The following is a 288358-nucleotide window of genomic DNA, read 5'->3' as shown; positions in this document are numbered from 1 at the left end:
AAAGCTCAAGGGCACAACAGCAACACCTTATATCTAACTTATAACCAAGAGAAATCTCATTGGACTTAAGGCCCACTCAATCAGAAGGAACTCATAATGAAGACTGTAAATCTAGCCAACTACCTGTGACTGATGAAGAGGAGACCCTCCTACTGAGACTTTCTTAAGCCAGTATAATTTCCAGCTGCATTCTAAATATCCATCCTTATTTCCACAGCTAAGAATAGTTTTCACCCCTAAAAATAAATAAATAGATAGATAGATAGATAGATAGATAGATAGATAGATAGATAGATAAACAAGCAGACCACCACAGAAACTCACAACTGGTCAAAAATGCAGAGAACTGAGGGAGCAGTGCCCATCACCAGTTATGCATCGATAACACAACCCTACACCTAAGGCACAGAGAACATTGCAGATGAGGGGCCAAGAAGATTTTAAGAGCCAAAGGAACAGTATGCGATGAGATAGTATCTTCTACAAATGATAGGAAAATGCATTGATGAAATCTCAATTACATGATCACCTCCACAAGACCTACACAATGACAACACCAGCTGACTTCCCAGCATGGATGGGAGAAATCTGAAAAACTTCTGCCCATACATGAAGAGCTACAGGTAGTTAATAGCCCCTAAAAGTGTAAAAATTTGTCTTCTCTGTGGACTAGCCCCCCTACTCCATAGGTCATTCAATCCCGCATATGTGTGTGTAACAGTAATTTTTTAAAAAGAGGTCATGAATTTTAAGAAGGGGTACATGGCAGGATTGAAGCAGGAAGAGGATGGGGAAGAAAGGATGTAAATCAGAACTCATGTATGAAATTCTCCAAAAGAAATGTAAAAAGAAAGGGGGAAGCCCTTGAGATCTTTTCTTCTAGCTTTTTTGAAGTATTCAGCACATTGCTGCTAACCCTCATCACTCCACTGTGCAACACCACACTGGAACTTCTTATTCCTATCTAATTTTGTAACCACTAACCAGTCTTGGCCCATTCCCTGCTCCCCCATTCTTTGCAGCATCTATAATCACCATTCTGCTCTGAACTTCTATTTAGTCTTATTTTACATTACATACATGAGTGGGTCACACAGTGTTTATGTTTCTGGTTCACTCAACATGAGACTTACAGCTCCAGACACACTGTCATAAATGACATGACTTTAGAATCTTTGCCACTGCATAGTACTCCACTGTTTCTGTGCCACATTTTCTTTATCTACCCACTGGTTCGTTAACATGTTCCTTTTTCAATTCCTTCTTATTGTGAATAGTGCTGAAATGTAGACATAAGCATAGATGACTCCTCAGTGTACTGACATCATCATTTGTACTTGTTCCCACTTCTGGGCATTCTAGGTTACTTGGTAGTTCTGGTTTACTTTTTGGGGAGCCTTCATACAATTTCTATAATAACTAATAAAGAGCAAGGGGTCCCTTTTCTCTGCATCCTCTGAGCACTTGTTACAAAATTACATAGGAACAAGAAGTTCCAGTGTTCTGTTGCACAATGGGGTGAGGAGACTTAGCAATAATGTGCTGAATATTTCAAAAATCTAGATACTTTGTTACCAAAAAGTTTGTTACCTTATTGCTTGATTGTCTTTTTAGAAGAACTGTTTTTACTGGGGTAATGTGACATTTCACTATGGTCTAGATTTGGGTTTCCCTGATGATTAGTGATGTTGACCAATATATTGCATAACTATTCAGCATTCACATTTTCCTTTAAGAACTGTCTACCTAAGTCTGTTGCCCTTTTTTTGTGATGAGTTTGATTTTCTGCTATTGAGCTTTTAGATTTCTTTACATATCCTGGGTATCGGTGCCTAGGTAGCCATTTGCAAATATTTTTCACATCCTGCAAGTTGTCTCTCCATGCCACTGTTTGTTTGCTATGCAGAAACTTTACACTTAGTGCAATCCCATTTACCTAATTTTGCTTTTATGTCATGTGACTTTGAGATCTTTTTCAAAAAAATTCCTGTTTCAATGTCCTAAAGCATTTCCCTACATCTTCTTCAAGTTCTTAAGTTTAAGCCTTTAATCTATTTTGAGTTGTTTGTTTCACAGCTGAGAAACATAAACATACTTTTATTTTTCTACATATGGTTATTCAATTTTCCCAGCACTACTTATTAGCCTTTCTCTGATGTGTGTTCCTAGCACCTTTGTCAATAATAAGTTGGCTAGATAGATGCATGGTTTTAATTCTATGCCCTGTATTCTACTCCACTGGTGTAACTATTTGTGCTTATTACAACACCATAATACATCAGCAGCTATGACTTCGTTGTCTATTTTGTATGCTTCCTATTGTGGTTTTTGTGCAAGATGTCTTTAATTATTCAGTTCCATTTGTGGTTCAGTAAACATTTGGGGGTTTTCCTGAAGAGTATATATTGGTGTTTTGATGGGGATATCATGGAGCCTTGGGTAGAATGTACATTTAACAATATTGATTCAACAAATAAATCCACGAGTCCCAATATCTTTCTTGTTGCCCCCTTCAATTTATTTCATCATTGTTTTAATGTCTTCCACTTATTTAAATGTATTTATTCATAGAAATATAGGTGAGATTATTTCCGTGATAAGTACAACCAAGCTCAAAGAATTTGCTCAAAAATGTGACTTTATCAAGCATCTATTTATAGTTATTGATCATCTACATCAATTGTTAAACCACTCATTATAATAGTCTCTGCTATCTATGATAAAAATTTTTTTGCAAATATGCTATTAACACATAGCATATGCCAATGTAGTGTGTCAGAAAATACTTGCATATTAAATGTATAGGCAAATTACTCCAAACCAAATACACTTTTAGAAGACATATGGAATGTGAGCAGTAACATCCCTGTTTCGTGGGCGAATACATTAAATGCTAAAAACATTTCATGTTTTCCCAAGGGTATATATCTGATAAATAGAGCATGCAGAAGTCTGAATTTAGGCCGCATCCCTTGAGACCCCTTGAGCTACTTGATAAAAACTTCAAGACCGACATTACTAGAAAAAGAAGCACAAAACACTATACATTTCCTACTTCAAGTTTTACTACACTCACTTGCTTGTGCTGTCAAGTTTGAACTTCTGAATTTCTGATCTTTCATCCTTCACTGCCCGGGCCTGATTTCCCATCCCTCTCCCACCTATGCCCTAGATAACTGACTTCTGTCTTCTTCCTGGCCACATTGAACCACTAATTCCCTCATCTCCATTCGTTGGCTCTGAAATCATTGGCTGAATTTAGACATGGATGTCAGTCTAGTCCTCTCTTCACCCACTTCTGGCCCAGCCCAACCCTGCTGTTGCCCACAGAAGTACATCACAGACACTCCTAGGGAAAGAATTGACATTTCTCATTGACGTCATTTCAGTTTTTCACAACATTGGCCAATCAGGCAACTGTTTTGATGCTAGCTTTCAGGGTCACTCTAGGATTAAGCAATGCATTTTGTTTGCCAAGAGAGAAGCCCCTTCGAATACTTGGTCACATGCCAACTCTTTCTTAGCCACAGCAGCAGCAGTTACTTCCAGCATGACGTATTCAGCTTGCTTAAGGCAGTATTTAGAGGTACAAGGTGAAAAATCATCATCTCATTCTCCTTTCTAGCCTCTATTTTGGAGTCTCAAATGATTTGAACTAATTAGTCTTAGCATAATTAAATTGACTTCTTAAAGATGTTTAAATTTCTTCAAGCAAAAGAACTAGACAGATCCTCTTAATATCGTTAATCTAATGAGGCATGAAGGTCCTTTATCATAGTGTCATTATAATATTATTAACCCTAAATAATCAATTAAATTAAAATGTTTGAGGTTCCTATCTCTATCAGGACTACCCACTTGTGAGAAGAGGCTAACACTGGCATCTATGATGGACCCATGGTATCTCTGAAGAGTACCACTGTAGCATAAGGGTTGTTGTCACAGAACCAATACATAACCCCAATTATCATTACTCCAAACATCTGTTTTAATCTTTACATTGTAGAATGAAAAATATTCTAACCGGAATATAAAACAGATAAATTGTGTTAAGCACAGATAAAAAAAAAATCTAGATACAACAGAAAACAGGTCTCACAAAGAAAATATACAACAAAAAAAAATCATTGTGTATATGAACTACACATACTCTTCTAGATTTAAAAAAAAAAAACTGAAGGTCATTATGTTATGTTCCCTATGTTTTACACAGGTTGTATTTGGTGACTTTTAAGAACTCTAATATATATAGCAAAAGGAACTTTTGCCTTAAAAGTGGGGGAGATACCTACTTTGCTCCCTAGTTATCAGAACTCAGACAGGTAATGACAGATACATTTTAGGAGGTAATATAGTTTCAGTCTTTGTGATGGCTATTCTTGGTTATCAACTTGACTGCATCTGGAATTAACTAAAATCCAAAAATGGAAGGCACATCTATGATTGATTTTTGCTTAATTTGAAGTAGGTAGATCTGCTTCTAATCCAGATCTCTGAGGTAGAAAAACACATGCTTTTAATCCAGATCTTGAGGTGGGGAAGACACACCTTTAATCTGGGCCATACCTTCTCCTCTAAGCCTACATAAGGACATAGAAAAGGGAAGCTTTTGCTCTTTGCTTGATTGCTCTCACCTTGCTAGCAAATCCATTTCTTCACTGCCATTAGAGCCTATACCCTCAGTATTTCCAGGCACAATAAAGACCAGTGAACACATCCTGCCTAATAGAGTGAACTACTGGATTTTTGGACTTTCCATTCACCACCAGCCATTGTTGGATTAGCTGGACCACAACCTGTAAGTAATTCTAATATCCCCTTATATAAAGAGAAATATTTGTTCTCTAAGTTCTGCTACCCTAAAGTAGTCTACTAATACAATCTTCTTTAACTACTCAAAAGCATCCAGCATTTGTTCTTATGGCAAAATTGGAGTTGCCCTGCCAGATGTTTTGCATATTTCAACCAGTGGGATTCTTTCAAACCTTAAGATGATGCATTAAATTTATTGGTCTAAAGTCTCCCTGAAACCAAAGTCATAAATACATGCATAATAAATAGCAACAGTGAGAGTTCCTAGTCATTTAGTTCACCTACTGAATGTTTTCCATTAATTACAATTAGCAGTTGCCCATAAATCTTGAGAACAGAGTTTAACGGCTAACAGAATGCCAGCTTCTGGGGCACTACCATGAGGTTTTATTTTAGACTTTTTATTATTCAAAAGAAATTTGTTTATAAGAAAAATGACCCAAATTATAGGAGGCAACAAGCAAATGCCCTACAAGACTGAGTCCATCCCTTACCAATTCCTGAACTAAAAAACTTCTTTGAAAATCCTCAGGCACTGTGAATTTCATTCAGTTCTGCTTCACCTTTAGCAACAAGAATGATGGTGTCTGGAAGGGAAAAGGAAGACATATGCTCTGGACAGGTCAAAGCTCACATACACTGAACATGTGAGTCAAGACTAAAATAACAAGAACTTTCTGTGCACCGCTTTGAGAACTCCATCAGTTTTAGACTCCTAGTGTTTATAATCACCAGGGAAGAGCATCATCAATTGAAAAGATGTTAAGTAACTAGAGATTAGTAGCCATCAGCTTTGTATTGACACAAAACCCTGAAGACTCTATAAATGATAACATGATGCTTTACCTCCTAATACTCTGAAATAGAATTCACTGTAGATTTTTCACTGAAAACTTTTATCACTCCATCATGTACCCTGGAGTTATGGGATTAATTAGGAAATTTAGCCTCCTTTCAAGTGAAACTACAAATGGAATGATCAGAAATGATTTCAATGTAATCCAAAAAGAAACATTTTCCAAAACATTCATCTATATGTCTCATTGGATGTGCCCTGGGAATGGAAATACTTTGCAGTACAGGACATAGCCCTAATCAAAAGTAGAGTTCTCCCAAGATATTGATAGCAGCAAGAGCTAGGGCCTCTTCTGGGTGGTAGCATTCTACTGGTAGTAATGTGACATTTTCCTTCCCAGATAAATAAGTCTTTTTAAATGAAGTTTTCATTTTCATGGTTATCAATTGAGTATAGTTTCCAGATTTTCCAAATTAGACTATCAAAGGTGACACTCAGATAATCTATAAAAGTTTCTTTGAATAATTTTAATAATCAATAAGGTTTGCTGATACTTCCTTAAACTATGAAAGGAGAAATGGAGTGGAAAGGATACAGCTCCTAAAATATCTTCTAATGGCCTTCCCTGCTGTAATCCCATCCTATGCAATCCCCTCTTCCATGTACATGGGCTGGACATGGTGATTTGTTTCTAGTGAACAGAATAAGACAATGTCTTGATGTAGAGATTTAGATGAAACCACAAAAAGCTGTGGCTTCCATCTTGCTTGTATTCTCATTTTCTGTCTGACTCCTCTTGTGTACTTGATGCTTTGAAACAATTTGTTATGTTACAAGATGTTGTGTGGAAAAACCATAAAGCAGGAAACTGTGAGTAACCTCTACCTAATACTGAGTATGAAAACAGAGGTTCACAAATTAGCATCCCTCAAGGAATTGACTTTGCCAGCACAATGGATGAGTAGGGAAGCAGATCTTTTACCAGCAGATTCCTCAACAAGTCCACAGCTCCAAACTGTACATTCATGACACATTTATAGGGGACCAGATTCAATTCCTCACCTATGGAACTGAGCTAATAAATGCATGTAATTTAAAGACACAAAGTGCTGAAGTAATTTGCTACCCAGGGTATACAGCTATATTGTTGTGTCTAGGGAAGTATATGTAGCTTTCTCTACTACAGGGGTAGAGCTCACTTGGCCATACTAATCAAGTATTGGGGAAGGAAAAGCCACTGCTAAGAGAGACTTGATTAAAACCAAAGTGACCTAAGTCAATCTGATTTATTTTGTTTGTGAGACAGGATCTTGTAATATAGCACAGGTTCACCTTTACTTCTTAATTTTCTTGTGTCAGCCTCTCAAACATGCATGACCATGCCTGCTTAACAAAATTAACTGTGGAGAATTTGCCTCTCCACAGTTCAATTTTTCCACTTCAACATAAACCTCAAATTAATTGGAGAGATTAATTGAAGTTTGTAGTTGATCTTTTTTTGGACCACCAACTCCCAAATAATGACACAGAGACATCTTATTGAGTATGAAAACTTGGCCTTAGCTCAGGCTTGTCCCCAACTATCTCATATAATTTAACCCATTTATATTAATCTACATTCTGCCACATGGCCCATTATCTCTCCTCTATACTGTAGTCTGATTCCTCCATGTCTGACTGGTAAAATCTGCATGCCTCCGATTTTCCCAAGTTCCTCTCTCTCCCCAGAAGTCCTGCCTATTCTCTCCTGCCTAGCTATTGGCCATTCAGCTCTTTATTAAACCAATCAGAAGGTACCTTGACAGAGATACATCTTCACAGTGTACAAAAAGATTATCCCACAAGAGAAATTAAATTTGTTAATAACTTAATACAATGTCTAATTCATAGTTATAAATAAAGGTTATAATGGTTCAGATGAGAAACGCTGCTTTAATGTATAAGGTAAAGAGTGTACAAGGATGACACCTGGTGTAAATCTCTGGTCCCTTCAATGAATGTTCATACAAGTGTACAAACAGAGCACCAAAGGCACTGTGCCCACACATACACACTGTTTAAAAGTAGAGAAACTAAATTTTTGTTAGAAATGTTTTTTAATTCAAGAACTACAAACTATTTCATTTTCAGGAACCTATAACTAAACTAATCTCACTTAAATATTGGTTCAATTCAACTTATAGGAAGTCTTGGAGTATCTAACACAGCACAGTCCAGTTCTGGGTAGTAAGTTCAGCAGTAAAAACAAGGAAGTCATAAAAGAAACCACTTCTCAGCATGTTTCACTGTAGTAGATATAGAGAGAAAACAAGTCAACAAGAAATAATTCTAGGTAGTAGTACAATAAGTTTAAAATGGGAAAATAGGATTAAAAACAAGTAACATGGAATGACATTGGAAGTTCTTTAGAAGGAAAATGATATAATCATTGTAGTCATGGGCTACATAATGCTGTTTTGGTCAATGAAGAATCACACATACAACAGTGGGCCCAAAGACTATGTTACCTGATTTTGTAGCCATTTTATACATAGTATTATACATAGTATAATACACTACAATGTTCACACAATGACAAAATCATCCAGAGATACTTTTTCAGAATATAGAACTCATTAATCTATTCATAATAACATACATAGTAATTTAAGGAGGTCTATCTTCATTATTTTTTCAAAAATCAATCAGAAATTAATTTAAATATAAGACCTAAAAATACTAAACTACTAGAATTAAACACAGAGGAAGGGCTTCAGTGCATAGTCTAACTGGAGGGTTTTTTTTCAGGCCATATGACCCCAAAAGCATGAGCAACAAAAGCAAAAGCTGGAAAATGATATTCCCTCAAGTTCAAAAGCTTCTTTATAGCATTTGTTAGCAAATTGAAGAGCCAATCTGAGGAATTTGAGAACACATTTGCAAACTATTCACTCAAAAAGAAAATAATATTCATAATCCATGAAGAAACCAAAAAACTAAACAGCAAAGAAACAGTTTTGAAATTATCTAAATAGATATTTATTATAAGAAGACATTCCACACATCCTTCTGAACCTGCTAGCCCTGGCTGGGGAGAAGAAACCATGGGCCTGCCCAGCACCATTAGGTCTGGGCAGATGAAGGACACACACACACACACACACACACACACACACACACACACACACACACACCTAGGGCCACTTGCCCTGGGTGGGGATAAGAAATCAAGGGTCTTCTCAACCAGGTGAGCAAATATATGATGGGGCATGGGAAAGAGAGAGAGGAAGAATTGTCCATGTCCTGTGGAAAGAGGCAGATCTAAAGAGGCAAAGGCTGTGAGGAATGGGTTGATGTGGGTTACCTGCTTGCCATCCAGGGCCATGACAATGTCCAGGTGTGGACTTCTGTCAAGAGCCATGTCTGGATGGCCCTGCTGTAGCTAGTCTGTGTCAATGTCAGTGGCTCCTGTTAGCACCAAAGACCAGGCAAATACCTGGGGTCTGTGCTGCCACATGTGGCTACACTGAGGCCCATGCCACTGGAGGGGCCATCCTGATCTGAGTGGCCTGCACTGCGACCCAGAGCTGTGGTGACATCTGCGCCAGGCTGCAGTGTAGGACCATGTATGGGTATGTGACCTTACCACAGCTAGGTATCCATGCTGCATGTTACCATTGAAGATTGTGCAGATGTCTGGGCCTGCGCCACCACCTGGGGCCATATTGGTGTCCTAGGGCCACCCTACAGCAGGGTAATGCTGACCTGAGTGGCCTGTACTGCCACATGGGGCCATGGTGATATTCAGGCCCAGGCTACTGCCAAGGACCATGTCTGGGTTCATGTATTGATGTCCTTGGCCCATGTTACCATCAAAGGCCACATGGATGTTCTGGTTCTGGGCTACCATTTGTAGCCATGTTGGGGTCTGAGGGATGAGCCACTGCCAGAGCATGCCAATCTGAGTGGCCTGTGCTGCCACCCATGGCTTTAGTGAAATCTGGGCTCAAGGTGCTACTAATGGCCATGTCTGGGGCTGTGGTCTTGCTGCAGCTGGGGTCTGTGTTGATGTCCATTGCCCATGCTACTACAAGGACTCATTCAAACTATGTGTTGAACCATGTGTTGAAGTATGAGGACTGTGCTGAGCTGACTCCACCCATCACCAGCCATGGGATAGCAGACCTTGGCACAGAAGAGCTGCACACACACACACACATACATACACACACACACACACACACACACACACACACACACACACACACACACCACACTTGAGAAAGCTGGCTCCACCCCTTACCATGGGCATTGGAGAGTTGGCTCCACCCCTCACCTGAGGGAGTGGTTCCAGCAGCCTGAACTGACCAACTCTGCTACCACCCAGGTTTATATCCAGGGCTTTGAATTAACACTCCCCAACATCTACCCCATCTATGACCTGCTGGAGCTCATGAAGGGACTGGGCCTTTGGAACCATAGCCTCAGGGTCTCCATAACTCAGGACAATAGCAGGATATGTGAGAGGAGTCTCAGCAATGGTCCAGCATTGATGGTAAATCTGACTGTGGTGGTTTGAAAGAAAATGGCCCCCAAAGGAAGTGGCACTATTAGGAGGTGTGGCCTTGTTGGAGGAAGAGTGTCACTGTGGGGGTGGGCTTTGAAGTTTCTTTTTCTCAAACTTCCTTCAGTGTGACAGTCAGTCAACTTCCTTTTGCCTGAGAGATGTAGGCCTGAGTGGTGTGGGCACTTGCTGTGGAAGTATGGGGCTGCAGAAGGTAATTAAAGATTCAGGTGAAGCTGCTAAGCTAAACCAAAAAAAAAAAAAAAAAAAAAACACTGGAGGGTGGAAGACAGAAAAAGGACCCACAATACCATGTAGAGAAATGCTTACTATCACTCACCATCAGGTAAAGGCAAATCAAAACCAAAATAAGAAAACATTTCGTCCTCATTAGAACAAAAAGGCAAAAACAATTGCTGGCACTGGTGTGGTACAAAGGAATTATCACACATTGTGGGTGGGCATGCAGATTTAGTATAGTCATGGTAGTAAAAAGCAAGCAGGATCTTTTAAAAATTAAAAATGGAACTACTATATGATGTGATTCCTACCAAGGATATACATCCAAAAGAAAGGAACCTAGCATGTCAAACATGTGCACAACTTACTGAAGTACAATTCACAACATCCAAGATACAGAATCAACTTAAGTGTTCATCAATAGATAAATGGGGGTAAAATCAATAACACACACACATGCACATCTGTGGTGGCTATTGTGTTCCCCAAAATAAACATATCTGGGGTCAGAGAACAGACAGCCACTAAATGCAGAGCCACAAATGGTGGCTAGGAAATGGGAAGAGCAAGCCATAGCAGAAGTTGGGCGGTGGTGGTACAGGCCTTTAATCCCAGCACTTGGGAGGCAGAGCTAGTCGGATCTCTAAATTCAAGGCCACTTTAGAAACAGCTAAGCATGGTGACTCACGCCTTTAATCCCAGAAACCCAACCTTTAACCCCAGGAAGTGGGGAGAGAAAGAGAAAGGTATATAAGGCCTGAGGACCAGGAACTAAGGAGTAAAGCATGTATTTAGTTAAGCATTTGGTTGGTTAAGCAACACAGTTCAGCTGAGATTCATGTGGAGGAGGACTCAGAAGCTTCCAGCCTGAGGAAACAGGATCACCTGAGGAACTAGCAAGGTGGGATAGCTGTGGCTTGTTCTGCTTCTCTGATCTTCCAGCATTCACCCCAATAACCTGCCTCGGGTTTGTTTTTATTAACAAGTACCTTTAAGATTCCTGCTACACACACCCGTGTGCACACATACCAATACACACACACACACATACACACACACACACACACACACACACACACACACACACACACACACGACTATTATTCAGCCATTGAAATAAGGAAATCCCATTATAAAATGAATAAATTGTTGGGCATTAAGAGAAATAAATCAGGCACAGAAAAGCAAATTGCACATATTGTCACTTATATCTGAAAGTTTTAAAGAGTTGACCTCCTGGGTGACAAATGAATAGTTATTATCAGAGTTTGGGAAGGCAGGAGTTGGTAGTCTTGTGTTAATATTTCCTGGGAGATGTGAGCAAATATCTATTCACCCCAGATAGGATACCAATGATAGACCAAAGTAAGGATTTCACCAATGTGAAATTTGTGAGCCAGTGTTTAGTTTGTGAACTCATAGCATTATGAGCTTGCTTAAAAGCACGTGGGTGACTTAAAGGAGTGCAGATGTTTCCAAAACAGCTCTACTAGCACAGCTGCACCCAATCTTGGATGATGGCCTCACAAAGTCCTCCTTCTAGTTAGCTTTCTGTTTCCTGAATATTCCCTGGACGTGCATAGCTCAGCAGATCTGGTCAAGGAGTGGTCATTGGCCTATCATTGTGTCAGCTCCAGCAGTCTCTCCTGCAAGCTGGTCCAACAAGACAAGTTACCTGGAGAGATGGCTCAGTTATTAAGAGCACTGTTGCTCTTGCAGAGGACCTGGGTTCAATACCCAGCACCTAGAGGGCAGCTTGTAACCATCTACCACTCCAGTTCCAAGGAATCCGATGCCCTCTTCTGACTTCCACAAGCACCAGGCTCCCACATGGTACACAAACATAAATGGAAGCAAAACATTCATATACATGAAATAAATCTAAAGACAAGAAAAGTTAACTTTTCAGAACTCTGTGAGACGTTCCTCCTCTGGCTGGCTTCAGATTTGTCCTTCTCCTAGCATAATCTCCCTGGGGAAATGCCAATTCCTTGGGAAATAGTTTCAATCCGCTGATAGGCAAAGGTTGGGGCCACTAGTTTCTCTCTTCAAATACCCTTGACCTTGCCAGACTGGTTCCACTAGTTTATCTCACTCTCCATAATCTTGCATCCTTAGACACTGTCATGAGGCTGCCATGCATCTCCTATTTCCAAAGTGCTCAGTGGTCAGCTCAAGCTGCTCAGCCCAGCCTAGGGGCACCTCAGCTGGTAATAACCAAGTGTTCTCAATGGCTCATAAGTGCCAGTCAGCAAGGACTGCTTTCCTCCATGTTGTCTTGGAATAGTCAGCAAGGGATGAGTCCCACAGCTTTAAGGCAAGAGAATGGGGCAGAAAGTGACGTCTGGAGAGGCTTTCTACAAAAGATACAAAATTAGTATATGAAAAAAAATTTGATGGCAAAGAGAAGGACTGGAAAGTCCTCAGCCTTGCAATGTGTAACAGATGCTGCATGCTTGAGAAAGCCCAGGCTATGCAAATGACCCATAAAGGTTCCAATCCTCTGTGCATGGGACCACAAACTTCTGGATTTCTTCTCTGCTCTGTCCTACTTACTCCCTTGAAAGTGAATTCTTTTTAATAAATTCTCTTGCTTTGTTAACTACTGTCCATGTGGCTCTGTCTACATAACCCCAGTACCCACCAAGAACAGTTGGCATGCCAGACAGCCAAGTGGTATGGTTTATTTTTCTAATCTTTTAAGCTTTCTACTGATTCCAGACATGCCTGAGAGAAGCCTCTCCAAATAGCAGATACAGGTCAGTCTTTGCACACTATAAAATCCCACCACCCATATCCTATAGCAGTTCCCCAGTACAAACTACTAACCTCAAAGAATCCTGAACTGCTGTCTTGCTCTCCCCTCCCCTCTCCTCCCCCTGCAAATAGGCATGGTCTCAGTAGACACTCCCTCCCTTTGCCATGTCAGCATAAAACATGTTTTTTTTTACCATACGTGAAACCTCTGTGCAACCTGTTATCACTGATTCCTTACATGTTACTCTACAAACCGCAAAGTTTGTTCTAAACCTTTAGCCTTTTTAGGGCATCTCCTTACTCCCTCATTGTACCCCACTCATCAGCCAGGCTCTCTACCCTATCACATATAGAAGAAGACAGACTTTCCCTGTGATAGAGAACTCAGTACTGACTGCATGTCTCAACACCCACTGTAGGGGCTTCTGTTCAAGTCTTTGTTCTGGGACAGAAGAACCTGGAAACCCCAACAGCTGCCACCAAACTCCAATATCTGTGCATACCAACTTCATAACCCTTGCTAGAAGATGTCATTTCATTTCTTGTTTAAAAGTCCTTCCCAAATGAAGAATCCAGAGGCAGAATATTTCCCCTTTAACATAGTTGCTTCCATCATAGTTTTATTTGGGTCTCCAGCTTTATGTCAAATCATGGATTCTCTCTTCCTCTGCATTAAAAGTTAGACCTGGGGGTGTCTTTAATCACTTCACCTCTCTTTCTACCTCTTTAGTTTCTAGTTTTTGCTGTAGGTTCCAATTTTTTTTTTTTTTTTTGATCCCAGGAGGGGCTCTTTAACAAAGACCTAATTTGTATTCTGTTGCCTTTCAGCCTGGTCCCCCACTGTAGGAAATGACAAGCCAGCATTTCTATCTCATCCTTTCTTTTATACAATCTCCCTGCCAAAACACAGTCTGATATGGAGGATTCTGCCCACGTGTCCCTTTTTTCCAATACAGTTCTTCCTTTAGATAAGCAAGATTCCTCTGGACAGACATTTTGGCCTCAATCACATGTCTTATTACACACAGTAGCAGACACACAACCACTGCAATAACTTACCAGGAACCTCATTCCATATGCACTACTCTTGGGGACTGTAATGTATATATACTCTAGTCCTTCAACAATTTACAGAACATCCCCTGAGGGCTACTCATATGGCAAACCTCACTCATTAGGTAGGCATGTATAAACAGAGGCTTTTCTCTGTCCTGCTCCGTCCTGCAGCTGCTTTTAAATAATCACTCAGAGGCTTATACTAATTACAGAATGTTTGGTCTATAGTTCAGGCTTATTACTAACTAGCTCTTACATTTAGATTAACCTATTTCTAATCATCTATGTATCACCATGTGGCCCATGGCTTAGCAATTCTCTGACATCTTGTTCCTTGGGCAGCTGGATTGTGTCTGCTGATTCCACCCTTCCTTCTCCCTGTATCTCCATTTGGCTTTCCTGCCCAGCCTTATTCTGCCTGGCTATAGGCCAAGTCAGTTTTTATCATGAACCAATGAGAGCAGCACACAGTTACAGTGCACAGCAGGGTCCTCCCATAGCAGGCATGCCACCATACAGAGGAATATGGCCACCACCATGGTATTCCCTCCACATACAATCCACTTATAAACGGCTTCACCTTGGTCACATGTCTTAATACCCACAGAAAGGCCCAAGCAAACATTACCATGGCAAAAAAAAAAAAAAAAAAAAAATGTGATACCATGGCCATGGCAAGATTGCCTCTAGACATTCTTCATCCTAAGGGGTGGTTCAGTCTTAGTTTGATGCTGTATATAGCAAGACCCTTGCAATCACTATTCCTAATTTCATTTTTCATCCTGTCATATCCCAAATTTGATATCAATTTTGTGTCAGTGTTTCCTGAAAAGATATGAAAGAAAATGTCCATTTCCCCTAAACAGGGCTTTGATGACAGTAAGGGTTCCATTCAATTCTATTTTGGTGAATTTATTGGCTTACTTACGGATGGTGAAAGGTTTGTTACAGGAATGTGGGATCCCAAACAGCTACATCGTTGCAAAGTCCTACTCCATCATGGACAACACCACGGAAGCTATATTGTGGGGCTCCTTTCTAGTTAATCTTTCACTCCCCACACACTCTAGCACTCCCAAAATCACATGTAACTGGGAGGTAGAGGAGAGAAGGGAGGATGAGTAGAATCCCAGGTGAGGGTTCTGGGATTCTACTCTTCTGCTGAAGAATGTCAACAGTTCCATTATGACTGCCATAGACCTAGCCATCCATCACTGTATCACTTTGCTTGCTTTATCATCATGACTTCTGGGTCAAGATAATCTCTATTTCAAGATGGAAATGGCATAATCGTGTTATATCCAGAGGACATACCACTTCAAGGAAAGAGGTGATGGCTAGAATATGGTGAGTAGATACCAGAGAGGAGGTGGATATGAGCAGTCACTTTGGTGTTCTAAAGCATACTAGGATAACTATAATGGGCTACAGTCAATTGTATATTTAAAAGCAGCCACTGAGGAAATCTTTTCACATTCCCAACACAAAGAAGTGATAAACGTTAGAGATGATGAGAAACAAATTACCTTGATCAGCTTAATACACTTGTGAACATACATCAACATGAAGTATCACACTCTAGCGCCACATGGTAGCTCACATCTATAATCTAGCACGTAGGAGACTGATTTTGAAGAACTGTGAGTTCAATGCCAGTCTGGGCAACACAATCAATTCCAGGACAGCCTTGGCTACATACCAACATCTTGTCTCAAAAACAAGAAAGAAAATAAGCAAAAGAAAAAAAGATCACATTCTACTCTCTAAATGTGCTGCAAATGCAATGTGCCAAATCAAATACAGAAATTTTTTTTTTTAAGTTTTTTTTTTAAAGATTTCTATTTGATGGCAGAATTTGGAATTTGAGAGGGAAAGCATGGAAATAAGAAAACATTTAGGAAGCTAGGAAAGTCATTCTAGTTAAGGAAGGTGGTAACTTGGACTTGTGGCATGATGCTGGCTATGATAGCAAATTACCTACTTTGAACAAGTTCCTATTTTTATTAAACATGTAACCTGACAAAAGCATAGGAATTAAGATGATTTCTACCATTTTTGACCTAATAGTAGACAGTGATGTTCACTGTGAACCCATCAAACTTCAGAATTTCAAACACTGTTTCTACTGACTATGTACCACCTTCATATCATCATAAAGTTAAAACATAGCAACCAACTCAAAAGTCAACTGTGTCTGCAACTGTCTCTGGGTGCAAAGGTGGGAGAGAACAGGTGAGAGATCAAAGGTCCTCATATTGGACACATAATACACAAAATGTTCATCAACATCTACGTCAAAATATCAAGAAATCAGCAGGACTTGAAGACTAGCTGGTACAGTAAGAATACACATCTGTTGAGTGCTTCTGAGGTACGGGAAAGCTAATGCTTATGCAAACTTGAGTTGATGTTGAGAATGTGGCCTTTCATTTGGAGGATAAGAAGCCAAGTGTTGGTGTGTACATACTGCCACAGGTGTTTGGGAAAGTTAATACAGCTTCAGGGTATAGGTTTAGGAGGGACCAACACCATCCAGAGCTGCCTACTGAGAGACAACTTGGGCCATCCATAGTTATGAGATTTAATTTATTTTCCATAGAATCAATTCAGAGGGGGAAAAAAAGCAAAAAATTTTGAAAAATTCTTTTTCTGGCTATGACCTTTAGAAGGCTATAAAGTTTAGGGGGTTTTTTTCCTCATAATTTTTTAGGCATATGCTACTATTTTTCATCAAGTAGACCATAAACATGACAATTTGTACAGGCACAGCTGATTTACCCATCATGGTAATAAAAATCCATATAAAACCATCTCAGCCTGTCAAACAACCTATTGTCTTCAATGTGCTTTGCCCAGTTTTTTACAACTGACCTGACTAGAGTGTTATTTCCATATGTTCCAGCCAAACCCATGTGAAAGAACACAGAGAAGTCACTCTACTGGTGCAGAGGCTATTCCAGCCACATCTTCAACATATAGCTAGAAGCCCAGCGTAGGTCCTGTCCTGAGGTCTACACACTCTGAATTTTTACATCTTTCCCTCTGTTCCCTTGCATTCTGCCCATCCTATTCTCTAGGCTTCTAATGTGAGCAGAGATATAATGCAGAAGATTCCTTCCTGGGTGAATTTGTGTTTTCCAAGGATATTATAACAGGATATCTTTGCGATATTCTAACTACAAATAAGAAGGTAGCCTGCTCTGAGATACTGCTGTACTTGTATACCCCACAAGCATTCACAACAGAAATATTCTCCATTCTATTGCAACCCTCTCCCAAGCCACAGCCACTAGAATGGCTGAGGAATTCTAAATAAAAGAAGTCACTTCTCTACATGCATATTGTTTGCTACCCGTGTAGACAACAGACAAAAGGTCTAAATGACACCCATCTCAACTACAAAACGACTATATTAACTGCTCCTTCATGAAGTTTTGAAAGATATTACTACTTCTATGCCTTTAAAATGATGAAATCAAAAAGAGTATTGTTGAAATATTCAAGAGAAACAGTGGGCCAGTAAGATGGCCAAGAAGGTAACAGCTTTTGTCAAGCAATACTCCAAGTCCACATGATGGTGGAAGGAGAGAACTGATTCTAGAAAGTCACCCACTGACCTTCATACATGCATACTGCCAAGCATGTACCTGTATACACACACACACACACACACACACACACACACACACACACACACACCACAATTAAATTTTAGAGGAAAATAGTTCATTAAACATATGCTTTCCTAGAAAGCTCCTGTGGGATAAAGTACTAACCTACCTTGAGAATCATTCAGTTAGACAATTAGAATTAACACAAGGCCCACCATTTATGTGAAAGGAAGCTTCTGAATGACTCTCAAAAATAATGCTCTTCTCCTGCTTTTTTTAGGGGCTGGACCTTGGAGTTCACATTGACAAATAAAATGTAGTGAAGTGATGATGTATCACTGCCAAGATCAGTCTGCAAAGACTCTGTCTTCTATCCTGCTCTCTTCTCTGCCTGTGTAACTTCCTGACTCCAGTGGAAGTCACCACCATCTTGAAAGCTGCTATATGGAAAGCAACTGCCAGCAAAGAATGAGTCCTCCCATCATCCACAGTCAAGGAGCTGTAAAGCCTTGGGACACAGCCCCTGCCCACATGGGAGCTGCAAACACTGCGAGACCTAGACTGCCCCTCCATTTTTGTTCCACAGAAACTAAGGTTAATATGTGTTATTTGAACCAAGCTATTGTGAGACGATTTTTAGGAAGCAATGGATAACTAATATAACAGAGAGTGAAGTTTGTGTGTGGAAAAAAGGAAATAAATAAGTAGTTTGCTGCTTGCAAATGATGTCTTATAATTAACTATCAGTTTCCAGGAGTCTTTGATTGAGGGTCTCTGCCCATAGAAGAACAAACTCAAATAGAGTCCATGGAATGAAAGCCCACTCTAGAACAGGGCACTATACTTTTTAAAAAGGAAATATATTAGCATCCCCTTCTTCTGTACATGATAACTTGTAAATCTGTACCTCCTTTGTAAAACAGTATCTCTAAGATGTCTTTAACTTAGATAAAACCTTCATTTGTTAACATGGTACATACCTTCAAGATCCCCAAATGTTTCCTATAAACCACAGCTGGTGATTTAACCTTTTCTTTGTGGAATGTATGGCATGTTTTTTATATATATGACATCTTTGTTGTTTTAAAAAGTGTGGAGTTTATGTTAACAAAGAAAAATATAATTTTACATCTATGCTATATCCAAAGTCATATATATACATATATACATATACATACATATACATATATATATTTGGAGCTGAGGACTGAACCCAGGGCCTTACCACTGAGCTAAATCCCCAACCCCAACAAATTTTTAAACACCCAGACAGGAACTGTTGAGACAGCTCAACAATTAAGAACATTTTTTGTTGTTGAGGATCTGGGTTCAGTTCCCAGCACCCACATTGTGACTCACAACCATCAATGACTCTAGTTTCAGGAGATCCCAACACCCTCTTCCAACCTCCATGGGTACCAGGCATGTATGTGGTATAAAACATACATGTGGACAAACCATTCATACACATAAAATTCAATCTTCTTTTCAATTTAATTTTTTTCATTTTACATACCAACCACAGTTCCCCCTCCCTCCCCTCCTGCTGTTCTCCCCTCACCTCCCTCCCACCACACCCCCCACCCACTCCTCAGAGAGGGTAAGGCCTCCCATGGGGAGTCAACAAATCCTGGCATCTCAAGTTGAGGCAGGAACAAGCTGCTCCCCACTGCATCACAGCGGAGCAAGATATCCTACCGTAGAGAATGAGCTGCAAAAAGCCAGTTCATGTACCAGAGATAAATCCTAGTCTCACTACCAGGGGTCCCACAGACAGACCAAAAAATATTCTAAATTAATAGAAAATATATTTAAACTATCTCATTGGTTTTGCTGGAAAGGCATGAAAATATATTTTACCTCCTTTTTTCTTCTGGCAATTACACTAGAGTTTATCAGAAATATTTTTAAATAAATTATATTTCTTCTGTAGTACAAAACAAAGCTAATGCTCATCTTTTGTTTCCCACTTGTGAGGCATAGGAACTCATTAAAAGTGAATCTCAAGTTCAAAAACACAACTGGGGAATAGAAAAAATAAAATAAAATAAAATAAAAGCACTGTCCATGCTGTGCTTATGCCTGGGACTTAAATCTCTTGGCCTGCCAATGTCAGCCTCCTAGACTACAGTTACCTAGGAATTCGGCAGCCTCCAAGGAGCTATGTGGGGGACCAAAGTAATGCAGGAATCAGAGATGACCTTAACTGAGCATGGAGAGAGAGTTTTACCAGGCACCAGGCAACTGAACCAACTCCTGGATTTCTAAATCATATCCAAGCTGGTATTTTCCTAGGCAGCATGTTTTAATGTAAAGTGTTCCCACATTTAAGAACTGGATCCAGTGGCAGTCCCTGTTCATAAGTGTTCATGAGGTTCTGCACGACATCTAGACCCAGACCAAACAGGATCTCCACGCTGCTCTAACACAGCTTACCTCCCACTCTCCTGCATACAACTTCTGTCCTACTTTTCTCAATATATTTTGTTTGAGGTATATCTGTGGAGAAAGATGTAGGTGGCAAATTCTAGGAACATAAATGACCATGGTCAATTCCTTTCTCCATGGCCATGATCAGAACCTATGAGTTGTCCTCTTCTATTAGAAATGACTTGTGTTCTCTGTTTGGTAATGAGTGTTTGCATTCCAAATACTGCTGAAAAAAAACAAAGATTATTCTATATCTCTAAGATGACAGCTTTTATCTGCTTCCGAGGTCAATGTGTGATCACACAAAGGTTATCAGATGAAACAGAAGGGTACAATCTCCTACTAAGTTTATTATATGCTTTAGGAGACATGAAAATTGCTGTGGCTTTGAACAAAGTATTGATATTGGTGTTGGTGAGGTTACTTGCTGCAGGATCAGGTCATCATGGTGTCATAGCAGTTAAGGGAAAACTCTGTTCAATACCCAGCACTAGGGTTCACTAGATTGTTTCCATTTACTATTGTTGCTGTCACAAAGTACCGCAAACTAAGTGGTGGAGACAGCAGAGACTTAATGTCTCAGTTCCAGAGGCTGAACTTTCAAGATCAAGATCTCACTGAGCCACAGTCCTTTGAAACATTAAATATGTGTCCCAGCTCTCCTCTAGTAGTTTTCTTGGTTTATAATATCATCACTGCAGCCTTCACACAGTGTTCTCCTGTGTGCATATCTAGATGCAAAGTCCTTTTTCTAAGGACACTAGACATATATTGAGCTATTATCCTAATCTACTCTGGTGAAATGTCAACTTAACTATCACATTTATAAAGATCCTATTTCCAAATGAGGTCACATGGAGAACTACACATTCAACATGTTCATTTGGGGCATGCCGCAATTCAACCCACAACAAGGGTCAATAAGTCAAGATTGAATTACTGATTTTCCTCACACATTATAATAGGCCAGAATGACTACCTTGGAAGAGTAATGTAATCAGAAAGTCATTGTGGAAAAGAATTCTGAGCTGGTAGCCAAGAGACATGGGAGATGTATCTCTGGAAAGAGTACCTTGTTATATCACTTTAAATACCAGTGGTAAAAACCTTGATGAGCCCTTAGCATGAAACTGAGTATAAGTAAGACTTGGGGAGATTGGAGGGTGGGGGACAGCTTGCTCAGACATTTGGGAGAAGATGTCATCAAACTTCTTAGTTTCTCAGTTAAAGTCAGAAGACCTAAGGGTACACAGTTCCTTTGTTGTGGAGAATGGGAGCCCAGATGTGCTGATACCTAGTATCCTTTCTCTACACCACAAAGATTAGAACGCTGAAATATCCCTGCTCAAAATACCAACACTTTACACGTTACTTATTCCTGAATGTAGAACTCCAAGAGGTGTGGCTATCCAAGACAACTCAACTTGCTCTACCAGACTCAGCCTCATGCCAGTTCTTAGCAACTGTGAGTTAACACTGCCCTCTAGAGGTCTCCTGCTTGGTCTCTAACTCAGTTTCACCCCTGCTAAGCAGCCTTTCTTTTCCTAAGTGGAGTGTGTGCAGTCATTTGCTCTCGACAGCACATTCAGTGCATAATTAGGTGGACACAGTCTGTCACCAACAAGAAGACAAAGAGATGTTTTCAGCCTGTGGCATAGTTACCCCTCACTTCCCAGAAACTTTGCATAATTCATTTGAACTCATTTATGTGGTCTCATCTTCACAAAATGACAGAAAACAAAACCTAATATCTAAATCCAAAGGCTGCATCCATCTCTAACTATATATAACATTCAAAGGAGTCAAGTATTAAACTAAGAAAAAGGAGAAAAAGCTACTGCAGAGCCGTATCAGAGAAGGTTAATAAACTGAAAGGAGCTGAATGAAATTCCTCTTATGTGTTCTGTCTCTCAGCTCCATCACCAGAAATCCATACAGAGGCACCAAGGCAACAGTGCACTAGTCCATGCTTCTCACATTTGGTTTAATCCTTTCCAGCAGATGCCAAAGTCAAACTGAGTCTCGGGAGTCTTAAATTCTATGATCACTTCTGCTAAAAAGATGTGTGACCCTGACTGACTCCTCTAAACTCCTTTTCAATTCCTTCATCTTTAAAATGTGGGTCTGTGTTTAATTAGCTCAAAAGACCCTTTCAGCCTTAATCTCTTGTAACTCTCTGCAATCAGTTCTACTCTACAGAGCACTAAATCTAGGGTCTAGAAAATCCATGTTCCAGAAGGGTTCTATTTAATATCACTAAGAGTCTATGTTAGAAATAAATTTTCTTTGGCAATAAGTCAAAGAGTAGGACAATCATAAATAATACTTACATGGCTATTTCAAATACTCACTGAATACATGTCACTAGGAACAATTAATAATTTCCCCAAGAACTTTCAAACACCCAAATATAAACTATGATTTGTTTTACTATATGTAGTGGGTAGCCATCCCAGCATTGGCCTGGAAGTTCCAACCCCCACTGAGGCTTTGGTAATGGTCACGCCCACAAGGCGGGGCGGAGGAGGAAGCGGAAGACGAAGGATCGGGAAGAAGTCACTCTCTTGGTTCCGGGACGCGGGACGCTAGAGGTGGACCGAGCAGAGTTCTCCAGAGAACGCTGCCGGACTACCCTATACCTTTGCCAGACTCTGCGACCTACCCCTTCATTTGTAAGTTACCCCACAAAATAAACCTCCCTTTTAACTACGTGGAGTGGCCTTAATAATTTCACCAATAACTATACCTTTTATTCTGATAGCTAAGCTGTTAAGAAGAAACTGCATTTAATATGACAAACTTAAATGAAGCCAAGTAGTACACACCTGCAATACCAGCAATTGGAAGGCAACAGGTAGAAGATCCTGTAGTCAGCCTTGGCTGCATAGAGAGAGACCTTGTCTTGAAAACTAAACAGAGGCCTGAAGCTGTAACTTGGTTGCTAGAGTGCTTGCCTCATTATACACAAAGCCCTGGGTTTGATCCCCAGCACCACATAAATTGAGTACAGTGGCATATGCCTCTAGTCTCAACACTCAGGAGGTAGAAGCAAGGACATTGGAAGTTGAAGGTCATCTTTAGCTACATGTTAAATTCAAGGCCAGCCTAAGATAAGTGAGACTTTGTGTGTGTGTGTGTGAAACTTGCTGCATTCACAGTAAGTTGTGACCACTAATAAGAATCAAAAGCCTTTTGATGTCAAAATCAAATATTGCTCCTCTCCTAAAACAAATTGAATAACTGAGTACATAAAACGTAATCTGATATTTTTATTTCCACTTACCTCTACACAAATTGTTCCTGACTTAATAATTTAGTAACCAATTAATAAACTAAGTCAATATCAATTCCTGCAATAGTAGCTAAAAACTGCAAAATATGTACAAAATCTATTTACTATATTAAGTAATATAGTATTACTCATTTGAGGGGATATTTTTAGACAAACTAATTGAAGACACTCAGACACTCAGAAACAATTCCATGTCTTTCAAACAGGCAATCAACACCCCCACTAGCTCTGATAAGGCAATGTTCTATGCAATTATTACCTATTAATAAAAACCCTGTAAGCATTTCATTCCTGTAATTGACTCTAGTTCTAAGATATTTCACTTGTTCAATTCTCATATTTACAGGGGAAATATGTGCCAAACAACTAATATCCTTGAATAATTTCTCTACATGACCTAAAATTGTCAGTGCCATGAGAACGTATTTTCTTGTTTGTCGATCTCTACAGGAATCCTTAGTAGAAACTCAAAGATTTAAATGATCAACTGAAGGATGAGGTTATGCCTCTGTTATCAGCAAGGAGAGGTAGAGTCTGAACTGCTGAGGATATGCAAACCTTGTGCTCAAACAAGACTGTCCAGATACCAAAGGTCAACGATGGGGAGAAGCCAACAGCTGAAGTCAGAAGAGCACATTCTGTACTTTCAGTATGGTTGGGGGAAGCAGTGCCTGTCCCCTGAAGCCCACTCCCTCTTAAGTCAGATGGCAGAGTGACTGAAGGGGTGGGCACTAGGAGAGAGAACAGCATGTGAGTGATGCTTTTAACATGCCGTCACATTCAGTCTGCCAGTGTTTTTCGAGACTTCTTGCAAACATATTTGTCATGGAGACTGACATTCCTAGACACTGATGGAAGTAAAGAAGATACAAATGCTTGTCAACCACCACTCCTCCCCCATCCAGTTTCTGCCCAAGTTCCTCGAATTCCAACAACCAAAGACTACTATTATCAAGTGGTGGGGACATCTGTGTTACACACACATGGACTTTTATTTTGTGTCACTGTTTCCCTGAAGAGTACAATATAATGACTATATACATAGTGCTTGTACTATATTAAGTAATATAAACTCAGAGATTATGTGAAAAAAGTAGCAATATATGCACAGGTTGTATATAAATACTATGAAATTTTATATAAATAAAGTGAGTATCCGGAGAGTCTGTTAAGTGTAGTGTCCTGAAACCAATCACTCATAAACGCTAAGGACTAATTATATATAGAAAGATATCCTATGTTCACACACTGGAGTGGTCAATATTGTTAAAATGTACATACAATCTCAAAGTATCTAGGACATTTTTCACAGAAATAGAGCAATTTCCCTAAAATTCAAATAGAATCACTGAGACTCCCAAATAGTCAAACCCATCTCAAGCATAAGAACAAAGCTGAAGGAGGCATCATGTCTCTTGACTTCAAATTTGACTATAAAGTCTCAGTAATCAAAGCACCACAGTACTGACTCAGAAAATTGCAAGAAGTAAGTCTGAAGTGTTCTTACCAATCAATCAATCAACCAAATAATCAATTGGCAAGGTGGCTAGCTACAAAAGCCTGACAATCGAGTTTCATCTGTGAAATCCATGTAAGAATGAAGGAGAGGACTAGCTCTGCAGAGTTGTCATCTGGCCTTCGTGGACACTATAACATGTGTGAACCTCCCCCTCCCACATACATTAAGAATAACAATAGTAATGATGAATTTTAAATAGTAGATATAAGGCAATTCAAATGCGAACATGCTTGATTTAACCATTTCATAAGTATTGCAGAATATCACATTGTAGCTAATATATGTAAAATTTTCCATTTTAAAAATTTATATTTTCATACTTCAACTTCTACAGAAATAAGTAAGTAATGGATATATCTGGATCTAATATGCCTATGGTACCACCACCACCCCTGTAGGGAAATATCGTGAAGTCCACAGAGGAATCCCAGAACTGTGTTAGAGAGGACATATTGCCAGACACTCTTAAGACAAGGAACTTAAAGGGCACCATCTGAGAAATCCTCATCCAGATGCAGTTTCCATCAACCTGACAAAAGCACTTGTTCCTGGAGCAACCTGACATTATTCTAATTCCCAAATGAAATGCTAAGACTTGGCAAAAAAACAAAACAGGTAGCGCCTGTTGGGATGGATCCAGTGTGCTTGATTAGATGAGGGTAATGTAAGTTTCCAGTTTTGCAAGGGAAAGACCCTACACCAGGCAGAATATGGTGGCACTCTGTAGACAGGGATAGGAAAACTCTCTTTCCCCTGCCAGGTCAATCTGACTGTGTCAGGACACCCCGGGCAAACTCTCAGTAAGCTTCTGCTGCCTCTCAGGAGTTCCCATGGTGCATCAACTGCCTGCCTGGGCAAGGTCTTTACTGATTGCTGTGCAAGATGTACACACACCAATGAGAAGTTCTCGAAAAAGGAAACAATACTGAATCTACCAGTGGGTTTGTTATAGCTCATATGCTCTGCAATAACTAATGGAACTTGGTATATTAACTTGGTATATTGAACACTTGAGAGTAAATGTTATGTTGAAGCCCTTCCGCTGGAGTAGGGTCCGTTGTCATTGTTGTTGATAATGAAGATGATGATGAAGATGATGATGATGATGATGATGATGATGATGATGATGCTTGCTGTTGTTCCTGCTGCTTCTGTTTGAAGGGAGTACCTTCAGCCTGAGAACCCTAGTGCCCCATTTGGTGGGGTGGGGGGGGAGAGACAGTACGAAAGTGTATTTCATGCCTTGGCTGTGCAATGCTGAATCCTGAGAAGTGAATTCTTTTGATCTCTACTTTCTGGAACATAGGGCACCTGTAAGGCAGATTCAGCCACAAATAAAAGCCATGTAAATGTGAGGCAAATGTGGAAAGAGTTAGTACTCACAATTCGTAACATGTGTTGGTTGGGTGGGGGCCTCCCTCCTCTTGTGGCCAGGACTAGAATCCACTGCCCTCTAAGGAGCACCCTGCCCCTGTCTTACAGTTTTTGATCTGACTTTGAGGGGATTTTTCTTCTCTCCCCATCTTTTTTCTTGGCTGGAACTGCAGTGAGGGTAGGAGACTTTTCACTTACTCACCGGTTCAGAGATTGTAATCTGCCTCCTTGAACTTCACTCATTCTTGCCAAATCTTTTGGCAATGGAAAAATGTCTCACGAGCGTGCAGAGACTTGCTGCAAGAGCTGGAGTTCATTAGCTTCTCTTCAATGTTCTTCCTATTATCAACGCACTTGGAGGTTAAACGCAATCAGCTCCCCATGTGGTATTTCTAAAATGGAAATGGGTCTTCGAAAACAAAATCTCTCAAACTATAGAGAGAGTTGAAGACTCCCTTGAAGGATCTGAAAGATCTGGGTCCCACCTCCAGAGTTCTAATCCTGCAGGTCTGGAATGGAGCGTGAAAATATTCATTGAAGCAAATCCCCAGGTCAACTTGACAAGGTGTAACTAGAGACCGTATTTTAATATCCACCATTTCAGAATATCTTGCCACATTCTCCCTAACATGCAAATCAACTCAAAGGAGCTTATATCAGGATACTGGATTGTATGTGATGATTGATGTCAAACTTGTTTTATGCAAATTGTAGCTATGACCTCGGGGCTATTAGTATTTCTCAGGCATTAACTAAATTTGAACAGGGTTTATCTCCTGTGTCTGTGTACTAGACATTGCATAACTAAACATCCTATGAATCATTTGTGAGCTGGCACTCCAGACTTCAGAGGAAAGCTAGACAAGCCAGGTGTCCTAGACTAGCAATCTGGAGCTCCATTGTGGATCTCTCCTCACACCAAGAACCTAGTCCAAGAGAAAGTGACTAGTTGAATAAAGAAAAGACAAATTAAGGAACTTGATATTTGCCCTTAAACTGGGCAGGATACCCAACCTAAGTATATTCCAAATGCTGATGAAACAAGATCAAACCTTCCTTATGCCAACAGACAAGGAACCTTAGGGACCTACTTGGGAGAAGAGTACAGTCGTGGTCATGGGATAGGGAAGAAGACAATGTAAAGCACAACCCAATGCTTATTTTTATAGTATTGCTACTTCCCCAGGGCTTTTCCTGTCTGGGTTATCATTGGTCATTGTATTAGAAAGAAGCCCAGTCTCTTTCAGCTATGCATAATGTAAGTTATGTATTTAAGGCACAAATAGAGGAAAACAGAATTCTAAGAATAAGGAAATGTAATGAAAAGCTAAGTACTCCAGAAAGGGAGAACACTAGGACCTCACATTGGCACAATCTTTATCGGCTTCTTTACTCAGTCTTTAGAGGAGTTTGTGCTTTTACAAGGACAGTCCAATTACTTAGTGCTCCAGGCTTCTGCTGCTGTTGTTTCAGATTCTGGGTTCTGGCGCATGCGTGCGCATGCGTCGAACATATTAGGCAAGTGTCCTCCACTGGAATATATCCCCAACAGTGGGCTCCTTAAGCTCAGAAGAGTTCTTTTATTGGCTTAAACCTAATATATGTCAGCAAGTGTTTAATGGATACTTGTTATAAAGACTGAATGTATTCAGAGGGGCATACCATTCCCCTGCATGCAAAAAGCCTTAAGTTCGGTGTTACCTGGAAAGAACTGAATCAATAAGCAAATACATAGCGAGGTGAAGTTTTCCAGATCCAGTTCAATACAAAATGACAGCTGAAGTATAAATTAGGAAAAGGGGGACTACTCAGATACATCTTCAAAAAATGGTGTTAAGCAATGATGTAAGACATGACAAATCATATCACATATCTCATTAAAAACTAATTGTTAGTAAATACGTTTTTACAAAACACGATAATAAGGAAACACGCCAATAAAAGGACAGATTGAGCAAACATTTTGCCTAATGTTCTACATGCCAGACAATAATGGAGATGAAAAATGGTCAATGTCATTAATTATAAGGAAAAGGCAAATTGCAAATTAAAACTACAAATTAAGTCGGGTGTTGGTGGCGCATACCTTTAATCCCAGCACTCGGGAGGCAGAGGCAGGCGGATCTCTGTGAGTTCAAGGCCAGCCTGGGCTACCAAGTGAGTTCCAGGAAAGGCTCAAAGCTACACAGGGAAACCCTGTCTCGGAAAAAAAAAAAAAAAACTACAAATGAAGATCATTTCAGCTGTGTTACAATATCTATAAGCTTTAGGATGCCTGGCTGTATCTGGTGTTGGCATCCTATATCAGGATGAGAGGCGATGTCACCTACTTATGTGAGGGACAGGAATGCAAACACTAGAACCAGCTTGAAAAACAGTTCAGTAGTTTCCCAAGTTAAATAAGATCTGGCCAGACAAGCTAACAGTTCCATCCATAGGGAGTTGCCTAAAGAAATAAGAACACTTTTCCAGGAAAGAACACATATGTGAATGCCCATAGCTGCTTTACTTCTGAAACTTGAGAGCTGGAAACAACACAGTGACCACCCACATATGGTTGGGTAAGGGAACTGAAATGTCTACATAGTGGACGGGTGTTACATACCATGGAGGACTGAACTATTGATACAACCAATAAAGAAGACCCTCAGAGAAGTTAACCCCTCCAAAATAATAATATACCACATGACCTTATTTATGCACAGTTTTAGAAAACACAAATTAATCTACTGTGTCAATATCAGGTTGGATGCCATGATAAAACATCCTAAATAAATTAGTAATGGATAAGACATATCACAAAATAATAAAAATCTATACACAACAAACCTATGCCTAACATTATCAAAAGGAAAAATCTGGTAATCAAATTACCTCCAGAACCTGGTATGAAATAATGGTACCCACTCTCTCCCCTCTTACTCAAGATGGTGTCTGAAGTCATAGAAAGAGCAATAAGGTAAGAGAAAGGTACAAAATGATGAAAATAGGAAAGGAGGAAGTCAAATTATCCTTATTCATAGATGATGTGATTCTATACTCAAAAGACCCTACAGACTCCACCAGAAAGCTCTTAGATTTAATAAATACTTTTAAGTAAAGTTAAGTGATATAAATTAACATGTAAAACTAAGTAGCTTTCACATATACCAATAGTTAACTTCCTGATAAATAAAGTAAGAAAAATAGCCCATTCACAATAGTTCCAAAGGACCTAGGAATAAATGTTACCAAGCAGTGAAAAAAAACACTACAATGAAAACTTTAACATGCTGAAAAAAAAAAAAAAACCAACTAAAGAAGGTACTGGATGATGAAAGCACCTTACATCTCCTGAGCTGGCACAATCAACATTGTAAAATGGTTATCCTGCCAAAAGGAATCTGTAGATTCAATGCAATCCCCAAGAAAACCCCAATGTCATTTTTCACAGACCTAGAAAAATCAATCCTAAAATGCACATGGAAACACCTGACCTCAAATTATACTCCAGCGGGGCTGGAGAGGAGGTCTAGTGGGCAAGACTATTTTCTGCACAAGCATGAGAATCTGAGTTCTAATCTTACCACATCACCTAGTACGCCTGTAATCCCAGTGTTAGGGGTGGAGACAGATGCATTCTGGGGGCTTGCTGGACAGCCATCCTAGCCCTAGGAGAATTTCCCATTGAGTGACCCTGTCTCAAGAGAATAAGAATGATAGATAAGGACACCCACTGGCCACCCAATTTTTTTACAAAGGAATCAAAAAATATACTGGAAAAGAAGTGACCTATTCAAAAAAGAACCTTGCAAAACTATATATCTACATGAAAAATAATGAAATTAGATCCATATCTATTTCTCAGCTGCACAAAAAAAAATCAAAGTGGATTTAAAGACCTTAATTTAAAACTGAAGTTGCTAGAGGAAGACAGAGAGAGTACATGTCAAATACAGATACTGCAAGAACTCTCGACCAAGAGTCTAACGCATGGGAATTAGCACTCAGAATTAACCAACTGGACTACATGAAATTAATTCTTCCTGCGCAGGAAAGAAAACTATCCACAGAGCAAACAGACAACCCAAACAACAGAAGAAAATCTTTGCCAGTCATACATCAGACAGGTGGTTATATCTATACTATATAAAGAACTGGAAAACTTAAACACCAAAATCAATTCTTTCAATTAACACAGTCTAATGAAATGAATAGACAGTTCTCCAAAGAAGAAAAACAAACAGCATATAAGTACCTTAAAACTGTTCAACATTCTTAGTAATTACAGAAATGCAAGTCATGACTGCTTTAAGATCCCATCTCACCCCAGTCAGAATGGCTATCTTCAAGAAACAACAAATGCTGGCCAGGATATTGGGAAACAGGAATACTTACTCACTGCTGGTGGGAGTGGAAATTGGCACAACCACTATAGAAATCAGCATTGGAAGTGTCTCACAAAATTAAAAGTAGGACTTCCATATGACCCAGATATTCCACTCTTGGATATATGCCCAAAGGACTCTAGATCTTACCAGAATTCCTGCACACCCATGTTTATTACTGCATTTTTCCCAACAGCAAGAAGATGGAACAAGACTAGATGTCTGCCACAGATGAATGGATAATGAAAATGTGGCATACATGTATATGTCTGTGTGTGTATGTGTGTATGCACTTGTGTGTGTGTGTCTGTGTGTGCCTGTGTGTGTGCCTATGTGTGTGTCTGTGTGTGTATGTGTCTGTCTGTGTCTGTGTGTGCGTCTCTGTCTGTGTGTCTGTGTCTGTGTGTGTCTCTGTGTGTGTCTGTCTGTATGCCTGTCTGTGTGACTGTGTGTCTTTGTGTGTGCCTGTCTGTGTGTCTGTGTGTGTGCCTGTGTGTGCCTGTGTGTGCCCGTGTGTGTCTGTCTGTGTGTGTCTGTGTGTGCCTGTTTGTGTGTCTGTGTGTGTCTGTGAGTGTGTCTGTGAGTGTGCCTGGGTGAGTGTCTGTGTATCTGTGTCAATGTGTCTGTGAATGTGCCTGTGTGTGTCTGTGTGTATGTGTCTGTGTCTATGTGTCTATGTGTCTGTATGTGTGCCTGTGTGTGTGTCTGGGTATATGTCTGTATGTGTGTCTGTGAGGGTGCTTGTGTGTGTGTCTGTGTGTGTCTGTCTGTGTGTCTGTGTGCATCTAATGGAATTTTATCTATCTGTAAAGAAAAATAAAATTGCATGAAAACATGAATCTGGAAAGTATTATATTAAATGAGGTAACTCTTACTCGAAAAAAAACCACATGTTCTCTCTCATATACACGTTCTTGCTTCTCATGTTTATCTCTACATAGCGTTGGAGTGAGTGTGGGTAGAAGCTAGGAAATAGGAAGGAGACCATGAGTGATGTCAAAGCACAAAGGCTGGGCAAATGTTACAGAGGAGCCATAAAAGCTGGAAAGAGGGTTACGGCGGGAGGGTAGAAGAGGAGGATGAAGAACCAACAAAAACGATGTTTTTCAAAAATACTCTAATGAAACCTAGTGCTGTGTGCATTAATTTTTTTAATGTTTAAATAAAATGTGGGGATCAGGGGGGGAAATAGGTTGGAGTTGCCTGAGGATATGAGAAGAGATATCAGGAAACATTTTCTTGGGAGATTCGAGGTCTTGAAGTGTGTGTGTGTGTGTGTGTGTGTGTGTGTGTGTGTGTGTGTGTGTGTGTGACCCTGTATCAATGTGCACACTTTAAACTTGTACAATGTTACATGTATTATACAATTCTCTTCAATAAGACCACTTTTAAATGGAAAGAAGTCAATTACTTATCATGCTAAGAATCCCTAATGAATTAATAAGAAAAGTCCATCTGTAGCAGATCATTGCTCATTTTTAAATTGATTATCTAAATTTACTTATCCTCAAATATGAAGAGAAAGTGTAGGAAAAACACTGGCCAGGAGTGGGCAATTGTGTAGGACAATCTTCTATGCCCTTGTGCAGGACAGTCTCGATTTACACCTGTTGCCTGGTATCCTTATTCCATTCTCAAAGACATCCTAATTTGGAAATAACCCATTATATGCTCATGTTCAGTGTGTGCTTAGCTAGCCTCAGAAGATGTGCTGTCTTCCCCTTAGTAACTACAGAAAAGACAAACTGGAAATCAACGAAGCCCCAATAACAAACAGCCAGGGAAGTTTGTCAGCCGAGACAAGATCAACTTCCACAAGTAGGAGCCAAGGGGCAACATCCTAAAAGACAGCAGCTTCCACTCTCAATTAGCACCCGCAAGGTGACAGGACTCCTCTGACTGCTGGGAAAACTCAGCTTCAAAGGCAGCATAATGAACCCCTGGTTGTGAAGCAAGACAACTGTGACCAGGCCTGGGATGGGGCAGGCTCACTCTGATGACATCGTTCCTTTAGTGTCAAGTAAGTCTTTAGGACAAGAACAGAAATTCAGTCTGAGAGCTTTGAGCTTCCTGCTTTCTATTTTCTTCCATGTACTGATAAATGACATATGTATCTGTTTTTGGTTTTGTTTGTGTGGCATTGGGGGGTTGTAAGATGTAGGCACGATATGAATATCTGTTCAATAATGAGTGAATTCACTGCCATTCAGTTATTCCAGTTTCCCCTTATCCAAAATTAACAGTGTCTGTCATAGGCTATTGCTGTTGGAACATCGGTTGCTATGGGGACAAAGCCTCTTTCCTGAGTCTCTATTCAAACACAGTGAGAGATGGAGTTATCCATCTGTTTTATACCAGAGACCATTGATTTCAAAGGAAAGTTGATGTAGTTGAGGGAATTGAGTTCTAAGTGCAGAAAAAAATCAAATAGTGTTTTTTAATATGGAATGGGGGTCGTGGAAAGTCCAATTCGAAGACCCTGCACTTTCATCTCTAAACAGATGAGGGATGGGAAGGGTCAGGCTCTGCCCTTTAATAAGGAATTCCTTTGGCCCTCATTTATTTTTTTCTTTGCTCCTCATTTGATGCTCAACAGCCAGAAAGGAACCTCAGGCCACAGGTGTGCAGTGCACGTGCTGTTAATCTATCCTCCTGAATTTCTAAGTTTTCCCGACAAAAAGACTTAAGTGGTCTTTCTGTCAAGTTTTGTTAGCTAAAATGTAATGGTCCCTCCTTAGAGCTTCATTTTCAGTTAACTAAGCTAGCTATAGATGCCAAGGTTAAAGGCAGCAGATGCAAAGCTCATAGTGCGCCCATACGTAATAGCATCTGCTTTTAATAAAATGTGCATGCATGTGAAGAGATAACTTTGAATACCATAAATTAATTGGGTGGCCTTCTCCCTCAAGCGTCATTAATAGCAATGAGAAAATACAGAACTCTAAATACGACTTATGTGGTCTATTTTGTCTAATTTAGGCATATGAGTAAGCTCATATTTGAACCTTATTGACATTCCTCCAAGACAGAGCACATATGCACAATGTAGCAAAGAAAGAAAATATCCTTAACTGCAATAGAGGGAGCTTAGCCAGTCCCTGCAAAGATCACAAGCCTCGGACTATCTTTCTGACTGCTTCTGGAATAAACGCACAGAAATGGAGATGGCACAGACATGGTTTCAATCGCAAACATTCATCAGACATGTCGGGTGCAAGCGTTAACGAACGTGAGGCAGTACTCACCACACTCACTCAGAGTACTGGCACACTAGTGAGCAGAACTGTATTTATGCTCCATTGTTTCAAAAGAAGTCACTCCTAGACACATTTAAATTGCAGTGTTCACATAAATAAAAATTGTGTGTTCTCCATTTACTCAAATAATGCATTTTCCTCATTGTTGTATTTTGATTTCCATGTTAGATCAGGACAATATCATGGTCTAAGAAAATTACAGTGTATAAAAGGTCAGCCTAGGGTTAGGTGTGGTAGTGGAAAATACTCTGACAGGTACAATTCATGGAGTGTGTTGCAATCACTTTTTAAAACTCTGGAAAGCTAATCCTGGGAGACTTTATAGAAAGTAAGGTGCTATTAGCAAGGCCTGTTGACCAAGACAACTGGGTGGAAACAAGCCAATCCCCTAAATGCCATGGGATCTCCTCCTCCAGCAGCAGCCTGCCATCTAGTGGATGTATTGCAATCTAGCCAGGAGTTGCTTTACTTAAAATTAATGAATCGATTGAATAATGCATATTGTCTTTTGAATAAGAACAGAGGCATTTATTCTAGTTGGCATGCCTCAAAATAAAGCCTATCTGGTTTACAAAGAACCATGATATAGTCTGTCCTTATTTGCTTCTCTGTTGCTGTGACTAAACACTGACCAAAGTCAACTTTGAAGAAGGAAGGATTTATTTCATTTTACAGCCCCAGGCCAGAACCATCACTGAGGGAAGTCCGAGAAGGACCTCAAGGCAGGAGCCTAGCCGCAGGAGTTGGAGCAAAGACCATGGAGGAGCAGTGCTTTCTGACTTGCTTGTGTGCTCATATTCAACTATCTGTCTCATACAACCCAGGACCACATAGCCAGGGTTTCAGCACCTATGGTGAGTAAGGCCCTCCTCCCTCAGCCATCGAGAAAATGCTCCTCATAGATGCCCATACACCAACATAATGGGGGTGATTACTCAGTTGAGATTCCCTCTTCCCAAGTGTCTGTAGTTTTTGGCAAGTCCACAAAAGCTACCCAGCCCAGTCCTTACTGAGAAAACATCATTTTTGGACTTATACTCACCAAAAACCAAGTCTTATTAAATCCAAGCTAAAATAAATAAAAGAGAATTATTAATATTCATTCTATTTATGTTTCTTCTGTGCCAATTCCATAAATTATTTCACTATACCATATTTTAATTGGATTATTTGTATACCCCCCCCCAAAAAATCATTGAATAAGCAATGGAGTTGGGGATTTAGCTCAATGGTAGAGTGCTTGCCTAGCAAGCGCAAGGCCCTGAGTTTGATCCTCAGCTACACACACACACACACACACACAGAGAGAGAGAGAGAGAGAGAGAGAGAGAGAGAGAGAGAGAGAGAGAGAGAGAAGGAAAAAAAAGAAATACAAAATGTAAGAGACACAGTCTTGGATTTTTATAGTGTAGTCAGAGAGGGAAAAATGTTCAAATGAAATAAATAATGAGAAGCCATGCCTTCTAGTAGGGTCCAAAAGAAGGAATTCTGCCCCAGGAAATGTCAGTGTTTAAGAGTGATGCTTAGGCTATGTTTGACAATAATGAAATCTGCAGCCCTGAAACAATGAAGACATCTTTTCCAGGTGGGATAATTCATATCTTAATATAAAGGGGAGGCAGAGATAAATGCACAATGAAAAGTCACAGGGTGGCATCTCAGGTAAACCTGGGCCACGGTGTAGGCTGATGGGTGGTGAGCTGAACACTATCTGCAACACCAGGAAGGTCTTTGGGAAAGTGTTCAGTTATACTGTAAATAGCATCTCAGTGCTTGGGCTCTCCTCATTTGCCATGTGTTGAGCGACCATTGGCAGGCTGTAAGTGGAAACAAATGCTTGTAACTGGGTTCTGAAGAGGGAGGCAGGTTAATGAATTCCAATCATCCCACCAGGTAGTCCACTTGCTGAAGGGTGGAGCCCTTTGGAGACTTAGTCCTCCCTCTGGGGAACCAGTGTACAGTCCTCCCTCTAGTCAGAGGCCCATCCATCCCCATCCCTTCACTTCTCCACAAACAGCTTTTTGTTACCTTAAAATTTGAGCAATTTTTAAATCTCCCCTTAGCAACAATCTTAATGTGTCTTAAAGCAGTTCTTCCTATGGTTAAATTTTTCTGTTCCAGAGCTGGAGACATGTCTCAGCTGTTAAGAGCACTGGCTGGGGCTGGAGAGATGGCTCAGGGGTTAAGAGCACCGACTGCTCCTCCAGAGGTCCTGAGTTCAATTCCCAGTACTCACATGGTGTCTCACAACCATCTGTAATGAGATCTGGCACCCTCTTCTGTATACATAATAAAATTAAAAAAAAAAAAAAATAGAGCACTGGCTGCTCTTCCAGAAAGTCCTGAGTTCAATTCCCAACCACATGGTGGCTCACAGTCATCTATAATGAGATCTGGTGCCCTCTTCTGGCCTGCAGCCATACATACATGCAGGTAGAACACTATACATAGTACATAAATAAATCTTTAAAAACAAAAAAAGTTCTGTTCCTACCTGTCTGTCCTCTGACTTGAAGGCCCCATCTTCAATAATAATTAAGGAATAATTAAAATCACCATTTGTTTTATATATAATGCATACATATGTATTGTTTCTTTCTTTCAGGTAGTCTTAAAGGCCTGTAAGAGACTTGTTATCTCACATTTATAGACAAAAATGTTGCTGTTCAGAGCAAGCGTACACTTGCCATATGCACAAAGTAGCAAAAAGAATGACTTTAGACCTTTTATATTTCAAGTCTTGTACACAGTTCCTTGTTTCCTTTGGACTCTAGGGCTTTCTCTTGAGGAAGATCAGCTAAGGTAGTAACAGTTGCCTCTTCCTCAAGCTGTAGTGATACTGAAGTTGGCGGTCACAGTGTGTTCACAGGTCCAGCTGCCCATAAGCCAAGTAAAAGAGCCAATGAAAAGTGGAAAGCAGAAAGAAAAAAAAGAATATTTATACAATGTGACTGAGAAGAGTGACAAAGAGATCCAGCAAATCCCTCAAGTCTGGTTTGGTCTTTAGGGTCCTGAAATGAGATCAAAATTTAAATAGAGGGCCAAGGATTGCACATCTCAGCAGTCCTGGTCAAGGCGAGGCCCCGCCTACCATTAACCATCATTGGCTGAGCTTCAGTCTCATCCTGTGAGGTAATCTGACAAGCAGTTAGAACTGTGTGAAATCTCTTTCTGGGAAACAAGATCCCCTCTGGTTGGAGCCTTGTCCTTCTCCCGCCAGAAGATTCCTGGGGAGATCCTCACTTCTTTGGGGTCCTTCGTCTTAACAGTCTGACAATCAGACTGAGACATGGTGTCTCTTTAGAACATCTTCATCTGCCAAGTCGATTACAGTAGTGTCTATGTATGTTTGCTCATGACTCAGAACCTTGATTTAATCAAATGAATTAGATATGGAAAAAGACCTTTTTGGTCAGAGAATGCATCTCCCTGCCAAGAACAGGACTTTTTGTCTGTAAAGCCTTCATTACTTCAGACATATTTATAACAAATATCACATTTTCCTATTTTAGACCCTCTATGAAACCATCCCCACCAATATTCAAGATTGCCACATAATTCTATAAGATATTTCCCATCTCCCACTTCAGCCCCCCTCAACTATATTTTCTTACCCTCCAACTTCTCTACTTAGCACATGAGAGCATTCTTCCATTTGCATTTGTGGGCATCCTCCTCAGCAAGCACAGTGGAGGCACAAGGTTAACACAGACACTTTGCCTCCAGTGAGAGACCTTGGCAAACATCCAAAGCTGATGAAGCAACCAGAGCCCCTGCTTAGTGCTCACATTTCTTTCACTTATTCCTAAAGTTCTTTAGAGTAAAGATCTGTGTGGTCCCCCAGTTTCTTGTGATTTTTCTTCTGTTTCTTTTGTTCTATTTTGATATGTCTGTTTTCTTTTTTATCTTATTTTATTTTATTATTATTACTTAGATGCTGTTTTTTTTTTTTCTAATGAGAGACAGAAAGGGTGTGGATCTGGATGGGAGGGGAGGTGGGGAGGACCTGGGAGGCATAAGGGGAGGAGAAACTACAATCAATATATTGTATTAAAAAAGTCAATTTTCAGTAAAAGAAATAATAATAAAATCACACACAAAAAAGAAAGGCTTTTGATGTCTCCCTAATCTGTTGCCCCAGAATCACATCAAATAGGCCTTTCTAATTTATTCACGTACGGTCAGCTTCAAATCGGTAAAAGGGATCAGTATCCAGCAGACACTCCACCGACACAAGACATTATCACCCAACCCAGCAATGGCCACCAAGGAGACACCAGCAGCCTACAAACTCAAGCCTGTCAGTAAGTTACAACAAGGGAGGGCATCCAAGGCAGTCACAGAACTCTGCTCATCCGGTGAGGTTTAGAAACACCCTGGGATTCTAAAGCTGGAGTCCTATGTGAGGTTCTGAGGAGGATCTGAGGAAAACAGGATCATCTGGGACTGGGTGCTACCATGAGTAAGTTGAGGGTTTAACAGTAGACTTGGAGGCATCATTCCCAGGAATTTAATAGTCACTTACAAATTATGGCCACTGAGGCATTTTGCAGCCATTATCTGACTGCTGGGAACACTATCTTCTGTTAACTTTGTGTCTGACTTAGCCATTTGATCATAATGAAGGGCAGGAATGAATATTGTCATTTCAGTCTGAAGCAATGTTCACTCTATGGGTCCTGGATAGGTTTTGACTCTTTCAGAGTGGCTCCTAAAATCTGTGTTAGGTAGAAAGAGCTCTGTACTACCCCTGCAACATTTCAGTGAGTCTATAGAATCACTACAATCTTTCAATTATCATCACTTTAACCTAAGGGTCTTCACAAGAGGGTGTGCTCCACTCAGTGCCTGCTCACTGACCTCAGCTCTCAACATTGACTTACCAGTGACTATGGAAGTAAGACCCTCTGTTGGGAGAGTTTATTGGGATGTGTGAGTTGTATGTTTTGTGAACCAATTTTTGGGTTACTAACAGGAGTATGGGTGAGGGGTTAATTTGCAAAGAGCACTTCTAATACGGTTTGACTTCCTTGTGTTGATCCATTCCCCCATCACCCTCTCTGTTGGCTTAAGCTGTACTCATGGAAATTTTAAACCCACAACATCTTTTTCATATAAACTAAGTTCAAACCAGCTGCCCCATCCAACTTCCCAGCCAACCTATATTCAATTTATTTTTTAAGCCAATCATAGAACTCCCCTGGTAATGGTTAACTTGTACATTTCTCCTCACAGTCAGCACTGTGACTGAATGGAAGAAAACTAAGACTCAAAAGCCTCAGGTGTAAACTCCAGCTCGCCAACTAACTGCAGAACTCCAAGCAAATCATTCACTCCTCAGGGTCTCGTTTCCTTATAAAATAAAGTCAGTGTCTTAGTTTCTCAGAACCTTCAGCTCTAATACCTTTTCATGTGTCCCCAGGCTGCTATCATGCTTAAAATCTGTTGTACTCGTGTGATCTTTATTGATGAAAACAAATTATTCAGGGAAGCCAATTAACTTGGCCAACATCATAAATGAACAGATTCTGGCAGACACAGTCAGGGTCTCAATTCTGTGCTTCTGTCTACTGGAGCCAGCTTCTATTTAATCTGACCCAGTTCTGACCATCAATCTGTCCTTCTCTACCTTTGCCCACAAAGCTACCAAGTGCCTTCTTAGACTGGAAAATCATTTTCTGTGGCCTCCAATAGTTACTCCAGTGTCCTTTTTCCCATGTACCATATGACTTCTCAAAGAGGCCATGTACAACTTGTTATTTACTTCATCCCATGAAAACCGGGGTTCTTTTTCAATGATTTCGAAAACAGTTCCTGGACCAGTACACTTGGAGTCTTGTCCCGGGTATCATCAACCTCCTTCACTGCAGCGTCTCTGCCCCCAGTTCCTTATCCCTAAGTTCTCCTTGAGCTTTTGTTGTTTAACTGTCTTTTGTGGGAAGCCCTAGTATTCATCTCTATACAAGTCCTAACACTGTCTTTGAATGGTCTTTCCCCATATATTCCTCTTCCTGCTGAAAGTCCCATCTCAAGGGATTATGCTTCACTAAAATCTGAACGCCTTCGGCCCCCTGCTCAGATTCTAAATGTATTTACCAATGTGCCCTCCTAGACAGAAATCCTGTCCAAAGAGTTTAACCTGTGGAAGCCTTGGCTGGAAAGCACTAATAGTGACTAAAAGGTAGTACTGTAGGTAAGAGCCCCCAGCAATGCCTAACATAAGGTCAGAGAACTACCAGGCACATTGCCAGTAACTCATAAAATGCAAAATAGTCTCTTTTCAGCTCAAGAAGAACTGATAAACTTTAAGAGAAGGGTGGGTTACCGGATGTATAAATAAATATAGTTTGTTTTAGTACCAAGAACACTCTTTAAGTCCTTGTCCCTTTTTATGCCTTAGAAACAGTCAAAACAATCCATATGATGACCTTCAGAGCAAACAAAACTGGACAGTATGCACTGCAGAAACAAAACAGGGCTATTCAAAGATGTGTGAGGACAGCAAAAGTGAAGACTGGGTGCATGCAAAAGATGGGGAAAGTTGTTCAAAGACATGTTTATCAGGACTAATTAAATGACTTTCAATGCCAACAGCTAGGCACTGTACTCTGGGGATTTAGAGATGATGTGAATTGAAGGTCAATGCTTAGCAGTGTTCCACCCCTGTTCCCTCGCCCACCACCCAAATTAATATCCAATTTTAAAAACTCAGTTTAGACATTTTTAAATACCACATTGTTTTCTTCTAAAGTATAATAAAATCTAAACATTAAACTAGTTCTAGATATTCTCTATAAATTCTGATATAAATCTTAGACTACTTTTTGAGGTTTCTCTGACTTCCATTCTCTAGATCGTCCATACCTGTGTGAAGAAAAGGTTGTCGTAAACTCAGTACCACTTGTCATAATGTGTCAGAGCCCAGCCATGTACAGATTATTAAAGACACTTTGGTTTTCTATTGTTTCTTGAATTTACTTTCTTATGAAAGCATGCCCATGTTAACAGTCCAACTGCAGTGAGTAACCCCCACATCACTCTGCTGTATTGTGTACTCTTACTACCTATCCTGACAAGGCTTCCTTCTCTAGGATAAAACTATGACCAAAAGCAACTTGGGGAGGAAAGGGTTTCATTTAGCTTATATCCAGGGATGCCAAGACAGGAACTAAAGGAAGGAAGTGAAGCAGAGACCGTGGGGGAAAGCTCCTTGCCTCCTCAGGCTGGCTCACCTATCATCCTAGGCCACCTGCCTAGGGATGGCCCTGCTTACAATGAGCCAAGCACTCTTACATCAACTAGCAATTAAGAGAATGTCCCACAGACATGCCCACAGGCCAATCTGATGGCAATCCCCAACTGAAGTTTCCTCTTCCTGAGTGACTCTATAATTGTGTCAACTTGGCAAGAACTAACCAGCACACAACCTGAGGTTGGCCTCAGTTCTCAGTCCTGAGACTACATTTTAAGGTATCAGACTGGAGGGGGGCGGGGTGACATGAAGTCTAGCCTTTGAAAATATTTTTAAGCCAACCAAGAAACAACAGACAGAGAATATTATAAAATATAATATTACTGGGGGAAGAAAAATATGAGATGTGGTAAAGTCAAGTTAGAAATATGAGAAAGAGTTTTACCATGCTCGGGTGCAAGAGATGATGAAAATGAGAAAATCAGACAGGACCAGCCTGTTACTGATATCCATTTTCTTTTTCCTTTACAGCCATCAACCTTTTAGCCCTACACATGTCCACCTAGAATAAACACTGCATCTTCAAGAAGCTGGGTGTGGTTTTGTCACTGGGAGGTCGAGGGTCCCTTCTGCAGGTTTTTGGCCTCATACACAAAGCATTTTTAAACAGAAAGGAATACAGGAACAATTTTATTGGAATTAGAGTAAATAACAAGGTGTGGAATCTCAGCAACTACTAGGAAAAAATAGAAAGAAAGCCACTCTTTGTGAGTGAGAACTGGAGAAGGCAATGTGGGCAGCTTCGGTGAAGCAGGGATTTCAGGGAAAGTGAGGCTCACCAAAAAGTCAAGATGGGAAGGCTTGGGGTTTCTACGGGTCTTGGGAGGCAGAAGCTGGGAAGAGGAAAGTTCCACTTTCTGAGTTCTAATTCAGAAAGGGGTCAAGCTTGGCCGTGAATCTATAAGGAAGTACAGCAAGGGATAGACTTTGAGGCTACCTCCATATATATCTCATTAAGGCAGTAGTTACTCCTGGGTTCTTATCTTGTCCTCAGGCAGGTCATATTTTTGTTGTACCTTCTGATTTTGGACTGGTATCTTAGAGGCCATGATAGCATCATAGTGGGCTTCTCCTGGTCCCAGCCTCTAGGAGGCCTGAGTTTCAGTTGAGTTTCAGTTTCTGTTTCAATTTCAGTTTCTGATAAGGCAGGTGAGGGCGATACTGCAAACCAGGCATGATTCAACACTTACAGCCCCAGCCAATCAGGAACATATTAGTGTGGCTGCTGCTCGCTTGGCCAATCATGTTTAGGATGACCTAATTCCCCTCCTGGGTGTCTATAAAAGGAGTCTGTAAGTTTCTCTGGGGGACATCATCATTTTGTCGTGTGGCTGACCCCTGCATGCAGGAATTCTTCTCTCAAGAAATAAACACGGAGCTGGAGAGATGGCTCAGGGGTTAGGAGCACTGGCTGCTCTTCCAGAGGACCCAGGTTCAATTCCCAGCACCCACATGACAGCTCACAATTGTCTGTAACTCCCATTCCAGGAGATCTGACACCTTTACACAAATGCAAATAAAATTAAATTAAATTAATTATTTAGCCAGGCGCTGGTGGCGCATGCCTTTAATCCCAGCACTCAGGAGGCAGAGCCAGACGGATCTCTGTGAGTTCGAGGCCAGCCTGGGCTACCAAGTGAGTTCCAGGAAAGGCGCAAAGCTATACAGAGAAACCATGTCTCAAAAAACCAAAATAATAATAATAATAATAATAATAATAATAATAATAAATAAATAAATAAAACACTCTTGCCTTTGCATATATGAGTGGTGGTCTTTTGTGGGGTGATCTGTGGGCCCTAACAGTGTCCTCTGGCTTATAAAACAGTATTTCCTCCTTGAGGCAGTGGATACCCAACCCTGCATGAGAAAGAAAATATCCGCTGTCTACTGAAAGGACCAAGCAAATGCCATAACAGGCTGTTCAGTCTTCTGTCAGAGATCAGGCCTCACTTTCAGCTAATTCTTGTTAACTAGTTGCTGGCTCCACCCCCTGATCCAATGTTAATTTTATTAACACAGTCTTGGAGTTTCAGAGTACAATCAAATATCCCACAATAATCACTGGCAGTCCACAAAGAGACAGAAGAAGAAAAATAAATCACCCTGAGACACACCAAGCCCGCACAACTCATTCCACTCCTGTTCCTGAGATAAGCCCTCAAGTAAGAGGATTGACGTCACCTTTGGTCCCATATCCTGCACTCACCTGGTACCTGGAATGGACAATTACGTTTTCTAATTTGGTTTACTCAAATTAAAACTAAATGTATATCTTCATGACATGAGTGGTGGTTCTTCAGCAAAGTGTCTGCTGAAGCTACACCCCTGCTCTCTCAAAGCAATTAAAGATCTGTCTTCCCCAGCAATTGCATTCCTGGTGGGCATAAAACTGGTGAATGGCTCTTTCCCCTCTTTAAAAAAAAAAAAAAAAATTTATGTATATTTCAAAAGAAACAATAAGAATTTATAATTTAAAATTTTCTGAAAAGGGTGATTAGAAGTATGTCTCCAATTTCTCATTTTTATACCATACACTAGCAATTCCTGACCTACAGACAATTCCCCCATCCCCCAGAGCTGAGGACCGAACTCAGGGCCTTGTGCTCGCTAAGCAAGTGCTCTACCACTGAGCTAAATCCCCACCCCCAGACAATTTTTTCTAATCCCTACCTCACACTGCACAGCCCCATGTGTCTTAAAGTCCAAGTTTCCTTCCTAAAAAAGAATATAATTATTGGATTAGTGAATACTGTTACCAACATCAGTTCAGAGACCCTTGCTGTAGTCATCTGGGTTCCTGTTTCTCTTTACAGTGAATTGGAGAAGCAAATAGTTACAGGAAAGGAGAAAAACAGATGCACTTGGAATTGTACCACAGTGGGATCCTGATCCTGCTGCAAAAGAGACAGGAATAGGCAGTTTATGGGCCAGTTATGTGTGATGTCTTTTTCTGCACAGACTGTGTAGCCAGAGCCTGGGAAGAGTTCATCATCCACTGATGACACCATCTTTCTCAGGTGTTAACCTCTGGAGTCATGTCTTCCACCCCTTTCCTGTTCTGCCTCAATACCCTACTCAAGTTTGATCTAATTTCCAGTTAAAACCTGTGTTATTTCCATATAACATTACCATCTCCAGTAGGAAGGGGAGCGAAGGACATACCTTCAACTCATAGAAATTACCTATCTATATCTTATGTAGGAGGAATCCTAATTTGTTTAAGCTACCATTATTTGGGGTGTTTGTTAATCACAGCCAGCTAGTCCTAACTCCTGCAGAATCTGACGTCAAAATAAAAACCCCAACATCTTTCACTAACCAAGTGCACTTCTGCCCCCTAGTGTCCAGTTACATCACTTACCCTTTCTACCTGATCACATCCGGCCCTTGAGGTCTTTGTTTATATTTTACCTCTTTTCCTGCCTGATAACCAAAGTTGTTTTGAAAGGAATAACAAAAACACATTTTTTAATTAAAGATAAAAGTTCTGAACAAAATTTTCCAGGTGTTGTAACTTAAAATGAATAGGTTCCCTTCAAAATGTGATCAAGTTATCAATGAAGAGATCAATATTATTGAGGTTAAATTCTTGGATCTTTTTCTAGGAAGAAACAATTGAGATATGAAGTCTTTTGTTTTTCGAAGATCATATCCAGAACATCATTAATATAAAAGCAATTTTAGAAATAAAATGAACGCACTCCACCAGCACATGAGCACACAGACTAGACACAGGGAAGCATGAAGGGGACATGGATAGAAAAGTCGGAAGGGCGTGGGAAGGCAGGGTTGATCTGGGAGGAGCTGAGGGGAGACAGGACTTAAATATGATCAAAATACATGCAGTGCATTGTGCAATTGCTAAACAATTACTAAAAGTATTATATCAAAACATAAAATGGAAAATCGATTTAAACTCCTAAAATATTTAAATTTGCTAGACTCTATCACTAAGTCAAATAGTAACATCTTGAACATGCTGTAACAGTACCACAGAAAGCCCCTTTGTTTCAAGCCCTGTGATAATTCCAAACAGCCTGAGGCAGACTTGGTTTTCTTTGCTACCACTGTAAGGCTGTTGAACAAAACACATGCCCAGACAGAGGAAAGAAGAACTGAAAAGAAAAGCAGATCTGCAGACATAAAACACATTTGCAAGATGTCCTCGAGGGGAATCATCTACTTAGCTAAAATCTCCTATGCTTAAGGAATGTCCTTCAAAAGGTCAAAAGCATTATGTAAAATAAAAGTTAAAACAAACAAACAAAAAAGCTCAGATACTAGATTTGCATTAGGTGTGCTTATGTTAGAACCAAACCGGCATAAGTGATTAAATTTGATATTTTCTCCAGAAACCACATATCCAAAATGTTCTCAGAGATCAGTCAACAGCACAAGAGCAAGAACACGGCACACAGTTTGAGCAGAGATAGAGAAAGCAGGTACCCCCAGGCGGACTTATCTATCAAGATATTTGCCTACAGATGCCTCCTGACCTCTTCAGGGCCCCTGTAACCTTCACTTTCTAAGCAACCAACACATTATTAACATGACAGATGTTGTACTGAAAAAAATAGTTTAAGATTGTCTTAAGCAAAGCAATTTCATTTTAAATGTATTAACTTTGTCACTTAGAGAATAAATATTCTAAATCATTTTGGAGTACAAACAGCACTGTGTGGTGATTTTTTATCTGTGCATTACTATATAATGCTTGCCTGGAGATCAGCGGGGAAAGGCCAGCCATTTTAAGTAAACAGAGAAGTCAAGCAGCACATGCCGCCCTTAACCCCTTAGCAGGATGGATCTCTGTGTGTTCAAGGCCACACTAGGGAACAGAGCCAAGTGTGGTGACACACGCCTTTAATCCCAGTACCAACCATAGAGATCCAGAGGTCTGTACAGACAGACAGTGATAAATGTTCAATGTCCATGAAAATACTCAATTTTGACTTTAGAGAGCGAAGAAGCCCAGATTCTGCAGAAGAGAACAGTATATTCTGAGGTTTAAACTCATGAGTATTAAAAAGAATCAACAGCAAATCTTTGAGATTTTGATTCATCTTTGAAGAATGAACAGAACTGGGTTACTGTATACTTCCACTTAGCAGAGTAAATGAGACCATATACTCTCTAATAAGGAAATTCTTAGAGACAAAATACCTAGAAACTTAATCTTTGAATTTGCTAATACTTATACTACAATACCTACAACAGAACATATTAATAAAATAAAAATTCACATTGACTATATAAGGGCCATAAAAGATTTAAGTAATACTAAACTTGAAGATACTTCCATTAATAATGTTTCAAGCGTGTCACTAATAAGTCTTAGGGACACAGAGATGAGCTGAAATGTAGGCTAAGAATGAGGAGTGTGCAGAACAGGAGGCAGTGGTTGCAGGCTACTTCTCTGTCTTTCTACAAAGAGTTACAAAGGCACAGGAATCAAGTGTGGCCATCACCTGCCATCTACACAGAAACAGGGTTGGGAGTAGGTTCCAGCCTAAAGTTCAGGGAGGTGGGAGTTACTACATCTGGATGATCATCTACATCAAGAAACAATACATAAGGGGAGAGAGACCTGGTCCTGCTTCAACTGAATGTACCAGGCTTTGCTGATTGCCCATGGGAGGCCTTACCCTTTTGGAGGAAGGGATGGGAGGGGGTGGGGATGAGGCTGGGGGGAGCAAGAGGAGGGATGAGAGGAGCATCTCTGGAAAAAGAGAAAAAGGAAAAGAAACCATGCATGGGTTCAAAAGGTAAGACCTGGCCACCTAATGCCTATGCTTCAGACCTAGCTTGACTACCATCATCCAACAGGGGTTAGTGGATAATAACTCAGGCAGAAGACAACAGCAATGACACCCCCTCCCTTTATAGATACCATTGTCCCTTGCCACTGCTTGCTGCAGCCATGGTCAACCCTACCATGTTCTTTGACATTAGGAAGACAGCAAGCTCTTGGGCCATGTCTCCTTCAAGCTGTTTGCAGACAAAAATTACAAAGAAAGAAAATTTCCATGCTCTAAGCACTGGAGAGAAAGAGTTTGGATATAAGTTTCCCTTTCACAGAATTATTCCAGGATTCATGTACCAGGGTGGTGACTACACCCATCATAATGGCAGGTCCATCTATGGGGAAATTTTGAGGATAAGAACTTCATCCTAAAGAATGCAGGTCATGGCATCCTGTCCAGAGCAAATGCTGAGCCAAACACAAATGGTTCCAAGTTTTTCATCTGCACTGTAAGATCTGAGTGTTTGGATGGTGAACATGTGATCATTGTAAAAGTGAAAGAAGGCATGAGCATCATGGAAGCCATGGAGTGTTTTGGGTCCAGAAATGGCAAGACCATTAAGATGATCACCATTGCCTACTGTGGACAACTCTAATACTTTTGACTTGAGGGCATCCTACCTACCCTTCCTTCTTTAGCTCAGGAGAACACCCCCATGTCATCTGTTCTCAAAACCCAGCAACCTCTGCTCTCACTGAAGTTCTTAGGTTCCATATTTTCCTCATTCCCTTCTAAGTCTAGCTGGATTTCAGAGTCATGTTTATAATTGTGAATCAAAAACCAAATAAGAAATATCTCTACATAATATAAATATACAATGACAGACACCACACAAAACTGACAAACTGATGAGACCAGATAAAACCAAACCTGGATGCCACCAATGGCTTTTAATGCATGGAACTGGCTTTTAATCCATCCATATAGTCACACTTGTACCCACAGATTCACATAGACATATCTATAGTCTCAGGCACACAACTGCACAAAGCACCATGAAGACACACACACACACACACACACACACACACACACACACACACACACACACACACGGAAAGCAGACACACACAGGGAAAACCAGAGCCACAAATGCATACAAGGTGGCATTCAGGCACATGTACTCACACCAGCATCACCATCGACAGCAGGTAGGACACAAAAAAGAGAGGACAGCATAAACATCTTGTGAACTGGACTCTAAGAAAGTAATCATGAATTTGAAAGAAAATCCATGGATTAGATCAGATTAGACTGAACTTGATTTAAGAAAGTATTATTAGTGAAAAATTAGTTAAGGATCTAGTATAATTACACTCAACAACATTTGTGTTCACATTAAACAGAGAGCATAACAAACTTATATCTATTAAGTGAGGAAATCGTGCGCTAAATTCAATTTTCTTTACAGAGGAGACTGGGGAGATAAATCCAAAACTATGACTCTTTAGTAATGGGATTTAAAATTATAAATCCATCATTCCTCAAGTATGTTAGTAAAAAAATCTCAATATATTAGATTAAAAATTATACTGGCAAGATATTTTTAAGCTCTAAAGTCATAAAAACTTATCAAATTGTAAAAAGTTTTAAAATTAATTCATTAAAATCTACTTCCTAATCCAGAACTTTTATTGTATTGATAAACTATGTGTTCATGATGTGGATAGATATAGTCAGATGTTTCTCTGGTCCTGCCCGGCCCTGCAGTCAGGATGAATCTCTCCCTCCCACATCCTGCAGCTCCTTAATCCCAAGTAAACACACAGAGACTTATATTAACTACCAATTGCATGGCATATGGCAGGCTTCTTGCTAGCTAGCTCTTATAAACCTAAATTAACCCATTTCTATTAATCTATGTTTTACTGGGTGTTCCATGGCTTACCAGTAGCTGGCATGTTGCTCCTTGGATAGCAGGCTGGTGTCTCCCTGTCTCTCCTTTCTCTTCCCAAATATCTGCTTGGATTTCTGCCTGCCTCTAAGCTGCCTTGCTATAGGCCAATGCAGCTTTAGTTATCAACCAATCAGAGCAACTCATATTCACAGCATTCAAAAAGGCATCACACAGCAGATAGGTAAGACAAGTCTCTAAATTTAAGGATGCCATATTCTATTTTGAATTACAAGCATGCATGACAGTTGTTTACTATCCTGAATACTTCCAAAACTAGGGATAAATTAAGACAGGTAGACAAGGCCAGGCAGTGGTAGCACATGCCTTTAATCCAGCACTCAGGAGACAGAGCCAGGCGGATCTTTGTGAGTTCAAGGCCAGCCTGGGTTACAGAGCAAGATCCAGGAAAGGCGCCAAGCTACACAGAGAAACCCTGTCTCAAAAAAACAAACACAAAGACATGTAGACAATGTGCAGGGATGTCAAGGTCTGGTTAGTAAAGGAAGACATTGAAAAAGATGCAAGAACCATACTAATCTTGAAAGAGGCCTGGGGTGGTTCTGAGATAGCCAACATCCCCCAGAAAAACAATGTTCACATTAATTTGTATCTCACTGCTTTCAGCTCTAGAATATGACAAAAGTCACAAAATAATTGGAAAATAACAAATAGCATTCCATATCTTTACATTTTTAACATACAGTATAACTTTATAAGTGTATATTAAATAGTATTTTTAAGTAGAGAAAAACAGAATAGCTCTACTTAAAAACTCTAATTTTAGGATAATTTATAGACATGGGTTTATTTGATTTAAATTCCTAGAATGTGAAAATTCCTAAAATAGAAACTGAGTCAAATATTACTCATAAGATAGTCCTTTTTTTATTTTTTGGAGCCATTAAGTAATCTATAGTGAGAAAAGAAGAACTTTTTCTTACATGAAAGTCCCCTGTCCTGTGTATCAAACATCCCAGTGGATGTTACAAGTCCTGGTGCTTCAGACTCTTTAAAGGAGCAAAATTATAATTGGTAAACCCATTCTGGGGACAGCTCTGGTGCTGGGCTAGAAGAGGAAACCAGGTACTACAAAGACAAAGATGAGTTTTGTCTTTTTCCAAAAACGATGTGTGAAGTCGACAAACCATTTTTTAAACATAACTTCAAAAAATAAGTAAATATGAAAAATGGAAATAAATGTTATGCTCTTAGAACAAAATGTTCACAAGATAGAATTATACTCTGATGAAAATCAAGGGGCCAAAAAACTCACTCTCTCTCTCTCTCTCTCTCTCTCTCTCTCTCTCTCTCTCTCTTTCTCCTCCCTCCTCTCTTTCTCACCTTCCAGTCTGGGGGGAAATGAACTTCCAAAAGCAGTTCTGCCTTACATGTTGTCCACAAATGTCTCATCTGGAATCAGATTAGGAGTGATGTGAAGTTTAAAGATTAAACCATGAAGAATGTAGCAAACAAACAAATATTACAGGGTCTATAACACTGCCAATAAAAGCTCTAAATAAGCATATTTAAGAGAAATAAAAGTTCTAAAGCATACATGCAAATAAAAAATGTACAATTAGAATAAGTTAGGCTCTTTTATTTGAGTTTGGCCCAAGTAAGAATATGCATGATGAAGCTATTGCCACATCAGCACTCTAGCAGAAGAAGTGGCCTTAAGTAAGAACAAGACAGAGCAGTAGCTATTAGGAACTTGTCATCTTGAACATAAAGATCAGGGTGTGTTATTTGGTTTTCCTGCCTCCATCTCAAAAAGAAGAGTGTGTAAATTATATGCAACAATGTGACCTCGTGGCATAATTGACCCTGAGACTATTCTATAATACGTGATAAAGAATTATTTTATGTATGACCCTAAATCATATCTAGCTCTGTTAGCATTTAGGCATCTGTACTGGCCTGCCCTTTGGGTCCTGACAGGATATATCCTCAGCTGCAGCCACTAAGAGCACCCCCTCTGCACATTCCCTGTGTTCCCTTACAAAAGGCAGGCCTTGCCCACCTCCTGTATCTCTCTTTCTCTTCCTTCACTCTCATCCTCAGGGACCAGTCTCTGCCCCCTTCTCTGGCCCCTGTCTCCCCTCCCTTTAATAAACCTCCGCTGTGGGCGTTGTTGTATGGTGTAACTCTTTCCCATAGTTTTTGTTGTTGTTTGGTTTTGTTGTTGTTTCGAGACAGAGTTTCTCTTTGTAGCTTTGCACCTTTCCTGGACCTCACTCTGTAGCCCAGGCTGGCCTCGAACTCACAGAGATCCACCTGGCTCTGCCTCCCAAGTGCTGGGATTAAAGGCGTGCGCCACCACCGCCAGGCATCCCATAGTTTTTAAAACACAACACTCACCACTGCCATAACATCTAAACAGGACTTGCTTGTCTTTGCCAATGGGAGCAACTTGTCACCCTAGGTTCAGAAGACTAGCTATCACTTAAAGGTCATGTGCTATCTCACCTGAGATATATGTCTTGTGCAGAATGGCCATTCTCATCAAGACACTCTAATTCCCTTTTGCTGCCATTACACTCCTTATTGGGTCAAAGCTTGAACCAGGAAGTGACAGCTTATATACCAGACGGACTGTGAGATTTTATTCAGATATGCAGACAAAGAGAACAGACCATTACAGTTCAGTTTATTTATATGACTATACATCCCAGACATCTGGGATATAATGCTCTAGGCACACACAACCAGAAATGGCTTCTACAACTTGTTTTGCTACTAGCTAAAATTTTGTGTTTAACCTTTGCCCTACATTCGAAGAGGCTGGGGTTGCAGAACATCCTGGACACCATGGAGAGAACAGAAACCAGAAGCTGGGGAGATGAGGATGCTAAGGTGGATTTACCATATGTGGTTCATGCTCCTATCCACCTTTACAAAGGCATGAGAAATACGTTCATGAGAGGAACACTGCCATCTGTACGGTGACCTGTCACTGCTCTTCCTTGTCGACCAGGTATAGTGACAGGAGATTGCCACATTTCAGTGGAGGCAGCAAGATTCTGTTAGAATAAAGCTACAGTGACAGTCCATGTATGTCCAAAACAAGAGAGATAAACTCGCCATAAAAAAGCTGTAGGGCAACATGGCAGTCAGAATTAGTAAAAAATGAAGGACTCTTTGGCATGACTAAGTCATGGTGGCCTTAGGAAGGAAACAGCTGGACAACCTTCCAAGATCATCCTAAAAACATCTCCAGAAAATCTCCACCTTGATGGCTAGAGACCTGGCATGCAGGGGAGAGTGTTGACGCTCGTGCTTTTTCCAGACCTGCTGTGTTTGCAGACCTAGTACCCTTGACTGATGGACAAACCAAGTCCTTTTGAGAAGGATTCTTCAGCACTGTCACAAGTCTAATTACAGATGGTATTTTTTTACCAAATATTCCCCCAAATGATCAGTGTCACTGGGTAGAGCAACAGCATATTTGAGGAAACTAAATACTTGCCACTTTTCAGAAATTGTTAGACATTGAAAAATGGCATTACATAAAGCAAATGAAATAAACTTAATAATATGTCCAGTCTTCTCATTTTTACAAATAGAGAAATTAAATTACCAAGGAGGTTAAATGCCTAGTCCATGATGAGCAAATGTCAGAGGCAGAATTGAAAACTACTTTGCTAGAACAGCATATATGACCTTGTTTAGAATGAAAATAAGAAAGTGAATAAAGATTAGGGCTTTCAAATGAGTGACTAATTAATAGGCAAAAAATAGTAAGTCTCTTTCTTCTCTTACTTCATCCCTATATATGTCAGTTCTTGAGAACTCAACATACATGCCACCCTAATATATTAAATTTGTTGATCTAGCCAATCACCATGTGTTTATTTCATTGGACCTCTCTCTCTCTCTCTCTCTCTCTCTCTCTCTCTCTCTCTCTCACACACACACACACACACACACACACACACACACACACAGTAGGAATTAGGTGCCAGATGTAGCAGGAATGCTAAAAGGTCTTGTAATAAAAAAAAAAAAAAAAAAAAAACTCAGAGCCAGATATTGGGGTAAATGCAGAAAGATCAGAGAGATGAAGGAATAAGCCACAGCCATCTATTTTTTTAATATAAGATCTTTATTGACAGATAATTCACATAGTATACAATTTTCCTGTGTGCACAATTTGATAGACTTTAGTCCAGCATCCTCATAGGCCCATGACACCATCACCACTTCCTGTTTTAGAACATTGCTGTCTTCAATTTCTTTCTTTCCTTTTTTTGAATGCCAAATGCCATTTATTGAAGGAGGGAGGAGGTCTTGAATACAGGCTTACAGCACAATGGGAGAACCCTGGAGGGCAGAAGTTCACTTCCAATGTTTTTCAATCTTGCATCTAAGCTGCTAACACCCAATATGTAGGATACACAGACAGGGATCTTCCCTTAAGCATTCAGGAGGGTGGAATCTCACAGGGAATTAGCATAGGGAGGATATCAAGGTCAAAGTCAGCAAGCAAGGCAACAGTTACCCAAAACAGGGGCCAGGGACCTACATCTTCTCTCCCCCCCCTCCCCCGCTTTTACTAAAACATGAGCTTCTGACTTCGGTTGCATGGGACGTCAGCAGGTCACCTTACCCGTCATAGAGACACCTGTCCAGGCCACACAGGCGCTCTGTCTTAGGTTGTTGAGTGCCCCCCACACTGCCATCTCTTACCTCTAGGACTCCTCAGCCTGAAAAGGCTCTCTAGCCAAAAGAGCTTACTCAGCTGAAAAGCCTCTAGTTCCTGTCTCCTCACACCTTACATACCTTTCTCCACCCAGCCATCCCTTCCTTCCTCGTGCTAGGATTAATGACATATGTGCTTCCCAAGCAAAGACATGAGATCTCAAGTGCTAGGATTAAAGGCCTGTGTGCTTCCCAGTACTGGGATTAAAGGTGTGTGCCATCACTGCCTGGCTCTGTTTCTCTCCTAGACTGAGTCAATCTCATGTAGTCCAGGGTGGCTTTGAACTCACAGAAATCAAGACAGATCTTTGCCTCCCAGCTTGCTAGGATTAAAGGTGTGTGCTACCACTGTCTGGTATCTATGTTTAATCTAGTGGCTTGTTTTGTTCTCTGATCTTCAGGCAGATTTTATTAGGATATATAATCTCTCTCTCTCTCTCTCTCTCTCTCTCTCTCTCTCTCTCTCTCTCTCTCTCTTTCCCTGAAACCAAAAGATCTATTTCTTGCCTTCACCATTATTACCTTGAGTGTTAAGGAAAAATGGTCAAGGCATCATAAAGTACAGAATTTCCAACTGGATATTTAGAAAAATGACAAGTGGTATGAATAATGAATGTTTCAGTGAGAAGACAGAGGAGGAATTTCATGTTTTGAATGACCCCAATCCCTAGATACAATACTTCACTGGAAGAAACACAACTCAGCCTGAACATGTACATTTTAAAGAGCATGGGAATGAAAAGCTTGTTTGAATAGAGAAATTAGTATTAATCAGAAAACTGAACTACTTTAATCAAGTGTATAAGTAGGCTTTGAATCTCTTGGTCATGCTAGAAGTCCCATGCACCATCCACTGTACAACATCCCCCACCTGTAAGTCAGCTTTGAAAACAGCACACCATAGTGCAATGTGAATTTTGCGCATGTCTCCATTATAAGTGCTCTGAAGGATGTAGCCCTCTTGAAATTGCTGGAAATTTTAGATATCAAATCAAGTCACCATGACTGAATTTGATTTTGACATAGCTAATTCCCAGATTAAAATCATTGCTCTAAAACAAACAACCGCAATAAAACCATCAAGGCTTCAGCAGTCATAAAGAAAATAAAGACTTAGACACATGTTCTTAGGCAGCTCTTCTTCAATCACCTGACAGATGTAGACGCTGCTCAGAGGCAGGACAAGACGGTGAACTAGGAACAAAACAATACAAGCCCCTAATAAAACTCTGCCTTAGGAGCCCAAACAGAATCGTATTTACATTAACTACTCCCTTTTGTAGGCCAATAGCTTGGAAAATGAGGAGATGTAAGAAAACAACAAACTATTTGGAGTTTAGTTCCAAACAAGCAATTATTAGTTATGTAAACTTGGCTTATCTTCTCCAAACCCATCTGGACAATGGGGGAAAGATGTCACCACCCTTCTGTTCTGCAATTGTGAGCATAAAATAATCCACCTCGATGTCTCAGAAAATGTGTGGCGTCTCATGCCTATTGGATGAACAGCAGTCCCTGTTAGCAAGCAGACTGGAAATGAAGACTTCCCTCAGAGTGGCTGTCAGCACACCATGAGGCAGCAAGAGCGTGGAGTGACAGGACATCCACTGTTAGTCTGATGGGCTTCCCTCTGTGTGGATGAGTGGTTTTTCTCACAGCCTTCACTATCCTCCCTTGGTCCTGACACTAAGTGTGTTAACTGTGACATGCCATAGGGAACGTCTTTCCTGATCTTATCTATTTGGTGTTCTGTGCGCTGCTGGCAGCTGCAATCTTTCCTTCATTGGGGGGAAGTTTTCCTGTACAATCTGTTGAAGGTCTTGCCTACATCATTAATCTGGAATTCCCCTCCTTCATCTATGCCTAGAATTAGAAGGTTTGGTATTTCCATGGTACCTCATTAACTCCTGCATGTCTCTGTCATGTGCTTTTTTAAATGTTTCATATTCTTTGCTTGAATGGTTCAGTTCCTCTCACTTACTGAGACTTAAGTTTCATGTTCAGAGTATGACACAGCATAGATAAATACATGTTTTACTTCCAACATTGCAATGTGCTGTTTTGTACGTTTCAGTAGTGGAAATAACCATCAGGGTAGCTGGTCACCCACAAAGCTCTAATGAGAGCATCACTTAGGAGTCCTGCTGACTCAGCTTGTTCTCACCAAGGTTTGTTGTTTTTTTTTTGTTTTGTTTTTTTTCATCATCATGGAAACTGAAAATAACAGAGACCTTTCTCATCTTCGCAGGACAATGTGATTTTGCACCTGAATTCATGCAAAGGAGATAATGAGGACTTTATAGGGCTCTAAGAAAGCATCAACTCCAGTTCAGAAATAATGGAGACTAGTATGTATTTTCTATCTTTATCTCCCCTCTCTATCCTTCTAACTAATATTTCCTTCTGCTCCTACTCAAGAGAACTCTGAGTAATGTAAATGGCATTCTACAACTAGGCAAAATTTGAACTGCCATCTACAGGTTAAGGGATGAATCCTACAAGACTCCTTATCATGCAAATACATATATACACATATACATATATACACATTTATATACATATATATATACACATCTTAGCACCTCAGAGATTAAAAGTTTCTTTGAAAAAAAAAAAAAAAAAACCTAGGATGAAGACTAAATTTGCTTATTCAGAGATTGGGTCTCATTATATATTCCAGGCTGGTCTCAAACTCACAATCCTCCTGCCTCAACTTACCAAATGCTGGTATTACAGGCATGAGCCACCACATCTGGCTATGTATTTGTTTTTACTACCACAATCAGCAAGACAGATGAGGGAAACATCATGGGCAGCACATTATATCACTGTCTTGGAATGACTGTCATGTGGAGACAGAGTCATCAAAAGTGTGTTTTCATCTGGACATTGCTTTATATATGATAGTTGACTTCTCAGCCTATTGGTAGGTGTCTTAGGGTTTCTACTGATATGAAGAGACACCATGACCACAGCAACTCTTATAATCGAGGTGGTGGCTTACATTTCAGAGGTTCAGTCCATTATCATCATGACAGGCAGCATGGCAGTCTGCACGCAGACATGGTGCTGAAGAAGTAGCTGGGAGTCCTACATCTTGCAGGCAACAAGAAGTCAATTGAGTGTCACACTGAGCAAAGCTGGAGCAAAGAGACCTCAAAGCCCAATCCACAGTGACACACTTCCTCAAACAAGGCCACACCTCCTAAAAGTTCCACTCCCTAGAAGATTATGGGGGCCAAATTCATTCAACCTACCACAGTAGGTGTGTGTAAAAAGTAACAACATAATTCAAATTATTGATATATTTTTTAAATAGTCTACCACACAAAATCAACCTTGATCTTCTTAAACACTTTTAGTACTCTGCAGAAACTATTCCAAACAAGAGCTTAATATTCAGGAACCTTGGGTCATTTATTTCTCTGTGTACCAAGCAGACTACTTGGTACATAGTCAGATTCAGTAAAATTGAGCAACATGATAGCATTATTTAATGTACTTGAGTTTCAAACATATAGACACTGTAAAAGGAGAAAGAACGGAAAAGAACAGAATAAGGAAGGGATATCCATTAGGCAACTCCTCTATCACTCTAAACAAAGCCACATCTTTGTCTGAAAGACAGAGAGATGGAAGAGATAGAATTCTGAATCTAAAATAAGTACAAAATTGCCTTAACTCATTCTTCCCAGTTCCTCACACTCTCTCAAGATAAGTCAAAGTTGGTGATTTTATTCTTGAAATATAGCAAAGCTAAATTTGTCATCTATTGCTCAACTTAAAATAAGAAGAAAAGTTTTCTGTTCCCTCATCAGAACCAACCTGGTTGTACAGAACTTTCCACCACATTCCCCCCACCACACCCCCAGTGCCCAGAGTTGGCTGCTGAGCATTTTCATCCATCAACTCTCTTCATTACAGTCTTTCTGCTAGGACCTAGAGTGGTGATAGTGACACAACCACGCACTGTTGAAGAATATTATTTTAAGATGTGTTACATTTGCTTATACTCTGGAACATTTGTTTTAATGATGCAAAGATGCATTGCATTCTTTTATGTTGCATTTGTTTAACTCTGTGAAGCTGTGTTACTTTGCATGCCTAAAACACCTGATGGCCTAGTAAAGAGCTGAACGGCCAGTAGCTAGGCAGGAGAAATGTTAGGTGGGGCCGGCAGGCAGAGAGAATAAAAAGGAGGAAAAATCTAGGAAGAGGAGATCGAGGAGCGAGAGAAGGAGAAGGACTCCAAGGACCAGCCACCCAGCTACACGGCAAGCCATGGAGTAAGAAGTAGAAAAAGATACACAAAAATAGTGAAAGGTAAAAGCTTAGAGGCAAAAGGTAGACAGGCTAATTTAAGTTAAGGAAGGCTGGCTAGAAATAAGAAATAATAAGCATCCATGTGTGATTTATTTGGAAGCTGGGTGGCAGGCCCCCCAAAAGTGCAAAAACCACCAACAAGAGCATACAAGATGACACTTTGCTACAACTTCCATTCCTTGTGACAATGACTTATAAGTAGCTGCAAAACAAGAAACCTCAGTACCAGAGCAGAATTTAAAATAGGACCACTAACACAGGAAGAGGGAGCCCATCCCCTCCTGAAATCCATACTGAATTTACCTAGAACCCACATTTTCTCCAACAGAGAAATTAGGATGGCAAATATATAATCTTTGCTGTTTGTATATATTTTAATATATATGGTGTTATATATAGGATGTATTTGACTTTTTTTTTTTGTCCTGGATCTTACTCTGTAGCCCAAGCTGGCCTCGAACTCACAGAGATCCACCTGCCTCTGCCTCCCAAGTGCTGGGATTACAGGCATGCGCCACCACCGCCCAGTTGTATTTTACATTTTAAATTATTTATAAAACATACATTTAATGTTATATAATGAATGTCAGTTGAATTGAAGACAATTGCAGGCTTTCTCCCACTTGGAAACTGTATGATTTTATTCTTAAATAATATTACTCAGCATTTCAGAGATTCAGTCCCTGAAATAAATAACCCAAGAGAGTTAGGATAGATAAGTGACTTTTTTTTTTAATTTCTTGGGACATCAACTCATTTGAGAATATAGTGAGGGTATAAACTCTTTTCCCACATAAAGGATTTTGGTTACAAATGTTGCAGGCTATTTCAGGGATGCTAGTCCCTTCCAGCTTTCCCTACGGTTCTTACCAGTGCTCATGGGCTGAGGATCAGGAGGCCCTGGACTAACACTAGAAATGAGCAAAAGTGCACTTACTCACAGTGTTTTCTGAGTTTCCCCATATAAGTAAGAAGTCAGCATATGAAAATCACTGAGACTGTTATGATTACCTCTGCTATTGCCCAGCAGAATGAACTGACAAAGATTTTCCCAGTCACGGGACACTTCCTTTGGCCAAGTGCCTGAGATGACATCAGTTTCTTGGAGCCATCTAGCCTCTTGCTGGCGTGATTCAGGAGTCCCTGGGAATGACGATGGGCTGTTTGCCATTTCCCCAGTCTGTAAAAAAGCAGCAGAGACACCTAAGGGAACTGCAGGACGTTAATTTCCATGTTCTGGAACCCACACTGGAAAGCGGATCGAAGCTTAGACTTGACTCAGCTCTTCCTACATCACTTTGGAGGACCTCCCCCTCCTCCTCCTCCTCCTCCTCCTCCTCCTCCTCCTCCTCCTCCTCCTCCTCCACACCCCTCACTCCCAACTGCAAACTTCCTGATCTCCTTCTGTTTCTGTAGACAGAATTCTGCCTCCATAGACAATGCCAAAATCTAATGGTCACACTTTCCTGTCAGGAAAACCAGGCCCAGCTCTGATCAAACAAAAATATTCACTACCTGGTGAGTGTTTTTCAGATAACAGAGTAAAGAGATGAAGCATCCATTTTATAATCAAGCTGAAATCCAGGCTTTCTTTTGGCACATTAAACATATGTGATTTCTAAGCTTGACTTTGAATAGGTTTAACAATAATGGCACACAGTCACTGTATTAGGTTTCAGAAGCCTGAACTGTAACTTTCAGCTCTGTCTTGTAGCTCTGAATAACTCCAAATCTCTAGGTTAAGGTAGGTCACCAGATCTCATCCCTCGAAGATCTGAAGATCCTGTGACTATTCCTGGCACTGGGGGAATTTTAGTCTCTGAAGATTCCTCAAAAGTGTATATATGCAAAGAACTTTGGGAGATCCCAATAATTTCAGGTCCCTTCTTATCCCTTAGAGTTGTACAATAAACATGAGCATCATAAAGATGATTAGGAATCCTAGGAAGGAGGAGGAGGGGAGAAACATGGTCAGTTGCTTCATTGTCTATTTCTTCAATGTATTTGGATATCTTTCGTCAAACAGTGTTTTTCAGACACTCCATGACACATACTTTGAGAGATATTTATTACTGTTTTAGTAAAAGTGTTCCCAAGAAAAATAATCTCAAGAAAGAAAAGCAGTTACTAAAATTTTGAATACAGCCAAGCACCATGGTATGGGCCTGTAATGCTAAGGCAGGAAAATCGTGAGTCTTGGACCAGCCTGGGCTATGTAATGAGATTTGTCTTAAATAACAACAATAATAATAAAATCAAAAGAACAGATGTTACAAAATAATATATAAATAGGAAAAGGCTTAACATTTTGTGATCTAAACTTAATGCTAATCAAGTTCAGTCTTACCTGGATCCCTTAACGAAGTATGGACCCATTAACTGGGGTACTCTGCTGTGGAACGGCGCTTCTGTACACTGTGATATGTATTACTCTCATTGGTTAGTAAAGAAGCTGACTTGCCAGTAGTTGAACAGGATACGGTTAGGCAAGAGAGCCAAACGGAGAATGCTGGGAAGGAAGAAGGGCAGAGTTGGGAGGTGCCAGCCAAAGCAGAGGGAGGAGGAGAGGAATGTGACATGCTAATAGAGGTGCCAATGGCAGAGCATAAAAAGGAAATATGGGTTAACTTAAAATGTAAGAGCTAGTCAGTAATAAGCCTGAGCTATTGGCTGGTCATTTATAATATATAGTATGTCTGAATCATTTATTTGGGAACAGCTGCCAGTTATTTGAGAGCAGGTGGTTGAGACAGGAGAACTCCACCTACAATACTCCCTTGAAATGGAAGGGTTGACTTGAAAAAGAGTTACACTTCAAAGTGACAATCTTACTGCTTTTCAAACACTGTAGTGTGACTGGCCTCTCCCATACAGGCAGGTGTAAGTGGTTGAATCTTTTTTTTTTTTTTATTGTGTATACAGAAGAGGGCACCAGATCTCATTACAGATGGTTGTGAGCTGGGAAATGAACTCAGGACCTCTGGAAGGGCAGTCGGTGCTCTTAACCTCTAAGCCATCTCTCCAGCCCGAGTGGTTGAATCTTAAGTCAGCAAAAGCACTCATAAGTGTATTAGTTTCTTAGGAGTACGGAAAATTCCACAAACTCAGGGAATCCAAACCACAGAAATTATTGCTGGGATTAGAGCCTTTCTACTGGATGTTACAAGGAAATCCTTCATAGTTTCCGGTGGTCTTGTGGCCGTATTTATAGTTTCATGGGTTGTAGCTGCATTACACCTGCCTTTAGATACAATTCTCCCTGCTTGCCTGTCTTTACATGGCCACTTGGTCAGAACACCAGTTACACTGGATTAGTGGCCTACCAACTGCTCACCTTAACTAAGGAGATTTGTAAAGAGCCTATGTCCAACCACAGTCACATTTTGAGGAACTAGGGACTAGTGCTTCAATACATCTTTTAGGGAGTACATAATTAGCCTATGTCTTAGTTAGGGTTTCTATTGCTGTGAAGAGACACCTTGACCACAGCAACTCTTATAAAGGAAACATTAACTGGGGCTGGCTTACATTCCAGAGGTTTAGTCCATTGTCATCATGGTAGGATGCCTGGTGGTATGCAGGCAGACATGGTTCTGGAGCAGGAACCAAGAGTTCTACATCTGGATCAGCAGGCAGCAGGAAGAGAGAGTGACACTGGGCCTGGCTGGAGCTTCTGAGACTTCAAAGCCCACCCCAGTGACACACTTCCTTCAAGAAGGCCACACCTCCCTAATAGTGCCACTCCCTATGGGATTTTTTTTTTTATCCAATCAAATGCTATTCAAAATTAAGATGACTGGTCTCTAGCATATGATGCCTAAAAAGTTTGGATCACCAAAGAATTGACATTGCAAACTGTTTAGAGAAAACACTCAAAGGAAAGAGGGGAGATGGCCAAAGGGCTCTGAGAAATAAGAGGGTGATCTAATAAAAACTCTACACCAAGAAAGGGGAAAAGTAAAAACGTATTTTAAAAAACAGACTAAAATTCTAGCAAATAACAACATGATGGAGAGGAAAGAAGATAATAAAATAGTAACTTTAAAAATGGTTAAACTTGCCTCTAAATAGAGCTCTCAGGTTGAATTACCTAAATCCTGCATTGTTGTATATTTTAAAAATAAAAAACTACTTAACATGGGATTATACAGAAAAACTGAAAAGCAAGGAATTACCAAGATAGGCAGATGTGTATGAATTGGAATTTGGAGTTAATGGCTTCTGAGGGAGAGATAATCACTCTCTGTGGCCACGGGTCAGCCAGGTTACATAGTAAGCCCCTATCTCAAAAAAGAAAGAAAGAAAGAAAGAAAGAAAGAAAGAAAGAAAGAAAGAAAGAAAGAAAGAAAGAAAGAAAGAAAGAAAGGGAAAGGAAAGGAAAGGAAAGGAAAGGAAAGGAAAGGAAAGGAAAGGAAAGGAAAGGAAAGAAAAGAAAAGAAAAGAAAAGAAAAGAAAAGAAAAGAAAAGAAAACTACTTAACAGTAGAACAAATATAATGTGAGTAACCACACACTTTCTGACTGGATTCAAGGCCCACTCCACAAGACAGAAGCCATACTGACACCATTATTGGGGCTTAGCAACTGTGAATACACAGGGCACAGCCCTAAGTGAGAACCTAATACTGTTATTCTGCTAAATAGACATAGTGTTAAACTGACTCTTAATGACTTACCTTTGTACCCACAGATTATTGAATCTATCAACTCTAATTAGAGATGCTTCTTTGTGCAGTAGATGGTGATTAATACAGAGCTCCACAAGTATTCAGAGTGAAGAGAGGAAGAGATTACCCAAGTGATAAATGGGACATCTATATCATTCCCTCCCTCCAAGGCCCAGAGATCATCATGGGAGAGAAGGTAGAAAGACTGTAGAGCCCAAAGTGATGGGGGAACTACAAAGAGACAGTGTCTTCAGGACGCATTAGGGTAGTTGCACATATGAACTCACGGTGGTTGTGAAAACTTACACAAGATTTGTGAAAACTCAAGCCAGACCAAAATCGCAGCATGGAGGGGAAGATAGGTACAAAGTCACTAGCTGAAGAGCTATGGGCAATTGATAGCTGCTAGTCTAAAGAGAGTCAGTGTTCTTCAATGGTATGACTCCTGGTAGGTCAACCACACACTTGGGGTTGGTCCCACACCCAAGAGTATTTGAAGAACACAATTGAATCCAATGAGTAAAAAGGAAAAGGGAGAGGAAGAGGAAGAAGAAGAGGAGGAGGAGAAGACATGAAGTCAGGTGGGGAGGGTAGATCTTTGAGGAGGGGGTGGGGGAGTGGCAAATATGATCAAATTATATTATATGAAATTTTTAAGCAACTAATAAGAACATTTTTAAAAAGAAAAAGAAAAAAGTCTCATCACTATGAGCATTCTAGACCCAGCATGTAGAAAGGAAATCAAAACCATGTAGAAAGAAAAAAAACAAAAAAACAAAAGCAATGCCCCAGAAATTTTAAAAACCTCTCAAAAGCTTTTGTCTAGTGATTAAGTTCTGTTCGTTTAAGGAAGATATCAGCAAGTGAAAGCATCCGTAGTCATTCACATCTATATGAAAATCATTCAACTATATTGCTTTGATTTAATGAGTATTGAAATATATCCCCATCACAGGTAAAGTTCTAGATAAACGTAAGTAAAGCATGTTGCTTCATAGATTAGCACACAGCTAACAAACAAGAATGAAAAGGAAGGTTGAATCACACATTCCACTTATCCCAATACTGCTAAATGGTTAGGAGCCAAGAGACACAATATGGAGGGCAAAGGAGAGGGGTAGACTTTGTGACCATCAAGGCTTGGAGGCTGCAGCAAGGTCAGCAGACCTGTGCTGGATCCCTGGAGCCTGGCCCTGTGCGCATCCCAGAAACAATTAGCCCTCCACCTTCTACCAAAATGACTGCAGCGAGCCAAAAAGTACTTAAATGCCAGGTTCAAAGTTTATTTGGTTTGGGCACTACTGATTTTTTTTTTTCATTCTGACTTGCCTGAATAATACTAGTTTTAAGGAGGAGAGAAGGCACTTGTATAAAAATCTTTCCGTAACAAAAGAAGTATTATAATATTTTTCCTATGTTCAGAGGAAAAGGAAAAAAAGCAGAGCATGTGTTTAGACTGAATACCAGACCACATCCTGTGTCACATGACTTGTATGGAGTAATGACTGATCCCTGGCACCGAATGAAGTTCTTTGGAAGGAAGCCCGTGTTCCCCTATCCTTTTCAGGAGCCGTACTTGAGACATTTAATGAGGCAGATTCGTCAATAAAGTCCAAAGCTATTGTATCATGCCAAGCAAACAAAAGTGGAATTCTCAAGCCTCCAGCACATACCCTCTGAACCCGCAAGCACAAGCAATCATGTATGCATGTGCAGGCATGCACCCACACACACAAGCGCACACAAGCAACAGCCCTGGACACAGTCCCCACCCCCAACGGTGCCAAGGTTGGGGGCTGTCTAGTCACACAGGGTTTCCCAGTTCACTCTCTCATTCATTCCTCTCTTCCATTCAGGTGAGGCCAAGAGAAGGGGCATCTTGAGTTGAATCGTCTTTCCAACCAGAAGCATTATTGCTGGGAGAAATCAACTCTGTCCCTCATCAGCAAAGGAATTTTCCCCTTGAAGCTTAAAGAGTGGGTGTGTGTTCCCTTACAAAGAGATGAGAAAAGAATTAGGAAAATCTTAATAAAAAACAATAAATAACATCATCAAATCATTATTACCAATCTAGTTAAGATTTCCTCAAGTTTACTTTTTTTCTAAGTTCAATATGATTTTTTTTGCATATCTTAAAATTCCTAGGTTTGTACCGCTGGAAAAAGTCAAACTAGAATATTTCATAAAGCAAGAAATGGTTGGAAGTTTCATGAAAGCTCCATATAGGGAACAGAGCCAAGACATAAACCCAGGTATTGTAAACACCTGTCCAGAATTCTTTTTTTTTTTTTTTTTTTTTTTTGCACATGGATGTTTATAGCAGCTATGTCCACATTTGCCAAGAGGAGAAACAACCAAGATGTCCACTAGAAAGAGCATAAGTTAAAAAAAAAAAAAAACAACAACAACCAAAAGCTGGTACATCCAGACAATGGGGATTATTCAGTGCTAAGGAGAGATGAGCCAGCATGCTGGGAGGGGACATAAGGAAGCTGACACACATCCGCACACTGATCGCCATGTGAATGAAGTGCTTCTGAAAGGCTGTATACCGGGTGATTCCAACAGCAGAATATTAGAGCACAGGTGAGGGATGATTTACAAGGGTGTGGCTGCTCCTCCCCCAACAGGCCACACCTGGAAAGCCTTTACTCAGCAGGAATGAGGGCTTCCCTACAGCTGCATAGATGAAGCCCCCTAAACTTTTTTTTTTTTTTTGGGTTTTGTGTTTTTCGAGACAGGGTTTCTCTGAATAGCTTTGCGCCTTTCCTGGATCTTGCTCTGCAGACCAGGCTTGGCCTCGAACTCACAGAGATCTGCCTAGCTCTGCCTCTCAAGTGCTGGGATTAAAGACCCGCGGCCACCACCACCCCAGAATGCTTTCTAATGTCCCAAGTTGTTTTTCTGATAATGATGCATATACATATCTTTAAATATAAATCTGAGAGGAAATATCACTAAAATCATCAGGATTTAATTCATAGCCAAGTAATTTTGCTGCACAATCAGAACACATTTGTGTCTCTAGAAAACTATCATTCATATTTACAGCCTTCCTCAAATACCACAGGAGCAAGTGACTATTAAGATTGCTTGCCTAGGATCTCTACTGCACAAGTCTGTTTGCTTGCTTGCTTGCTTGCTTGCTTGCTTGCTTGCTTGCTTATTTACTTGGTTAAAATCACCTGAACCCTCATTAACATTTAAAAGAATAAGAAAAATTCACTTTCTTACACAGTGGATGCACTCTGTGAGGGAGATGGGAAGGAAGATCTGGTACCTAATGAAAGCAAGTGATGCGACCCTGGGACCTTAGTGCATCTGCTGTCACAGCCACAATGGAGCCTCTGTAGGAGTCGTCCAGTGGCTGCGTTCACCAAGCATTGCCGTCACTCTGTTTATTCATTTGTAATGAGTTTAAAGAGGGAAGGGGGAGCGTTCCAAATTCTTCATAATGAGCATTGACCTTTTACTGTCGTCTAATTCAAAAGCTTCTATTAGCTCATACACCAAGTCAGTCCCAAGATAACAATCTTCGAGAACTAAAAGCAACAGCCGGCGGCTAAAGAGGAGAACCACGGCACGTTATTCTCAGAGTTGGAGCGTGAGTTCTGATTAAAATTAATGACTGAAAAAAAAAAAACCTCAAGTTCAGCTATAAATTTCCCAGGATGCACAGCCTAGCCAATTTATGTCATCAATGAGGGCCTAAATTAAAGGAAAATTCCTGTGTTAACTACACAGCTGTCTGTTCAGTAAGGAAAGCGATTGGAAATTATTTCCTGCCTCCTTCTCTCCCTGTGCTCTTCCCACATGACAGTTTATCAGTGGGCATGCTTTACAATGACTGAAAACGTCTTATTTTCTTCAAATGGAATGTTTTAACGGGTCAATTTGCATGCACATATTAAAAACGTTGTTACAAAATGAGCACAGAACTACAGAGGACTCTGAAACCTTCACTGACCCAAGCCTGGATCTGACAAGAGAATAGGGTGGGGGGCAGGTAAAAAGAGCCTCCTTCCTGGCCTGCTGTTTATTCCCTTGGTTGTAATAGATTTTTTTTTTTTACATATTCATTACTAACCAAAATATTGTGTGGCCACCCATTGATAACCTAATAAATCAAAACAATAAGAGTTCAGGTTTCACTGCCTTGTAAGAATTGTGCTTAAATGGTCCTAATCCTCACCCAAATGGAACATTAAGTTTTTAAATTTGGGGCAATAAAATTTCAGCTCAGCAAAATAATTGAAAGTCTCTTTATGGCTAATTTTGACTGAATAAAAGTCATTTACTTATTCAACCATTACCTCTTGAGTACCAAGCCATTCTAAGACCAAACAGGGGAAAGATCTGGAAGCTGGAGAGATGGTTCAGTGACTAAGAGTGCTTACTGTTCTTACAGGGGACCTGGGCTCAGTGCCCAGCACCCACATCAAGCTGCTTCACAGCCATCTGGGACTCCAGATTCAGGGTATCTGTCATCTTCTTCTGCTCTCTGCAGATACCTAGACACATGAAGTGCATAGAGGAACACACAGACATAAATGAGAATAAACAAAAAAAAACTTTTTTTTAAAAAAAGATTGGAGGCTGGGCGGTGGTGGCGCACGGCTTTAATCCCAGCACTCGGGAGGCAGAGCCAGGCGGATCTTTGGGAGTTCAAGTCCAGCCTGGGCTACCAAGTGAGTTCCAGGAAAGGTGCAAAGCTACACAGAGAAACCCTGTCTTGAAAAAACAAAAAAAAATAAATAAAAATCAGAAAACAGATAATTATGATCTACTGGATAGAAAAGCACTAAATAGGTAAATTTATAGAGTTGGTATTATTTTAATTAATGACAAACTCCATGGAGACGAGACCAGAAGTGAAAAGAAACTGATTATTCCAGTGGATCTTAAGACTGAGTGGTCATGGAAAGCTGTTCAGAGAAAAGATATGTATACTCACATTTGCAGGGCAAGATGGAGGCTGATGAGGATCTCAGCAAAGGCAGCCAGGCAGGACTGGGCCCATGAAAGCAGGATTGTCTTTCTCTCCAAATATCTCTTTTCAGAGAGGCTGGACACAGGTAACCTCTACCTCTGAGCCTGCCTCTGAGCAAAACGCGGTCTCATAGAAACGTGTTCTGGAAGTCTGAAGGAACTCTTGGAAGTCATTGTTTTGTTCAGCCTCTTCCTGAGTTTGACTCCTTGAACTACCCATCTCTTCCTCTTTCCCCATCCACCTAGCCTTGCAGGCAAAGTGTCAGCATGATGGGTGGCTCTCCCTGTTGCCCTGAAACCGTGCTACAGGAGGCACAACCCCACCTAGCCAGAGCCTACATGAGCCGGATCTTGCTCTTCTCTACAAGTAGAACACGGGGAACGTAGGTTATAAGTCAGGCCCATCCAAAATGTGCAGTCTGATCAGAAAGACTGAATATATCAATAACCGTAAGAGATTGCTCAAGTGCTATAAAGCGGAGATCAGCCACACAGCTAATGTACATTAAAGGGAAATACCATCGAGAATATATAAATGGCTGTGTTCATCTCCATACATTATTTTGACCATATATTCTTCAGTTTTGCCTTCTTTCCTCAAAAATGAGACTCTCATCTAATATTTCTGCATATCTTCAAGGATTAGGAAATAATATAGTAACATTAGCATTCATTCATAAAGTATTTTCTTATAATTACCTCATTACTCCTTCTAGGCAGGCATTACAGAGGAGAAAAATGGGGGCCAGAGAAATCCTATGGCTGCCTGTGGAAAGGCAAACTCAGGCAGGCCTTCTTGCTCTGAGATAATTCTTTCCAGACTGAAGCTTGATTTTTTTGTGATGTATCTTCTGGTAGAATACATGCAGAGTTGGCATATCATCAGACAACCTTCAAAACCGCTGTAAAGGGAGATGGGATGTACTCAAAGGCCTAAGGTAGAAAAACTCAATGGGATTTCAGAGGCAGAGCCATAGAAACAGCAAGCTGCATATGGCTCACAGTGTCACCTGAACAAGCCATTTTAGGTAAACTTTAGAGCCTTGCAGATTTAAAATATAGGAATTCCCAGGCCCATGAGCAGAATGATTACAAACCCAGCTGCAGGAATTAGTGCGAGCAGAGATGAAGTACTCACCCACCCCAGAGAACTTTATTAGAATACAAAAGAAGACTGACCCATCACTTAATTCAAATTTAGTCCAATAATTACACAGTTAATTGATTTAGCATGACTGAATACAAGAATATTTCCTTTGGAACTCACCAACTTTAGACCGACAGCTGTGGAACCTGCATGGGACCGGACTAGACCTTCTGCTTATGGGAGACAGTTGTGTAGCTGGGTCTGGTTGAATGGCCCCTGGCAGTGTGATCAGGATCCATCCCTGGTACATGAGCTGGCTTTCTGAATCCCATTACCTAGGGTAGGATACTTTGCTCACCCCTGATAAAGTGGGGAGGGGCTTGGTCCTGCCTCAACTGAATGTACCAGGCTTAGCTGCCCCTCCCCATGGGAGAACTTACCCTGTTGGAGGAGGGGAGTGGCGGGGGAGTGGGAAGAGGGATAAGAGAGGGTGTCTGTGGTTGGTATGTAAAATGAATTTTAAAAAGCTTTTTTAAAAAAGAATGTTTCCTTTGAAAAGAGAGGCATAAAATATGTGTCAAATGCTTTGATGTACCAGAAACTGAGACACCGATAGGCTTTAATGGATGGGATTATACATAGTCTTTTCTTTCTCTTCTTTGTTATTCTTTCTCCATAATGTTACTGATTTCCTAAATGTTATTATGCTTTTATTATCTTCATACTACAGAAATCTTTTAATAGCTAAAGCTTCGGCGATCATAACCCTCAAGACTGCCCGTTCTCTGCACTACATGAATCCTAGCATCTTGGAGGAGCAACGTCTACTTACTTCATCAAGGAAATTTGCTAACCTCAGCTCCAGCTTCCATGGGGCACTTACAACTGACTTGCTACTCACAGTGTTTCGAAGCTACTTGTGGTATTGCTACTAAAGTCAGCATACGGAAAATGCAGTAAGTCAAAAGCGTGGCAGTGAACAGCTTTCATAGAGAGTGTGAAGTGAAATGGCCAAAGCTAGTTATTGGGGAGGAAGTTGAGGAAGCTGGAAACTGAAGCTGAGTGCAGGTTATTTGAGTGCAGGTTATTCCCACAGGAAGATGGCAAGGGCTCTGGGTGCTTACATTCCAAATGCAAACCACATACTCCAAGCAGAGTGTTGAAATGTTTACAAATGCCTGAGGAAGCTGAACTTTGAAAGAGTCTTTGGTGAAACCTGGCTTGGCTTTCTCAGGTCTGAGAGTGGCATCTGGGCTTGTTTATAAGAACTGGGGTAAGAGCTACTTATATTTCAAATACGTATCTGCTTTTCCAGGAATCAACCTTAGATGATTTAGAGGTTCTATTTGGAGCCCTAGGCAAAGACTTAAGTCTTCATCCAGGGGCAGTACCATCCTCCAGGGTCAACCGCCACAATGCACTAGTATTTCTACAGCCATCTAGTGCCTAAGAGAAACCCAAAAAAGCCACATTCCATGCAAGCAACGGTCAGAGAATTGTCCCACCCACCCAAAAATTATCCTACTTAAACTGCCAATGATCAAAATAAAATAAACTGATCACAAAACAAATAATTAGCAAAAGAAAAGCTGGTGATTCCACTTCCATGTGGCTGCTAGAGTAGTTATATTCACAGAGACACAAAATAAAATGGGGGTGTGTTAGAGTGAAACAGGGGAGCTGTGGTTTCAGGTTTGCAAAAGGAAAAGATTCTGGAGCTGGAAAGCAGCCAGGTTACGTGGCATAAATGTAAGTAAATGTAATTAACATGACAATTATAGAAGTAAATCTTGTTAAGATGACAAATTTTATGCTCTTGGTCACATTTATAGAATATTTTTAAATATAAAGTGTTGCCTCCAATTGAAATGCTCTGAATCGGAATTTAATTCTGAATCAGCCCATTTGGACTTCCAAGCCAACAAACAGGTTGCCTTCATTAGCATTAAGCAACGGCAGAGTTGTAGAAGTTAGCCAGAACACAGTGCCCCATGCTGAGCACTCTAGAGGCCCATGAAACAGACATAGTGAACTGCTGGACTTCAAACCCTTTAGACAGAGATGAAAAGACTTTGTTCCATTTGGCCTGAGATCTCAGAGAACATCAGTTGGGTTCTAAATGTGACTGTGTGCTTAAATTTCTTTTTTTTTTTGAGACAGGGTTTCTCTGTGTAGCTTTGCGCCTTTCCTGGAACTCACTTGGTAGCCCAGGCTGGCCTCGAACTCACAAAGATCCACCTGGCTCTACCTGCCAAGTGCTGAGATTAAAGGCGTGCGCCACCACTGCCCAGCCAAAATTTTTTTTTGAGTTATAAAATAATATATGGATAAGGTAACAATCATGCTCATTCATTGTAAATCCTGCATCCCATTTCTAAACAAGAAATACTTTAAACACTGTTCCCTAAATCAAAACATGTATCCTACCACAAATAAAAGTTGAAGAGTTTCATCTGGACTAAAATTCACAGAACATGATAGTCGCTGCTTATGATGAGGGGAAAAAGACACTGACTTTACAGACTGGAATACACTGTCAAGTCTGGTATTTACACTCTTACAGAGCAAACATGATATGCCTGAGGGAATTTGAGCAAGCAGTTTTCCAAGGATGCAAAAGTAGGTAGAAAAATACATGAAAATATTCAAGCTCATTCCTAACCAGGAGGTGCTAATTAAATAAGCTATGTAAGTGTATTAGGAATGCAAGATTAAAAATGCCGTCACTAGCCCAGTAACCACTGTCCTTGCTTTCCCCAAAGGAGAATAAGCATCTTGACCAAGAAAAGTCCTGCTAGAGCTGTCATCTGTGGCTTGTCTATGTGCAGACAGAAGCAGACAAAAGAGGTCATCTAGACCCTATCCTGTTCCCACAGTCCCTAGGTGCATGACCTAAAACCAGGGATAAAAAGCACACAAGAGAAAACAGCTTGCAAAGCATAAGACAGAAAACCATTGGCTCTTCTGGGATTAACTAAAGCTTGGACTTGGAAGACAGGAGTGCAGTTGCTGGGTCAAAGGGGAGTATGGTCAAGAGTGAGGCAGCCTGCTGCTCATGGTGAACACCGTGAAGACATGAAGCAGACCGGAGAGGGGCCAGGAGCTCTGCTCCAAGACTTCACAGAGGGAAGGCCTTGCTTTTCTTGCCCACTTGGACTTTGGAGATAGTCTCCCCAAGTACAAAGTACTTCTTCCTCGTTGGCTGACAACCCCTTTTCTGAATTACAGAGGTTCTTCATGGAAGAAACTTCCAACACTGAAACAGTAAGTGTGGCAGTTTTGGAAAATGAAGACACAGCTACCAGTAAGTGTCTCCACTAATGCCTTTGTGGGGGGGATGCTCAAGGGGACCCGATTATACCGGCCCAGTCTATCTCTAAGTAGGGTGGCTTATCTTTACAAACTCCCTGTTAACTGATATGGATCCTCTTAATTTTTGAATCTTTTTTAGCATTAGGCCCAACACCTTAGTCATAAGCAATGCTCAGCTTTTCCTTGGACCCATTTCAGCAGTAACTATCAAGTAGCTTTTTTCTTTTGAACAAACAAACAACAAAAAAAAGCAGAATTTTATTTTTCCATCTGTTTTACTTCCAGCTAGAAGTTCAGTTAAAAATAATAATAAAACTAAAATCTTTCAGTGATGAGTTACAAATGGCTGAAGAGACAGAAGCAAGAAGGCCTCCTAAGACAAAAATCTCCCACCCCCATTTCCTCTGGGGTGAATGGCGTCAGGCAGAGTTTCATCCAGCCAGACATCAGTTCCTGACGTGTGAGTTGTCCAGCTATGGCCGTCAGGCGATCACTGGGACTTCTACCATCCAGACTCTGGCCAGCTCCCAGAAGCTAAATGCTGATGGTGGGTGAGACTGGGAAGAGGCGTAAATAAAAGGATCTAGGGACAGTCCACCCTCACCCCAAGTTTGTCTTCAGGGACTAATCCTAACCTGATGGCTGGAATAGCCTCCCAAACCCTCATAGCCACTCCAAAATCCAACCTTCCCTTTACCCATGATCAGTTTGTATGCTGAGTATTCTTTTCTGAAATTAAAAAAAAAAAAAAAAAAACTTTTTGTAGCCCATTTGACACTCCCCCATGAATAAATGAAAGACAGCCATGAAGAGGCTTCCTATGTGGTTCAAATCTTCACCACAACATGAAGTCTAGCCCTAACCCATCCTATTTTAAATGATGGCCCAGGAGATATTAGGCTACACCACTAAATAGAGCTCATCTCAGGGCAGCTAAACACAACCTAAAATGGAACTGGATTCCCGTGGGCCACAGGCTCACTGAAGGTGGTGACCTTAGTTAGGCAAAAAAAGGGAGGAGCAGCGTCATGAAAGCCGCCCAAGTATGGGCTTCAGCCTTGATTCTCTCATTTGTGACCGAGATATAAATAAGGTGGGCTGACCCAAACAATTAGGGGAGCCCCTCCTCCCGCTCCACCCCCACCTCACCCCGACACAGGCAGTGTCAAGAAAGAGAACTGAGGCTTAACTAATACTGAGCTTCCATATCTTTCAGGGAACGTTCTATGGGAGCTGTGTTGGGCCTTCGGCATCCTGATAGAAGCCGCGGTGGTTAAGGCCGACTAGGGGAGGGATTTGGTTATCAGCAGACTAGATCTCAGTGTTTTCAGGCTACCCTGTTTCCTCATCCAGGTCTGCAAAGCAATTAAGCTCCTCCAATGTGACCGCAAACTCGGAAGGTGCCAGAGTTAGCCTCATTGTGCCAGTGTTAATAGAAGTCGTAGGTCAAAAGGCCCGATTCTGGCAACCCTTCAAAACTAGGCTCAACTACCCACTGCAATATGCCCATTGAAGAGACAAGAAATAATGACAAGTGGAGAAAAGAGATTGACTTAGTGTGGCCACACTGGGAAGAGGAAGAATGAAGGGATATGACGTCCTGCCCCTCCCCCAGAGTCTATAATCAATGGGCTAAGATGACATTTGATTTAAATACGTCAGAAGTATGCATAGAAATAGTCCTTGTCAAGCTTTGGTCCTGCCCATCATTGGCCCATCATTCTCAGCTCTCTCTGTCCTACAAGGTCCTTCAATAAGTTGTTGGAGCTGTAGGAAAACCCTTCCTGGAAGGCAGTTTTTTTTCCTCTGGCTTACACAGGGCCTCAGCCTCTTTATCTTCCCCCAGCATTGCACTCCTAGGGAAATTTTAATTCTTTACTGTCCATTGCTTCAATAGCCTGATACTTAGGGGGAGGGTAAAGGTCTCCTTGTAATATCTCCATGTGTTACTCGTGGACTAGACACATCACCGGCTCTGGGCTGGCTGCACAGTTTGTTTTGCATTTCTAAGGAGAGAGCTGATATGGCAACCAAGCTCACAGTTTGTCAGCACGTCTAAAGTCGCTCACTAGCACAGACCATAAATCGGGATGGATGAGGATTGGAAAGGGGATTTTTTTTTTTTTAATCTTTGAAACAAAATGGTCTTTGAGTCAATGGAGTCAGTGTGCATTTTGACTACCTCTGTACCTGACAGAATAGCACTGCTCACACTGGGAAGAGAGAAAGCAAGACCAGCCTTAATAGAGAGCCTGGTCCCGGGCTAGCAGGTCTCGCCTAGAGCTCAAGTAAACTAATGGTTTCCACGTCTGTCGGCTGGGCTACAGGACACAGACCCTATTTCTACCCTAGCTGGCAATAAATATTACAATGAGTCTCACAAGAGCCATGCATATGGTACACAGACGCATGTAGACAAAACACCATACACGTGAAAATAAAAAGAATGTTTTAAATATGTTGATAAAAAAGAAAAGCCATTACTTTCAGTGAAGCAAATTATCCCATCCATTACCTCACAGTCGCCTCTTTTTTATATCTGCATACGCAGGTTATTGTTGATTCTGATCCTTTTATTAGATGGTGCCATCTTCTTTGAAAATACAGCTCTCTTATTTCCCAATTCTCAAAGGAGCGGTAACTCCACAGATGACTGTAGTTGGAGTTTTCCTGCCTGGCCCACAGTCAGGACAAATCTCTCTCACCCGCCAGGCCCATAGACGCTCAGAACCAACCAAGTAAACACACAGAAACTTACATTGTTTACAAACTGTATGGCCGTGGCAGGCTTCTTGTTATCTACTTCTTCTATCTTAAATTAACCCATTTCTATTCATCTATACTTTGCCACATTGCTCGTGGCTTACCATTACCTTACATCTTCCTTGTCATGGTGGCAGCTGGCCTTATCTCTCCGCCCCAGCCTTTACTTCCCAGAATTCTCTTCTCTCTTGTCCTGCCTATACTTCGTGCCTGGCTACTGGCCAAACAGCATTTTATTTATGCAGAGTGATATCCACAGCAGATGACATCTGAAATAACTCTACTCCCTATGCCCCATCAAGTTGCCATTCTACCACATATAATAACACAGAGCTATTTCATCTGGCTCCCTTATTTTCCCCAAATCTTCAGTGTAGCAGGCTTTTCTTTTGGGCCACCAACCAGCTCCCAAATTATGACATGGAGACTCTTTAGTTATGAAATCTTGACCTAGCTTAGGCTCATTTCTGCTTACCTCTCCTAACTTAACCTGTTTCTCTTTGCCTCCCTTTGCCTCATGCTTATTTCCTCTCTACTGTGCACCTTACTCTCCCTGTGTCTCTATATCTGGCTGCCTGGCTTCTTGCCCAGGGCATGTCTCTCGTCCTCTCCTCCTCTCGTTCTTCTCTTCTCCTTTCTTCTCTTCTCCTTTCTTCTCTTCTCCTTTCTTCTCTTCTCCTTTCTTCTCTTCTCCTTTCTTCTCCCATTCCTTTTGAGCCTGGATTTCTCCTCCTACTTATTCTCTCTCTGCTGACCAGCACCCCCTATCCTTTCTCTGCCTGGCTATTGGCCATTCAGCTCTTTGTTGGACCAAAGATTTGTTAGATCAAATGCCTTAGGTAGGCAAGGTGAAACAAATGTAACACATCTTTACATACTTAAACAAATGCAGCATAAACAAAAATAACACACCTTTACACAGTTAAAGTAATATTCCTCAGCATAAACAAATGTAACACATCTTTACATAGTTAAAGTAATATACCACAATAGTTCAGTTCCTAGGAAACTGTATTCTTGATATTTGTTTGTAATAGCCCTACCTGTATGGCATCAGAACCAGGATGTGCATGTTGACACTGTGGATAAGTTATTTTTTAAAAATCAAAGACTTTGTCTGCATTTCTCTAATATCTGGAATCATTATAAGGAACTTTAGCATTAAAATTAATTCCACTTGTAATAGAAATTTCCTATAGGCCTAGAAAAATTCCTACTCTCTCTTTTGTATAAACATCTTATAAAATCTGGTACAGGAATTCTACTCATTCCCGGATGATTGAAAAATTAAAAAAAAAAAAAAGGATGCATTGGATAGCTGTCACTCAAATATCACTAGAAAGAGGGTGAGAAAGTGCATGCGTGCGTGTGTGTGTGTGTGTGTGTGTGTGTGTGTGTGTGTGTGAAAAAGGTAGTTAAAGAGGAAGAAAATAAAGAAAAGGGGAAAAAGGAACAGAGTAGGAAAACAAATGACAAAAGAAAATATTTTCATGAAACAGGGCCATCCTCATTAAACCAAATTATTTATTTTGCATAAACAGAAAATCTACCCCAAAATTCATATAGAGCTACAGACAACCAAGGAAGATAGGAATGAGAGAAGTGATCTTCCCCAGGAAGGAGCACACCAATCAGTTGTCCAGTGCCAAGTGATCATCTCTGAAAACATACATACAAGCAGCCTTATCTGGACCAAACATATCCTATTTAGGAATATATATATATGTATGTATGTATGTATACATATATATAATACATATTAGCATGCAATAATAGCAGTTAGTGAACAAAAGAGGCATGAATTTAAAGGAGAACATAGAGGGACATATGGGAGGGTTTGGAGAGAGGAAAGGGGAGAGAGAAATGTAATTAAATTATAATCTTAAACATTAAAAATTATAGTAATTAAAACAGCATAATTTTGGCATTAAGACAGACATATAGGAGTTGGGGATTTAGCTCAGTGGTAGAGTGCTTGCCTAGCAAGCACAAGGCCCTGGGTTCAATCCTCAGCTCCACAAAAAAAAAAAAAAAAAAAAAAAAAAAAAAAAAAAAAAAAAGACAGACATATAGACCAAGGTAATAAACTAGAAAGGCCAGAAATAAATCCACAAATATATGATCAAATTATTTTTTTACATGGTCCAAAGCCATTCAGTGGGAAAAGGGCTGTGTTTCACATGATGCCCTTGGGAAAACTAGTATCTACCTGCATAGGAATCAAATTGAGTCCTTACACCATGAAATAAAAGTTTAAATAAATCAAAGACCTAAATCTAAGAGTTAAAACCCTTTGGAGATATGACACCAAAAGTCTAGCAAAAAAAAAAAAGAAAGAAAGAAAAAAAAAGAATACAACCATCAATACAAATAAAATTATATGAGAAAAAATATTTATTGTTCATCTCATAAGACATTGATAGCCAGGCGGTGGTGGCACACGCCTTTAATCCCAGCACTCGGGAGGCAGAGGCCGGCGGATCTCTGTGAGTTCGAGGCCAGCCTGGACTACCAAGTGAGTTCCAGGAAAGGCGCAAAGCTACACAGAGAAACCCTGTCTCAAAAAAACCAAAAAAGAAAAAAAAAAAAAAAAGAAAAGAAAAGAAAAAAAAAAGACATTGATAATCCAGAACATAGTAGTATAATGTTAATAACGGCAATAAAGATGAACAGTACAATGCTTGCATTGACATTTATCTGATGACAATATACAAATGGTCAGTAGCCATAAGCTAACTGAACTTCACTTCTCAAGAAATGCAATCAAGCTAGGCAGAGTGAAACACACCTTTAATCTTAGCATAGGGGCAGAGGGGTCTCTGAGTTCAAAACTAGCCTGGTCTACAGAGGTAGTCCCAGGACAGCCAGGGCTGCACAGAGAAACCTTGTCTCCAACAACAAACAAACAAATGAAAGAGAATGCAAATCAAAGCCACAGTGAACACTGTAAACCCATGTGGACAACTGTTGTCAAAAGACAGACAATAACAAGTGTTGGCAACGATCTGAACAAATGTAAACAGATTCGGCCACTGCCGACTGGATCGAAAAATGCTGATGTTTCTATGACAGGATGGTGATTCCTCAAAAGTCACCTACAGTTCTGAGAATGCAGCTCACATGGTTGAGTGATGTTTAGCATGACTCAAGCCCTGACTTCCACCCCCAGCATGGCATAATCCACCTGTAGAGGTTCATGCCCAAATCCCAGCATTCACAGAGATGGAGGCAGGTGGTTCAGGAGTTAATCTTCTGCTACAGTGTGCTCAGGGTCACCCTGGCCTACATGAAACCTGTCTCAAATAGACAAAACAGAGCTACATTAAACACAAAAATAGTATTAAGCAATGGCACCCGTTGGTACATGCTCCAAATAACAGAAAACAGGCACTCAAATATGTGCACAACCATATTTCTTGCAGCATTATTCACAACAGCCAAAAGGGGGAAGCCATTCAAGATAAACGAACAAACAAACACACAATACGCATCAATAGAAGGAAATTCTGACACGTTTCCATGACTGAATCTTGAAGCTACTATGCTAAACAAAGTAAGCCAGTTGCAAAGGCGCTGTAATTCTACTCCTCAAGGTACCTTCCAACGGAAAGTCGCATGGTGGTTTCTGGGGGTGTAGAGAGGAGAGAATGGGAAACGGTCATTTGGTAGGTGTAGAGTTTCAGTTTGAGGAAATGAAGAAAGCTCTGGAGATGTATGGCAATAACGGCTGCACAGTGGCGTAGATATGCTCATTACAACTGGAATATACGCTCAGAAAAGTCAAATAGTACATCTGTGTGTGAGCATGCTAGATCACAATAAAATGGTGATTCTTTAAACATAGGTGAAGTTTAATAAGATAATTTATGTGAAAAGGAAGATGTGTTATAAACCAGAGATAGTCAAGGCAAAAGGCAGAATTACAAATGGTCTTTGGGAAGAGGTCAGGAAAAGCAGGAAGTAGATGGCAGAAGAGACTAAGAACCAGGGTCTCAACCTAATCTCTGCCTCTGGCCAACATCCGCCTTATTTCTCCCATTCATAACCAGCCCCATTTCATTATGTTTGGGAGAACAGAAGAACAGCTAGAAGGTCTCGGGTTCGAAGCTAAATCTGAGTAGGACCATTTCAACCACACTTACCCGTCAACTGTGAAGACAGAGACATGCTGTGTAGACCTGGCTGTCCCCACTGTGGTTACATGATAGGGACCGGCAAGAGATGAGAAGTGACAAAGAAGGGCAGCCAACGCTGAGCTGGCTCAGTCACTGCACAGATGACCACCACATGTCGATGAATGCGTTACACTTTTGCACACTTTTAAAACACTTTTAAAAAACTACGTCCTGCTGCCACCCACTTCCTCCAAGGTTCCACACCCTCCCAGTTCACTGGCCAACCCACACACGCCATGACCACAAGGCCCTGTATTAAAAGGGAATGTTTCTGTCCTAAACCCTTTCACCAAGGTCCCCACCTCCCTCTGGAACACCTAACAAACCATTTAAGTCTTAAGCTAATGCCTCATTCTTCTTAAATGGTCTTGCTTGAATTTTCATAGCGCTTTCTGGGTCGTATACTTTATCTTTGCCATTAAATATCTTAGGCAACAACTTGTCCTTACTATATTAAATTATACCATATGTAAAAGGTGGCATCAGCAAGTACATTTTAGAGAATTGTTTACAAGCTGTTTAACAAGTAACTCATAAGGACAACTGGATGATTCAGATAATAAGAGCTAACGTTTTGTAGCTTAAAATTACATGTAGTGTTACATTTAGATTTTACTAAAAATACCAGTTACTTTGCTCTATAAATGTCTTTACCATCATGTAAGTGTAAGCCTTCAAAGTGATAAAAATGAGTATTATTAAACTAACTACAAAAGGTTTCCACATAGAACAAGAAACTGAAACAGAGAAATGTGCACAGAGAAATGAGCTTGAGCAAATCAAAGCCAGATGATAGAAGCTGGGCACTAAAGAAAGTGAAAGAATGAGTCACAGATGGCTTGAGAGCAGAACAGAGTCAGCAAAATAAAATGCAGAAGCACAGAGATCAAATCCGTACCATGCCCAGGTTTGCAGTAAGACTAGCCGGTTGGAAAGATGTTCTGAATTGCAAGCCAGCAAACAAGGACACTGATATGACTCTAATGATGAAGTGAGCACTGGTTCTGGGTTCAAATCTCACTTCTTCCTCTTAAGAAGTTCTATAATACTGGAAAATAACTCAATAGCCCTAAACTCATCCCTAAAATGGGGAAAATAATAGTACTCACTCTATTTGTCACTAGGTAGAGCAAGAGGTAATAAATATAAAGTATTTAGTTAACAACAAAATAACCCAGTAAACATAAGCTTTATCATTTGAAAATAATATTGAGTCAAATACAGGGAATAGCAATCCAGGTTTCATTATTGCTGAAATGGCACTGGAATGGTTTTTAATCATCCAACTCCAGTTTTTACTCTACATTGCTTTCCCCATACCAAACAGACACTGGGGGATTGTAGATAAAACTGCAAGATTAATGCTTAGTCCCTTGAGCTCATGGAAGTCAGGGGAAAGTGGAGAGGTGATGGTGTGATGCTGTCAGGATCCAGGCTGCTGAAATGAAGCAGAGATTCCCACCTCGGATCATGTGGTAGATACTTAACCTCATTCCCTCAGCACCTTCACCTCTGCTAAGTCACTATCTTAGTCCGGGGTGCTATTGCTGTGATAAAAACACCCATCATCACAAACAACTTAAGGAGGAAGTTCCATTTCCACACTTCCATTATCACTCACTGTCCGTCAATGAAAGAAGCCAAGGCAGGAATTAATGTGGAGGCCACGGAGAGCCTGCTTTCTTATACCAGCTAAGACCACCTGCCCAGGGGTGGCACCACCCACACTAGACTGGGCCTTCCCATATCAACCACTAGTTAAGAATGGGCTTGCCCCAGACCAATCCAATAGAGGCATTTTCTCAGTTAAGTTTCTCTCTTCCAAAATGACTGTAGCCCGTGTCAGGTTGACATAAAAAAACTACCCAGTACAAGCACTTTCTTCGTAAGTGTTTATGGGTGGGTTCTATCACAAAATACATGAAAAGCCAAGAACAATGAAGGACTCACTACAAGTAAGCAATCAATGTTAGTGCCTCTCACTCCTGAGTTGAAAGTGAAATGTCTCAAGCAGGCCCATGGACTGAAGGTTTGGTCTTTGTCGGGTAGTGCTATTTTGGAAAGTTCTAGAAACCTGAGGGGAAGAAGCCTGGGTGGAGGACCCAGTCATTTCCTCTGGAGCTAGCTCTTGCCCTGGTTCTTGTTCTGTTTCTCTGGTTTTTTCTGGATTCCTTTCACCAGACTAGTCCCTTCCATCATTCTCTGCCACAGACATGGAGACATCAAACCAAGCACCAAAATCATGAGCTGAAATAAATCCTTCCACTCTTAAGTCCACAGACGCTTTGCGAGAACACATAGGCACATGTACACAAGCACACCTGCATTTACACACACACACACACAAACACACACACATCTCCAACATGTCAGGATCTCACCTAGGGTGCTGATGAAGGACAAGCCATCAGCACGTCAGAGAAACTGAAGAGGAGATGCAGAGCAGGGGAACTGCTAGACAGACAAACAGACACACAAGGATGTTTCTGAGGGCCACAGCTTAGTTCTTCATTTTATTATTCTTTCTGTTGCTTGTTCTACTCTATTCCTTTTCTGTTCTGTTCTTCTACCCTGATGTTTCCCTTCTGTCTATTCTTAATTTTTTTCCTTACAGCTTATACACTTCAGCAAAATCTCTCAAGCAATATAAAAATTACAATGTGGTTACATTCTACTTAAGTGAATGATTACAATGAATACAAGTAAAAAACAGCATGTTGTCCATATCCCTTACATGATTAAACTTTTTTGTTGTTGTTGTTGTTTGTTTTTTGAGACAGGGTTTCTCTGTGTAGCTTTGGAGCCTTTCCTGGGTCTCACTCTGTAGCCCAGGCTGGCCTCGAACTCACAGAGAGCCATCTGCCTCTGCCTCCCGAGTGCTGGGATTAAAGGCTTGCGCCCCCACCACCTGGCACGATTAAACATTTTACATACTACAGGTGAAAAACAAGTTGTCCCAAGAACCCAAATACATTCATACCCAAGTAACTTGTTACAGATTAACAGAGTGTAAGCAAGGATGGTACTTTTCTCCGCCAGTTCTTTTGCTGGCAGGCTGCATTTTGCAGTTAAAAAGGAAGGATCAGTCACTTTACTATTTATCTCAAAAGATAATCTGATAAGAAATCTTACAAGAATCACAAATCCAAACTTTAATATATGAAAACAACCAATCAGTTCTACTTTAAATCCTCAGGGTGCATTCCCATTCATCAACATTATTTGTATATCAGGAAGCTGAGTGTAGAAACAGGTACAAGGAATTAATCATCACCCTTGATCACTAACCCAACCTAGCAAGAAAGGTACATCAGCCAACAGTAGCTAGGCTGCCATTGTTCCTGGTCCCTGACCTCAATGAGTCTCTTTTTCAACTGTTAAAAGTGTGTCTTTATAAAATTGTTCCCCAAGATTTTCTACCTCAAAGCCATTAACAAAAACATCTTAACATAACTTTAAGTAATTATTTAAAGCTTTGTCTTAGCTATGATGCACATCAAAACCATGAACACATCTCCAAACATTAAGATTAAAAACACCTGAGCTGTCTTAGCTTTGGGACTCAATTGTTTTTCTTAATGATTAACCTAAGCCACAGTCTATACAGCTCCTCAAGAGAAACTCTATAAGTCCTAGCTTCGTGACACTTCTTTAGTTCTGTTTTCTATCCTCTGCAGCCCTTGCTTTATCGGGGTGAGGAAAACTCCATATCATGCCTTTACTATATTAGTTTTCACACTAAACTCACCTCCATCACAGTCCCTTACTATATTTATTAAAGACCTTCAACCACCAAAATTCCATTTAAGCTAACACTATTATGGTATAAAACCATTGCTTCAGTTAAACAGTACAGCTTGAGGAAATCATCTTCATAACAATCCATGGGTAAAAACGCCCAGTAGAATGGGATATTTCCATGAGATAATCACACTACTTTAAAGGCAGTGGGGATCCTCCCACACCCATGCACACCATACCAGACACCAGAGAAAAATGGCAGCAGTGAGCATACAAAGATGCAGCAGTGAGCATGCAAAGACACAGCAGTGAGCGTGCAAAGACACAGCAGTGAGCATGCAAAGACACAGCAGTGAGCATGCAAAGGCGCAGCAGTGAGCATGCAAAGGCGCAGCAGCGAGCACAGCAGCAGCAAGAGACATTCTGGAGCCAAAGCCCTCAGGTCTTGCCTATCCCAGATTTACCCAGTGCCTCGCTTCCTGGTGGGCCTATCTCCTGAAGCTCAACTGCCCCGTGCTGCTCCTCTGACATGGCCACCAGCAGGAATCACTCCTTTCACTCTGTCCCAATAATTATGAGATCTGGAAAAACTTGGTCAAGGGGTGGGGGTGCTCTGTAGCATCTGGGGTTAGAAAAAAACTCTACTCCTGCTTCTTCCATTACCTATATTCCAGTGTGGGTGTCTGAGAGAAAAAAACTCTGTCACTCCTGTGGTGGCAACAGCCTAAGGCTCCCTTGGGATGGGAGAGTCTCTGTGGCCCTGATGTAAATTTGTTTGTGACCTTCACATTCAAATTCCTGCCGTTCCCATCCGACAAATGTCCTGCTTCCACACAGGTGTCTCATGGAGGCATACTCGATTCTGATGACTTTAGATGCCCTTTACATCCATTCCAGTGTGACTAAAAGAGGTCAAAACACTGGGAAATCACTAACCAAGGAAAAAACATGGGCAGTTAGATCATAGATTTGGATCTTCAGCTCCCCGGGGCTTCCTAGACTTCCTCTGTAACTCAGAGGTCATCTTAACACACCTCCAACACACACACACACATTAAGGCAACTCCATGTAGTTAAAAGGGAGGTTTATTTTGTGGGGTTACTTACAAGCAAAGGGATAGGTAACAGGGTCTGGGAAAGGTGTAGCGGTCCAGCAGTGTTCTCTGGAGAACTCTGCTCAGTCTACCTCCAGCGTCCAGGATCCAGGAATCAAGAGAGCTGGCACATCCAGATCTTGGGTCTTAAGGGCTCCTCTTTTGGCCCCACCTCGTAGGCATGACAGTTACCGGAAGCCTCAATGATGGTAGTACTTCCAGGTCAAAGCTGGAACAGCTACCTACTACACACATACATGGGCAGCACATGCCCAGAAAGCTAAGCTGCCTCTCTCATCTTCTGACCTCTGGTGTCCTGAGGACCCACAACTTTTTGCAATATGACTAAAAGATCAAATCTCCCTTTGAGGAAGATGCAACCTTCATCCTAGCACCTTCTGTCTCTCACCAGGAAAATCATGTCACAGATTTGTCTAAAGGAAGTAGGGAGGGCTGTGGAGAAGAGGACCCTTTCACAGAGTGTTGGGCACAACAATGCTCTTTCCTCTCAGAGATCTTAGACAATCCTCCAGAATGAGAAGCGTTTTCTTCTCATTCCTACACACATAAATGAGTTCAAAATGAAGATGAGCATGTGTGAGGCCAATGCCATACAATGAAGATGGACACACAGGAATCAAACCACTGCCCACAAGCATCTGTTTTCTGAGTCTATTCTCTGGCTGTGGTTGTGAAAGGAAAGTATGGAGGGGGTTGTTAAGGCACAAGTCAAAAGTAGATAGAAAAAGATAGCAATAAATATTTGTCAGATGATTAATCCAGACTCTTTGATTCCATTAGAAGATTAAAATTCCACAAATTCTGGGTCAGGCTTTACTTGCTGTAACTTATTCCCTAATCAAAACAGTCTAGAAGAATGAAAGTGGAATTTGGCAATCATTATCTCTTTCTAAACTGGCCAAAGGTTAACGATCGTCGGGGTTTTAAACACCAGCACTTATTTTTATGAAATCAAAAGGCACCCCCGACTCTGGCAGGATTTTTCCTCTAAGAATAACAAATTAATATACATAAGTTACATGCCAAAGATAAGAATGGATCCTAAAAAGTGTGTGTGTGGTAATCTGAGTAAGCAGACTTTTCATAAGCAGGACATCTGTTTGCACAGAAATGAGGCGGGGGAGGGGGGACCCGCCACGGGGAGAAGAACTTCAGATCTGATTTTATTTTTAGTTCACGACAAGAATTTGGTTTTGGAATTTGAGTTGGGGATGTACTTTCTTTCCTTACCCCTCTTCCGCCTTCTAGTGGCAGCATATATGCAATCAGATGATTATTTCTGCCAGTAGAGTAATTCTATTGTATTTTATACCTACTATAAACTTTTAAATCATCTTAATAAACACATTTCACTGTGTTTTAAAGTTCCATACCATTAGGTTAAAGTTCCATACTTTAAGGTTGTATATTAGCTTAAAGTGACTTTATCAAAACAATGTCATGGAAAACTCCCAGAGAGGAATAATCTGAAGAAAATAGGATGTATGTGGCAACCAAAAGGTATGGGAGGAATAGACTATCATTTCCACCACTTAACTCTGAGATATACATTATCATCTCCATACTAAGTCCTACATCAATGACAATATCTACAATTGGCTAAACTTGGTCAGCAACAGGACAGATCACACCTGTTGACATCCTGTAATGCATGTCTTGGAGAGTGTGATAGAGACGTTGCCCTCGGGCCCCTGTGGCTGGGAGGTTCCCTCTTTGTGAACCCTAATCCCCTGTCATACCAGTTATAGTCTGTTATCTCATCTTGTAACCACCCCATCTAGGCTCAGGGTCAGCTGTAGCCATTACATAATGCAAAAATGCATTCATTCCAACTTCAAAAGTCCCTAGTCTATCACAGTCTCAACAATACCTAAAAATCCAAAGTTCAAAGTCTCTTCTGAAATTCATGCAATCTCTTAACTGTAATCCTCAATAAAATCCATATCAAAAAGCAGACCACTTACTTCCAACACATAATGGCACAGGATACACATTATCATTCCAAAATGTAGGGAACGGAGCATAGTGGGGAAATACTGCACCAATGCAAGACCAAAAACCAGCTGGGCAAACTCCAAACTCTGCATCTCCATGTCTGATGTCAAAACGCTCTTCTGCTCTCCAACTTTTCTCAGCTTTGTTGACTGACACACACTTCTTTCTCTTGGGCTGGTTCCACTGCATTAGCAGCTTCCCTCCACAGGTATTCCACGGCTCTGGCATCTCCAATAGTTTGTGGTCTCCAAGGCAATCCAAGCTTCATCTTCACAGCTTCCACAAAATGGCCTCTCTAGGCCTCCATGCAGTGACATCCCTGCCACATACCTGGCCTCAGTAGCTATCCTTAAGAGAGTCCATAACCCATGTCTTATATCCTTGACTCTAAAGCCAGAACCCAGTGACCGAAGCTGCCAAGTTCTGCTGCTTGCTGTAGCTAGAACATGGCTCCCTTGTTCAATTACATCTTCACCAGCTTTCTGTATTCGATGGTTCCCTTCACTGCCTAAGCTTGGCTGTCCTAGAGTTTGATCTGTAGACTGTCTTGGCCTCAAACTCAGAGGTCCTCCTGCCTCTGCTTCCAGAGTGCTGGGATTAAAGGTATGCACCACCACACCCAGCTCTGAGTTTTTGTTTTTGTTTTGGTTTTTTAATGTGCATTGGTGTTTTGCCTGCATGTATGTCTGTGTGTGGCTTCATGATCCTCCAGAACTAGAATTACAGGCAGTTGTGAGCTGCCTTGTGAGTGCTGGGAATTGAACCCAGGTCATCTGGAAAAGCAGTCAGTGCTCTCAACTGCTGAGCCATCTCCCCAGCCCCTCTAAGCTTTTCTTTAATTCCTTTTCTCGAGTTGGAAGCTTAGCCGGGTGGAATCTTGCCCTGAGGTCCCCACTCCCTTTATTCCATTTAAGGTCAGGATTTTCATTCATCTCCTTATCTCCTTGAGCACGGGACTCTTAGCTCCACTCCCTTCCTGGTGCCTCCTTTTTCTTCCATACACATTTTGTAACTTCACTTGCTCAGCCTCCTCCTTTTCATTATAGATCTGCATATGCATAGCCACATGAAACTGTCTACACTAGCTGTTTTGAAATCTCCTCTGTAAACACAATCCAAAACTCTTCAATTTACCTTCAGGAAGATTTTTTTGGACAAGGGCAGAAAACAGCCACATTCTTCACCAAAATATCACAGGAACAGTCTCTAGGACATATACTAACATTTTTCTCCTCTGAAACCTCTTAAGCCAGGCCTCCACAGTTGAAATCACCCTTAGCACCACTGTCTTCCATGATCCTACAAGGACGGCCTAGTAAGCTTCACTTAAGCGTTCAACTGCTCTCTAACCCTAAATCACAATACCAACATTCCTCCAAATAAAAGCATGGTCAGGCCTATCACAGTAATGCCCAGTCCCTGGTGCCAACTTCTGTCTTAGTTGGGGTTTCTATTGCTGTGAAGAGAAACCATGACCACCCCAACTTTTTTTTTTTTAGAGTCATTGGCTCTAAGCCCAGCCACATGACTTCCTCGTCACTGCCTATCTATACAGCCCTCCAGGTCTCTATGGTTGGTACTGGGATTAAAGGCTTATGTCACCAAGCTTGGCTGTGTCCTTGACCACACAGAGACTCTGCCTGCCAGGTGCCACCACCGCTGGACTTCTGCTTTTGGCTCTCTGTGCGACCTCGCTTTGTGACCTCTGACCTCCAGGAAAACTTTATTAACATACAAATAAAATCACACTTCAGCACAATTAAAAATCACCACACATAAAGGCTCAAAGGACCAAAATCAAGACACACTCTTCTGAAGCAATCTGTGTTAGGCAGGGTTCTCTGGAGGAACAGAACTGTATATATGATAAAGGATTGACTCTCACAGTAGGGCTGACTATCCAGCAATGGCTACCTGCATGCTGGAGCGGGTGACAACCAAAGAATGTGCTCAATCCACAAATCTGGATGTCTCAAAGTCCTGATCCAGTACTCTGTTTAAAACAGCGGACAATGAGCAATGCATTCTTCTGCATAATGGAAGCTTCTGCTGAGAATGTAGAATGTTCTGAAACTTATCCAAGAGTGAGCCTGGTCACTCTGAGGATCCTAAATTTATTCTGTGAGAATAATGCCTCTAGCACATGCGATGGTATCTGGAGCCACTGTACCTTCTCAAAAGACTCAGGAGAGTCATCATCCTTAAACTGAAAATCTTAAAGCAGAATTTGCAACTTCTCTTTAGATGAGCATCAATAGTTCAACAAAGCAAATCAGAAAAAAAAAAAAAAAAAGGAAGGAAGGAAGGAAGGTTGTTACAAAGAGCTCCAGAGTGCATGCCAGCAGGAGGGAAATGCTGGTCCTTCTTAAAAACCAATGTCAACGACAACAAAAAAAAATTATAGTGCTGCCAGGTGGTGGTGGTGCACACCTGTAATCCCAGCACTCGGGAGGCAGAGGCAGGAGGATCTCTGTGAGTTCGAGGCCAGCCTGGGCTACAGAGCTAGTCCAGGACAGGCTCCAAAGCTACAGAGAAACCCTGTCTCGAAAAACCAATATATATATATATATATATATATATATATATATATATATATATATATATATATATTGCCATTTTTTAATGTCATGGGACGGTCAGAAATGTCAAATAAAAACATTCAACTGTTTCAAAACAAAAAAAAATTGATGTTATATTACCCAGAAAAAAATATAACTATATTTACAGCAGTATAAATAGAAAGTACGCATGATTTAAAAAATAAAAAATATCCTCAGCTCCAAACATATATAAATAAATAAATAATAAACCCAGGCACAACAGAGTAGGATCCGGAGTTATACCTACAATTCTGAAAACTCCCACATGCCGGCTGTAATATTCCCTATATGGGTAACAAACTCTTAGGGACAGTCTCGTATCTGAGTCCACATGAGCACAACTCTCCCAATCTTGCAACTGAAATGCCAGTGCTGGGATTAAAGGCGTGTGCCACCACCGCCCAGCTGGAAAAATACATTTTTTAATATCATTGCTCAGAGCATGTGACAAAAATATCGCCCCTGTTCATCACTAATGCATTGCCATCCACTCAGCCCTCCAGTTCTCCTGCTTGGGACCTTCCAGTCACTTCTACCTCACAGCTGTGGCAGAACAGCTTTCTAAGACAGTGGTTCTCAACCTTCCTAGCACTGCGACCCTGTATTACAGTTCCTCATGCTGTGGTGACCCCCAAGCACAAAATTATTTTATAGCTACTTCATAACGGTAACTTTGCTACTGTTACGGATCGGAATGTAAATATCTGATATGCAGGATCTCTGATGTGTGACCCCCAGAGGGGTCATGACCCACAGGTTGAGAACCAGTGTAATCTAAGAGCCCTATGAAGCAGGAAGAGACCAACGCCATTTGACAGACTCAGCCATGAGGTGGTGGTGCCAGTTAACCCTTACTGCCCTCCTCTGCCCCTCCCCCTGCTCATGGATAAGAAAAAGAGAGAGTTACAAGGTAAGATAGGACCTGAAAAGCTAAAGTACTTCAACAAAAATATTTTAATTCTATCTTTTGTTTGTTTGGTTGGGTTCTGGAAGCACTGAGGATCAGGAACTACATCCAGGGCCTCACTGGGCATGCTAGGCAAGCACTCTACCACTACACTATACCCTCAACCTGAATGCTAGGTTATTTTATTTTGTCTTGGGCTTTTGTTTGGTTTTTGTTTTTAATTGTTTTTTGTTTTTCTGAGACAGGGTCTTATACAGCCCAGGCTGGCCTCAAACTCATACAGTGAATTGAATGATGACCTTGAACTTCTGACCCTCCTGCATCCACTTGAGTCCATGGATTAAAGCCATGCACCCTTACGCCCAATGTTACTCAGTGGTAAACATCAAACCCAGGACTTCACGCATGCTAGCAAGCACTCTACATCCCTAGTCACTGGATTCTAGGGTTTGGTTTTTTTTAAGATTTATTTATTTATTATTATGTATACACTGTTCTGCCTGCATGTGTCCTTACAGGAGGACAGAAGAGGACACTGGATCTCATTATATGTGGTTGTGAGCCACCATGTGGTTGCTGGGAATTGAACTCAGGACCTCTGGAAGAGCAATCAATGCTCTTAACCACTGAGCCATCTCTGCAGCCCGGATTCTAGTTTTTAAACGAGGAAAACCTTTTTATACCAAGATAACTCATCTTTCAGTGGCCTTTCAATCTACCTAGCACACATCAGTAGACAATGAGCAGAACCAATCATTGCAGACTAGAAGGTACTGATGGTGAGTACAGAGTTCTTTGAGCAGGAAAGGGGAGAACACACCTTTACCAATACCCTCTTCCTGCTCTCTGTTTAAGTAGCCTTCCTGCTGAGTTGTCTCCATTGGCATTGATGTCCCCACTGACTTTTTTTAATCAATATTTTTATTTTATAATTAATTTAATTTTACATATCAGCCACGGATTCTCCTGTCCTCCCTCCTCCCATTCCCCAGCCTTCCCCTCCCCAATACACCCCCCATTCCCACCTTCTCCAAGGCAAGGTCTCCCCAGAGGAGTCAGCCCAGCCTGGTAGATTCAGTTGAGGCAGGTCTAGTCCCCTCCTCCCTGCACCAAGGCTGACTGAGCAAAGTGTCTCAGCATAGGCCCTAGGTTCCAAAAAGCCAGCTCATGCACCAAGGACAGGTCCCAGTCCCACTGCCTGGGGGCCTCCTAAACAGTTCAAGCTAATCGACTGTTTCACTTAACCAGAGGGCCTGGTCCAGTTCCATGGGGGCTCCTCAGCTATTGGTCCACAGTTCATGTGTTTCCACTAGTTTGGCTATTTGTCCCTGTGCTTTTTCCAATCATGGTCTTGATATCTCTTGCTCATATAATCCCTCCTCCTCCTCTCTCTCCGATTGGACTCCTGGAGCTCCACCTGGGGTTTGGCCATAGATCTCTGCATCTGCTTCCACCAGTCACTGGATAAGAGTTCTTTTAAAGGGAAATTTGGTTGCAGTAGTAGACACATTATTGACTGTCTTTTCCATGTAGCAAAAAGACATGATCCTTCTTCTCTGTCCCTGGTAAGTTTCGGAGACATAGTACTGGGGTACTTAACAGGAAATGGTGTTGTTTATAGTTTCTTAGAGCTAAGAATATAAATAAGAAATAAAATGGGAATGGGGAGGGGAAGAGAAGAAAACAAATTATAAATGGGAGAAAGTCTATAGGTTAGAAGTATGTACCACAGTAGAGCAGTATCATAGGACAGGTACAGAAAAAGAACACTATAGAAGCCTGTTTCCATGAGATACAACAATTAAGCACAATAGCATAAATAAATGATTAAAAATGAAAAAAAAAACCACAAAGAAATAGAATATACTTTGCCATCAGCTTGTGTTTTCCTGGTGGGATTGAATATGGTTCCTTCCACAGTTTCCTCTAGCTGTTTTATGTACTGGGTTCTGCACAAGGAGAGAGCTGCCATCCTCAGTAACTCAACTGGAAACTGAGTGGAAGCATTGTGTGGAACTCCACTTTCTATAGGGATTCCCCAGTCCAGCCCCCCAGCACTCCCCAGTTGCAACATTGCTACTGGTGTGTGGTGAGTGGGGCATCACACTTCCCACTGGACTCGTCTGTGCCCAAGGCTCTGACAGTGCATAGAGGCCCCTGTTCACTGCCCCAGCTGGATCACAGCTGTTTTGTGTTTATTTTTCTTTCTTCTGGGCCTACTCCAAGTTCAGCACACTTCTTGAGTTCTTGAGCGGTTCCTCACCAACGCAGTGACCTGCAGCAGTGGTGCCTTATCAGACTTGCAGTTGGGGCATCTGGAAAGTCTCCGCTTCAAGGTTCCCTTACCACACTTCTCTCACACTGTCTCTACAGCCTGCATAATTCCAGCCATCTCTCCACCCACCTCTATCCACAATGTTCCCAGCCCATGGGATCAGTCCCCACAGCCCCAGGCTCCTCCTCCCAGGCCTGTCGTTCCATAACACCCCCATGGCAGGGGGCGGGGGGACGACTGTACCTGCCTGGTACCATGGCTAACTCCACTGCAGTTTGATCAGCTATCATGAGAAGTCGTTCTAGCCTGCTTCTGCACAGAGGTTTTCATGTGTCTCCTGTAGCCAGACTTCTCTTCGGGCCACCAGCTCATAAATTAGGACATAGAGACTTATTATTAGTTATGAAACGTTGGCCTTAACTTAGGCTTTTCCCCAACTAGCTCTTATAACTTAAAGTATTCTGTTTTTATTAATCTATATTCTGCCATATGGCTCAGTTACCTCTCCTCTGTACCCTATGTCCAACTTCTTCAGTGTCTCGTGTTGTCTGTCTCTCCCACACCTAGATTCATTCCAAGTTCCTCTCTCTCCCCAGAAGTCCCGCCTACTATCTCCTGCCTAGCTACTGTCCACTCAGCTCTTTATTAAACCAGTCACAGTGACACATCTTCACACAGTGTAAACAAATATCCACAACAGTTTCCCCTCGGCCTCCTTCCTTTTCCTTCAGCTCGTTCTGTTATTTAAAAAAAGTCTCGGGCTGGAGAGATGGCTCAGAAGTTAAGAGCACCAACTGCTCTCCCAGAGGTCCTGAGTTCAATTCCCAGCAACCACGTGGTGGCTCACAGCCATCTGTAATGAGATCTAGCGCCCTCTTCTGTGTACATAATAAATAAATAAATCTTTTTTTTTTTTAAAGTCTCTTCTTTCTATCCTCATCCTTCTTTACCTGGTCACACAGAGGAAACTTCTAATCCATCATCAATAAATATTTTTAAATAGCTGAAAATACTAGAAAGTAAACTCTTTGGAGTCTATGTGATTATTTTTACATATCCACTTGAGAGAAAAGCCTTGGAGTTAAGGGGCAAAATTAAACCACTTCTTAGATGGTTTTAAATCTTTAATTTTTTTAACATATCTAACCTATTTCAGTATACTCAGAAGAAAAGGAAGAGAAGAAGTGAAGAGATGAGGAATTAATTTTTCTTTATGCGTTCACAGATAAATGAATCCCTTACTTCAGAGTAAGTATAACTCGGAATTCAAGAATCTTCTTGGTTGTGGGATAATCTTTTTGTACACTGTGAAGATGTGTCCCAGCCTAAGGTGCCTTCTGATTGGTTTAATAAAGAGCTGAAAGGCCAATAGCTAGGCAGGAGAGATCAGGTGGGACTTCCAGAGAGAGAGAAGAACTCCGGAAGAATCTGAGGCATATAGATTTGGATGTACAGTATGGAGGAGAGATAATGAGCCACATGGCAGAACATAGATGAATATAAACAGGTTAATTTAAGTTATAAGAGCTATTTTGGGAAAAAGCCTAAGCTAAGGCCAAGCTTTCACAATTAAAAAGAAGTCTCTGAGTCATTATTTTGGGAACTAACAGTCCAAAGAAAGCCCGGCTACACTCGATAATGGTTCACAGCATCATTGGACACCTGGCAGCCCAATACCCAGACCTTGTGGTTGGAAGAGACTGGACAGAGGCCAGGACCAGCACTACAGTACTTCAGGGCAGCAATTATGCCCAGACACTCCGAGACCTTCAACCTCAGCTGCTTTCCCAGACCCAGGAAGATGTGCTGACTGTGACCTGGGCAGTATTTCTTGTGTCTTTGGTCCATCATGTCTCCTGCACTGAGCTCTTCTAGTCCAAGTCACACCGGCACATGCTACAAGACTCTTCGGTTCCCACCCCTGAAGCAGAACCAGGGTGAGACTGCCAACAAGACACAAGAGAGCGCCTCAGCACCCCTAAAGGCAGTTTTCAGTGTCTCATCACCCCCTGGGCTGCACAAGACAGGAACAGACACTGTCTCTCTATTAAGAATTTGAGGAGAGTAGAGTCTGGGGCATGTCATCAGATCTGGATCAGAAAGGGTCCGTTTTACCTTTAAAATTTTACCAGCTACATTCTGAAAATAAAAAAACAATGTACTTATCAGAAAGCTTTGCTGAGACAGCAGGAAGGAGCCAAGGCAGAGTAAGGCAGATGTGGGAATAGAGAGAAAGTACCCCCTGCTGCTTCTTTAACACCAAACCAAATGCTGAAGGAGGAGATGTATGAGAGCCTCCCCCAGCCCCCAAGTCATATCTCTTACAAAACGGAATAATGGAAAATAACATTTTTATTCTGGAGAAAACAAATGCGTCTTTAAAAAGTCCTTCTGAGAAGGGAAAATAAAGAGACACAAGTGTCATCATTCAGATAGTCTTCCACACAAAGACCAGATGGGGAGGTTTGCATGCCTACAAGCTCCGGCCTGTTGCAGACACTTCCCAGAACCCCCTCAGAAAGGGAAAGAATTGATTTTCAAAATCATCAGCGGCAATCATCAGTTGTAGAAAGGAAACAATCACACTTGACTTTCTGGAAATGCTAGTTTTAGATGGAGTCCTTGGAAAAATAAATCATAATAAATGTTCCACCAAGCACAGAAGGATGAAACAAAAAGCAAAGAGGCTAGAAGAATGTCGAAGGGAGCCCACGGCTCCATCCTCACATGGATGGCAGCTGGTTTCTCCACAGAGCTCACATGAGGACAGCTTCATCTTGGAATTGTAGCTTCTCACTGCCTGTCTTCCTGTTGAAAGAGGCAGACACCTGGGTTACACGTCTCCTTTGTCGAGAAGTACCACTTTCACTAAGCATAAATGTGTCATGAGATGACCATGCCTCACACAGTTTATTTTTCCTTTACCAGAAACAAATGAAATGCTCAAACGGAGGCACAGATTGTAAACAAATGCCAAGAAACAAGGTGTTCAGCCCAATCCCTCTCCGATCGGTTGGCCAGCATTAAAAGGCAGCAAATGGGCTGCAGCCGCTCATAGAAGCTTCAGACACTACTTTAACTCTACCCGGAGCAGGGAAAATTTAAATGTTGAGTCATTTACTCTTCTCGAGAGTTTATTTGGAGATGATGTTGTCTATACCGTTACAACTACTGGGAAGTGTGACCCAGGCTTTACTAAGAGAATCGAAGGATGAAGGGAATTCATCTGTGCCTGTTGTTAGACGGGCATACTATCAAACTCTGTTCCCTCCAGGTATAATTCATAGTGCAAACTGGTATTTTTAGTAACCAGTCACAAAATAATAAACTCACCAAAACAAAAACAGTTTCATTTCAATGTTTTAAAACACTGAGCACAATTTGGAGTATAATTTATAGTACAGATAATACTTTAAAAACTATATAAGGAGCCTATCACACTATAAAAATCTCACTGCAAACAAAACATTTCATTTTATAATTTTAATAAAATCCTTTTTTTTTTTGAGCTGAGGATCGAACCCAGGGCCTTGTGCTTGCTAGGCAAGCATTCTACCACTGAGCTAAATCCCCAACCCTAAAATCCTATTTTTAATTTTTTCATGATTTTAAAGATTGCTTTTCAATATCACAAATGTATCTTCAGATACCTAAAATAGTGGGTTCAATTTTTCTTATCTTTCCCCCAATTTCACTCTAAAATGGCCCCTCATAAGTAAGTGGTTCTCCACCAAACCAATGATAGCAGAGGACCGGTATTAAGACTTCTCAATACAGCCATCCCTTCACCTCGGGATAGGTCCTCTGCCTGTGTTCCCAATGCCCCATGGCTGCATCCCCATCATCAACAGCAGTGGAAGCAAAGGACAGAGGGGCTGGCCTTTGTTCTAGGAGAGAGAACTATCTTTGTCTTGAGGACTCTATCAAGCATTACCAAAACTTGGAGCTGGTTCACCTTATTTCAAGTGGTATCATCTACAGCTACCTGACACATGGTTATGTTTGCCCTTCTCATGCACTCCAGCGTCTCTGGACACCGTGAGTGCTCATTCAGAAAATAAGCCTAGATATTAGAAACTGAAGCCAAGATTACACACTCACACAGCTTCGCTCCAAGTGTAATTTTTCATAATTAATTTGGGAGTCCACCAGACCAGCTGACTACTATCATGTTTTAGGTCACATTCCTATTTTATACAACAAGATGTTCAAAGAAGTTCAAATTATCATTCCAAGTACTCCATTTTCTTGATACTAAAAATAATGTTACAACACACAAGTTTTACCCAAACACTCGAGTTCCTGCTGAAGAAAGAACTAACCCCACCACAATTATTCCACTGAGAGCACTGTTTGTATCCCTCCTGAGGAATGCCCCATTCATGTCAGGGGTCAGACAGAATGAAGATTGGAAAGAAGCAAAACGTTGGAAACAAAACATAACTAGACACTATCCGTTTTTCTTGTGAAGTTTGTAATTGTGGCTTAAAAACAAAACACTACGAGCAACTTTTGAACATCCCTATGCTAAATGATACTGTCATGTGAGCCTTACAAATTGTCAGTAGACTTCATCTATGGACGCCTGCCTCCTGCATCTCCTCCATCTACACTTTTCACTCCCAGCCATCTATCCCACAAAACCAATCCAGTGTCAAAGGCCAGGCTTGATTTCCAGGCCTCGAACCCCAGACACCACTTACTTGGTTCATAGTAATCCACTATAGATACTGAAGCATCTTGAGTATTTGAAACTTTGAAGTTTCTCACAGCAGGAATATCAACACAAAACTGGGTTTCATTTACCTGGAAAAATACAAAAGGTTTGAAGGGGTTGTCACACTGTGGTTCATAAGAAAAGCCAGAGACTTCTCCTTTCACTTTAGGAAGCAAACAGAGCCAAGTACCTAGAGAGGGCTTCTGCCTACCAGGAACTACAGTTAAGAACGTTTGCTAAATTAATCTTATTTAAATCCAAAACAATTCTTATAAAATAGGAATGTTTCCTAGTCCTATTTAGTCCTTAAAGGGATTGTTGAGATCTAGAATTATTTAGTAAATCTCCAGCCTGCTCCTGGGACAACCCCAATCCCTCTCAGGCAGTGCAGCTCTACTCCAGCTGCTGCTAAGGACTCAGAGAGGCCTAACTCCGCAGACGGTGGTCAGCCCATAGGAGCACTCCAGATAACCTCAGGTGAAGGGTGCATACCACAACTAATGAAGGACTGCTACTTATTTATATATGTAAATGACTCTGATTTACTGCTAGTGAAATGTAAACTGGTCCCGCAATCATGGAAAGTCAATGTGGATGTTTATGTATATGTGTGTGTATGAATGTATGTATACATATGCATATGTATACACACACAACCCCATGACAAAGATATACCACTCTTGAGTATGTACTGAAAGGACTCTAAGTCAGCAACACAGAGATACCTGCCTGTCCATGTTTTTTCCTGTACTATTCATAAAGCAGGAAATGGAACCACCCTAGATGGCCACCAACAGGTGAATGAATAAAGAAAATGTGTGGTATGTATACACGATGGAAGGCCATTTAGCCATGAAGAAAATTAAGCCATGGCATTTGCAGGAAAAGAGACAGAATTGGAAATGATTGTGTTAAAGTCAGACTCAGAGTGATCAATATGTTTTCTCTCATCTGCAGATGCTAAGATGTGTGCTTGAGAGGAGGAGGTATGAGACATTAAACTAGAAAAAGAGGGGGCCATGAAAAAGAGGGAGAAAGATCCTAATGTGAGGAAAGGGTAACAGAATTTCTATGAAATAAAAACAGCAAGGCGGAATACTGGGAGAGGTAAAGGGTGCTAGCTAGAGTGGGCAGAGCAGAGGAAGAAAAACGCATAAAACCATGTACATATGAAGCTGCCCCAATGAAGCTCATGGCTTTGTCCATTCCTAAAGATAATTTTTAAAAATGACTTTTAAAAAGCTGTTTATCAGCCGGGCGGTGGTGGCGCACGCCTGTAATCCCAGCATTCGGGAGGCAGAGGCAGGTGGATCTCTGTGAGTTCAGGGCCAGCCTGGTCTACAAAGCAAGTTCCAGGACAGACTCCAAAGCTACAGAGAAACCCTGTCTCAAAAAATAAAAAAAAAATAAAGCTGTTTATCAGGGGAGGGGAGAAGGCGCAGTCCGTGAAGTGTGTATTCTGTAAGCACAAGGTCCTAAGTTCATATCTCCTGTACTCACATACAAAAAGCCAGGTATGACATCACAACCCTGTAATCCAGCACTCAGGAGGTGAAGACAGGCAAGTCCCTGGAGCTTGCTGACTGGCCAGCCTACATGGATCATAAGCTCCAAGGTCTCTGAGAGATCCTGACTCAAAATGATAAGGTAGAGAGTAATTGAAGACAGCAGGTATCAACTTCTGGTCTCCACATATACATATACACCAAATGTACACACAAAAGAAATCATCTCCCAAATGATTGTATGATGTTATACATATATATGTATGTGTGTATGTATAATGGACATGCATAACAGTCCAATAAACAATTACCAAGCTCTTTTTAAAAAGGCCTTTCTTAGACTCATCATTAACAGTAACTTTCATTAATTTCATAGTGTGTTTTTTTAAGTTTGTGAGTATGTGTGGTGTGTGTATGTCTGAGTGCTGGATTACGAGGTTGTGCCGTCATGCCTGCCTGGCTTTTTGTATGTGAGTACAGGAGATAAGAACTTAGGACCTTGTGCTTACAGAATACACACTTCACTGACTGCACCTTCTCCCCTCCCCTGATAAACAGCTTTTTTTTTTTTTTGGTTTTCAAGACAGGGTTTCTCTGTAGCTTTAGAGGCTGTCCTGGAACTCGCTTTGTGCATTTGTGTGGAGGGAATGCATTCACCTATCTATGTGGAAGCCAGAAAAGGGAATCAGGCATCCTACTATATCAATCTACATTTTATTCCTATGACACAGGGTCTCTCACTGAACCTTGAGCTAGGCTGACAACCAGTACGGCTCAGCTATACTCCTGTTTCTGCCTTCCAAAGTGCTGGGGTTACAAGCATGTGTAGTCACACCCAGCTTTTTACATGGATCCAGAAGATTGGAACTCAGACCATCACAGTTGTACAGAAAGTGTTCTTACCCACTGAGCCATCTCACCAGCCCTAGTGATGCTTTTTAATGAAGAAAAAAAAAAAAAAAAACATACAGTTGACATACCAAAATCATTCAAAGACAAAGATCTGAAATAATAATGACTTACAGAAAACACACTGAACAGGCGACGGGCTTCTAAACACAATACAAAGAACCTTACGGATAACTAGCTTTATGAAACATCTTACTACTCACCGAATCTAAATAAAGGTTGAGTTTTCCGGGGTCATACTCCACTTTCTTCACCATCTCACTCAGAGGAATTGCATCTGAAGGTACAGTAAAGCCACTGAGAAGGTTAACCTCCATTAGGGCCATGCCACTCCTGCTTGGACCCAAAAACCTACACGAGAGATGAGGAAGACAGAAAACCTAAGCAAATGTTCTGATGTAAAAATTAAAACTACCCAGTATTCCAAATACCACTCAAGCACAAGTAGAATTCACTACAGGACATTTTATGCATCCTTTTCAGACAGCGGTGGCAGTCTTAGGACCTTCAGTGACAAGTAGAATGGCAGCTAACTTGGTCCCTTGAATAGGATAAAGGGCCAGCGAGGAAGCAGGCATGTGGTTTTACAGCAGGTACGCTGCATAACTATTCAATAGGTTCTAAACTAAATTCGAAACATTGACATTCTCTCAAAAGTTGGCAGCACCTACCTTCCCAGCTTAAACCAACAAATGAAGAGCGAGTATCACTTGGCCACTCAGGGTAGACCCCAGCCTGAGACACAGAGGATACTCAACCATTATTTGCTGAATGAATGAAGAAATCCAAGAGAAAAGTGGGCATGATATTAGCGACTGGAAAGAACTAGTCTACTAAGACCTAAATGAGAAACGTAAAGATTTTGTTCAATGGCTGCCATATAGGTTTGTGATATATATAGATTCCTCCTGTTGATAGCAAATAATAACATGATGTTTTATTATTTAATAGAGACCAAGTTAAGAAAGAATAATGGGAGTCCTATTTCCTTCCCAGCAGAGAAGGCAGGCACTATAGAAATGCTAATAGCCCCAGCTACTGACCAAAATGCACCAGAAAGGAAGGAATGGGGCAAACACATGGGATATTTCATCTCAGTCAGATGATGTGGTCCAAAGATAGAACCTCATCGTGGCAATGATGGGAAGCCTTGCTTCAGACAATGGCTAAGAAACTGAGCAGCTAGATCAACACCCAGAGATGACCCTCATGGAGCATCAAGGGCTTCCAGCCAAACAACAAGCTGAGCTCAACCATGATGCCTTGGGATATTTGAAAAGAGCAGACAACAGGTCCTCAATGCCAGTGCATTCTGACAGTTCCAAACACTGCTGGGGTGAGAAAGCTGACAGAAGAGAAATTCTGAAGCCTCTGGATTCAAGAACTTTCTCATGGCTGTTCTCAAAATCCTGTGCACAGGATGACCAAGGAGCCAGAGAGCACACTTCGCATCTCTACTGTGAAGTCAGCCTGTCTGCAGAAAGGAGACCCTTGGGTGCTTTGGCTGCAGGCCAATTTTAGAACCACTTCTGGAAGCCTAAGTTACCAGTACACAATTACCCAAGACCAGAATCTCCTAAACAGAAGTGTTTTCACTATCTTAAAAAAACTATTCTTTTTGCTAGATTTGCATGCTGTTATAAATTTGGGGCCAAAAGTATAAAAGCTAAAGATAAATTTGAACCCTAAATGAAATTATTTCAACAACAACAAAAAAACCATTTGTAGCATTAAATGTAATTGAATATTTTACAGTTTTCCTACATTAGCCTTGAGTTTTATTAACTTATATTTTTACGCCCATTCACCCAGGATTTTTACTAGATTTACAGCAAGAAGTCTGTATTCCCTCACTTGGAATGGGCCTCAAATATAATCATAAAGTAGCTAGTTAGCCTCCAAACACTTGTGCCATGATCACACCAATGGGCAAATCTTGCCTGCTGGGTTAGAATTGTAACGCACATTCATCTACAGCAGGGAGAGACAGTTGATGAGTTTTCTCCCCCTACACAGCACCTTCCAGCAAAATGAACACTAGCCAGAAGGGAGAGAGCTTCCAGTTCATTCCACCTTGATTTCTCCATGCCCTGTAACCAGAGTGGTGTCTTCATCAACAGGGTCTTTACCATTTGGTTCTTGTTTAAAGGTTTCTGACTAGATGGCTCACGTGGTAAAAATGTCTGCCACACAAGCTTGATAACTGGAGTGCGAGCCATAGGTGGACGAAGAGAGTCTACTCCAAAAATCCTTCTCTGACTTCTTACACACACCACGTCATGTGCATGCACTCACAGACACATACCATACACACAGAAATAATAAATTAAAAATAAAAGTTTCGGGGCTGGAGAGAGAGAGAAGTGATTGAGAGCACTTGCTGTGGATATCACTCTGTGTAAATAAAGTTCTGATTGGCCAGTGGCCAGGCAGGAAGTATAGGCGGGACAAGAGAGAAGGGAATTCTGGGAAGTAGAAGGCTGGGGGGAGACACCGCCAGCCGCCGCCATGAAAAGCAGCAACATGTAAAGACACTGGTAAGCCACAAGCCATGTGGCAAAGTATAGACTAACAGAAATGGGTTAATTTAAGATAGAAGAAGTAGATAACAAGAAGCCTGCCATGGCCATACAGTTTCTAAACAATGTAAGTCTCTGTGTGCTTTCTTGGTTGGGTCTGAGCGATTGTGGGACTGGCGGGTAACAGAGATTTGTCCTGACTGGGCAAGGCAGGAAAACTCTAACTGCAAGCACTGGCTGTTCTTTCAGAGGTCCTGGGTTCAATTCCCAGCATCCACAGAGTAGCTCACAACTGTCTGGAACTCCTGTCCCAAGGGATCTGATACTCTTTTCTAACCTCCATGAGCATCAGGCACACATGTGGTACACAGACATACAAACAGGCAAAACACTCATACATATGAAAGAAAGAAAGAAAGAAATTTTAAAAAAATAAAGGGAGTAAAGAATGGACAAGGGGTTGGGGATTTAGCTCAGTGGTAGAGCGCTTGCCTAGCAAGCGCAAAGCCCTGGATTCTGTACTCAGCTCCAAGGAAAAAAAAAAAAAAAAAGGATGGACAAACACACAGGTAGAGAAGCTGGGATCAGGTAGGTTTCCAAGGGAGAAAAAAAAAAAAAAGGATGGACAAACACACAGGTAGAGAAGCTGGGATCAGGTAGGTTGTGCTTGCTCTGATGGCGTAGCAAGGAACGCAGCCAGGAATCTCACACTTGTATATGGATAGCACAGAGGCATGAGTTAGCTCATCTCAGCAGAAGGCTGCAGTAATCCTGCAGGAGGACGCTGCTGTTGCTCATTTTTTGCATACACTGCTAACATCGATACTTAAAACAGAAGGAGACTCTGCCATCCTCCTGAGCCTCCCCCACCCCACCCCATCCCAAAAGGCTTTGCCTTTTCTGTGGGTTGAGACCTCAGGGAGTTGACATGGCAATGCCCATGTCAACAATGTGTTCACTCAGGGCTTTTTCGGCTTCCCTCAATAAAATAAAATCTTTTAAAGAATTTATCTTTTTTTCTACCCAAATTTGTTACAAATACAGAGAAAACTTCTGACCAATGCTTAAGAATGGTTTAAACTTCTAGCCTGTAATCTGTGAGATGAAGCCTCTTAAAAAGGACTCCTTGGGCTGGAGAGATGGCTCAGAGGTTAAGAGCAATGACTGCTCTTCCAGAGGTCCTGAGTTCAATTTCCAGCAACCATATGGTGGCTCACAGCCATCTGTAATGATATCTGGCACACTCTTCTGTATACATAATAAATAAACAAATCTAAAAAAAAAAAAAAGGACTCCTTAACTGATCTCATTTAATAACCGTACAAATTAAGCCTGAAAATCTGTTGTTAAGCAGACACCTACCTTGTGCACACGTTCAAATTCACGTGGTTGACATCATCTTCATCTTTCACATCAACATCTAAATCAAAAGCGTCTTGATGTTCAATAGATCTCCGTCTTCTAAAAGAACCTGAACTTTTCACGTTGTAAACAACATTAAGCTGCAATAAATTTAAAACATTAGCATAAGTGAAGGCACGGATCTTGGAGGAAAACCAACAACTGCCACTTTATTAAACCACTAAAGTTCCTAACTACATTCTAAATATTTGCCCTTATACCCACAGGTAAGTGTAGCATTCCTTCCTCATCAAAACACTATTTTTTAAAATTAGCATATGGGATAAATTAGCTGTTTGCTGTAGTCTAAATGTAGGTAATGATTCTTTTTGTAATAAAGCCAATTAGACTTACAGTCTTCAAACTAAAAAAAAAAAAAAAAAAAAAAAAATTACCAGCTAAGAAAGCATCATTATCTAATGTTTTTATAAGTGTTCGTCATTTTTATTGAGAAAATTAATAGGCAATATTCCAAAGTAAACGTCAGAACACTAGAAAAGATGCTTATGGATTGCTTTCTCAAAGAATGGAAAACACTCCCTGGAGAGTAAAAGAAAAGCTACAGACAACTTTCTTGAAAGCATTTACTGGTGTATAATTAATTTACTAATTTTTAAGTTTTGCTACCCAAATGGAACCTCATAAACTCCCAGTAAGACAAATCAAACTAAAATACCACCTGACCAACTGCGGAGAAGTCTTGTTCATCACAAAACATTTTTCAAAGATGACAAAAAATAACTGATAGATTTGGGGGTCAACTGAGTCTTCTTCAGCATGTCTGCTGCGCTATCTTTGACATGAAAGGAGCCATGGGAACACGGGAGTAGTGCAGGGACCGGGGTCTGTCTCAAAGCCATGCTAAATCTGAAGCTTAGCAACGTGTTCAAATTTTCCTAGGCTGCCTCATCCCAAACAGAATGGAACTTTGAAATATTTAATGCAACCACTTATTTTGGAACCAAGTTCACAGAATTTAATATTACTGTGTAACACTGAATTTCCCTTTAATTCTACTTGAAACAGATAAATAAGTATGCACATACCTCAGAAGCAAACATCTAGTACCTTTCTCAAATTCACACACTTTAAATTATCTCTTGCTAAGCCTTCTCCTCTCAAATCTAAGAGTTCTGATTTTCCTTTTTTGCCACAACAGAAGTTCATATCATCTTTCATCACTTGATCCTTCTGCTTATATTACAGTGGACATTTTCCAACTCTTTTTTAAACTACAACAATTAATTATTGAGTATAATTTTAACTAGGATTATTCCTGGAGCAGTTTTCTAACATCTGAAAGCTGTATGTTATCTTCAGCCTTTCTATGGCATACAACTGTCCCTTTAGGGAACAATGTCATCAAGCAAGATGACTAGGCTCCTTACGAGGGTAATGATTAACATCTATCTATTTAGTATTGGAGTTTATAATTGGCTGACAGTAAAGCTCAACTATCCACTCACAGAACTTCAAAAGAATTCATTCATCATTGCTTAGACTTTTAGTACCCAAGTAGGTAAACATTTACTATAAACCCAAGCACTCTTATAAAAATATTAACAAAAACGATCTCAATTCTCATTTCTGCATGATTAATATTTTTACATTTTCCCTCCTTTTTGAGAAATGCCTATTAGCCCCTCTCTCTTGTCTTTTGAATTTTGATACAGACACTGACTAGTGAACACTCTGACCAGAAAATCTGCGTTTACCAGTGTTCTTCGAACCTCAATCAGCAATCATTTAGTTTCAATGATTTATCTACATGTCATTGATCAAAAACAGCTTCCAACAATGTGTTAATTCCAACAAATGTGATGATTTAAAAATACTAAGTTCCCAATTTTGTCTAAAACAGGCTGCATAGTTACTTTTGGATTTACTTTTTTGCATTGAATGGCAATTTGGGGAAAAAGAGTTTCCAATGGTCCTCACCAAAGAACCACATAAATTATCCCATATTTCTTTCCTTCTCACTGAAAAACATTCCATTTCACTATAATTATTTTTCCTTGTTTTTTTAAAAAGATGCTTTCTGTGTGTTGGGTATCATACAAAGTAATCTTAGAGAGCCAGAGAGGTGGCTTAGCTAATAAAAATGCTTGTTATACAAGTCAGATCACCTTGGCTCTTTCCCCAGAACCCACTCTGCAAAAGGAAAGCAGACCTCCACACACGCACAGTGGTACATGTGCACCAACACACACACACACACACACACACACACACACACACACACACACACACACACACACCAAAAATAAAGAAATAAATTATCCTTTCCAAAAATCTTAAGAATTATGTGGCAGTTTCCAAATTCTATCTGTCTGATAAGATATGGGTGATAAACACACCTGTGCTGCTAACCTCCTTTCAGCTTGACACAAATGTAGACATCCAGAAAGGGGGCACCTCAGTTGAGGAACTGCCTCCACTAGACTGGACTGTGGCCTCGTCTGAGGGGCAGGCACTGTTTTGATTAATGGTTGATGTGAGAGGACCCAGCTAACCTGGGGAAGTGGTACTGGGTTATATCAGAAAGCAAGCTGAGCAAGCCAGAGGAGAAAGCCAGCAAGCCGAACTCCTCCACGGCCTCTGTTTCAGTTCCTGCCCTGACTTTCCTCGGTGATGGTCTGTAAGTGGAATGAGGAAGCCAAATAAACCCTACCTGCCCACGGTGCTTCTGGCCACTGTTTTTACAGCAATAGAAGGCAAATGAAGGTGCCATTCTCTCAACATTGTACCAGTATTTTTTCTTTATTTTTTTTTATTTTTTTTTTAAGTTTTGGGGTTTTTTTTTTTTTTGGATTTTTTTTGGTTTTTCAAGACAGGGTTTCTCTGTAGCTTTGGAGCCTGTCCTGGACTAGCTCTGTAGACCAGGCTGGCCCCGAACTCACAGAGATCCCCCTACCTCTGCTTCCCAAGTGCTGGGATTACAGGAGTGTACCACCACCACCTGGCCTGTACCAGTATTTTTAAAAAGTAATTTTTGAACTATTTTGAAAAAGAGAGCAAACTAGGAGAGACAGTGGGCAAGATAAGTGTGCGTAACTAAGGGCATGAACGTGATCAACACTTGTGATATGTAATTATGAAAATGCCTTTTCTCTCTCGCAGACATTTTATTACCTTCTAAGTGGTTATATGGTTTGTTCCCACCCAAGCCATAATCATTTTCGGCCTTATCACTTGTTCTCTTAGGTTTCCATTAAGATGATCTGGAAGGCTCCATGGTGTGCGATGTTTTTAGTAATTACCCCAGCCAGGACTTCCCATACTCTCTCCTTTAATTGCAGCACTTCATTTAACTGCAGCCATCAAAAGTGGGTTTGTTGGCATTTTCATCTTATACCATGGCATCGAACATACTCACACTCAAATTTTTGAATTTGCTATTTTATGAGGTTTTACCATAAAGAAACACATTGTCTATCAAGACAACTTATAAAGCCATATTGACCTTCATATTCTTAGATTAAATATTAAGAATTTATAAGTAGAATACATATTTGTTATCATATCATTACAATATAAATTCTGTCAACTATCAACATTATAATTTTTTAGTTTCATTTTAAATTTTAATTATGTGTGTGCATGTGTGTTTGCATATGTGTGTGTGCGGTCATATACACAGAGGCAAGAGGTGCAGGATCCTTCTAGAGATGGAGTTATAGGCAATTGTGAGCACCTAACATGGGTGCTGGTAACTAGTCCTTTGGAAGAATGGTATTTGTCCCTAACCACTAAACCACTATTTTTCTAGCCTGTTAAATCCTAATTTTTTAACTGTATTTTCAAATACAACAAAAATGTAGAAACCAGGCAAAGTGGCACACGCCTGAAATCCCAGCACCTGGGAGACCGGGGCAGGAGGATCACAAATTTGAGACCAGTATATTACTGTGTCTACATAGCAAGATTGTGTCTCAAAAGGGGAAAAGGTTTTCCCAACTGTTCACATAAATCACACTGGAGGATTTCAATATTAACTTCAAAAAGCACGTAGTCTCTAAGAGATGCTTTTCATTACTGTCTACTCACTAGTTAATAACAGCTCCAATACTTGTATTAAAGAAAGAAACACATCTTTGCTTAGTCACAAAAACAAATTGTTATGAGTTTTATTTTTATTATATTTTCATTTATTTATTGTGAGGGGGTATGTACGGCATGGCATTTGTGTGTAGGTCAAAGAACAAACTGATGCAGGAGGTTTTCTCTTCCCACTGGGTGGGTCCCAGGGATCAAATTCAGGCTTGGCAATAAGCACCTCCATTGGATGAGCCATCTTACCAGCCCTCATTAGGAATTTCACACGAGCTATCCAAGTTAAAGATTTAACAAAGAATTGCTACTAAAAGTCACATTTAACTTCAAAAATAGACAGTCATATACACATACCTGGCAAAGAGCAAACCCCAAACCGTGAGCAGAAATGTCAATGACGGTGGGCTCCAGCGCAGTCAGCTGAAGAAAGGTAGAGAGAGAAAGGGAGAGGTGAGCTTTCCACAGACAAATCCTCCCCAGGAGCGCACAAGTTTGGTGCTGCACCCCACAGTAGAAGCAGAGGCAGTCATGGAGAATGCTGGGAGAATACTAGGAGCTCTGCCTGGTCGCAAATGCCAAAGGCTCAACCAGTGGACCTGGGTGAAGTATGCTCTCCAAGCTCTCCAAGCTCCCTTACCTCAAGCCTTTGGGAAGGCACACGGGTGCTCCTGACCAGGCTGCCCTCCTGTTGGGGCTGAGGCATGTCTCCCCTAACCTCCCTTCCTGAGGGCTGACCATTAACACAATGGTACACAATTACTGTGCCCAGCTACATCCTTTTCTTCCTGTGCCATGGCCCCTCTTCTTCACTTAGCTCTTAGCGTAATCTTTTACTGCATTTTCAAGTAAGGATTTGAGTCAGGTATGGTGGTACATGCCTGCAACCCCAGCACCCCAGAAGCAGAGGCAGAAGAATTATGAGATCAGCTCTAGTCTCTCCACCCAGCTCCTCGGCCAGCTTTCTCATGTGTCACATGGTGGCACACTGGGCCTGAAGAATGAATGCAGTACCATGTCTACTCTAACCTGACACCGTGTCTGTGCAAACTGGGACTCAGTGGGGGTCACTCCTTCCCAGTGTGAAAGTGTCTGTGTTTTCTTCTCTTCGGCCATCTTTCTTCCAAAGTTCCCACCCCCTCCGCCCTTCCTTAGTTCAGAAAACTTAACCAAAGAGGGGGCAGCCCATCTCCATCTCTCTATGGGGCTTTCTAAGTAAAACTCTTTGTTGAGGTCAAAAGGCAAAAATTAAAGTAGTATTCCAGAATCAAGAATCCTACATGGGGTTTTAAATGGCCACCCCTGTCTACACCTCTGCCGTGTGAAGAAGAAAGCGGTTGTGTGTGTCAATCCGAAAGTGTACAGGTTCCGATACGCTGGCCCCTGTGACAGTCACTTGGATATCTGTATTTTCCGTGTGCATTAGGGCTGAAAATTCAGAGAGGGCCTTCAAGGCCATAACAGTATCCTGTTGAGAGAAGAAAAACGATAGTGCATTTTTAGAAATATCCAGAAAAAATCTCCAAAGGAAACATTTGGCGATATTTGGGAACCTCCTAGACATTTTTCTACCCTTGCAAGAAGACTGCTTCCTTGGTCCCCTGTGGGTCTCTTGCTGACAGTACGTAAGAGGTTCAACAAAACACTACAACACAGACCTGAGCAACATCCTTAAGCCAGTTACCACAGATACAAAATAGCTAATACAGATGTGGAACCAATGTATTCAATTTACATACCAGATACGAGGCTCAAATGAGAAAATCATTAAAATTACCATCTTAAACCTGTCACTTAATTTACTGAACTTGTAATCTAAGTGATTTAATGACTCTAAGAAAAAGCAGCTATGGTCTTCATAGATAGTTTTTCCCTGAAAAATTTTTTTAGAAAAATTATCCTCTCTCACCTGAGTGGATGCAAAGCCTCCAAGGCTATTTCTCTGCCTGCTAAGCCACCTCATAACCGGGATCCCCTCAGAAATACGGTGCTGCAGGTATGAGAGCAGCGCATAAGCTGCAACTTCAATATCCAGCGAGCGTGGCTGCCAGGACTCAGAAAGCGTGGGTGCTGATGACAACCAGAACTGCATGTCCCCTGAGAGGAGAACACAACATACGGGCAACTTCCAAAAGCTTACGTTTTATACCATTAAATCGTTCTGTACCCGTCCAGCTCTACTTCACTGGCAAAATGCAGATTTTATATACATATATGTGTATATATAACACATGCAATTATATGCATACATAAGCAAACATAAACGTGCATTATATGTTAGATTTCCAACTATTGCAGTGTGTAAATGTTCATCCTTTTCTGGTTGCCTGAATTTGAGAATGTTTTGATTAAAATATTTTTCCCAAGGGAAATACCATATGGCTTTGGTGTAAGACTAAACAGTTATACATAAAAAGGAATATATATATATATATGTGTGTAATTTTCTTCCCACAAATAATTTAGGGCACTTGGGGAAGGATCCTGTTCTAGGAATCTATCAGTAACCAGCTCTCATGTTCTGTGAAACCTCTCCCTTTTTTTCTCAAAGTTTATGGTATCAATTCAAAATCCAAGCCCAAAGAAAAACTGAGCAATCCCAGCCAGGTCAACAACCTTCCTGAGATAATCCTGCTCTAGCTCGCTAGACCGTCCTGGGTGGAGGCCCTCTGCTTTCTCTCAGCTCAAAGACCGAAGTGAGTGCTCGTCTGTGGAATGTGGTGTAGGGACTGTGGCCCAGCACAGAACAATTGTCAAATCCCACTTCAGCCTCTGTGCACCAGCCATTCACTCCTCAAGCCTGGAATAAGCAATGAAGACTGAATCTAAATTACTAATATTAATGTTTCTACAGCCATTTTTGAGAATTATTTTTAATGTGGTGTGTGTGTGTGTGTGTGTGTGTGTGTGTGTGTGTGTGTGTGTACCCATGGAGGCCAGAAAAGGGCATTGGTTCCCTCAGAGACGGGGTTATAGGCCTTGGTGAGCTGCCCCGCTTGGGTGCTGAGATCAAAACTCCAGTCCTCCTAACAGCAGCAAGCTCTCAACTACACAGCATCTCTCCAGCCCTGTGTTACCCTTTTTGAATGAACAGAACTTCAAATAGAAAGTTACTTGCACACAGTAACTCACCCTATGGCACACTTTGACCTCTGACTCCTTTATAAGGACTTTTGGTTACTCAGAGTAAGCAACTCAAAGGGAAACTCATCTCTAAAAGATGTCTGGTTTCTGGTAGCTTACAACTGGCTTAACTCCAGTTCCGGTGATACACTGCCCTCTTCTGGCTTCTGTGGGCACTGCATGCACACAGTTATCCAAACATACATGCAGGCAAAACATCCATACAAGAGATGATAGGGGATTGGGGATTTAGCTCAGTGGTAGAGCACTTGCCTAGCAAGCACAAGGCCCTGGGATCAATCCTCAGCTCAAAAAATTAAAAAAAGAGAGATGATAGATGATAGATAGATAGATAGATAGATAGATGATAGGTAGATAGGTAGGTTGATAGGTAGATACGTAGGTAGGTAGGTAAGTAGGTAGGTAGATAAATAAATGATAGGTAGATAGATAGATAGATAGATAGATAGGTAGATAGATAGTAGATAGATAGATAGATAGATAGATAGTACATAGATAGATAGATAGATAGATAGATAGTAGATAGATGATAGATAGATAGATAGATGGATGATAGGTAGATACGTAGGTAGGTAGGTAAGTAGGTAGATAGATGTAGGTAGGTAAGTAGGTAGGTAGATAAATAAATGATAGGTAGATAGATAGATAGATAGATAGAAGATAGATAGTAGATAGATAGGTAGATAATAGATAGATAAATAATAGACAAACAGACAGATAACAAATAAAAGTCCAAGTCCAGTGTCTGCAGTTCTCTAGACAGCTCCTGGGGAGGCCAGGAGCAATATATCACAGCTTCCATCCTGGTGCTGTTCTGCATTATATTTTTCATCTTAGTCTAAAGATGCAAGTTATACTGTCATACTTGGATTACACTCTTTTTTCGTATCTATTCCATGAAGCCCCACATTCTTATCAGCCTCAGTCGGGGCCCAGACATTACCTTCCTTTTCTGCTTGCTGGGTCAGCATGTGCAAAGCGGCCTCTGCTTTGGGACTCCCCACTGACGACAAGGCATAGGTTATAAGTGCTAACGTGAAATTGTCTGAAATTCCTCTGTCCAATTCAGACTCCAAAAACTTGATAGAGTCTTGTACATCGACAGCAGACTTGGAAGAAAAAATACATATTTTACTACTCCTCATATGTAAATAAAAACTACATTGAAACATTCACCCCAATAATGACTCCAAGCCTGTTAAGCATTTGGCCTCAGATTAGGCAACAACATTAATTGACATTTAAGCATCTGCCGCATATTCTGAAAGTAATAGTACTCCGTTCATTTGCTATAATTAAGTAAACACTATTCTTTAAAGGGAATTTAAAAAAAAAAACTTCTGCAAAATTTTTATCCTACTGAGTACTATAATCCCAAACAGCAGAAGAAAATATAGCTCAAGAAATATTCTTCTTATACATATTACTAGGAATTGAATCTCTAAGCTCAGAGAAAAGTTTGCCTTCCACTGGCCTGGTGCTAAACTAGGAAAGCAGTCAGAGCTTTGCAAAGAGGATGGCTACTGATGTTGAGAAATGGGGTTCAATAGGCAATAAGGCATCAAACAGCCAGAGAGCTCTGAGGCGATGTAATGACCCTCAGCATCCTCCACCCCATGCACATTCTTTCTCATCCACATGCCTGCACCCCTTCCACAGACTTTCAGAGGTCAGCAGTTTCCACTAAATTAACAGACACTGCAATTACTCCCTAAAAGTTTAAAGATCTAAACAAAGAAAAAAATCATTCAAAATGACTGAGACATTGCTCAGCAGGGTGCTCGCCACCTATAATCAACTCCTGTGGCTCAGTCCTTAGCACTGCAAAAGAAAAAAAAAAAAAAAAACCTTCACCTCAACTTGCTTAGGACACATTCCCAAATTCTAAAGTACATGCTTTCTCCTGACAGAGAAATATTACTGACTTTTATTACCAATAGCAAGCATGATGCATATATTTAAAAACCTTGCAGATTTCCCTAAGTTACTCTGTAAGCTTTGGTTATTATTTCTCTCCAGATTTTGGAATGTGGCCCCAAATGCAAAGCACAGGGCTATGCAAATGCAGATTTCAAATGCAATGTAAAACTACAAAGTACTTTCCATTCCAAGACACATATTTGACCCTGCAAGATCCACTCTGCTGGGCTTTGCGGAAGATTGCGTACCTGGTATTTTTTATAGCCCAGGAGAGAAGTCACAATATAGGCTGTAAGTGTTACTGGGCTTTTATTGCCCCCTTGAAGTTCACTGTGGATCACTCTTCCTGGCTCCCAAAATTCACCATTGGATTTCTGATGTCCTTTCAGCCAATTATACGTTCTTTGTAACACATTCTCATCAATATCTATATAGGAATCAGCTTCCATGAAACATTTTAAAACAAACGCTGACAGCCTTGGAGAAAGAAGGGGAGAGCACATAAAATACATTTAAGTCCTGAAACTCACACTGAGCACATGAAACAAAACCACCGTTCCCCTTCAGACAATTCACCAGATGTAGCATCTCAAAGGACAAACGGGAAGACAGCAAAGAGACAACATGAAAAACTTGTCTTAGCCGGTAGACCTGGTTCTCATTTGAATGTGGCTCAGATATCTCATATCAACTCACAAAATATCCCACTTAGAAATGAACTTATGGATCATCTAATTGTTCTTTAGAAATAATATTCTCCCAGTATGTTACAGGCTGAGAATCCAACCTTTCATGATAGTTAAATTTCCCAATACTTCTGAATGCCCTAAGCATGCACCCAAAGGAAACCTCATATGTTTAGCCCAAAGCTGAAGATAAAATATTTGGAGTTCATGAGCGAACTTCAGTACTTTAAGCAAGAGAAATAGGTATTTTTCAGTACTATAGGATGATAGACTAAGGGTCAAATCTGCCTGACCCATGTGTGTGTAACTATTACCTGCCACCAACACCTTGGAATGGTGTGTGTGTGTGTGTGTGTGTGTGTGTGTGTGTGTGTGTGTGTGTGTTGACACTTGTGAATAGGGAGGTGTGCATGTGTGTGCCTGTGTTAGAAGGCCAAAATCAACAATGAGTATCTTTCCGCATTAGCTCTTACCTTTATTTTTTGAGACAGGGTATCTCACTGAAAATGAAGTTTACCAATTGTGCCAAACTGGATGGCCACTGAGTTCTGAGTTTTAGGGACCTGCTTGTCTCCACACACATCCCAATCCCTTCTACCCAACACATGTCACTCATGCTCAGCATTCTACATGGGTTCTAGAATCCAAACTTGGTTCTCACGCTTACATGATAGGAACTGGTACTGAGCATGCCATCCCCATCACCCCATAAATGATGTTTAAAGAGAGAAGGGAAAGAAAGAAAAAAATAACAGAATAGAAGCAAGAGGTATGAAGGGAAGAGGAGAGGGGAGAGGAGGGGAGGGGAGTTGAGGTGAGGAGAGGAGAGAAGATTTATATACATGTGAGAAGAGATACATATGAGGAGAAAGAAATGTAGGTAGGTTGGTAGGTAGGTTTTAAAAAAAAAAGTGGAAGGCAGGAAGGGAGATTATATAACAGAGACTCCTCACAGCAAAAATGTCTAGTATTTATCGTACTAGGTGACACTTTACAGAACCATGATACAAAACATTATATTTGTCGGGAGAGGTAGAGGTGAGACAGGGTGTCAGTCTGTGGCTCATGCTGGCCTCCGCCCTCCAGCCTACACATCTAAAGGGCTGGAATCACAAGCATGAGCCACTGTGCCCAGCAAGAAGAGCACAGCAATGTGTAACGAACAGCCATGACAGAATAAAGAGACCTATTTACAGACTGACATCCTGACTCCTGGACAAGAGAAAACCAAAGCGATCTGTCTCATCACAGCTTAACCATGAGCATGCTCAGTAGCATTCAGGTCTCCTACTGTAGGCAGACAGAGCCGACCTTCCTGGAAGTCAGCCATGGCAGACAGAGCAGGAGTCCGGTTAATTGTCCCAAATCAACCACAAGCATTCCATGCAGGAGGACACTCAGCCTATTTATTCCTTAATCCCATCAGTTTCTTTTTCAAAAAATATGATATTAAAAACAAAACTCCAGGATTGGGATATAGCTCAGTGATAGAGCACTTGCCTAGCAAGGCCCTGGGTTCGGTCCTCAGCTCTGGAAAAAAAAAAAAAAAACCTGCTCAGATTTTTGTTAACAAAGCTCTTGCACTAATCAGATAAGGCAAGGCCAATGTCACAACATCCTATTTTTTTTCTTGTCATCTATATCATCATCTTATAAGATTTTGTTGCTGCTTTTCCCAAAAAAAAAAAAAAAAAAAAAAAAAAAAAGTTGTGGGTTTTTTTGTTTTGTTTTCCTTTTCTGAATAAAAGTACTTGACTTAAAAATGCTTTAGAATCATTTGGTTTGTTTGTTTGTTTTTTAAAGAAACCTCTTTTAAAGGCAGGCTTTGTAACAAGCAGTTGCGATGTCCACATAGACAGACAAGCATGTCTGTCAGTCCCACGGCCACTGTGGCCTAGTGAACACTGTTCCACGGTACAGATGTATTTAATTAGGAAAAGAAGACTCACCACGTACTCCCCGAAGGGTCACTATCCCCGAAAGCACTGAAGGAGCCGTCTTCCCTCTGATAGAGAAGTTCCCTTTGATAACCTGAAGACACAAAAATCCATGTCCAATCAATCCACTTGCTGTGGCCTCATGTTGGGGCCGTCGGCAGAGAGCGGAAATGAGGAGTAATATCAGACACCCTTCCGGTCACCCAACAGCAAGCAAAGTCAAGGTCGAGTTTCATTTGCTTCTAGTATTCACCAGAAGGATCTCACTGGTTCACTCTCTCAACCGTCTGCTATCTCTGGGAAACACCACCTACGGTGTCAGAATTAAAGCTTCAGGCCAAACAGAAAGCACAGGCCATCTCTGTCCCTTAGGCTGGCAAGACAGAGGGAAAATGACAATCTAAGGCAGTGTCTCTTAAAACCAAGCGGTCATGGACACCTGAGGCAAATGATAAAGCCAACTGGTCTGCTTCCACACTAATTCCACATTTCAAATTTACATGCGCATGTGTGCGTGCACACCACACACACACACACACACACACACACACACACACACACACACACACAGTGGTTGTAATGAAGTATTACTATATAAGTAAATTAGGGTTGCTGTGGAGACGGCTCAGTCATAAAGTGCTCACCAGGCAAGATGAGGACCTAAGTTCAGATCCCAATCACCTACCTACCCCAAAAGCTGGGCACAGAGGTGTGCACCTGTAACCCCAGCACTGGGGAGGCAGACACTGGAGGATACCTGAAATTTGCTGTCAGCCAACAAACTTCAGGTTCAGTGAGAGACCCAGTCTCAAAAAAGATAATAAGGTAGAGAAGGAGAGGAGCCTCTGGACTCCACATGGGCACGCACATACATGTACCCATACACACAGCATGCATACACAAATATACACACTGAAATAAAGTAAACTGGGGAGTGGTTAAGGCTCATGTGTCTGCTTTAATGAAAGCAGAGGCTTCATACTTCCAAATAAATGATTTCAAATAAAGGGAGGTTGGCTCGAGCTTGCAAAGCCATGCAGAGTTCAAAGTCCAGTGTTGGAACCCATGGAACAAGCCCACTGCCTCTCCCATGTCTGCCTCTCCCATGAAGTCTCAAGCTTTTCTCCTTTGGCTTTTCCCTGCATCTGAGCATCTGGATTAAGGTATATTTAAACAGAACAGCATGTTTCACAGTGATGTTTGAAGCTGATAATAAAATGAATATATACACATTTTAAGTAAAGACTAATTTACTTCTTAATTTTAAGAAGGGAACATCAGGTCATAATCTTTATGTTTATACATGAAATATTACTGTTGAATAATTAAACAGCAAATCTTTATTTTGTGCTCAGTAGGTGGGAAGAACTGTGAGAAGCCCCTTACAAGTATTAACTCAGGTGAGTCCAGCAACCCTAAGACGTGACGTCATCATTAACTTTTGACAAGACACTACCAAGGCACGAGGTCAACATTTATGGACATTACTGCATAGGTGATCACCCCCCACCACCCCCATCAGGGTCAAAGACTGGCCTTATCCCCCACTAAGGGCAGCCGGTCCAGAGAAAAACAGGAGCTGTATCATCTCCAGCTGCAGAGTGGTTTAATAAACAGATCCCAGGCCTCCAGGTCTGCTGCCGTGGAAGCACAAAGGAAGAAGTACCTGGGAGAAGAGCTGGCTTGACTCTCCCACTCTTTGAGTCTCTTTTGAGATTCCCTTCCTCATCCGAAGCTGGCCAAGCATGCTTAGAGAACCCCGGGCTGCTCATCCTCCAAAGCAACTGCCTGTATCAGGCCTAGGGTCTACTCCAGTAGCAGAAAAGACACTGGTGACAAGACTATGATGCTTCTTGTTACTATAGCAATCTTCATCCCACCATAGTTACCCAAGTTGGAGATTTTTCATCACTAAAGATGAACAAGTCAAAAGCTTGGTTTTCTCTAAAAGTTTAACAAGAAATAAGAGCATCACTTTCAAGTTCACTGTTTTACACATAGTTCTTTGGTTTAGAAAATAATAATATAAGCCGGGCGGTGGTGGCGCACGCCTGTAATCCCAGCCCTTGGGAGGCAGAGGTAGGTGGATCTCTGTGAGTTCAAGGCCAGCCTGGTCTACAAAGCAAATTCCAGGACAGTTTCCAAAGCTATAGAGAAACACTGTCTCGAAAAAACCAATAATAATAATAATAATAATAATAATAATAATAATAATAATATTGTACATCTCTGAAAATTAAAATACACGAGTCTCGAAGCTGTTGGAATAACAGCTATAAACTGCGCTTTACAATGGGCTGGATAAAATGCAAACTTTCCTGGGTCATGAGTTGTCTTTGGACTAACCATGGATGGAAAGTAGTTCCTACTTATCAAACTAAAGATGAAAGTACCGTTTACAAAACAAATTTTAAAAATCACCCAGGGCTGGGGTGCAGCTCAGCAGTATAGTGCTTTCCCAGGCGTAGGGTTCAGTTCAAGATGAAGGCAGAGAATATTTTAACAGAGAAAAACATGTGTTTTCAACTAGACTCAGTGGAAGTCTCACATGAAAAACAAACAGCAGGCGTTGTAATTTAAATATCTGAAGACAAGGATCATTAAGCTGATTCAACAGATAAAGGCACTTACTGTCAAGCCTGAGAATGTGAGTTCAATTCCCAGTACCCACATTGGGAAGATGAGAACCAATTCCCAAAAGTTGTCCTCTGACGTACACATACACATACCCACACCTAGACAACCACATAGACAAAATAAAAATGTAATTTAAAAAATGTAAGTTTCTCTGGGAGTTGGTGGCGCACGCCTTTAATCCCAGCACTTGGGAGGTAGAGGCAGGTGGGTCTCTGTGAGTTCGAGGCCAGCCTGAGCTAGCAAGTGAGTTCCAGGAAAAGCTCAAAGCTACACAGAGAAACCCTGTCTCGAAAAACAAACAAACAAAAAAAACAAAAAAAAAGTAAGTTTCTGAGGAAAATAAGCAGTATAACCCTTCAATTAACAAGTAGGTTCAGAGGGCCTAGTCTAGTCCTCTAAGTGTGGTAGGTCACTCATTAGTAACATTTTCAAGATCTGGCCTTACAGCTCCGACCTTCTGTTGTACAGAAACATTATGAGTTTAATATTTTGTCTCTACAACCTAAAGACGTTGCATTTTATTAGAACATGAAACCCGTAAGTGAAAGTGCTTTACCTAACATTAACCTGCATAATCCAGCAAAATTGCTAATAATTACAATTTTAAAAAGTAAGTTCAGGATTTCCTTGTCAGAAACAGCTTCGTCTGACAGTTCTATTTTCTCTTCTTGACAGCAAACTGTATTTCATACAATGATGTAGCTGTTGGGCATAGGACCCCTGGGCTACCAAGACTTAAGACAATGTGCTGCTCCAAAGCGACCTTTAAATAATCATAATTCACATGAAAATTATACTAATGTCTTAAAAAAGAAAAACTACATTATATTTACAAGATTTATAAAGGTTAGTCTGTAAAGTGAGAGTCTGAGGTCGGAATGAAGAGTGATGTCTGGAAACATTTACCCTGTGCTTCAGATGGAATCTGCTGGGCAAGCCAGAAACACTGGCCCCAAGTCCTGACTGGGAAGAATGTACCAAGGCTAGGTAGAAGGGTTAGTGTCTCCAGGTAATCACTGCACTGTGGAAATATGTCAGATCTCTCCTAATCCTGAACTCCACCCTAGCAGGATAAACTGAAAAGTCCAAGAAGTTGATAGTGATCATTCATCCAGCCACTCAGCACTCACTGAGGTGCCCACGTGGTGATACAGTGAGGAAAGGATTAGACACAGAGCTCCCCCGTGAAGTATTAATACAGACGATGATCAGGGTAGTTTTAAATAATGTTAAATGAAGAATATAAAATGGAGCAACACAGACGATACAATCTTAAGAAAGCTGAGACAAGTTCCCAAAGGGATACTGTCTAGGGGTCTTGATGGAGTTCATTTTCTCTGCCAGTGAAAGAATGAAAAGGCAGGAAAAATCTGAATTGCCACAGGTAGCAAGAAAGCAATCTCAAACACCTCAGACAGAATCAAAAGTTGAAGGAGGATTTTATTGGGGTGAGGAAACACACACATGCAGCAGGCACACAGAGAAAAAGACCCTCCGCAGAGGAGGGACTCAGGAAGCCAGAAACTCCAGTCTCTACCCAGGTCTGTGGTTTCACAGCCTCTGAAGAGTTTTTCTCTCCTCATAGAGGGTTGGTCAGTTTGAAGACAGGATGGTTGACAGGCCCAGAGGTGTTATGTGGCATGTCCTGAGCAGACCCTGCTGGTGGGAGACAAAAGCCTACAAGACCTTTGTTTTAAGCTGCCAGGCTTTTGTCTCAAGTCAAGGAGGGTGAGGTAGAAGCCCACCATCTTGGAAATTTTGCACCTTTATTAGTAGTCTTGGCCCCTCTCCCTCTGTCTGCTTAACAGGGAGGCTAACTCCTGGTCTCTCAATACCGTGTAAGTATTATTTCATCTTACAGGTGGGAAACTGAGGCTCTGAGAGGCTGAGGAAACAGACCCCAAGATAGGGCCCATGGCTAGTGTCCTAACCACTGTGATACTCTCCTTTCTCCCATGGCACCAATAAGGTCAACATGCTGCATACTGGAAGACTACTCGGCACTTGGAGACCTGTTTTCTCTCCCTCTACTTGATATGCACTTCTAGCAGCCAAGAAGCATCAGGGGAGAGCCCCAGAGGGCTACTTGGAACCTTTTGTTTCCAGATGGAGATGAAACCGAGGGCCTTGCTCATGCTAGGCAAAAAATAAACCCATGAGCTACATCCTTAGCAGGCTTTGAAAAGCTGGTTTGACAACAACCTAGCCAGAAGTGAAGTGCCGGGTCAATACTGTCTTTGGAAAAGAGCAAGGACTAGGACTTGAGCTGTTATAACCTGTTGTAGAATATTATTTTAAGGTGTGTTACTTTTGTTTATGTTGCATTTGTTTAACTCTGTGAAGCTGTGTTACTGTGCCTGTCTAAAACACCTGATGGTCTGATAAAGAGCTGAATGGCCAATAGTGAGACAGGAGAGAGAAATAGGTGGGGCTGGCAGGCAGAGAGAATAAATAGAAGGGGAAATCTGGGAGGAAAAACATCAAGGAATGAGAGAGGAAGAAGGATATTAGAGACCAGCCACCCAGCTACACAGCCAGCAATGGAGTAAGAGTAAGATATACAGAAGTAAAAGAACAGGAAAGGCCCAGAGGCAAAAGGAAGATAGGATAATTTAAGTTAAGGAAAGCTGGCTAGAAACAAGCCAAGCTAAGGCCGGGCATTTATAATTAAGAATAAGCCTCTGTGTGTGATTTATTTGGGACCTGGGTGGCAGGCCCCTTAAAAGAACAAAAACAAACAACAACAATAACCCTGAGCAAAGTATCACAGGGACAAGTCAAGTCATCTCCAAGGGATGAGTAGTTCTTTAAGTGGTTCAAGCCATTCAAAATAGAAGTTAAAGGGCTGGAGCAATGGCCCCACAGTTAAGAGCACTTGCTGCTCTTGCAGAGGAAGCAGGTTTGTTCTCAATGCCCACTTGGAAAGTTACTACCATCTATAACCCCAGGCCCAGGGGATCTGACATCTTCTTCTGGCCTCTGCAGGCACCAGGCACACATGTGGTGCACAGACATATATGCATACAAAACACTCATATGTACATAATAAAAACAAATTAAAAATTTAATAGAGTTCAAAATATTTGATCAGCAAAAATTACAGTTCATAAAGCATACATAAATATGGAGTTATGTGGCATTTTATGATCTATTTTGCTTTATTAAACTATAACAATGGATTCATAACAAATTATAAAATGCCAATCTGATCTGTATGCACTTTCTAGTTGAAACCAGAGAAACTAATAGATCTCATAAAAAATGAAATCTTGTTTCTAAAAGTACAGAGTTAAGTTTTAACACTCTGCCGTACTTTTCCCTCATATCCTTACTAGGACTACTAAGCCAAGATGTAAAGATCAACATGCCACAGTTTACCACAGACAGCACTTGATACCCCTTCTTAAATCTAATTATAATTTTAGAATTATATATATATATATATATATATATATATATATATATATATAATTTTCAAAAATAATGGTTCTTGTGTGTATATATTTAAAATATAAATGACCTATAAACATACACTTAAAGAATAGTTTTTGGTTTTTTGGTTTGGTTTGGATTTTTTGAGACAGGGTTCTCTGTGTAACCCTGGCTGTCCTAGAACTTGCTCTCTAGACCAGACGGACCTTAAGTTCATAGGGGTCCTCCAGCCTCTGCCTCCCAAGTACCAGGATTAAAGGCATGCACCACCACCTCTCAGCCAAAAGAATATCATCTTTAAATCAATACCTCTACATAAAAATTAGAAAGTTCTAGGTCTCTGAGAACTTCCTTGGAGGCCCTTATCAGCTCCTGGATTGAAGAGCCAGCCAGAGTGTCAGCATTATGTGTGTTCCTAAGGGGAGGAAAAATACACCCTGTCCCCTCCTCAGGCTGCATTCAGCTAGATCCCAAACTCTGGTGCCCCTTGCCTTTTCTTCCCACACACAGTCTTGCTCCTTGTGTGACCCTTGGTTCCCACTCCATCCTACATGAATTGACACCTTACAGCTCACACTGGTGTAATCTGACTCTGCAGATTCTAACTTTTACACTTCCTTTCTCCACAGTACCCCATGTTTCTCCCCTACTGTTTTATCAGAACCCCCACTGAGACAGTCTACATGTCAGTATACTCAAGTATCTTGGTCCAACTATGGGTCCCCATCTTTCTATTGCTTCTTTCTAAATACCCAAGAACTCTGTACACTAGACATCTTGTGGATGCATGGACTCCACAGTCCATCTCCTGGGGTTTCCATGGCTTATTTACCTTCCCTGTGCCTCAATATTCCTATCTATGATATGGAAATAGTAGTCCACCTACCACCTATGGTTTTGTGAGAATTAATGAAACATAAAGCTTTTCAATAGGATTAGCTGCTCTTTCTTGGAATTTAGTTCAGGATAAACAGTTTTCTATGCAATGAGAAAAGATAAAAGAAAGGTTTCTATCAAAATATTCTCATTACTTGAGCTTGGCAGTTTGTGGAAATGTGGGCACAATGGCTAGTGTTGGGCTACTCTTCTCTTTGCATTTAACCCATTCATGTTTAAAAAAAAAGAAACACATACACACAAGCACAAAAGCATACACACACACACACACACACACACATACGCACGCACGCACGCACGCACACGCACATGCACACACACACATTGAACTTTACTTTCCCAGATGGTGCTAAGTAAGTGCTTCCCAGTTATTTTGTATAATTCCTTCCTGTCTTCATCAGTCTCCTGTACAGTGAATATCATATAAACAGGGCTGTCAAATACAACCTGAGACTGTTATCTGAAGTTGACTTTTGTAGTATTTCATGAACTCGACGTCTGCGTTTTTATTACGATTAGAAATGGCTCACCACTCTTCAACTTCTCCAGCCAGGAGATGCTGAGAGCAAGGACTGAACACAAAAGCTGGGTCCAAACCCCAGGTGAGCCACCAGCTCACCACATGGAGATGGACTGAGAGCAAGGACCAAACAAACACAAAAGCTGGGCCACCAGCTCACCATACGGCCCTGGGTAAACTTTCTTCTGTCTCAGCTTCCTTGAGCTACTAGATGGAGAATGCTTAAAACACTGCCTGAAGGTAGGTGGGGCCGCTGGCCCTGAGGTCATGAGAGTGGAAAAGCTAGCCCTGCCCCCCACACTGCAGCACTCAGGAGAACAGGCCCTGCACCTTTCCAAGAAACACAGTAGAGCTGACTATGTTGGCAGGGAGGCTGGTGCACCAGCCCTAAAGGCGTGAGAACAGGAGAACTGGCCTGCTCCTTAATGCCTGCTGCAGTGGGTGAGCTAGCCGGGGCAAGGCTGGAAAGCTCACCCTGTTGTTACTGATGAGGGAAAGCTGGCAGGCTGACCAACCCAGCTACCATCCAAGCCCAGAACTAGGGCTGAGTTGGTCCAGTCCAACATCCACCTCATCTATGAACTGCTGAAGCATGTGAAGGGGCTAGCCCTGCAGATCCAAAGCTGCAGGATCCCCATGACACAGGGCAACAACAGGATATCAGAGAGGAGCCCCAGTGAGGGCCCAGCATCAATGCAGCAGAAGCCAGAGGCTTTGAACCAGACCAATGACTCATTGCAATGAACACTTACAGGTAAAGATATATGGACTAAAGGGTTTACTGTGTGACTTACTGGGCCGTACAACAGCTTCCAAGCTGAGATTTTTTTTCTCTTTGTATATTAGTTAGTTTGGTTGTTTTTCTCTTGTTTTGTTGTTAGTTTTTTGGTTTTGGTTTTGGTTTTTTGGCTTTTCTTTTGATTTTTGTTTTGTTTGGGGGGAGGTTGGCAAGGGCAGAGAGCAGATATGAAGGGACGGGGAGATGGATGGGACTGGGATGCATGATGTGAAACCCACAAAGAATCAATAAAAAACAAAGAAAAAAGAAAAACACAACACTGCCTGACACACAGGCAGCGCTCAACCCCTGCTAACTGTGGTATGAGCAGGTGGTCACCACAGCTGAGCAGTTACCACAGCTGAGCAGTTACCACAGCTGAGCAGTTACCACAGCTGAGCAGTTACCACAGCTGAGCAGTTACCACAGCTGAGCAGTTACCACAGCTCAGTCACATCTATCACTTTGAGAGGTGTGAGCATCCACTCCATGCACACAGTTCTACCCGGAAGCTAGCCAGAACTACAAAAGACTCTGTATCAAGAAAAGAATAGTGAACAAATGATCACAAATGGGCATTCACTCGTTCGTTGCAGGTTTTTAGTCTTAAATTAGCAGCAGTTAAAGAGCTTCAGGAAGAGAAGAGGAACCTCCCACTGCCTGACCTTCAGCACGTCAGCACCATCTAGTGCCACCAATCATACATAGACACAACCCCCATCTATTCTGAAACATGGCCCAGGGAGACCCTGATCTATAAAACACAAACCTTTTTTTTTTTTTCGAGACAGAGTTTCTCTGTAGCTTTGGAGCCTGTCCTAGAACTCACTTTGTAGACCAGGCTGGCCTCAAACTCACAGAGATCCGCCTGTCTCTGCCTCCCAAGTGCTGGGATTACAGGCGTGCGCCACCACTGCCCGGCAAACTTTTTTTTTTTTTTTTTTTTTTGAGCTGAGGATTGAACCCAGGGCCTTGCGCTTGCTAGGCAAGCGCTCTACCACTGAGCTAAATCCCCAACCCAACAAACCTTTTTTTAACAAATAAAAGTATACATCTAGGGCTTACCTTGCCTCATAAATGAAAGGGCTTTTTCTTTTAAATTGTCTGTCAGCTGTTTCTGTTTAGTCAGATAATCCAAAATGTAAATATTTGGAGCAAAATTTATCATGTTCTGTTCACCACAACCATAAGGCATCCGTATCAGTGAGGCCAAGCCATGGATGGAAGGGCCAAGAATATCTCCTGAAAGCACAAAGCATTCGGTTCAATGGGTAATGTTCGCTCGCTCATCCAGTGGCTCAGCTCAGTTAGGCATCTATAAGAGAAGCAGAGGGGGCAGAGAAGACATAATCGAAGCAAGAGTGATGCTGGAGAACTGAACTTGTGGATTATGTGACGTCAGGATGCTTCTGCCTACATAGGGTATAAGCTAAGTACTCCTTTAAATCAAAATGGCAAGAACTGACCTTTAATTCTGAAGGAGACTCAGGTGCATTGGAAAAGCTATGTCTAACTTAAAAGCATTTTAGGTTACGGCAACTAGAAGTAAGTAATGTTCCTACTGTAAAGGACGCTAGATCTTGCCCAGAAAACTGTTCTAAGCAAGGGTTCTCAAGTCTTGCTTACCAGACTCACTGGTGGGAAGTTTTCAGACTATACTTGTCCTGACCATAGACTAAGAAATTCTGGTTTCGTCGGTTTAGAGAAAAACCCAGATATTTGTGTTTTAAAACATGGTGTGTAAGATTAGGATCCTCGGCAGTAGCCACAAGTCACAGAGTCCAGGAGTCTGCTCTACCAGACATTTCTCCTCTAGCCACAGTGGTGTGGCCCTGCTGCTCGGTGTGTATCTGTACCCCAGAACCGACACCATCACCTCAGAACTTCAAAGATTCCAGCCAGGCATGGCGCTGCATGCCTAGAATCCCAGCAAAGAAGCTAGGATGCATGGATCTGGATTTCAAGGCCAACCTGGGTTACATATGGATTTTAAGGCCAGACTTGGGTACATGCTAAGACCTTATCTCATAAAACAAAGAGCCAGTGATTAGTTCAGGAGTAAAGCATTGTCTAGGCATGCACAAAACCCTGTGTTTCATCTTGGAAAAAAGGAAGGAAGTTTAAGTGAGAGAGTCAGGAGGAAGAAAGGAAGGGAGGGAAGGAGGGAGGGAGGGAGGGAAGGAGGAAGGGAAGGAGGGAGGGAGGGAAGGAGGGAGGGAGGGAAGGAGGGAGGGAGGGAAGGAGGAAGGGAAGGAGGGAGGGAGGGAAGGAGGGAGAGAGGGAGGGAGGGAGGGAGGGAGGGAGGGAGGGGGGAGGGAGGAAGGGGAAGCAAGCTCAGACCCACCCCAGAAATACTAAACCAGGACTTTTTGTCACGGAAGACACCCCCACCCCCGTGTGCATGCTGCATGTTGAAATGTTACAGCAGTTGACGCCAACTAAAACCTTCCACAGTCTAAAAGGGCTAAGTTACACACACACACACACACACATATATATACATCTATAAATAGACAAAAATGTATTTTCACATGCAAATCAGCCAGTATGTGGTGACACACACTACCCTTACCAATGGCTGTGATCCAGACTCTTCTGCTGCCATTGACCGTATCGGGAGGAAACGAGAAATTCAAAGTTTTCATGGTAGTTTGCACTTTGTTGTCAGTCAGATCCAGTAAGACAGACTGTGAATATGACTTTTCTATGCCTTCAGCCTGTGGGGAAAGGAACACAACATGGTGTGTGCTTATCTGTTAACAGAGAGCTGTGCAGATAGGAAGACATGCATCTAGCCTGCTGGGGATGCAGCTGCACAAGCACATACCTACCTACCTACTGTTTCTTGATGCTGACTTGATGTGTTAAGCATTTGCTTTCTCGTTACACTGAGAAAGCGTTTCATAGAGCTAGAATGGAAACGACCAGGGGAAAGGTGAAGATATGGCAAAGAAACCACTGGAGAGCAAACTCACCTGGTGATATCTAAACAGAGGCGCTAAATGCCCTAACTGAAATCACATTTCACCAGACAGAGATTCAAATCCAAAGCAATTCCGCCCCAGAACAAGAGTGGCCATCGACTATGCCGGGCTGTGTTTTTATGCACAATGTCCTCCAAAATAATAGTCTTCAAAAATCTACTTTGAGGCGTTTTAAAATGCCCACTCTACCTTATCAACCTGACCATGACCCAACAGGATCCCAATACCACAGTCTGTGGATGTAAAGGACTGTTTAAAAATACCTGAACATCCTAATAGTTATGTCTCTAAGCAGATTTAAAGAGAAAAATGGCAATATTTTTATAGTGTCTGTGTGTTATATTTTTACTGACATGAGAAAACTAGGTGGGTGGAGGAGAGGACATTTTAGGATTGTCAACAAATTTGACACAGAAACACCATCTCCCATTTGCTTTTCAGTTCCATGCTATGCTGCTCCCATTGTATCCATCTAAACCCCAAATATTTACCTTTACTAAAACCTTTTGGGTGATCGCATCAGAAGCAGTGGATGAGGCAGCTTTCACTGTGATGGGAATTTCTCCCAGCTGTGTCGGTTTGATAGGGAAAAGAAGGGTGACACCATCCTCACTGGGAACCAGAGCGGTCTGCTGGTACGTGGTATCATTGATGTCATTTGAAGACATTAAAACATCAAAGTTAACACTATCCTCGATGAGCACGATAACCTGGGAGGGGAAAAATAAAAGCCAAAAGTTTTGTGTAAAAAATGTCTTTCTATCGATATTTTAAGTGCTGTTACAAGGATCAAGACTCAAAACCAGAGGAAAATGAGACCAAGATTAGGCCAAAAGGGGGGAAACACAGAAAGGAAGCCAGAGAAAACTGGATTTATTATGTGCATTCCCCATCTCCCTCAAGATGCATCTGGGGAAAGGCATTCTTTGCCTCATCACCAGCCCTGTCACTAACCTCTCTTATTCCACAAACCCCTTGAGTGATGGGACTATACACAAATAGGTCAATTCAAATATTAGTTTCACCCCCCTTGATTTAACTGTGCCATCTTAGGAGATACAGGTCCTATTAGGGAAGCACGAGATAAATGGGTTGAAATATTGTTCTAATTACTGAGAGTCTCTGAAAACATTATTCAGTGAAAAATGTGGTTAATACATAAGTCCTAAAACATTATATATTAGCCTTGGCTGTCCTGGAACTTCTAGCACTTGCTCTTTTGTTTGTTTTGGTTTTGGTTTTGGTTTTTCGAGACAGGGTTTCTCTGTGTAGCTTTGCGCCTTTCCTGGAACTCGCTTTGGAGACCAGGCTGGCCTCGAACTCCCAGAGATCTGCCTGCCTCTGCCTCCCGAGTGCTGAGATTAAAGGCGTGCGCCACCAACACCCGGCAGCACTTGCTCTTTACACCAGGCTGGCCTCGCACTCAGAGATCTGCCTGCCTCTGCCTCCTGAGTGCTGGGATTAAAGGTGGCACCACCACTGTCAGCTCTAAAGCATACCTGATTTACATACTTTTATTAAAATGCCAAAAGTTTCTACTCTCTTTAAATAATATTCTTCCAGGCTTGAGGTTTTTGTTGTTTTGTTTGCAACAGGGTCTTATTGTGTAGTCCTGGCTGACCTAAAACTTGTTGTGAAGATCAAGCTAGCTTTGAACTCACGGAGATAATGCCTGCGTCTGCCGCTGTCTTTCCGAGTGCTGGGATTAAAGGTGTACACCACTATGCCCAGAGGTAGGGAAGGGTTTAGAGTCTTACTTTGTATGCCTAGCTGGCCTGGAATTCATTGTGGAGGCCAAGCTACCCTCAAACTTGCAACAATCCTCCTGACTCTGCCTCCCAAGTGTTAGAATTATAGGTGGTTCCCACCACAACCAACACGAGCCTTACATTTTACAAGTATTTTCCAATTTATTTTCTCAGGAAAATTTGTTCACTAATAATTATGACTCTCAGAGAAAAGACAAGGAAGCTATAATCATGTATTAAGTTATCTGCTAATGATCAGCAGACTGGATAATAGGCTTTCTGGTCAGATCTCTGCTTATTATACAGTAACATTCTGACCACATTAAAAAGCACAGTTAGGAAACAAAAAGCTGGGGCTGAGAGAACAGACCAGTGGTACACTTGTGCCTATTCAATCTGCAACATCAAAAAACGGTAAGTGAACGTTTTGATTTACCGTGCATCTAGGTGCGCATTCTTAAAGGTAGTAAGGCATTTCATTCAATAAAGTTAACAGCATATGCTTAACAACTCAAGGGCAGAAAACTAAACCATTTGGCTTATGCAACTGTAAATGCAGTACAAACAGTAAAGTCCTAAGCCCCACCTCCCAGCAAACTGTCTGCCTAAGGAGACACAGGAGCATGACTCACAGCATAAACCCCTGAAAACATAACACACTGAGTCGCCATGGAGACAACGAACATAACAGAGTGGGTGAAGTTTCTCAGGAAAGGAATCCTAGCTGCAATCTATCCCAGAGAGAATAAATTCTTACCAATTGCTGCAGGTACAAAATAGTAATGAGAAGAGAAAACACATTCTAGGTAGAGAAGACCAGTAAGAAGTGCAGGGAGGTGGGAGAGAGAAAGGCATATTCCCAAGACCAGAAGGAAGTCCCCTGGCTAAATGGGAGGTTCTACAGTGAAAACTAAGAGAATGTGCAGACATTCTAATGATACACCCAGACATTAATAAGCAGAAGGAGTCACTAACAACATATGTATATTTTTCAGTCTCCCAGCAAAGTACAAAGTGCTTGGAGGAATGTCAGGTAAGTGATTTGTCCCTATGAGCTGTTGGTCAGGGAAGCCCCAAAGGACCCCAGAAAAATACAGGTTACCACCATTGTCTTGGCTGCCGACCAGAGGTTAAGACCCTATTGTTAAGATAACCATAAACTTTAGTTATACTACAAAGAAAATCATGTTACAGCTGAGCCAGAAACTTCCTCCTTGTTGGCTAACCCTCATAATGCCAAAACCTGCTGTGAAGGTAACTTAAGGAGAAAAATTATCAATGGTGTTACTGTGGTGCTTTGAAAGAAAATGGCCCCCAGAGGCCATAGGGAGTGGCACTACTAGAAGGTATGTCCTTGTTGGAGTGGGCGTGGCCTTGTTGGAGTGGGTGTGGCCTTGTTGGAGGAAGTGTGTCACTGTGGGGGTGGCTTTGAGGTCTCCTATGCTCAAGCTACACCCAGTATGGCTCACAGTCTCCTTCTGCTGCCGGCCGATGAAGATGTAGAACTCTCAGCTCCTTCTCCAGCACCATGTCTGCCTGAACACTGCCACATCTCCCGTCATGACAATAATGGACTAAACCTCTGAAACTGTAAGCCAGCCCCAATTCAATGTTTCCCTTTGTAAACGAGTTGCCATGGTCATGGTGTCTCTTCACATCAATAGAAACCCTAACTAAAATAATTACCCATTGCATGCTATAGTACCAATCTGTCAGGCAAGACATGCCCATCGGTGCAACAGCGGAATGACAGCGTAGGTTGTAACCCACTGCCTCTGACTAGTCCTAAGGCCTACTCTATGTTTACACCCATGGACTAGTGCTGTTCTCAGTCTCAGTGAAGCAATGAGCAGAGGTTAACACCAAGACTTGGCCCACAACACTCGGGGTCCCACCCATCCTTGAGGAGCTACTGGAAGTTCTAGCAACTGTGGAGGGAGGGAGAGTCACTGTCTTCAGTAGTGCAGCCACCAGAAAGCTGTCTATACTTTGGTGAACAGCTCCACACACATGCTCACATGGGTGGGTGGCCCTTGTTAAAGGCAAGTGGGTGCAATACAAAAACAAAAGAAAAAGGAAAAGACATGGAAGTTGGAGAAGGAACCTATTGAGAGGAGAGGAAGAAGGATAAGAGACACTGAGGTGAATGTGACTAGAATGTATTATATACAGGTGTGAAACTGTCAAAGAATAAATATTTCCATAAAAATATAAATTACCAAGTTAAAAGGATAAAACATATATATGTGTGTGTGTGTGTATACATATATACAGACATATGTATATATAAAAGCAAAAAAAAAAAGATTAAAATGTTTTTTTAAAAATGCTTGGAGACCCTGATGCTCAAGCACTATGCAACCAATCAATCCTCAATCCCTCGATTTTGTCCCAAAGCGTAAATAATCAACAAAACCTTGAACACATTACCTTAGTGGTATCTTTCAAATAGTTGAATATGGTTACTTCCAAAGCAAATTCTTCACCTCTGATAACAGAGTAGGGAAGATTCAAGTGAATGAAAAATGGTTGGAAGGCTTGCAGCTAGAGAGAGAACAATGAACACAGGTTTTGATTCAGATAGAAATGCTTCACATTATATACACACAAGAACAATATCCACAGAACCTGGATAGCCTGTAACACCTAGAGGTATCCTCTTGCCTATCAACCAACACCAGTTAACAACTTACACCAAATAAATAGTGGCAAGCTGACTCAACAGCTACTTAGCATAGTAATGACTGTACTGCATTACAGACCCAGTAGAGACCAAGCACTTCGTAAATTAGTCACGCAATCCTTATACCCCTATAAGGGTGTTATGTTCCTATTTTATTTGTTAAAAAAAAAAAATCATGTTCATAAATCTCTGAAACTACTACAAGCTCATACTACCTACAAGTGAAAGTGCCAGAGCCATAGCCCACTCTCTCCCATACCAAAACAAGTTGCCCCTCTGTTATCGAGTCTGTACTGATGCCATAATTTGTTTCAAAAGTTACTCTCCAATCCGTCTGTGTTTGAGACTCTCGTGGGGAAATCTCAATGTGGCCAGTCCTGCACTGTCTACTTACTATGTTCTCACATGTACACAGACAAACATGTCTCCCGCTTGGAACTCTGAAACTGTTACCAAGACCTACAGGAGAGGCCAAGCTCCTCCCCTGCCTGAAATGAAGCCTGATTACTTGAGACCAGAGGTCTCAAAAACAGAAGTCAGTCCCTATAGTAGGTAGGTCCAACCTATGCCCCTGTGGGTCACATGCAGCCAAAGCCAACATGATTACAGACCAATACAAAATTAAACATGGAGGGGTTTTTTTGAGATGTTTATTTTTTTGAAATTTAATTGCATATTTCTCAATTGTGAACTTTGTAGATGACAAGACCATCTCACAAATGTCAAAAAGTTGGACATACTGCCAGGTTTCTGTGGACATTTGTAGACTGAACATTTTAGATGGTCACAGTGATTGAAGGGCACCAGTGACACTTTGGGGAACGAAGTTCTACAATACTTAGGATTGTCCCTAACAATGAACAACTGCTATCTCATATCCCTCAAGATTCTTGACTTACCTATTATTAGCATGTAGTTTGGTATTTGGGACTTAGAAATATGATTTGTGGCTTGGTGCATTTGACTCTACAGATCATATCATTTAAGATGCCATGTAAGTATCTACATAGATACTGACTATTTGCTTAGACATTCATATAAATAAACCATCCTTTTAAATGACCTGAGCTTCCAACATAATTCCATATATAAATCCAAATCACTTTTATTTCTACAAATTTCACTTGGGAATGGTGAGGAGGCAACACAAAATATCTGTTATAGAGGCTTTGGGGTATAATAGGAGTGATAGCTTTTGGGCTAAGGCCATTCATGATCCTCATATTCCTAAGCATAGACCTGAAGGACTGTCTGCTAGGAGATATTTTGAGAAGCTGTACTCATCTTTAAAGTAATCTGGCATTAGGTCAATAATCAATTTTTTAACCAAATAGGGACTGGAGAAATGGATCAGAGGTTAAGAACACCTGCTGCTCTTACAAAGGACCCAGACCTGATTCCCAGCACTCACAAGTCAACTTGCAACTCCAGTTCCAGAGGCTCCAACACCATTTTCTACCTTCCTTGGGTACACTCACAGTGCACATACATAGATGCAGGGAAAACACTCATATACATAAAATTTTAAAATATTACACTTGATCTTAGCAAAAGGCCTATTTTTCTCTATTATTAAAAGCTTAGGGTGTTGGGGATTTAGCTCAGTGGTAGAGCGCTTGCCTAGCAAGCACAAGGCCCTGGGTTCAGTCCTCAACTCTGGCAAAAAATAAAAAATTAAATAAATAAATAAAAGCTTAAATGTAAGTTCTAAAACAAATTATACCCCGTTGTTTGTTTCTAACAACAAATAAGAAGGAAATTCTGACTATAGAAGAATTCACTTTATAGATAGTATTGTCTATTAACAAAGTCATGCATAACATACTAATGTGTGAGTTATCAAATTGATTATAATATGGAACTTTATACTAGTGAAGGTAGTGGCAAATAATTGATAATAAGATAAAAATTAATTCAACATTGAAATTTTGAAAAACAGTAAGAATAATAGTAATTACTTGAGTTGGATAATTAGGAAGAAATGTCTACAAATACGTGACAAGATGAATTAAGGCTTACACTGTTGAAAAAATAAATCTTGACACTTAAAATTTAATACAAAAAATTCTATAAAATATTATATTATCTAAATTTGAATATTTTAGATACATTTATGATGTACTAAGTTAGTTATTGATTATTAGTGGTGTTGACGAATTTACCGTAATTAATTACAATTAGCTATATGCATTTATTATTCAGAAAATATGCACCATTGACAGAACATTCAGTTTTACTCTAGAATTTCTTTCTGTGTATGAAAAGTTGGAACATTGACTCCAGCCTACAGTAAGGGTAGAGAATGTGAGACCACTAAAACTGGGCACCACCTGTGCACACCATGCTCTTCTGTTAAGATTTTATATAAACAGTCATTATTACAACATGGAGGAAGACCTCATTTTCAAAAGAACAAACTTCAACAATGTCTGCATTTTCTGATTTTACTAAAAGACTTCTGCCTAAAAGAATGTAAAGAACTTAGAATGTAAAAAAAAGTCTAAGTAATAATATTTTTAACTTTATGACCAAATCTATCAATTTAATATAACTCAGATTCAGAAATTTATCACAGGGCCGCCAAGATGGCTCAGTGGGAAATGGTGCTTGCTAGACAAATCTGGCAACCTGAGTTCACTTCCCATTCCCAGAATTCATATAAAGACAGATGGAGAGAATTGACTCTACAAAGTTGTCCTCTGACCACAAGTGTGCTGTGGTGCACGCGCGCGTGTGCACATACGCACATACACACACACACACACACACACACACACACACACACACACGATGATGATGATGATGATGATGATGATGATGATGATGATGATGATAATGATGTTGATGGTACTGGAGAGATGGTTCAGTGGTTAAAAGCATTGTCTACTCTCCCAGAGGACCCCGGCTTAATTCCCAGCACCCACAAGGCAGCTCACAACTGTCTGTGACTTCAGTTCTCTGTGATTTGACACCCTCACACAGACATGTATGGCAAGTCAAACACCAATGCACATAAAATAAAAATAAATAAAATAACAGATAACAATACAATAATTTTTTCAAAGATGTTAATGCAGATGAAAGCAGAAAGGTAAAGGCACAGTAAACTGTGATAAATAAAGCAGTGGATAGTCAGTCATCTTCTGAGCATCGTTTCATTAGACTGGAGAGACCCCCTTCTGAATCTACCTCTGCTGGAGCAGTTGTTAGCCCAAGACCCAAGTCTTCTGAGATCACAAAGGCAGTAGCCACCCAAGAAGTAATGGAATCAGGTACAGTAACTTCAAAGTCTTGGTAAATCTTGGATCTGAAGTCAAGACAAATGCAGAAATTACAAAACCAAGGATTTCACATAATCTCAAATAAGTCAACATAACCAGCAATTTTTGGAAATTTTTTAATTTTCATATTTACATCATTTACATATCTAAGTTTAAAATCATGAAGCATTTCAATTTCTCAAGAAATACTTTATAGCCTCATACTTTTCACACTCTGATAAAATCTTTCTACAAGCTTCATACCTTCACAATTGATTTCTATATTTTCACAAACATTTTTTTAAGCTTTACTCCAAATATTCCTCTCTCAATTTACAGATTTTGTTTTTGTTTGAATCCTTCTCAATTCTGTTATGGGTTTTCTTCCAACAAAAACACAGGACACTGCAAGGAAGTTTAATTCACCCTTCCTTCTAGAAAAGCGCATCCTCTCCTCAATAATACTTTATGCCTCCATCTGCATATGGCTCAATCAAACACTCCAGCTAGATTCAATCAACATCATTCTAAACCCCCAAACTCTCTAATCCACTCAGTCCATTGACACACAATATTTAAACACATTAGAAAGTGGGAAAGTATTATCCAAAATATACATTAAGCAAACATAAACAGACAAAGAACTTTACAAATCTTTACCCCATGTGGGAGTCTAGCCAAATCCATGTTTCTGGAAAGTGCTTCCTGATGTGTGGATTGCTAACCAGCGAAAAGTCTTGAAAACCAATCCCCTCACTTTCCTCTGCAAACCGCTCAGCATACTCAGCGGTCTCATCTGCAACAAACATTGAGGGTGAGGAAGGAAAAGGCACTGGAGAGGAAGTGCGAGCTTGGCTCCCAGAACCCTCCACCTCACAGCAGAATGAAGTTTAGAATTTTTCTTATTCAGCTTCTCATTTTCTGAAGAAGAAGCCTGAGCAGCAGACAAGTCATATGATTTACCAAAACCACATGGACAGTGACCTCAGAACTACAAATATTTTTTCAATCTACTCTGTTCCAATGATCAATAGCTGAAAATTTAAGGGGTTAGTTGCCTATTTTTTTTCCATTTAAATTATAAAAACACATCACATTTTTAAAAACCCACCTGACTTTTATACTCTCCTTCTTTGAAAGCTCCTTGATGCTGATTACCATTGACTTTGTCAGCCTAAGGCATGATAGTCAGTTCATCTATTGGATTTTACAATTTAAAAAAATGCATGTGGCTATATAGACTTTGGGTCACCTATCTCCTTTTTTTCAATTTCTGTCAGTCTAAAATTATTTCAAAATATGAGCTGAGCATGGTGGTGCACACTTTTAATGCCAGCACTCAGGACATAGAGGCAGGTAAATCTCTACAAGTAATCAAAATGCAGAGATGTGGAACCCAGTCCCAATGATACATGGACAATACAACTCTTGCACCTAAGACTCAAAGAACATTTCAGAAGAGAGGATGGAAATATTGTGAGAGCCAGAGGAACAGGGAGTGAGACTGTGTCTACCAGGAATGTCATAAGCTACACCCATAGCTTCACCAATATGACTTCCTAAACATGAGCTGAAAAAGGACAACAAGAATAATGTGGACATGCTAACATGGGCAGGGAAAAGCCCAGGAGGCCTCAACCCTACACAAAGAACTGCAGGCAACTCAGGACTGCCAACAGTGGGAGAAAAAGTCTCCCCAGGGAAGAGCCACCAATTGGTTGTCCAATACCCAATGGTCAGCTCTGAAAACATATACATACGAGGAACATTATAAACACAGGGCTGGCTATATTTGTGTATTTAGGAATATGCATATATATAGGACTATAGACATATATTTAATAATCAATGAAAAAAAGAAGCCATGAGTTTTAAAGAAAGCAAGGAGAGAAAAATGGAAGAATTTGGAGGGAGGAAAGAAAGGGGGAAAGAATATAATTATATTATAATCTCAAAAAATAATTTTTAAAAATTTTTTAAAAAACTTAAAATTCAAAACAACAGTTAAAAGACAACCCCACTCTGCCTCTGGGTGCCCTTCGGTACTCATATAGCATGCCATACCTCCCATCATGGCCCTAGAACAGCTGTTTGTGTGTCTTGGTGTGCCCCCAAGTTGGAACCCCCATTGTCTTTCACATGCTAGGTATGCACTTAATTTCATCATTATCAATTGCATAGTGAGTAAATGATATGGATCGAAGGGATAAGATAAATGGAAAACTGACAACATGCCAAGCATGTGTGATGCAAGTTGAGTCACTTAAACAATATACTATATGAAGCTGTTCCATACAGGATAAATCTATGATTTTACATTTAACTTCCTAGCAATCCTGCAAAACACACGGTATTATTGACTCTGTAGAAGGGGGAAATTTGAGGCTTAAAAGCTTTGACCAATTTGCCCTAGGTCACAACTGTTGTTAGTGGTTTTCACTCTTTTTGGGGGGACCCACCACCCAGCTCTCAAATAAACTCACACGTGGAGGCTTATCATTACTTATGAATGCCCAGCCTTAGCTTAGCTTCTTTCTTGCCAGCTTTCCTTATCTTAAATTACCCCATCTACCTTTTGCCTCTGGGCTTTCCCCATTCTCTCACTTCTGTAAATCTCTTACTCAGTGGCTTGCTGGTTGTGTAGCTGGGTGGCTGACCCCTGGTGTCCTCCTCCTTATCCGGCTGCTAGATCTCTTGTCCCTTCTCCCAGATTTATCCTTCTATATATTCTCTCTGCCTGCCAGCCCTGCCTATCCTTTCTCCTGCCTTGCTATTGGCCATTCAGCTTTTTATTAGACCATCAGGTGTTTTAGACAGGCACAGTAACACAGCTTCACAGAGTTACACAAATGCAACATAAACAAAAGTAACACACTTCAAAATAATATTCTACAGCACACAACTTTTATTTTTTTTAACGTGTATAGGTGTTTTTGCCTGCATGTATGTCTGTGCACCATGTGCAAGAAGCACATGCAAAGACCAGAAAAGGACATTGGATCCCATGGATGTCTGTAGTTACAGACAGTTGTGAACCAACATGTGGGTGCTAGGAATCAAATCCAAAACTAAGAAAGTCATAATTCCTGAATCAAAGCCAGAAGTATATGACAACAAACTCCTGTCTTAAACACTATACTACTTTTCAGAGACAGAGAAGAACTAAGGATAAGTTCTAGCAAGAACTAAAAATAGACATCTGAGAAAAACAACTGTTTCATACCAGAAAAAAATGAAAATATATCAACTAAGTTTGTCAAAGAAAGGAAATGCAAGGCTGTAATGGTAGAGATTAATAACTTGATTTGTAACATAGTGAATTTGAGCTATTTGTGAGGCATGAAAGTACAGAAACAGAAGCAAGATTAAACAATTGAGTTGGCACCTGCATAAGGGTGATCAAAAGATAACAGAAGTTAGATGGAACTTCAAATCCTCCAGGGTAACAAAATTAAGGACTTAGAATATGAGATATAAAAGGAAGTTGATGACATTAATGATAACTAGAAGACTGATGATTGATGGTTTTAAGCTTCAAACCATAGTAGTTCTTATCTCAGTATGGTCTAAAATTGGCCAAGAATATCTTGATCCCTATATAGCTTCTGAGACAAAAGAGGAGAAATGAATGTCCATCACTTGAGTAGCTGTCCAGAGACATATATGCTATTGAGAATATAAGATTTTTCTCGTAGTGAAAAAGTGAAAGATTCTCAAACAAGGACATAATAGATACAGTCCTCCCCCAGTTCCTGGGTGAATGCCAAAATCTTTTAGTGTTCAAGTGCGATATACAAAGCTGTGTAGTTTTTTCAGATAACCTACACATTCCCATGTACTTTAAATCACCTCTGTACTATTTCTGATACCTAATATAATAAAATATAAGGTTATAAAAAGTTATTATAGTACAATAACAAGGAAAAAGTCTATGTGTGTTCAGTACAGAAATCATTCTTTAAGAGCACTGGCTACTCTTCCAAAGGTCCTGAGTTCAATTCCTAGTAACTACATGGTGGCTTACAACCATCTATAATGAGATCTGGTGCCCTCTTCTGGCATGCAGGCATACATGCAGGCAGAACAATGTATATGTAATAAATTTTAAAAATCTTCAAAAATAATTATATTGGCTAGTCCACCAATGTGGAACATGTGAACATAGCCACATTGCTGACAATAAACTGAGTACTGCTGTGGGCATCAGACAGAGCTATATGTGTAGAAGAACAACAACAAAAAAAAAAACGTTGTGAGAAAAAACTGGATACAGACAGATTTGGAAAGTTATGTAGGATAGAGAATAAGATGAGGAAACTTAAATATGCTAATGATTTTAATACACAGAGACGATAATACATCATAAACCTTCAAGATAACAAAATTATCTTTTGAAGTTTCAAGACAGAGAGATCAAGGTGTCTTGCAGTAGCCTGGGACTTGAGAAGTAACCAAGAACTGCTACCGGAAATAGGAAATTTTGAGAAAGAAACAATGCCAGTGTCTCTCAAAAAGATATTAGTGAGGCTGGAGAGATGGCACAGTGAGTAAAAGCATTGGCTGCTCTTCTAGAGGACCTGGGTTCAATTCCCAGCACCCACATGGCAGCTCACACCTGTCTGTAACTCCAGTTCCAGGACTTCTGACACCCTCACATAGATATGCAAATCACCAATGAACATTAAATAAAAATAAATTATTTTTTTAAAAAAGATGTTAATGTAATTTTACCTACAAAAAATAACTTCCACAGTTATCCATTATTATTTATATATTTCCTTCAGTCAAAACTTTTAATGACGTGGTCCTAAAGACACACTTGAAGATCTATGACACGTAGATACAACTATGCCTGCCAGATTGATAAGGGGTGCGTGTGTGTGTGTGTGTGTGTGTGTGTGTGTGTGTGTGTGTGTAAGAGAGGTCTGGACTATTTTTTTAGGTAAGCACCTAAAAGTTAGAGACTAGTAATGCTTCAAAAACTTGTTCCTTTCAATTCCAAAATAACAACACAGTTTGCAATACAAATTAAAATCACAGGCTCATCCAATACATCCCAAACTATAATCCCACCTTAAGAAACTACAGAAGACAAAAGGAAAACACTCATTTCAAAGATGGAGTCAGGAGCCCAGAGAACATTGCTTGTCACCCTCACACATACTTCCAAAGTTCAAATACTTTAGCCATAGCAGTCAAGCTGAACCAGAAAGTACCTGTCCCATTATAAGTAATATTTAATATATGAGGTAAAATATATCCAGTTACGCATGTTGTCAGGTTTTACTTACAAACGCCATCAATGTTATCCTTTACAAGATTTGCATCTGTCAACACCCAGAGACCACATTCCTAGAAAAAAATGTAATAAAAATTTTTAACTAAAATGAAATAAAAATCAAAGTTTAAATGTTCTTTAATCATAGAAATCCCCCACACTCCCATTTGGGGGACTTAGGTATACAGGGGGGTGTATGTGTGTGTGGAGGGGGTGTTTTCTCTTCCCTTCTTTCACACAAACATACTTTTCAAAGTCAAATACAGTAATTTAAGAAAAAAAAAATGTGTTTAATGACAATTCCACTAACCTTACAGTCAATCAGTGAATTTTTCCATTTGCTTTTAAAACTGAAAAGATGTATCTCCCCACTCAGATTAGATTTATGGAACAGTGAACTTCAGTCACACTTCCAATAGAAGTTAGTCTTCATTATGATAATTTAGTTATGAAAGTTTACAACAGTAAAAGGCGCTAATATCAGGGCTGAAGAGATGGCTCAGCAGTTAAGAGCACTAACTGCTCTTCCAGGGGTCCCAAGTTCAATTCCCAGCAAACACATAGTGGCCCCCAACCATCTCTAGTGGGATTTGATGCCTTCTTCTGGCATAAAAGTGTACATACAGATAGAGCACTCATACATAAAATAAATTTTTAAAAATAATTAATCCATTCATTTAAAAACCTAAAAATAAAAAGACACTAACATCTTTTCAGATTGCTTGGCCAACTATCCATACCTGAAAGACAGCAAAGGAGTTCATGAACATTCCTAGGTAATAGCCTGTGTTATAAAGTTCCAGTTCGTGGGCTGCCTGTACAAAGAAAAGACACAGAGTGAGTTGATTCATATCAGTCTCTCCTGGAAGTAACTCAGTCTACAGTCTTCATGCTCACTGAACTTGAAAATGGCACAAATCTAGGTACCATAAATGATTGTTCATCATTCAATCAACCACAATTACATTTCTTATTTAAAATTATGTTTACTCTGCTCAGTCATACAGAGTCCCTTATAAACGTAGACTAGGTTTTCCTAGGAGGAACTGAAATGTCACCGATTGGCATGATCAACACGTAGAGGTCAGCATTAAAATGTATCTATACTTTTAACAGAGACAAACGGGCTAATGTGAAGGGAGTTGACACAAATTCTGTAAGAAGTCAGTCACTTAAGTTCACAAAAGAATGAATGTAAGTTATTAATACTCAGAAAAATACTCAGTCTCATTAGTAACAAAAGCATTAGAATAGCACCAGTTAAGAGTTTCTTTTCAATAATGAGATAGTTGCATGCATCACTTTAGTAATACAATTGTTTTTAAGGATTAATAAAAATTCTTTTTTCCTCAAAAGAATAAACATGGAATCTGACCTAGAAATTCTCCACCTAGATATATACTCAAAAGAACTAAGCAAAAATTCAGGGGTACTTCCATGCCAATGTTTACGGCAGCAGCATTTGCAAAAGCCAAAAGCTGGAAGTTCAAGTGCCCATCAGTAGAGGACTGGACAAAATGTAGCACACAGATTTAATGGAATACTGGACAGCTATACAATGAAAAGCATTCTGATGGAGCCTGCTACAACATAGCTGAGTCATAAAAACATCCTGTGCTGAGTGAACTAAACCAAGCAAAAAGCCAAAGATGATGGAATTCCATTGACATAACATACGTAGAATAGGCAAGTTATAAGAAGTAGACAGAGATTAATAGAAGCTAGGTGCAGGGGTTGGGGGGGGGCAGGTAGGGAATTGTTGCTTAATAGAGTCAATGTGGAGAGCAACAGAAAACTTGTGTACACTCACATGCTAATAGTGGCAATTTTGTATGTATTTTACTAGGAAAAAAACTCATATATTATGTGCTTTTAGGTAATGTCTGATACTTCTCTCTTATTGGTGTTATCATTATACACACAAATAGAGACAAAGGCAGGATTAAAAGGCATGAAGAAAACAAAGTTAATAAAGGCTTCCTAGAAGCTGGAGGGATGGCTCAGTGGCTAAAAGCAATTGCTACCCTTACAACAACCTGAGTTCGGTTCCTAGCATTTGCATCAGGAAGCTCACAACCACCTATTCCTCTGGTTACAGGGGATCCAATGCCCTCTCTCAGCCTTCTCAGTCCCATACACATAAGGTATACATTCACACGGACAGGCGCACATACATGGAAATAAAAACAATAAAAATAACCTTTTTTTAAGAAAGACTTTCTATCACAAAGTGAAACACTGAAACCACGCTGCTGCATTCCGCTGTGCTGGCAACAACCTCACTGCATGCACAGTGCACATGCAGTGCTAGGACAGACATCAAAAAGAAAATCACCAAGAGATCAAACAGAAACGCTTTATGCTAACAAGTGTCCTCAGCCTGACGATAGACAACAGAGTCGGTGCAGAGCCAGACATAAAAGGGGAGAAGGCTTCAGGACCGCATCGCTGGCTCACATGAGGATCCCCTTCTACTCCTGCTCAGGTGTGAACAGATGAAGCATTCACCGGGCAGCACCTACCTCATGAAACCTTCCTTTCTCCCTGCCCCAGTAAAAGAGCATTACCCAAGCTGTGTGTGGAAATCATGCCAGGAAGTTCCCATACATTTAAACATCCTTAATGCATTCGGGGAAGTCATAACAACTCATGTAAATTTAACACAGAGGCAAGCTATTATCTGTAACAGGCTCCTTACACCCCACTCCAGAGCCAACCCTGGAGAAAGAACAAAAGCAAGCAGGAAACCTGGGTGGGTAGAAAGTTTTTGTTTTTTAATGGAATAGTGAGGCTATCTTGAATTGAGAGTGGAAGTGTGTGGGTTGATACTGGGCAGAAGACAGCAGGAGCGGAAGCCAGCAGACTTTGGACTGGAAGACAGGCCTTAAGTTTCTGTTCTTGTTTGGGCATGTGGAGCAGCCTCAAGTACTTCCCTGTGAAATCAGCAGCAGCAGCAGCAGCAGCAGCATCTTGCAGGTACCCTGAGGACTCCTGTTCAGCACTTCTCTGCCCTTTGGATGTGAGAAAGTGAGAGAAACACAGTCCTCAAACACCCATACTTCCTCTGCTCTCCTCTAGTCACTCACAGCTGGTGGGTTGTAACCTCTGGAGACTCCGTGCCAGTTTTTCCTCAAATGCTTACGGGTGAACTTAATAAAAGATGGCAGAAAACCTTGAGGATCCAGGGTAATTTTCCAGTTCCTAAGTCTCCATCTCCTCCTTCTTTTTAAACCCCCAGAATTTACAATACAAATTAGGAGTTCATTAAAAAGAAATAAAAGGAGGCCTCAGTGGTCAAGCCACAAAAGAAAACTGACCCATAAATTCCCTTCAGGGATGATGTTTATTGTAGGGAAATGGCCTCAAGGAGAAAAGAGCGTTAGACAGAAACAAGGCGATATATGGAGATATTTAACACAACAGGGCCTTAAAGGGAAGGAGAGGCTTAGCTTTAAAGCCTGGAAAGCAGCTTCATTGGGCTTGAGAATGAGAGTCTGGTATGGTGACATGAACCTTTAATCCCAGCATTCAGGAGGCAGAGCTAGGTAGAGCTCTGTGGGTTCAAAGCCAACCTGGTGTACACAGTGAGTTCCAGGACAGCCAGGGCCACATAAAGAGACCCTGTCTTAAAAATAAATAGGTAAATAAAGTGAGAATGAGAGGGAGATGGAGAGAATAAAAGAGCTTGCCCCCATGACGGGGATGGGGATGTATGGGCGAGGCTTCCTTAGAAAGCAGCCTTCATCTCTGGTCCAAATACTCCTAATCACCAGAGAAAGGGTAAGACCTGACTTCTTTGGCTTTTGGAGGTGGTAGGATGCTTCATATCACATGGTTTAGTTCACCACAGCTTCGTGAGAGGAGCCAATGTTATGTAGGAACTTGCTGAGATCAAACCTCCATCTTGTAAGGGAGATCTCTGAGGTAGCATAGAATATTCTACAGAGAGGGTGAAACACATTCCATCTAGCATTAGGAGTTTGTTAAGCTCAGGAAATAAGCAACCCAAAGGTTTCAGAAAGTCCCTGAAACTGAGCAGACCCACTAAGACCCTTCCTTCCCCAAGTACATATAAGCAATAAAGAGACAACTGAGATACTTAGAAGACTCAGAGACCAGCCAAGCTGCCTGAAAGAGGCTGACCATCAAAGCTGCCTGGAAGAAACAGAGACCAGCCGAGTTGCCTGGAAGAGGTTCACATCCACTAAGCTACCTAGAAGGGACACTCTACAGCCTACTGAGCTATCTGCAGGCTTCCAGCCATCACCCATGCTACGGTGGACTTTTGGTGATGCAGTTGTCTTTGAGTCATTTCTGCTTCTATAGTGAGCCTAATAAATTCATCAGCTTACCTCCTCGACTTTGGCAGTATCCTTACTCTGCTTCACCATCAGTTCCCTATCTGGAGGGAGTGATGCCTGTTCACATCTCCCAAGGAGTAGTATCATACGATAGCCAGGAACTGACAAGTCACAGCACAAACTGCTTCCTAACTCTCTGATCCAAACAGAGCTTCAGGGAGGCATCTTCTGATTCAGGCTATGGGATAAGGCCTCAAGGTGCAGGCCTGTGTCCTAATATACCTGATGATCAGCCTTCCCCAATAGACAGTAGCATAGCAGTCACAGATCAACTAGACCTGCTGTAAAGGAAGCCAATGAGGCATACATCATGTGATGCAGAATTATGGCAAAGGTCAATTCTGGAACTTAAAATAAGCATAGGAAAGCCATGGTCACACACGCTTGTAACCTGGGAGGCTGGCACAGGAGACTCATGAGTTTGAGAACAGTCTGTGTCACATAGGAAGAATCTGTCTCAAAAAATATTAATAAAACCAATAACCCCAGGGGTTGGGGATTTAGCTCAGTGACAAAGCGCTTGCCTAGCAAGCACAAGGCCCTGGGTTCGATCCTCAGCTCCAAAAAAGAAAAAGAAAAAGAAAAAATAAAACAAATAACCACAGTATGTAGCTCAGTGGCAGAGGGCTTATCTAGCATGGTACATTGTCCTAGGTTGAATTTCTAACCACACACATGCACACACACATATGACTCATAGAGGTTCACAAGTGCTCAGAAAACACACTGACCATCAAATTCTAGAACTCCAGAAACACCTTAAATTAATATTAAAACAAATCAAAATTGTTAAAGTAAGCACAGCAAATATGCATAAGGAATACAAGGAAGTATTAGTAATATATATATGCGTGTATATTAGTAATAAGAACAAAAATTAAGATCCAAAAGGTAATAAATAGGTATTAAAAATGTAATAGGTGTCAAAAGAAAAGTAAATTTAAACTGTGCTTCTGCCCAACATACATACTTTCTTCTTTGAAGGCTTTTCTGTTTCCCAGCTTATCCAGAGGGATTAATGAATTTCCTTTAAATATTTAAGGTAAGGCAATAGTTATTTTCTTCTTTTAACATACATTTTCACCAAAAAAAAAAAAATGAAACTCACATTTTCCATTGTGATATCATTTGAGGCATTCATCAAATTCACACTTTTGTCAACAGCTACAATCCCAACTACGGAGTCCGGCTCTGTTACAGAGATCCTGAGAGAGACCTTCTCAGAGGGCTTGGCAGTAGATTTACTCCAAAATAGATTTATCTAAGGAAGGGAGGAGGCAAAATTAACTTATTTCATTTTCTCCTGATAGGACTCAAAACCATTGGTTCTACCTTTCCCTTGGCCCAGAGAGAATTCCAAAACCATAAACCACGTTTCTCTAAGGAAGGAACTGTTTAGTGAGAACAATGGCTCATTCTCGAGTCTGTGAGGTGATTGCTTTGGGTTTCTTGTCAGAGCTGGGGCTGAGGCAGTCTCCTGTGCAAGCTGGTGACTCGGGAGAAGTACCCCCAGTACTCTCCTGGAGGCCAGGCTCCATACAGACCCCCAAAAGTAAGGCATCAGGCTCACTGAGAGTCGGTCCTCATTTGCCTCCAGCTGATGAAGAACATCTAAAACCCAGCTCTGCTTCCACACACATCTTCAGCGGCCCTGCCTGCTCTCTCCCTACACCCACCTCATTATCACACCAAGGTCAACACCACAGCCAGTCTGTCTAGGCTGCCGCTGGCATTCCAGGCCAGAGCAATATTGACTCAACTATTTAAAAAATACAGAAATTACTTTGATGAATTTAAGTTAAAGCCAGGGGCTTAACATGAAAATATGTATCTACTGAGTATAGAGAGTAATACAAGATTCTAGGCAATATGGATAACTGATACTTTTCAAAGAATTACATTTCTCAGACTTCGCTAAAATGAAGTTTTAAACATCACCACCTTAAATCATACCTTATTTTTAAAAACAAACTGAACAGGGATTTTTAGAACATCATTTATAATTTCCCCATCATCTGCAACGTAATACACAATTATGCAGGCCTTTGGAGTCCAGGAAGCTTCTGGTGTTAAAGAGAAATTTCTGGAATTTTGTTTGCCGACAGCCACCAACTGTCCCTTTGATACTACCTAAAAATAAAAAAAGAAGAGAGTGCAATTATTTGCTAAAGATTATCATACTTCAACTGAAGTTATAGTTATAATAATCTAAGCATACACACAAATTCTTAAATTATCTTCACAACCTTTTTACATGCAAAAATCTATATGATAAATTTTGAGATGGGAGTTAAATTTCAACAAAAAATAGTTATTATAATTGTTAAGACCGGCAATGAATCAATGAAGAATAAATGATAGTTGACAAAAATAAAAAAATTTAAAAAAGAAAATGATAACATTAAAACAAACACTAGATTGCAGTAACAATCTTGTTATCCTTCACAAATGTTATCTTTAATTCCAAATTTTTTGCATTTCTAATTTTTAATTGATATATAATAGTCATACATGTTTATGGAACACAATGTAACATTTCAATACATGTATACAATGCATACAATGTATAATGACCATTATACAGTGTCTTAATTAAGGTAACTGGTCTATCTAGCCCTTTGTACACTGACCACTTATTTTTTGAGTGTCAGCAGTAATTTTTATTATTACTGTCCTTTCTCAAGTTGAGTAAATTCCCACCAATAAAACATCATTGAATATTAACATAAAAGTATAGATGTTAAAAACTTTTCCAGCATCTATTGAGACAAGTGCTTTTTCTTCATGTAACCTATTTACATTAATATTTTTAATATACTTTTTAAATTATGTGTCTATGTTTGTTTCTGTACGGAGGTCTGCACAGGTGCCCACAGAGGTCAAATGCCTCAAATCCCCCGGAGTTGAAGTTATAAGTGGCTGTAAACTGCCCGGTGTGTGTACTTAGCACTAAACTCAGGCCTTTTGTAAAGCAGCACATACTCCTAACCTCTGAGCCATCTCTCCAGTCTAACACTGAATTTGGCGTGCCAAATCAGTGTCATTTCTGAGATAGCACTCACATGCACTGACCATCTCTCTGTGTTGGAAACTACTTTTTTTTAAAAGATTTATTTATTATGTATACAGCATGTATGACTGTAGGCCAGAAGAGGGCACCAGATCTCATTACTGATGGTTGTGAGCCACCATGTGGTTGCTGGGAATTGAACTCAGGACCTCTGGACGAGCAGTCAGTGTTCTTAACCACTGAGCCATCTCTCCAGCCCGTAACTACTATTGGATGCGGAAGAGCACAGAGATCTAATGGGAGGGCTCGATTAGCAAAACTACAAAGCCATGATGGCAAGTTTTACTTTCTTCTATTTCATGACTCTCCACAGTGGATCGATGTTGTCTACATACTAGAAATTTACATCTTATACTCGGTGCAACATTTAGTTATCCATTTTAAATGAAAACATATAGTTGAGGAAAGAAAACCAATTACACAATAAGAAAAGCAAACTAATCTGTAACAATTTAGTAAGTCTGGTGAAGACCTAAAGTAAACAACCCTTAAGATGTTCTCTAAAGGTCATGAACTTACACTGTGAGAAATCACCAGCCTTCGAGGTAGCAAGATGAATGAAGGTGCTCGCCTCAGAGGTCTCATTACCTTAGTTTGACCCTCAGAATCCATGGTAAAAGGAAAGAACTGACTCTCAAAAGTTGTTTCTGACCTCCATATGCATGCCATGACATACATGTGACAGCATTCATACATACACATTACACATATTCACACACGCACAATAATAAATAAAAACCTTAAAATAAAGAAATTATTACCATATAGCTTAATTCTTCAAATGGCTTGTTGCCACTAACCACTAATTCAAAAGGGGATCCCACCTAGAAAAGAAATATTAATTAATATGTACACCCTAATTATAAGAATATCAAATCATGTTGTAACTATCAAGTGAGTCATAAGCATTACCTTGACATGTTCATGTCTGACTTTAAGCTGGATGTAGGTCCTACTAGGAGAGGTGAACATGCCGTGAACTGCCATAGTATTTACACTATCAAGAAAAGAAGCCTGCAACAAAAGATACAAAGCTATAAATGCTCAGCTTCGGTAAATTCCTGAGAAGGAATGTGAGCTGCTGAGTAACCATGGAAAGCCAGATCACTTTCATTTTTTGTCTTCAGGCAGAATCACATTCACCAGACACTGGCTCCTCATCATTTTACAGATCATACTATATAGAATTTGATAGCTTTAAAGCATAAGAAAGAATCTTTGCTGTTGGGTGGTGGTGGTGGTACACACCTTTAATCTCAATGCTCAGGAAGCAAAGGCAGGCAGATCTCTGTGAGTTTGAGGCCAGCCTGGTCTACAGAGTGAGTTCTAGGACAGCCAGAGCTACACAGAAAGAAACCCTGTCTCGAAAAACCAAGGAAGGAAGGAAGGAAGGAAGGAAGGAAGGAAGGAAGGAAGGAAGGAAGGAAGGAAGGAAGGAAGGAAGGAAGGAAGGAAGGGTCTTTGCCATCATAGCCCTCAACTACTTCAGACAAAGTTGTCTTGTTACAAAACACAGGCAGAAGAGGGAATTAAACAAAAAATGGATCCTTTTCTTTCCACACAATGCTCAGACAGAAGCAAGAAACAGCATGTCCTGCTTGACCCACCAAAATAAGGAGTCAAAAAAAATCAAACAGGAGTGGTGGGACACACCTGTAATGCCATCACTCACGAGGCGGAGGCAGGAGAATCACCAGGATGATCCAGACTACACAGTGAGCACCTGGCCAGGCTGGGCTGTCTAACAAGACCCTATCTCAAAAACAAATAACAGAAAGGAAAGAGCTCCCAAGAGTGTTGGTCCCTACCCAGTCAGGGCTCTGACTTGGGTGATACTGATACCAAAAGAAAGGTTGCTGGGCGGTGGTGGCGCACACCTGTAATCCCAGCACTCAGGAGGCAGAGCCAGGTGGATCTCTGTGAGTTCGAGGCCAGCCTGGTCTACAGAGTGAGTTCCAGGAAAGGCGCAAAGCTACGCAGAGAAACCCTGTCTCGAAAAACCAAAAAAGAAAAAAAAAGAAAAAGAAAAAAGAAAGGTTACAGGAATTATGGGGCATTCTCAGACAAGCCACACTGGGAGAGAAAGCTCAAGAATGGTGATTTCAAGTAATTGAAAAATCAACCAAGATGAGAGTTTGGGGAGCTTCTCCATGAAATCTTCACATTGGTATGTTTTTCTGTGGTCTTTAAAATGAAATTACGAGGAAACATCTAAAGTAGATCTTTAGCCACTGTGGTAAATGACTTCGAACACTTTCCCTGTGTCTGAAGCAGATGTGTGTCCACTTCCTGTGCCCTATGAACTCTGAGAAGGTGTCTCCCACAAAACTACAATAGCAATAACACCACTGCTGTGACATGGAAAGAGACTGCACCTTCAGGTATAGCTCACTGGAATTGTTCAGGATTGGGAATTCAATCTTAAAGATTCCATTTTGGGGGACGGTATAATTTAGGATCTGGACATCATCCGTTTCCTGCTCTCCACTGTTCCACATGCTCCAGATGTTGGTGTTTTTCCTCTGGGTCACTTCTATGCTTAGATTATTTCTTCTATCTTCATGGGTTAGTTGATTATCATCAGAGCGGCTGACCTTCACCTGATGGTTAAAACAAAATATTTTAAGACAGGTAATAGCCCAGTTGAATGTGGTTTTGTCTGTGCTGTTCCCAAATGCTGAACCCACAATACTACAATTATTGGTAGCACCCCAACCTACTACGTTCAGCAACCCTTCTCCAGGAAGTGTCTGACACGTGACCACTGCCTCCGTACTCATGGCTTCCACAACTCTTTTGCTTCCTATTACTTTTTTGGCACTCTATTGTAATTGGCCTGGCAAGAGAGACGATATTTGAAATAATACTTGTATCCTGTGCTTTGGCTATCAGATTACTAAAATATGGAACATAAGACATTGGAATTTCTCCAGGAATCTCATGCTGGGAGACGAGACAGGCCTGGACCAGCCAGAGGGAAAACCTTTCTCCCAGAGCTCCAGCTGGTTAGATACCTTACAGGAGAGACAATGATGGACCATGGGTTGGTGGGACCATGCCTTGCTATGTCTTGCGACTACTTAGATATGCCAACTTGGGCCTCTACTTAAGCCTTTACTTCATGACTCCAAAGATAGACTTGGAGGGATGGGGCCGCTGGATCTCTTTGTCCTCTTCCCACTGTGGCCACAGTGAATATATCTCCTTTCTGGTTTTCACCACTAATTTGTCTGCTTTAATTAGCTTCTCAGGGACAGGTGGCCAAACATGGCTTACTGGGTCCCTAGCTATGACCCCAAGGCTGGTAACACTTTGTGTCCCCTTTGGTTCCTTATTCTTTTCCTTTCTTCAAAATGTCCAACACTCAGCTGGCTTAGCATCACAGTTCTTTGTGATTATACCCCAAATTCAAATTTCCTATATCCTCTCCGTACCCTGAAGCTCATACCCAATCGCTCCATTTGAGGAAATCTCCACCTGATACCCAGTCACTTCAAATTCAGCACATTAACATCTAATAACCATCTTACTGTTTTTTAATTAAGAAATTTTCTTTTAGACAGTTGTGCCTTTCCTTGAACTCACTCTGTAGCCCAGGCTGGCCTTGAACTCACAGAGATCTGCCTGCCTCTACCACGCCAGTGCTGGGACCACGGCCATCCTGAAAGACTAGCCTCCATCTCCTACACTCAGTGAGTACTAAGTCCCATATTTCCCTGACCTCTCTCTCCACGCCCATAGCCACCCCGGGCTCCTCCTAGTCTGGCAGACCTCAAACAGTCCTCCACAAACTGCTTCTGTCATCCCTCCCACCCCCACGCACGCTCAACCCCACCCCCACCCAACCATGCTCTGAGACTCCAAGTCTTCTCACTGCCTAAGGCATAAAGTTCAACCCAATCCTGAGGTCTTCTAGAGTTTCCTAAGCTTTGCTTCCGGTTTAATCAAGCCAAGTCCTCAGCGGCGTGTGCCAGGTCCAGTCACTTTCCTGAACGCACCTGATCAGCAGCTCTTTTGGTCTTACATCATCTCCCTGCCTCCCACCCCAGTGCTCAAACATATGAAACACTACTCATCCTGTCATCGTTCAAGGCTTCCTCTTCCATAAAGCACCCCTTAATAACCTCCATCCCCACCCCCAAAGCAAACTTTCCCTCAGCTTCATAAGCCTGTCCCTGCACATCATCAAAATTCACTCAAATTGCGGGGGAGGGAGCATAAATATGAGCAATGAGCAAACGGCACACTTATGAAGATGTCATAAGGAAATGCATTGTTTTGTGTGCTTTCAAAAAGTTTATTTTCTTAATTTACTCAAATATTAAGTATTAATTCAATATTCTTTCTGAAAAAAAAAAAGAACATCCTTGATAATAATTTTATTTATCTATTTATTTAACCTTTTTTTTTTTTTTTTGAGACAGGGTTTCTCTGTGTAGCTCTGGCTGGCCTGGAACTCACAGAGATCCCCTTGCCTCTGCCTCCCAAGTACTAGGATTAAAGGTGTGCGCCACCACTGCCTGGCAATAATTGTTAATACTATACCTTGCCGGGCAGTGGTAGCGCATGCCTGTAATCCCAGCACTCGGGAGGTAGAGCCTGTCAGATCTCTGTGAGTTTGAGGCCAGCCTGGTCTACCAAGTGAGATCCAGGAAAGGTGCAAAGCTACACAGAGAAACCCTGTCTCAAAAAACCAAAAAAAAAACTATACCTTTGATGAAATTAAAATTTAGTCCTTAACAAAAATTTTTGACTGTCATTTCTTCATTAATAAAAGCTTCAATGTTGTATTCCATAATCAAACAAACTGCTAGTTAAGTAAATTTTTGGAAAAAAAAAATTGGGGCTTTCTTAGAAACCACAATTTAAAATATATATATATAAGACCAAGGTCATTTGGGAACAATTCTCCATGTTTATATATCTAAAGAAGAAAGTAACCAGTCTCTTTTCTGACTTAGTTTTAATGATACTGAGCACGTGGTTTCCCACTAGGACTCGTGCTTAGGGACCAGTAACAAATACACCAACTTACAGTGGCTGTGAAGTTGAGAGATGGCTTCAAGACAGTCGCATAATCAAAAAACTCAATGATGTAGTCGTATTGCTTGAAAAACACATTGGCACTTGCATTTCTTGAGATACCTGTATTGGGGATTGCATCATTTAGAATGCAAAAGCAGTGTTTCACCGATGGCTTGTGTCCACCTACGCTTCTTACTAAAGGGGCTGAAGATAGCAGGGCACATAAGCCTACTCCCGTTGTTGACAACGGTCCCAAGATCAGCACAGAATTCCAGCATGTTAGTCTCCCTTGGCGGTTTGTACACCAAGAGAAGAAAGCACACAGACAGGAGAGGTTTTGCTTGCTGGGTCAATGGAATCCATCTGTTAAAATAGTAATAGAAGCCTCCTTACAATTAACTTTTGTGTTCTTACTAAAAGAGCAAACTGTCTAGGAACAGGTGACATTTCAGAGTAAGTAATGAAAAAAAAAAGGAAGAAGCCAGTCCACTGAAAATGTAGGCCTCCTGTGTGTGTTTTTTCACACTAGAAAAACAGAGTTGGGATGAGGAAAATGTGCAGGAGCTACTATTACCATAGGTAGTTAATGTACAGACTTTCACAAAAAGTGAATTTCACTTTTTAATCAAAGGCCCTACAAGTTAAAGATTTCAATATTAAATAACCTCTCTAGGAAAGCAGTGAACACCCTCTCCTGAGCGTGCTAGTACAGTAGACAGCTCACAAACAGCCCAGGACTTCACCTGCTTTATGGCTACAAACCTGTGAGTGACTCCGTCACAGTAGCGACAATCTCTATGGGCCCAGGGATGAATGGGCCCATGTGTTCAGAATGTTCATCTGAGGAACCCATTACCTTCTTCATCTCCTCATCATCAAAAGAGAAGCTTGTGGATCCATGTATCTGTGTGTTTAAAAACTCCATTTTACTTTGCTTTAGGGATTCAGATTCTAGTAACAAAACTCTATGTCATATTTGACATTTGTCCTGCTGTGTCCACTCGACTCTGATGCCAGAAAGTTCTCCATGTTCTTAGAGTCTTACTTTGGTAGTTCTGTATGAAACTTTGTTTTTAGAAAAAAAGTTAAATTTTCCATACTGTTATCTGAGTCATAATTCTTTATATCACTATGTTGAAAATGGGTATAAACTTTCAATAAGTACTACATAATCAATCTCTGTTATTTGCTCGTTTTTGATTTTTGAGACAGTCTCACAAAGCCCCAGCTGGCCTAAGAGTTGCTAGATGGCAGAGGCTGGTCTTGAACTACTGATCCTCTTTTCCTCCATCTCCCTCAAGAGCTGAAATAATAGGCATATGCCACCACAACCACAACCAGCTGGGTTCTATAATTATTTTTTAATAAAGATTTAAAATTTCCCCATTGTAAATTATAAAATATCTACACAAGTTACCTCAAAGGTTTTTGTGATATTCTTCTTCGGTCCCCAAAAGGATAAAGATAAAAATGTAAGTGTTACATCTCCCCTCACTGGCTTCCCGTAGGTATACCTGGAAAACAATTTTTAAAATGTTGTATTATTACATTTTCAACTTGATGGTGTCAGAGGAACAAAACAAACATATCACTTTCAATAAGCAGACACTAGCAATCCAACAGAACAGAATTACATTTAAAACACACCTCTCCTGCAATTTGAAAAAAAAAAAAAAAAAAAAAGGCACAAGGCAGCCATGTTAGCTCCGTCATTCCTGCAGCCAGCAAGCTGAGACAGGACAAATTCAAGGCTGGACTGAGCTGCTTCTCAACCATCCGTCTCGAGACCATGAAACACAAGGAAAACATTAAGAACGAAGAACATTCTTTACAATGGTGAGTCTTCAGATTAGATCCAGATGGAACTTGGAACCAGGGAATCTAAATTCGGCTCAAACCCTGCCTGTCCATGGCCTCTGCCCACTGAGAGGACAAGGAGGAAGTGCCAGCATTACAGGAAGGCACAGTGCGCTCTAAAAGACTATGAAAAATCTTTCAGCACTAGACTGGCCATCACCTGCATGTCTACAAACTTCACAGCCTGTAAAAATGTTTGAACGTCAGTTGAAGTTATAATCACCATAGCCAACTGTCACACATCCCAGGATTCACCAGGAGGGGATATCTTAGACTATAGAGTACCAAATGCATATATAGCTACCAAAAACTTGACTTTTTTTTTTTTTGCAAGGAAACGTTAAATAGTATTTTCTAACCATCATTTCAAACTCATCTTCTTGTGTCAAATTTCATTCTCTGTTACTTCACGCTCTTTATTTTATTCCCTTAATTATTCCCTCTCATAATAGGAACATTTCCTCATGTAAAAGAAAGGTGATCTTCAGTAAACCATTCACTGCCAGAAAATATTTTAAAATGTGTTTCCTGTGTTCCTCCCATCTCTATTTCTAACACTGGGCCAACCCTTACAGCCAGTTTTGCTTTGCATTTTACAAATTGTAATGGTAAACTGTTTCCTGAACCTGTTACTTAGATACAGAAATAACCTCCTTTCTGGGCCAACTCCAAAGCGAATACAGAAGTTTCCAAATTATGAGGAAGAAAAAAAATCCACCTTCAAATATACCATCCTTCTAAACAAAAGCAGTGAAGTTCCAGAGGCCTGGCTGGAAACCTCAGCGTCAAAATGACTGCCCTCAGCACCTAACATGGCCTGTGTCTCCTTAAATATTAAGTACAAGCAAAATCAGAATGCCAGAATATTATATTTTAAAACAGTCGTATCATACAATAGCTCAGGGTGTTTAAAATAATAACTTAATATATTCTTAAAATATATTAAATATATATTTAAAATATATTATTAAAAATAAAATTAAAGACAATTTTTTTATTTTGGTTTAAATGTGAAGCTGGGGATACAGAGATGACTCAGTAGTTAAGGTTGTTTTCCTGCTCTAAGCCATCTCCCCAACCCCTAAATACACAATGTTTTAGAAACCTGACAGTGTATTCTACAAACCCCTTAGTCACTAGGGGTCACTAAAATGTGAGAAACATTTTAGGAATGGTAGCTTGAAGTAGAGTTACAGATGCAAAGACTTGTGGAGATCTGTACTGTGCTAAATGAAGTATTACAGACATTTGCTTTACTAGACATTAGGGTCCTTTTAAAAAGCAAAACCTTGTGCTAGTATTAAGTGTGTACAGACTTGTTTGTCATGTTGTTGTACAAAAGTTTAGAGCCATACCAAAAGAGAAAAAATGTGGGCTGGAGAGATGGCTCAGAGGTTAAGAGCACCGACTGCTCTTCCAGAGGTCCTGAGTTCAATTCCCAGCAACCACATGGTGGCTCAAAACCATCTGTAATGAGATCTTCTGTATACATAATAAATAAATAAATCTTTAAAAAAAAAAAAAAGAAAGAAAGAAAAGAAAGAAAGTAACTTACTTTGCTGTGACGGAACCACTTAAATTCTTAGCATTCAAAGAACAATACAATGGTGTCTGCAAAGTAACTTCGAACTTGGGTAACACTGGAAAAGAAAAGCAATCTTTTAAAGACTCTATTTTACCAGCATCCTCAGCTGAACCCAACAACAACAAAAAAGAATTGTTCTAACTAGTTGATAATTGGTATTTCTTGAACTTGGATTTATTCATACACACATTAACATAAATTTAAGAGCCTTTTTGTTAATTTAAAATTAGAAATACTGACTTAGGTCAACTTTATAGAATAATGAAATAGATTTTTGTTTGACTGCTTTACATTTATTGATTTATTTAATTGTTCATCCATTTTGCATGTATGTGTGAGTGCCAGCGTGTATGTATGTGTACTACACATGTGCAGAAGGAGCCTGTGGAGATGAGAAGAGGGCACTGGATCCCCTGGGACTGGGGTTACAGGAGTTCCTGGAGGAACAGGAGTTACAGAGCCATCGTGTGGGTGTTTTCTCAAGACAGGGTTTCTCTGTGTAACAGCCCTGGCCATCTCGGAACTCTCTCTGTAGACCAGGCTGGCCTCAAACTCACAAAGATCCACCTGCCTCTGCCTCCCGAGTGGTGGGATTAAAGGCGTAAGCCACCACCGCCACCGCTGCCGCCACTGAACACAAGAAGCTAACCACTGAACTATCTTTATGGCTGCCATAATATGTTTTACAATTAATACTACTTTAAATAAAATACTCTACCACAGTAAAAATGTTTGCTATTTTGATTTGAGCCTACAGAAATGTTTTTATAATGTCACTGATCAAAGAAACAGATAAGACTCCTATAACAGACCTCACCACACAATTAACATTATACAAATATCAAAAGGGCTGGTAAGTCAGTATTATCTGGCAAACTCATTGGCCAAAGGCACTGAATATGCCAGAACACTGCTAGACTCTAAACCAGTCTGGGAGGGAGGCTTGGAAAAGTGCCATAGAGCAACTATGATCCTCCTACACTGTCCTCTCCAAAGAAACACAAAAGCTCTCTCTTCAAACTTTATACATTGCCCACCAATCACCCCACAACTGTACCTCATCAAGGTCATGTAACCACCTAGTACAGTGAAATATGAAAACAACACACGAAAAATTTTGATATTGCCAACCATGGTGGCCCACCTCTTTAATCCCAGCACTTGGGAAGCAGAGACAGGTGGATCTCTGCGAGTTCAAAGACAGCCTGGTCTACTTAGCAAATTCTAAGGAGCAGGGACTGCTTAGTAAGATCCGTGCTCAAAAAAAAAGGTTTTCAACCTTCCTAACGCCGTGACCCTTTAATACAGTTCCTCATGCAGTAATGACCCCAACCATAAATTATTTTGTTGCTACTTCATAACAGTAATTTTGCTACTGTTATGAGATATAATGTAAATATCTGATACACAACCCCAAGGAGTCACAGCCCACAAGTTGAGAACCACTGTTCTAGAACATTGATCAAAGAAAATAAAATGTGAGCCACATTTATAATTTTTTAATTTCTAGTGATCATATTTAAAAAAACAGCAACAACAACACATGAAACCAATTTTGTAATTGTCTTAGTTAGGGTTTATATTGATGCGACAAAATACCGTGACAGAAAAGAAAGTTGAGGAGGAAAGGGTTTATTTAGCTTACACTTCCAGATCAAAGTCCATCATTGGAGGAAGTCAAACAGGAACTCAAGCAGGGCTGGACCCCAGAGGCAGGAGCTGATGCAGAGGCCATGGAGGGGAGCTGCTTACCCTGACTTACTCAGCCTGCTTTCTTATAGAACAAAAGAACATCAGCCCAGGGATGGCACCATCCACAACAGGCTGGGCCCTCTTCCACGGATCATTAATTGAGAAAACGCCTTCCAGCTGGATTTCATGGAGGCATTTCCTCAACTGAGGCTCCTTCCTCTCTGATGACATTAGCTTGTGTCAAGTTGACACACAAAACCAGCCAGTACAGTAATATTTTTCTTACTTCATCTAAAATCATGGAGGGGGGGTTAAGATTGATTGATTGATTGGTTGATTGATTATGTATACCATGTTCTGCCTGCATGTATGCCTGCACACCAGAAGAGGGTGCCATATCTCACTATAGATGGTTGTGAGCCACCACGTGGTTGCTGGAAATTGAACTCAGGACCTCTAGAAGAGCAGCCAGTGCTCTTAATCTCTGAGCCATCTCTCCAGCCCTCAAATCTTGTTTTAACATTTAGCCAAAACTTAAAATTTATTATTAATCAACTTTTTTTTTTCTTACATGAAGTGTTGGAAATCTGGTGTGAATTTTACATGTATAACATATCTCTACTGGGACTAGATATATGTCAAGGGCTGTACACCTGGGTATGGTGAGTCCTCTGGGTGACACACACAGTTCCAGATCAGGGGTCAGAACAGTATGGCCAGCATAAGTTAAGAGTAGCTTTTACTACTGTTAACTGGTTGGAAAAATCCAAAGGGAAATATGTGGTGATGCATAAGTTTATCACATGTCAGCCACATCCACTTATGTGCTGTCTGTGTCTGCTACATTCTACACAGACAAAGATGAGCAATTGTAACAAATGCCTAAGGCCTACTGAGACCAAATTACTGCTTTCAGTCCCATTACAGGAAAATATTGTGCTAGTCCTGTTCCAGGCCATGACACACGGACGTGAAAATACCCTGGGAAACCCAGGAGCCAGAGGCACAAGGATGGAACAAACTGTGTTTCAGAATTCTTTCGTGATCATCGAATGTTATGCAAGAAAAACTAAAAGGCTCACCTATAAACAAAAAGCCACTACCTAATTTATCAGCTATTAGGGAGGTCTTGGGCTTTTTCTCGTCTCTGCCTCCTCTCTATCCACCGAGAGAAACAGCTGGATCCACTACTTTCGTTGGTGCACTTACAAAGCAATGTGGAGCCTGCAAGAAGGTGACCTTCCTGAGTTAGATGCCCTGTCTCCACCATGTTGACCAAATCAAGATACAGGAAATAACCAATGTCAAATTGGTAATTTTGGTTTTTTGTGGTGCTGGGAACTAAACCCAGGGCATTGCCCATGCTCTCAACTAAACCATGTCCTCAACTCCAATGTTCAGTTTTCAAGGAGTCAAAAAATTGTAATATTTTATATGTCCAACAGTATGGGGGAAGCCCAGTACTCGGGAGGCTGAAATGAGATTTGAAGCGAGCAAGGTCTGCAAAGCAAGTTCCGGACAACACTACATAAAGAGACCCTCTCTCAAAAAAAGAAAAAAAAAAAGAGAGAGAGAGAGAGAAAGAGAGAGAACAAGTCTGGAGAGATGGCTTAGCAGTTAAGAGCAGACTGTTCTTCCAGGTTTTATTCCAAGCACCCCCACATGGGAACTAACAACCATCTATAACTCCAGTTCAAAGGGACTCCAACAACCTCTTCTGGCTTCCACAGGCTCTACACATACGTGGCACACAGACATACATGAAGACAAAACATTTATATACATAAAATAAAAATAAATATCAAAAAATAAAATAAAATAAAAACAGAAAAAGAAAATTCTCTTAAGAAAAAATGACACAGCCAGGCCAGGCGGTGGTGGTGCACGCCTTTAATCCCAGCACTCAGGAGGCAGAGCCAGGTGGATCTCTGTGAGTTCAAGACCAGCCTAGGCTACAGAATGAGTTCCAGGACAAGCTCCAATGCTACACAGAGAAACCTTGTCTCAAAAATAAACAAGAAAAAAAAAAAAGAAGAAGAAAGAAAGAAAGAAAAGAAAAGAAAAAAGAAAAACTGACATTATGGAATGTTAGATATTTTGCGTACTTTTTTCTTTATAATGAAATTTCAGAACATTTATAAAGGAAAGTATATGTTTGATCCTACAACCAATTTCAAAGTTTTACATTTATTAGCGTTTTATTTTAAATAGCATGTCTCTTGAAAATTTCTCATCTCTATAGAAAGTAATAAATGGATGTTTTTCCTTCAAAACAAATTGAGTAACTCTTACCATATTCTGAGACTTGAAATGATTGATAATACTGCTGATCCTATTGGGAAAAAAAGACAAAAACAAAGTGTGAGTTAGTTATCCTCTTATCTGCATAAAAATATTTAGAAAATTAATTTTTGAATTACATTTATAATGGTTTAAAGATCAAAACAATTTATTTTCATCTGTAGAAATTTATTTTTAGTCAACTGCAGTACCAAGCTTGTGAGACAGTTTTTCTTCCCAATTTGTTCACATAAAAAGGTAATTTCTCTAATTACAAGTCACTTAAACAAACTGTTTAATCTGATATACATCATTTGCAAAACAAAAATTAGGTTAAAGAGTTCATAAATTTATGAAGCCATGATAATACATATCAAACTAACAGAAAATGACTTCAAGTTTGTTTTGGATATGACTTTAGAAAAACATGGGGGAAAATGAAATTATTCATAATTAAAATGTTTACAAAGAATCCAGACAAAGTTATCATGAACCAACATATTCCACCTTCTAACTCTTTGAATTATTTTCTGTTGTAGCATTTCAATCAATACATTCTACCCTACTTTAACAGATATCATTAATTAATCTCTTTTCCAAGCTTCACAAGAAAACAGGTTTCCTATTATATCATTTTCTAACTTACAATACTAACTACAAAGTCTAAATAACAAAAACCATGGTCAAATAGCTACGTGGTTTCACTATGAACCTGCATTCTACACCTGATCTCCTGTGTTTATCATAGCAAACAGAGCTGTAATGAAAAAATAGTAGCCTTTCTAGAAATCACAACTAATCTAAAGTGTCTACTTTAAGATTTTTTTTTTCTGAGGCATGGTCTCTCCTCTTCTCTCTCTCTCTCTCTCTCTCTCTCTCTCTCTCTCTCTCTCTCTCTCTCTCTTCCCCGCCCCCAGCTCAAGATGGCCTGGAACAGACTATGGTCTGTAGTCCAGGAGGCTAAGCTAAAATTATTGGTAATCCTCCTGCCTCAGCCTCCCATAGGCACCACACCTGGTTCATATTACTTAACCTTAAAAGAAAAAACATAGTTCACTTCAAAATATAAAACAAAGCCGGGCAGTGGTGGCACACGCCTGTAATCCCAGCACTCGGGAGGCAGAGGCAGGTGGATCTCTGTGAGTTCAAGGCCAGCCTGGTCTCCAAAGCAAGTTCCAGGGAAGGTGCAAAGCTACACAGAGAAACCCTATCTTGAAAATATATATATATATAAAACAAATCTTTATATGCTGACAAAATAGTTGTCTAGGTCTGGGACGTAGATCAGTAGCTCTCTGTAAGTCTCTGGACTTAATCATCAATGCTGAAAGAAATAGAGTTGTTTAACATTTGGTTTAAAGATCATCATTTAAAGGCTATACTGAATGAAGAGATGGCTCAGTGGTTAAGAACATTTGCTGCTCTTCCAAAGGAGTTTGGTTTCTAGTACCTACAATCAGGTCACAATCTCTTGTAACTCCAGCTCCACATTTGATGCCCTCTTGTGGCCTCTGTGGGCACCTACACATACACATGCACATAACACACACACACACACACACACACACACACACACACACACACACACGACATAATTTGAAATAAACCTTTTCCTAAAAAAATACATATATATTCTAAATAAATGTGTTATTTGGATCAGCCTTAAGAATCTCCATATTGACGATCCCTACTTCAACTGTGTGCATGTCATTATATAGGAATATTATAAGCTGCGTGTACCTGACTCACTACACTTTGTTATCTTCAAAACTAAACCAAGAGGTTAATTGTTGCCTGACTTTTCCAGGGAGATATAAAATTAACATCTACCCCCAAAATGAGACAGCAACAGCAGCCCAAAAACTGCCCCATACAAGGCCATCATAAGTTAAAAAAAGTTGGTTTTTTTTTAATAATTTCTTTGTTTTTATTTTAGGCACATTTATGTTTTGCCTGCATGCATGTCTGTGTGAGGGTGTCAGATCTTGGGTTGCAGACAGTTGTGAACGGCCATGTGGGTGCTGGGAATCAAACCTGGGTCCTCTGGAAAAGTAGTCAGTGCTCTTAACCACTGAGCCATCTCTCCAGCCCCCATAAAATGAGTTTATTATGGCTTACTTATGTAGCGGTGGATAACTAGAGATAACTGCATTTTTCAGAAACTGTCTCTACTATCACCATCAAGTTCCTATATTATATGACTCTAAAATCAAGGTAGAATGTATACAAATCTGCATTCAGAGTCCTACATAGTGTTAAGAAGTGACTACAAGCTCAGACAACAGAGAGCTACCCAGTTTTTAAAAAGTAGAAGTGAGTCGGACATGGTGGTTCATACCTTTAGTCCTACTGCTCGGGAGGAAGAAGCAGGCAGATTTTTGAGTTCGAGGCCATCCTGACCTACAGAGAGGGCCATACAGAGAAACTCTGTCCCAAATAACAATGACAAAAGGTATAAATGACTACAAGCTCAGACACTGTAAGGGACAGACAAAGACAGACTCTAGGAATGTTCTATGTTTATGTGCACTCTGTCTCATCAGGGATTCTGATGGTCTCAGCAAACATGTCCAGCCATGGGAAGAGCCATTTGTTTTGCTGCTGTCTGGCACACAGAACAGCTTGCTACAAGGAGGAGTCACTCTAAATAGGATTCAGAGAACTAGTCTCTTCTCAGTGATGTATCTGTGTTGCCCGATTTGCTGATACACAATTCTAGTCTTTGAAATAGTTTGCCTCCCTCCTGAGGCCAACACAGATAAGCACAGGGGTAAGCGGAGATGGCTCAGCATTTAGAGTATTTGTTCTTCCAGAGTACCTGGACTCAATTCCCAGCACCCATATGGTGGCTCACAGCCATCTGTAACTCCAGTTCCAGGAGATCCAATGTCCTCTACTGACCTCCAAGGGTACCAGAAACTCACATGGTATACATGCCTACATGCTGGCAGGACATTTTATAGATCAAATAAGTAAATTAATCTTTAAAGGTTTAAATTTTAAAAAAAATAGCTTGGGGAATGAGATGATCTCTGTTGAGATAAAGTCATATACAAGCCCGGCGGTGGTAGAGCACACCTTTAATCCCAGCCCTTGGGAGGCAGAGGCAGGTAGATCTCTGAGTTCAAGGATCCTGGTCTACAAAGCAAGTTCCAGGACAGCCAGGACTGTTACACAGAGAAGCCCTATCTCAAAAAATAAATTTAAAAAAATGTAAAATAAATAAAGTCATATACAACAAACACTAATTAGTACATAAAAAACAACATAATGAAGTTCTGTCAAGATATATCAGTCCTGAGGAGTTTTTTACTGTTGTTTCTGTACTAATGACTCCTAAATCATCATCTCTAGCCCAGATCTCAGCTGAGAGTTTCAAGTTCAGACCCACTTGCTGTCATGTTCTCCCAAATGTCCTAGATTTGTTTCTCTGGATAGAGATTCTTCCCAGAAGCTCCACCTCACCAAGCCACTCAGCATGCCCTTTGTCTCCCACAATATTTAATATAATCTGCATAATCATTTGCTTTGCTCCATCCTCTTTAAGAAACTCTGAAATCAGAGCTGGAGAGATGGCTCAGAGGTTAAGATCAGTGACTATTCTTCCAGAGGTCCTGAGTTCAATTCCCAGCACCCACATGGTGGCTCACAACCACCTGTAATAAGATCTGGTGCCCTCTTCTGGCCTGCAAAGATACTTGCAGTCAGAACACTGTATACATAATAAATAAATAAATCTTTTAAAAAAAAAAAAAAAAAAGAAAGAAACTGTGAAATCTTTGTGGCAGAGCAGCTAGTTCAGCACACTGTTGGTGTCTGTTGAATGAATGCATGTATTAACGAGTGACCCAGCTGACTCTTGTCCCAGGCCAGTTGCTAGGGTACTCTAGGAGCCTCAGTTATCAGACATGAGATCTTAAAATCATTTTCTCCTATGAAGAGTCAGGCTGCCTTGAAGAGGCAGACAACGATGACTGTGTTCCCAGTTTCCAGGGAAACAACGCCAAGGAGAGAAGAAGCCGGCATCAAAGGAAGCTGACGGAAAAGAAGACACAGCCTTCCTTTCATTAACCCTTTAATTATGACAGTAAACTAAGAAATCATTTCATAACTGAGTGATGACTGCACACTTTAGGTCACACAGCATTTTCCCAGGGTGTTCACAAGTAGTAATATGCAAATCAAGATGTAAATTATTCTACTGGCCAAAGGATCTCGGAAACAAACAAATTGTCTGTTGAACAGTCAAGAAGTTAGATCAATTTTTCAACGATTTTAGCTTTTTTTTTTTTTTTGAGACAGGGTTTCTCTGTGTAGTTTTGGCGTCTGTCCTGGATCTCGTTCTGTAGCCCAGGCTGGCCTCAAACTCATAGAGATCTGCTTGGCTCTGCCTCCCAAGTACTGGGATTAAAGGCGTGCGCCACCGCCGCCGCCGCCGCCACCGGCCCGCTCTAAGTTTAGTTATTTTTGTAAAGCATTTTTACAAAACATATATTCAAAAATAGTAAAAAAGAGCCAAGCACGGTGACACACAATGAAAATCTCATCACTGGGGAGACAGAGATGGGGGAATCGCAAGAGTAAAGTAGACTAGCCTGGGCTAGAAAAGAATTCCAGGCCAGTCTGGGTAGCGAGGCCCTGTAACAGAGGGAAAATGGCAGAAAACACAGAACTAGGTAAAGTTAGTAACAATGTTGACAATCAGTAGCCATTAGTGCCACAGATAATCCAAAAAACAAAATGTGGAAGTACAAAAGTACTTCCAGTGGTATAGCACAGGGATCCACATTTTTTTCCCTGTAAAGGGCCAGACAGGCCAGACACTAACACATTAAACTGTGGAGGCCAGATGGTCTCTGTCCCAACTCTACAGCAGTGTCATGATAATGAAAAGCACCCAAAATATCCTGAAATCTGAACGGTAATGCCCTCGGCAATTCTTTCGCTCAGAACTGTTTTGACTATCGGGGTTTGTTTACGGTTCTGTGAATTTTAGGATGTCTTTGCTTTCTATTTCTGTGAAGAATGTTATGGAGACTTTGGGGACTGCACTGATTCTATAAATTGTGGCGACCAGGGAAACCCTCACTTGCTGCTGATTGGTTTGCAAACTGGTGCAGCCACTCTGGAAATCAGTGTGGAGAATTCTCAAAAAGCTGAAAGTAAATCTACCACATGCTCTCAGAACACTTGGAAAGCTAAAGAGAGGTTACTCACTGGCCCACTACAAGGAACAGCAGGGCCAAGAGTACATGCTGTGCCTGGTGCAGGTGGTGCACACCTCTAATCCCAGCACCCAGGAGGCAGAGGCAGGTGGATCTCTGTGAGTTCAAGACAAGCCTGGTCTTCAGAGTGAGTTCCAGGACAGCCATGGCTACAAAGAGAAACCCTGTTTCAAAAAAAAAAAAAAAAAAAAAAAAAAAAAAAGAGAAAAAGAAAAAGAGAGAGAGAGAGAGAGAAAGAAAGAGAGAGAGAAAGGAAAAGAAAAGAAAAGGAAAGGAAAGGAAAGGAAAGGAAAGGAAAGGAAAGGAAAGAAAAGAAAAGAAAAGAAAAAGAAAACACAAAGAGTCCGTGCTGAGTTGGGGTTGAGCTGCACCACCTGAATGCTGAAAAGCAAAGAAGGCTTTAGAAATTTCCCTCAGCTGGATTTACAAAAAGTGTAAGTCATCATGGTGAGCATGTTCTATACAGACCCAAATAACTTCAGGCTGGGTGGGACCATGAAGAGAACAAGAAGGAGGTGTGTGCTCTGGATGCACAGGAGCTGAAGGAGGGGTTATGAGCTGCCAATCAATAGAAACTAACAAAATATCTCCTAGCGATACCAAGAGTGTCAAGAATTCCACAAGGAAAATTTCTGCTTGTGGCAACTCAGGCCTTCAATCTCAGCTACTCAAGAGGCTGGAGGGTCATGAGTTGAGTTCAAGGCCAGTTTGAGTAACTTCATAAGACCCTACCTCAAAAATTGAAAATAAATAGGAAAAAAAATAGCCTAGCGTGTGTGAGGCCCTAGGTTCAATCCCCAGTACCAAAATAAGAAAGAAGGAAGAGAAGAAAAGGAGGGGAAAGAGGAAGAAGAGAAGGAGAAGGATGAAGAAGAGGAGAAGGAGGAGGAGGAGGAGAAAGATTAGACTAGAATGATTCCTAGTCTATCGCCTCTGCATTTGCTGAACGAAGCCAAGGACCTCTGGGGACCTTGTGACTCCCAATTCAGAGCTCTCTGTACTTGTTACATAAACCCACCTCACCTCCTTGTTGTAGGGCCATGTCTCACCACTTTCCTATGTGTACTGACGGGTGCTGCCTCTGGCCTTGCACACAAGAGAAAAGTCCCATGTTTCCGGCATCATTGGAATCCTTACTAATCTGGATATTCTTGAACCTATTATCTATAAAATACTAGGCAATCTTCTTCCTCTTGGATTTTTACCATAAAATTAGTAAAATATAAAATAAAATAAAAACATAAAAATAAAAAAACCACAATGGAACCATCACCACATAAAAGTGTCACTGCATTTATGCTGACTTACTTGGAGGAATGACAGCCAATAAAAGGATTTGCCAAGTGACTGAAAATGTTTATCAATATTTACATTGCCCTTTCCTTGCTGTGTTTAGAGCACAAACATCTGTGCTCTAAACTGTAGCTACGATGTATTTCTCTAGGGATTTCAACCCAGATTGATCAGAGCCATCTATGATGAGCTTAGTAAATAAGAGATGTCCAACTCCCACCTTGGAGCCACCGAATCAGAATCACCAGGGCTGGAGTGCAAGTACAATGAATGCAACCATCCATCCATCCATCTACTCAGCTACTTCTACAGAAAACGAGTGTCGGGCACTGTGGTGGACGTGGGAGGTGCCTTCCCTGCAAGGAGAGTCTGGTCCAGTGCAAAGATGCTAATCAAACATACGTATCTGTAGTTACAAACTGCAATAAATAGTAGGGGTCAGATTTGCAGAGACTAAAACTGGAGATGAGACAGCAGTCGGATGGGATCAAGCAAGGCCTTGGGAAAGCAGCAGTGGGATGTGAATTTTACTCTGCGAGCAGTGGGAAGTGCTTGGAAAGCTTAGGCTGGAAGATAACGTGATCCAACTGCTGTTTAGATTACGTTTACTGCTGTGTAGAGAATGAGCTGCAAGTATAGAAAGAAGTAAATTTACGGAAGATGACTAAGAGACGGTGACAATATCTAGGGAAACCGTGACGGCAGCTTTGAAAGGGGACGTGGAGCAGGAAAGAAGGAGAAATGAGCCCATCTGCAATGTACATAAGCATAGACACCACAGAAGTTGTTGGTGGCTGAATGTGGGTGGTTAAGTGAGCATCAGATGTCAAGGAGAATGCTAAGGCTAGCAGCTAACACAGCCGGAAAGGAGGGTGGAATAATTCAGTCACGCGGAAAATGCTGGCGAAGAGCCAGCTATGGTGGGGGACAGTGGCAAGGATGATTCGGAGGCCTCAAAGAGACAAACTTGAGAGTCACTGGCATGCAGGTGGAAGCTGAGAGCGTGCCTATGAGCGGACTCGCCTGCAATGAATTATCAAATGAACTGAAAAGCAAGCTTGGCAAAATGCCAAGGTGTACGAGATAACAAAGGATAAACACAAGCAAGCAGGAACCTACCAAACTGGAGGACTGGAGGAAAGCTGGCAGAGAGATCCGATGATGGCTTTTCTTTTTGGAGGACCGACCAGAAAGAGTGACACCACGGAAGGAGAAGCAGAGTCAAAATTATCCTTTCAATTTAGTCTCTCTCTCTCTTTCTCTCTCTCTCTCTCTCTCTCTCTCTCTCTCTCTCTCTCTCTCTCTCTCTTTTTTGGTTTTCCTGGATCTCGCTCTGTAAACCAGGCTGGCCTCGAACTCACAGAGATCCGCCTGCCTCTGCCTCCCGAGTGTTGGGATTACAGGCATGCGCCACTGCTGCCTGGCCCGGCCAATTAGTCTTTCTTAAAGATTCGTCTTGTCTTATGTGTCTCCATTCTTGTTGTCCAGTAGCGCAGACGTTCCTACACCTGGCATCTCCTTTCTGTTTCCCCACAAGAGTCACAGCATCATCAACCTCTGACTTCTACATCTTCAACTTAGATCCCTTCTTCTCCTGGATCTTTCCATTATACCTAATAGGCTGAATGAAATCTTTCACACGAAAGACTAACAGAGCTGGAGAGATGGCTCAGTGATTAAGAGCACTGGCTGTTCTTCCAAAGGACCTTGGTTGAAATCCTAGAGCCCACATGGCAGCTCACAACCATCTGTAACTCCAGTTTCAGGGGATCCACCACCCTCTTCTGGCCTACAAGGGCACTAGGCCTACATGTGGTACAAAAACACACATGTGCCAGGTGGTAGTGCACACATGTAATCCCAGCACTTGGGAGACAGAGGCAGGTGGATCTCTGTGAGTTTGAGGCCAGCCTGGTCTACAGAGCCAGTCCAGGACAGGCTCCAAAGCTACAGAGAAACCCTGTCTCGAAAACCCCCCCCCAAAAAAAGTACACAATAAGGAATAGGTTGTAAATAATCTTTCCTAAACTTCACCTTATAAATTAGACTGGCTCTCTGTCTGTCTGTCTGTCTGTCTCTCTCTCTCTCTCTCTCTGTGAATTTTAGTTATTGTTCTCACTGTTGTACCTGACAAAAAACAACCACAGGCAACAAAGCTACAGAGAAACCCTGTCTCGAAAAACAAAATTTATTTTTTTAAATAAGATGGAGAACAATAGAAGAAGTTGTTCTAGTCTCCACACACGCATATACATGCATATCACACACACACACACACACACACACACACACACACACACACACACACACACACCACAACTCATGATTACTTCAAAACCCTGAAAATGAAAGCAATGCTTGGGTGGATTTGGGATGCTTAATATGAAATTCCCAAAGAATCAATTTTTTAGAATTATAAAATTTTTTAAAAAAGAAAGAAAGTAATGCATGATGACCAAATGCAATTTAGGCTATTCTAGAAAGGCTGACAGTCAGTAAATGGCTGACTGTCTTCTCCTATAAATGAACGTGGAAGAACGGGATAAATGCCAAGGAGCCCACAGAGAGTTTCACTAAAGCATCCCTTTCCTGACCTGGGGGAGGTGTGACTAAAAATTGTACTTTCTGGTTATCTACAGTCACTGCACGTGAGACCTCTGACAGTGTCTTTCCTTTGTGATGCTGATATTATTTTATAGTTTTTCTACAAATAGAATGAGGTTTCAAATTTCTCTCCTGAAAATAATTCTCCCCAGTTTTGTACTAAGAATGTTCACTGCCTCAAAAAAATACAAATATTGTATATAATAGTGGAGCGTTCAAATAATGAGTAGATTCCATCCGTAGTCATGATTCACTGCTAAAGCAAAAGTAAGTGGTAAAATACAAAGTCCGTGAATGCAAACCAGGAGTCAAGCAGACAAAAACCAGAAGCGAGGCTCGGCCAGGGCCAATACTCAAACATGCCTTTGAGTATACTGCCCCCTCGTGGCCATCAATTTCATTAAAGGAGGGTCTTTTTTTTTTTTTTTTTTTTTTTTTAGTTAAGCCTCATTCTGACATTTCATCAACAATAAGCACTCAGCGCTTGTCTTGAAAGGGATAACGATACCTTCTAAAATGTGAAAAGGGGAAAACTGCATTTAGATCAAGACATCTAATAACTGTTAACTTATATGCAAACACTGTGTCTATTTGAAGATTACCATTGCTGTTCATTGCTCTAGTGTGGACGACCTGAGTCTTAAAGGAATATGGGGGCTAGAAAGCTGCCATTGATTCTGGACTGAACTAAATAAAGGTCAAATGGGAGGTCAAAACAGATCTCCTCTCCTACATCAGTATACGTAAGAAGTTAATTTGCTAGGGTATGGTCTTCCTGTTGTACAATGGACACAACTGTGCCCATATCACAGAATTATATATGAAGAACAAATGAGAACATATATAAAAACTATGTCTGTGCTTTCCTGATAGTAGATGTCAACCTTCATAAAATTTACATTATATACTTATTATATAATATAGATATGTTTATTTAATTATAATAGTCTGTCAGCCCAGTGCTTATACTAGAGACACATTTGAAGATCAGCATTTCTCTTTTTTTTTTTTTTTTTTTTGTGGAGCTGAGGACCAAACCCAGGGCCTTGTGCTTGCTAGGCAAGCACTCTACCACTGAGCTAAATCCCCAACCCCGAAGATCAGCATTTCTCATGGTGTCCAAAAGTTCCTGGATCTTTTCAAATTTCTTATTTTTCTAATGTCTAAATTTTTGTTTTGGTGATTACTACACTAAACTACAAATCAGAAAAATAAGCAAATACCTCAGCTACAAATCTTACAGATATTATTTTAATACTTGGGAATACTTAAATATTATGAACACTCACTGCATGTATGAACCTCTTTTACAGCACTGCTTCAATATTCTTTAAAACCATGTCATACATTCAATAAGATTGGCAAAATTAACAAGGTTAAAGTTGGTAAGTATATAAACTGGTCTACAAAAACACCACTGGCCATTCAGCAGATGTAAGAGCCTCAAAGGACCTTAGCATTGACCCTGACCTGTCAGCCAGTCCCCACAACTAAGTTTCCACAGGACTCCTTCATTTATGCTGCTTCAAGCAAGCACTATTTCAAACATCTCACCTGACCCATCATCTCGCACCTCTTCTGAGATTTACATAAAAAAATGATTAAAAATTAACTCATCTGCATATCATAAACTATAGAGAAATGTAAATATTATACCCTGATGACCAACATATCTCACAGATAGGTAACACTGATTTTTTTACTTATTTTAATTACAGTGGCATGAATTTGCCATCTAACCATCGCTGAGTGCTGTTCTGTGGTATTGTTATCCACATTGTTGGCAACAGATCTCTGGAATTTCATCTTGCAGAACAGAAACTACACCATCAAATCAACTCCACCTCCTTGTCCCATCATTCCCTGGCATCCCCCATTCTACTTTGTATTTCACTGATTTTCTATATCCTGAATATTGCATTTACTTGAAATCACACAGCAGTTGTCCTTTTGTGACTGATCTCACTCAGAATAATATCAAGGTTCATTTGAGTCGCAACATATGACTGAATAACTGTGAACGGACATTTCCTGTCCTGACCACTGGGCCCTATTAACTGACTCAGAGGTGGAACATGAATTATAAATGCTCAGCCAATAGCTCAGGCTTGTTATTAACTAACTCTTACATTTAAATTAACTCATATTTCTATTTATGCTTTGCCACATGGTGGTACCTTTATTAGCAGGGTATATTCATCACCTGCTCCCTCTGCGTCTGACTGGTGATTTCTCTCTCTGCCCTTCTCCTTCCAATCATCCTTATTTTGATCACACTGCCTAAACTTCCCACCTGGCTACTGGCCAATCAGCATTTTATTAAACAAATTCAAGTGACAAATCTTTGCAGTGTAGAAGAGGATTATTCCATGGCAAATAAGCTTCCTCTCTAAGGTAAGGACCCCTTTACTTTTTTAAAGCACAAACTGATGAATAATTTTTGCCAATAATGAATTATATCTGTGAATATTTTGACTCATATCAGAAAGACCAGACAAATGAGCTTACCATTTACACCAGGTACAACCCCTTCATCCGATCCTAAGGAAGAGTACCCCAAGATTGAGATGTGACAGGCACACTGACCCATCACCTGGTCATGTTACTTTTAAATAGAGCAAGCCATATGTAGAGGTACATGCCTGTGATCCCAGCACCCCAGAGACAGAAGCAGACATAATGAGACCCTCTCTTAAAAAATAAACAAATAAAAAGAAAAAGTAACAACTAGAAAGATCCAAGAAGTTAAATATCTTAATATCTCAAAAACTAACTAAATTATTCCTTTGGGTTTCTCCCTTGAGAATATCTTAATAATGGAATGGCAATTCTAAGAGGTCATAAATCTTCATTCTACATACTTGCCAAAGATCCTCTTATCAATAAGTCGTGTTTGAATCAAGAATATCTGTATTGTAGAAAAGAGAACGTGGAGCAGGAGGTCATGACAACTAATACTAAAGACCTTTGAAAAGGCCATACAGAGACCTGCTACATATAGGAAACTACTACTTTGAAGGCTTCCTAAAATATATACATATAAAAGAAGTTAAAATGGAGTTACCCTATAATGAGGTGGGGGGATGGGGGATGCTTCTCCCAGACACCAGAAACTAGCAGATTAAAAAGCCCAGTTCGTGGTATGAGTTTCCTTTCAAGTTGTTGTTGTGTGGTCCCATAGTCCCCCCAAACATTACCGGCTATTGCTATTGCTCTTGGTTACCCTCCAAAACTTAATGGTAAGACCCTGTTACTGAAGACACTACATATTTGAATTATAGGACATGGAGAAATCAAGCTGGTACCAATCTGGAAGTTTATTTCCTACTGGCTATCTGGAAGGTCCTATATGTGCCACTAGGGGATGAAAATAATCAAGTCTCACTCAGTTGTGACCACGTGTCTACAATAGTAAGTTGCCTGGCAAGACATGCCCATTTGTGCAATAGTTGCACAAACGTTATCTGAGTAACCAACCACTTTCTACTTGGATTTAAGGCCCACTCCACAAGACAGAACTCATGTCAGGTACTATTAACTAGGTCACAGGCCCCAGAGAAGAACCCAATACTATTATTCTGCTAAGTCAACAGAGAATTAAATTTCCCCCTAAGTTCCTATCTTTAAACCCATAGATTAATGCATCTTTTAGCCCTTATCAATGAAGCTTCTTTTTGTAGTGGAAAGTGACTAATACAGAGGCCCACAACTGGACAACATGTAGAAAGTTAGAGATTAAGAAGCAATTAGCTTCAAATGGAACATCTGTGTCACACCCCATCACCCTCAAGGCTCAGGTATCATCATGGAAGAGAGGATGAAATAATTACCATTTTTACACTTACAAAGAGCCAGTGGTAACAGCCGTAACAGGGCCACAGGACACATGAACTCAAAGGGGCTGTAAATTCATGAGTAATACAGACACAAGACTAAGCCAAACAAAATCCCATCATGGATGAGGGAGGGGCTCATGAAGTCCTACCGCTAGCTGGGCAACTGTTGGCAATTGACAGCTGCTGGGGTTTGCAATTTGTAGTCCTGGGTGATGTAAGAAAGCAAGCTGAGCAAGCTATGGAGAGAGCAAGCCAGTAGGCAGCACTCCTCTGTGACCTCTGCATCAGTTCCTGCCTCTGAGTTCCTGCCCTGACTTCTTTCAGTGATGCACTATGATGGTAAAGTGGAAGGGAAATAAACCCTTTCCTCCCCAAAGTGCTTATGATCACATGGTGTTTCATCACAGCAGTATAAACCCTAACTTAAAAAAAAAAAAATGGTGGTGCCCCTGAGAGAGCTGAGGCAGAGAGCCACTAGGGGCACTGTTCTGACTGTTAGGTTCACAGACACAGACATGCTCATGAGGGAAGCAAACACAGGAGCCAGGTAGGAGGAACCCTGAGGAGGAAGGCCTGAGGAACAGGGTCAATGTGACTCTGTAAAGCCATTATTTCTTGTAGCAAAAACAAAGCAGGTTCGTCCAATCGTTTTAATCATTATTCTGAAACAGAAAATGTGCCAGATGAACAGCTTTGTGCTCAGTTCTCAGTCTTCAAAGAGTCAATGTGTGCAATTAATAAGCAAATATTTATTCTGTGTTAGAACAAAATGACAAAATGCTTAAACCTTCAAACATCCTATGATAGAAAAAGACAACGACTGTAACGAAGGCTAACCTACTGAGAAATATAGCAAATTAGCAATAAGTCACTTAAGTTGTCTAGATGTCCATAGTAATTTATTTCTGTTCATAGAATGACTTAGGAGAAATTTCACCATGTGAACAATTTAAATAATTTGGATGTCCTCCCCAAAAATGTATTTATACTCACATTCACATGAACCTGAATGGACCAGTCACCAAGTATTGGATGAGAAGATAATTGAAAAGTTTTGGAGACGACTCCATGATCACCTTTCTGAGAAAACCATTGTTGAACCAAATTAGACTTCGGATCCTAAAACAAAAACCAAAGCATGTGTGTTAACTGTGGAAGGCTAACCAAGTGCAAGTGTAACCAAAGCATGTGTGTTAACTGTGGAAGGCTAACCGAGTGCAAGTGTCTCCTACTCAGGAACGATGCCTGGCAGTAACCACCTCCTCTAGGCAATCCAGAAGTTTCCCCCATCATATGACACTAGGAGAGTGTGATGGTTAAACATCATTGTCAACTGGATTAGAGTTTGGAACCACCAGGAAATACACCCCTGGGGGGATCTGTAAAGGTATAGCTGAGGACAGAAGACCCACCGTAGAAGTAGGCTCGCAACCCAGACGCAATCAAGGGGGAAAGAAGAAGAGAAGCCTGAAGACAGGCAGCATTCATGTCCCTCTGCTGCCTCAACAGGATGTCACGTGACCAGCTGCCTCAACAGGATGTCACATGACCAGCTGCCTCTCGCTCCTACCACCACAGCAACAGCCGAATTTTACCACCACCACGTCCAGGCCATGAAAGACAGCACCCTCAAACTATGGGCTAAAATCAACCCTTCTTTAAGGTGCTCCTAAAAGGTATTTTGTCATGGCACCCAGAAAAGTAACAACACATAGTTTTTGGAAAATGACAGCTCTATACCACTAAGGAAAAACAAATCCAATTTCTTCCTTTCCTATTACTTCTCCTGAGACCACGCTGACTCTGATCCACCTTTTAATTCCTGACGCCATAGCTCCTTCTACAGAGAACACAGAGCAGGCATCCCAGCAAATCTACATTAGTGATCCAGAGAAAACACAAACCAGTGAAATATGAAAGTCAGACTAGAGGGAGCTCAAGAAACTAAGCTGGAATCACCACATGACCTGACTCTGCCACTCCTCAGCATACATCCGAAAGAATCTAGGCCAACACACTTGCACGACCATGTTTTTTGAGCACTGGTCACAATAGCCAAGAGATGGAACTGGCCTAATGGCCATCTACATAGAAATGGATAAAGAAGATGTGGTATAGATGCCCAATAAAGAATAAAGTTCTGTCATTTGTGCCACTAACGGAAAAAGGAAACAACTGAAGACAGTATGTTAAGTGAAATAAGCTAGACTAACAAAGACAAATATCTCGTTCTCTCTCACACATGGAATCTACATTTGTGTGTGTGTGTGTGTGTGTGTGTGTGTGTGTGTGTGTGTTTTATGTAGAAACTGTACTATGTGAGGGGAGAAAGAACTCTAAAGGACCGAGAAATGAGAGGAAAAAGAACAAAAACTACTTTGGCCATCATACACAGATATATATTCATGTCACATACATATAACATGAAAGCCTCTTTAGGGGAGGGGAGGGAACCAGGGGAAGAAGGGAGGGTGATGGAGGGTAACTATCAACAAAATAAGATGATATACATATATTTAAATGTCATAAAAAAAAGACTGTGTTTACTGAAAATGAGGGAGGAAGGAAATCTATTCTCACTGCTGAGACAGCACCATCATTCATTAAAGGCCCACTGTGCTGGGTACTCCAGCTTGACTCTAATTATAATTCTCCTTCATGAATAAATCAGACTCAGAAAGACAAATAACACATTCTCTCTCATACATGGAATCTACATTTCAATATAGAGGAGGGGTGTGTGTGTGTGTGTGTGTGTGTGTGTGTGTGTGTGTCCCTATGCGTATGTGATATGAAAGTAGAAATGGTACTATGAAGAGGCAGAAAGAGGAACAGAAGTAACCTCTCCTTATAGTTGAAAAAGCTGACTGCTGGCGAGGTTAATTACATGCTCAACTGCAATTGACTGGCATGGCCCCATACTATAGCAACAACACATGATGGGACTCAGAATTCAAACCCGTGTCAACTCTCCACTTAGTCAAATATGCCAGAGAGCTATTTAACCAGGGGGTCCACGAGAAACGCTTTAGTCTTCCCATAAGCTCACAGACAAGAACGGCTTCATGCGGTATCCATGCAAAGCGTTTATCTCCACATTCTAAGCCTGTTGACTCTGTCCCATTCTCTCTCTAGTTTGTCTCCTGCCCACCACACCCCACTCTCCAACTAATTCCACTAACCCCATCCTTTCACTCTTGGCCACTGTCATCTAGAACAACAGATCTGAGAAGGAAGCAGAGGGTTGAAATTCTTGCCACAGACCCAGGCAAATAAGCGGTGTCCGTTATAACCATAGTAGGACCCTAGGCAAAAATGGCTTCGCTCTGTCCACAGAATGAAGTCTACACACTTGCAGACCCAAGGTTCATCTTCTTCCCCAATGTACAGATTCGCTTGCTGTTCACCACCAAAGTCCAGACCTCTGGACTCTGCTGCAGGGAATGTCCTTTCTCTCCTGTCGACCAGTAAAGTAAGCTTAGCTTCCTGTCTGCTGCATAAGCCTCCAGCAGCAGTGACCTCTTTGTGGGCAGCCTCTGCACATCTGGAGTTTACTTTGAGGATAGCCTCTGCACATCTGGAGTTTACTCTTCTTGAATATGACATACTGTAAAATGGAGCAAAGTCCTTTTTTTATATATTTTTTTTTAAATCTTTGTTTCCAGCTACACTATGAACTCTTGAGAGCAAGGGTCACGCACGTTTTCCTATCCTCTGCCTAAACATAATGAGCTGGTCCAGTTACTAGAAACCAGAAAAAAAAAATTCTCCTAGAGAAGGGGTATGAAAGTTGGAGGTAAATAGGGTGCTGAGAACTGAGGAGGTAGGTGGCAACCAGAAACTTAAAATCAGTGACCGAAAGCAGGTCAAGAATGGGCAGGTCACTGTCTCCTGGGCAAACTCCTGGCTCAGGCATTGTGAGCAGCAATTGCCTCCACTGTACCTGCCACGGGATGCACCGGAGAGCTGCGGAGCGAAAGGACTCAGGAAGAAATACAAATGGCTACAAATACATGCTGTCTAGTGATTAAGGAAAGGAAAACAGTGAAATGCTGGGCTCCTTCAATCAGATGAACAAAGATTTAAGAAACACTAAAGCAGTAATTCTCAGTGATGCCTAAGGGAAAAGGAACAAACACTCTGCTGGGGAGTTATGGGGGGGGGTCCTCCTATTGGGGTCACGGTCTTTCAAGCAAAAGGAGGCTGAACTAATATTTCTGCTTCAAGAAGTTGCTCTTGGGGCTGGAGGGCCAGAGTGCCAGAGCACAGTCACAGGATACACCCTCCATGCCATAACTAGCTGTATCCACACATATTCACCTGCACTCAAACGGGACGTACCCTCTGAGTTAGAAACGATGATATCCATACAAGGTCATTCACCTGCACTCAGAGCAAAATTTTAAAGCAGAATATCCAGGGCAGAAGCCATCTGTGCCAGCTGCCACCACGGTGTCAGGGCCACTTCCTTCCATACTGTCATGCTAAACTGCCTATAGGAGAGAATTCAGGGCAACATAGAGCATGCTTTCTCCACATCTGTTTAGAGGCCTCTGAAGCCCCTGTCCTTCTTGTAGTCAGTTACTGAAACAGGAAAGATGAATAGCCTATGAGCCTCACAAAAAATACCAAATACCCCTCAACATGCTGCGAGGATAACCCTCTCACCCGAATTATGATACTTTTGCATACCAGCATCTTAGTCACAGCCATTCTTGGCAAGTTGGCTTGCAAACTACCCTAGAAGCCTTTCTCCACTTCGGCCTAACCCTACCTGTTCCAAATCACTGTTTTCCACTGGAAAACAATGAAGCAGACATTCCATAGCAACCTGGCCTCTGCAGTGAGGAATGTGGCTAGACTTGAACCCATGTCCTGAACTTAACAACCCAGGATCAAAGGGGATTTTTAACCACCTCTGCTCACTGTTTCTAAGCACTGAACTTCTGTATAAATGTCCTCTCCTGGGCAAGAGCACTACAGGTTGGCCAGGCCAGTAGGATCCTTTAGTGCCAGACCTAACAGAGAGAGAGGTCTCTATGCATCCTTCCCAGAAAGTCAAGTGCAGCTCTCTACATTCTCATTTCACTCAATGTAAAATCCAGGCCATCTAACAGCCAACAAGACTGAATGTAAACCAAATCCTCCAACCCAGCACCTCAAGCTAACATCACTTCTTAATGTTTGTCCCCTTACTCCATGATCTCCAGGTGCCAATGGCCTACTATTTCTTCAGTGTGCTTCAGGACTTTGTATGTGCTGACTCCTGTTTTTATTTGCTCATTCTTGCATTTCCTTCAGGTCTCTGCTCACACAGCTCCTCTCCGGCAACTCTGGAGAAAGCACTAACAGTGAACTTACTCTCTCTATCCTGTCTCCGGTTCTCTGCTTCTCCCTACCATGCACTGTCACACACCTACGTACAGATACGTGAATGTCTACCACCTCAAGTGTATGCTTGTACATTAACCAGTCTTCCCGTTACCCACTGAAAACTAAATTCAACATGAACAGGGGGTTTCATCTGCTCAGTGCCTTCTGTCAGTTCCTGGAACACAGAAGTTCAGTAAGTAGCTGATGACTGGATAGGTCAGCGATGGAGCCAAGCACCAGACAGGAACAGACAGACTCCATAGCCTCAACCCTTGACCCAGGTTCCACCACCTTCCTTCCCATTCAGAGGATCGCCATGTCAAAAGGAAGCCTTCCTGAGGTGAAATGCTAAGAAATTACTGTAACATGAGCAGAAGTCACAAGACAGCTTTGGCAGGATGGCATGGATTCCTTCCTTCATTTCTGTCTGCCACTTACCTTAATGAAAATGTTCAGCGATGTCTTAAAAGGCTTGAAATCTGGGAAAAGTGTGAGCACACGAAACTTCACTTCTTGTTTTGGCTTATAGAGTGCTTTGTCGGTCTGAATGAGGACAGACATTCTCTTGGTCTCGAACGATAAGCGTGTGCTGTTGGAGAATAAAATCCCTTCCTGGGCACGTCCAGTTACAAGTAGTTCATAAATCTCATCTGCACTGTTCAGAGGTAGCTGGGTGGAGAAAGACCAGACATATCAAAGTCTCACCATTTTACCTTAAAAAATGTTGTAATTACAAGTTAGAATAGAAAACTTAAGCACATAGTATTATCAGAAGGAATTGCAGTGTTGGGGAAAACTTATCCTTCACAGGCACTGAAACGGAACAATTTGTTTTCTCTCCTTTAAGATCCTGTCCTCAGGGCCTGGAGAGATGGTTCAGAGGTTAACAGCACCGACTGCTCTTCCAGAGGTCCTGAGTTTAATTCCCAGCACCCACATGGTGGCTCACAACCATCTGTAATGAGATCTGGCGCCCTCTTCTGTATACATAATAAATAAATAAATCCCTTTAAAAAAAATCCTGTCCTCTGTTCTTCAGTTAGATCATAGAGTGTCTGGAATGAGGGACACACACCCCACAGCTGTCTCTCAGCAACAGATACATCACCTTGCCACTTCCTTTCCAAGTATGTGCTCACTCACATCTGCTGAGGCTGGGCACCTGACTCCCTGATAAGCTTTCCCATGCAGCCTGTGAAATGCCAAAATCTCTTTCTTGATGCGCTCTCTCAGGCCCTCCTCTGTGATGCTTTCTTTTCCTGCACCCTGTTCACCATGTATCTTGCTGGCTATACCACCATTTTTTTTTTTTTAATGAATTGTTAACAACAGAAATCTTACCATTGAGTATGAACAGGCCAGAAGCCATATTGAACAGTTCACATGTTCTATATTATTTGACCTGAAGATAATCCCTCAATCCAATACCACACCCACCCTTCAACTGGATTCTCCTGCTATAACCATCTCACACAGAAAACAGGCTTAGAGAGCTGTGAATGCTAGTCCAGGCCACCAGTTCACATCCAAAGCCAGCATGTGCTTTACTAATCCAGTAACGACTAGATGCGGTGATTTTCAATATGTTCAGAAAGTCTCTGTTCTACCACTCTTCCAAAAAAAAAAAAAAAAAAATGGAGTCTGCACTGGCTCACTAAAACAAGACATGGAAATAAAAGGAAAACTAGCTGAGAACAGGAAGGGGTCAGCAGGGATAGGAGGGGGACAGGAGAGGGTAATAAGGGTGGACGATCAAGATAAAGTATATAAAAGCATGAAAATACCACAGTGAAAACTACTTTGTGTAATTTTTAAAAAGTAAAAATCTGCTGGGCAGTGGGGGCAGAGCCAGACAGATCTCTGTGAGTTCGAGGCCGGCCTGTTCTCCAGAGCAAGATCCAGGAAGGCACCAAAACTACACAGAGAAACCCTGTCTCGAAAAACCAAAAACAAAAAACAGTAAAAATCCACTGGGTGTGGGGATGCATGCCTTTAATCAGCACGAAGAAGCAGGCAGATCTCCATAAACTCACGGCCAGCCAGAAATACATGGCTGCATAGAGAGAGAAAGATCCTGACTTTAAAAATACAAACAAAGGAAGAAAAAAAACACACTGAAGCAAAATTGGGGCAAACACTGAGGCGCTCTAATACTCCAGTTTACTGAAGAAAAATCCCCGCTAGGAATTTTGAGAACATAACAGCCAATCTCCCTGAAGTACTATTGCTCTTAAATACTTGAAAATTGCACTAAATTCAAGCCAAACTTACAAGCAATGTAAATAAAGAGCCAATAAAAAGGTACATATGCCATAGTTACAGTGTAATTTCTTTGTGTGTGTGTGGTTGTTTTAAGGGTTTTGTTTTGGTTGGTTTATTTGTTTGTTTTCAAGACAGGGTTTCTCTGTGTAACCCTGGCTGTCTTTGGACTCACTCTACAGATCAGACTGGCCTCGAACTCAGAGATCCACCTGCCTCTGCCTCCCAAATGCTGGAAGTAAAGGCATGCGCCACTATACCCGGCTTGAAATGTATTTCTGAAACCCATTTTTTAACTTATTTATTTATTGAAACCAAATAATTTAAACGGATACTTACTGATGGAAGGGTAAGAATCTTGAAAAAGCCTAAAGAAGAAAACATGAAAGAAAAGGTATTTGTCAAAATTTAAATATAATGTTACAACACGAGGCTTACCAAACTCTTAGCACCCTTTGAGATATGGATAGAACCATAAACTTACTTGGCCAAACCAAAACAGCTTTATTAATGCCCAAAATAACCAAGAAGTTGTAACCTATCCTTGTGGCAAAGCTCCAGATTAAAAGGTCATCAGCCTGTGATCAAATCCCAGTAAGGGGTTTGGGGATTTAGCTCAGTGGTAGAGTGCTTGCCTAGGGTTCAATCCTCAGCTCAAAACAAAAAGCAAAAAACAAAAAGCAGTAACTCCACCCCTCGGTCACCATCACACTCACTGTCTCCACTGCTCTAGCAATGTTAAGGTTGCAGATGTTTGAGGAATGCTTCAGAAAGGACATGGGGGAACCTGGGGTCCGAAGCTTATTGATCTGTTTTAGTTGGGGATTGTAGTACAAGGGATAGAGCCCAGGGCTTCATGCCATCCATCATGTGCTCTGCCCTGAGCTCCACCCACAGTGAGGCTCACTTTTCATGTTCTCATATACTCATGATAAAGGAAGGCATTAGTCATGTCAGGGGTAAGCTGGGACTCATGAGTGACTCATGAGGATCAGGGTGGTACAGACTATTTTTCATGTACACTTTCTCAAAATAGGACCGATAGTTTACCGCATGGCGATTTCTCATCAGATGCATTTATTTCAAGGAAAAATGGTTTCAAGTTAATTGACAAAGTACTTATTCAAAGCTCCGATCAGATGTGACAACAGGCCCTTGGTTCTTTCATTGAAGAACTTTTTATTAAAGGAACCACAGTGTCCCTCTCCTCTCATCGGAAGTCATGTGAGTCTACCACGTGAGAGCAGGGAGATAATAGAACATGGCACAGTACAGAGCAGGAATTAACAACAGGCTCTGAAATCAGACCACACTCAGGCTTCTATTATGAATTTGTTCTTTTCCTGCCTTCTCCTTGGACCTGATTCTCCAGCTCAGTATTTTCATCCATAAAATGAAAATGTTAATATTTGTTGCAAACTCATACAGTGGTTTGTGGAAAGACTGTTGTTGCCTTCAATATAAAGAATGGTTCAGGACACATGGGAAGCACTTGGTGTTCATCAAAGTATAAGAGAGCTTGGAGAGGCATCCATCAGGATATCAGCTTGCCTCTATAGCAGAGTTCTCCATGTGTTTATGAGGAAGCACGTCATCAGTAAAGCATGTGGCATTTATTGCCAATACCATCTACATTTATAAAGTGGGATACATATTCTTTCTAATTCAAGATATTAAATATCAAAAGTGCAAATTGCTTAGTCTTGCTCAAAAATAATAACAGAAGTAGCTGAGTGCTGTGGTTCACACCTGTAACCCCAGCACCTGGGATGCTAAGGTGGAAAGGTCACCTTGAGTCTGAGGTTAGCTTGGACTACAGAGTACATTCAACAACCGCCTAGGCTACATATCAAAAACCTGTCTCAAAAATAAAATAAGGCCGGGCGGTGGTGGCGCACGCCTTTAACCCCAGAACTCGGGAGGCAGAGCCAGGAGGATCTCCGTGAGTTCGAGGCCAGCCTGGGCTACAGAGTGAGTTCCAGGACAGTCTCCAAAGCTACACAGAGAAACCCTGTCTTGAAAAACCAAAAAATAAAAATAAAATAAGTAAAAATTAATATATTTTCTACCTTCACTATTATGAACAATCATATATTCCCAGATGTGTGCACATCCACTTCAAACACCACTCTTCTGGTAAACTCAAGAGAATATGAATAGGTTTGCAGGGAACACCTGACAATTCACCACCATTCTTCATTCTTTTTTTTTTTTTTTTAATGTGGAGCTGAGGATTGAACCCAGGGCCTTGCGCTTGCTAGGCAAGCGCTCTACCACTGTGCTAAATCCCCAACCCCTCACCACCATTCTTATCCAGCATAGACCAGCTTACCTAATGATTGTAAGGACCCTGCACAGGGCAGGAGTCTGACATAATAAGACATTGGACAAAATGTGGAAAAAGTGACTGAGGACAAGGAGCACTTTGAAGGGGTACCTCAAGAAAATAACCCTGCCCTCCAGTGTTGTGAGATAGAAGGCATCATTCAGGTGAGGAAGGAGGAGAAGCAGGGAAGAAAATGCATAGCAGGGCAGGGCACTGGGACCCCACCAAAGCCAAGAGCTGGCTAGGCAGAGCCCAGAGCTGGGAGAGGACAATTATGAGATGGGGCGTATTTGACTATTATCTTGATGGTTTTTTTATTATCTTATTTAACGGGACAAAAATTAAATAAATCTAGGATGGATAATATGATGTTTTGATACATATATAAGCTGTGGGATGGCCAGTTAAAGATGCGTTGCCTCACAGGTGTTCATATTTGCTGCTAGAACCTTTCACTCATGGCAATTTTCAAGGACATAAAAATGTCACTAGGGATCGTGGCCATGATGCACCCTGGAACTCATTCCTATTGTCTAACTGGAATCTTCTGTCCTTTGACCAACATCTCGTCTGAAGCCCCTTGCTAGATAACCACCATTTTACTCCCCATTTCTTCAAGCTCAGCATTTGAAGACCACGTGTCATTAAATAATAATTCTGTGTCCTCAGATTCACCCATGCTGTTGGAAATAGCAGGGTTCCTTTCTGAGAGCAAAACAGTATTCCACTGTGAAAATACACATTGTCTTTCTTTACCCATTTATCTGTTAATTGACACTGAGGTTGTTACCACCTCTTAGCTGTGTGAGTTGTGCTGCAATAACATGGAAGTGCTGGTGTCTTTCTGACATGCTGACTTCATACCTGTTGAACACAAACATAGTTCATACGGGAACAATCTATGTTCATTAAGCTTTCATTTCTCATGGGATACATAAATTCTGCACTGAATTTAAATGAAACTGAAAGGCTGTATAAGCAACTATATTTGGTTAAAAAAAAAAAAAAAACCTTTTAAAGATATGTAAATACAACTTACTTCACGAACTTTTTTTTTTTAAGTTACTGAAATACGCTAACAGGCGTTCTCTATATACACACTTAGGAATGAGGTGGTCCTCCCAAGCGTGAATCTGGGAACGTTAAATCTTAAAAGACAATCACATAGAACCCATCAATTGGAGAGAGCAAAAGGGTACTTTCATGGAAAGGGATGAAGGGAAGAAAAGGAAGAAGGATAACAAGAAGCCTGCCACGACCATACAGTTTGTAAGAAAGAAAGAAAAGGAAGAAGGAAATGATATCATTATATTTAATGTGTGTGTGTGTGTGTGTGTGTGTGTGTGTGTGTATGTGTGTGTTGTTCAGTTGGAACCTCCAGCTCTCCCCTGCATGGTCTAGAAAATCCCAATCCTCTCTCTCCAAACCCCACCCACTCAGAAAATCTCCAAACAAAGGGAAGACACCATCAAGTCCATTCTGCACTCTTGGCAGCCACTGCAGCTCCCTCCCCTGAGGTTGCCAGCCCACTAGGGCGATCTCAGCTCTAAGTCCTCAAGTCCTGGACTAAACCCAGCTTGTGGCAGACTCATCACACCTCCTCACCTACAGGCTCTATAAGCTCCCTGCTTTAGTCTGGGCATGTGACTTCTCTGGGACTGGAAAACCCACCCGGGAGTTGCTTTGTTGAAATAAATCTTTGAACCGAACAAGATTACCTAGCAGCTGGGTGGTGGTGGTGCATGCTCTTAATCCCAGCACTTGGGAGGCAGAGGTAGGTGGATCTCAGTGAATTCTAGGCCAGTCTGGTCCACAGAGCCGGTTCCAGGACAGCCAGGGCTACACAGAGAAACCCTGTCTCAATAAAACATAAATAACTAGATAGATAAATAAATAAAACAAATAAATAGATAGATAAATAAATAAATCGATGAGTGATGAATGAATGAATAAATGAATGAATAGATGATAGATAGATAGATAGATAGATAGATAACCTAGCAAAGCTAAGCCTGGAGTGCTGGGCACCCCACAATCACAGTACCCAGGAGGGCTGAAGCAGGAAGACAGTAAGTCTGAGGCCAGCCTGAGCTCACAAATAACTAATATGAAAACAAATCTCAAACAAGCACACGGGCGGGGATGAAAAATGGAAAAAAAAACTCCAGCAAACCTCTAAAGCTATGCTATGCCACAGAGCAGGCACCAGACATGTGGCAGCTGTAAAATGCACCTGAGTCCTAAGATTTATAACAAAACAGAGTGAAACATTCAGCAATGGCTTTCATAAGGATTTTGTATAATCATAGTATGCAATTACAAATAATAAGTCATCTAGCTCAAATAGGATGAACTATCAAAATTAATTTTTATCTGGTTTTTTTTTTTTACTTCTGTAATACAGTCACTGGAGAATGTTCAATTATTTACACTGTTGAAATGTATTTCTGTTCTACAGCCGTGTCCTGGAGGATGGGACTCTGAAATTTTTATTTAGAAACAATGAAACAGCTAACAGACCTGACAGAATACAATTTTTTTTTCATTTAATGAATCAAAGCAATACATATATTTCCACAGACCTGCACTCCAACTCTCTTCAAAAGACAGAAATGAAGTCAACTATTGGCCTATGAGGTCTTTCTGCAGCTTCCACCAAGTATAAAGGCTGCAATAGATACCACGGGCCTTGCCAATTCAGTTCGATTCAGTGTAGAAGTTGTCCAGTCAAGTATGAGCTCCATGGAACTAGGTGTTCTGGGCGAATGTTCCAGTAAGTCTATTATTCTTATTTTACAAATGAGATCTGGAGCCCTGGATCACCCAAGACTCTCAACTGGCAGCCTGAATCTTGGCTCCAAGCATTAGACCCACCCAGATCTGGATGGTCTCAGGATGGTTAGCAGTTTACCTCTCTTGTATTGCTGGGTATTGTCAGAGTTCGTTTGGTTGGTCTGTTTGAAAATGTCCCCAATTCCTTAATCATAGAGGTTTATAATCTCAGTCATCTGGAATCCCTTATTTTCCTCAGTCTCTGTGTGGATTCTGGTACCTATACAAGCCATTGCTAGGAGGGGGCAACCCGGGAAGTCAAGTCTCTAGCTAACAGAACTACAAAAGAAGGGTGTGGTGTCACACTCCTTTAATCCCAGCAGAGGCAGGTGGCTCTCCATGAGTTCAAGGCCAGCCTGGTCTACAGAGAAAGTTCCAGGACAGCCAGGGCTGTTATATGGAGAAACCCTGTTTCAAAACACCAGGAAGAAGAAAAAAAAAAAAAAAAAAACAGGCCTGGTGGTACATGATTTTAATCCCAGCATTTGGGAGGCAGAGGCAGGTGGATCTCTGAGGCCAGCCTGGTCTACATAGTAAGTTCCAGGACAATTACACAGAGAAACCCTGTCTAGAAAAAAAACAAACACAGGCCCACAAAGGCCTAGATTCAGAGGGCTGGGACACACCCTACAGTTTAGATGAAAGAATCTTGCTCCTGCAGTTGATGTGGGTTGCTAGAACCCAGTAGCCACCACAGAACCCCACAGCATAATCAAGAATGAAAAGCTGAACTGCAGAGAACTGCTCCCCAACAGCCCATTCATTCCTGAGAGGGGACTCAGTTTTCATTGCCTCAGGAGAAATCTTTAGGGTAGGCTATTTTGTCAGCCTAGGGAATGTCGGAAACCATGTGCTTCCTCTCTACTCTGGTCTGACACGAAGGCCACCTCCCACAGCCACTAGATTTACAAAGACTGAGGAGGGGTGGGGATGTGGGCATTGATTTCTACCCAAATGACATCAGGCAAGGGAAAGAGGAAAGCCTTTGGGAATCTGCCATAAATGAATCTCTTACACTGATTAACGGGAGGGCAAGCATGCCGGCAATTCCTAACCGGCTCACTAGAAATCTCATTCCACAGTAGCACTCATTTGGTTGTTTTGTTTTGTTTGGGGTGTAGCTTTTAGTCAACTCAGACCTTGGAAGGTTTTCTCTCATGAGACCAAAACTGGAGAAGTTGCTTGCCTGGGTCCCACTACAGACCTATGACCACATCAGTTCCAGAACCAGGAAAGATACAGAGCCAGCCATAAGAGTCCAGAGGTGGAGAGGTCTCAGCCCAGACTCTAGCTCCTGCTGGGTATAGGGAGCATCTCAGACACTGTGTAACAGACACACTAGAGGTCTACCACTAATCTCACGAGTCCTTATTGAAAGGTCAACTGTGAATGCTTAATGTTATTTACTGCGATTGCTGTTGTTTTCTCTTCAAATTGAAAAAGACATCTTGGAATTTCTTAGGCGCTTACTAAGTCTTAACACCAGACTCATCTGAAAGTCAAAAGATTTTACAATAACTTGGATCATCAAATGATAAAAGTGTGTGGGGGAGGGAAGCAGGGTAGTTGGGAAATAATAGCCCCTTTCTCTGCGGTTGCTAGTTAACAGTTAAGAGACAGTATTTGCAAACCTTTGGGAACATTTTTTATTTCTCCTTCGGCCAGGTCCCACCCAGACAAGGGCAATGACTATCGAGGGGCAAGCCACGCTCTCTCAACCACTGAGGATGCACTCTGTGATGTAAGGTTCTTACAGTTCCTTGTTCTGGACAAATGTAACCTCAGATCACTTTCACATATGACCAGAGACAGGCCATCTCAGAGCCTTCCAAACTGCTGCCTCGGCCCCTCAGCAGCCAGCACCTCAAAAGAAGCCTTGTTTGCTGACTTCACACTTGGCACAGCCGAAAAACTGGCCATTTGATTTACAAATAGAGCCAAGGCTATTTTTAAATTGTGTAATAAACATACACAAGAACGAACCTTTTCCTTAACTCTTGAAACATACTCTGTAATACATCTGCTGCCGACAGCTGTCCCCCCAAAGCAGCTCTGGAGAATCACTGACTGGAAAGAATAGTGTACATTTGGAAAGAAACTTTCTATGAAAAAAAAAAAGGATTTTTCCACCATGTATCTGCCCAACTTAATATTTAAGGCAGGCATAATACCTCTGGCAGTTCTTTGCTATGCAGTCATGTGCAGAAATAAACTTACGGTTATCCCCACTGTTAATATGTTTTATCTCTTTACCAGTTTATTAAATATTCTATTTATACAGAAATTATTTCATCTCCAGATGAACTACAAAAGGAGGGTGATTTTCCACCACAAATATGTGGAAAAATAGAACTTTAAAAATACAGTGTTTCTTTTTAACAGTTTAATGTCATTTTGGGGGAAAAAACCCCACTATTGAGTCAATACAGAAAATATAAATATTTCACAATCTCTTTTAAACCCTCCCTTGGACTCTTCCATACTCTTCTTGTTTTTTGTTTTTTCCTGCCTCCCTTTGCTAATAAATATTTTGATAAATATGACATTCATACATAATGTTTCATTCCATGTATGTGGCTCAGTAAAATAAAGTCAAGCAGAAACTCACTAAAAGTAAGAAAACTTTAAACTAAGTTTCAATACAAATGCAGGAGTCAGGTAGGGTTCTTGGCCTTGAAACGTAGAGAACTTACTATTGCAAGGCAGGCAACCTACAGCCTGCAGACCAAACTTAGCCTACGCTTTTTGTGTGGTTCATGAACTAAGAACGGCTTTTCAGTTTTAAACAGAGGGGGAGAACACTTTTTCACTGTTAGGCAAAGGCATACAGCCTCTAACGTGGTTCTTCTGTGTCCAGCTGCTTTGAAGCCATAAGGTAATGTTGAGGAAGAGCAATGAAGACAAAAGTCTACAGCAAAAACTACATTTGCCTTTCCAGGGAAAGTCTGTCATCCCCCTGTGGTGCCCTGTGGGGAGACTCCCTTCTCCTTCTTCAAGGAACATGGTTGAGTGTCCACTAAAGCCAACAACAGAGAGGCCATGTTTTTGCTCAGGAGGAGGTGGGAGCCTCCATATCTGCCACTGGGAAATGCCAAAGGAAAGACAGCAGGCTGTCTTTGAAATGTTACTACATGCCAGATATTGTGATCAATGCTCCAAAGCAATGTATTCGCAACAACAAAAAAGAATTGAGTGAAATTAAATTCAAAAACAAATCTTATGTATTCAATGTATTCAATGTATTCAAACTACTATCATCAAACACATAAAGAAAATGAGTTTATTGCTTTTGGGCTACCAATATTCAAAATCCAGTGTGTACCTTATAGCCATAGCTCATCTCAAGTCATACAAGCTTCTTCCACATACTCAAAAACTACATGTGAGGCTGGGCATCGTGGCACATGTTTTTAATCCCAATACTCAGGAGGTAGAAGTACAAAAATCTCTGTGAATTCAAGGCCAGACATGGTCTCCATAGCAAGTTCCAGGCTATTTAGGGCTGTACAGTGAGACCCTGTCTAAAAAAATAATAATAAAACAAAATTGAAATTAAAAAAACTACACATAACTAATGACTACCACATTAGATGGCACAGCACCAAAACTATCCTCATTTAACCCTCACAAGAATGCCATTCAGTAACTACTGCCGTCGGGTGGGTCAAGGAGGTCAGTTTCCCGGCATCCCTTGTACTCAGACTGGTGATCACCCAGATTGTCATAGGGAGCCTTCATCCAGTGACTGATGGAGGCAGATTCAGAGACCCACAGCCAAACACTGGGCCCAGATCCAGGAGTCCTGCTGAGGAGAGGGAGGAGGGATGGTAGGAGCCAGGTGGGTCAGGGACATCGGAAGAAAACCTGCAGAAATGGCTAGCCTGCCTCATGGGAACTCAGAGTCTGAACCAACAACCAGGAAGCCTGCACGGGCCTGACCTAGCCCTCTGCAGATATGTGACAGTTGAGTAGCTTGGTCTGTTTGGGGGACTCCTAACAATGGGGGCAGGCCTGTCCCCAGTGCTTTGGCTGGCTCTTGGGAACCTATTCCTCATGCTGGATTGCCTTGCCCAGCCTGAATACAGGGGAAAGCGCTTGGTCTTATGCCATGCTTTGCTGAAGCCCATGGGAAGCCTGCCCCTTTCTAGGCAAATACCAGGATGGGTGGAAAGGGGAGGGGAAGGGAGGAGAGGGTGGGAGGAGAGGAGGCAGGGGAGGCTGCAGTTGGAATGTAAAATAAATGGATTAATTAAATTTTAAAAAAGAAAAAGAAAAAATAAATAAAATAAAAAGAGAGTTCAGTTTTAATATGGCTTTAGAACGCCCATTTTGACCCACTGTGCCTCCCAATAGGACAGTACAGACTCGGGTATTATTTCCAAAACAGTCAGTACAACATAATCTCATAGAGTTTGGCACACAGTAAATATTTTAAATACTGAATATAATGAATGACTTCTTTATAGTTCTTAAGATACTTAACACACTTCAACAGAATCATGCTAAACTATCCTGTAGCTATATTTTCATAATCATAAATAACTGTGCCTGCTACAGGGAAGCTACGAGGTATTCTTAGAAAACATTCGTCTCCACTTAGGCCAACTTCTTCGCCACTCAGTCTGGTTTTTAGACTTCAGTTCATGAATCACTTCCTCAGAACCAAAAGTCCCACAGACCTGCCCACATGTTGCCCACTGCTATTGCCCCACTAGACCCTGGAGCTCCTTCAGCCAGGGCCTGGCAGGCAAACTGAGGTCATACCTAAGACAGGCACCATGAGCTTTCCTCCTGTGTGGTAGCCGGATGCTACACGCATGACATGAAGGAAGGGGACAACCAGGAGGGACAGGGACAAGAGAGGGGAGAGTGAACATGATAGATGTGTATGAAAATGTCACCACGAAATACAACAGTTTGCACAAGCAACACACACTAATTGTCTAAAGAAAGTCAATTCCAAGAACTTTCCCATGAAAAGTAAAGAGTAGAAAAGAGAGCAGGGGGGTTGGGGATTTAGCTCAGTGGTTGAGTGCTTGCTTGCCAAGGCCCTAGGTTGGATCCTCAGCTAAAAAAAAAAAAAAGAATGAATGAAAGACAGAAAGAATGAAAGACAGAAAGAAAGAAAGAAAGAAAGAAAGAAAGAAAGAAAGGAAGGAAGGAAGGAAGGAAGGAAGGAAGGAAGGAAGGAAAAGAAAGAAAAGAAGAGAAAAGAAAAGAAAAGAAAAGAAAAGAAAAGAAAAGAAAAGAAAAGAGAGCAGGACTGGGACCCAGCACAGTCCTCCACCTCAAGCCCTGTCACTGCACCTTTGTGTGATTGTTATCTTGGCCCAGACTAAAATATGGTGAGTCAGAATGCCACCTCATACACTAGCAATTTTGGGGGGAATAAACTTACACTCAATACCCTTACACCTCTAGGGAGGCATATTTCCATCACAAACAGCAAAGAGCCCTTCTTTTTTTTTTTTCTTTTTCCATTTTTGAGATAAGGTTTCTCTACATAGTCCTGGTTGTCCTCTCGATCAGTAGCCCAGGCTGGCCTCCAACTCACAGAGATCCGCCTGACTGCCTCCCGAGTGCTGGGATTAAAGGAGTGCGACACCCCCACCTGGCCAGCTCTTTCCTTTTTATCCTTCTTACACACACACACACACACACACACACACACACACACACACACACACGACCCAGCCCTTTTGTTCCATTCCAGCAGTGGCCCAGTCTAGGGCACCACCAGGGAAGAGCTCAACACCTGTTTTTCTTTATGACTTCCTCTCCTTTGCCCACCTAGAAGAAGGCAAACAGATCTACACCGTTTAGGGGAAGGTTACAGCTATGCAAAGTCTTCCTCAAATTCCACTTTAATTTTACCCCTTCATTCAGAAAATATTTCTTCCCTTACCCACACTCTGCAGTTTTTCTTTCATAAATAAAAAAGTGGTACTGGTGTGGGAACAGACACCTGTATATCTCAACACCCAGAGAAGAGAAGCAGGAGGATCACAAGTTTGAGGCCAGCCTGGGCTACCTGGTGAGAGTGTGTCAAAAGAACAAAAAATAAGCTGCCTGCCTAGAACTTTCTTTTCTCTCTCCCCTGGCTTTCGGAAGTGTCACACCATCTTCCAGCCACCCAACTCCCACCTGTAGATGCCTTCACTTGCCTCCTCGCCCAAGCTTGTCAACATCAGTGTTCTTCTTACAAGCTGTCTCTCTCGTGCATCCCAGCTTGGTACCTTAATACTAGCATTCTCTATGAAAACAAGGCCTTAGATTCCTTCCCCAGCTACAGTTTCAAGACCAGCTGTTGGATGCCTCCACCCGGCTGCCTCCCCGGACTCACAGAGAAAAACTGAAGCATGTCTTCAGAAAACAAATACAGAAACTGCTCTCTGCCTCTAGAGACCACCCTGGAAGTTAGCTCCTTCCTCCAGCACACCCTTCCTTTCTCTAAAGTGTAAAATAATGGTTCCCACCAAACACCAAATATGTCGTGGCCAAGGAGGGGGGTTATGAATGAGCATCTGTAGCCCTCTAAAAGTAGAAGGTAACAACAGTATTGTGCAGAGTCAAAGAGAAAAAAATGTTGCTTGCAAACTGTGTTGAATTTCATCTGCACATATGGGAAGGAAATATACCTCCCCTTCTGGGTACACTCAGTGTATGAGACTAGAACTGGTCCAATCTTCCAAGGCACAAATTTTATTTAATGTAAGGGATACACTAAAATTATACATATTCGTGGAATACAATGTGAGGCCTCAATGCATGTATGGATTGTATAAATTTTAAATCATAGATCAAACATTTATTTGTCAGTTCTTTATGGTTTAAACTTTCAAGATTATCTTGTAAATTTTTTTTACTCAGAGATCTGCCTGTCAATTAAAGGCATAGGCCACCACCACCCAGCTTTTTTTTTTTACATTTTTAAGGTGTGTGTGTGTGTGTGTGTGTGTGTGTGTGTGTGTGTGTGTGTCATAGACCGTGTATGGAGATCAAAGGACACCTTTATAGAGACAGCTTGTTCTTTCTCATGTGCGGATGGGTCCTGAGGACTACACTAAGGACTTCAGGCTTGGTGGCAAGCGTCTTTATCTGCTCAACCACCTAACTGGCACCTTTTGTAGCTTTCTGATGTGCAATCCACTATGCTACATTTAGTCACTCTACTGAGAAACAGCTCCTCAGGGCTTCTTCCTCCCAGGTACCTATACTATAGTACCCACTGACCAACCTCTCTGCACTCTTTTGGGGAGGGTAGAGTTTGGGTTCTTCATTTAGTTTTGTTTTGTTTTGCTTTTTGAGTTTTCTGAGACAGGGTTTCTCTATGTAGCCCTGACTGTCCTTGAACTCACTCTATAGATCAGACTGGCCTCAAACACAAAGATCCGCCTGTCTCTACCTCTCAAGTGCTGGTATTAAAGGCATAGGCCACCATTGCCTGGTGAGTTTGGTTTCTTGAAATAAAGTCTCACTCTGTAACCCAGGCTGGACTCAAACACATGGTAATCCTCCTGCCTCAGCATCCCAAGTCCTGGGTATGAGCCACTACACTCACTCAGCTTTGCACTTTTAATTTCAAGTATTATTCTTCCAGACAATATTATCCTTCCTCTTATTCCTCACCCCTCATTCATCCACAGAATATTAAATTGATGAAAAGAAACATCTTTGAAAACATGACAAGTTTTAGCATAACAAAGCCGACTTAACAGACTATAAAGGCTCAACAGTAACCCATCCCAAATTCTTACAGGATCTGCTTTCTATTTCCACCACAGGCCTCCGGTGAGTCATGAGGACAGTGACTCAGTGTTAGATGAGCAACGCATGTTTAACTTGCAGTTAAAAAAAATTTGTATGTTTACTTTCAACTTCAATCACTGATTCACAATTAAACCCCCAAACATGTTGTTTTAGTACTGAAAATTAACACCAATGCTTAGGGTTGGGGGATACTTGAAAAGCAAGCATAGAAATTTATCAGGAGGGGCCTTTTCTCAGAGTAGGTGAGTCATCAAGCTTGCAAGGGCTTGCCTCTCACTCCCAGGCTTTCCAAAACTTGGTCAACCTCAATTTGGGAGACACTAGCAGGTAGGTGTTCTCACTGAATGTTGCTGAGAATCATCTGAGATGATGGTAGCAGAGACTTAGGTACCTGGACCTCAGCCATCTCTGAAGGATGGCCGTGAATCTACACTTTATAAGTGCAATTCACGCCTTGAGAAACAAGGCGACAGAATTCAGATCTCTGGAGTGCCCTGACCAATTAATTCTCCCACTGCTTCTCAGCAGTCCATCAAGAGAGACTCCACCCTGAGCTAAAACAGGACACTGCACGGTACTCAGGGGTTTGTAAGCTTCACGCGCCAGTTTCTTTCCTTCCATATAAGAGGAATCGACACTTATAAACATCCTAGATCTCAGACACAGCTTACGCATATGGCAGGAGAATTTTCTAGAAGACAGTGGGAAACAAACACTGGGCTGAAGATTTGGAGAAGTAGGATTCATTTCCAGCTTTGCCAACAACAAGCACTTAGACTTTGGGCAGGGCCTCAGACACCAGGCCTCTCCTCAGCCACAAATTAGGTAATTGAGCTGACTTAACACTGATGTCCCCTTCCAGGTCCAAAACTCCACAGTGGTCATAACTAAATTCAGAGAGAAGGTGACACTACGTCTTTCAATTCTTTCGTGATTGTTGTTGTCACTATTTTTTTGTTTTGTTTTGTTTTGTTTGTTTTGGAACAGAGTCTCTATATGTAGCCCAGGCTGGCCTCAAATTCCATCTTTCTGCTTCATCCTTTTAAGTGCTGGGATTACAGGCGTGTATCACCAGGCCTAATTCAACTTGCAGTTCTTTAGATCCACATTAGGTCTAGATGTGAGTCTAGTCTACTGCTAGCAAATCCAAAGACGGTTTAGAGGAAGGGAAATATAATATACCTCCGTCTGTGACCCAGACAGAACCAACCTCAGGTTCAGGCTTCAGCATGCACTAAATGACTTGCTTAAGTCAGGGAAACTCAATGTTCTCTCTCAGTTTCAATCTCCAAATTAACATCATAGTGCCTATTTCATTGGGTAGTGGAAATGAAATGCTTTGTGCTTGGTATTGTAAACAAACAGTACTTAATGTGCTATATGCCTTCCCGTTCCCATGGTGTAAATGCCTTTTATAGAGTCCCAAGTTCAGGGTCATCTCCATAGGAGATTAATAATCACCTTGGACATGAATTATTAATACTCTCCTCTAATAACAGTAACTATTTTCTTGAACTGTAGCTACTATTTCCTGCTAAGTGCTTTAAATCTTTCTTCATTCAGTCCTCACAATAAGCACATAATCACGATAAGTCAGAAATCATTATCAGATAATGAAATTAAAGCCTGCTGCAGTCCTCACGCCCCACAGTCAAAAAAAAAAACATTAGAAGGAATGGCCAGTACTTGCAACACATAATCTGGCTCCAAAGCCAAGCATGTCTAGGTCCTTTGGCCCCAGTGTCTACCCCTACTAATATTTATCCCACACAATGGCAAAGATACACAAATGAAGAACCTACACCCTTTAGAAGTAATTCTCATGTAACTACAGGTTTAGGCTGAGTTCTGCTTCCAAAGTTGCCTGTAAAAACCTGCCCTCGGATCCGCCTACACACTACACTAATTAATGCACTTTCATAAAAACCATGGGACAGATCTTGATCTACACAGATGAAAGGTACATTTGACAGCAATGTCTCCCCCAAATGACCATCCTAACTAGGCTGCATGATTTTTCTTTCATTTTCCAGCTAATACCTTGGATGGGAGAGGAATTATAATAATTCGAATTCTGTTTTAAATACTTTACACACTTGCCCACAGAGTCCAGAAGAGGGTGTGGGATACCCTGGAACTAGAATCACAGATGCCCAATGTTGGTGGTGCTGGAAACAGAACTCAGGTCCTCTGCACAACCAGCGAGTGCTGGTAACTGCTGAGCCACCTCTCCAGCCCCAGAGTTTTCCTTATTAAAAAATAAACTAGGGGTTGGGGATTTAGCTCAGTGGTAGAGCGCTTGCCTAGCAAGTGCAAGGCCCTGGGTTTGGTCCTCAGCTCTGGAAAAAAATAATAATAATAAATAAATAAACTAAACAGATTCTTTTAATTCGCCAAGAGTTTAGCACAAAATCAAAAAGCAAGTTATCAGAGGACACAGATGTGGGGACCATTTCATCCCATTCTCTCAAAGGGAAGGCAAAGAACCAAGCAACACAAAAAATAAACAATGTAGGGGGGAGGGCACACAACTTAATCCCAGCACTCAGCAAACAGACGCAGGAGGAGCTCTGTGAGTTCAAGGCCAGCCTGGTCTACATATTGAGCCCCAGGCCAGCCAAGGTTATATAGTGAGACCCTGTCTCAAAGAGACCAGTAAATCAACAGTGCCTCCAGACAGGCAGGACTCACTGGAGATGCCCAGGCAGAGCTCCCAAACTGGAGCTCCATGTTTCAAATGGCATCTCCAGTTCAGGCTTTTTTCTTAAACCAGATTTACACGGAACCAGTGGCAATGAATTCTTTGAGGAAAAGGTTACTGTTTGTTATTGAAGTAAATTTTGTTTGAAATAAAAATAGTGGGAGCTCCTAAACAAACTGTTCAGGTTGGAGAAGTGAAAAGGAGATGAAGGCTGATTTCAAAGACATCCCAAGAGTGGTAACTAACACTTGGAAAGCTGAAGCAGGAGGATTTGAAGTTCAGTGTGAACCTCAGCTACATAAGGAGTTCAAGGCCAGGCTGGGATACATGTGACCTGTCTTGAAACACACATATAAAAATAATTTAATGATTAAAATAAAACCTTCCAAAATAATTAAAATTAAGCCCATTGTGCAATCTGAATCTGTTAATAATAGTAATGATAGTATTTCTGATGCAAATTAAGCTAGAAATACATGCTTGTGCTGTGGCACAGAGCCCTGGCCCAGGGATTTTTCTAATCACTCAGAGGCATCTCTTTCCTTAGCTCTGCTAGATGGTAACTCTCCATTAAAACCTTTATGTGAGGAAATTAACGAACTAATCAGACTGAAAATAAACCTGTTTGAAGGTATGTAATGAGAAAAAGTAAAACACAAATTCTATGAAGATTCAGGCCCTGTAGATTTAGAAGCCCTCATTCATCTGCATGCTTCGTGACTGCAGAAGGCAGATAAAGCAAAGGATGTGAGGAAAGGGAGGCAGGAATGTCTTCATCCTTAAACCCTAACCTTACAGGAAGCATCTGCTCCAGAGAACAATTAACAGCCTCCCTCTGTAGAGTAAGATCCTCCTTTCAGAGAGGGAGAGTGCCTCTAGCAATGTGCGTTTCAATGGCCTGATAAGTCAACAACAGAAAGAGGCACAGGGTGGGGAAGCAGCATTTTCCCACTTTCCTTCTTAAAGGTCCATTCTGGTCCAGGGTCTTCCATTCTAACCTTGAACATAGGAGAGATGCTCCTCAAAAAAACAATAAAATAAAATAAAAATTTTTTAAAATTTAATAATGGCATTAAAACCAAGCTATAATATGAATCCCTAGTGCAGTTTCTATTTATTATAGAGGAGAAAGTGATAAAGTATGGGAAAGAGCAGAATTCTAAAATAAGAGGGGGCCTAGAGAGAGAGATGGCTCAGCAGTTAAGAGAACTGGCTGCTCTTCCAGAGCACCTGGGTTTAATTCCCAGCAACCACATAGTGGCTCACACCTGTCCATAACATCAGTTCCTGATCTGATGCCATCTTCTGGCCGCCTCAGGCACTGCATGTACATGGTGCCCATACAAACATGGAGGCAAACACCCATACACACAAAATAAAATATAGCTAAATCTAAAAAATGAAATAAGAGTGTTTAAATGTCCAAGCAAAGCCCAAATATTTGTCAAAATCATTCACGTTCTTCTGGTCCTGTACATTCCAGGGGAACTGCCATCAAAATCATACATTCCTGGTGAATAAATCAAGAAGATGAAACTGCTTAAGAACGATCTCCTTATGCCGGGCGGTGGTGGCGCACACCTTTAATCCCAGCACTTGGGAGGCAGAGCCAGGCAGATCTTTGTGAGTTTGAGGCCAGCCTGGTCTACAGAGCAAGTTCCAGGAAAGGTGCAAAGCTACACAGAGAAACCCTGTCTCAAAAAAGCAAAAAAAAAAAAAAAAAAAGACGATCTCCTTTGACTTGACACATTTTCCAGTGTGTCTTTGGCTACTCCCTCAAACAAGGTTTGCTCATTTTCAGAAATGATAAGTCTAATGATAGAAATTAAGGTCTGCCCCCATGTATGAAGGGATATGCTTCCTATATCTGCTTCTTTAGGGCTATTGCTACTAATGCTGGCAGCTATTGTGTAACAAATGGCTAGTAGGACTACATACTAACAGATTTTAACTTGGTAACTGCACAAGATGGCCAGGTGCATTACCTCTGTTTCGCTGATGAGGAAATCTAATGCTCAGACAGTTAAATGGCCTGTTTAGAATCACAGTAGCTCTTAGGCGCAAGTTCCCAGTCTATGACAGATCCTTTCTCAAAAACAAGGCACACATGTGAATTCACACACATACACAAAACAGCCTAGCCCCAGCACATGTAACCCTTTTCTAAATTTCCAGCTTAAATTTCCTGTAGCCCGCCAACTTCCTGTAGAGAAAGAGTCACAGGTATGCAGAAATTTTCATCTTATTTGATGATGTCTTTCAATTTCTATGCTGGTAAAGGATACTTTTTTTTTTTCTTTTTTTCGGTTTTTTTGAGACAGGATTTCTCTGTGTAACAGTCCTGGCTGTCTTGGAACTCCCTTTGTAAACCAGGCTGGCCTCAAACTCACAGAGATCCGTCTGCCTCTGCCTCCCAAGTGTGCCACCACCGCCCGGCAAGGATACATTTTTATATAAAGAACTACTGTGGAATCCCATCCACCCTGCATTATGTACTCTTACATGATTTCAAAACAAATAACTCAACAATAGAGGAACTTACACTGCAATTTCCGGTACACATACACTTTTAGTTAACAGTATTTATATTTGGGTGCCATTTAATTGGAACTCACTGGGCACATAGTGCTCTTGTAGCCAGAAAAAAAACATAATAAATATCCACTTTAATGAAAAAAAGATGTTTTATATATTAATTAATAATTCCTAGATTTAATTTTCCCTTAATACTGAAGGAAAAAAAAAAAAGGATACTCCTGGGCCCAATATAATCCTGAACCAGATTAGAATTCAAACTCGAAACAAAAGATGTTGGTTTTTTTATAAATAGTTGATACTTTTTTCACATGGCCCCCTTCCACTTCCCACATACTCACATCATTTTTAAGTCACTGGGGGATTTTTGCTCAATAACACTGGGTCTACTATTCCACATAACCAAATCGCTCTTCTCTTCCTTCCCACTGGCTTATTTAGTAAAATCCACCGCACCCAATAAGCTTGGCATGATGTGAGACAAGCATTTAGCTCTGCCCGTGGCTTTTGGGGCAAACTCTCGCCTGCACTTCCAGCCTCCTTGTTGTCTGTCCACTAGCAGGGGTGACAAGCACCATTTCCAGGCCTGGCCCACAAACACCTCCCAAGTAGAAAACTCCGGGTGTTCTTGCCCTGCAGTCTCAGGATGTGAGACGTGATGAACCCACATGTGGAAGGAACCTGGCTGGGTCTTTGTCCACTTGGTGGAACACTCAGGGACAGTTTCAGACTTCACAGGCCTGAGAATCAGATAGGCATTCTGGAAATGACTGAAAACGTGTGTTCCTCTGCTGTGCTACCGAACCCACGGCTCTATTACCACACTCCAACTATGGCTGTAAGACTGCCCAGTTTACCTTACCTCTGTCAAAGACTCCCTCTGCTTCTAGGACGGGGACCGATCTGTTGGAAACCTTCTTGAACACCTGAGCCTTTACAGTGACTTGTGGGGGGCTATGTTCCAGAAGCTCCACACCAACTGTCACATTTGCTCCGGGCCTGATGATTCCTGGAGCTGTCACCAGAAAGCGGGACCTGAAGAGTTACCAATGAAAGAAAATCAAAGAGGTTTTTTTTTTTAATTATTAATTAAATGTATTCATTTATTTTACTTCCCAACCACGGTTTCCCCTCCCTCCTCTCCTCCTGCACACCTCCACTGTCCCCACTCCCTGGAAGAGTGAGGTCTCCACACTTACAGTAATTACAATTAAAATGGCGCCACTGCTGTTTCGTTTAGTAATGCCATGAAATGCTACAGGAAACATAATTCCTCAACAGGTTCAAATGCACAGGAGCCAAAGGGGGAAACAAAACATGCAGAAGTCACTGCAGAATGCAAGTCTCCAAGTCTCCTCAGAGATGACCTCATCTCCACGTTATCAGGACACACACACACACACACACACACACACACCTAGAATTGGGATTTTTCCTGCTCAAATCTTCGTGTTTGCCTATCCACCCAAGGGAGATGGGAGGAATGATTGAAATCACTATCTGAAAATAAATGTTAGCAATGAAATCTCCAAGTTAGAAAGCATCTAAGTCCCCCAAAGAGGCCGGGTGTGGTGGTGCACACCTAAACTTCTAACACCCTGACACTCAAGAAGCTTCTGAGGAAGGAGGACTGCCCAGGCTCCTTATAGGGGCCAGCCTGAGTTATAAACGATCCCCCCCATAAAAATTATAATAATAATAATAATTTTCTTCCCTGAAGATTTAAAAAAGCTTTAGAAATGGAGTACTTTATACTATCTAATTTCTTATCTAATTTCTAATCTTCCTACGATCTCTGATATGGCACTCTCCAGTCACCTCAGTCACACCGACAGTGTCACAGTAGAAACATCCTGTTTAGAAAAGTCTCTGGGGAAAAAAAAAAAAAAGAGGCACATTACTTAGGAGCAACAAGTTGAGAGGCAAAAGGCAAAAGGCAAAAGGCAAAGCAACGTGGACTAGAGCCAGGACGACGCTCCTTGGCAAGTTGTCGCAGCAGAAGGACACTGCAGAAGCCCCCTGGTGGGTCCGGCAGGCCGCGCGCCCCCGCCTTCCCTGCACCCTACCCCGGCCCGCGCTCCTACCCCGGGGCGGCCAGCGCGGCGGCGGCGCACACGCAGAGAAGGTGGGCAGCGCTCAGGAGGCTCCGGCTGCGCATCTCGGCGTCTGCCCGCGGGGTCTGCAGCCCACCGAGTGTGCGCCCTGCGGGGTGTGGCTGGCCACCTCCTGCCTGCCTCTCACCCCCCCACTCCGCGCCAGGGTTTAGCAATCTGAAATGGGCGCGCCTAAAAGCAGAGAGATCTAAATTGAGACTTGATGGCTCCACCCATCCCGCTGCATCACAATGGCGCTTCTGGCTTCTCCTGGGCTAACGTCGGTTGTCCGGTGGCTGAGAAAAGCGGTCTCTGCACGCGGTGGCCACAACCTGGCCCCACCTTCCCGGCTCCGGGGAGAGAACAGAGGGCGCCCACTTCCTCGGCCACCGGGAACCAGGGGCTTGTTTACTCTAGCGCTCTAACCAGCGATGGCCGGAGTGAATAAACAGGCCCATCCTTGTGAGCAGCAATTCATAGCAGCTATGTGAAGTGGAAAAAAATCAATCATTGTCCTTCAGACGATGAGTCAGAAGTTTACGGAAATGGCAAGCGCGCGCGTGCCTGGACACACCACACACACACACACACACACACACACACACACACACACACCGGTGGGTATATATTGGTAGTTATCTAATGTGTGTGTATATATATATGGACAGAAAATAACTTTTTTCTTAAGATAAAAATCGAGGTATACTTTCCTCTCTAAGAAAATGTCATGATTTCTCTGATTTAAAAAGAGGGCGGCGCCTAGCCTTGAGTGAAACCCCAGCACCTAAGTTTTATTTGGAAAAAAAAAGAAATAGTGGGGGAAAAAACATTCTGGCCCACGCAAAAAAATTAGGTGATGCCACTTGAAACTCAGAAGCCGCTGCCTGGGAAGATGCCTGTATCCCTGTAGCTTTTGCTAACCACGTTTTCTATGGAAAGTCCTCGCTAAGACCCTGAGTTTGTAACAGTTTGTCAGAACACAGGATCGGGAGAGAAAGGCTGCGCTGAGAAGGAAGGTTCCCGGGGCGCTGCTCTCCAGCAGTTACTGACCCCCAGCTCCTCAGAGCCCAGGTTTTCTGAAGCTGCTTCCCTGACACCCTGTTTGGCACCATCCCTGTCTTCAGATGACTCAGGTTTCACCATGGCTACACCATAAAAGCAGGCAACTGCCAAAGACTAGGAAAACAGGCACATTCAGTGCCTGACGACTTGAACTTTCTCGGTCCAGAAAGGAATTTGAAATGGTGACAGTCGAGTTTGGGGCAAAAGGAAACTAGAGGAACGTCGACCAAAGAGCTGCATGGGAGCACAGCTGTGTGCTAAAAAGCGGGGGAAGAGGCACCTGGACAAAGTGGGCTTGGAAGAACAGGAATTGCTTTCCTCCCTTTCCTGTCCCGCCCTTGTTCACCCTGCTGAATGTCTGAAGATGTCCCTTGTGTCCTGTTCTAAGGGCAGCCTATTGTTAGTGGTCATCTTCCTGTGCAAGCAGGACTTGGGTATGGTGAGAAGTGTCTGGCCGTGCCCTGGGGTGCAGCTGGTTCTTGGCACAGCTGCTACTGCTCGGCTGGTCTCCTCACCTCCCTAGTACAGGGAGGAGGAGCAGGTTCAAGTGTGGACAAAGAGTTCTAAATCTGTATTTGTCACACTCCAGTGTGTATGAGAATCACATCAAGATGTGGAAGTCGACTCAGCAGGTCCTGGGTGGGAACTGCAATTTATCTTTCCATCCAGACAGTCGTCCACAGGGAGTCTCCAGGAAGGGGCAACCAGGGACACTGATGAGCAAAAGAAGTTGAAATAGTGAATTACTTCCCAGTGTTTGATTTCATAGCAGTGGACAAAATTTAGCCAGGAACTCCAAACTGTGAGTGGATAATGTTGCATTCCAAGATTAACAGAAAGGGTTAGGACCAAAGTGTTGTGATCTGTTTTTTTATTATCTACAGTGAATGCCCCTTAAGCAACAGTTGTCCTGATCAGATTGCAACTCCACTGCTACCAGCAGCAAAGAGGCCGCAAGGGCTGCAGCCTGAGGGGACTCTGCTCCCTCAGGCACCGACTCTTTCAAAGCTACTAAGGGAAACTTTATCTAGATCTAGAGAACTCACATTCAATATTTAGGTGGAATTCTGCTCACTCAGAGAGGCTGAATAGCAAGTAGCTAACCTTCTCCCTTTGCTGGCATCTTCCAAAAGACCCAGCATCCTTCTCTCAGCCCCTACTTAAAAACCCCTGACTACATATGGACAGTCTTCATGCATTTAGGTAATGCATTTATTTATGGCCCCCAAATCACTTCACCTTTTTCAAACCACCTTTATGATTTATCTCTAAAGGCAAATAAAATGGAATTTTGACTCAAACAAACAAACCTGGCTACACAGTGGGTACATGTGGTTCCTCCCTACCACTTCCTGTCAGCTGCTTGCTGACTCAGCCTCCTGCTCACAGGTTAATTTTTTTTTTTTTTTTTTTTTTTTTTTTTTTTTTTTTTTAAGACAGGGTTTCTCTGTAGCTTTGGAGGCTGTCCTGGAACTTGCTTGTAGACTAGGCTAGCCTTGATCTCACAGAGATCCACCTGCCTCTGCCTCCCGAGTGCTGGGATTATAGGCATGGGCCACCACCACCACCCGGCTCACAGGTTAATTTATTGAACCAAACACATATTTGAATTGTTAACAAAAGCAGTACGAAAAAAATGCAACACACTTTTCTTTCTACCTTTTTAGAACTTTATTGGGAGAGAGAGGGAGCGAGGGAAAGAGAGAGAGAGAGAGAGAGAGAGAGAGAAACACACTTTTAAATAAGATTCCTCCAACACCAAAGGGTTAATTCCAACTGTGCAGACTTTAAGTTGCTATAACCTCCAGGTTTCTGTGTTCCTCCTCACAATACACATTAGGTAACAGACTTAGCTTCACAGAAATATAGGCATCAACTCTGTTATAAGAAAGAAGAGACTCTACTCAAAAAAAAGGGGGGGGAATTAGGAAAAGCTTCAGAAATTCAAAAACTTGGTGTTAGAAGGCTGAAAATGCAAAAAATAAACGTAAATTTTAAAAGTCTGACAGAGCACCTACAGTCCAGCAACATGGGGAGAGGCCCTATCCCAAAGCCAACCAACACAGCGCAGGTTAAAAGACTGGCATTTCTAACCAAGAAAAGCTCCCCGCTCGGGGGAACTGCCCTGCATCTCTGTAGACCCAAGAACTCTGAAGAGCATCCCTCCAGCATAGCCATATGCACTTGGAAGATCTTGAAAGCATGGGAAGAGGCCCTCTAGCTGTACCAAACTCAGTGCTGCGGCTGAGTCCCACAGTCCTACTACACGTGGGAGACAATTCCCAGGTACAACATTAGCCACCCAGGGTGTGTGGTTAGTCGGCTCACAGGCTGCAAAGGCCCTGACTGATAGGAGGGCAACTATTAAAGAGAACTCAGCTCTGACAGACATGGGGCACATGTCCAATACAGACTCCACAGTAGCATAGAAAAGACAAGAGGCCCCAGTTCACTCCATCTCCCGCACCGGGTGCGTGTATCACAGTCTCCACGTTCTGAGGAGCAGGCTGTCCGGTCCTGCACGCTCCCCATTTGTCCCCTTTCTGTTCCCGCCCTCTTGACACTGTCCTCGCTTTCCTCCGAGTTAAAAACCGTGCTGTTTTTTTATTCCTCGCCATACGTTTCTATATGATGTGTGTGCACATTGTTTTCGGTACTGGAAAATGTTTTCTTTCCTTCTGAGTCTTCCTTTATTTCTGCCTTGTCACTTTTCCCTCTTCTACGATCCTTTCAGTCACTCCTTGACTTTATCTTCCTGTTTTAAAAATTCCTCTCAGGTTGGGGGTTTCGCTCAGTGGCAGAGCGCTTGCCTAGCAAGCGCAAGGCCCTGGGTTCGGTCCTCAGCTCTGAAAAAAAAGTAAAATTTTAAAAATTTTTAAACATAAAGAAAAAAAGATAATAAAGCAGTAATGAAAGACAGCATCTTTTACACAGTCCAAGCTGCCTTCAGCCATTCTTCCCCCTCGGCCCCAGAGTGCAGGACAGAAACCATGGCTTTAAACAGGCTTTTAAAATAACTGATCTGCCTGGCATCCATGGAACACAGCTTAGATCTCAGAAGACAAAGGCGGACAACTCTATGAGTTTGTGGCCAGCCTGGTCTACGTAAGGAGTTCTAGGCCTGCTGTTACTACATACTAAGATCCCAGGGCAAGGGGATGTGGAGGTGGAATCTAGTAGCAATATACAAACCTTATTTGGCTCCATTTACAGACATAAAGGGAGGAGCTTGCATTTATGAAGCAATTAAATTTGTGACTACTAGCTTTTGGTTTTGTTTTTTGGTTTTGTTTTGTTTTGTTTTGTTTTGAGACAAGGTTTCTGTGTGTAACAGCTCTGGCTGTCTTGGAACTCACTTTTGTAGACCAGGCTGGCTACACACAGAGATCCCCCTGCCTCTGCCTCCCGTGTGCTGGGATTAGAGTCATGCACTACCACTGCCCACTGTTAAATGATTTTAATTGTCTCAGATATGGTTAATTTTAAAGGGTTTTTGCCTTTCATAAATGCATAATGAAAATAACCCAAGGCTTATTGGCTCTTTTTTTTAAATTTATTTATTTATTTATTTATTTATTTATTTATTTATTTATTTATTATACAGAAGAGGGCACCAGATCTCATTACAGATCTCATTACCATGTGGTGCTGGGAATTGAACTCAGGACCTCTGGAAGAGCCAGTGCTCTTCACCGCTGAGCCATCTCTCCAGCCAGCCTCCTTATTGGCTCTTAAAAATGAAAAATAGTGTGGGGCAGCGGTGGTGTATGCCTTTAATCCCAGCACTCGGGAGGCAGAGCCAGGAGAATCTCTGTGAGTTCGAGGCCAGCCTGGTCTACAGAGCGAGATCTAGGACAGGCACCAAAACTACACAGAGAAACCCTGTCTCAAAAAAAAAAAAAAAAAAAAAAAAAATGGTTTAAATGCGAACTGTAACATTTAGTAGCCCTCATCACAATAGAGACTAAGTGCACAGCTCCTTGAGAGTAAGTACGGACGACAGGGACTAAACAAACCTTGGTTAATGTCTAACCGGCTCTAGGTACTGAGGGATTCACTGCATTCTCTTTCCTATATGTCTGATTTTTTTTTTTTTTTGCTTTGTTGTTGTTGTTGTTTGGGTTTTTGTTTGTTTGCTTGCTTGCTTTGTTTTGTTTTGTTTTGTTTTGTTTTTTAGAGACAGGGTTTCTCTGTGTAGCTTTGCACCTTTCCTGGAACTCACTCTGTAGACCAGGAGGGCCTCAAACTCACAGAGATCTGCCTGCCTCTGCCTCCCGAGTGCTGGCTTTTTTCAATAATGATTCTTGTACTAAAATAAAATTAATATAAGGATAGAAGAAATTCCAATTTGAAGTTTTAAAATGATCAATACTCAGTAACAAAAATGTTACCACGGAGGTCAAAATTGTAACCCAAATGGCCATCCATTAGGCAAGATTAAGGCCTCAATGAAGAGAGAACAATGTAGTTAAAAAAAAAATCAAATAATCTGGAAATGCCAAGGAAGAAACATCTGAATTTAAGATGCTCCTTCCAGGAATAAAACACTGGAGAAGAGGATTGTTGAGTTTTGTTTAGTTTTGAACTATCTCGTAGAATTACTTGTCTTTACGTTCTGTGCATATGTGACTTTATGCTTTGAAAGAGCAATGGATTAATTTGTAATGCGTGTTTGTCAATGGACCCTTAACCTTTGGCTCTCTCCTCACAGCGTGGACATCACACTTCGAAACTCAGAAGCCAAAGCCACCGACCTAACAAGGAAGAATGAAAAGAAAGATGGAAAGCGATTGATGACTGAGCGGACAGCTGAATGTCTGACAGCTCTGCCCTGTTCCAAATGCCCTCCTCCCCCATCGGTGCTCCTCTGTTAAAAGAGTCAGAGCCAGACTCTTAGGTGTGTGTGGAGCTTGACCACCCAGGACTCTTTCATGGGTAAACCGGGAGCCTGTTGTGTCAAAATCCACGGCACGTCCCTTCCACCACTTGCCCAGAGTGTGAAAGCTAATCTCTCCTACTCTATCACTCTCCACAAAACGCTATCTATATATCCTTGAGGTCAGTGATTTCTACCAGTTAAGCCTTCTTGGCACAGAAGCAATTTCTCCTCCACCCATCCCTAAGCATGTTTTATTTTAAGTGTGGCTCACCCTTCCACAGGCATATTTTAGCATCACTCAATTATACTGCAGCGGCTGGTACGAGATTATATTTACTCTCTTCTACTAAAATAGGCTTGCCTGCTGTACTTCTAGAAAAGTGCATTTATTTTTCAAAAGGGAGTTGCATCAAGAAAAGAATAATAAAATCATAGAAATTTAAAATTTAATTATAACCTGTAGCATATATATACATATATATATATAATCAGATACCAATGTTTAAAAATAAAATTGGCAGCTGGAGAAATGGCTATCAGTAAAGTGTTTGCATTGCAAGCATGAGGACCTGAATTTGATCCCCAGAACTCAAACAAAAATGTCAGGTGTGATGATATGCACCTTTTTTTCTTAAATATTTTTGTTTGTTTATTGGAGGTAAGCAGGAATGCATGCCTAACATGGCATAAGTATATAGATCAGAGGACAACTTTCAGGAGCTGGTTCTCTCCTTCCACCATGTGGGTACCAGGGATTGAACTCAGGTCCTCAGGTTTGGCAACCAATGCCCTTACCCTCTGAGCCACCTCACCAGACCCAGTGAGATGCACTTTTAATCCTGGAGAAGCAAAAACAGGAGGATCCCGGGGGTTCACTACACAGTGAATCTAGCCTAGTTGGTGAGCTCTAGACCAACCGTGACGAACTTTTTCTCTAAAGAGTTGAAAGGTATTCCTGAAGATGACACCCAGAGTTGTCCTGACCTCCACACATGTGCACTCAACTGTACCCATACACACAAAAGAGTGCATGCACTCATGCATGCAACTAAGAACTAAAAACAACGTAGGAATCAATCATCAATCTACTCAGCTCCTTGTTATGGCCACAGCTCAGTCTTTGTTATCTGAGTACAGAACTTAGGCACAATTAATTTTCAACCATACGTAGCTTTATTCTCTTCTAAAGTAACACTATCTTAAACTTCCCATGTACAGCATGGTTCATTAAGAACACAACTAGCAACACCCACAATGTTCTTATTGTTGCTTTCCTGGGTTGCTACTACATTGAAATATAAAACACTGCCTTTCCCTGTATTTATTTGTTATGTTGTGAGGAGCTTATTTTGGCTTAGGGTTTGAGGGTACAGCTCCTGATGGCAGAGGGGTAACGTGGCTGGTCACACAGTATCCAGGACCAAGAAGCAGAGAGTGAAGAATCCTTAGAGTCAGCTCACTTTCTCCTTTTTATTCAGTCAAAAGCCCCAGTTCATGAAATGGTACCACTCACATTTAGAGTGTCTTCCCACCTCTATCATTGACTGACCCACCTAGACAATCTATCCCACCACTAACCTAGCTAGAAATTCCTCACAAACACATATGAAGATTTGTCTCTAGGTGACTCCACATCAAGCTGACAACATTAACTATCAGAAGTCCACCCACTCCTTACCAACTTGACACCCCACAAACACATCACTTTTAAGCCATAATCTTCCTCCAAAGAGGTTCATGGCCATCTCATAATGCAAAGTGCATTTAGTTCAACTTCAAAAGCTCTCATTTTTTTTTCTTCTAGCAGTTCCAGAACATTGTTCAAAAGGTTGACGTGCAGAGTATCTTCTGAGACTCCAGCAGTCCTTAACTGTGAGCTCCTATAAAATAAAAAATAAGTTATATGTTTCTAATATACAATGGCACAAAAAAAAAATTTCCATTCCAAAAGGGAAGAATAAGAGCGTATCAAGGAATGACTGGATCAAAGCAGAACTGAAACCTTGTCAGGAAAACTCCAAATCCTGCAGCTCCGTGTCTAGCATCCATGGCTCTTGATGGAATCATCTGTACTCCAAAGTGCTTGGGTTGTACCCCTCACTCCAGCTCTGTTATCTGTAACACATACAGCTCCCTCCCCTCCTGGGCTGGTCCACTCCCCTCATGCGGCTTTCCCCAACACACTTCCCATGGTCCAACATCCTAAATTCTCCTTAGGCTTCTCCTTCACAGCTGTACACACTGGCCTCCTTAGGCCTCTGTGTAAAGACTCCAACCCTGATACACATTGCCTAGCCTCAGTGCCTCTTTGGACAAGACCCCGTCAATTCTCCATCTTTCATGCCTGCAAAACCAGTACCAAATGGAGGACACAGCTGAACTCTGTTGCCAGCTCAGGATGGAGTTTGACCCCACAGACCTATGGGTCACAACCCCTTTGGGGAAGGTCGAACAACCCTTTCACAGGAGTCACCTAAGACCATCAGAAAAACATAGATATTTACATTATGATTCATAACAATAACAAAATTGCAGTTATGATGTAGTAACAAAAATAATTTTATGGTCGGGCCATGGTGACACAGACCTTTAATCCCAGCAGTCAGGAGGCAGAGACAGGCAGATCTCTGTGAGTTCAAGGTCAGCCTGGTCTACAGAGTGAGATCCAGGACAGGCACCAAAACTACACAGAGAAACCCTGTCTCGAAAACAAACCAAATAAATAAATAATTGTATGGTTGGGGGTCATCACAGCATGAGGAACTGTATTAAAGGGCCGCAGCATTAGGAAGGCTGAGAACCACTACCATAGACCATAATTGCAACAGCCTGTGCATATAGACCCTTGGGGAACACTTTCTGAGGCAGCTGGTTTCGAGCAGGGAAGCCCTTCCCAGGGCGTTCTCACTTCAGGCTCCTTCTGAATTTGTGTTTCCATTAGATGGAGCCTCTGCTGGATGGAGTCTTTCAGAACACCTGTCCTGTTGACCCAGTGTAAAGCCCCAAATGTCTCTTTAATGGTGATAATCTCTTTAATAATCACAGGTGCGGGGTTGGGGATTTAGCTCAGTGGTAGAGCGCTTGCCTAGCAAGTGCAAGGCTCTGGGTTCGGTCCTCAGCTCCAACCAAAAATAATAATAACTATAATAATTACAGATGCTTTTGAACCTGCCTGGTCTGTAAGGTTAAACTCCTCCACACACGTTTCCTCTCCAAGCTGCACCACTGTTTTCAGATCTTTCTGCCTCACTTTTGGCTCTTCCCCAGGTGAGAGCAGCAAGTAATCTCCGTGCCACAGCCTGAATTCTACCTTGTCTTACAAGTTCTTCTGCCAATCAGATTAGTACATGATGCCTGTGTTTGGCTTTGCTCAGGCTCTCGAGGCAGAGCATGTAACAGGTCACCAGGCCTTAGAGGCCCTGAGACTGTAGCACAACTGACTCCACAATGAAGTACCATTCAGGACATACAACTCAGCATGTAGACAGCATCCCCTGCCAAAATGGAAACAAAGACCTAATCCATCAAAGTCCATCGTTCTGGGTAAGTCTCTAAACGTACTAACTGTAGATGTAACCATCTTGTTAAATAAGAAACACAGAGCCAATTGCAGAGTTAAAAGCCAAGAGGTCAGAGCAATAGCTGAGAGCTGAAAACCTTACCCTTCACTGCTGCTCTGTCTTTCCTCTCCGCCAGAGAGCTACTTCCTGTGTCCTGTCTTTTATATAGACTTTCTGTTCTGCCTTCTCATTGGTTGTAAACCCAGCCACATGACCTCCTCATCACTGCCTGTCTGTACAGACCTCCAGGTCTTCTATGGTTGGTATTGAGATTAAAGGCGTGTGTCGCCATGCTGGCTGTATCCTTGAACACACAGAGATCCGCCTAGCTCTGCCTCCCAAGTGCTGGGATTAAAGGTGTTCGCCACCACCTCCCAGCTTCTGCTCTGGCTTGCTCTGACTCCAAGGCAACTTTATTAATATACAAATAAAATCACCTTTCAGTACAAATAAAATATCACCATAACTAACCTTTCTTTTTGGCTTCTGGCTTCTATGGTTCTGCTTCTAGCTAACTGTTCTTGTTACCAGAAATATGCTAATCCATGTACTGGCTGGTTGTATGTCCCATCTTGACACAAGCTAGAGTCATCAGAGGAAGGAGCCTCAGTTGAGGAAATGCCTCTATGAGATCCAGCTGTAAGGTATTTTCTCATTTAGTGATCAGTGGAGGCAGGCCCAGCTCATTGTGGGTGGTGCCATCCCTGGGCTGGTGGTCCTGGGTTCTATAAGAAAGCAGGCTGCCAGGTGGTGGTGGCGCATGCCTTTAATCCCAGGACTCAGGAGGCAGAGGCAGGTGGATCTCTGTGAGTTCAAGGCCAGCCTGGGCTACAGAGTGAGTTCCAGGACAGGCTCCAAAGCTACACAGAGAAACCCTGTCTCAACAAACCAAAAAAAGAAAAAAACAGAAAATCCTTTCCTCCCCAACTTGCTTTTTGGTCATGGTACTTCATTGTGGTAATAGAAACTCTAACTAAGACAACCCAGGATATACTTTTTGTGCTTAAAAGCTCACCCAAACACTGGGATTCCCAAACACCAAATGTAGTCTCCAGCAAGCTAATAAAGACTTTTTCTATTGGCAGAAACCAGTATGAGAGTAGTCTTCTCTGGTGGATACCCCAGAGCAGGCAGAAATCTAACAGACTCTTTGCCAGAATATCATACCGATGACCTCTAGCCCAATTCCTACGACAGCTGTCATCCCCTCTGAAGAAACCTCACGAGGGAAGAAGCTCCCACAGCCCACATTTTGCTCAGCATCCTGGAACTCACAATAAGCTCTGTTTACAGCATCTCAGGGCTTCTCTCGTCCCAAGTTCCAAACTCTTCTATCCTCTTCCTGAAAACAATTCCAAAACCCTTGAAGCCATGCGGTCAGGTGATCACAGCAACAACTACACCTCTAGTACAAATTTTCTGTCACTTGTTGTAAAAATAAACAAATAATTAGACAAAGGAACTTAAGGAGCAAAGGGTTTATCTGGCTCCTAGTTTGAGGGTAGGGTCTGTAAGAGCCAGTGAGTCAGGCTGACCGGAGTAGGAAGTAGGTAGCCACGTCGCATCCGCAGTCAAGAAGCAGTCAGCAAAGAATGTGTGCTTTCAGGGTGGTGGTGGCGCACACCTTTAGTCCCAGGACTCGGGAGGCAGAGCCAGGCGGATCTCTGTGAGTTCGAGGCCAGCCTGGGCTACAGAGCAAGTTCCAGGACAGGCTCCAAAGCTACACAGAGAAACCCTGTCTCGGGGAAAAAGAAAAAAAAAAAAAGAATGTGTGCTCAACCCACTTCCTCCATTCGTGTTTTAACGGCTTGTGCCACCACTGCCCAACCATTCATGTTTTTATTCATGTGTGTGTCCATATGCCCAGTGTGTGGGTGCCCACAAAAGTCTGAAAATGGCGTCAGATCCTCTGGAGCTAGAGTTACAGGCAGTTATGAACATCAAACGTGGGTGCTGGGAACCAAATGTAGGTTCTCTTAACTACTGAGCAATCTCTCCAGCCCCATATTCTCCCCTACTCAATCTGGGACCTTAGCTCATGGAATGATGCCTCTCCATGTTTAGGGTGTGTCTTCTCACTTTGATTAACATAACCTATAAACCTTCTGTGATGGACAGTTTTTTTGTCAACTTGACACAATCTAGAGTTGACTAAGAAGAGGGAAACTCAATTGAGAAAAGGCCTCCATAAAATTGTCTTATAGGCAAGACTATGGGGCATCTTTCTTATTTAATGATTGAAGTAAGAAGGCCCAGCCCATCATGAAGATATTGATACCTCAGGTATCACTTGTAGAAGAAAACAAACTGGGCAAGCAGTGTTCCTACATGGCCTCTGCTCCAGTCCTTGCCTTCGGGTTCTTGCCTTGGCTTCCCTTGGTGGACTGTGACCAGGCATAGTTGTTTGAATAAGAATGGCCCCTATAGGTCCATATGTTTGAGTTCTTGGTCCCCAGTTGGTGAAGCTGTTTGGGAAGGATTAGGAGGAATGGCATTTTTGTAAGAGGTGTGTCACTGGGAGTGGGCTTTGGGGTTTCAAAAGCCTCCAGATATCACCAAGGCTCCGCCTGCCTCAGGTTTCAAGGTATGAGTTCCATGCCATGCCATCACTCAGCCATCATGGACTCTGGCCCTCTGAAACCACAAGCTCACTAATTTGCTTCCTTTTGTAAGTTGCCTTGGTCATGGTGTTCTATCACAGCAATAGAAAAGTTACTAACACACCCATATTACACCAAATAAACCCTTTCCTCCACAAGTTCTTCTGGTCATGGCCTTTATCACAGCAACAGAAACCCTAAGACACCCCTCTCACGGGCAAACTTTTTGTCAGGACCCAATTGGCTCTTTCCTGCCAGCCACTCCCAAATAACCACACAGAGACTTATTATTAATTATAAATGCTCAGCCTACAGCTTATGCTTGTTACTAATTAGCTCTTATAACTTAACCCATATTTCTTAAATACCCTCTGCCACGTGGCAGTATCTTCTTTCAGCACTGCATATCCACCTCCTCCTTCCCCTGTGTCTCTCTGGCAACTCCCCAGACTCCCATGACTCCACCATTCTTCCTCCCAGCATTCTCTCTGTCCTGAAAATCCTGCCTAGTTATCAGCCAGTCAGATCTTTATTAACAAGGAGAGCAACACATCTTCATAGTGTACAGAAGGATTATTCCACAACATTTCCCCCTTTCTGTCTAGTTTTAAAAAAGGAAGGTTTGCCGGGCAGTGGTGGCACACCCCTTTAATCCCAGTACTTGGGAGGCAAAGGCAGGCAGATCTTTGTGAGTTCAAGGCCAGCCTGGGCTACACAGTGAGGTCCAGGAAAGGCACAAAACTACACAGAGAAACCCTGTCTCAAAAAAGGAAGGTTTTAACTTTAACATAGTAAAATTATATACAACAAAAACAATTATCAAGTAAGAATCGCAATTACAATATCCAATCTTTTTGTATTTGGCAAATTCTATTATCTATATTATCTTTGTGAGCCTAAGGTTTTATACCTAATTTACCTTTATCATAATTAAAGAAAGCTTTAAGTCTAATTATTTAGTCTTTAATTCTATCAAAGACCCCAGAAGTGTGTAATGTTACCTAATGACAAGGAGATCTGGCTGCCTGGACAGTCACCTAAAGTTCTTCTGTAATGTTGGATCATCCAACTTTGGCCTACAAACCTAGTATACCGGACTGACATTTTTGAGAAGCAGGAAATTTTTTTAAAGACTTATTTATTTATTTACTTACTTACTTATTTATTTGTTTGTTTATTTTTTTGTTTGTTTATTATGTAGACAGTGTTCTGCCTGCATGCCAGAAGAGGGTGCCAGATCTCATTACAAATGGTTGTGATCCACCATGTGGTTACTGGGAATTGATCTCAGGACCTCTGAAAGAACAGCCACCTGTTGAGCCATCTCTCCAGCCAAGAAGCAGGGAGTTTTGAAGGACTGTCCTACCCTGTCTTAGCATAGTTTGGCAGTTGCTTTTTTTAACTCCTGCTAGTCCAGTTTGAACAGTATACTGTCAGCAGTTGAGGCAAGGGCAGTTTTTTGCCCAAATGGCTAGCTTTTGCCACAAAGAAAGCAAACTCCATATGGAGTTTCTTCAATGCCCATCATCTTCTTTTGAAGTAAATTGGTACTATCAGGAGCAAATGTGTCTCACTGTCATGAAAAGCCTTAGGTTATTAAATATATTAAATGCCATATTCTATAGGCCTTTGAAGGTTTTGAAGACCATCTATCTATCTAAATATATCTGTTTAACTTTGAAAACATACCTAATATGACTATAAATTTGATTATTAGAGATGACTATTAATCTGTATTTCTTAATTATATATTACATTTTTAAATGAGTTGTATAAGCACAATACCCCAAACAAGAGTAGAAACATAAATACAGTATAACAACATAAATACAATATAACAAAATTAACTTTAAATTTGTATCAGTAGCTGGGCGTTGGTGTCGCACACCTTTAATCCCAGCACTCGGGAGGCAGAGGCCAGTGGATCTTTGTGAGTTCAAGGCCAGCCTGGGCTACACAGTGAGGTCCAGGAAAGGCCCAAAGCTACACAGAGAAACCCTGTCTAGAGGGGAAAGAAAGTTGTATCAGTAAACTAAAATTTATACCAATGTAAAATATTTTGAGATTAATAGCTGTTTTTTGGATTAAAGTAAATTCAATAGTATACCCTTTTATTTCACCATTTCTATGTCATATCCTCCTTTTTCCTTTAAAAAGAGATCTTTGACTTTAACTCCTTCATTTAGTGTTTTTGTTGTTTAGTTTTTTTCCTGACTATGACCAATAACAACTTATAATCAACCCCCCTTAAATGATAACAAGCATTCATAACCAATCTTTTGGGAATGTGGGTATTGTTTTCTTTAGATTTCTTCCTATTGTCTGGTGGCACTGAATCTTTGAGGGACCCTGAGAAAATTTAGGGTAATGGTTAAGTCTCAGCTGGAGTATTCTGTGAGGCTGGGTCATCTTAGTCAGCAGCCTTGAAGCTGTTCTGGATGCTGAATCACCTGGGCCATCCATTTTTATTGATGTCTCATCCCCTGTTCTGAAAATACATAAGCTCTTAAAGGTAACATGCCTCGATGCATTAGTACAAGTATAGACTGTGTGCTGTACAGAAGTTAGCCAACAATGACTTTTTTGTTTTATGCTTGAGCAGGTAAAATATTCTGTACAGAAGTTAGCCAACAATGACTTTTTTGTTTTATGATTGAGCAGGTAAAATATTCGTTACATGTTTTGTAGTTTTTTAGGTTCATTTCTTTACGTCTGTAGCCAGGATTTTCAGGGTGTCTTCCCTGATCAAACCTGATCCACATCAACCTGGAATGAATCCATAGCCTTTCATTTCCTGTGGAAATGAAAGTACAACCTCTCCCTAAAGCAACACACTTTTTGACTTCCATTTTGAAGTCAAGATATTTTTAAAATATACAGGTTGGTTTAATCTAGCAGATTTCATAATGCAATGTCTCTTAGCAGCTGTTGTATGTTTATCAGCAGTCAAAAAATTCAAAGACAACACAATAACATACAGGATCCAGACTCTCTATGTACTTTACGTGACTTATTTTATTATATTTTCATTAATTTATTCCTTTTTAAGTACTTTATGATATACATATATATATGTATATATATACATATATATATATATATATATATATATGTAAGTATATATATATATCTGCTTGCATGTATGATTGAAGGCCAGAAGAGGGCACCAGATCTCATTACTGATGGTTGTGAGCTATCATGTGATTGCAAGGAATTGAACTCAGGACCTCTGGAAGAGCAGCCAATGCTCTTAACCTCTGAGCCATCTCTCTAGCCCTTAAACTATTTTTTAATCTATAGCTATAACTATAACAACTATATATCCTTTTCCTTTCCTCTCCCAAGCCTATATATATTTTTAAACACACTGTAACCATTCAGAGGTTTAGTTTTGTGTTTTTTTTTTTCTGTGTTTCTGTTCATTCGGAGGTTCAGATCTGTTTTTACTGATCATCTGTATTCTTTTCTGATTGCATGAGATAAATCTTAGACTGCTATGCCAGCCGCTGGCACTGCTCAGCTTAGTGAAGGGCGGCAGCACAAGGCGGTTTGTGGTGGGTTCCTGGCTCCATCCAGCAGGCAGCTGCTGGGAGACATGTTTCTGTGCTGCAGCCAGCATGAGACACTAGACTGGGAAATGTGTTTGGCCCCATTTTTTGTGTGTTTAGAACCTCTTTTTAGCTTCCTCGGGTCTTATGTGGAGCTCTTGTTGTGTAGTTGAAGGTGGCCTTGAACTTCTGATCCTGCTGAGTCTGGAGTGTTGGAGTTACAGGATCACAGACATGCACTGCCATGCTTGGTTTTGTATAGTCCTGGACTTTCTACAAGACAGGCAATCATGCTACCAAGAGAGCTTCGCCCAGCCCCACCATTCTGACTTCATCTCCCACAAATGAACTGGGAAATCTGTCATCCAGGTCTTTGCTTTAAGAATTTTTAGAAAGTTTGTGTATTCTAGATTTTTAAATGTTATTAATATATGTTATGTCTCTTTCAGTGTCTTGCTTTTGTTTATTGTGTCTCTTAGAGGAATCTAGCAGTCACTGTGTGAAGAGTAAACATAGAACAGAATAGTTCTATCAAGTGACTGAGTAATTGTTCTCTAGAAGTACTTTGACCTTGAGGAAATCTTGGTGGAAATCAATGATTGTTTTCTGTGATTTACAGTGATGTCTTTCTGAAGCAACTTTACAGCCTTTGCATGACTCTGGTCACAAGACGCTCCTGGCACACCTAGAGCTCTTGGACTATTGAGTACTGCAAACAATGCATGATAAGGACTAACGTGTCAGGGATGTGATGCTTTCCTTCAGAAAAACATACAGGAACTCGTTTACCCAAAAAACAACTTTGTCAATAAATGCACCCTTGAGCAGCTGTCTGAGGTTCAATCCATCAGATGTGGGACCTTCTGCTGCCACAGGTCCCAAATTCATCTTGGAGTGGCCTTTCTTCAACTGACCCGTGCGATACACAACCCCCAACTTCTTATGGTATAGAAGTTTTAGATTATATACTATACACAACTTCTTATGGTATAGAGTTTTAGATTATCACTTAAGCAAATTTTATAAATTTTAACTCCGTGAGTTGTGTTTTATATGTATTCTGGAAAAAACACATTAATTTTTTTTCTATGTTTTCTTTCAGTAGTCTAAAAGTTCGTTTTTCCGAGTTGGGGATGTAGCTCAGTGGTAGAGCGCTTGCCTAGCAAGCACAAGGCCCTGGGTTCGGTCCTCAGCTCTGAAAACAATAAATAAATAATAAAAGTTCATTTTTCTTTTTTTAAAAATTTAATTCCACTGATTTCTCTTTAATAAAAGTTCATTTTCTCATCCAGTTGTTTTGTTTTGTTTTGTTTTGTTGTTTTTTGTTTTGTTTTGTTTTGTTGAGACAGGGTTTTTCTGTGTTGTTTTAGTGCCTGTCCTGGATCTCACTCTATAGACCAGACTGGCCTCCAACTCCCGGCCACATTTAGTTTTTTTGGTTTTTGTTGTTGTTGTTGTTGTTGTTGTTGTTTTTGGTTTTTCAAGACAAGGTTTCTCTGTGTAGCTTTGTCCCTTTCCTGGAACTCACTTTGGGGACCAGGCTGGCCTCGAACTCACAGAGATCCGCCTGGCTCTGCCTCCTGAGTGCTGGGATTAAAGACATGTGCCACCAACGCCCAGCTCACATTTAGTTTTTTTGTTGTTATTTTATTTGTTTTGTTTGGTGGTGGTGGTGGTGGTTACTGGGGGTTTTTTTGTTTTTGTTTTTGTTTTTTTGAGATTTGTTGGGGGGCTCTCTCACTATGTAGCCTTGGCCTGCCTGGAACTTAACTATGTAGACCACGCTGGCCTCAAACTCACAGATATCCTCCTGCCTTTGCCTCCTGAGCGCTGGGATTAAAGGTTAGCATCATGCATACTATGAGGAAATATATCCTAAATTGTGAGCACACACACACAAAGAGACACATAAATAAATACTTCTCTCTCTCTCTCTCTCTCTCTCTCTCTCTCTCTCTCTCTCTCTCTCTTTGGTTTTTCGAGACAGGGTTTCTCTGTGTAGCTTTGCACCTTTCCTGGAACTCACTCTGTAGACCAGGCTGGCCTCGAACTCACAGAGATCCAACTGCCTCTGCCTCCTGAGTGCTGGGATTAAAGGCGTGTACCACCACCACCTGGCAAATAAATACTTCTTAAAATAATGTCTAAGCCCCTGGTGTCCTCTGCGATTTTAGGTGAAAGAACTAATAACTCTTAAGTCATTCGTTGCTATTTTAAGTTTCCTGTCACTGAAAGAAAAAAATAACATGGTTTCCATGGCACATTTCTGCTCATTTCCTATGTAGTCCTCAACCTTTTGTTGCTCTGCCCCTGAGGCCAGCACTACAAGGCCCTAATTCAGATGATTCAGTATGAAGTTTGGTCCTAATTAGGAAAGCCTCCTGCCAACTCTGTGTCAGTCACTAGGTTGGTAGGTTGGCTTGAGACAGGGCCTCACTGTGTAACCCTGGCTGGCTTCAAACTCACTATGAAGACCAGGCTGGCCTTGAACTCACAGAGATCTACCTGCTTTTGCCTTCCAAGTACTGGGATCAAGACAAGCATGACCACACCTGGGCCCTGTCAGTTAGTTCCTTTTCAGAATTGTTTTCAGGGCTGGAGAAATGGGTCAGTGGTGAAGAGTACTGGCTGCTCCAGCAGAGAACCCAGGCTCAAACGCCAGCCCCCACGTGGCATCATGCAATCGTTAGTAACTCTAGTTCCAGGGGATCTGACAAATGCCCCTTTTGTGGTCTGTGGTCACCAGGCATGGATGTGGTGCACACGCGTGCGCGCGCGCCCGCGCGCGCGCGCACACACACACACACACACACACACATTAAAAAAAAAAACACTCATACACACACATAAGTAAATCTAAAGTAATAAAAATAAACAAACACCAACTCTTTAAAAAAAGGAAGCAGTTAGCCAAGTAGGATGACGAAAACCTTTAATCCCCGCACTCAGTTGGAAGAGGCAGGCAGACCTCTGAGTTCAAGGCCAGCCTGATCTACAAAGCATGTTCCAGGACAACCAGGGCTATTACACAGAGAAACTCTGTCTTGAAAAACCAAAAAAAACAAAACAAGGGTTGGAGATTTAGCTCAGTGGTAGAGCACTTGCCTAGCAAGCACAAAGCCCTGGGTTCGATCCTCAGCTCAAAACAAACAAAACCGGGCAGTGGTGGCGGCGCACGTCTTTAATCCCAGCACTCGGGAGGCAGAGGCAGGCAGATCTCTGTGAGTTCGAGGCCAGCCTGGGCTATCAATCGAGTTCCAGGAAAGGTGCAAAGCTACACAGAGAAACCCTGTCTCGAAAAACAAAACAAAACAAAAAACCTAAGCAGTTCAGGACTTAGGCACCAGTACCGGAGCCTGATGTGTAACATAGCAACAACACTGACAAGGCCAAGTTATAACTTTAACAACGATTCAGCCTCACACAGGGTGGGGCAGGGGTGGAGAGGAGGACGATGGACTGGACACTCTGGGAAGCATCAAAGGCGATAATTGAATGATACATCAGTCCTATGGGAGGCATCTGGGGCAATGGTTATCAAATGGGACTTTTGGCCAATCCAACAGTTGTTTTGCTTTGGTTGGGATGTTGAACCTCACTCACACCATCCCAAAGCAGAAAAGAATAAGATCAAGAAGACAACAGCTGGGTCTGAGTTCTTCAGGGACGGGAGCCGATTTAGGCTGAGCCCTTTTGACTTCTCAAAACAGCCAGAAGAGGGCGCTTTTGTTGGCTGCAGTATCCTCCGGGAGCTGTGGTTATCAATTCTTCTTTACAGTTTTACTCACAGTTTTTGGAATCTTTGGTTGTTTTGTTTGGCTAGACTGGTTTTGTGCTTTCATTAGGTGATCGAAGTCAGATTTCAGAGAGTATTGGAGTCTTTGTATTGTGGGCTCTCTATGGTCTAAATGTCACTCTAGGGGTTTGTGCAATAACGTCAAGGAAGGAAATAGTTCTTTTATCTATAGTCAGACCGGTAGTCTGTATTTGAATGTCTAAAATCAGAAAGTAGAAGGAATTTGGGGTATAGGTTCGTGAAGCGACGAACACTTGAATTTACCCAAACTGCCTTATGTTCCAAACACAGATGGTTTTCAGCCAGCCAGAGCATGAAAATCCAAGGCCAATTTTCTCCGCAATGATTATTCTGCACCAGCCTGCCACCTAGTGGCTCACAGGAGTTAATGCACCATATTACCAAAGTCCGTACACTGCCAAGCAGCCCCATGCTTTTCCACACCTTAGTCCAGCTTACTGGGCAAAATCAAGGCCGAGGAAGAACAGACATTCTGCTACAATGTGTCTTGAGCCACTCCGGATGCTGTAACAGACTGCATGACATGTAAACCTGGGAAGTTATTTCTCACAGGTCTGGAGATTGGGAACCCCATGATCAAGGATGTGTGAAGTTCTAGGTTCCATCCTCAGAAGGAGAAAAAAAAAAAAACCTTTCTCTTTATAAATTGATTATCCCAGAAATTTGTTACAGTAATGAAACTAGCTAACACCATCCCTCTAAGTGTGGGCTGAGACTGTGTTTTGTCTTGTTTTGTTTTCAGTGTGTGTGTGTGTGTGTGCTCACGTGCAAGAGCTACTGTGCTCACAGAGGCCAAAGGAGGGCATGAGATTCCCAGAAACTGGAGTTACAGGCCTTTACAGGGCACCAGGAGTGTTACATGGTGCTCGGGTCCAAACAGCTGTCCCCGTGACCAACAGCAAGCACTCATAACCACTGAGCCATCTCTCCAGCCACAAAGATCCTTTATCCTTGTATTCTAGTGTCTCGTGTCCTACTGGCTTCTAACTTTCTTGGGGTTCCCTGACTCTGTGCCAGCCCACTGGACTTACAATATACTCTGCACTCCTTAGTTCTAGCCCAATGCACTCTCAAGCACACCAGCGAGTCCTCATCCTGAAACCCTTCCCACTGATGGTGGGTTCAGGTGCTGGACCAACAAACTGGTGGACTCCTTAGTACCTGTGCATGGGGATTCATTGACTGGAACACAACATGGAAAGAACATGGGATTAGGAGCCAGAGAGGCACACATTTGGATCCTGTGCTTCAGCAGTTTACCCTCAAGGACTTTAGATTTCCTCGGCTATAAAATAAGAATGGGGGAGAGGCTAGTGAGATGGCTCAGCAGTTAAGGGTGCATACTGCTCCTGCAGAGGACAAACTCAAGTCCCACCACCGTGTCAGATGAATCACAACTGCCTGTAACTCCAGCTTCAGGGGATCCAACACCCTCTTCTGGCCTCTACAAGTACTGCACTCATGTGCACACACACACACACACACACACACACACACATTTAAAAAATAATAATAAAATCCTTTTGAAAATAAAAATGAGCTGGGCAATGGTAGTGCATGACTTTAATCCTAGCACTTGGGAGGTAGGGGCAGATGGATCTCTGTGAGTTCAAGGCCAGCCAGGTCTTCAGAGTGAATTCCAGGACAGCCAAGGCTACACAGAGAAACCCTATGGTAAAAAAACAAATAAATAGCCAGGTGGTGGAGGCGCAACGCCTGTAATCCCAGCACTCGGGAGGCAGAGCCAGGCAGATCTCTGTGAGTTCGAGGCCAGCCTGGTCTCCAAAGCGAGTTCCAGGAAAGGTGCAAAGCTACACAGAAAAACCATGTCTCGGAAAAACCAAATAAATAAATAAATAAATAAATAAATAAATAAATAAATAAATAAAAATGATAGCTATGCCTATGAATATTTTGAAAAGTAAATAGTATGGGCACCACTGTGTTTGACACATATATTACATGGAACAAAATCATGAGTTTACTGTGAGTTACAGCTTGCAAGCTGTCGGTTCAGCTGCTTTAAGAAGTTATTGACATCACTTCTTGCCATCCTATGGTTATCTCTTCTCCGTCAGGGAGGAACCCTCCCTACAGCCCACCCATAGTGCTTTGCTAGGGACACACCTGTAGTGGAGAAAAAGGAGCTGTTCTCCCTCACCACCTCACTGAGGCTCTTCACAAAAGCACTGCACAGGGTGTGTCTCTGCTCATCAGCATGGCTAAGGTGAGAAACAAGGGTGCCGCAATAAAGCAACAGGACTGTTGGGTTAGTTTTCCAAATAAGCACAGATCCATGTAGAAGACAGTACACATTGTAACAGATTCAATGACTTTGGTTTCTCTAGCCTTCAAAGTAGTCTTGAAACACTTTCCTCCTCAACACTCTTTTGCAGTTTTGTTGTCAGGTTCCTTTTACATTTGTTTTATTATTGTTTTTTGTTTTGTTTTTGTTTGGTTTTTCGAGACAGGGTCTCTCTGTAGCTTTGGAGCCTACCCTGGACTAGCTCTGTAGCCCAGGCTGGCCTCGAACTCACAGAGATCCGCCTGCCTCTGCCTCCCGAGTGCTGGGATTACAGGCGTGCGCCACCACCACCGCCTGGCACGAATAAGTTCTTGAACGTACTGTGCAGCATAATGTCTGTGGTTAGGAACAGTGAACTATCCACTTTTTTAAAAAAGGTAGATCCGGTTTGGGGATTTAGCTCAGTGGTAGAGCACTTGCCTAGAGCAAGTACCCTGGGTTCGAGCCTCAGCTCAAAAAAGGAAAAAAGAAAGAAAGAAAGAAAGAAAGAAAGAAAGAAAGAAAGAAAAGAAAAAAGAGAGAAAGAGAGAAAAAAGGTAGCTCCCATGTTAAGTGTCCCAACCACAACAAGAGACACAATTGGGTGTTACTTTGACTGGATGGTTTCACAGGTGCAGGCATCTATCCAACCCCATCAAGCTGTATCCATTAAACGTGGTAGTTTAGGGTATAGCTCAGTGGTAGACTGGTGGACTGCTTGCCTAGCAGGACAAAGGTCATGGCTTCCATTCCAAGTACAAGGGGGGGGGGGGGGGGGGGGAGACACAGTGGGCAGAGAGAGGAATGGAGGAAGCTTTTTACGTATGGATTGTGCGTCACAGCAGTGTTTCTTCAGACTATGGTGGGTTTTTTCTTTCTGTTACATAATAACAGTTGATTTATGAGCCGCTACACTTTTCATTAACAGGAAAATACAAATGTATATGTAGAAAGAATTCTGACCACCAGGTGGTGGTAGTGCACGCCTTTAATCCCAGTACTCAGGAGACAGAGGTAAGGGGATCTATGTGAGTTTGAGGCCAGCCTAGATTACAGAGCGAGATCCAGGACAGCCAAGGCGACATGGGCAAACCCTGTCTCAAAAAACAAACAAGAAAAAAGAAAGGAAGAATACTGACCGGAAAGGAAAGGCTGACGCCATGGCATTGTGGTTTGATACCTACTCTGAACAAACCGTACCCTTAATTTTCTCATCTGCCTGAGCCACCCAATTTTGAGTTGTTTCGTGTGCACTTTTAGCTCGCCTCATTCAGTTGCCATATGTTCGCCCTCCCCTTTAAAATGGTTATTTATGGACTGGCAAGACCGTTCAGTGGGTAAAGGGGCATGCCTCCAAGCCTGATGACCCTGAGTTCAATCCCCAGGAGTCACAAGGTGAAGAGAGACTAACAACGCCTGGACATCAATTTTCTGACCTTCATATATGTGCCATCGCACTCATGCACACATGCACACACTCATGCACACACAAACACGTACACATGCACACATACATACACAAAATTTTAAAAAATGTAATAAAATGGTTGTTTGTAATCCTCATGGGCTAAGGACATAGCACAGAAGTAAATAAAGGCTTTCCTAATATTGGCAAGGCTTGGAGTTCAACCCCCTGGTATAGTGATATTTTACTTGTATTGTGCCGCTGACTGGATCTCAGCTAGACCACCAGACCGAGGGAGAACGGGGTGAAGGTACTCAGGATAAGTGGGATTCGGCGAATGACAGACAGCCACAGACACGAGAGTATGTTGTGAAGCTGCTGCAATTTTACTCAGACCAAGCAGTGAATTTTATACAGTTACTTGAGGAAACATGGCAATCGGCCAGTAGGGTGATAGACATAGAATCACAATGTAGTCACACACTTTTCTCAGAATGATTAACAGATCTCATGAGTATAGCCTTTACTTTTTCTTTTGTGGTTCCTCATCCGGACAGAGAACATTACGGCCCTAGCTGTAGTTTTTCTTCTATATCTTTGTTCTGTTTTAAAATTAAACCCTTTTTATCATTGTTTTAACCATGGTTTCATTTGTGTGAAAATATTTTAACCTTTGCCTGTGGGTGAGCAGGCACCAGGGGGGTCAGTACCTAGCTAATCTTTCCATGAACTGTAACTTATGCCATTCTGTTTTCATACCATTATGATTCACACATCGGTTTCCATGTACTTCATAAGCTCCCGTAAAAGGTAATGGCTCCAAATAATTATTATATCTAAGATTAAAGTTAGGGGCTTGCCATCATCGACCCTTGATGAGAAACTCTATTTGTCTCTGGATAATTCTTGTAGGAATGACTAATTCCTGTAACTGTTTCCTCGCAGCTGCTGTCAGCTGCGTGTGTGAATTGTCTATGAGTGCCTGTACCTTTACTTTTATTTTCTCTTTGTTAGAATCTTTGTCCTTCTGAATCATAAGGTTTTTTTAGTTCTAAATCATTTATGAATTCCCCCAAACTTTAGGGACCCTCTTGAACTGTTTGCCTAAAAGCTTGAATCATAGGTGAGGGTATCAAAGCCACTTTTGAGGAATCATTACTCTCTTTATGGGGCACATCAGGAACATTAAGAGTTAACTTCTTGGAATTAGTGCACAAGGAAACAGCAATAATTACAGCTGCAAAGAGAAGAAGGCAGAGTGCCAGCCAGCCTCTGTAAGCAGATCTGCGTGGTTCCGTGTAGCCTGGCACCTTGATTCCGGCAGATTGATAAGGGGCATAGACCCGAGGGCCTTGAGCCCCCCTTTCCCATGTAACTACCTCATCCAAGGCATTTGTCACGCAGGCGACACCGTCTTGGGCATGGCAGTATTGAAATGTGATTTTATTTGTATGTTAATAAAGTTGCCTTGAGGTCAGAGCAAGCCATAGCAGAAGCTGGGTGGTAGTGGTGCATGCCTTTAATCCCAGCACTTGGGAGGCAAAGCTAGGTAGATCTCTGTGTGTTCAAGGATACAGCCAGCATGGCAGACACACGCCTTGAATCTCAATACCAACCATAGAAGACCTGGAGGTCTGTACAGACAGGCAGTGACGAGGAGGTCATGTGGCTGGGTTTACAACCAATGAGAAAACAGAACAGAAAGTCTATAAAAAAGATAGGACACACAGGAGTAGGTCTCTTGCAGAGAGAAAGAACAGCAGAAGCAATGAAGGGTAAGGTTTTCCCGCTCTTGCTCTGACCTCGTGGTTTTTAACTCTGCAACTGGTTCTGTGTTTCTTATTTAACAAGACGGTTACATCTACACCCTGGTACCACAAGAAAGAAAGAAATAAACAACCACCTCTATACGAGGTAAGAATTTCCCAATTAATTTGGAAATCACTCAGGGATTCACACTCTGCTAATGGACACATGCTGTCATAAATATAGCAGAAAACTGTGCATTTTACCAACCTTACATTGTTTCTGTTTTAATCACTATCAAAGGACACCCGACATCCTGAAAGAAGCAGAACGTGGTGTCAGGTGTCAGGGTCCTCTAGAGGAACAGAACCGGTACAGTGAGTATGCAAAAGAGATTTGGTTTAAGTATGGTCTTCCCAGTTCCACAGTAACTGTCTTTACACTGGGGGAGCTAAGATCTGGTAGCTGCTCCATTCATGAGGCTGGACGACAATCCCAATTGATGCTGAAAGCCTGGAGGATTCCTGGAGAGCCACGCGTCTTCAGCACGCATTGGAAGCCCACAGCATTTGAGATCTTTCATCAGTAAGAAACGGTGGCAGCGGCAACAATGTAGATGAACTCACACACAGGCAAGAGGAACTCACCAGCAAGACACAAAGGCAAGCAGGCAAAATGCAAGAGCTTTTCCCCTTGGACCTCGTTATAACCATCCCACACTCAAAGGTGCTGCCCAGATTTAGGGTGGGTATTTCCACATCCATTAACTTCATCAAGAAAATCCTGAGGGGCTGGAGAGATGGCTCAGAGGTTAAGAGCATGGACTGCTCTTCCAGAGGTCCAGCACCCACATGGCGGTTCACAACTGTCGTAACTCCAGTTCCAGGGGACCCAACACCCTCCAACAGACATACAGGCAGGCAAAACATAAATGTTCATAAAATCAAAAGAAAAAAAATCCTTCACAGGTGTGCTCAGACCGTCTCAGTTTCAGATCCAGTCAAAGCTGATAGCCAAGACCACCCATCACATGTGGGAATGTATGTCCAGATTTGAAAACTCCTTCCTAAAAACACTATCTTGCCTCCTCTGGAATGCAATACTCATGTGTCCCTTGTGCTCACAAGTGCAGAAATGAAAATATGTCCCCTAACTTTCATAGCCATTAGGGAAATATCTTATATTTCCATTAGACAGTACAAAGGAATATCTCCTTCAAGGAACATGTCCCATATAAGCCTCCTGAAGGCAGAAAGTTTGCATGCCCCGCATACTCACCCCCACAGCAACCAGGACAGTGCCTGATACATAATAAGGGACTTCATAAATATTTGTTCTCTGCTTAGAGCTAGAAATGGAAACACATGAAGGTTTTGCTATTGAAGACCTACCCCATGTTCTAATAAACTGTCTTCAGTAACTCTCAAAGTGTGTTGTCGTGAACATCTGTACAACATAAGAGCACAGGACAAGGGAGAGATTGTGGAGTAGTTGTCAAATAAAAGGTGACATTTCAGCCAGATGGTGGTGGCGCATGCCTTTAATTCCAGCACTCGGGAGGCAGAGCCAGGCAGACCTCTGAGTTTGAAACAAGCATGATCTACAGAGCAAGTTCCAGGACAGCCAAGGCTACACAGAGAAACTTTGTCTCATAAAAAATAAATAAATAAATAAATAAATAAATAAATAAATAAATAGATAAATAAGTGACATTTCAGGGGCTGGAGAGATGGCTAAACAGTTAAGAGAACAGCATATTCTTACAGAGGACCCAGGTCTGGTTCCTAGCACCCACATGGCAACTGACAATCATCTGTAACTCCAATTCCAAGGGATCTGACACCCTCTACCTACTTCTGCAGCCACCAGAAACATATGTGATGCGCTTTTATACGTGCAGACAAAATATTCATACAAAATTTTTTTAAATGTATTTGTTCAAAGGTGACATTTTAGCTTCAAAGAGCAAACAGTAACTCAGTGTACACAAATGAAGCAAGCATCTGTATTATGCATAAGGCTGAATGCATAGAACCATGTATAAAGCAACAGAATATGGCAGGCATGGAGGAAGGGGAGCCTGGAAGCATCCCTGGGATTGGAAGGGCCTTGTGCTCTACACCAAAGGCTGATTTCATCCTCTATACAGAGGGCCTCCAAACAAATGCACTAAGTGAAGAGTGTATTGAGATGATCCCGGAGATTTTCTATAGACATTGTAAAAGGATTTGCCAGGTGGGTGTGTGTGTGCTCAAGGGGCCTGTCTCTACAACTGTGAGTTTGAAATTGCAACGTATAGAACCGTTGGTTGGTTGGTTCTATAAAACTGACAAGGTCAGCAAAAACAAAGCAAGTCTGAGACAGTAAAGGAGATTTCAGAGTGCCCGAGACAAGATTGCAGTCTGATAAGATAAAACCGTGGGTCATACATAAGGTTGCACAAGGGTGTAACCTAAATGGGCCTCTTGAAGGAGTCCTAGAAACTTCCCAGGTTGACAGCTGGGAAAGGAGGAAGGCCATACTTGAAGGACACACATGCTTAGGCCATAGGCCTGGTCCATTATTATTTTAACATTACTTAAAATATCTCTCTGTTAAAAGAACAATATATGGGCGGTGGTGGCACACGCCTTTAATCCCAACACTTGGGAGAAAGAGCCAGGTGGATCTCTGTGAGTTCGAGGCCAGCCTGGGCTACAGAGCGAGTTCCAGGAAAGGCACAAAGCTACAGAGAAACCTCTCAAAAAACAAAACAAAACAAAAAAGAACAATATAGATGACCTTCACAGCAACTTTTGTTAATTGTGAAGACATTGTTAACTCAGCTGGCAGGAGACTTTCACCCAGACTTGGGGGGAAGGGGCTCCCTCCCCATGTTCTCTCAAACTCTTTCTCTCCTCCCTCAAACTGTCTGTATCAACTTTGCAACTTTTCAGTAACCTGAACCTTTGCAGATTAAAAGTGTGCTTAAGGACACATGATGCTGCCCTAATGGGAAAGTTTTCAAGGTTATTGGAATCTGATTCCCTGACTTACCGAGAAGGACATTAGCAATCTTTTCTCAGAGAAACAGAATCAATAGAGAGAGAAGAGATGCAGCGGAGGACAAACCTATTGGCTCATACAAGTCAGAACCGGGAGGGCTCTTACTAATGAAATCTAATCCTTCTCCCCATCTTCCCAGGGATCCCAGATGAGAAAAGGGAAGCTGGTCTTTTTTTTTTCTAATCAAACTTTCAAATTCAAATTAAAAACCCACCCACATGGTGGACAAGCAAACTGACCCATCAAATTAGCCACACCAGAGTTACTGTCTGTCTGAACATACATTTTTGTTTGTTTGTTTGTTTTTTGATGAACATACATTTTAAAAGGATTTGCCGGATGTGTGTGTGTGCTCAAGGGGCCTGTCTCTACAACTGTCGGTTTGAAATCTACAACGTATGGTTGTTTTAACTTGAAAACTTGCCCAGCGTTCACTAGCCCAGGAGTTAGGGATGTCTTCAGAATTCCTCAGCCCTTCTAGACAGGAGACCTCACCTAGCTTACTGACTTGCAAACCTTTGCTGCCTGGAATTCTCCAAGGACATCTACCACATCTTATCTTTTCCATCTGTCTGAAGATACGGCCTGTATTGCTCAGAGGCCCAAGGGCCACAACAAGGCTGACTGGGGCGGTTGCCTAGTTCCTCTTTTCTAGAGTCAGCAGTAGGAAAAACTGTCTAAATTAGATTTACAGAGAAAAACCTCAATGCTTGAACATCATGTGGCCTGCCGCCGGCTGAGGATGTAGATCAACGGTACCAGCGCTGGTCTAACATGTTTCGAGCCCTGGGTTCAATCCGCAAGATTGAAAAAGCAGAGAAAGGGGCCTGGAGAGATGGCTCAGTGGTTAAGAGCACCAATTGCTCTTCCAGAGGACTCGGGGTTCAATTTCCAGCACCCACATGGCAGCTAACAACTGTCTATAACTCCAAAATCTGACACCCTCACTCAGACCTACATGCAGGCAAAATGCCAATGCACATAAAATAAAAATAAAAAATCTTTTTTAATCAGGCCCTGGGTTCGGTCCTCAGCTCTGGTTAAAAAAAAAAAAAAAAAGGCAGCTGCCTACATTAGGGTTCACCTGTGACATAGGCAGTTTCGTCGGACAGAACGTGTTTTTCTTTACTGCTTTTCCACCTCAAAATCCACCTGCTATCCTGAACAAAGACTGCTAATTGTCGATAACTCTACTACAGACATCTGGGGGTCAAATACTCCCTGTCCACTTCCCCAGCTTCCTATCTCTGCATGATGGAAGCCCCCTCCCCGCCTCCAGGTTGCCCCCGAGTCCCTCAAGGACCGGTGTACACCAGCTTTTGCTCCGGGAACAGAGACCTAGAGATACCCCACCGCCCATGGCGCACTGTGCAAGCGCCCAGCCCAGCCCAGCCACGCCCACCCCTGCTGCACCACGCCCACACCGGAGTTGCCCGGAGCTAAGATGGCACCTTAGGAACCAGCGGCCAGGGCTGGGCGGGGCCTGGGTGACGCACGGGGCGGGGCCAAGCCCTGCCTCGCCCGGCCAGAGCGGCCCGGGGGCTGTCCTCCCGAGAGCTCTGTTGGCCGAAGAACAACATCAGCACATCTGCTCTCCGGGCGTCATGAGGCCCCTGCTTCGGGGTCCGGCGATGAACGATGAGGAGGAGAACTCGGACAGCACCCCGCTCCTGCCGAGCGCCCGGCAGGCCGAAGCGGGTGAGCGGCTGGACCACCGAGGGGCTGCTAGTGGGAGCGTTCCGGGCGGCGGGTGGTTCCCTGCCGTGGGCGCCTCGAGGGAGTGGCTGCGGGCTGGGGGCACGGGTACAGCCCCCCGGAACCCGCCGGAGCCGCCTGCGCTGGCGGGGGCTGAAGCAGTTCGGGGTCCTGGGTATCCTACCAGTCAATGAGCAAAGGGCCAAAGTGCCGCTCGCTCCTCTCCAGTGACTGCCAGGTTTCCGCTTATGCCTGTCTGCAAGCATGTGATCAGGTAGCTCCTTGGGCAGGGAGGAGACACACAGACACACAGAGAGAAAAAGAATGGTTAACAGCTGTTGAGTGTGCGGAGGAGGACAGTTGCATAATCCCGCGAATATCTTGACTTTGTGCTGTAAGAGACTAAAAATATTGCAGACATTTCCATTTTTCCTCCTCTATCAGACTACAGTTTAAGAAACAGAACCTTCTCGAGATGGCTATCTGTAGTGCACTAAGATAATGTGCCAAAGGTACTTCATTGTGGCAGTGGTACTTCAGAAAGCGTCTTCCCTGACTGGGGATGAGGCTCAGTGGTAAGAGTCTTTGCCTGGCGAGGTTCTGGTCTCCATACCCACCATTCCCCAAAACCCAAGTATGTGTCTTCACTGGATTTTGCCACACTTTTGTAATGTAGCTTCTGAAGCTACTGAAAACTGAAAGACAAATGGGCTTGCACACATTCAAGGGTACAGGTGTGAGAAAGACTTGAACTGGAAATTTGCCTTTGTTGACCATGAACAGCCCTCCGTGGGTATATCTTTTGTTAACATTACCAAAGGATAGCCAGGCGGCGCACGCCTTTAATCCCAGCACTTGGGAGGCAGAACCAGGCGGATCTCTGTGAGTTTGAGGCCAGCCTGGTCTACTGAGGGAGATCCAGGACAGGCACCAAAACTACACAGAGAAACCTTGGGGGGGGGGGGGGGGCAACAAACCATTACCAAAGGGTCTTTCGTAACTGCTTTAACCATAAGCAGATAGGCACCCTTCCTGCTTGTGGGTGTAACTACCCTGCCATGACTACTTTCTGACTTTGTTCAGACACTTTTGTTGTTTTCTTGGTGATCTGTTTTGGTTTTGTTTTATTTTTGAATGGTGTGTTGCGGAGAGATGGCTCAGCAGTTAGAGCAGTGACTGCGCTTCCAGGGGACGTGGGTTCAGTTCCCAGCACCCACATGGAAACTTACAACTATCTGTAATTCCAGCTCCAGGGGATCCAGCACCTTACTGAGGCCTCCATAGGCCTCAGGCATGCATGTGGTACACAGACATACAGACAGACAAAATATATACATTTAAAAAAACTAAGAAAGAATGCTTTATTTAGGGGCTGAAGAGATGGCTCAGTGTTTAAGAGCACTGGCTGCTCTTCCAGAGGACCTGGGTTCAATTCCCAGCACCTACATGGCAGCTCACAACTGTCTGTAACTTCATTTCCAGGGGACCTGACACCCTCACACCAATGCACAATAAAAATTAATTTTTTTAAAGGAATGCTTTATTTTGTAAAGTTTATGGCAGCAGTGGATCGAACCTAGGACTTTTCATTTTTTGTTTGTTTGTTTCGTTGGCTGGCTGGTTGGTTTCTTTGAGACAGACTCACGTAGCCCAAGCTGGCCTCTAACTACTGTGTAGCTGAGGGTGACTTTGTACTCCTGATCCTCCTGCCTCCACCTCCTGAATACGTGCTCAGCAAGCACCCTACCCACTGAGTTACACTCCGGCCCCTTTTACTTACTTCTCAGGTTAGAATCAAAGTCTGGCCCTTTACCTTCTCGCCATCCATTGCTCTAGATCCCCTGTGCTTTGCTGTCACGTCCATCTTGGTGCCGACTGCTTCCTCTGCAGACACGCAGCACTTGAAGTTCCACGGGGCGGAGATTCCACCAGGCTTGCATGGGTGTCTACCTTCTCAGCAGTCAGTCCCATCTGTTCCGTTGGAAGCCTCATTCCCCCCCCCCCCCCCGTAACTTAATTCCGCACAAATGAAAAAGAGCCACAGTTCTCAACATAGGAGCTATATTTCCAGGACCCAGAGAAGGCAATGATAACAGTCGGGTTACTGAAATGACTCTGCATGGTGCTCTGAGTAGATCGCAGCTCATCTTCCGAATGTCTGTAACGCAAGCTCAATCCAGTAAGCATTCGGGAACATGAGCTGTTTGGTTAGGAAACCCAGCGCCCGCTCCCACTCAGTAGTATTCGTTCTGAGACACGGTCCACGCTAAGGCCTTAAGTTCTCCCCGTGCCTTTCTCCGTTCCCTTGCTCTGCACATCCTGTTGCTTTTGCTTGCGTGGCTGTACTTACGGCCACCCCGGCCCCTGACAGCTTCGGCTCATTGAGGAAGCCACAGTCAAATATCCCTCTTCCCAAAAGTCCTTCCCTGGCCTGTCTCCCAAGATGAGTGGGCCTCCTTTCTCCCTTATAGGTACGTAGCACTTTATTCTATTAGAAAGGCTTCCTCGGGCATGGAGGTGGGGATTAAGTGAGAGTGCCCCCCCCCCCTGATTTCCTAGGATGGAATCCCCACAGCTCAGCTGACCTGGATGGTTGTAGAGGGCCCTAGGGAAACCAGGAATGTTAAACACACAGGTTGTCTCTTCAACAGAAGAGATAACCTGTTTTCTGCCCAGAAGGCTGGGAGTGGATGTAGTTAATAGCCTGATGACCTGTGTCTGTAGGGCCAGGCCACATCTGACTCCCCCAGACTTTTACGACTCTTCCTCCTAACACCTTTATCTTGAGTATTTTTTTCTCAATCTATAGAACCCATCTTTATGGACTAGGTCACATGTACTTTGCAAAGAGTTTGGATACAGTGATACCTTAGGCTTTACCGCACTCATGGGATTGAGTTTATTGTCACCTGGAGACTATTTTCCAAAATTGTATTGTACTTAAATATGCCTAAAATAAACTCCCTGGGATTTGAACCAATACCTGCTATTGAGTCGTGGTGAGCCCGATTTCCTTCTTGCCTCACTTGTATCAATACTCTGCGGGCCCTGGTGTTTGCACAGATCCCCACCATTAGCTGATCCACATCAGCACCCAACGTGAGGGGCCTGACAATCAGAGAAGGTAAGAACATTTTTCTTTAAACTGAAACAGAAGAATTCACGACCTTAAGTGAGAGAGTAGAAATAATCATGGGTTCCAGTCTGTCCTCTGAAACAAAGAACTTTATACAATTATTGAGATATTTGTTAAGACCCAGAGGAGGGTGCTGGGTCATCCAGAGGACCTGGGTTCAATTCCCAGTACCCATGTGGCAGCTCACAGCTGACTGTAGCTCCAGGTCCAGGGGATCCACTACCTTCAAACAGACCACATGCATGCAAGCAAAACAACAATGCACAAAAAATAAAAATAAGTAAATCTGCCGGCGGTGGTGGCGCACACCGTTAATCCCAGCACTCGGGAGGCAGAGCCAGGCAGATCTCTGTGAGTTCCAGGCCAGCCTGGGCTACCAAGTGAGTTCCAGGAAAGGCACAAAGCTACACAGGGAAACCCTGTCTCGAACATCCCCCCCCCCCAAAAAAAAAAAAAAAAAAAAAAAAAATATATATATATATATATATATATATATATATATATAAAGACCCAGAGGAAAAATATTAAGAGCCAGAACTCGGCAACTCTCTACAAGGAACTGTAAAATTTAATCCTTGGTTTCCTGACCAAATACCTATTGATGTTAATACTGAAAGCTCATGGGAACTAAAGGAAGATTAAATCTCTGTCAATGATTTTGCAAGCTAGAATACAGTAGTAATATATTGATTGGATCCTCTCAGGAGGATTATTTAAGAGAAAGAGAGAAAAGAAAATTTTCTGCCGGGACACATCTTGGCAGGTCTTAGCAGGGTGGGCTTAATAGACTCCCTCAGGCTTCACCCACCTGGGTCTGTTAGGGGCTCACTCTCCTGAGCTATCTAACTGGATCTCAAAGCAGCTGCCCTGCTGCCCTTCCTGCCACCCTGATCTGACAGAGCTTGGAGCAGCTGAGTGCAGCACCCAAGTTCCAGGAATGGCTGAGAGGTGGGGGGTGCTCCGTTGGTGCAGCATGAGCTAGGTTTAGGCTGCCCCAAAGAGATTTGGTTTTGTTGTTCTTGAAGGCAGGGTCTCACTATGAAGCTCTGGCTGTTCTGGAACTCACTGTATAGTTAGCATCCAACTCAAGGATCTGCCTGCTTCTGCCTCCTGAGTGGCGGGATTAAATGTGTGCACCACCACCACCTGGCTTGAGATGGCCCTTCAAAAGGACAAGGAGCATATGTTTTAGATCCCACAAGCTCCACAAAAAAAGACTGTGCTCACCCTGGTTGTACAGCTCAACAGTGAACTTGCTGTAATTAATCAGCTTTCATTAGATGTCCGTCAGCCATCGACTGTTTTAACTGGCCCCATATGCAAACTAGTACATGAAGGACAGAAATGCACTGAGGATGGGCACCGGCCCAGCTTGAGGGAAAAGGAATGTTGCAGAAGGATTGTGGATGTAGAGAGAGTGCAATGGAAGATCGGAAACATTCGGAATGAAGTCCTCAAGGATGGAGTCCAGTAAAGAGAAAGAAGGATCCGATGGGACATGGGTAGCTCGGAGACAGAAATGGAAAAAAGGGGTAGTGTGCTCCTTCCCTGAGTTTCCTTGCTTTGAAAGTAACATGAGTAAACAAGTCCAGTCAATCCTATTGAAACATGACAGACCTACTGCACTGCTGGCTCCCCTGTCTCCCGAGAACACAAGCAGGCAACGCCGGCCTCGGAGGGAAGCCAGGAGCAGCTATGGCTGTCTCCAGTAGAAGGGAGGCTTGGTGCAGTGTCTGTTACTCTGAGACTGCAAGTGCTTTCCTTGCTGGTGGCCAACAAACTGCGAATCCATCCATGGTGCACTCACCGCCTTGGCAAAATAAGGGAATTTATCTCAGCCTTTACATCAAAAGCGGAGACGCGCACACACTCATAGGGTTTCTCTCTGTAGACCAGGCTGCCCTGGAACTCTCTGTAGTCCAGGCTGGCCTTGAACTCAAGAGATTTTCCCCCCCAGCCTCTGCCTCCCAGTGCTGGGAGTAAAAAGTCTGCACCACCACACCTCGCTCAAATGTTTGACGCATTGTGGTGTGGTTTTTGGTGAGTGATGGTTTGTTGGTTAGTTTTTTTAAGACAGGGTCTCTACCTAGCCAGGACTGTCCTGGAACTCACAGAGACTCACCTGTCCTGCCTCACATGCTGGGACTAAAGGCATGCACCACCCACCACACCTGGCTAGAGCCTTTCAGTCCCTGAGAACCCAGACCATCCAGGCTCCTTTGTATTTATGATTACTAAAATTTCATTTGTTTTTTTTAATTGTATTGTTGTACAACATTACAAAAAAATTAAAATAACAATGTAGACAGACTTGGAGTAGATTTAAGAAAGAAAACAGGAGTAAATTGTGAGGACCAGCCTCCAGCAGCTCAGGGTTTAAGGGGGAGCCTGCAGAGGCAGCGGACTATCACTCAACCTGACTTTTCTGAGGAACAAAACTTAATCTCAGGGGCCAGCAAGGGGAACTAAAAAAAAAAAAAAAAAAAAAAAAATCAAATCTTAAGTTCTGGTTTAAATCTTTTAAAGTTAAAGACCGTTGTTGAACTAAAAGTTTTGAGCTTGCTCTTGGTCTGATAAATGGTCAGACTCTGGCAAGGGCAGAAGTTAGAAGAGGCTCATGAGAGCCTGTCCTCTACGGGAGGCATTATTTTACATGGTATCCCAAGTTTCTGGCGCATAATTAGTAGTGAGTTTGTGTCGGCTTTACATCTGAAACTCCAGCTGTCTGGGTCTGGGGCCTTCTCTGCTCTCAGGTGTAGAGATCCACGCTGAAATGCACTAAAGGCGTGCACAGTGTGCTACAGGCGTGCACAGTGTGCTATGGGCGTGCATAGTGCTTCTCCCTAAATAGGAAGCCACAGAACACAGCCCCAGGTGAAGCACAAGGCACAGGGAGCTCCAGGGAAGAGCCAGTAAGCCACACGTGGGGCTTGACTCTGATACGTTTTCTTCCTGGGAGCCATTACAACTAAAAAGTGATAATAATCCTGCTTGTACTAACAAACACCTTAAAGAAGTTTGCAATTTATGGAACATTAATCATGTTACTAAAGGCCCTTACAAACGACAGGGTTAAGCTATTGTGGAATGGCACCATCAGATACATAATTGGCAAATTTTAACAATAAAAGGAGGTATACCCACCCAGATCCCTATGTACTATGCTACATTTAGTTAACTGTGCTAACTGAATTTCTTCACTTTAAAGGATAATGCTTTTTCTGCTGCTCCAAAGTATTTTGTCTTAAAGGGGGGCACAGCCTAAAGTATATGTTAAAAGAAAAAGTCTTGAAACAATCAATGATAAGGGTTCAATGTTCTTCTAGCATCAGGTCAGGGTTATGCTTATGTCTTTCCAGAAAATGAATGAAATCCAGGATGGCTCCCACTCTGATGCATCCAAACAGGACAGCATCCCGGAGACCACCAGACAAATGCATCATCTAAAGATAGATGACAGACCCATCAAGAGGAGGAGTAAGCCAGCCAATAACTTGGGGAGACATCAAGACTTTAACTCATCAGGCCCAGACTTTGGGGAAACAACAAGTTTATAGTTCTATTGACCCAAAAATGATGCTGTTATGTTGCCGACTGGATTGCATGTTAATTCTCGGCTTGTTAAGGCAGAATCCAAATGCCTTTTTGTTGGGGGATAAAAAAAGACACCTGTAGTAGGAGACAGCATGATATTGTTTGGTCATGCTAAGGATTGTTTGTAGACTTTTTTATTGCCAATCTCAGGAATGATTACTCATATCTGAAAGAGAGGTCTCAAAGATGGCCTGTATGATTAGTAAAACAATATTTACAGGAAAATATTAACAGAAATTAATCAAGAGATGGGTGATTTGAGAATCACAATTTTACAAAAACAGAACTACTATAAATTATTTGTTGCTTAAATACAATCTTGGTTATTAACAATTTCCTAGTGTGTGTTGCTTTAATATGTCAGATTTTTCTCATACTGTGGAGGGTCAAAGCAATGATTTGCATAGAGATTGGCAAAAAAAAAAAAAATCTCTCAACTAACTTTGAATGGACATCATGGTTAAGGTGGCTTTCCCCTTTCCTTGGTCCTCTGTTAGCTATTTTGTTTGTTTTTCAAGACAGAGTTTCTCTATGTGTAGCTCTGGCTGTCCTGGAACTCATTCTGTAGACCAGGCTGGCCTCGAACTCATAAAGATCCGCCTGCCTCTGCCTCCTGAGTGCTGGGATTAAAGGTGTGGGCCAACACTGCCTGGCCTCTGTTAGTTATTCTTAAAATTCTCTTTTTCTTCTTCATTTTTTTTTTTTTTTTTTTTTTTTTTTTGAGCTGAGGATTGAACCCAGGGCCTTGCACTTGCTAGGCAAGCACTCTATCACTGAGCTAAATCCCCAACCTTTTAAAATTCTCTTATGCTTGCCTATATTAATTAGACTTGTCTTAGAGGCAATGCGTTTAGCCATGACCTTTATTACAGCTCCTGTTTTTTTCTTTAAAAACTTAGCAGTGGAGCAATGTAGAGGGCTCGAGGTCTTTGTGCTCATAGATAAGCACTAGGGAAACCAGGGTTATTAAACACTCAGGCTTGTCTCTTCAAAGGGAGAGGTGTATAACCTGTTTTCTGCCCAGAAGTCTGGGATTGGGTGTAGTTAATAGCCTGGTGACCAGTAGGACCAGGCCACACCTGACTCCCCCAGGCTTTTATGTTTATCTGAGACTCTTCCTCCCGACGTAAATCTTGAGATTTGTTTCTCAGCCAGTAGGACCCATGCTTATGGGAGATGCCCCTTGTACTTTACAAATGGAAGCAGAGACACACACACCCGCCACGGACAGAACTGAAAACCTTGAGAATGAGAAGGTTGTTACTTCACTCATTCATCTAAGTAAACACACATGGCCGGAGCTGAGAGTCAAGCCTGGGTCTTTCCCTTGTTCTTTGTCACACCCACCCCACATTCCTGTGTTTACAAAGAGGTTTAGAGGCTGGTGTTTGTTTTGATGAGTGTTCTGTTCATTATGCAAGCATGATCTTGCTTTGAACTCAGTGTGGTGGGTAGCCAGTGGACCGACTCTGCCATGCAAGCTTGTTTTACCTTGGATCAATTTCAGAGTATTCAAATTCCTAGGCATGTGTTACTTTCTAAAAGTATTTCTGACTGAATAGATTTACAGTCACAGCAACTTTCATAAACCTTGCATCGATTTATTTTTATAATTTTTCTTTTTTTTTTTTTTTTTTTAAGACAGGGTTTCTCTGTGTAACTGCCTATGCTATCCTGGAACTCACTTTGTAGACTAAGCTGGCCTCAAACTTCAACTCACCTGTCTCTTACTTCAAAGTGCTAGGGTTAAAGGCATGTGCCATCACTGTCCAGCTTAGTATAACTTTTAAATTTCATAGTCATATGTTTTATTTTCTGATTATTGACAGTACCTTAGAAGTGTTAAGTTGCGCCGGGTGGTGGTGGCGGCGGCGCACGCCCTTAATCCCAGCACTTGGGAGGCAGAGGCAGGCAGATTTCTGTGAGTTCGAGGCCAGCCTGGTCTACAGAGTGAGAGCCAGGACAGGCTCCAAAACTACACAGAGAAACTGTTAGTTAATTGGCAACGCTCTTACCCTGTGAGGAAATGTCACAAAACATGACAGAATACACTAACAAGAGTTTTATTAAGATAGGAAAGAGAGAGACAGGCCTTCGGAAACACACGTGATCAAGAGAAAGTGGAGCCAGGGAATATGGCGCCAGCTTATAAAGGCTGGGCTGCGCCTGCATACACAGGCTCATGTGGCTACTCCACACATGCGTGTAGATCACATGGTTGCGCTGCGCGCTTTTACGCAACCATGCCAAGCCACGGGGTCCTGGTCACGCGAGACGTTTTGACCCAGAAATGGCTATTTTGAACTGGAAATAGCTAGGCAGTAGTGTCTAGGTCTGCCAAGCATGCCCAACCATGGGGGCATGTTGTGAATTCATATAAGAAACCCTGTCTCAAAAAAAAGGAACTATAAAAAAAATTGAGATGGAAAAGAGTGATTGTTGTGGAATAGAATATTTGTTTAAATATGTAAAGATGTGTTGCTTTTTACCTTGCCTGCCTACGGCATCTGATTGCCCTAATAAAAAGCTGAATGGCCAATAGCTAGGCAGAGGAGGGATAGGTAAGTCTGGTAAGCAGAGAGAAAAGGGAGCCAGCTTGCAGACAGACAGACAGGGGACAGGCAGTCAGACACAGAGGAAACAGGAAAGCAGGGTGGACAGTATGTAGATGACTTCAACGAGCCTGGGGGCAGCACATAGATTAATAAAAATGGGTTAAGTTAAAAGAAAAAAAAAACTAGCTAGAAACAAACCTAAGCTAAGGCCGAGCATTCATAATTAGTAATAAGTCTCCGTGTCATGATTTGGGGGCTGACAGGTCCAAGAAAGCGTGCTACAAGTAATAAAGGCTATTATAGTCCAAATCAAGCATTACCTAAGGAAAAACTAATAGCATACAATAAAAAAAGATAGGTGTAGCCGGGCGGTGGTGGCGCACACCTGTAATCCCAGCACTCGGGAGGCAGAGGCAAATGGATCTCTGTGAGTTCGAGGCCAGCCTGGTCTACAGAGCTTGTCCAGGACAGGCTCCAAAGCTACAGAGAAACCCTGTCTCAAAAAACAAAAACAAGACAAAAAAACATTTACTGCTCCTGCAGAGGGTCTGGGTTCTATTCCCATCCTCCACACGGCTGCTAACAACCGGTTCATAACTCCAGTTCCAGCAGATCTGATACCCTCATCTGGCCTCTGTGGGCACTGGGCACACATACAGTACACCAATATATACAGGCAAAATACACATACGTAAGATATAAAAATAAATAAATCTTTGGGGTGTGGTAGTGCACACCTTTAATCCCAGCACTCAGGAGGCAGGGGAGGTAGATCTCTGAGTTTGAGGCCAGCCTGGTCTCCAGAGAGAGGCCCAGAACAGCCAGAGCTACACAGAGAAACCTTGTATTGAAAAAAAATAATAAAATAAATAAATCTTTAATTTTTTTCCTTTCATTATTTAGAGATCACATGATTTAAAGTTTTCTCCCAACCTTCATTTCAGCTCCAGTATGCTGCTCTGCTCGTTACAACTTAGCGGTTCTGGCTTTCTTTGGTTTTTTCGTTCTTTATTCGTTACGTGTGAACCTGAGTGTTGCGTTGGTGGACATGGTAGATTCAAATACAACTCGGACCGATAATAGAACTTCCAAGGAGTGTCCAGAACATTCTGCACCCATAAAAGTTCACCACAATCACACGGTAAGTGCTATTTAAAAAAAAAAAAAAAAGATTAATACTGAAATACTTAGAAGTAAAAAATAATGAAAAATATGCCTTTATCAGAAAGAAACCAAAATATTTGTTTGTGTGTATTCTCCCCAAGTTAAGATCTCTTTCTGTTTTCTTGGGTGTTAGTTGAACAGTTAGTCAACTTACAGTTATAAGATGTATAGCTACCACATACATTGATCTGTTCAGAAAGTCCTTTTTTTTTTTTTTTTTTTTTTTTTTTGGTTTTTCGAGACAGGGTTTCTCTGTGTAGCTTTGGAGGCTGTCCTGGAACTCGATCTGTAGACCAGGCTGGCCTCGAACTCACAGAGATCCACCTGGCTCTGTCTCCCGAGTGCTGGGATTACAGGCATGTGCACACCGCCCGGCTTGGAAAGTCCTTTTTTCAACTTGAAGAAACTTTAATGGATAGCGGTTTGTTTGTTTGTTTGTTTGTTTGTTTGTTTGTTTGTTTTTTGAGACAGGGTCTCTCTACATAGCCTTGGCTGTACTGTGTAGATCGGACCTAATACAGAGCTACCTGTGCCTGTGTCTCCTGAGTGCTGACATTAAAGGCGTATGTCAGCACAGCCCACCTAAGCCTGGGGCTCTTTCTTGAATCTTCCCAGTCAGGGTTGTGACAGAGCCTCAGCATCCCCTCTTCCAGTTTAGTGTCGCAGAACAGCAAGCTTCTAGAAAAGTTCATGATGTTCAGTTCTTGCCCACTCGCTTCTGGAAACTGCATGTTGTCATGACCCACCTGCCTTCGAAAGCTTGCTCGTCTTAGTTAGGTTTCTGTTGCCGTGATAAACACCACGACAGAAAGCAGCCTGGGGAGGGAAGCATCTATTTCATCTTACAGCTTACAGTCTGTCATGAGGGGAAGTCGGTGCAGGAAGTCAAGGTAGGAAGCTGGAGGCAGGAACCAAAGCAGGGACCTTATAGGAATTCCCCCACAACCTACCTGTTCAGCTTGCTCTTTACAGCCCAGGACCACCTGTCCACAGTAGCCTAGGCCCTCCCACATCAATCATCAATCATGAAAATGCCACAGACTGGGCCTGGAGAGGTGGCTCAGAGGTTAAGAACACTGGCTATTCTTCCAGAGGTCCTGAGTTCAATTCCCAGCAACCACATGGTGGCTCACAACCATCTGTAATGAGATCTGGTGCCCTCTTCTGGTCTGCAGGATGAATACATAATAAATAAATAAATCTTTTAAAAAAAAATGCCACAGGCTTTCCTACAGGCCAGTCCGATGACAGCATTTTCTTCATTGAGGTTCCTTCTTCCCAGATGGCCCTAGCTTGTGTCAAGTTGACAAAAAAACCAAAAAAACAAAACAAAAACAAAAAAAACCCACCCCGAACAGCTTTCATGTTCTGCAGTCCAAAACAAGAGTTCAGAATTTCAAAGTCGAGAAGATTGTTTTTCCACTCTGCTTTTTCCACAGGGTAAGAAGTACCAGTGGGATGCAGAAACTCAAGGATGGATTCTTGGCTCTTTTTTTTACGGCTACATCATCACACAGATTCCTGGTGGGTACATGGCCAGCAGGATTGGAGGCAAGCTGCTGCTGGGCCTTGGCATCCTGGGCACTGCTGTCTTGACCCTGTTCACACCCATGGCTGCAGACTTGGGAGTGGTGGCCCTCATTGTGCTGAGAGCCCTGGAAGGGTTAGGAGAGGTAAGGACTTGGGTTCCTGTTCCACTTCTTATTCTCCTTTATCTCCTCCTCTGTCCTGTGTGCTTTTTGTTGTTGTTGTTGTTTTGTTTTTGTTTTTCGAGACAGGGTTTCTCTGTGTAGCTTTGCACCTTTCCTGGAACTCGCTTGGTAGACCAGGCTGGCCTTGAACTCACAGAGATCCACCTGGCTCTGCCTCTCGAGTGCTGGGATTAAAGGCGTGCGCCACTACTGCCTGCGTGCTTTTAAAGATTTGGGCTTTTTTGTTTTTTTGTTTTGTTTTGTTTTGTTTTGTTTTGTTTTGTTTGAGCTGAGGACCAAAACCAGGGTCTTGTGCTTGCTAGGCATTTTGTTTTGTTTTAAGGTTTATTTATTATGTAAACAGTATTCCCTGCAGGCCAGAAGAGGGCACCAGGTCTCATTATAGGTGGTTGTAAGCCACCACGTGGTTGCTGGGAATTGAACTTAGGACCTATGGAAGAGCAGTCAGTGTTAACCACTGAGCTATCTCTCCAGCCCTATTTTTATTGTATATGGATAAGTGTTTCATCTGCATGTACGTGTGTGCATGATGTGAGTGCAGGTGCCTGCAGGAGCCAGAAGAGGGCATCAGATCTCCTGAAACTGGATTGCAGTGGCTGCTAGCCACCGAGTGAGTGTTACAGTGCCCTTAAGCAGTGAGCCGTTTCCACCTGAGAGAACATTTTCTAAGGGAGACAGTAGTAGCTCATGCTTCAGAAGATAGGGAAATGAAGGCCGGGTGGTGGTGGCGGCACATGAGGCAGGCGGATCTCTGTGAGTTCGAGGCCAGCCTGGGCTACAGAGTGAGTTCCAGGACAGAATCCAAAGCTACAGAGAAACGCTGTATTGAAAAAAAAAAAAAAAAAAAAAAGAAGATAGGGAAATGGGTTTATTTCCCATCACAGTGGCTAAGGTGGCCCACACTTAACCATACACACATACATTTTGGCACTTTTAAAAAAAATCTACGGCGGGGGGGGGGGTGGGGATGGGGGGGGATTTAGCTCAGTGGTAGAGCGCTTGCCTAGCAAGTACAAGGTCCTGGGTTCAATCCTCAACTCAAAAAAAAAAAAAAAAAGACGTACGGTTTTTGATTATGTGGATGTCTCTGTGTCTGTGTGCACATGAGTGCAGTGCCTTTGGAGACCAGAAGGCATTGAATTCCTCGAACTGGAGTTACAAGCAGTTGTGAGCCACCATATGGATGGTGGAACTGAATCCAGTTCCTCTGGAAGGACAGCCAGTGCTCTTGACTCCTGAGTCATCTCTCTAGCCCCTGTTTTGGCACATTTTACAAAATTTTACTAAATTTGTTATTTATGGGAATTCCTCTTTATCATTCATTTTTTTTTCTGGTCTTCTAACTTAGAGACAAATAATTTATTATTTTATCTAACTATACAAATTTACTTCAAGGATTCTTCTAAACTTTTATGCTGTGAAAAATATTACTATTTGTTTTATGCCCTTCACCCTATTTAGTTTTTTGTTTTGTTTTTTTTCTTACTTGATTTTGTTTCAGTACTAGAGAGTCAAACCCAGGGCCTTGCACATGCTGCAAATATTATCTGCCACTGAGCTGACCCCACAACCCCACTCAGAAATCTGTTAATGTCTATCTTTCTTTTCCTCTCCATGCTTCTTTTGTATCTCTCCATCTTGAATAATGAATGCTCTCCAGGCTGGAGAGCTGCTCAGTGATTAAGAGCCTTAACTCAGGTACAAGGCGGCCTTTGGGTCTGCAGAGCTCACAGAGGCTGGGAGGTAGCCTCATCCAATAGTGCGCTGGAGAGGATGTTGGAGTGAAATCATTAGCCTTGGAACAGAAGTTCCATGGTCACAGTAAGGCATTTGGTAAATCCTAATCCTTAGTCCTCAGCTTCATCATTTTAATAGTTGACACTTAAGTACCTGCCCATCCTCAATCACAGGAATCATACACAGCTTATATGTAGTGAAATTGGCTGAAAGGCTTTGGAGATTTCCGGGCTCTAGTTTTACTTTATTTTTGGGTTTTTGAGACAGGGTCTCCCTATGTAGCTCTGTGCCTTTGGAACGCACTGTGTAGTTCAGGCTGGCCTGGAACTCACAGAGATCCACCTGCCTCTGCCTCCTGAGCTGGAATTAAAGGCATGCGCCACCACACCTGGCCCCAGGGTCTAATTTTAAGTGTTTTTGTTGGTTTGGTTTGGTTTGGTTTGGTTTGGTTTGGTTTTTTTCTCTAGACAGGTTTTTCTCTGTGTAACACTGGCTATCCTGGAACTCCTCACTCTGTAGACCAGGCTGGCCTGGAACTCACTGAAATCCTCCTGCCTCTGCCTCCTGAGTGCTGGGATCAAAGGCATGCGCTACCACCTCTGGCTTAAAGTTTTGTTAGTAGTTTGCATGTTCTTATCATCTACCTCCAAATAGCAGTCCTCACAGACCTCTATTAAACAATTCCTTCCTGGTTACAAAATAAATCCTATTAGCCTCTATCAGCCCCCAGGTTTGTTTGTTTTGTCTTCTTACCTAAGTAAAATGTATTTATTTGTAGTCTGTTGCTTCTGATCCAGTGACTGTGTCTCTTTGCTGAACTATTCTCCTGGTGAAGTGTGCTGTCTGTGGATGTTTAACATTGTAGTCTGTTGTCTCTACTGCTGTCACAGATGGCCCCCGGAGCCTTCCACAGAATTTCAGTGGTGTTTGTACTTAGATTCATCTTTCACCATTTTCTCCCACCCCCCCCCCCCCCCCACCCCCCGCCATTCTTTCTGTACATACCACACGCCTCATCCATAAAGCTAGGTCAGCAACTTTTATCTTTTCTGTCTGATTTTGAAGCTGCCTTGTATTTCATCAGAAATATCCACCCCCAGGGTGTTACGTTTCCAGCTATGCATGCCATGTGGTCTTCCTGGGCTCCCCCTCTTGAAAGAAGCAAGCTGCTTACCATTTCCTACGCAGGTAAGCTAACCATCCTTACAAAGCTTTTGCTGTAATTTGATACATATGCACCAGCCTTGAGAAAGGCGCGTGCATGCCAGAATCACTCCGTGTAGCGCCTCTTCCTGGGGGAAGAACCTTCTAAGGGTACACCTTGACTCTCAGGTTTTCTCTTCGGCTCAGGAAGAGAATAATTGGCCATAGTTGACTAATACTATTTCCTCTACCTACTATCATTTATCTCAAAATATATTGTCTTTTCAAATGTTAGAATTTATAAAAACAGTTCAGTAGATGGAAAAATTATTGGTTCTGTTCTTTTTTTTTTATAATTTTTTTCTAAGATTTATTTATTTATTATGTATACAGCATGTTTGACTGCATGCTAGAAGAGGGCACCAGATCTCATTACAGATGGTTGTGAGCCACCATGTGGTTGCTGGGAATTGAACTCAGGACTTCTGGAAGAGCAGCCAGTGCTCTTAACCTCTGAGCCATCTCTCCAGCCCCTGGTTTTGTTCTTTAATTGTGATTTTGTTGCTGTTGTTTGGTCGGTTGGTTTGGGGTCTTTTGTTCTTTGTTTGGAGACAGGGTTTCACTATATATCTTTAGCTGGTCTGGAATTCGCCATGTAAACCAAGCTACCCTTGATCTCACAGAGATCTGCCTGCTTCTGCTTCCCAAGTCCTGGGACTAAAAGCACGCATGTGTTTCTGTGTGCACGTGAGTACAGATGTCCACAAAGGCATCAGATCCTCTGGAGCTGGAGTTATAGGCAGTTGTGAGCTGCCTGGTGTGGTGACTAGGGGTTGAATTCAGGTCCTGAAGAAGATACAGTATGTGCTCTTAATTTTATGTGTGTGTTGTGTATGTCTGAGTGTGTGCCCCATCATTACGGGACATCCCCCACCACCACAAGACAGCAATGTCTGTGGGTCGGTAAAAGGAGAGGAGATAAACCTCACAGAGCTAATTTCGGGGAACAGCATCTACTTTATCATGCATGAGCAACCACTGAGATATTGGAAGCCTGTCGACTGTGACTGGTTAGCACACTACCTCGGAGTGGATAGTGAGCACCCACACCACCAGGGTCTCTGTGTGGAAGAAGTACATTCAAGGAGACGTGGAGAGGGCAGACTACTCACTGACCATGCAACTTTTCAGGCTTTATCCCTATGCCTTCCTTTACCCATGTGAAGCTCCCAGAGCCATTGTCCACTTTCCTGTTCATCCTGTTACTGCTTTCTGTTCTTGTTTTGTTCTTGGTTTTGGCTTTTCAAGACAGGGTTTCTCTGTGTAGCCCTGGCTAATCTGGATCTTGCTCTGTAGACCAGGCTGGCCTCGAACTCACAGAGATCCTTTCTGCCTGCCTCTGTCTCCCTAGTGATGGGATTAAAGGTGTGCACCACTGCACCCAGCTGTCACTACTTTCTTACTGTCTTTCTTAGTTGCTCTGGGACTGAATCTTTCTTTGCCATGTTTTCAAAGTCTGGTTGCTGTTCCCTACATCTTGCCCTCACTTTGGGAGGTCAGAAATCACTGTCATATTTGAACTCTGCATTGCTCTGTGGTTCTTACACTTCCTAATATGGAAGCCATTGGTTTATATCTGTCTCCTACCTATGACTAAAATATGGGATCAGAAATAATGTCTAAGACAGATTATGGTAACATGTATCTGTAATTCCCATACTTCAGAAGTGGAGGCAGGAAGATTAGGAGTTCAAGGGCATCCTTAGCTACATCTGAAGATCAGGGCTACCCTAGGCTACATGAGACCCAGTCTTTAGAAGTAAATAAATATTTTCTAGCCAAGAAAGGTAGTTCACACCTGTAATCCCAGCACCTGGGAAGCTGAGGCAAGAACATTTCTGTAAAATTTGAGGCAAGCCTGAGCTACATAGTGAGTACAAGACCAGCCTGGCTCCAGGGTACAGTCCTGTCCCAGTTAAAGAAGAGAAAAAGACTATTATTTAGCTCCCACTGCATTTAACTGAAGTGACGTCCATATTCTGGTTAAAATGTATTGTTTATAAAACAATTGTTTACAGTATATAAAATTATGAAAAACCTCACTCTTACTTCAACAAGCGTGCCCATACCCTATAGCCTCCATCAGCCTCTCTAGTGCTATGTACCACTGTGCACGGTTCTCCTACTGATTGGTACCTCCTATTCATCAACATCTGCACAGTTGTAACTTATGCAACTGTACTAGTGCATATGCTTCACATTTTCAGAGCATGATCCTACAGGTTTTCTGTTCACATGTAGCTGCTTCCAATGCAGTAGTTCTTCCTGTCCTGTATCCCATTCCCCGCCCCTTAAACACCCCTTCTGTTTGCTCACCTCTAATGCAGTAGTTCTTCCTGTCCTGTATCCCGTTCCCCGCCCCTTAAACAGTAGCCCTTCTGTTTGCTCACCTCTCACCCAGGCTTATAAAGTCTTCTGTGTTGATCCAGGAGCACAGCTTGGGACAGTAATCTCACTTCCTCTCTCTGGAATAATTTGCTACTATATGGATTGGACTTACGTCTTCTATCTTTTTGGTAAGTATAAATTTTTAACTAAGTTATAATGTAAATTTAAAACGTAATAATAGTGGATTACATTTAAATGTGATTCTGTCTCCCAAATTTCTAACTTAAAGATTTCATAACTGAACGCGGGAGTTCGTAAGAATTTAGTAAAGGGTTCCTGAACGCACAGTGACCAAACGTTAGTCCACAGTCAGACATGTAAGGGATTTGAGGTCCTTCGGCAGCATGAGCCCGCGTGGTGTTGCATGATTTCACCATGGCCGAAGTTCCGAGGGACCATGTGCTTTGGACATGCGTGCTACCACAGCACACAATACTGATGATGGCTGCCTGAAACGCCTCAGCTCAGATTCGAGAGCACTGTATGTTTTCACTGTGTGTGCAGTTTTCTGCTGTTCTAGAAACATGATGGTTTATTATGGAAAACAAAAGAGAGTATTCTCCTGCTGAATTCTTCAGCATGTATCAAGTCACTGTACCTTTGGACTGGATCTATGTGTGTGATTTTTTTTTTAAGATTTATTTATTTATTATGTATACAGAAGAGGGCACCAGATCTCATTACAGATGGTTGTGAGCCACCATGTGGTTTCTGGGAATTGAACTCAGGACCTCTGGAAGAGCATCTGGCACTCTTAACCACTGAGCCATCTCTCCAGCCCAGTGTGTGATTTTTAAGAACCACTGAGTTGAGATTCATAAGAAAGAATTATGAACTTGTAATTTTTTTGTTTTTTGTTTTTTCGAGACAGTGTTTCTCTGTGTAACAGCCCTGGCCGTCCTAGAACTAGCTCTGTAGACCAGGCTGGCCTCAAACTCAGAGATCCACCTGCCTCTGCCTCCGAGTGCTGGGATTCAAGGCGTGCGCCACCACACCTGTCTCCAATGATTTTTGAAATGGCACCAAATATGTTTCTGCATTTTGTACTACCCATGTACACAAAGTGGTGTTCTGAGAATTGACCATCACAAGATCAAAGGCAACTCCCAGAAGCCTTGAACATGCTCTGCACACTGCAAGTGTGAAATAACCATCATCCAGTATTTGATGCTTTATGTGATAATAAACACATCTGTCTTGGTATGCAGATTATCTTGTATCTTTCATAAGTAGTAAAATTATATGAATAACAAAGAACTTAAAATAAATGTCTTTTGTTATAATAAATATTTGATTTGTATAATGGTCTTATATTCCTGTATACATAGAGCTGTGTAAAAATGGGCCTTAAGTAAAAGGAGCATAAGAAGCCCTGCTCTGACTCACTGAAGGACTCGCTGCCTAACCAGTGTTCTAAAACATGGAAAACCTGTTTCCCAGGTTGTTACAGTGGACAGAACGTAGCCCAGTTTGACCTGTTAGCTTTGCAATGTGCTTCTGTGGAAACTGCTGTTGAATCATGGGACTTTAGTGTCACAGTGTGAAAGTTACTGTCTGGGAGTTATGAAAATGTATGTTTTGAAAACACTTTCTGTCAAGCAAAATAGAGTGGTCCTCGCCTCCTTCCCCTTAGTGTGAAGGCATTTCATTTCTCAAATTGACTGATAGTCTCATAGGAAATAGACCTTCAAAATGAATGAAAGTCTGTGTGTGTGTGTGTGTGTGTGTGTGTGTGTGTGTGTGTGTGAGAGAGAGAGAGAGAGAGAGAAATTTACTCATAAGGATTTTTCTTTTCCAGAATGGACAATCCATAGAGACAGAATGTAGGTTTAATATTTGAACATCAGGGCATGGGAAAAGATGGGAATTAAAACTAACCGTTAATTGTCCCAGGTTTTCTTTTTTGGTTCTGAAAATGTTTTGGAATTAATCATAGTAGCACAATGAAATAAGTATGTGTGTATGTATATATATATGTGTGTGTGTGCATGTATATATGTATATATATGTATATGTGTGTGTGTGTATATATATATATTTTAAGATTGTTCTGAGCCAAGAATGGCAATAGTAGCCCTTGGAAAATTAAGGTAGAAAGATCCAAACAAAAGTCTGTCTGTCGGAGTCTTGTGATTGATGTATATCATCACAGTGTATTTGAGACTGTGCATGGTCATACATACCTGTTGTCACAGCAGTTGAGGCAGGAGAATTGCTCAAGTTTAGCCTAGGCTTCATAGTGGATACCAAGCCAGCCAGGACTCTGTCTCAAATCATCCCCCGGGCATAGAGAATAGTAGTTAGTATTCATTAAAGATCCAAAGCTTGAAACTAAGTCTAATTTTCCATTACATTTATAAATATATAATCTTCTCAAGGTGTGTACAATATGCTGTTGATATATTCAAATTTTATTTAACTGTCATCTTCTATTTTAAGGTATAATTGGAATAGTTTGGTTTATTTTATGGATGTGGCTAGTCAGTGATACACCAGAAACTCACAGGACAATCTCCCATTATGAAAAAGAATACATTGTGTCATCGTTAAAAAATCAGGTATGGACTTTGGTACATGTTAAAAATTAAGATAATCTTTGAAATAGAACTTTCAGTTGCACATGCCTTAAGCAAATTAGGATAAGCAAGTGAAATAAATGTCTAAAATACTGCCTGGGGAAGTACAATCCTTTCTACACTAAAACTAATTTCTTCTCAAGGTTATTCTAGGAACTAAGGGCATGGCTCACCGGTAGAGCATTGACAGCCATGAATCCATTGAGTAGGCAAATGCAACCTGAGGACAAACAGACAAAGAGGGTGCCACTATTAATGCCCTTGAATTGGGGAATTCTACCTTATATGACTATCCAGTATACTCCGGGCCAACCCATTTATTAAATATTAATAGTTTAAAGCTGAATGGTGGTGGTGCACACCTTTAATCTCAGCACTTGGGAGGCAGAGGCAGGCAGATCTCTGTGAGTTCAAGGCCAACCTGGTCTACAGAGTGAGTTCCAGGACAGCCAGGCCAGGTCTGTTACACAAAGAAACCCTTTTTCGAAAAAAACACACAAATATATTAATAATTTAATATTTGTTTCAAAATGAAAATGAGTATAAATGGAAATTCTCATTTCTTTTTAAATTAAGATTTATTTTTATAATTTTAAATTATGTATATTTGTCTGTGTATCAATATGCATGAGAGTGCAGTTTTCCTTGGAGGCCAGAGCTGTCAGGTCCCCAGGAGTTACAGAAGAGTATAAGCCACCCAATGTGGGTGCTGGAGACCTAGTGCATCACCTCCAATACCCCTGCTCTGAAGGTCACATCCGCACATGGCTGCATATAAAGCCCTCACCTGTTTTCATCCCTGAGATGGCGATGTTGCCCAGGCTCGCCTCAGACTCCAAGCTCAAGTCACGCTCCTGCTGAAACCTCCTGACTAGCTGAGGCTACGGGTGTGCAGCACCACACCCAGCTTGCTCGGTTCTTGTAAATCCAAAGACTGGAGAGTGAAATACAGATTCTAGCAAGACCTTCCAGGCTCGCCTCTAACTGTGGCAATGACACTGTTCTCTCCTCTACAGAAGCGTTCATATTTATAGCGGCACTGACACCTGTAGCTTCCTGACAGTCGTAACTCGACTGTATTTATCTTTTCTTCTAGTCTCAGTCATAGGTCCTCTAGTTTATATTTTCAATGAAACAACTAAAATGTGTTCATTGTCTTGCTACTTAGCATTTCAAAGGAGTTGATTTTATGATCTAGAATGTACACGGCCAAGGTTGGTGTTCCGCACTCTGGGCTGAGGGTAGCCAATATGGCGTGTGGTCGGCGTCAGCACAGCCGCAGCTTCTCCTAACTGAGTCTGTCTCCCTCAGCTTTCTTCCCAGAAGCTGGTGCCATGGGTGTCCATCTTGAAGTCACTACCACTTTGGGCGATCGTCATTGCACATTTTTCCTACAACTGGACCTTTTATACTTTACTGACATTATTGCCTACTTACATGAAAGAAATCCTAAGGTTCAACGTTCAAGAGGTAAGAGAAAACAGTCATCTGCCTCCTGTGTAGAGAGCGCGTGTTTTCTGAACTGCACACACAATTCCTTCTCACCCAGATGAAATTCAGTCATTTCCTTCTGTGCTAGCTGGTTGGTTTTTTTGTTTTGTTTTGTTTTGTTTTTGTTTTGTTTTTTTAAGATTTATTTATTTATTATATATACAGAAGAGGGCACCAGATCTCATTACAGATGGTTGTGAGCCACCATGTGGTTGCTGGGAATTGAACTCCAGGACCTCTGGAAGAGCAGTCGGTGCTCTTAACCTCTGAGCCATCTCTCCAGCCCGCTAGCTGGTTTTTATGTCCACAAGCTAAGGGAGGCATTTGAGAGGTGAGGGCCTCCATGGAGAGGATGCCTCCTTAAAGAGCAGGCTGTAGGTAGCCCGTGATGAACATTTCTTAAATAACTGAAGACGCCATTCTAATTTAGTCAGTACCAAATGAAAGTGTCTAGGGACACCCACATATTTGGGATGATAACTGTAGGTGAATGTTTGTAGCTGTGACTCAGTGGGGCTTGTTTATAGGAAGAGGTGGAGTTGAGACTAGTCTGGACAGGGCTTCTGGGTAGCTGGCGATGCTCTACTTGTCATAAATGACTTTCAAATCTCCAGTGTGTTAAACTATGCATTTGATTTTGTGATTAAAAAAAAAAATTTTTTTTTGAGCTGAGGGAAAAAAAGATTTAAAATAAAACTTTGGAGACTAAAACTGTTCTGGAGCTGGGGGTGGATGCACAGACTAGGGAGGTGGAGGCAAGAAATAAAACAGCTTGTTCTGTGTGAAGCAGGCAGGCTGCTTGGAAGACTTTCCAAATTTAAAGTAGCTTCCAAGATGACCTGGAGCTGAAAGTACTGTTTCCCTGTGAGACCGGCTATCACAGGGATGGGTAAACTGAGTTTCGAGACCCCTGCAAGTGCCAAACGTACTTTCTGTGATATATGAACATTATCAACATGTTGCTCCACCATCTGTGTGCTGTTTTCAAGTAGTCGGGGTTGGCTGTGACTAATGTGCGTGTTCTACCATAATTAATCCTGTATCTCCTCCCCACTTTCAGAATGGGATTTTATCTGCATTGCCTTATTTTGGCTGTTGGATATGCATGATTCTCTGTGGCCAGGCTGCTGATTACTTAAGGGTCAAGTGGAACTTTTCAACTATAAGTGTTCGGAGAATTTTTACCCTTGTGGGTAAGTGAGATGAACCAAGTTTTGTTGTTTCCTAGTTATACCCATAAGACACCAAAACTCTTTGTCTCTGATCCCTAAAACGTGAGATTCCCCTACACACACACACACACACACACACACACACACACACACATACACACACACACACACACACACAACCTGCTTTTCAGTATACAAGCTGGGTGTAAGGGCTGAGTCTCACAAGACCCCCTCTTCCATTTTAGAGGTTAGTCACAAGAATTGGACTGTGACCTATACTTTTAATTTAGGGTTCCTATGGCCTGTCCTTGGGTTCAGTTAATTTGCTAGACTGTCTCACAGAACTCAGGGGACAGACTAGTCTGTCTACTCACTCATTATAAAGGGGCACAAATGAATAGCCAGACAGAACAATCCTTAGGGCTGTGGCACTGCCTCGCCCTCCCTTCACAGGTACACCGTGCCCCTGGGGCCTACACTGGAGTTCTGCTGTTTGGAAGCTCATCCAAACCTCAACCTTCTCTTTTGGCTTTGTTGTTAGTTGGTTATTGGTTTGCTTGTTTGTTGACACAGAATCTGACCATATGGCCAAGCAAGTCTATAGTTCAGGTGGAACTCAAGGTAATCCTCCTGCTTCACAATCCTGAGTACTGGGATTATAGACCTGATTACCTGGTTAGTTGCTTGTTTCTAAGACAGATTCTTCATGCTATACTACTGAGTCTGGCTTCAAAATTCACACCCTTCCTGCTCCAGCTGTCAAGAGCCGGGATTACAGACCTGGACCACCACACCCAGCCCAAACCTTGCCCTTTTGAGTTTCTGTGGAGGCTTCATTATGCCAGCATGATTGAGTAAATCAGTGGCCATTATGATCAACTCAACCTTCAGGCCCACCCTTATCTCCTCATAGACTGGTTGGTCTGTTCGATAGCTAGTCAACATAGTACATACTTTAGTCCCAGCTATTGGGGAGGCTGAGGTCAGAGGATCATTTGAGGCCACGAGTTTGAAGCCAAACTAGGTAGGTAACTTAATAAGATTCCATCTCAAAAAGAAAAAGACATTGGGGACCAGGCCTGGTGGTACATCTCTATGATCCCAGCACTTGGGAAGTAGAGCCAGCAGAATCAGAGGTTCGAGGTCTTCCTCTAATACGTAACTGGTTTGAGACCAGGTTGGGCTACCTGAGACCCTGTTATTAGCAAACAAAGACAATCTTAATCACTCCAGAAGTTCCAGAGGTAATAAAGCAAGAGTATAGAGCAAGAATGCATGTCTCTTCATGTCACAGTAGCCAAGACAGCCCAAAAAAAAAAAAAAAAAAAAAAAAGAATAATACTTTACCTTGTTCACATATGAAACCTGACTTTGGGTCCCACAGCCTAAACTGACTGTAACTCCACCTGCAGGGTATATGCTAGCCTCTTCTGGCCTCTGCAGGAACCAGAGAATATACACAACATACATAAAAGTAACATGTTTTAAGTCAATTTGGTCAGGGAATGGTAGTATACACCCTTAATCCCGGCACTTGGAAGGCAGAGGTAGGCAGATAGATCTCAGTGAGCTTGAGGCCAGCCTGGTCTACATAGTAAGTTGCAGTCCAGAACTACATAGTAAGATTTTTGTCTAAATAAATAAAAACTAATTTGGGAACTGGAGAGATGGCTCATCCATTAAGAGAACTGGCTGACCTTCCAAAGGACACTGATTCGGTTCCCAGCACCCACAATGGCAGCTCACAACTATCTGGAGCTCCAGTTCCAGGGGATCCAATGTCCTCTTCTAGCCCCATGAGCACTAGACACACACGTGGTGGGTGCACAGACATAAATGCAAGGAAAACACCCATACACATAAAATAAATCTTTTTTTAAAAGGTATACTGTGAAAGGACCCGTTCTACATAAATTCCACAAACACCCGCTGAGCACCCACTATAGGAGATGTTATTCTGTTCAAATACTGCTCTGATTTAAACTGCACATCTTTAAATGAAATAATTCCCTTTGGGCTGAGTCTGATGTTTTTTCTTCAGTGAACCTGCTCTATGTAAGGTATATGCTCTTTGTTATAATTCTTAGAACCAAGGGATCACATTTCTAACTTCATCCAACAAAGTTTATTATTTTTCTGATGTGTGTGTGTGTGTGTGTGTGTGTGTGTGTGTGTGTGTGTGTTTCTGTGTGTGTACACGCACACATGAGTAATGTGCCCCTGCATAAGTCACCAGATCGCCCCGGAGCTGGAGTTAGAGATGGTTGTAAGCTACCCAACAAGAGTGCTAGGAACCAAACTCCGGTCCTCCGGAAGATCAGGAAGCACTCTCAGCCCCCTGGAGAGTTTACTGTGTTACTTATCTACTTTGATTATGTGAATCTCACTCACATTCTGTTCATCTCCTCTCCGCCCTAGTCTTCGGTCTTCCCCTCCTTGACGGTCAGCGCCGTAGCTGTAGACTGAGTCCTCACCATATGCAGAGTGACTAGCACCACGGCGGGAGGACTTCCGTTTCTTGACCCATGCTTACAGCCCATGTTTCCGGGCGGGCTTTCTAGTGATGAGAGTGAAGGGAGGCCCTGGGGTCTTCCAGGCACTTCAGTGTTTGTACAGTAGGTGGCAGCACTGGCCAACTCAGGTTTCTCCAGTTTTAAACGGAACCGAAGCAGTAATGGCGCTTCCTTTTCTCCTTCAACTCCGGCACTCCAGGAATGGTCGGCCCCGCGGTTTTCCTGGTCGCTGCTGGATTTATCGGCTGTGACTATTCTTTGGCCGTTGCGTTCCTGACCATATCCACGACACTAGGAGGCTTTGCCTCTTCTGGATTTAGCATCAACCACCTGGATATAGCTCCTTCGTGAGTACAAACACAAAGGTTTGCGGGGTTGCCTTTCGTTTTCTTCCTTAGGATCAGCAAGACAGAGATAACATGAAAGTTACCATTTGGGCCATTCATAAGTACAGTTCTGCGGACTGAAGTTGCCCGCTGTTGTGTAACCATCACTGCCCACAGCCTCCCAACTTTTACATCTTCTCCAGTCGGAATTCATGAAAAGGCCACTAATGCCACATTTCCCCTCTTCCCACATCCTGGCAGCCACCATTCTTTCCTTTCTTTGTTTTTTTTTTTTTTCTTTTGTTGTTGTTGTTGTTTAAGACAGGGTTTCTCTGTAGCTTTGGCGCCTTTCCTGGATCTCAGTCTGTAGACCAGGCTGGCCCCGAACTCACAGAGATCCTCCTGGCTCAGCCTCCCGAGTGCTGGGATTAAAGGTGTGCGCCATCAGCGCCCAGCTTTTGACCGTTCTTATTACTTTTTTGTTTGTTTGTTTGTTTTGTTGTTGTTGTTTTGTTTTTTTGCCAGAGCTGAGGACAGAACCCAAGGCCTTACGCTTGCTAGGCAAGCGCGCTACCACTGAGCTAAATCCCCAACCCCAGACCGTCCTTATTTCTACTTTCTGTGAATTTGACTACTAGAGGAATGACTTTAAATCTTTTTTGCTAGATTTCAGTTTACACAAATGGTAAATGTTTAAGCCTTGAACTCCCTCCAGCTCCACCACGGTGTTCTCCTGCAGTGACAGTGTAACTTGAATCCATGCAGGCCAGAGTAAGAGCTCCGTGAAGGCACATCCTGGGGAATTACCGTGGGGCTCGGCACATAGGAGGCTTTGATTGACAGATGATTGACAGAGCCTTCTTTGTCAAAGACAAAGCTGAGAATCTATTTCAGTGGGTAGAATGCTTGCCTGGCATCAGGAAGCTATAGATTCTGTCTCCAGCACACATAGACTGAGCACCGTGGCTCACACCTGTAGTCCCAGAACTTGGAAGATGAAGAAGAAAATCGGAAGTTCAGGGCCAGTCTAGGACACAAGAGACCATGTCTCAGTAAAACAATAACTACAATAGGGCCAGCTGGATGCCTTAGAGGCTTAGAGGGTAAAATATTTGCCAACAAGATTGATGACTGCCGGGCGTTGGTGGCGTACGCCTTTAATCGGGAGGCAGAGGCAGGTGGATCTTTGTGAGTTCGAGGCCAGCCTGATCTACAGAGCGAGATCCAGGAAAGGTGCAAAGCACACAGAGAAACCCTGTCTCGAAGAAAAAAAAAAAAAGATTGATGACCTTGAGTCCAAATTCTGGAACCCATGTAAAGACAGAAGGAAACAGCCGACTCTACAGAATTGCCCTCTGACTTCCAAATGCACTGGGGGGGGGGGGGAATGAGGAAGTGGAGGCAAGAGGAACAAGACTTCAGGTTCAGCCTTGGCTGCAGTTCAAGGCCAGCCTGACCCACATGAGAACCAGTTCCAAAAAACAAAACAGAGAAATTACAAGGAGTAGAGCCATTGACTTGCCCCAGTGACATGTAGAGCATTATGTTCGTGTAAACCCAAGTGTCTAATACTTGGTTGCTTACTAATCAAGTACACAAACATTATCTTGTTTGTCCTAGAAGCTGTCCAGTGAGGTAGGTGGAGGCTCCTGACTTACTCTATGGAAACTCAGGTTCAGAGAAATTAAGTGGCTTATCTTGTGCCACACAGCTAACACACACTAAACCCATAATCTAAACCTAAAATTCTTACTTTAAGCCTAAAATTGTTTCTACATCTACCTCTGTGAAAACATTCTTTAAGCCACATAGTCCTAAATTTGAGCTGAGAAGATAAAAGAAAGGACTAGATTGAGTACTTTACCCCAAGAAGATTTGGGGTACTTCATTTATTAAAATTAATGAATATTTATTTATTTATAGAGTAGTGAGGTAGTTTTTCACACTCTTTGAACTACCCCAGTACCACCTAGCTAGAATCCCATGACTCCTCCATGCTCTGCTCCACTCAGTGAACACCAAGAAAAGTCCTTGTCTATATCTCTCAGACCCTGGGCAAACCTTACCAGGCCTGGTGGCACACTTCTGTAATCCCAGTCTTAGGGAGGAGGGTGGTGCAGGAGTGTCACAGGAAGTTCAAAGCCATTCTGGGCTACATATTGAGACTCTGTTTCAATTTTTTTTTTAAAGATTTATTTATTTATTATGTATACAGTGTTCTGCCTACATGCATGCTTGCAGGCCAGAAGAGAGCACCAGATCTCATTACGGATGGTTGTGAGCCACCATGTGGGTGCTGGGACTTGAACTCAGGACCTCTGGAAGAACAGCCAGTGTTATTAACCGCTGAGCCATCTCTCCAGCCCCCCTGTTTCAAATTTTTTACAGAGGGGACCTCTAAAGTTATTTTAATCTGTTCTCATATTTTTAAAAAATTGTTTTTAAAGTCTTAGGAAGTCAAAATTGGGGCTTAGTCTTGGAGCTCAACTGGTGGAGCTCTTGCCTATGTGTGAGAGGACCTGAGATCAATCACCACTGCTGAAAAGGAGGATAACTGGATCTTCTCAACAAGGGTAAACTCCTTCAGACTGGACACTCTTCGAGCGCCACATTCGACCTCTCCTGGCAGACACAGACCACAGAACGCTGGCCAGATGTGGTGGCTCACACTTCTAATTGCAACACTTGCCCCTCATTTTTAGTCACAAAAGTAAATACCTAGAGGTGGAAGAATTTACAATATACTACCAACATTAACAGTAAAATATAAAGAGAAGAATTCAGTGAACTTTTCAAACTAGGAAATGCTTGTCGAATGTACCTATTGGTGAGGTATACACTGAAGGAGTTTAATACTGAAAGAAAGAATAGATGTAAAAACTAGTTGCAGCCGGGCAGTGGTGGCGCACACCTTTAATCCCAGCACTAAGGAGGCTGAGGCAGGTAGATCTCTGTGAGTTCAAGGCCAGGCCAGCCTGGTCTACAAATCGAGTTCCAGGACAGCCAGAGCTGTTACACAGAGAAGCCCAGTCTTGAAAAGAACAAACAAACAAACAAACAAACTAATTGCAAGGAATCTTAGTTGAATTTAGTGACAATTTGAAAGGTAACTAAAAATAAAGAACACTTCAAGTTGAAAGAGTCAAGGCACTAGAAGCTGTCCCTTTGGGAAGGGGACAGAGAGATGTCCATTTTATTTTTATTTATTTGTTTGTTTGTTTGTTTGTTTTTCAAGACAGGGTTTCTCTGCATAGCTTTGGCACCTTTCCTGGATCTCGCTCTGTAGACCAGGCTGGCCCCGAACTCACAAAGATCCGCCTGGCTCTGCCTCCCGTGTGCCACCACTGCCAGGCTGAGATGTCCATTTGATTAACAAAGAACTTCATAGTGACTGGGGCATCCCTGGCTACATACCTAGTGAGTTCAAGGATAGCCTAGGCCACATGAGACCTTGTCTCAAATAACAACAATAACTAACTAAATGACAAAGAGTAGAGAGCTGTTGATTTTTCCAGCTGTCAATTATTACACTTCCTGTGTGTAAACACAGTTGTCTGGTACTTGACAACTTGTACGAAACATTATCCTGAAAGCCGTCTAATGAGACAGGTGGGTGTTCTCAACCCATTTCAAGGCTGAGGAACCTTCAGCATTTAGAGTAGGAACCAAGCCTCATTACCCAAAACAGACTCAAGAAGATAGAGAATAATTTTTAAATTGAGGGTCCTGGCCCATGGCTCAGTGGTAGAGAACTTACTAAATATGTGTAAATCCTGGGTTTGGTCCTCAGCTCCGGGGGAAAAAAAAAAAAAAAAAAAAAAAGAAACCTAACCCAAGCATGTTAATAAGCTCACAGAAGAGAGCCAGGAAAATATTACACACACACACACACACACACACACACACACACACACACACACACACGGGATTGCATGTACTCTACCCCTTATCCGTGAGGGAAGGAAGAAGAAAATAGAGGTGTCTGGAGTTCTTCGGACTCCTCTCAGATAAAGGTGGTAAGGTCACGCAGAGTCCCTGCTGCAGAGCCACAGCTCCTGAATGAGCCTGTGTGCATCCAGAAGCCAGAAGAGAGCGCCAGCTGCCACCCTCTTCCCTGGACCTCCCGAGCCTCGAGCTCACGTCTTGGCTAGGCTAGCAAGCCCCAGTGATCTCGGCTTCTCCACTTGCTCTGAAGCTGAAGTTACAGGCATTTTCAGGGATGCCTTGCTTGTCTTATCTCCTGGGGGCTGGGATTCAAATTCTCATCTTCACGATAGCATAGCTCGAATGCTCTTCACCACTGAGCCATCTCCCCTGAGCCTCACAGAGCTGATCTTACTAGTAGATAACAATGTGTGAAGTAGTTAGAAACCCTTCCTCATAGGTATCCCAACAGACAGTCAATATTTCTATTAACGTGGAGTGTACTCATATTTTCCAAGCCCTTCCATACATTGAAATTAAGATTTTTGTTTGTTCGTTTGTTTGTTTCACTTTGAAACAGGCTAGCCTCAAACTTGTAGCGATCCCCTCCCTCAACATCCTGCTTACTGGCGTTATGCTATGGGTGAAACCATGATTTGTCTATGGTTAGTTTTGTTGCCCAGAACCTGGATAGATTGTCGGTTGCTATGTCAACAGGCATCTCGAATTTCCGTACCAGACAATACTGACTGAATCTGTCAGCATGTTTCCCCATCAGTCTGCTGGGACACTTCCTGGCCAAGGATAATATAAGTGGTTGAATGGGCCTCTTGGTGCTGACATTCAGTACTGCGCGCATTCTTCTGTTCTTAGGATCTGTCAGTGAACAGGCCCAACAGCACTGCAGCTGGCTCCTCCTCCTGCCAAGGTGCTAATGGTTTAAAGAGGGGGTGGAGGGGAGAGGTCCTGCCAAGCTTGGTTAATTTAGGATGTGCTCCCTGAGGGGAATGAGCCAAAAAGATCTTGGCTTAATTATTATATGGTTTGTGTATGGGCTTAAAGCATAAAAATATGGATGTTTGTAGATAGCTGAATTAGGCACAGCAGAATTGTTATTGCTGCTGCTGCTGCTGCTGCTGCTGCTTCTTCTTCTTCTTCTTCTTCTTCTTCTTCTTCTTCTTCTTCTTCTTCTTCTTCTTTTTTATTTTTAGGAGCCATTCCATTTAAAATGAGAAAGCAGCTGGGCAGTAATAGCCCAGGCGTTTAATTCCGGCGCTCATAGGCAGAGACAGGCAGATCTTTGTGAGTTCAAGGCCAGCCTGGTCTACAGAGCGAGTTCTAGGACAGCTAGTTCTTGTGTGCAAAGAAACCCTGTCTCAGGAGAGAGAGAGAGAGAAGAGATTGATTTCAAGGTGAGGGCTCAGCAGCTAGGATCATGTACTGCTCTTGTAGGTGACCCAAGTTCAAGTCACAGTGTCCACCTCAGTTGCTGACAACTCCAGTCCCAGGAGATCTGATACCTTCTCCTAGCTTCAGATACACATATATACAAAATTCTAAAATATTTTTTAAAAAAATAAGAGTTTAGCTATATGGTGAGGCTCAGGGCCAGGCGGTACCTCAAGAAATCCTGTCTTGCATGGCCCATGCCCCATGGTACTGTCCTTCACTAAGGACCTTAATGCCTTGTGCTTAAATCTGTATTACAACCTGTTCTGGGTAAACAGCTCTTCATGGGTGGGTGTATGGTGGTGTGCACCTGGAATCCTACCACTCTCTGTCCCTTTGGGAAGGGGTCAGAGAGATGTCCATTTTATTTTATTTTTATTTATTTTTTGGTTTTTCAAGACAGGGTTTCTCTGTGTAGCTTTGTGCCTTTCCTGGATCTCGATCTGTAGACCAGGCTGGCCCGGAACTCACAAAGATCCGCCTGCCTCTGCTTCCTGAGTGCTGGGATTACAGGCGTGTGCCACCACCGCCCACGAAGGGGACAGAGAGTTCTAGGCCAGCCTGATCTGCCTCAGAATTTAATAATAAGAGGGCTAAAGAGACGGCTTAAATGGTTAAGAATACTTGTTCTTGCTAAGGACCTGAGTTCAGTCCCAGCACCATCCATAACTACAGTTCCAGGGGATCTGACTCCCTCTTCTGACCTCTGAGGACATGTGGTATACACACACCTGCAGGCAAAACACTCATACATATAAACATAGATAAACTTTTAAAAAAGATTTTAACAATAGGGTATCCTTGGGACGCTCCTATCCAGAAGCCTTCATCACTTTTTCATAAGTCTCCATGTGGGGCTGAAGAGATGTCTCCATGGCTAAGGGTTCTTATTGCTCTTCCATTAGACCTAGATTCAGTTCTTATCGCCCACACCAGGAGTCTTACCACTGGCTGTGACTACTTCTAATAGAGTCAAAGCCTTCTGTCCTACCTTAGGCGCCTGTACACCTGTGGAGCTCATGCCAGTACGTACACATAAATAAAAATGATAAAGATTCCTGAGTAATGAATTACATTTGCTCTGCTCAAAATAATAATAGTAAAAAAAATGTTTATAGCAGTAATCTGTTTCTTGATGAAGTACTAGATGCATGGTTTCACTTTGGGAAAAGTTAACAAGCTATATATTAATGGGTTATATACTTTTTTCATGTGTGTACTATGTGGTGGTGGTGATTGGTCTCATTAGCCCAATCTCAGGTTTATGAGGTTCTAAGGATCAAACCCAGTCCTTCCTACATGCTAGCTTAGCTCTCTACCAACTTAGCTATATCCCCAGTCCCTTAAAAGAGATTTTTTTTTCCTTAGTAAATCTGATAGAGTAAAGGAAATACACTTCTACGTGAGAACCTGAAGATAATAAAGAGATAGTTTGTTGTCAGCTGGCCCAGGGTCATACATACTCTGAATGGTGGAGTTAACAGGCGTCTTTATGTTCCTGCTGATTTACAGTAGGCCTCTACAGATGATAAATCTTTGTTCTTCATGGGATGGAAATCCATGAAGGCCTTGGTCATGGCAGCCTTTTTTAGTCAGCATGTTTCTTAACTATGGCATATTGTACAACAGGACAGAATTGAGTTTTGTTTTGAGATGGGAATCTGAGCTGTCCTGGAACTCACTCTGTAGACCAGGCAGGCCTGGAATTCACAGAGATCCTCCTGCCTCTGCCTCCCAAGTGCTGGGATTAAAGGCATGTGCTGTCTCTCCAGTTCAGACAGAAATTCTTTAAAGATTTTTATCTAAACATTGATAATAATATCTGATTTGCTAAGATTTACCCTTAAAATACATCACTTGTTTGAGAATCTTTTCCCAAACTTATTTTGAAAATCTTTCTGTCACATGCACAGAGTAGACCTAACTTGTCTATTAGGATGTGTGTGAAGATTTAAGTGTCAGCAAATTAGTGAAACAAGTGAATTGTGAAATTATATGTTTAATATGACCTCATGTCTAATTACATACTTGGAAATATAAGCATACGCAAAGAGTAATGAGTATAATTACCAAGGTGCTAATTAAGTGATTATTTCTATATGAAAGAATTAAAGACTTTTACTTTCTTAATTTTTTTTCTTGTCTATATAATTTTTACAATTTTTAGTTCAGGGAGCTGTGTGTCAATAAGCTTGCCACTAAGCATGGTGAATAGCTACTTCTAACTGCTAGAGATTGGAATCCAGGACCACAGCATATTGGACAAGGGCTCTACTACTGAGCTACACCCCCAACCTATAATTTGTTTCTTTATTTGGGGGGATTTTTTTTTGTGGGGGGGGCAGGTTGAGGGGTTGGTCTTTTGAGACAGGGTTTCTCAGTGTAGCTTTGGATCCTGTCCTGGATCTCGATCTGTAGACCAGGCTGGCCTTGAACTCACAGAGATCCACCTGCCTCTGCCTCCCAAGTGCTGGAATTAAAAGCATGAGCCACCACTGACCAGCTCTTTGTTTTAAAACAGGCTAATCCCAAACTTGGTATGTAGCCAAGGCTTGCCTTAAACTCCTGTTTGTTTTGTTTTGTTTTTTGTTTATTTTGATTTGATTTTTGAGACAGGGTTTGTCTGTGTAGCCCTGGCTGTCCTGGAACTCACTCAGTAGACCAGGCTGGCCTGGAACTCACAGAGATCCGCCTCCCTCTGCCTCCCAAGTGCTGGGGTTAAAGGTGTGAGCCACCACCGCCCAGCTCTCTGTGGTGTTTTATGGGCCTTTGTGGTCATTTATTTTTATTGCTAACTCAATATAGGCAGTCTTATAAAGGCTGTGCTACTGACCTATCTGCTCTAAGCTGAACTGACCCACCTGTCTCTAAGGCTGATTTTCTTGCTCAGGCATAGATACACCCTGGACCTAAACTACATACAAGGCTTTTGTTAAATATAAAATCCTGGAAAAGAGCTGACCTATAAGCCAAGCCTCTGTGAAACTCTCTCCCCAGGTATGCTGGTATCCTCCTGGGCATCACCAACACATTTGCCACTATTCCAGGCATGATTGGGCCCATCATTGCTAAAAGCCTGACCCCTGATGTAAGTAGAAATTTTGTTTGTAAACTAAAAAGATTTGGGAGTTTTCACATCTCTGTCATATTTAGTGTATTGTAATGATAAAATTCTGAGTGTTTATTCCTTATGAAATTCTTTCTTTTAATGTATATATGGGTGTTTTGCCTGAATGTATGTCCATGTGCCATGTGCATGCAGTGCCCAAGGAAGCCAGAAGAGAGAGGGCATCAGATTCTGTGGCCCTGTAGTCATAGGAGATCATTAGGCATCATGTGAGTGTGGTTGTTAGCCATTATGTGGGTGCTGGAAACCAAACTCAGGTTCCCTACAAGAACAGCAAGTTGGGTCGGGGATTTAGCTCAGTGGTAGAGCGCTTGCCTAGCAAGCGCAAGACCCTGGGTTCGATCCTCAGCTAAAAAAAAAAAAAAAAAAAAAGAATAGCAAGTGTTCTTAACTATTGAGTCAACTCTCCAACCTTTTATGAAATTTTTTGTGACAAAAATACAATATAAAATAAAGTTTATGTTGAAAGCTGTTACTTTATTGGGTAGGGATTTGGGTCAGCGACTAAAATCACATACCTTAGTGTTCCACCCTGTCAGTGAGCACCACAAGGAGAGAGAGAGAGAGAGAGAGAGAGAGAGAGAGAGAGAGAGAGAGAGAGAGAGAGAGAGAGAACGAGAACTTACTGGTTCCAAAGACTCTAATAACCACCACATAAGTGGGTCACTGATGGATCAGGGCTGCAGGGCAAGGACTCGGGAGCCCTTGTTTCTCCTGACAGGCCCGAGCAGGGGCAGAAGCGGGGTTTAGAAACACGAAAACCACAAGCATTTGTTGCTGTGTGACAGTTGAGTTTTCACCAATCAGGAGTCAAAGACTAGGGACTTTCCTTGTGTGGTCCATCACTGTCAACCGACATAAATGAAAGCCTTTTAGTCCAACCAGTCAGAGCCATTGGTTCTTTCTGTTGTTAGGAACAGCCACAACATCTTAGAGAACTAAGGGGCACAGCAGACTGTTTCTATTGTCTAAGGAGGAGGTTGATCAGCTATTGGAAGGTTCCCAGCTCCCCTAGGGCCTGGGAACTTGAACTTTGTTTCACCCTGCAGGTAGAATGGAGTCTGAAGTCAAAATGGCTGCATTTAGGCCAAGGTGCTTTTGCCTGCTCCCTTCATTAGTAGATAGGAAGGCATACTGTTTTCAGGATGGAGATGTGCCTCGGTTAGTAGAATGCTTTCCTGGAATGCATGAAGCCCTGGGTTTCATCCCCAACATAAAACTGGGCATAATGGAGTCTAGCCATAATCCCAGCACAAAGAAAGAAAAAAGTATACTGTTTCCATAGAGCACTCTTTGGGAGTTAGGCAGAATAACAGAATTAAGTGAAGGTCGTTAGCCTGGAACCCAGTACATGGGTCAGGCTGGGTAAGGAAACAATGCTGCTACAAGGATCAGGAATTGAACTCCATAGCAAGATCAGGGCCAGCCTAGGCCACATGTGATCATCCCAAAAGCAAACAAATACATGGATCAACCAGACATGGTTTCCGCCTGCCTGTAACCAGCACTCAGAGAGCGGAGGCAGGAGGATTGCCACTAGTTTGAGACCAGCCAGGGCTACATAACGAAAGCTGTCTCCAAGAAAGGAAGGAAAGAAAAGAGGCAGGAGAGAACTTAGTTCTGTAAAGACAGGTTACAAATTCACAAATCCTAATGATGCAGCTGAAGACACGGTCCAACAGTGATGTATCCAGGCAGCTGTTACCCACATAGCAGAACGCTGCCCCTCAGCAAGCTCCTTCTCCTTCCTGCCCTTCCTCTCTCACCACCCAGAGCATGTCTGAGTTTTTTACAGAAACAGTCAAAAAAAAAAAAAACAGTTCTCAGTCTGTCATTGGTACAACTGGTCCCTCCGTCCTCAGTCATTTGATCCTGTACTAAAGGAATGCTCCACAGTCCTGCTGTTATTGCTGCTGCTGCTGCTGGGGATTTGGTTTGTTCCAAGTACAGACTTTTATGAATGACATTTTTGTTCTCACATCCTTGCAATATCATCTCTCTCTCTCTCTCTCTCTCTCTCTCTCTCTCTCTCTCTCTCTAATACAAATGTTTCCATTGCATTTCCCTTCCTTGTCCAGAACACTATTAGAGAATGGCAGACTGTATTCTGTATCGCTGCTGCTATTAACGTATTTGGTGCCATTTTCTTCATACTTCTGGCCAAAGGGGAGGTGCAGAATTGGGCTCTCAGTGACCACCACGGACACAGAAACTGAAGACGACAGCAAATAATAATTAATGTATTTCTATTTATCATGTAAACTGAAAGTGCCTTTGGTATTTTAACGTGTAAGCATTCTGTGTGAGAAAAATAGTACTTGTGTTACATTTTTAAGGAAATCATGAAATGTTACTAGTTGTGAGATTATTCTAAATGAGCTGTTTTTAATTATGTATTAATTATGTATTAATAATGTATCTGCCAGACCTTAGACTGGGGTTCACATACCCAGCTGCAAGCTAGGCAGCGTGATATAAGGGAGGTTCGAGACAGTGTTTCTTGGCTGGTCAGTGGTGGTGGTGCACGCCTTTAATCCCAGGCAGGCGGATCTCTGAGTTCGAGGCCAGCCTGGTCTACAGAGTGAGTTCCAGGACAGCCAGGGCAACAACAACAACAGAAAAACAGTGGCTCTCAACTTGTGGCTCATGACCCCTTAGGAGTCAAATGACCCTTTCACAGGGGTCACCTAAGGCCACCAGAAAACACAGACATTTACATTACACTTCATAACAGCAAAGTTACAACTATACAATAGCAACATATCAATTGGATGGTTGGGGGTCTCCACAACATGAGGAACTGTATTAAAGGGTCACAGCATTAGGAAGGTGCAGAACCCCTGGCTTAAGAAAGAAATGAAGCTGAAATGGACCCTCCCCCACTAGGACACTTGTTTAGTTAAAGTAGATAATCATCTCAGATCTTGTTAAAGGCCTGTTTTTGTCGATTGCCCTCATCAAAACTGTTGCCAACTCTCCCTAACACATAGACCTCATTAACATCTCCATAAAGCCACCAGGCACTGTAAGCCTTGGCCTAGCAGCTGGACCAAGGGATCCATGCCCAGAGAGCTGCCAAACATTCCCTCCCTGGCTTCAGGGCTGGAATGCCCAGCAGTTATCAGAGGTGGCTTCCAAGTGCCCGGTCAATGCCAAGTGTTTGGCCGACACCCTTTCCCAGTGGCTGTTAATGTGTAGATAAAGCCCTAAGTGGACCACAGCAGTCAGATCCACAACTACTGTCCTGACACCGCCAGCCTGCCCTTGCCAGCACCCAGGCCTAATTACCGGCAGGTGACTTACAAAGCAAAGTGTGATGCCCAGCCAGTCTCAGATAACATCCTTAATTAAAATGATTTGCATACGGATCAGAGCATAAATTTTTACATTCAGTTTTTCTAGCTACATTAGGGTTTTTTTGTTTGTTTTTTGTTTTGTTTTGTTTTGAGCTGAGGATCCAACCCTAGAATTTTTTTTAATGCTTTAGATTTTTTCTTTGGTCTGTTTTGATTTATGCTTCTGGTTCCAGTTTAAAATGACTTTTATGCCACAGTGGTGGCGCACACCTTTAATCCCAGCACTCAGGAGGCAGAGGCAGGTGGATCTCTGTGAGTTCGAGGCCAGCCTGGACTACAGGGTGAGTTCCAGGACAGGTTCCAAAGCTACACAGAGAAACCCTGTCTCGAAAAACTTAAAAAAAAAAAAAAAAAAAAAAAAAGACTTTCAGGGCCAGGGATTTGGCTCAGTGGTAGAGCACATACCCAGGACTATGTTCCACCCAACAGCAAAACAGAGCTAAAGGGCACCCAAAGCTGGTGAATCACCTTTGCCACACTTCCTGAAGCCAGCTTCCGGCAGCTTCTCCTGACCAGTGTCTGCCAGTTGTTGGGCATACTGTAAGAGCACCTAAGGATAGAAAGCCTGCCTTACCTTCTGTTGTATCCGTTCAGCGCTTATCTGTAACATTTTAATTAACTTGGTTAATATAACACGGTGTAAATACATTTATATAAATTTATTTTTAAATTTGTAAATATAGGTTAAGTTGCCATGTGACATTTCTTTTATAAATCATCAAAATAAATCCTTTTGCATTAACTTCTTGTGATTTTAATTTATTTTACCTTATGTGTATGGCGTGGGTGTTTGGTCTGTGCACCACTTTCGTACTTGGCTTCCCAAAGAGGCCAGAAGAGGTCATCAGCTGCCCTAGGATGGAGTTATAATTGAGTGGGGGCTGCCATTCGGGTGCTGGAAATTGAACCCAGTTCCTCTGCCAGTGCTCTTAAGTCTGAGCCATCTCTCCAGCTCCCTCTGCATTGACTTTTGTATCTGACTGTTGTGTCCACAATGACTGTTTCACATCTCTTCTGCTTCCTCCTGAAGCTGTAAACTGGGAAGTGAGGCAGTATCAGAAATCGCTGCTCTCACTGGATGTAACATATAGGGCACATGCTGAACTTGTGTGAGAGCCAAGGTTCATCCAGAAAACTGAGAAGAAAGAAAGAAAGAAAGGAAGGAATCTCTCTTGCCATCTTTCTGCTGGTCCTAGTTCTGAAAAGTACAATCTTCTTTCTTAAGCACCTGCCAGGAGCCAGGCTTGATGGTTCACACCTTTAATCCCAGCACTCGGGAGGCAGAGGCATGTGGATCTCTAAGTTTGAGGTCAGGCTGGGCTACCAAGTGAGTGCCAGGACAGCCAGACCCATTTCACAGAGGAAACCCTGTCTCAAAACAACAACAACAAAAAAAAAAGTATATGCGTATGTATAAACTGCTCCAGGGAAAGGCCTGAAGAAAAGATAAACACAGACGAGCTGAGGACTGACTGGGTGGTCTGGGCTCTCTGATGGAGATGAGTGGCCAGCTGACCTCAAAAACCAGGCTTATGAAAGAAATTTACACACACTGAGGTCTGCAGTTTGTTTTAGCCTTTACGTCTTTCTCCAGACTCTGGTCGGCTATTGAATTTAGCACCTGTTGCAAAGCAGATTCCCTGGCTTGTCATAGAGCCACATCCCACCATTTGAAATACAACTTCCCTGAAGAGAAAAAAAGCTCACTTCAAATTTAAGTCTGAGCCAGGTGTGAGAACGGATAGTGGCCTACACCTGTAATCCCAGCAGTTGGGAGGTGAAGGCAAGATAATCTCTCCAAGAGCATCCTTGGCTACACATCCAGTTCAAGGCCAGCCTAGGCTACCCTGTTTCAGAAAATAAAATTGAATAAATCTCAGTGCAGGAAGAACACTGGGAAGCGCCTGCATCCTCTCAGCAGAAAGGTCACAGCCTCTTAGAAGCAGTCACTTCCGCTAAAGAATTAAATTTACAGACATGTAAATCTAGATGCCTCTGCATCTCAGAGCAGCCACGTGCTGTGGGCTCTAAGGTTTTCCTCTAAAGGAAAACACACAAGGTATTTCCAGATTCTCGTCAACAGAGAGCAAGATGAAAAGATGTGAAAGGCCGCAACTTTCCGGCTTTGAGGAAGAACACTGGGGATTTTCCAGGTGTCTGTCCGTTCTGAGTTTATCTGGAGGCTGAGGAGGAAATCAGTTCCACCGTACTGCCAGCCCGGTGCAGCTGTGATTGCTGACTCCATCAGCTAAACATCCAGCCGGCCCAGCCCACGGCCCGCAGAGACTCCCCTCTGGGCCCTAGAGATAGGGGGAGACGTTAATTAATACCCACACACAGACACAGGATTGCATTTTTAGGCTGAACAGCTAAAATAGCCTAGCATTCTCAAGTGTGGGCGCCTGTCAGGATCTTTTTTTTTTTTTTTTTTTCCTAAAGAGCTGAGGACCGAACCCAGGGCCTTGTGCTTGCTCGGCAAGCGCTCTACCACTGAGCTAAATCCCCAAACCCTGGGGTCTTTTTAATGTTATAGAACTCGTTTGTGTGGCAACTGTGATGGAGACGTGACATTCTGAACTTCCCAAAAGCTCGTAATGTGACTGTCTAGCCAGAGGCTCAGTGGGAAAGAGCAAAGACATACCATTACTTATTTCCCTAAGCGTCGATCCAGGAGAGGGAAGAGTGGTGGTGCACGCCTGTCTGTCACCCACAGGCGGAGTCAGGAGTTCCAAAACATTCTCAGCTACTTGGTGAGTTCAAGGCCACTGTATGCGGGGGTGGGGGGTGGGCCGGGGGTCCCTTAGGGATCTACTCCTTAGGAAAGCCGGCTATTCTAGAGAGTTTGATCAATAGGATGAAAGCTGCCCAAAGCGTACTGGTGGTCTCTCTGGCCACTGGTCCCTTGCACGGCATCCCAGTGTTCCACTCCGCGGTGGTCCTTGGACACTTCCCACGGTTACCTTTCACGATGCTTCATAGCCTGCAATGCCCACTGCCTGTTTTCTGCACTCTGCGTGTCACATCTGACTTCTTTCAACATTGATCACAGAGGTAAGGGAAAGCCAAGAGAGAGATCCCTTCGCCCAAAGATACCACTGAGTTCATGGTATCAGACTAGACGAGCGCTTGCCACTTCTTACCAGTATGGGAGGTCAATATCTAAAACATTTAAGGGCTTTTGGAGCTCGACGAGACAAAGAAACCAAAGTAAGCCGTGGGTGGCGGTGTCACCCACAATCCTAACAATGGAGAAGCGAGACAAGAGAACCCAAAGTGTTGAGTCATTCTGGCTACACAGCGAGCCCCCCCCCCCCACCTCCCCGGGCGAGCCTGGGATACCTGAGACCCAGTTTCAAAAACACAAACAGAAAAGGGAAAAGGAAGGAGCAGTGGACAGACAATTCACTTAGTAGCAGACCATAGGCCAAACAAGCGTGCGAAGGGATGGGCAACGTCCCTAGAGACGAGAGAAAGCGTGGGGTGCAGGAGGGGCACACTAACCACTAACATCACAGTGAGACAGCGCCTTAGACTCCCCGGGCAGCAAAGACCGAGAAGTTTGGTGCTACTGGCTCAGCCGTAATGCATTGCCTCACATGAGTGGGACCCGGGTTCAACCCCAGCGCTACATGAAAAGGGAGAAGTGTGGAGTGTGTTAAAGCGTTGGCAAAGAGTGTTCAGAGATGACCGTGCCCGTTCTCAGGGAGAAGGGGAAGAGAGAGATTGGCAAATCTCCTAGAAAGCTAAAGGTTTGGGCTTGGTTTGTTTATTTTGGGTATGGTTTGGTTTGGTTTTGAAACAGGGTCTCGTGTAGCTCAGGCTGCCCTGGAACTCACTATGTAAGTGAATCTTTTTTTAAAGACTTATTTGGTGTTCTGCCTGCATGTCTGCCTGCAGGCCAGAAGAGGGCACCATATCTCATTACAGATGGTTGTGAGCCAACATGAGGTTTCTGGGAATTGAACTCAGGACCCCAGGAAGAGCAGCCATTGGTCTTAACCTCTGAGCCATCTCTCCAGCCCTGTTAGTGAATCTTAACTTGAATCTTAACTCTCCTTCCTCTGTCTCCCAGGTGCTAGCATTATAATGTGGCTTGTATTTCAATTAAATAGGAACTTGTCTCTGTGCCCAGATATGTGTCCCAAACCAGACTATGTGTCCTGAGTGATTCTTGCTTAGGTTCATGCTTATTGTGACAGAGATAAAGGCAGCCCACAGGTGTCCATCCTCATGGTAATATTAAATTGAATGTCATGTTTACTGAGAAATAATGTAATTTAAGAACCTGCAGAGACCTCAAGAATATCGTGTAAAAAGTTTCATAATACAATATGTGTTGGTTAAATCGGTGCTGCTGGAGGCTGGCCAACGCTTGCGGTGGCCATGCTGGCAGAGGAGCGTGCTGGCGGAAAAATCATGAGCCATGGTTACCTTTCTAGAGCTTTATTGGGAGAGAAAGGTGGGGGAGAGGGAGAGAGAGAGAGAGAGAGAGAGAGAGAGAGAAACAGAGAGACAGAGAGACCATGCGGAGGAAAGAGAGCAGAAAGAGAAAAGGACGCACAGAGGGCCCACCTGCTTCTTAAGCTGGGACACTGTCGCAGGCTGACGATGTAATTAAGGACATAGTCCTTACAATATCCCTTTCAAAAAACCTTTAGCCGGGTGGTGGTGGCATACACATTTAATCCCAGCACTCGGGAGGCAGAGGCAGGCGGATCTCTGAATTTGAGGCCAGCCTGGTCTACAGACTAAGTTCCAGGACAGCCAGGGATACACAGAGAAACCCTACCTGGGGAAAAAATTGAGACGGTGTCATTATGTAGCCTAGGCTGGCCTAGCACTTGATAGTCCTGATTAGACTCACACTTTCATTGGCTCAGAGCATTCCTTCTGTCTCATAGTTCTGTGGGTTATCAGCATAAGCCACTACATCAGCAACACTGTTTTAAAAGTTTATTACATTTATTTATGATAATGTCTCCTTATATAGCTCTGGTTGGCCTGAAAATTGCTATCTAGACTATCAGGGACTAGGGGGGTCCAGCCCCTTCTAGTCCCCTCCCAGCGTCCAGGAAGAATCTACAACCAGCTGATAATTAATCTTTGATGAAAAGAAACAAATCTATGTATAGGAAACTCCTTAGTTCATACACTTTATTATTCTGTGATAGTTTTCTCTCTGCACAGCTTCTATTCTGCTCTCATGTCTAGCTCCTTTCTTGCCTGATTTCTCTCTATATTTAACTACTGTCCCCTCCAGGTTCTATCTTAATTCCTTCATCTAGTTCTGTTCCTTCTAGGTTCTCATCCATCTAGTTCTTTCCCCTATCAGCTCCTCTCCCGTCTCCTTCTCTCTCCTCTGACTCTTCCTCATCTCCCATCTCATTCCTCTAGTACTCTCTTCTAGCCCTTCAATCTAGTTCTTCCCCATCTCAGTTTGTTCCCTCAAGTTCTTACCCATCTAGTTCTTCCATTCTCTTTTCTCTTCTCCGCCCCATGCCCTGGAAGTCCCGGTATAAGAAGGGAGGGGCCGAGCTAAATTGTGTAAAGCTATTACTTAATGTCCACCTGACCTAGGCAGTGTGTCCTTGTGGAATTTACCTTAAGTCAGGAGACTTGCTTGTGGGCTGTTATCACTGTTGGTCCTTGAAAGTGGTGAGCCAGGCACACTTTAATCCAAGCACTCGGGAGGCAGAGCCAGGCAGATCTCTGTGAGTTCAAGGCCAGCCTGGGCAACCAAGTGAGTTCCAGGAAAAAGGCACAAAGCTACACAGAGAAACCCTGTCTCGAAAGAAAAAAAAAAACCACAAAAACAAAAAACCAAAACAAAACAAAACACCCAAAACCAAAACAAAGAAACAAAAAATATCTTAAGTGGGGCTGGAGAGATGGCTCAGAGGTTAAGAGCACTGGTTACTCTTCCAGAGGTCCTGAGTTCAATTCCCAGCACCCACATGGTGGCTCACAACCATCTGTAATGAGATCTGGTGCCCTCTTCTGGTGTGTATAAATAATAATAAATCTTTTTTTAAAAAGATATTTTTTTAAAGATTTATTTATTATGTATACAGTGTTCTGCCTGCATATATGCCTGCAGGCCAGAAGAGGTCACAAGATCGCAACACAGATGGTTGTGAGCCACCATGTGGGTGCTGGGAATTGAACTCAGGACCTCTGGAAGAGCAGTCAGTGCTCTTAACCGCTGAGCCATCTCTCCAGCCCTAAAAAAAAAAATATCTTAAGTGGATTTTCTGTATATTAAAGTTGGGAAGACGGAGTTACTTTGGTAATTAAAATGTAAAAATGTTAGGAAGAATAGTTTTTTGGGAATATTGGAGGACTAGTCACAATATGGCACAGTGTCATTACTTTTTGTAGTGACTACTGAGGTTTAATTCACATACCACACAACTCACCTTTTGAAAGTATACAGTTAAAATTGGGGGTGAAGAGCTGGCAAGTTGGCTCAGTGGTTAAGAGCACTGGTTGTTCTTCCAGAGGTCCTGAGTTCAATCCCCAGCAACCACATGGTGGCGCTCACAACCATATGTAATGAGATCTGGCGCCCTCTTCTGGCCTGAGGTATTCATGCAGACAGAACACTGTATATACGATAAAAAAAAATCTTAAATTAAATAAAATAAAATTGGGGGTGTAACTGAGGGTGGAATGTTTGTCTAGTGTGTGGAAGGCTCTGGTACAAGCTCAGCACCACACACAGTGCAGAATTCAATGGCTTTTATTATGGTGCCCGGTTGCACAGCTATCAGGTTTCTGATCCCAGCACATCTCACTACTGCAGGCAGAAGAAGCCTGACCTCCCCCATCAGTCACTGGCTTCCCTCCCCCAGCGCCGACTCTCACTCGTCCTCCATGTCTGCAGATTTGCTATGGTGGCCAGCTGGCGTAATGGGATCCTTTAGGAGAAGAGCCATTGTGGATGACATTTTTCTCACAGGATCTTAATGTCACAGCCTGCCCCCTTCTGTCATACCATTTTTGTTTATATACTTATCCCTTGATGGGCATCCTTAGGTTTTTCTAGTTTGAGGCAGTTGTTAATAATGCTTGTGTGAGGAGCTGGGAGATGATTCCATGGGTAAAGATACTTGCTGTGATGCCTGACCACCTGAGTGAGTCCCAACCCAGGCTCCACTCCACGAGAGAAGTGATTCTCATAAGCTGTTCTCTGGCCTCAACACTTTGCCTGGTATGTGCTTCAGCGTGCAAACACATACACACACACACACACACACACACACACACACACACACACACTGTAATTTAGTTGTTTTTTTTCTTTTTTAATCAGCCCTCATGAGCAGACATTCTGTATTCCCATGTGTTGTTTGTTTGTTTGTTTTTCTTGATTATGGTGATTCCATTTTTTGCTTTAATAAAACAGACTTACTGAGGGGAAAAAACTAACAACTATGAACACAGAGCAAAATGTAACATCAGTTGTGAACGGTGAAGGAAGGATTAGGTTTTTTTTCTCTGTGATATTTTTATTTCATCTTGTTGAGACAGGGTCTCATACCTCTAAAGCTGTCCTTCAGTCCTGACAGCTTCCTGCTTCTGCCTCACAAATGCTGGAACTACAGGCATGTGCTCCTTTATTTAGTTAAAATGTTTGAGGTTTTTTTTTTTTTTTTTTTTTTAAATCAGGACAAAATTAAAACAGCAACAACAACAACAACAACAACAAAAAAAAAAAAAAAAAAAAAAAAAAAACAACTCAGGGTCAACCCAGAACTGTCCGGTGGCTGAGAAGGGCACAGCAGGTCTCTCTGGCACTGGGCTTTGCCCACACCCGCTTGGCTGGGCTGTAAAGTGCCACTGTGGGGACAAAGTGGCTTTGTTGATATTCACAGCAGCCACGGGGGCTTGCCAAATGGCCCACATTTACTTTCCCTGGAGGATGACCCTCTGTTCTGCCTCTTCCTCCACTTCCTTACCCCGTATAATGCCCTATTTTATTTTTATTTTTATTTTAGGTTTTTAAAATAACCACGTTTTTCTGGTTTGAGACAGAGTCTCATGTAATGGCCTAAAACTCAGCTGACTATATAATCATGGCTGGCCTTGAACTCCTGAACCTTCTGGGTCCATCTCACAAGTGCTGGGACTACAAGCATGCTCCACCACGCCCAGCTAACAACACTATTTATTCATTTATTATTCATTCGTTTATTTAAACCCCATGTGAAGGTCAGAGGACAACTTGTTGAAATCGGTTCCCGCCGATCAGGGGGCTGATCTCAGGTGTCAGGATTTACGCACGCGCCTTTGCCGCTGGAGCCAGGAGCCATCTCGCCTGCCCAAAGAAGGAATGTTGTGGGGTTTTGTTTTGTTTTTTTTTTTTTAAAGAACGAATTTTTAAAACGCACACAAGCTCCTCTCTTCCTCAGGTGGGGTTTCACTGCCTCACTCACCACGTGGGTCCTTTGGCCCCGGGCTCCATAGAAACGCAAATTTGCACCAGGGCGGTGGGCGCTTCCCCGGGAGAGGAGCAAACAGTTACAGCTCTCGGGAAGCACCAGTTTGACTCACGCCGTAGCGGACTCCGGAAACCCGATTAGCAAAGCCTAGATTTCTTTGTCTAGGGGAAGGAGATGACTCACAGCAACCACGTGCAAAGAAAGGCATTTAAAAGGGCTTGGCGGCGCAGCTTAGCGGAAAGTCACAGCGGCCCGGGAGTCCGGGAGCCACCTGCCCGCGCTCCCGCCTCCGGCCGCTGGGGGCAGCAGCGGCACGGGGCAAAAGCGACTTTCTCTATCCGTGCTTTCCCCTATCATTCTAAAAGGCAAGATAAGCTCTGAACCGCAACTGCAGCCAAGTGTGGTGACCTACGTCTTTAATCCCAGCACTAGCAAGGCAGAGACAGGAGGATCTCTGAATTCCCGGCCAGACTGGTCTACATAGCAAATTCCAGCCAGGGCCACATAGTCCCTATCTCAAAACAGTATTGCCTTTAATCCCAGCACTAAAGGGTCAGGCCTTCAAAGTCACCCTCACCTACACAGTGAGTTTGAGACCAGCCAAAGCTGTAGGGCCCAGGCACAGAAAAAGAGCCTGGTATGGTAGCATATGCCTGTAATACGAGCACGTGAAAGGGTGAATCAGAAAGACTGCAAGTTTGTGGCTAGCCTAGACTACAAAGGGAAGAGGCTTCTGTCTCAAAATGGAACAAATCAAGAACCTCATCTCTGAGACCTTTGACCCCATTCCAGGCATAAACTTCCCGTTATAGCTGAAGGCCAGCATGGATCTCAGTATAGAATTTGTCTTTCTGCCAGGAACAGGGACTTCGGAAAGAAGTTGGCTGAGGTCCTGAAGTTAGAAGGAGGTTCCTAAAAAATACCGGGACAGTTGTTTAATACAGAATTGGTTGTCTTTGGGATTTCTCCTGCAGAACTCTCAAGGAACAGAGAAGCCGCGGCCAACATTGAGAAAGTCAATAGAGGCCAAGCTTGGTAGAGCATTTCCGTAATCCTAGCACCTGTGAGGCAGAGACGAGAGGCTTGCCAGCCCAAGGTCAGCTTGGATTACATAGTCCTAGGCCAGCATGGCTGTACATTGAAACCCTGTCTCAAAAAAGAATTTATTTAAAGAACAGGTGGAAATGCCTGTAGCATGTGTTGGATGCCAGCTTTTCTTGTGGCAGGGCGTCTGCCAGGATGTAGCATGAAAAGAGGCCCAGGCTGGGACAAGCTAATTCTGAATTTCTCAACAAGTCCCACTGATATCCACAGGGTTCCTGTTCTCTTCCCAGCACTGCTTAGATCCCATGTAATTTGAGCCCAGGCATCCCAGGTCACTGAAAACACATTCTGCTAGGGGGAAAAGGCTCTTTTATTTTATTACTTTTGTTGTTGTTGTTTGTTTTGTTTTTTGAGAAGGGTTTTTCTATGTAGCTTTGACGCCTTTCCTGGATCTCATTCTGTAGCCCAGGCTGGCCTCGAACTCACAGAGATCCGCCTGGCTCTGCCTCCCGAGTGCTGGGATTAAAGGTGCACTGCCCGGCTTGAGGCGAACTCTTGATGGCCAGTGCTCCCTTCTCCTGGTGTCATGGCCCCCTAGGTCCCTGTCCACAACAGCTCATTGCCAAGCGCCTAAGCAAGCTTTGGATGCTTTCTAAATAAAAAGTTGCTTGGAAGGGTTGGGGGGCGGGGGGACACCAGGGTGAGGAGAGGAAGGAAGGGAAACTGTAGTCGTTATGTAAAATACATGAAAAAATGTTAAACACAATTTAAAAAATAAATAAAATGTGATATTGCAGAGGGAAAAAAGTTGCTGTGTGTTCTGGTCCCTACAAATACTAAAAGCCACAACATACCATCAATTCTCAATATCCTGGTATACATCAAGTCTATTGCCTTTCCCCTTTTTCTAGAGATGACATGGCCATGTGGTTTACCAACTAAACCCAGATTTTTTTTTTAATTTATTTTATGTGTGTGGTGGTTTGAATGAGAAGAACATCGGGTTTTCTACCACCCTTTACCTATTTCCTTGATACAGGCTTGTGTTGGCTAGTTTATGTCCACTTGACACAAGCTATAGTCTTCTGAGAAGAGGGAATTTACCTGAGAAAACGCCCCTGAAGATCCGGCTGTAGGGAAGCCTGCGCCCCTGAAGATCCGGCTGTAGGGAAGCCTGCAAGGCATTTTCTTAACTAGTGATCTATGTGAGAGATTCTATTGTGGGTGGGGACACCCCTGGGCTGGTGGGCCTGGGTTCTATTTTTTTTTTTTTTTTTAATTGTCATTTGTTGTTTGGGGACAGGTTTTCTCTGTGTCATGGAACTCACTCTGTAGACCAAGCAGGCTGGCCTTGAACTCCAAAGATCCGACTGCCTCTGCCTCCTGAGTGCTGGGATCAAAGCCCTGTGCTGCCAGCACCTGGCACCCTGTCTTTCTTCTGGCCTAGAATTTGATTTTTCTGCCTCCTTCTCTCAGGTACTAGGATTACAAATCTGTGTCACCATGCCTGACAATGTAATTGTCTTTACACACATGGTTATTCAGTCATATGGAGTCTGAGAAAAGTAAATATGTTTTCATGTAAATTCCTAGCTGCCTAACAGGCCAAGTTTTTTCTCAAAAAAAAAAAAATTTTTTTTTTTTTGAGACAAGGTCTCATCATGTAGCCCTGGCTGAGGTCAGGTATACTCACTATGTCGGCAGGCTAAGCTGGAATTTACAGAAATCAGCCTGCCTCTGCCTCCTGAGTGCTGGGATTGTTGAAGGTGTATACCATCATGCCCAACATCTCAACACATGCTTTAGAGCACACACTGTGTGCAGACAGGATGTGTTTAAGAACTTTACATACACAGCTCATTAAATCTTCATAATAACGCATGAAGCAGGTATTATTGTCATTATTCTTATTTCACACATGGAAACTCGAAACTGTACAGACATCACAGGTGGGACTATAGAAGTCAGTATACAGCTGGGCGGCGGTGGCACATGCCTATAATCCCAGCACTCGGGAGGCAAAGCCAGGCGGATCTCTGTGAGTTCAAGGCCAGCCTGGGCTACCAAGTGAGTTCCAAAGGCTCAAAGCTACACAGAGAAACCCTGTCTCGAAAAAAAAAAAAAAAAAAAAAAAAAAGAAGTCAGTGTACCACCAAAAATTATGTGTGCTCGCCCAACCTCTGAATGCTCCCTAAGGAAGTTTGAACTCACTCGATTAGGATCCTTAGCTTAGATAATGAAAGGTATTTACCGTAGCTCATGACCCTAATAAATGTCCCCAAGAGCCATACCGGAACAGGACTACCACAAGGGCTCACACCACTGCTGTAAGAATGTTACAGGGTTGGGTGACTTTTCCTGGTGCCCAGATAGGGCAACAAAGAGACCAGAGGAACAACTCCTCCCAGGTCTAACTGAAGCAGAGAGTTTGCTGGGTTACTCGGTGTGGCTGAGAGGTTATTCACAGGAGCATGGCTGACTGAAGGCACTTGCTCACATAAAGCACACGGCAGGGTGAGCATAACGCAGCTCCTGCAGCATCCCAGGAGTTCCCACACAACCTTCCTGATGCTGGGAGGGTTGGGGCGCCTCCTTCCCAGCCATTGTTAGTTTATATAAGCTTGGGGAACCACCTTATGAATCTTGTAAGTTTGGGGAGCTGTATGAAGGGTGTCAGTGCTGTGCGCGCTCTAACTTTGGTAAACTGGAAATGTTTCTGTTATAGGAAGTAGTTACATAATAGCTAGTGGGTTAGCTTCATTGTCTCCTGCAGCCTCAGCTAAACTAACACACACTCAGTTTAAACTGAATGGGGCTGCAGCTCCTACAATCCTGCCACCAAGGGAGAAGAGGGCCAGTAATTCAAGGACAGCTTCAGCTAGAAACTAGCTTGAGGCCAGTCTGTGCTCCGTGGGAGCCTATCTAAAAAACAAAACAAAACAAAATAAGGCATTTTATTTATTTATTTATTTATTTATTTATTTATTTATTTATTTATGTAAAGACAAAGATGAAAAATTACTGGGCAGTGGCGGCACACTCCTTGGGAGGCAGAGGCAGGCGGATCTCTGTGAGTTCAAGGCCAGCCTGGTCTACAGAGCAAGATCCAGGACAGGCTCCAAAGCTTTATAGAGAAGCCTTATCTTGAAAAGACAAAAACCTTCCAGTTTCTATTGATTAGAATTCTCCTGAGCCATCCCTATTTTCATTTATTATTAATTTTTTTCCCCCAGAGACAGGGTCTCACTTTGTAGCCCTGGATGTCCTGGAACTCACTCTGTAGACCAGGCTGGCCTCAAACTCAGAAATCCATCCGAGTGCTGAGATTAAAGGCATGCGCCACTATACCCAGCTAGCTTCTTTTAAAAAAAAAAAAATATGCTCTTAGATAGCCCAAGTGACTACATTCAAACTTGCTATATAGCTGAGGATGACCTTCAATTGGGCCCCCTGCCTCCACCTCCAGGATGCCAGGTGCCACCACCATGACTGGCTTGCCCAACTTCTTTTGTGGAAACCTCATCTGTCATCAAGGCTCAGCTCATACTGGCCTTCCATGGCCACAGGAGGCAGCATCTCTCCGGCGTCTGCAATCCTGCAGCCTTTATCTGTACCACTGGCAGGCCAGCAAGCCTCATCTCCCCTACTCAGTTGGCAATTGCTTTCACACCCAGCACTTAGCACAGCCCATCTCCACATGCGTTTACGTGCATAGCCCCACACACTTTACCTTCCACTCATTTTCTCTGATAAGTAGCGATTAATAAGTACAATGCATTAATTTTCTTTCTTCTTCTTCTTCTTTTTTTTTTTTTTTTTAAGACTGGGTATCGTTGTGTAGCCTTGGCTGTCCTGGAACTATCTATGAAGACCAGGGTAGTCTCAGACTCACAAAGATCTGCCTGCCTCTACCTCCCAAGTGCTAGGATTAAAGACATGTACCACTATGCCCGGCTTGATTATTTTTAAAGCAGAAAACTTATTTGTTTTTCTAATAATAATAATAATAATAACCCACGATTTGGTTCAGGAGTCTAGTCTGTGTCTCTCAAGTTCTGGAAATAGAGGCTGTTTTATCTGAGCCAGAGTTCTCAAAAAGAAATGAAAAGCAGTCACACATATAATATGATTAAGTTTCTTTTCTTTTCTTTTTTCTTTTTCTTTTTGAGACAAGGTTTCTCTGTGTAGCCTTGGCTGTCCTAGAACTCACTATGTAGACCAGGCTGGCCTCTTACTCATAAAGAGATCCACCTGCCTCTGTCTCCTGAATGCTGGGATCAAAGACATTCACTACCACCGCCTGGCTAAGTTTTTCAATAAGTATAGTAGGAAAGTAAAACCAAACAGGTAAAATAAATTTTTCCCTTATTTAGCTATAGGCTTTGTGTGTGTGTGTGTGTGTGTGTGTGTGTGTGTGTGTGTGTGAGAGAGAGAGAGAGAGAGAGAGAGAGAGAGAGAGAGACAAGGGTGCACATATAACATATACAGACACAGATATACATATGTAAATAAAATTAAACAAATGCTATTTTTTAAAAAAAAAAGTGAAGAAAAGCTTCAGGGATGGTGCCACACACCCTTAATCCCAGCACTCCAAGGTAGAGGGAGGCAGATCTCTGTGAGCTCAAGACTAGCCTGGTCTACAAAGTGAGTTCCAGGATAGCCAGGGCTTCACAGAGAAACCTTGTCTCAAAAAACAAAACAAAACAAATTTAAAGCATAATATAGTAACCTCAGCATTAAGTGGTAGAGAGGCAGGAAGATCAGCAGTTTAAGTTCATCTCCAGACACAAAATCAAGTTTGGGGCCAATGTAGACTAAATGAAACCCTGTCTCAAAACAAACAAACAAACAAACAAAAATCCACAATACACACATAAAGGAACAGCAACTTGATTATTCAACATTTTGTCAACATAAAAACCATGTTTAAAAGACAGACGTGGTGATACAGGCTTTTACTCCTTGCACCTGGGAAGGATTTTCTTCAGCAGGGGAAATCACAACTCCAAAGTCTGTCAGGGTTAGGAGGCATGCAAGCCCAGTCAGACAACCCTGTTTCAAAATAAAAAGTAAAATAGCAATGATGATAATGAGGAGGAGGAAGAGGACACTGATGAGGTCATGGCTGAGGATGCTGAAGATTCTGAGGATGCATCTCAGTGATGGAGTACTAGAGTACTTGTTTAGTATGTATGAAATCCTGAGTTCAGTCCCCAATACCAGCAAAACCAAAACGCACAGAGAGTTACATTTCTGGGATTTAGTACTACATTTTTGCAAAGCAAATGAATTCAGACTAGTCGCCACTCAAGTGTTCAACCAACACACAGAGCTAGTAGCTCCACTTAGGTCAGGGCAGGTCTGAACTGATCAGCACCCTCTTCACAACGAAGCAGACCAAAATATTCTCAGTACAGGCCCAGGAGTGATAGCCTGGGGACCTACATTGATTGTGCCAACCAGACTGAAGCAAATGATTTGCTGACTAGTTGTGAGACATTTCTGTGGCTTGTAGTGACCAAAGCAGCCTGGGATTCTGATCAGTGGAACTCTAGTGGGAATTGTCCTCCACCCGAGAACTGTCAGGCCCAGGCTCAAGATGATGCTAGCATGGAGGGCTGAAAGACTAGGCAGACAAAAAACAAACAAACAAAAAGCCGGGCGGTGGTGGCCCACGCCTGTAATCCCAGCACTCAGGAGGCAGAGGCAGGTGGATCTCTGTGAGTTCGAGGCCAGCCTGGTCTACAGAGCTAGTCGAGGACAGGCACCAAAAACCAAAAAAACAAACAAACAAACAAAAAAAACCACATCCTTAAGAAGATCAGTGATTATATGATTATACCTGGGAGGTAGAGGCAGGAGAATCACCATAAGCTTAAAGCCAGCCTGCTCTACATGGTGACAGGTCTACATCTTGTTTCTACTAATAATGGTTCCTTTTATTTAAGCCAGACTGAGACAGAGCATCCAGGAGCACTGACTGTCAGGCTCTCCAAGCTTCTCTACCATGGTGCCTCACAAGGAAGATATTTAGTTAATTCTTTGAATCCCTTTTAGAGTCTTTCTTTGGCACAGTGGTGGTAACTGCCAATAAATTTGAGGTAAAGATCCCTCACCCCCACCCACCCAAGTGAGTCTGCACAACAGCAAATGTCATTTTTAAAAAAGATTTATTTATTATGCGTGTATACAGAAGAGGGCACCAGATCTCATTACAGATGGTTGTGAGCCACCATGTGGGTTCTGGGAATTGAACTCAGGACCTCTGGAAGGGCAGTCGGTGCTCTTAACCTCTGAGCCATCTCTCCAGCCCAGCAAATGTCATTTGAAGAGCATGGGAGGGTGGGAAGTCCCCCTCAGACACACTAGGCTCAGCTTGTACAGTCCGCCAGGTTGGTCATTTGTCACAGCCTTTCAACACCTCTCCTGGATCCAGGAGACGGTGCGGCTGCCCAAAAGCTGGATAAGCAAACTCCCTTTACCCGAAAGGCCGTCCAGAAAGTCATTCCAATGTGCTATGGCAACCTTCTCTGGCAAGCACTGAAAACGGGATCAGCATGTCCTAGGCCAACCATGGTGTGAGGAATGTGGAGAAAAGGTCGGAAAGATTGACAGGAGCGTTGACAACTAGGAGACCTTAGACTACAAGGAAGGGCAACGGCAGAGAGAGAATGGAGAGAAAACTGCTCGTGTGTTCAGTTCATTACACAGTATTGATCAGCATCATGTGGATGAACTTTCTCTGAGGCCAACAGCTAATAGTTCACTCACAGTGCACAGGTACGGTAACCCCCACAATAGAAGACAGAGCAATCAGGAAAGAAGACACTTCCTGGTGTGTCTTGGAGAACACACACCATGCACCAGTATGGAAAGAAGAATGTGGCTTTGTGGGCAGAAAGCTGTCCTCAGTGCCAGGACAATGTGGGAAAGCCACAGACCTCCAGGGGATGTTTTCTCCTCTCTAAAGTGCATCATTATCGCTCACAGCCCTGGAATGCTTACTTCACAGTAAAAGACCCTGGGGATTTAGCTCAGTGGTAGAGCACTTGCCTAGCAAGCTCAAGGCCCTGGGTTCAATCCTCAGCTTAAAAAAAAAAATACCCATTCCGTAAAAGATCCTTTGTGAGTTATTGTGTGCTGTAAATGTTGATTACATTATGACTCCTTTATAAGAAAAAAAAAATGAGCACTCGGGAGGCAGAGGCAGGTGGAGCTACAGAGTTCCAGGAAAGGCTCCAATGCTATACAGAGAAATTCTGTCTCAAAAACAAAACAAAACAAAAAACAACTGAAGAAGAAAGAAAAACTGAAAATCTACCTCTGCTAGATGCTTTTTCATATGTGTGTGTGTGTGTGTGTGTGTGTGTGTGTGTGTGTGTGTGTGTGTGTTTGAAAAGGGGTCTCGCTATGTTGTGTAAGCTAGCTAACTTCTAAGCTCTGGAAGTTCTGTTTCAGCTTCCTGAGTATCTGGAATGACAGATATCTGACACCACACCTAACCTATCTGGTAGGTTTTTAGTACCCAGAAACTATTACTATTGTGTGACATTTCCTAGGATGATGTGAATAAATGTCTCTCTACCCCAGCTGGGTCACTGATGACAGAGCAAAGAGTGGCGACTAGTCTGAATTCATTTGCTTTGCAAAAATGTAGTACTAAATCCCAGAAATGTAACTCTGTTGTTTTGGAGCCTGTCCTGCATTTTGCTTTGAGTCCAGGCTGGCCTCGAACTCACAGAGATCTGCCTGTCTCTGCCTTCCGAGTGCTGGGATTAAAGGTGTGTGCCACCAACGCCCAGCTGCACGTCCCGTCCCCTTCTTTATCTCTCCCTTGTTGTCCCTCTGGAGAGCTGGGTTTGGCCACATGTGAGGATGCCAAGTTTGATCAGTATCTGTTTGTTTCTGGCCTGCATTCCTTCTGACATCAGGTTAGGGATTAACTCAGAGCAAGCAAACCATAACAGTGTCTCTCTCTCTCTCTCTCTCTCTCTCTCTCTCTCTCTCTCTCTCTGTGTGTGTGTGTGTGTGTGTGTGTGTGTGTGTGTGTGTGTGTGTGCATCCTTCCTACACCATGGATCGCAAATATGCCCTGTGTGTTCCCCTGACCCCTGTCATCCTCACCTATACCACGAGGTCACTAAAGGTCAGGTGAAAGCATGACTCATCCACCTTCATTTCTGTCCTCATCTCTGCCTCTGGAACCACGTTGGGCTTCAGGGAGAGCAGGACCTGGCAGAGCACCTCTTGCTCCCACTCCAGATGAAGGCAATTGTCCACGAGAGTGAGGTCACAGCCTGGAGCTGAAATAGTCATCTCTTGAAAACCAGCTTGTGCCTCTGAGCAGCCAGAATGGCTTCAGATCAGCTTGTGGGCCCAGAGCTCAGCCAATCACCAGAGAATAAATACATCTAAACCTGGATGCTTTCATTATACACACCACTTGCCTTTTGTTCTGATTTTTCTTTTGGTTAAACCTAAAGTTTATGTCAACACCATGAAGACAAAGCTTGGGTCACTAAACCCCTTCATCTTCTCAATGTGGCCACATTGAATAAATCTCTTTTCTCTCCACCATTAAGTTGCCTCTTTAGTTGGTATATTAAGACAGGTGACTGAAGCTGGCTTATTGGGGCTAATGGGTTCTAGGCTTTCCCCCTGGAAACTGTTCACACCTGTAGAGTACTTGGCATGTTAATGATACATTTTGTCGCTATATGAATTCAACTTCTACAAAACCATTTAACCATATCACAATCACTTCCCCATTAACTATTCATTCACACACACACACACACACACACACACACACACACACACACACACACTTCTACCCACTGAGCCATCTTTCTGGCTCCAGTTTTTCTTATTTTACCCAATGCCAAGGAATGAGTCCAGGGCCTCAGTCACAACAAGGCAAGTGCTCTAACACTGAGCTACATCCCTGCTCTGGCCTTTACTTTCAATTCTGCAACAGGCAGCACATCATTCCATAAGGCAATATATATATATATATATATATATATATATATAATATATGGGCTAAGCAGAGAATGTTACTTTTTTGTTTGTTTTTATTGTTGTTGTTTTTCAAGACAGGGTTTCTCTGTAGCTTTGGAGCCTGTCCTGGAACTCGCTTTGTAGACCAGGCTGGCCTCGAACTCACAGAGATCCACCTGCCTCTGCCTCTCGAGTGCTGGGATTACAGGTGTGCGCCACCACCCGCCTGGCTACAATGTTACTTTTATAGACCGGAGAAAAGAGAAAACAAAAGAAAGAGACAGAGTAGCTCACACTAATGATCCCAGCCCTAGGAATCTGAGGAAGGAGGGTTACCGGGTGTTCATAGCCCAGCTTGACTGCTCTGTGAGTTCCCAGACAATCTAAGCTATAGAGTAAGACTGTCTCCAAAAAGCAATTAAAGAAAAAAAAAAAGGCGAAAAGTGAGAAAGCTGGAGAGATTGGTCATGGCTAAGAGCACAGCTGTTCCCCAGAGGACCCAGGCTTAATTCCTAGCACCCACAAGATGGCTAAAGTCATTTGTAACTCCAGTTCCAGGGTCTGACGCTGTCTTCTGGATTCTGCAGACACCAGTCATACATGTGATGCAAATATACTCATAGAGACAAAACACTCACACGAATAAAATAAATAAACCTGCCAGGCAGTGGCATGCCTTTAGTCCCAGCACTCAGGAGACAAAGGCAGACAGATCTTGGTGAGTTTGAGGCCAGTCTGTTCTATAAATCAAGTTCCAGGACAGTCAGAGTTGTTACACAGAGAAATCATGTCTTGAAAAACAAATCAAAACAAAAAACCAAAAAGTTTATTTTATTTATTTTGAAAAAGGGTCTCCAAATGTAGCCATTGCTGGCCTGGAACTCTGTTTAAACCAGGGTGGCCTAGCCAGGAGGTGGAGGTGCATGCCTTTAATCCCAGCACTCGGGAGGCAAAGGCAGGTAGATGGCTGTGAGTTCAAGGCCAGCCTGGTCTACAGAGTGAGATCCGGGACAGGCACCAGAGCTACACAGAGAAAACCTGTCTCAAAAAAAACTAAAAAAAAAAAAAAAAAAAAAAATAGGGTGGCCTCGAACTCATAGAGATCCACCTGCCACTGCCTCCCCCAAAAGCTGGGATTAGAGGCATGCACACCACACCCTGTTTATTTTTGCTTTATGTGTAGATGTGAGTATCTCCATGTATGTATGTGTTACTTGTATGCAGGTATCCCAGGAGGCCAGAAAAGGCTGCAGATACCCTGGAACTGGAATTAACTGTTGTGTTCCTGCTGATGTGAACCTAGGAACCTGAGTCCTCTGCAGGAGCTGCAAGCACTCCTTAGCTGCTGACACATCTCTCCAGCCCCCTAATGTTACTTTCATTGTGACTAGGGATTGAACAATTAGGAGATGAATTAGCATTAGGATACCTCTTTTGTGTGAATATGAAAGAACAAGGAACGTTGACATTTTCCAGTTTGGGGAAATGAGCAACAATCTGCATTATCTTTGTATGTGTATGTATGTTCCTAGCCCAGGCTGGGCTAAAAATCCTGATCCTCCTGCCTCCACCTTCCAAGTGTGGGACTACAGGCATGCTCAGGCTGTTAGGGCTTTCTTCCTGATATCCTGATTTTACAAGAATCAGATAAACAGTTCCTTTGGGTTGTGTAACCTGGAAGTGTGTTATGAGTGACTCCATCCCGACTTTTAGTCTAGTCTGTGAAGTCACCTGGAGCAAAACAGCCACTTCCTGTAGTATTTATCTAAGAGAGTGCTACTCTCCCTCAAGCAGGGATTCAACATGAACAAAGACCCAGAAGACAAGTATGAGTCAGAAGAAGGTCGGGCTTAGGGGCTCACACCTCTAGTCACAGCACTCGGAAGACAGAGGTGGGTGGATCTGGGTGAGTTCAAAACCAGCCCCGTCTAAATAGGGAGTTGCAGACCAGCCATGAATACACAGGGACACCTTGTCTAATAAAATAAAATAAAAACAAGCATGAGCCAGGCCCCAGTGGTACAGGCCTGTAATCTCATCTCCTTGGGAAGCTGAAAGAAGTTCCCAGTTCAAGGCCAACATGGAAAAGAAACATGAGATCCTAGAATGAATGAAGGCCCCTGTTTAGTCTCCTGTATGGAGGCAGAAGAGGAGCAAGGAGAAGGAGAGGGAGAAGGAACAAGGGAGGAGGAGGGGTACAACAGGGGGAAAGGGCAGGCTCACTCTAGCTCAACTCAACTTCCAACTTCTTCCTCACAAATACCTACACAATTTCTTAGGTCAAACAGTGTAGACCTGCTGTCCTGAGTTCAAGCCATTCCCTCAAGGTCTCCCTCCCACGCTCTCGGTTAGTGAGTGCCTACACACCTTCAACGCCTGACTTGATGCATTGCCTGCCCCAGAACATTATGCCTGCCACTGTGAGCCAGTAAGCAAGGGTGAACCCCTAACCAAATGCCCCTTCAAGATGTCCTTGCCTCTATTTTCAGCTAAAATTGTATGATGCAAGCTGAGCATACCCAAAAGAGGTGAGGTGTTCCTGTTTGACATTTTAACCTTCCAAAGGTGTGATCTATGACTGTAGGCTAAGCATTCCCAAAAATGTCGTCATCTTTTCTTCTTCGACTGGAGTCTTCCACTGGGCATGCTCAGAAATGTCCCCAGGATGGAGTACTCTCCTACCTGAATAAGAAATCTCTGCACTTCCTCTGTTAGCAGAAGGCATCCCTTTGGGAAGACCACACTGTCTTTGTAGTAAAGCTTTCCCCACTCGCTGACATCTTGGCTGTGTTCCTTTCGTTTTGGGATGCACCAAGATATGAACCTACTACATTCAGCTCCAGTATGTGCTTCAAAATAATTCAGCTGGAGAGCTGAAGCTGTCAGAGACGGAATAAGACTTCCACAGGTTAGTAAGAGATGCATCTGATGGGTGGATGCAAAGTACATAGGAACAGAGCAGGTGAGGAGAATTATTCTCTCTCTCTCTCTCTCTCTCTCTCTCTCTCTCTCTCTCTCTCTCTTTGGTTTTTCGAGACAGGGTTTCTCTGTATAGCTTTGCGCCTTTCCTGAAACTCGCTTTGTAGCCCAGGCTGGCCTCGAACTCACAGAGATCTGCCTGGCTCTGCCTCCCGAGTGCTGGGATTACAGGTATGCGCCACCACCACCCGGCTGAATTATTCTCTTGTTCTTTCTGCTTTAAGCCATACTTATATTACAGACTGTATTAGGCTCATTGACTGGTTGGAACTTTAAAAGACAGATTTATTTTTATTATTCTTTTTTTTTTTTTAATTATGTATACAGCATGTATGCCTGCATGCCAGAAGAGGGCACCCGATCTCATCACAGATGGTTGTGAGCCACCATGTGGTTGCTGGGAATTGAACTCAGGACCTCTAGAAGAGCAGTCAATACTCTTAACCGCT

The 288358-nt window shown here is 42.1% G+C and overlaps 2 protein-coding genes and 1 pseudogene across 3 annotated transcripts; 2 read left to right on the top strand and 1 right to left on the bottom strand.

Annotated features, from left to right (window-relative positions):
- Window positions 1-47229: 47229 nt before the first annotated feature.
- On the top strand, window positions 47230-47708 carry LOC118587858 (annotated as a pseudogene).
- Window positions 47709-94006: 46298 nt separating this feature from the next.
- Cd109 (CD109 molecule) lies at window positions 94007-199790 on the bottom strand. The gene is made up of 33 exons (XM_036194335.1): window positions 199370-199790; window positions 198148-198320; window positions 179461-179489; window positions 177301-177531; window positions 172483-172608; window positions 158544-158583; window positions 154530-154614; window positions 152535-152631; window positions 151880-152021; window positions 151128-151237; window positions 148468-148692; window positions 147005-147106; window positions 146854-146916; window positions 144976-145152; window positions 144131-144283; window positions 139402-139476; window positions 138675-138735; window positions 134044-134179; window positions 133313-133430; window positions 129871-129984; window positions 126184-126402; window positions 125281-125425; window positions 123774-123950; window positions 114457-114538; window positions 112070-112298; window positions 110845-111010; window positions 108667-108854; window positions 108070-108225; window positions 107115-107180; window positions 102669-102808; window positions 98991-99138; window positions 96360-96462; window positions 94007-94464 (listed from the first exon to the last, which is right to left on the bottom strand). Exons 1-33 carry the CDS (start codon window positions 199441-199443, stop codon window positions 94292-94294), a joined length of 4323 nt encoding a protein of 1440 aa, XP_036050228.1. The 5' UTR covers window positions 199444-199790; the 3' UTR covers window positions 94007-94291.
- Window positions 199791-228809: 29019 nt separating this feature from the next.
- On the top strand, window positions 228810-265622 carry Slc17a5 (solute carrier family 17 member 5). Of its 2 annotated transcripts, XM_036193351.1 has the most exons (12): window positions 228810-229022; window positions 235515-235632; window positions 239249-239445; window positions 240908-241141; window positions 244018-244105; window positions 246550-246636; window positions 248948-249066; window positions 250396-250554; window positions 251636-251768; window positions 254460-254607; window positions 262957-263047; window positions 265165-265622. In XM_036193351.1, the coding sequence occupies exons 1-12, from the start codon at window positions 228963-228965 to the stop codon at window positions 265300-265302; spliced, it is 1572 nt and encodes a 523-aa protein (XP_036049244.1). In that variant the 5' UTR covers window positions 228810-228962; the 3' UTR covers window positions 265303-265622. The 2 variants fall into 2 exon arrangements, with proteins under 2 accessions (XP_036049244.1, XP_036049245.1); XM_036193352.1 differs by lacking the exon at window positions 235515-235632.
- Window positions 265623-288358: the final 22736 nt, after the last annotated feature.

The sequence above is a fragment of the Onychomys torridus genome, chromosome 7 (genome assembly GCF_903995425.1).
Source record: "Onychomys torridus chromosome 7, mOncTor1.1, whole genome shotgun sequence".
NCBI classification, from domain to species: Eukaryota; Metazoa; Chordata; class Mammalia; order Rodentia; family Cricetidae; genus Onychomys; species Onychomys torridus.
The sequence above is the reverse complement of the archived record's forward strand: the minus strand, read 5'-3'. Positions and strand labels throughout refer to the sequence as shown.

What these genes read in the sequence shown, in the direction of transcription:
- Cd109 (XM_036194335.1), bottom strand. Translation starts at nt 199,443, where the DNA reads ATGCGCAGCCGGAGCCTCCTGAGCGCTGCCCACCTTCTCTGCGTGTGC. An exon ending in ATTTCAAGTCTCAGAATATG is followed by an intron (nt 154,615 to 158,543) that starts GTAAGAGTTACT and finishes TTTCTTTTCCAG; the next exon opens with TGTTACCCAAGTTCGAAGTT. An exon ending in CCCAAAAGGTTTTAGTAAAG is followed by an intron (nt 125,426 to 126,183) that starts GTAAATATTTGG and finishes CTTTCCCCACAG; the next exon opens with GCTGAAGGCATAGAAAAGTC.
- Slc17a5 (XM_036193351.1), top strand. Translation starts at nt 228,963, where the DNA reads ATGAGGAGGAGAACTCGGACAGCACCCCGCTCCTGCCGAGCGCCCGGC. An exon ending in CGCCCGGCAGGCCGAAGCGG is followed by an intron (nt 229,023 to 235,514) that starts GTGAGCGGCTGG and finishes ATGTCTTTCCAG; the next exon opens with AAAATGAATGAAATCCAGGA. An exon ending in TAAGGTTCAACGTTCAAGAG is followed by an intron (nt 250,555 to 251,635) that starts GTAAGAGAAAAC and finishes CCCCACTTTCAG; the next exon opens with AATGGGATTTTATCTGCATT.